Here is a 223819-nt window from a genome sequence, read left to right as displayed (position 1 = left end):
AGCCTGTTCGGTCTGTGTGGCTGGTTTCTAACATTACATTTCATTCATTCATACAGACACTAAAAACCTGTGCAGAAGAGCTCCTCTCTAAGGCGTGTTGTTGTTGTTGTTTTTGCTGTAAAAGGGCTCTGGGGGACATATCGATATTTTAGCAAGATGTAATCTATTATCCTTATTACAGAGAAGCGCTAACAAGAGATCCTGTTTGTGTGCCAAGCACTTTGGGCGAAATGCAAATGCAAGCAGCTCAATCTTCCGTCTGAGCTGCACACAGCTGATGAGGGATGATTTGTGTGCACGTGCTGCGGTATGGCTGGCTGGGTTTTATGCACCACCAGAGAGGAAATGCGGCCTTTGTGTGCTTCCATCCCCTCTCAGATAAAAAAAAGAAAAGACAACACACAAGGAGCAAGTTGGGGCTCATGACTCTTTCATTTCTTTTCCATGAGTGTTTCTGGCTCGGCTCTCTGCCTCTGGAGGCCTAAATTATTTATCTTACATAAGGAAAAAAACGCTAAGGGATGCAGGGACAATCAGAGTGGAGCGTGACACACTAACACACCCACTCGTATGCAGGCATGTTTACATAAATACCTCCAGATACACGCCAGCTCAAACACACACAAACGCACAATCCGAACATGGATGCATGTTTCAGTGATGCCTGAAAAGTGTCATCACGCTCACAGATTGCTTTAGTTTTCTATATTTGGAGCGCTGGTCTGCCTGAATTAACAAGGATCTGAGGAAAACCTGTGTGTGTGTGTGTGTGTGTGTGTGTGTGTGTGTGTGTGTGTGTGTGTGTGTGTGTGTGTGTGTGTGTGTGTGTGTGTGTGTGTGTGTGTGTGTGTGTGAGTGTGTGTGAGAGGTTTTCTCAGGAGCACAGAGATTAATGTACCAGTAAATTGATAACACGGTGAGCTGTGAGGGCAACAAAAAGCGATGCTCTGTTCAGGAGGAGAGTTTGGGGACCAGCAGTTCAACACAGCAGCTTGTTGTGATGTAAACACGTCCAGCGGGATCAGAGTTTCATCACCATGAAGCCTGAGAGACGCCTCTGATTAAACCGTAGCACTCGTGGCCTCGACTGAATCTTAATATAGAAATAATAATAATCACAGTAACAACTTAACTGATGTCGCACTTTCAAAAACAAGTCTTCACAAAGTAGTCGACACACAAAGCAAAAGCAGCAAATCCAGAAATAGCAGCCTAATAATTCAAATAAAGCGAAAACAACACGACAAGAGACGCAAAAATGCAAAATACTGTCTGTCAGTATTAATTATTGTTATATATCACATTTAAAGCGGCAGCTGTTGAGCCAAAGCAGAAAAATAAGAATTTACTTCACAAGTTTAAGTATTAATTTAAAGACCCTACAGTGTAATTCATTATGCACCTGCATCTTAGTAAGAGAAATATTGTTGTTTAGGCCCTACAACATTATGTAAAGTACTAATTTACCTGACTAAATGAAATATGAAGGTGAGGATCCAATACGATTATTGACTGTGTAAAATTTACTTCATTGATTTAAATATCAAGATTAATATGCTACGATGCATTAAGCTGATTAACTGGTTGACAATTTAGTGCTAAAAGTTCAGGTGTCAAATAATATTATGTTATCTGTGTCAAAGGTTGTCTCAGTTTATTCTACATTGCATCATAGCAACACTAGCACAGTCTGATTATATTATTTAAGGCTGTTGTATGTTTTTTTAAACTTAAGTTGTCAGTTAAAGTTGTCATACTACATAGGTTCTCATGAGGATATATAAAAGTTCGACTTATTAGTGTGATATGTGAGTATATAAGATCCACGTTTTCACATTACTTGAGTGAAGGCTGCAGAAATTTAGATTTTTACCAGAAAATCATGCTGCTTGCAAGTGAGATGTGTGTTTAATGAGTGTTTGTAGTCTTTGCAGCTGTGTTTTTAGAAGCTATAAGTGTCTATTTGTGTGGCATTTCTGTTTTCATGCAGTTTTATTGGGGTTCTGGTAAGAAAATTTAGTTCAGTTTTTGTGCAAAGCTAACTAGCTGTAGCTGTTCTTAGACATGAGAAGGCCTGACATCATCTTGTCCTGTATGGAAGCGAATGTGACTCAAAACTCAAATTCAAAAGCATTAGCAGAAATGCTTTTGCATTTCAAAGTCATGGCTGCACTTTTTGACTCAAAACTAAAATGAAAAAGCAATATTCCAAAATGCAATTTCATTTTCTTCTTCAACACTGCTCGTTCTGTGACTAAATGAAAAAGCAAAAGCAAACTCAGAAATGCTTTTTCATTTTCAAAACATTCACCAGCAAAAAGGTAACAAAATTCAATTTGAAATGTCAAATTCGAAAATGCAAAAGCATTAGCAGAAATGCTTTTGCATTTCAAAGTCATGGCTGCACTATTTAATTCAAAACTGAAATGAAAAAGCAATATTCCAAAATGCAATTTCATTTTCTTCTTCAGCACTGCTCATTCTGTGACTAAACGAAAAAGCAAAAGCAAATCATATTTGACATTTAATTTTCAAAACGTTCACCAGCAAAAAGGTAACAAAATTCAATTTGAAATGTCAAATTCGAAAATGCAAAAGCATTAGCAGAAATGCTTTTGCATTTCAAAGTCATGGCTGCACTATTTGACTCAAAAATGAAATGAAAAAGCAATATTCCAAAATGCAATTTCATTTTCTTCTTCAACACTGCTCATTCTGTGACTAAATGAAAAAGCAAAAGCAAACTCAGAAATGCTTTTGCATTTCCGTGTTCCCCCACAAAAAGTGTCTCATAATTCAAATGCAAATGCATTCTCAAGTGGTGCAGGAAAGTGACGTCACGAACCCCCCTCGTTCTGGCCCCTTCTGCATTTTACGGCATTTTAAACAATGCCGGCTCATTGCGCTGCATTTAATTGCACACTACGTCGAACGTTGGAGACAAGGAAACTTGGAATAACTTTCCATAGGTAAGAATTTTTTTTGGTTCTTTTTCATTGTTAAATCTTGTTCAGAGTCTATGAGAGCTAACCAGTTAGCCGCTAGCAAAACACGAACGCAAGCTAACAGCTGGACAACCAAACACCAGACGATTATTAGTAGCTGTAGTATAGCTGTACAAGTAGTAGTAGTAATACTAAAAGTACACACAGCAGTAATAGTAATACCAAAAGTTCAAGCAGCAGTAGTAGTATAAATAGCTGTTAGAGTAGTAGAAGTGTCAGCATTTGTAATAGTATTACAAGTTGTAGTAGCAGTGACAGTATCAGCAGCAGTAGTTGCTGTATTACTACTGCTACTAGTAGTCGCATTACTATTAATACCACCAATACTATCAATAGTAGTTATAAAGCCTAACTCATATATATCCAGATTAGCATCTATGTTCTTCCTCCAAACCCATTTTATGATTGGGATTTCAGGCAATTCTTTAGGACTGCTCTCACATAATTGAAATGTTACCAAACAATGTTATAATGATCAAATTAAATAACTTTGGTCTCCAGAATATTGGCTACTTCTGTTCTTTGTCCTTAATTTAGTAGCATGATTTATTTTTAGATATGCTGTTGTGTACAGACTTATTTACTTTTTTGTCTATTGTTTTTACTCCATGTAGGTTTCCCAAAGACTTTCGGCTGAGGAGGAAGTCACATAGTGTCATAGAATCATACCCACCCACTTACTTAAAAATACAGACAACTGAACATCTGACTGTAGAATAGTTTGCAAACAAGGTTATTCACAGTTTAAGCAGTTTTGGTTCATTATCAACAGATATGCATCAAAATAGGAGTTTTGTTGAAGAAAGGTTGTAAGAAATTTGAAGGAAGAAAACCTCTTGACCTCTTTTTCCGTTTTGATTTTGAAGGTGATGTGATGTGTGCCGTTCAAGCTTGGTCAGAGATGCTGTACCATCATTTAACGAAAGCTCCCACCTTCTAGCTCTGAAAAACAATGGCGGCCTACTGATTCCATCACAAGGCACAGTGTAGGTTTGATTTTATAATCTTGTATTATTTTTTATCTTTGCATGTTAAAGTTGCTTTGTTCTTTGTTATTTTCTCTGTACTGTAAACTGTCTTTTAGCACAAAGCGCTATATAAATATAATTATTTTTATTATTGAGAGTTGCAGAGAGGGTGATTCGCCAGGCATCAACAAAACAAGCTCCAAAGGTGTCAACAGTCACACACATCGTCCGGGAGGAGATTGGAATGGAGGATGTTTTTCTGCTTGGGGAGCACATTGAAGAAACACATCATTCCAGCTTGTTGTCATTGGTTGTGTTTGCCAAACTTACCTGTACCTTGACCTGCAGAAAGGGAGCACGAGAAAGAAGCTCTGCAAAACAGTCCTCTTTCATCGGTTTTAGCTGTAAAATGTTTGTACGTGTGTAAATGTGGTTTGGGGCAGGGATGTCATGTTCTTAATACAATAACATCATCATCAAACAACAAAGCCTTAAAAATTTCAGACTTGTTTATTAAAGTACTGTTTGAGTTCATTTTCAAAGTATTTTCCATTTGGTTTTTCTTTGCCCATTTCGTTTTGTGAATATGAAATTTGCCCAGCATGATGATAGTCTGCAACAAAAGGGAAAGGCTGTAAGGTATGGAGGGATTTTCAAACTGAAAGAGGATGTGGCTCTCCTGGAGGCTGATCCTGTGTCCGGTTTTGTTATGGATTAGGTTTTGTATATGATTCCAGAGGTTTTTACTGTATGAGCATTGATAAAAGAGGTGAATGATGGTTTCTGGTTCTGTTTGACAAAAGTCGCAGTTGTAGTCTATATTTAATTTAAACCTCTCCAGGGTTTTTTTTTGCCGGATATACATTGTGACAGATTTTGTATGATATTTCTTTGACCTTATTGTGAATGAGCAGCTTCTCTCCAACCAGCCATGCTTCTCTCCAGTTTATTTCCCCGTACAGTGAACTCCAGTAAGAGTTGGCTGCCGGTTGATTTGAAGGTTGAATGAGATTCCTGATAAATTTATTTGCGCAGACTTTGGTTGTTACACACGTGGACAAAATTGTTGGTACCCCTCAGTTAAAGAAGGAAAAACCCACAATTCTTACTGAAATCACTTGAAACTCACAAAAGTAACAATAAATAAAAATTTATTGAAAATTAAATAATCAAAATCAGCCATCACTTTTGAATTGTTGATTAACATAATTATTTAAAAAAACAAACTAATGAAATAGGGCTGGACAAAAATGATGGTACCCATAACTTAATATTTTGTTGCACAACCTTTTGAGGCAATCACTGCAATTAAACGATTTCTGTATTTGTCAATGAGCGTTCTGCAGCTGTCAACAGGTATTTTGGCCCACTCCTCATGAGCAAACAGCTCCAGTTGTCTCAGGTTTGATGGGTGTCTTCTCCAAATGGCATGTTTCAGCTCCTTCCACATATGTTCAATGGGATTCAGATCTGGGCTCATAGAAGGCCACTTTAGAATAGTCCAACGCTTTTCTCTCAGCCATTCTTGGGTGTTTTTGGCTGTGTGTTTTGGATGGTTGTCCTGTTGGAAGACCCATGACCTGCGACTGAGACCAAGCTTTCTGACACTAGGCAGCACATTTCTCTCCAGAATGCCTTGATAGTCTTCAGATTTCATCGTACTTTGCACACTTTCAAGACACCCTGTGCCAGATGCAGCAAAGCAGCCCCAAAACATTACTGAGCCTCCTCCATGTTTCACCGTAGGGACAGTGTTCTTTTCTTCGTATGCTTGGTTTTTGAGTCTATGAACATAGAGTTGATGTGCCTTACCAAAAAGCTCCAGTTTGGTCTCATCTGTCCAAAGGACATTCTCCCAGAAGCTTTGTGGCTTGTCAACATGCATTTTTGCAAATTCCAGTCTGGCTTTTTTGAGTTTTTTTCAGCAGTGGTGTCCTCCTTGGTCGTCTCCCATGAAGTCCACTTTGGCTCAAACAACGACGAATGGTGCGATCTGACACTGATGTACCTTGGCCTTGGAGTTCACCTTTAATTTCTTTGGAGGTTGCTCTGGGCTCTTTGGATACAATTCCAACGATCCGTCTCTTCAATTTGTCATCAATTTTCCTCTTGCGGCCACGTCCAGGGAGGTTGGCTACTGTCCCGTGGGTCTTGAACTTCTGAATAATATGAGCCACTGTTGTCACAGGAACTTCAAGCTGTTTAGAGATGGTCTTATAGCCTTTACCTTTAAGATGTTTGTCTATAATTTTTTTTCGGATGTCCTGGGACAATTCTCTCCTTCGCTTTCTGTTGTCCATGTTCAGTGTGGTACACACCTTTTCACCAAACAGCAGGGTGACTACTTGTCTCCCTTTAAATAGGCAGACTGACTGATTATGAGTTTGGAAACACCTGTGATGTCAATTAAATGACACACCTGAGTTAATCATGTCACTCTGGTCAAATAGTTTTCAATCTTTTATAGAGGTACCATCATTTTTGTCCAGGCCTGTTTCATTAGTTTGTTTTTTTAAATAATTATGTTAATCAACAATTCAAAAGTAATGGCTGTTTTTGATTATTTAATTTTCAATAAATTTTTATTTATTGTTACTTTTGTGAGTTTCAAGTGATTTCAGTGAGAATTGTGGGTTTTTCCTTCTTTAACTGAGGGGTACCAACAATTTTGTCCACGTGTGTATGTCTATGTTATGGATGAATAATTTGGCATCATTTTTCTGAGTAAGAGGGTGGAATTGGGAACCTTTCAGGAGCTGCAGAATTTCTACTGGTATTGCGTTGGAAATTGTAGTGTATTCTATTTGTGAGATGGTATTTGTTAATAAATTGGTTGTACGGTAAGATTTGTCCTTGTTCATCGATTAACTGATTGGCCCATAATACTCCCTGATCAAACCAAGATTTGTAAAATATGGTTTTGTTTCTGTGCTGAATATGTTGGTTGTTCCATATGTAGCAGCTGGATGGTGAGAAGCCGCATTTGTAGATCAGCCCCCAGGAGAGCAACGCCTGTTCATGGAAGTTTGATCATTGAATTGGTATTTTGTCAATTTTATAATTACATTTAAGTAAAAAATGAATTCCTCCTAATTTTTTGAATAAATTATTTGGTATTGCATTCCACATTTGAACATTTTCTCTGATGAGGCGACATAACCAATTAATTGTGAACATATTATTCATTGTTTCAAAACTTAAAACTTCCAGCCCTCTATTTCCCCTCTGGGTACAGAGAATCTCTTTTTTTAGATTATATATATATATATATATATATATTTATATATATATATATATATATATATATATGTATATATATAACAAGGAGCTACACTAGAACAGGATAGAGTTTATTTACATTTACCATACACAGGTACATTGTTGTGTGTTTCCCTGAGTAAGTAACACTTCACACCCCACCCTGTCAAACTCATCAGGTGTAAAATGTTTGCTGCAGAGCACCGACTCATCACTTGCAGCAAACCCCACTCTCCTCAAAGCTGCTTCCTACTTTCTCCTCAGCCGAAAGTCTTTGGGAAACCTACATGGAGTAAAAACAATAGACAAAAAAGTAAATAAGTCTGTACACAACAGCATATCTAAAAATAAATCATGCTACTAAATTAAGGACAAAGAACAGAAGTAGCCAATATTCTGGAGACCAAAGTTATTTAATTTGATCAGTATAACATTGTTTGGTAACATTTCAATTATGTGAGAGCAGTCCTAAAGAATTGCCTGAAATCCCAATCATAAAATGGGTTTGGAGGAAGAACATAGATGCTAATCTGGATATATATGAGTTAGGCTTTATAACTAACTATTGATAGTATTGGTGGTATTAATAGTAATGCGACTACTAGTAGCAGTAGTAATACAGCAACTACTGCTGCTGATACTGTCACTGCTACTACAACTTGTAATACTATTACAAATGCTGACACTGCTACTACTCTAACAGCTATTTATACTACTACTGCTGCTTGAACTTTTGGTATTACTATTACTGCTGCGTGTACTTTTAGTATTACTACTACTACTTGTACAGCTATACTACAGCTACTAATAATCGTCTGGTGTTTGGTTGTCCAGCTGTTAGCTTGCGTTCGTGTTTTGCGGCTAACTGGTTAGCTCTCATAGACTCTGAACAAGATTTAACAATGAAAAAGAACCAAAAAAAATTCTTACCTATGGAAAGTTATTCCAAGTTTCCTTGTCTCCAACGTTCGACGTAGTGTGCAATTAAATGCAGCGCAATGAGCCGGCATTGTTTAAAATGCCGTAAAATGCAGAAGGGGCCAGAACGAGGGGGGTTCGTGACGTCACTTTCCTGCACCACTTGAGAATGCATTTGCATTTGAATTATGAGACACTTTTTGCAGGGGAACACGAAAATGCAAAAGCATTTCTGAGTTTGCTTTTGCTTTTTCATTTAGTCACAGAATGAGCAGTGTTGAAGAAGAAAATGAAATTGCATTTTGGAATATTGCTTTTTCATTTCATTTTTGAGTCAAATAGTGCAGCCATGACTTTGAAATGCAAAAGCATTTCTGCTAATGCTTTTGCATTTTCGAATTTGACATTTCAAATTGAATTTTGTTACCTTTTTGCTGGTGAACGTTTTGAAAATTAAATGTCAAATATGATTTGCTTTTGCTTTTTCATTTAGTCACAGAATGAGCAGTGCTGAAGAAGAAAATGAAATTGCATTTTGGAATATTGCTTTTTCATTTTAGTTTTGAATCAAATAGTGCAGCCATGACTTTGAAATGCAAAAGCATTTCTGCTAATGCTTTTGCATTTTCGAATTTGACATTTCAAATTGAATTTTGTTACCTTTTTGCTGGTGAATGTTTTGAAAATGAAAAAGCATTTCTGAGTTTGCTTTTGCTTTTTCATTTAGTCACAGAACGAGCAGTGTTGAAGAAGAAAATGAAATTGCATTTTGGAATATTGCTTTTTCATTTTAGTTTTGAGTCAAAAAGTGCAGCCATGACTTTGAAATGCAAAAGCATTTCTGCTAATGCTTTTGAATTTGAGTTTTGAGTCACATTCGCTTCCATAGTCTTGTAGTTTTCAGCTTGAAAACAAATATTTTTTCCAAAGTTTTAAACTATTTAACCATATAAAAATAATATTTCCCTGTTTAACTAATTAATTACCTTATTGAACCTTTAAACTACGATCATTTTGTCTTGCATGAGAGAATGCAAGCAGCTTTGACCCTGAAATTAGCTTGAACGATAGACTAGTTTACAGTGTGAACGCTCGTCTCAGGGGGTTATTTGCATGTCAGATCATGAATATAAAGACTGAAGTTGTTGTTAAACCTTTGTGTAAATTTACTCCTCTAGATAATCTGGTTTTAAGTGAGGAGGATAATGTGCAGCAGAATCATCCTTGCTGTCAGTTTGTCCCAGCGATGAACTGTGTTACTGCACCACAAAGGTCAGTTTAAACAGTGTTTTCCACCTGGACTGCCATCGAAGTGTAACCTTGAAACAGGACAGATTCACGACTGTTAAAACATGAACGTTAAAATTGTGTCAGACACAGTTAGGCACATTTACAGGGAGGTAAACTACAATTAAAGAATCAAGAGAATAATCATTTTGGCGTTTTCTCGGTGTGATAGTAAAACACACAGTAATGTACTTCGGTGAAACAATGACGAGTTCTCGGTCAGAACTTGGAATCAGTTGTAACTGATAGGAATCAAGCTCGTGCCCTGGTTGAAGGACAAAACTGCAAACTTTTTACAGCCGCCTTTCAAGCCCAGAAAGAGTTGATAGAAGAGAAAGATTTTCAGTGGAGTATCAATCATTAAAGTCCTCCTAGTGGTTGATTTAACCCCTAAAAACCCATCTTTGTTAATGGAAGTTCCGTGTTTGGAAGGGTTTTTTGTGGTATTGTGTTAATTCTGCCATTCGTGTTCAAACTACAAACCAATTCTGAAGAAGAATAACGATACGGAAAACCTTATTCTGCAAGATGACAGGGTTGGTTTCTTAGATTTGCTGCATATGAAGTCTGAATCTGTGTTTTTTGTCATCAGCGCATTGGAGTTTTTAAGGTGAAAATGCTCATTCATGGCGCTGACTGCTAATTTTGCCCATGAAAAAAACACCGTATGGACACATTAACTTGGTTTACACCAGAGACAGTCTTTAATAAGACTCGGTGAGTGATTGATAGTGAGCTGGAGGCAGAGATATAAAGTGTGTTCAGGAAAGTGACCACCCAAACAGTAAAGAGTTCTGTCCACTTTATTGATGGGCCTCGGCCTCAGCTGACTGTGATTGCTTCAGCGGCTCCGTCCTGCTGAAATAGGACTCGGCTTCAGGAGGATTATTCATCCATCCTTTGTCTCCGCAGTCAGTTTCACTCCTCTCCAACGCCATCCTCATGAGGGATGTGACAGCAAACGACACTTTAACCTGGAACAAAACCCGACCATATGGTTGGTGCAAAATGAGGACATAGAAAAAATGTGAATAAAACTTTAACCAACAAATGCAATAACCATTAGAAGGACTAATGGTTATTGCGGCTATGTTTAATAGTGAAAGTAAGAACATTTCCACGATGTGAAGGAAACTCAAAGGATTGGGACTAAACAGCTGTAGCTCTAAGAAAACCACTGATCAGTGAGGCTAATCAGAAAAAAAGGCTTCAGTTTGCTATGGAGCATAAAGATAGACTCTGATGAGTCATTTAACTGTATATCAGACCCAAACGGGATTTAGACAACAAATGTAACCGCATATGTTTTTCATATAAAACACATACCTGTCGGCCACTTAACGTTGGAAGGAGCTGGTGTCGCCAGAAACCCCCGAGTCGTCAGCTCCTGTGTCTGTACCGGGATGGCGTGGTTTCGGCGGGTGGGTCTGTCTAAGACGGCCCAGTTCAGCATATAGATCCAAGAGTACTGCTCTAGGGAATCTGAATCGGCTTATTAACCAGTCATCGCCCAGGAAATCCCTGTTATCCCTAAAATCTCTCTCCATTCTTAACGTGATCTTCCAGCAATGCCAGCGCATCCATTGTGCCACGTTACGCACGGCTGTCACCCGCTATTTATCCGCTTGATCAGCGATTGGACTGATTGTCACAGGCCTTTTCCAAATTAGTAATCAATCAGTGCCACTCACCGCTCTATATCCTTTGAAGATGGAAGTTTGATATATGAACATAGTTCTGCAAATACAGTCGTAGGCCGAATGGCGCACTGTAGGAACATCTACAACAATGAGGGTTTATGATTATCCGGCTCTACAAGTCTAATATGTGATAACAATAAAGGTTTGAGATCAATCTGGTTTCAATTCACCACTTCACCCTCCGGCGCTGCCGTTCCCTCTGTCTCCAAAATGTGCTTAAGCAAGCATCAAAGTTGGCACACCGGTGCACACATTCTCACGCCAAGTTTGTTTGTAGAAATCACAATGTACACAGCGTACGCCACTTTCTACACAAAGGTTGTGATTTACGCCACTTTCTAGCCCTGTTTTGTGCGTACGCAAGCATCAAGCATCAAGGTTGGCGCACCGGTGCGCACATTGTCACGCCAAGTTTGTTTTTATAAATCACAACCTTTGCGTAGAAAGTGGCGTACGCCACTTTCTAGCCCTGTCTTGTGCGTACGCAAGCTTTATAAATGAGGCCCCAGGTCTTTACATCAGTGGAGTTTTTCTTCCCTGATGGCATGGAGATGTTCTAAGATGACGATGCCAGGATTCATGGGCTCACACTGAGAATGAGTGGATCAGGGAGCATGAGATGGATTTTCCTCCACAGAGTCCAGACCTCAGCCCCATTGAGAATCTTTGCGATGTTCTGGATAAGACTTTGTGCAGAGGTCCGACTCTCCCATCATCAATATAAGATCTTGGTAGAAAATTAATGCAACTCTGGACAGAAATTAATGCTGTGACATTGCGGAAGCTTATCGAAATGATGCCATGGTGAATAAATGTTGTTCTCAGAGCTAAAGGCCGTCCAATGAAATAGTAAAGTTTGTGAATTTTTCTTTTGGACGGGTAGTTAATAAATTAAACCACTGGCAAACAAAAATTCCACTAAATTAGTTTTGCTGAGTCGCAATTTTCCAAAAGTTGTTAGAAAAATACTCTTATAAAATGTGCAGTTACATTTTTTGACATAATAAAAGTGATTTTTGCAAGGAAATCATTGAAACTGAACTTTAAAACGGTGTTTTAGGTTCTGGACATTGTGATGCAGTTATATCAGTTAAATTCAGTTGAAGCTCTGTGTAGCATGTTATCACTGGCCTCGGCATAACTCACATGTTTCTGCAAGCTCTCGGTTTAAAAGTGCTTTATGATGTTTTACATTATATGACAGCATCGCCAGGCTATTGGCCTCTGGGAGAATTTTTATTTCAGCTTGAACTGGTGGGAAAAAAATGCTTCAAATGTGCGTTGTGTACTAAGAGCCTGAAGGAAAAGGAGAAGCGTTTTCAAGAGCAAACTCTACAAATATGCAATAAATGGTACACCACACTGTAAAAAAAATAAAAAATAAATAAAAATAATGGAATAACAAATATTAAAAATCACCTAGAAAAGTCTGTAAAATTTAAAAACTATCTGTCATTTAACCCAGTTGCCAAACCGACTGTTAATCTAAGCATTCTGCCAATGATGCCAAAATACATTTATTACAATTTTTTACAGCGAATTTGCAGTTTTATTAATTTAACCATTTTTCTGCTTTCTTAAAATGCATACATGTTTAAATAGTACTAAATATAATTAAGATAAATCTCTTAGTTTTCTGCTTATGTTTACTTTTACATTCAAACTCTGTAATTCTACATACAAATACCAGTGAGTTTAAAACTTTTTTTCAAATTATATCCATCATGATTCTTTAATTCTTTTTAAAAAAAGACGACAGAGATGCACTTCTCTCGAGGTATGCTGCCCTCTTGCACAATTATTTGTGAAGATTAATTTGATTAATGTTACAATTTAGTCGATTTTCATGTCTTGAAATCAATAGTACTTCTCGTTTCCAATAACGCTCATCAGTCTTGAGCACGTGTTAACACTTTCTTGAAGGTGTTCGATCGCAATAATTTAGGAAAAATCGATCAACTATCCGCTCAACATTTACTCAGAATTTTATGGTAAATCTATTATTTTTCTTTTTATGTGTACTTTCATAGTCAGATCTGTAATTCTGGATGCAAATAATGCAAATCTTTTTCATTACATCCAGCAGAGCTTTTCTCTCAATACTGTCAGACATGTTGCTCCCTCGCATAATTGTTTGCCAATACATAGTTAATAAATTAGTACATTTTGTCAATTTTCATGTTTTAAAATCAACAGTGATGTGTGTTATATTTATGTCTTCTTCAGTAAGGCTGTTATTTTTTACTCTTGACCACTTGCTAACACTTTATCGAAGGCGTTTGATCGTAACAATTTAGGCCAAATCTGAAAAATCAAACTGTTTTACTGTTAGGTTTTCTGTGGCGCAAACAAGGGAGAATCTGGGTTGCAGATGAAATCACAATGTGAGAAACAAACTCCCTAAAAAGCATTCATTTTTCACGGTTTGGTCAATATGAGTGCAATACTTTTGTCACTGAAAAAGGAAATGCCCTTTTAAGATGCATTTTTTTTTTTTTTTTTTACAATCTTTTAATTTTTTCGTTATATGGTAGTAAAACCTGTTTCAGATTTTTCAATTTATTCAAGCTGTTGTATAAAATTGCAGTATTTGTTTCACAAAAATAAAATGAAAAAGATAGTTATTGCACTTTATTTTAAATAGAATATTTCACCTTAATATCACAGTTTTTGTTTGGGAGTTTTTGCTGTATTTAAATTTTTTTGTATGTTTTTATCTTTTTTTTTTTTACAGAGCATACTCAAGTATTTCACAAATTCCATAAAATTCTACCTGAAAATTCAATTTTCGACCACTTGAGATGGATTTTTGTGCCATTTAGTGAAAAGTTTGTCACGAACTGAGCTGGTTGGACCCGAGCAGAGAGCCACACTACCAAGGCTGGTTGGAATGAAAGTGTTTTATTGCTGGGGGTGAAATGGTGGCTTGGTGGGGGAAAACCAGGGTGCAGGAGCAGGGGGTTCCAGGCAGGGACAGAAGGGGTCCAAGTAGGAGTGGGGGTCCAGGCAGGGGAAACCGGTGATGACTGGTCTGGGGAGAGCCGGAGGGGAAGGAGAATGGCAGGGATCCCGGACAGCTGAATGCGTGGTTCTTGTTCAACAATCTGGCAGGGAGTGGAAGGATGAGCCGGTTCTTATTGCAGGGGTGATTAATCAGCGTGATGTCTCTCAGCTGTCCGGGAGCCGTGGAGGTGGTTGATTGCCTGAGTGGAGTCAGCTGAGAAGCTCGACTCCACTCAGGCACCGAGCTGTAGGGGGAGAGACAGGGCAGAGGAGTGGATGGGAGACAGGCAAGACAGACAGGGCAGAGGAGCGGATGGGAGACAGGCAAGACAGACAGGGCAGAGGAGCGGATGGGAGACAGGCAAGACAGACAGGGCAGAGGAGCGGATGGGAGACAGGCAAGACAGACAGGGCAGAGGAGCGGATGGGAGACAGGCAAGACAGACAGGGCAGGGGAACAGGAGAGGGAGGAAGAACCAGATGGGAAAAGGGTATTGGGGAGGTCAGGTGGGAAGGACGGGGGTGAGAAGGGAGCCGTGACAAAGTTTCCACCACTATTTCACGGTTTGCCGTAAAAACATTCATTAAAATGTTTCCGCTCATCGTATTTTTCGGTTTAGGACTGAATACCTGCAGAACTAACGATATTCCCATCAACCTCTGCTCTGCTTTGTGCTAATTTGCATACATTAGCATGCTAGCACACAATGGTGAACATGTGATGACAGATGCTTTGCGTCAGCATGTTAGCTCTGTCACTGTGCACATATTAGCATGCCGAGGTTTAGCTCCACCGCGTTCAGTGCACAATCATAGAGTGGCTGCAAACTGTTTCTGTGATGCTTCCCCTGCTCCAGCATGTTCTGAACACATTTGAATGCATCATGAACACACTGTTACACAGCGGACGGAGCTTTTAAACTGAGGTCACCACGTAAGAATGATGATATAACACAACGCTCCTCTGCTCTCCACAGTCTATTGTCCTCCTCTCTCTCTCTTTCTCCACCTCGTCCTGTAATGCATTTTCCCAGATGCAGCAAATTTGCCCACGTCTTTCCGCCTTTTATTCATTAACCTCCCAGTGAACTGAAACAGCACCTTGTTATGAGCGTTTGAAAGGGACACTGGACGAGCCACTAATCAGATCAGACAGCCGGCAAATACCAGGACATGCACACAAACTGGTAGGAACGTTAAACACACACTCACACACAAACGTGCGCCACTTTTCAAGAGTTTTCTAGCCGGGATTTTGATGACTGTAATGACATTGCGGTAAATAATGAAATAAATGCTTAAGTGGCCATTTAAGGGGATTAGATGTGCAAAGTGAGACGGGAGGCTTGATGAAGGAAAACGCTCGAGCTGATTCATTTTGTGTGTGTGTGAGGATGAAAAAAGGATGGAGAAAGAATAAAAAGAGAGGAGACAAAGTGAGAAACATCTACAGCAGATGAAGGTTGAGAGATGGAGGATGGTGTTGGGGTCTCAAGCCTTTTGGCAATTAAAGTGATTAATACCCCCCTCCACCTCCACCCTTCTCTCCGTGGAGGTGGCGGGGGTGGAGGTGACTCAGGTAATGGAGCCAGATTAAGAATAACTGCCGCTCAGCCTGTCTGTCTGTCTGTCTGTCAAGGACTCAAAGAGGCTGAGAACGCCACCAAGAGAGACGACAAAGTTGGATGCATGTGATGCTTCCCAGTGGGGAGGGGAAGAGTCAGAGGAGGAAAATGGAAAAACAATGTCGATTGACGGGGCATTTTTAAGTATAGCGAGTAAACAAAATCTTCTGTGAAAGCTTTTAAATCCCGCTAAATCCATTCTGGCATTCGTGGCTGACGGCCTTTTTTAATAATCCACTATGGAGCAGCTTCTTGTCATTGGATCAGGCCAACATTTTGGGAAATACGCTTTAATGCCATCTAAGTTGGAGGATGAGATTGATCAGTTTCACCTCTGGAGCACAAGGGGAAAAAAGACATTTCTGTCAATTTGTTAATGCACTGAAGCAATTGCTTGACAGCACCCAGTATGACAGGAGTCCTGCCCTCTGCACGGTATCATAACGGAGCAAATCCCAGCGGAGTCCTGGATCTACTGGTGACTGTGGTGTTGTGTTGCACGTCTCACTGGTCGGTGGTTTCAGCCAGACTATAAAACATCAACAGTAAAAAAAAAAAAAAATCAAAAATCAAGTTATGTTGCTAGTTTGGTGAATTTTTTTATCTTTGTTCTGGTTCAGCAGATCAGAATTCACTTCAAAAACATGTTTAGTCATTACATTAAGCATTACGATGCAACAAAACGAGAAAAAAAACAACAACAAAACTTACATTTTTAGGCAGCTGAAGTGGCAAAAAAAATAAAATAAAAATACTGTAAAATTACAAAAAAATTGCAGCCTCATTAACATACATTTTCTAACTCTAATTTTATATGAAATCATGTGTTGTTGTTTTTTTGCTTTTTAGTGTTTATTGAAGGATATTTGTATGTGCAAAAACAATGTCATTTCCTATAACATTCAACAATAAGGTACACATAGATAAATACATTATATATATGATAATAAACATTTAATTTTGACACATTAATTCAGTATTTATATTGCAATTATTATAGTATTTATATACACTGCTCAAAAAATTAAAGGAACACTTTTTAATCTAAGTATTGCATCAAATCAGTGAAACATGTGGGATACTGATCTGGTCAAGTAAGAAACTGAGGGGCTTTTTAGTCAGTTTCAGCTGCTTTGGTGTTCATAAAATTAACAACAGATGCACTAGAGGGGTAACAATGAGACAACCCCCAAAACAGGAATGAGTTTACAGGTGAAGGCCACTGACATTTATTTCCTTCCTAATCTTTTCTGACTGTTTTTCAATAGTTTTGCATTTAGCTAGGGTAAGTGTCATTTCTGGTAGCATGAGGCGATACCTGGACCCTACAGAGGTTCCACAGACAGTCCAACTCCTCCAGGATGAAACATCAATGCGTGCCATTGCCAGAAGGTTTGCTGTGTCTCCCAGCACATTCTCAAGCACATGGAGGAGATTCCAGGAGACAGGCAGTTAGTCTGGGAGAGCTGGACAGGACCGTAGAAGGTCCTCAACCCATCAGCAGGACAGGTATCTGCTCCTTTGTACAAGGAGGAACAGGATGAGCACTGCAAAAGCTCTACAAAATGACCTCCAGCAGACCACTGGTGTGAATGTCTCTGATCAAACAATCAGAAAGAGATTTAATGAGAGTGGTCTGAGGGCCCAGCGTCCTCTAGTGTCCGCTGTGCTCGCTGACTGGCACCGTGGAGCTCGGCTGGCATTTGCCACAGAACACAGGAATTGGCAGGTCCACCACTGGTGCCCTGTGCTTTTCACAGATGAGAGCAGGTTCACCCTGAGCGCATGTGACAGGCATGAAAGGGTCTGGAGAAGCCGTGGAGAACGTTATGCTGCCTGTAACATTGTTCAGCATGACCGGTTTGGTGGTGGGTCAGTGATGGTGTGGGGAGGCATATCCATGGAGGGACGCACAGACCTCTACAGGCTGGACAATGGCACTCTGATTGCCTTTAGGTATCAGGATGAAATCCTTTGACCCATTGTCAGACCCTACATTGGTGCAGTGGTCCTGGATTCCTTCTGGTGCACGACAATGCCCAGTCTTATGTGGTAAGAGAACTCATGCAGTTCCTGGAGGATGAAGGAACTGATACCATTAGCTGGCCCCCATGCTCACCTGACCTGAATCCAATAGAACACCTTTGCAACATTATGTTTTGTTCCATCAGACACTATCAAGTTGCTCCTCAAACTGTCCAGGAGCTCAGCGATGCCCTGGTCCAGTTCTGGGAGGAGACACCCAGGACACCATCTGTCGTCTCATTCAGAGCTTGTCCCGGCATCGTCAGTCATGCATACAAGCACATGGAGGCCATACAAACTACTGAATACCATTTTGAGTTGCTGCCAAGGAATTTCAGAAAGATGGACTAGCCTGCCACATCAGTTTTTCACTTTGATTTTGGGGTGTCCCTGTATTAAAATATGATGTATTTTCAAAGTGTTCCTTTAATTTTTTTTGAGCAGTGTAGTATTATGTAGTATAGTACTTACAAATATATACATATATATTTATATCATATATAAATATTTATAAAATTTCTGTAATCACACAGCATATCTGTCATTTAACAACAAAATCTATGCAAAATTACAGAATCAATGTGTCTGCTTTATTTTTAGAATTCTATTCATCTTTTATTGTTTTTATATTATCTATTCATATTTATTTCTTAAATAAAAACTAAGTATTTAAACTTTTTTATTATTTTATGTCTAAAAATGTTTTTTTTGAATTTTTTTTGGTCAATTTTAAAGAGTTTCAATTACAGGTTTTTAAGTTATTTTACATTAGACATGTAAATTCACTGTCAACCTTTGTAGTTAGTATTATTTTATGATATTTTTAATTTATTTTATGTCATTTTATCATATTTTCTCTCTGACTATAGATGGTTTGATTACTTTAAGTTATTATATTTTATCATAATTTCAGAATGTAGTGTAAATGTGTGCCACTGTGGTCTACTGCTGACTGGAGAGAAAATAATCTTTTTTTTTCTACAGTGCTATTGAATTGCCTTTTTCACCTACATGTGCAGTATGCAGCCCATAAAACTTCATGCAGCAGAGAGGCTGTCAGTTCAGACACAATATGTGAAATAGAGGTTGAGCTACACACTGTGAATGTACAGAAAAGGACAAACAAGTGCCTTAAGGCAAAATATCCTCCAGGGTTTCCTGAATTTTGCTGCTGGAGGTCACATAACAGACTGAGGGAATTTTCTTGCATTGATTTTCTCAAAAGCACTTTGAGAATCTGACACAACATTTACATGTCAAACCTGCCATCTCCTAAATCCATTTGTCTTTTCTCTAAAAGTTGCCGCAAACGAAGCAACAGCAGCCACTGAAAGCGAAATGGTTCAATAACTGCAGTTATGACTAAGTGTAAAAATTGCAGGGAAATTGCTCTCTCACTCTCTCTCTCACTCTGCACATCCTGCATTTTTTTTTATCCATCTCTTTTATGACCCTCTGTGCTGCAGCATTCATCGGGGACATATTCATGTGATGTCATCCGAGATAGGAGTTTCTGCTCAGGCAGGGAGAGAGCAGAGGGAGGAGAAGGAGGAAACAGATGAGGAATGAGAACATTATGCATTTGGTCGAATGCTGGCAGAGTGAGATGCTGAGTGAAATGGGAGAGAGACTGAGAGGCAGAGGGGAGGAAAGAGATGGAGTGGGACTCTCTGCCAGCGTGATTTGTCTTGTAAAGTGAAAAAAAACACAGACAGATGGGTATAAAAGATGGTGGCGAGTGAAAAAATGAAGGACACGCTGAGGAAAGAGAGATGATAGCGAGTTGTTCCTGGTTTTGCAGTGGAGGAGGTGGAAGTTGTTGTGGGGGAAGATGGCAGCGCTTTTACCAGCGTGGCCCTTGCTTAGCCTGCGCTGACGGACTTGTCGTCCTGAAGGCCTGAATGATTTATTAAAGTGAGGAGTGGCAGAGAAGAGGGCAGCCAGGCGAGCTCTGATTAACTAGGGGAGCAAGGGAGGACAAGCACTCCTCTATTATTCATTACTCCACAGGAGCACAGAGTAGGAGCATGACAAGAATGGATGTGTTAGGGAAAGACAGAAAGAAACACAAGTGGAGTAGGTATTTGTTTTGTTTTTTTGCAGGTTGCTTTCCTTCATTTCTTTGCAGGTTTCCCCCGTTTTTAGGGTGTGTCCTCGATGCAGAGCTGCCCGGGTTCACCTTTGCGTCTTCATGCAGAAATGTAGCCACACATGCAAACAAAACTTTCCCTCCAAGGTTGGCTGTCTCATATATTACCTTCCAAATGCCCACAGAGATCCTTCCAGATCTGGATGCTGGAGACTGTTGTTGCTGCCACTCGGAGCTGCAAAAGCACCACATGCGCATTTGTTTGTTGTCTCTAAATAATGAAGAAGCGCTTCTGCCGAGATCATCATCGTGAGATACTTCCGTGCCGCCAGCGTGGCAGAACCGATCTCCTCAGAAGTCGAACCGAGAGGGCGTCTGCTCGATACTTAAAAGGCAAAAAACATGCAACATTGATGACCTGTGGGGTCAAACAGCTGCCATCTTCAACCAGAGGCAAGCTCCAGTCGAGTCTTGCTACAATGGCTCTGTTTCTGTACACAAATAATTGATTTCAACTCCATATTCACACACAGGAGTATGAAGTGATTACTTAATGTGCTTATTATCTGCAGAACAGAACAGATTTCAGCTCGGTAATAGTTGGTTCTACTTGGTGTCTGTCATGGTTGGGTGGTTTATAGATCCTTCTCAGGTCTGTCAGCCTACAGAAAATTGCATGGCGAGCTCAGAAAGATATTTAATTCCTTCTGTCACACTCTTTATTTCATCTCTGCCTTCCTGTTTTTCCGTCCTCAGCCCATCTGCTCTCCGTGTGCTCATTTGAACACGGCAGCTGAGGGTTCGCCTGTTGTGTCAAGTGTTCTTGTCAGACGCTGATGGACCAGAGAGGCTGCCTCTGATAATGGCCAGCGTGTCTGAAATCACTGTATGACGACGGGGGGCGATGGAGGCTGTGAGGTGAATGCAGAGCGAGGAATGAGATATAAATAAAAGCGCTGTGCGTCCACGCTGCACACCGAACCAGCTGGCTGCGGGCCGCGTAGCTAACACTTCATTTTGCTCCATCGTGGTCGTAATGGGGGTTTCAATGAGGCATCAAATGAGTTCTGCTCCAACAGAATCACTGTTCGAATGCGATTCTTTCACCAAACGAGGACAAAGACGGGCCTCGGGTTGGACTAGTGGGCACATGAACCCAAGAAAAACTGAGGTTGCGTGCAGAGAAACAGAAATTGCTGCTCGACTGTGATGCAGTTTAGAGATGGGATTTATGGCTCTTTGAAGAGAGCCGGATCTTAAGGACTGTCTCATTGTTATATTCATTTATTTGAGAAGTCAACCAGGGCTAATTCATTTTTATCAAGGAAACAATCACTGGTAGCAGTTATAAGATACGATATGAATCAGAATAATTCCAATTTACACACCTCACCAATATATAAACTCTATTGAGTTTTATTTATATTTTTATATACATATATACAATTTATTCTTACTTATTATTTTTTAATTTTTTCCTGTATTGTTAAAATGTTTTTGTGTGATTTACATTGTTTTTTGTTATTTTATATATATGATATACAGGGGGGTCTGGACTTAGGTTGGAATTGTGTTCCTACAGCGCAATGTAATGCAATTTTCGCCGTAAGTCAGATGTCACATAAGTACCTATGTCACTCACCTACGCTAACATAGTGGTAAAATCATAATCAAGGACATAAAAACACTGTACAGTAACATATTCGTCTGCTCTGGTCGCCAACTAGTTCCCAAGCGAAATTTGTTATAACGTCGCGAATGCCGTACGCTGGAATGATGGAACAAGACTTTCTTTATAAAGTTATGGGAAATGGCAACATAACCACCAAACGCCGTAGGTCGAGGACGTCGTAAACTGAGAACTTACTGTATGGCGGTGTAAGTTGACTTGGATTTGAAAGAGATGTTTTTCTGACAAATATAACATTGCGCTCTACCTTCTCTGTCGTCCCCAGAAAAGTGCATCCAAATGCTGCTACGTTTACTTTTACCCTGGCTCATTTTGTGTGGTTGTTTCTGTTGCTAATATCGACTCCGCACCAGTCTCCAGTCAGTCGCACTGGGACGGCGCTCACACTCTTCCTCCAATACTGCTACATGTCTGCAGGATCCGATTTTCTTGCATGTAAACACGTCGCATCTGAAAATCTTGGTGGGCCGGTCACTTGCGGGCCACTAGTTGGTCATATGACAGTGCTTGAGCTTCAGTCCAGTAGATGTGGACCAACATAGCGACTCGATCATAAACTTACTCTTTTATTACAAAAACAGTCCTGTGAAAAGTATTTCTGAAACCCTTTGGGGTGAGAAATAAGTTGCTGAATCTGTTCTCATTTTAGTTCAAGTTTAGACGTTTGATGAAAGCTTTGCGATGTGTTGGACCTCTGTTTGCCGCACCAAATTTTCATAATGTTGAAGTCAAGTCTACTTTCTTCAAATGAGCTCTGGCCTACTCTGGGGAGACGCACCAGATTGCAGCTTGAAATGCGCTGCAAGGGCACCAGCATGCAACACAGTGTGTTTCACATAGACAATGAATGGGATGTGTGAAATTGATGAACCCTGTGCGCGAGTACCATCAAGCTACATGCCCATTGGATCCGTTTTTCCCACATGTAAATGTGCCGTATCTGAAAATTGCCCACTTGATGGGCCATAACTACCGGGCCATGACATGGTGACATAACAGCACTTTCAGCTTGAGTTCGGATCGACATGGCGATTTGGTTGCAAACTTTCTCTTTCATTATGAAAACAGTTCAGTGAAAAATATTTCTGAAAGCATTTGAGGGAAGAAATAACCTGTGCAGCTGCTGAATCTGTCCTCATTTTAGTTCAAGAACGCCTAGTTTAGACATTTGATGAAAGTTTCACGATGCGTCATACCTCCGTTGACCACACTGAAATTGCATAAAGTAGAAATCAAGTCTACTTTATGCAAGTGAGCTGTGGACAACTCAGGGGAGACGCACCGGATTGCAGCTCAAAACGTGTCACAACGACACCAGCATGCAATACGGTGCATTTCACATAGACAATGAATAGGATGCATGAAACTGACAGATCCTGTGGACATGTACCATAAGTTAGCTGCGCATATTAGCTGTGTTCACGTGAATGGAGCGTGCTGTGGACAACTCAAACTCAGAGATGTCATGAGTCGATCATGTGAAGGCGGCGTGGACATCTCAGACTCACACACAGGCACACAGGTGACTTGTTAAGAAAGCATGGGCAATCTGCATATACGAACGGCTCACAACTGCGAACCGGTTCTCATCGTTCACTTTGAAGAGTCGTTCAAATGACTGACTTGTTTGCAAACGTCACATCTCTAATGCAGTTTAATCCAACGGCTCAGCAAGAGAAACATCTCAGGGAAGATTCAATGTTTAATTCTGACTTTCTTCTAGAAGTCATTACTAATGCATCGTGCTGGATTTATCTTAACTCCAATGATGTGAATCACTGATTAAAATGACTAATCTTTTTTATGACCAATTCCAAAGAGCTACTTTACAGACAACATGAAAAATGTATAATGAAAGTAACGAAGTGAGATTCAATTCCAGGTTCCTAGAAACCTGTGGAATAAAACCACATTATCTCACCTCCTTGGTTTAGTTGTTGACTTGGATGAAAAAATATAATATTTCATGAATAAAGATGAGGTATTTTTCTTGCAGTGTACAGTTTGTTCCTTCTCTGTAACTGCGGCCTTCGAGTTGAAACCCATAGGAGATAGATTTCAGCCAAACATTATGTATTCTGCCACCGGCCACTGAACACTTCAGTCCACTTAAATCACCTGAATTATTCATCAGAAACTCTGCGTTTCTTTACTGCAGCTACACACCCGAGTGTGTGAGTAAATGGTCTCATCGAATGTCATCACCATCATTATCATCATACGTTTGTATAATCTACATAAAATAAATTTTAAAAATCATTAACAGCAGAGAGCTTCAAACGACGTTGACACTAATCGTCCACAGGGATTCTGATGAAGCGCACCAGCATTGGTGTTTTTCTTAATACCAGCAGGGTGCAGATAGTCTGCAGATCAAAAGGCTTCCAGTCAGACTTAATTAAAAATATATTCATCATGCATGTAGCTTTTTTAGTAATTACACTTATGCATAATAGTGCAGCTAATTGATTCATTAAGTAACGCAGCAGTCGCCCGGGTGCTCTGTGGTGGAAAAGAAACAGAAAAGGAGAAAGAGCGTGAATATAACTTCAAAGAAACAAACAGAAGAACTTAGGGGATGATGCACAATAGAGAGGAGCGATACTCCAAAAAACAGCCTTGATAAATGGTGGTTTGTCATATATTTATATTTGAAGAAGGCGATACAAATGCTATGCTGAATCTGAATCTATACTTGATAATACAGAGCCATCTGCTGGTCAGTAACGGAAGCTTCACAGTTGCATTTTAAACCAAACCACAAACCATGACATGTAAAGCATACGGCTCATATATTTATTGAACATTTGTACATTTGGTAACTGTGAGCCCCTCACATGAGAGGTGACAGGTCAGGCGCACAGCAGTCCCTCGCAACAAAAGTGAAAACTGTGTGAAAACACTGAAAACTTAAGAAATATAAAGTGAAAACAAAGTCAACACGCTCATTCTACCGCTGTGAATCCACACACACCCACAAAAACACCAGCTTCCTTGCCATGGAAAACACATTTATACTCATTTATATAGACAACATAAGAATGGAACTGAGAACCAACACTGTGCAACATTGGAAAGGGGAGCCGAAACCAGTCACATTCTGGTAAAGTTTTACTGTGGCTGCTTGTAAATACCATAAAAAGCATCACTCCTAATAATCCAAAAATCATATTTGGCTACTAAAGTCATGAATGTGGTCGTTCTTTATGAAAACGTTGTTTCACAATATGGTTCCAGTTGGATATTAGCACTAAAATCTGTGAAACTACTTACAAAAAAAAAACGGTGACGGAATACATTTTCAAAAAATACTCACAATAAAAGTTCCATTTTAACTCCTAACTGCTCCCGTTTGCTTCGATGTAGCAGCAAACAAACAAACAAACAAACCCCTCCGCTGCCGAGAAAGTTGATTTTACTCCAAGAGAAGCAGCCTGTTTCTAAACTGAACAGTCATGACAACACACACCTACATTGACCTTGTTGCTGAGTGGACTGAACGCTGTTTGCTTTCTTGAGTTACCAGCCAATGAGTCAGAAATGTCAACTCCTGACTGGAGCACAGCTGAGCAGGACAGCGGGGAGGACGACCCTTTTGTAATCTTCCAGCAAAGCTCGACAGAAGGCTGGAGTTGTAGCTTTACTAGAGAAAATATCCTACAGCAGAGATGGTGTGAATGAAAAGACGATTTGTCTCTGTCAGTGAGGCCAAAATGAATACTGAGATTTCTCCTTCAACTCTCCTTGACTGACAGATCAAAACTAGTTCTCATGCCCTGCGGCATTACAGCTCTTTCACACTCATACAGACACAGTCCTTTCAAATAACGGTGTGAAGCGGTGAAGCACTGAGACTGTCCTCTGCACCGGTTTGACTGGAGTGGATCATCGAGAGGACACCTAGCAGAGAGATTTTGGTCGAACCTTTGGGAAAAGCTGTAAAAAAAGAAGGAGAAACAAGTCACACTCATGTTTTTTCTGCATTGTGTAATTCATAGCACAACAAAAACCAGCAGGTAAGTGTTAAATTGCTGTCTCACCCCAAAGTAGTTGTTTGGAACAAAACCCTCCTTGCCGCAGAGTGAAGCCCACCACCAGTCGGAGCCTTCAGGTTTCTGCAGGATGGTAACCATGTCTCCCTCTTTGAAGCTCAGTTCGTCGGCAGCCTGAGCCGGGTAACTCCACAGAGCGTACAACACCCCGCTGTTCTCCACCCCCATGGCCTCCTCCACGCCTGGTGTTTCAGAGAAAACAGGTTTCTGGGTGTTCTCTGCTCCTGTTACTGTTTTTAAACTCATTTTTGCCTGCACCTCTATGGAAACAGCATAAGCATGACTACAAGTACAGAGAACTTAGAAATATCCTGAGAGCAGTATGACACGTGCAATGCCATACATTCTGTAAAAAAGAAAGCAAAAGTGGAGTTTTTTTGCTTATTTAACAAAAATTTAACTAAATCTTTGAATAAACTTGCACAACATTTTCAAAGTGCCCAAAGGTGGTACCACTACTAGAAATATGAGTGGTGGCTCTACATACCACAGATATTTTACTACTAGTTTTATAACTTGTTTACATACTTGTCTGCTATCTGTTCTGTGAAAACACAGCCTGCAGTTCAACCCAGGTCAGGCAAATATAATTTTTGTTATGCAATTGTTGATCACAGGTGAGTCACTAATGGCTTCTCGGTTGTGACAAGAAACACAAAATTTTTTATTTTTATTTTTTTAACGGAAACTGGTTATAGCTAATAGTTTGTTTTTGGCAGAATTTTAAATTATACATAGAATTTTCATATAATACCACAATTTTACATTTGAATTTGGTTAAGTTTCCAGACTGAACAGTACAAGTAGTTCCACTACTGTTGTAAAGGTTGAATTCTTACAATTCCTTCTGTTTTTAAAGTTTGCGGCTCTGATAGATAGTGTTATTTGAGCTTTTTTTTTCTTTAAAGAGAACTTGCATTTCAAATCTGGTGGCAAGTTTAGGGGTTAAAAAAATATAGATTTACAGCACCAGATAGGAGTAGTTTGATCAGAAAGATTATTCCAGGTTAAAATATCTGTTTATACATTACATAACATATCAAATATGTAGGAATTTATCATTTACAATAGCTTTCATTTGAAACCCTTTGCTAAAGTGCTACTACTTTATTTTCCTCCACTAAAAACAAACTATTTCCTAGACATTCACCTGCAACATTTTGGTTTAATACATTCAAAAAAAAAACTGCAGATTTGGAATGAAATGGTTTGAAATATTAAAATATTTGAATAATAGCACAACATTTCCCCACTTTCTTGAGCAAAATCTGTTCCCTTTATGTTATTTTGGATGACCATATTTAAGACCAATAATTATGAGCTTTCAGTTTGTTTTAGCATCTACTATTTTACTAGCACGTGTTCAAATGACATTTAGGCACATGACACTGAGGTCAAAAGTGGATATATCAGTTTATGATAATTCTGTTGTGACTCATTTTTAACAGTTGGTACAGTTTAACTGGGTGTGTACTGGTGTGGCTGCCTCACCTCTAAGAAAGTTCTCACATTCCTCAAAACCGACAGCGTAAGGATCACACTTTTGGGACGCGGTGGCACCATCACTCTCCGTCATGGCCATGACAGCAGCTCCGTTCCTCACCAAGAACTCACACAGAGGACGATCGTTGCAAGAAGCTGCACAATGCAGAGGAGTCCTGTGGGCAAATTACACAGCAGGAATTCATTACAAGCAGGTACAACGTTACAGTCTGACAACATCCGAGGTGATTTGTGTATGACTGTCACAGAGCCACAAGCAAAATCATCACCTTCTTAGATTTGAAGACATCTGACACAGTTAACTTTCAAAGTTTTCTAAATTTAATTTATCTAAGATCTGTCATGGAAGAAATCCTACTTGAATTTCCATCCATCCATTTTCTATACATCGCTTTATCCTCACTAGGGTCGCGGGGGGTGCTGGAGCCTATCCCAGCTGACTCGGGCGAAGGCAGGGGACACCCTGGACAGGTCGCCAGTCTGTCGCAGGGCTACATATACAGACAAACAGTCACACTCACATTCACACCTGTGGACAATTTAGAGTGATCAATTAACCTCAACATATTTTTGGACTGTGGGAGGAAGCCGGAGTGCTTGGAGAAAACCCACGCATGCACAAGGAGAACATGCAAACTCCATGCAGAAAGATCCCAGGCCCAGCCCAGGATCTTCTTGCTGCAAGGCGAAAGTGCTAACCACTATACCACTGTGCAGCCCCCTACTTGAATTTGAAGAAACAATTTACAAAGTGGATGACAAATGTTCCTCATCTGCTTGTTGTACAGCGGGAGATCCTCAGGGGTCTACTTTAGGACCAAGTTTAATTAGTATATACATTAACAATCTGTCTCAAGTCTGCCCAAATGCTACCGTTCACATATGCACTTTTTTCAGTTACAGCAATGAAAAAGCGGAATTCAATCCCCACAGACATTAGAGACTCAGGAAGCCTTGCAGTGCTTAAAACCAGGGGTCCCTCAAGGGTCTATTTCAGGACCAGTTTTATTTAGTATACATTAATGATCCTCCTCAAGTATGTCCAGGTGGTACCGTTCATATGTATGCTGATGATACTGTGTTTGTATGTACAATCTAAGGATCGTGTTTAGCCAAACTATCAAACCCATCTGGGCAGTGACAGTACAGGCAGGATTAAAACATCTACTAGAGGTGGCAGCAGTAAAGAAAGAGCTTTTAATAAACCTGCTTTCTCTGTTGAAGCAAAAGTGGGATTTCACCCATCAAAACATTAGAGACTCAGGAAGCTTTGCAGTGTTTAAAACCAGGAGTCCCTCAAGGATCTATTTTAGGACCAATTTTACACATGAATGAGCTTCCTCAAGTGCGTCCAGGTGTTACTGTTCATATGTACGCTGATGATAGTGTGTTTTTTTATGCACAATCTAAGGAATAAACAGATCCACCCAGGCAGTGACAGTGCAGGCAGGATTAGAGCATCTATTAAAGGTTGCAGCAGTACAGGAAGAGCTTTTAATAAACCTGTGCTCCCTATTAAAGCAGTGGAGACGTGGAATGTTATCCCTCAAAACATTAGAGACTCAGGAAACTTTGCAGTGTTTAAAACCAAGAGTCCTCAAGTGTCTACTTTAGGACCAATTGTATTTAGTATTTACACTAATGATCTTCCTTAACCCTTTAAGCTGCAGTCAATTCCAGCCGTTTTCAGTACAAAAAAATCGCTAATATTCTATTTTTAAATACAAAAATTACGAAAAATACGGGGAATATTGGACGCACATCGCGAGGTGCATTTCCTTGAAAACGACCGATTCGTGGATTTTATACCGACTTCAGGACATGTTTTGGACAAAATAGTTTACTGGCTTGTGTTGTCTGGATGTATAAGGTTGGATTATGGCCGTTTTTTGTGGAATCTTTTTTTCTGTGTGTAATAATGAACCCGGAAATGTGAGTCGCGCTGTGTGCGTTGAAGCCGTGTATAGAGAACGGATGGATGAATATTCGTTTTTGTCGGACAAATGTGTTTTTCTCACCCGCTGTGGTAATCGCATCTGAAAGTGGTTTATACCGGCGGATTCATGAGAATCTAAGCTTTCCATCGGCGTATAGTGTTTGTATAATCGCGTTTGCAGCCGTCGGACATTCTTGAAATTCCTATGCAAATTAGTAGGTGTACCGCCGGCGGTACACCTACTACACACTGAAGCGCAAAGGGTTAACAGAGTCACCAGCAATGTTAAATTTAAACTGAATAATTTTCAAAATATCTGGCACCAGTTGTCCTTATCTGCTGCAAACTCTTTGTTCACATTCTCCTTTATCCCCACCCGTCTTACTGCATTACAACCTTGTCACAAGTAGGCGTGACTTCACTCAAGATTATCATTGCTGCACCTTTCTAATGAAACTATGTCTTTAGTTTAGACCAGGGGTGTCGAACTCCGTTCCTGGAGGGCCACTATCCTGCATGTTTTAGATGTTTCCCTCTTCCAACACACCTGATTCAAATGATCAGGCTCGTTATCAGGCTTCTGCTGAGCTTGATGATAAGCTGATCATTTGAATCAGGTGTGTTGGAAGAGGGAAACATCTAAAACATGCAGGATAATGGCCCTCCAGGAGCTGAGTTTGACACACCTGGTTTAGACAATTTCCACTTTAACTCTGATGCATGACTGATGTTTGAAATGATTCATAATCTTGCACCATCTCCTTCAGGTAGGATTAGAGCATCTACTAGAGGCGACTGCAGTTCAGAAACATACCTGTTGGTCAACCTTTCTTCTCAATTAAAGCAGCGAAGAGGTGGAGTTCCATTTATTGTATTTACTGAGTTTGTTTATTATCTAACACTGATGGAATTGCAGGTTTTGTATTGTTTTATGTATTGTATTTATCGTACCGGCCCAAGGATGACAGATGCAAATGATCTGATGGTGAACTGTGGCGTAATCACTTTTATTTGTGCCCCAACAAAACAAACTAATGAATGACAGCCGGACGTGTCACCCTGTCCGAACTGAGTTATGTAAAGCTTTCTTAGGAGGCAGATAGGGTACAGGTGAAAAAGAAAAAAGTAAATATTTACCATCCATGGCTGTCTGGTGCGCTGACATTGGCTCCGATGCGAACCAGGAAGTCCACCACGTTGTAATGCCCCCCACAGATGCCGTTGTGAAGACCAGTGATGCCCTCATCATTCGGCTGGCTGGGGTCAGTCATCTATAGGAGACATTTTACACACAGCAGATTTGTCAGCAAAACTACAATTACAACAATTTTCCACCATTATTTCTAAACATTTTCTCAGAAATAACATGACTGTCAGCATCCTCTTGAGAAATCCTGTAACTCCCAACATCTAAAAGTAGAAAAATGGAAGCAGAAGTTGTTGTTCTGACTTCCAGACAAACAAGCAGCAGAGACAGACTGAAGAGGGGATAACAGACTCAGCATAGCTTCGTGCAGGCATTTTAAGTTAAATATAACGTATTTTTAAATTCCTCTTAATGTCCAAACTGAGAACTGGAACAGCACATCTGGCAACAAACTTCACTGTCTCTGTCAGTTAGAGTTTTTCTCCCCATAAAACATATTTATGAAGGCTGCTGATGTCAGCTGAGAGGAATTTTAAGTGGTTTTGGAGGATGAAGAATTTGTACTGACAGTAGAAGTGGCAAACAATGTTGATAAAATGACAAATGCAAAGAGCATATTTGCCCTTATCTGAATGTGTAAAACGGTATTATTTTGTTCGTTCATCTTTTATCTGAATAGACTGTTTTCTACTGTGTTCTTGTTGATCGCATAGTTTGATCGCATAGTTTGTGATTTACTTTATTTACAGATTTAATATAATAACAGAAACACCAATAATGTTACTACTACTACTACTAACAATAAAAATAGCAAGAATTACACTACTACTTGTACTACTGCTACAACTCATAATAAGAACAAAGCTATTATTATAATATTAACTATTTTACTAAAGAATAAAAGCAGCAATACTACTCTTACCACTACTCAGTAATAGTAATAACAATAATAATAGTATGAAGTGTAGATCCTAAAAATATTAGGGCTCTAATAAATCAAAGCTTTATTTTACCATCACCTAAAACATATACAGTATAGTATTTGCCTCTAATCACCAGTACTAGAATTTAGGTACTATTACGATCACTGGGAATAGTATTAAATGCGGTGCAGTAAAAGTATCTAACAGACATACCTCCTGGACAGCTCTCTGCACCGTCTCCAGCTCTCCCACCAAAGCTCCATCGAGCAGCAGAACCAGCGGACTCAGCCGAGCTCGCCTTCCAGAACCTTTGCGTTCTCTGGACCGGCGCAGAATCGAATGGTAGCTCTGAACGGACAAAAGGATGCAGAAAAGTTTTAAAAAACTGACTGCAGAGAAGTTATTCCACCATCTTAAACTAAATTTTTGTGATAACATTCATGGTAAGGTAGAGTAGTGATAATAACTAAGTCTGGTGATTTACTATTATATATATATTATTTAACCTCTTAAGACCTGCCGTCCACATATGTGGACATGTTTTTGTTTTTTGATTTTTTTTCCCAAAAGGGCATATTGTTAATACTAATAATAATGCTAATATTACTGCTTCTACTACTAATAATAATAGTAATAACAATGTAAATCTAGTACAATATATATATATATATATATATATATATATATGTCACAGTAGAGATGGCAATTCAGTAGAATTGGTATGAGATTGAGATGCCAATCGCAATCTCTGCTTGGAGAATTGGCAATTCTCCTAGTGAACATTGCGATTGCTAACCCTAACCCTAACCAATTCTCGAATTGCCAATTCTACTAGGAGAATTGCCTATTCTACTGAATTGCCATCTCTACTGTGACATATATATAAAGTAAATATAATAAACATAATAATCAGATATTAGATATTTATTGGTTACTCCTTATCCCAAGTAAATAGAAAAAAACTAAAATACAAACCAAACCAAAACTTGGGTCTTAGGAGGATATAAAGAAAGGCATTTTTATTCAATCAAGATAACAATAAATTAATCATAAATACAGTCTAGACATTATTAATGTGGTAAATGACTATTTTAGCTGGAAACGACAGATTTTTAATGGAATATCTCCATAGGGGTACAGAGGAACATTTCCAGCAACCATCACTCCTGTGTTCTAATGCTACATTGTGTTAGCTAATGGTGTTGAAAGGCTAACTGATGATTAGAAAACCCTTGTGCAGTTATGTTAGCACATGAATAAAAGTGTGAGTTCTCATGGAAAACATGAAAACGGCTGGGTGACCCCAAGCATTTGAACACTAGTGTATATCTGTTATTGCAATATCTATTTTTCTACACGTACTAGGATATGTACTGTAACGTTAGCTTCCTATTTACAGACAAATCTGTGTAATATTATCAGTATTTCTATTCTTTAAAGAATCAGTGTAATACCAATGATATATGCAATACTGTTGTTTATAGAACTAGTGTATTTTTTTATTTTAGTGCTGATATTCCTTAAATATTTGCACTATCCTCTTAACAATGCAAATGTCCCCATTGTGTGATCTTGTCTTATCTTATGTATTTTATCATTTGCACAGCTTATTCATGATGTGATATAGAAATAGTGCAATCTTTCTCAGCATTTGTTGCATTGACGGTACTCCATTTTTAACCACTTTAGAGTTTCCTTCTTTACAGTTTCACACATTGAGGTTTCTGCAAACCAGCTGCTTACATGTGGAATCACGTTGGATGTCTGAGGCGGAGCAGCAGGAGGCATCGCTGCATCCTCCCCATCCGAGGAGCTGCTGGTCTCGCTGCCGTGCTCCCCTCTCTGCCGGTGGTCCTTCCTGCGGAACAGCTTGTCAATGAGGTTTTTGTACTGGTTGGGCTGGTAGTGCGAGGCCTTCTTCATGGGCAGTGAGTGGTCCACAGATCCTCGTCTCTTCAGGGCTCTGGGGATCTCCGCCCTGATGCGCAGCAGCTCCTCCAGGTCGGGGATGGCGTCGCTCTGGGCCTCGGGGGCCACGACCGGCTGCAGCCTGGTGGGGCTGAGGGGCCGGGGAGCGATCGGCACGCCCTCCACGCTGCCCTCCGGTGTGGGAGGATTCTCCAGAATCACAGGGATGTGGCGGATATAGTCCAGCCGCTCCAGCTCTGCGTCAACATCTCCTGGGTTCAGAGCTGCAAACATGGACAGAAACCACATTTGTAGGACAAACATCCTGCGAACACAAATCCCAGTGAAGGTGTTAAATAAGTTTTACCGTCGCTGTAAATAGCCGGCTGCCTCAGCTCAGGGGGCTGAGGCTGGATTACAGGCGGGTGGAAGTACTCCCTGGGGATGGGTACAGCCGGCTGATAAGGAGCCATGTCTCCTTCTCCTCCCAGCACTCGGGGGTGGTGGGTGGCCATGGCTCCCCAGTGGGGGTTTTGGAGGCGCATGATGACTGAGAGAGGGATGGGTTTACGCTGGCGGGTCGGAGCAGAGGCAGGAGGGATGGAAATGCGGGAGATGATGGGCTGAGGGTGGTAAGGAGAGTGGGATGGAGAGGAGACATCTGGAGGGACTGATATGCGAGCGTTACGGGGTAGAGAGCTGTGGGAATACTGGACCGAATTAGACCGAGGATCCTGGGAAGGAAACAAAACACAGAGAGAAACTGTCAAGTTTTTTTTATCTGCCACTGGAAAAACTTCTCCCAACCACCTGCAGGAAAATATTTCTCATCCTCAGTCAACTTTTTGCAGCACTATAAAGGAGATTGTTTTCAGAATCTTGGAAAATGCAGTAAAATTTAAATTACTCAATTCCAATTACTGTTACACAAACAGTTCTCTCTTAATTATATCTTAGAACATTACATTGTTATTACTGGTACATTATTATATATTATCAGTTTATGGCTATTAATTATTTTCTTTACCGATTAATGGTTTAATTCGATTGACTCTTTGATCACCTGAAGCATTCACTGTTTAAAAACCTCAGCTGGGGTGCCAAAAACAACATTATCACCAAACAGGACAATAAAGACCTTATAGAAATACAGTAATTCTGTACAACCAACATATATATGAAGAGTTCATTTGCAAAAACAGATAACTCCGTTTTGATAAATTTTCAGAATTTTAAAAAATTGTTTATGTGAGATGATATCAGTCAAACTGAAGTTGAGTGGATTTGAGTCAGTAGTAAAATATATGACAAAATAGAGAAAAAATAAATTATTAGTGTTATTAATACTATTATCTCAAGTAAACAATAAAAAAAGAGTTTTCTGAAAATGTATAAAATGGAGTTATCCGTTTTTGCAAATGAACTCTTCATATTTTCCTAGCTTTTATTTTACAAGGGATCATGTCTATTTTTGGGGTCTTTTTAATGTTCAATGAAACATATATACATTTATCAAAACACTGAAATGACCTCAAATGTATAGACATAACAGACATAATTTTTTAAACACAGAGATATAACAGTAAAATATTTTTGTAATGATAGAAACTGTATTTTGACATATTATTAGTACTTAAAGACAGTATTTACTGTTAAAACACAGTCATTCAATATTCTGGGGAAAACTATAGTTATACAAGATATCTCATTTAAAAAGTATATGTAAAATTTCTTTTTCCTGTTAAATATCACTGATTGTATCTCATTATAAAATATATATTTAGAGCTCTAAACTTTAACTATTTAATCTAGTGAATCATATTATCATTTTTTTCTTTTGTCAATGAATGAAATAAAAACTAACTAAGTGACAAATGCAAACATCTTTGATAATTCAGTTTCAGCTTTCTGTTATTTTACACTGGAAGAGAAAATTTTCATGCCTAAACTCTACGGAAAGGTGCGTCATGTATGAAAATACTGCCTCTTATCTCCAGGGACAGTCTGTTCACTGTGTTCTTATCTGTCAAAAACAATGCCAGGAGACTTGGAGTGATTCCAATTAGACGGATAACTGAATCTTTAAAGACCTCGAGGTGACGTGAATGAAAGTTTGTGCCACAGAACAAATATCTTTTTTTACGATTTTAAACGTGTCTGCGAATGCCGCCCACCTTCTTGGGGCTCGGGGCCGGAGGAGGACCGTCCAGGTTGGATTCTCTCCAGCTGCTGTTTGGCACAGATGGTCGCAGCCACTCCGACTCTGTAGCAGGAAGGTGTGAGGTTAGAAAACAGGCAGAGAGCGATTCCAAAAAGTCACGTCAGAACTGGACAGAAAGAAATGAACCGACTGTCGTAAGTGTGGTGAGGTTTCCTCTCGTAGGACACGTCCAGATCTGTTTCATTCCACTTGGAGGGACTCTTCTGCCGCTGCACATTTTCCTCTGATGGATGGATTGATTGAGATAAAGACAGAGGAAGGAAATGCAAGCAAAGGAAACACAAAAATGGATTAGAAGGGCAGAGAAAGAGTAGAAATCACCAGTGATACCAATATTTCTCTGAGGCTTTATGTGTAGAATTTCAGAAATTCCAAAAGAAGTAAACTAAGTAAAGTTTATTTATATAGCACCTTTCACAGATTAAAAAAAAAAAAAATCACAAAGTGCTTTACAGCAAAAGAAAAAGTAAATAAGACAAAAATACAGTAAAATAAACCCCCCATGATATAGAACACTGACATTCAAGCCAAAGTAATTGGCTGGGTCAGGCATCGCCGCCTACAAGTCTGTTATTTTTTCAATTAAAGCTTAAAAAGTGGGGATATTTTGCTTTTTTTAAACGTCAGACTATTTTTGAAGATACAGATGAATGGGTTGGTTCCATTTTTGTTGTGTCAGAGTTCTGTTATCAAAAGCCATCACCTACTTTTAATGAGGTCAGTCAGTAGTTTAAAGCATTAAACTGAGACACTTAAGGATTCCTGGTTAAAATGCTGCTTTTTTAAAATCATATCGAGTAAATATTACCAACCTAAATTAAAATTTAATGACATCTATGACTGAGAAATACACCTTAAAATTTGACTGCCTTTTTAGAAAAATGACTCCTCCTTTCATGCTAACCATATATTGATTATTACATCTCAAATTATTATTATTTTTCTACAGATTTTTACATGTTATTTATAAGCTCCTTTTCTTATTGCTCTTTTGCATAGATGAAGATTGTACTTTTATTTCGCTGTTTATATATAATGACAACAAAAATATATTGATTTTGAATTATATGCTGGAGCCCTGCTTCTTTTTTGTTGTCATACATAATGACCATCTTTCAAGCAGTTTTTCTTCCAGATTCTCTGTGATATTTACAGAATTTAGTCATTTCATTAGGATTAGTTGGTTTTGATATCTACAGTTTCCCACCTGGTTGCCTTAAACTGTGAAAATTTCGAGGCAGGGTGCTGGACATCGGGTGGTTGAAGGACAGCGGAGACGGGTTTCTGTCTGGCCGGGGCGACCTGCGGCCCATCTGGCTGTTGTCATAAGGACTCAGCAGGTTGAAGGAGTTCCCGCCTGAAGAGGATCGACTCGGCTGGTCCAGAGGAACGGCTAAGGGGTTTGGAGACGGGCTTCTCTCCATGTAGCTGACCGAGCCTCTGGGGCTCCTGTCGAAGGGCGACGGGGCATTGTGTCGTGGTGACAGTTTGGGGCTCGGCTGGCTGTAGGAGTAGCTGTCGGATGCGACCCGAGGAAGAGGAGAGTGGGTCTTCCTGCGAATCCTGGGAGATGACAGAGGGCTGGTGGAGAAGATGGGGGAGGTGGGGATGTTTTTACTGCTGGAGATGACCGAGTCGATGGGATGGAAAGAGCTGGAGGAGGAGGCCGAGGAGCTGCTGCTGCCGTTGGCGCTGCCGGTCGACTTCCGGGGAGAGATGGAGGAGCTGGAGGATCCAGAGGACAGAGGCTTCTCTTTGGAGATACTGGAGCTGGTCAGTTGTATCTGGGATAGATAAATATTACAAGAAGGGAGTTTGAACTGCTAAATTTGAACAAAAACGGAATCATTGTGTGTTTGACAGCCTTCTAATGAATCCTGGAATATGCCGTTTGTGATATAATGTAATAATTGCAGAATAATTGGAAATAATTCTTTTATTTTGGTTAATAGATACCAGTTTAATTTAATTTATGGACAGGCTCTTTTAGCTTTTGATACAGAGTGACGAAAGAAAGCTTCTGATGGGAAACCCAGACCCTAGCAAAGCTACAACTCTCTCATGTGTATTAATTCTGCTTAATATATTGTGTTAGCATCAACATTGCAATGTGCAATAGCCACGATGCAGGAAATGAAATACAAAGTAATGCACATTCACTCAAAAGTATCAGGACACAACCTTTTTTTGCTGCTTGATATGCAAAGAAAACTTCCCATTTTCCATGACTAATCCAAAAGAGAAGTCTGATTTAACTTTATTTACTCAATTTTGAGGATTCTTGGATACACTTTTTAAAACTTAATTTAAAAAACACAGAGTTTTCTGACATGCAGGCTCCACATGTCCACAGAAAACTGAGTGACAAACAGGAGAAAAACCTTTAAAAGGAAGATTTTTGTTGCAAAAAGAGAGATTTGGCTCCAGAAAGGATGAGGCTGACCAAAAACAGCTAATCTGCCAGCAGTGTCTTGTTACCACAACACGAGGAAACACGGCTAATTTGTTTGATCATTTGACACGCCAAAGCCCAAAACCAAACCTGAACCCCATCCAAACCAAAAACAAAAATCAGACGCTACTGCCAAAGATACACCATAAAAGAAAGCTGTCAAACACCTTTTTTGTTTAAAAAAAAATGTTATTTTTGATGCTGAGGAACTTTGCTGCAAAATCACCCAAATCATTCTAGAAAGACTAAATACTAAATTACATGTTAACAGCAAAAAGCAGGCTAAGATTGTAAATAATGTCAAATAATTTCATCTTTTACAATGCATGGCAGTCAAATTACACCATTTTCCTGTATTTAATTAGTGTTCTGCAGTTATTTGTTAATATTTATTTGTTTTTTTTTAAACAGTTTTTACTTTTTTTTTCAATTTTAAAATTGCAGATTAATTTCTTTGCTAATGAGGTTGATTTTTCTCACTGCCAAGCCCTTATTTCAATTTCTTAATGCATCTTTACAAGGAATTAGTCATTCCAAATAGAGTTAGCCAAGTCATCTGGTGAAAATTCCAGATTTTTTTTCAGAATTGTAATATATATTACAGAAAAACTAAATATCACAAGGTCATTTTTGTCCAATATATCGCACAGCCCTGAAATATTACAAAAATAGAACTCTCTGTGTGTGTGTGTGTGTGTGTGTGTGTGTGTGTGTGTGTGTGTGTGTGTGTGTGTGTGTGTGTGTACCTGAGAGCCAGACGTTGTGTTGTTGTTGGAAGAAGACGCCTCCTTCAGCATGGAGTTAAACTCTCTGGATAACTCGTCAGCTGTAGCCAGCGATGCGTTCAGGTCATCGTTTATGGTCTGAACTGGATTTAAACCACATAAGCACCGCAGACAATTAGCTGAGGATATTACTCCCATGTGCACAAATATAGGCTAAGCTAAAAAGACAAATAGGGGATTTGTGAAAACTCACACAGCATGCTGCTGCCAAAGCTCGTCTGGGAACTCATGGCTGTGAGGAAGCAGCGCTCTGCTCCTGAAGTAAGGAAAAAAACCACCACAGATGTTAGAGAAAAAACCCACACAGTGATTTAACTATGCTCGGACATAAGTGTGCATTTACCATCCTGCGCTAATACTAACATCTGCACCAACATTCTCCTTCTTTAACTCAGGCTTCAGGTTTAATACTAGGCCTTTTTAAAACTTAAAATATAAGTGTTCAGCCCTTCCCTTCCCCTCCTGCTGCGGGTTTCACCTCTCTCACCTCCTCCAGGCGCCTAACAAACAAGCTGAATGCCTGCCATGTCTGAACAAGCCACAGCTTCCTCATGAGAAAGAAAAGAAATCACAGGTATGCACGCCTGGAACTGACGCTGCCCGGCCTACTTGCTGACTCAACCGTGTTATCTGTGGCACCAGGTGTTCCAGCTGCACATCATGTATGACTGGTGTGCTTGAAAGCTGCTGTCAGACAGGCAGGCAGACAGAGAGACAGGTGCAGCGCATAGCTAGACAAGTGGATGACCAACTATACTAATACCTCAGACAGCAGTGTGTGCCAACGGGCCAATTAGTCCAGACTGAGTGCAAAAAGCTATTTAACTAATGCGCTAATCCCAACCAAACTGTGCACAATAATAACCACCTAAAATACCTGCATGGAAAAGAATTATTCGGATTATTTTTTTGTTTTTTGTTTCTACTTATTAAAGCCATCAGACACAGGAGATTGGTTGAAGCTTTTAATTTAGAGACAGTAAGTCAGTATGATGCATTTTAATGTAAATGTAAAAGAAATAACCTTAATATAAAATTGAACACCTTGATTAATTTTCCAGAATATTAGAATGATGCTAAAAATTTAAATTACAAATTATTTGTGTGTATTTGTCTTGTAGGTCCTGCCAGTACACAAAAATTGTGAACATGTAGAAAAAAGAAGCAATTTACAGTTATTTTTATTATTTTTATTTTATTATTTATTATTTTATTTTTATTTTTATGTTATGTTTCCCTGTTTTGTTAAAATATAGATAATATCCAGTAGAATCATAGAAAAATTAATTTACATGCAAATATAGTCTTCATCAAAAAACTGCATTTTTCACCAATTAATTTGTTGCTTTTATTTTATTTTGACTCTAATATGACACTTTTTTTTTTACTGTTTTTAATTCAGAAAAAAGTGCCATATTAAAAATATTTGCCAATATTTGAAAGAAAAAATATGTACCGTAAAAGAATAGAAAAAAATCTATTGACTGTTATTTTAGGTTTTTACAGTTATAATAAAATTACAAAAAAGTATTAATTTACAAGTTAACAATTAAAAAACAGGTCAGTGTCTACATACATAAAAAAAATGTCTACATCAAACATCCTTATTTTTACAAGTGCTAGTTTATGCTTTTGACAATAAAACTATTATTAGTATTTAAATAAGAAAATAAATCTTAACAGATATTCACCATTATTTTAAAGAAAATTATGTATAATAAAGATTGTAAAACAGTAAGTGATTTGTTTAACTATTAATTCACAGATTTTTCCCTGTTTTGTTTAATTGCACATCATCACAGAAAAAAACATTAATTTCCATGTTAACAGTAAAAAAAAAGATTACAAAACTGTAGGTAATCTGTAATTTTATGATCACTGGTTTGTTTGTTATTTACCATAAATTCCACAAGTTTCACTGCATTTAAATTAGCAAGTTGGCATCATTTTACAGATATTTATCATTATTTGGAAGAAAGATTTATAAGGTAAATTAATTAAATAGAAACTGTACTAATATTATTTTACAGAATTGCCCTGTTTTTTGTTTTTTTTTAATTTAACCTTTATTTTACCAGGAAGTCCCTTGAGATTAAAAATATCTTCTCTGAGGGAGACCTGGTATGGTAAATTAGAGATACTATCTAGTAAAAACACAGACAGAAACGCTAATTTACATGTCAACAGTAAAACAACAACATCAACAACAACAAAAAATAGGTCAAAACTGGGGGGTGGGGGGGGGAGTCCACTTTCAATCAAAAAAAAATTACAAAAAATAGTTCCTTCTTCAATAATGTGTGATGGTAAAATTAAATAGTTTTATTGCTAAAAATATTTTGGCAGATACTTGCCACCATTTTCCAAGTTTTAAATGTGACAGTATTACATCATTTTTTAACTTGCGTAATTTTTGAGGAAGTGATGTTGATTTTCCTCGTTGCCAAATCCTTATTTTACATTGTTAATGCATCGTTGCATAAGCAAATGTGCCGTGAATAAGTGAGGAAACGGGTGTAGCAGCATATTTAAAATCCTTTTCATCAGTGGCCATTGACAGGGCGTTGTAAACTTAAAGGAAAAATATGAACGGGAAACACGTGCAAAGTAATGAGGGAATTACCTCATTGACTTTATGCTTCATCGTCATCATTTTCCACCGTACTGATTCTGCACTGACTTGTGTTTATTCACTTTTTTTTGCTGCTATTTGGTGATTTTGAAGTCACAGCTTTCCTTCCTGACTCTTTGTTTATACTTTTTAACTCTATAGGTTCTGCTTTTAGTTTGCATTGTGTCTGTTTTTGCTCTTCTTGTTAGCAGATTTTACTATGTGCAAACAAATTAAGTTGAAAAGAGAAAAACTACTTTGTAAAATGGATTTCTCAAAACAGCCAACATACACGAACTTTACATTATACTAGTAAAAAACAGGCCCAAACTTGAAAGAACTATCTAAGTATTTTTACCACAGTGATTGCTTCTTTTACAACGTGTGACAGTGAAATTACATGGCATTACTGTATTTAAATCTGCAAGAATATTGTTTTGCAGGTATTTGTCATTTTCACCTTTTTTTTTTTACAGCTTTTAAATGTTACAGTAGTTAAAAAAACGGTAAAAAAAAAAAAAACTATTTTACAGTTCAAATACTGTAAACACTGTGAAGAAACTTAAGTTCATGACCTTCTTAACAGGAACATTGTGTCCCGACAGGCCCTCCATGTACATGTAGTTAAGATAAAAGCCATGTAGTCTAAAGCTTATCATCAAATATGTACATGTTGGGACTAATTGCGGTTAAATCATATGTTTGTTCAAGTGTGTTCATTTTTCCTAGCTCACCTGTCTCCCATTTACAATCGTGCCCTGCTTTAACAGCCGAGTTCAGTCAGACAGACTCACAGTGAAGCCGGTTTTTTCTGCCTGTGGAAAATGAGGAATAATTCAGCAGCTTGGCCTTCTGTGGGGCCACTCAACATTTCTGAGGGCTGTTTTTTTCCTACTTCAAAAACAATTCACAGCCGCTCTTACACTGTAGTATATAATTAATGCGTTCTGTTTAGCATTACAGGCATAATTTGGTGACAAATTGAAGTAATTTACTGGTTTCTTCGCTCATGGCTGAAGCTAACAAGCCTCATCTTGTAATGTTCTACTTTTTCCTCATTTTTTTGAAGTTATTTCTTCTACTGTGGAAAAAAATACAGCTTCAAATTACTCTTTAGTGGATTTCTGCATATACTTATAGAAAACAAGCTATATAATAATATACTCATTGCATAGATTTGAAGTTGAGAGGATTTCTTCCCTTTCATCTGAATGCCATGCTTTTTCTCTTTCAGTTCTCTGTGACTTTGATATAAATCTTACATTTCTAGGGAAGTGAAAGGTTTCCTGCAAACTGCTTTGAGTTAAATTGGGCATGAAAGAGAAGGAAGGGGGTGTTTTTCCTCCTTTTGTTTGTTATTAGGCGTGATAAAATATGAAAAAAATTTTGCCTTGTGCATCTTCAACCCTTAGATGCACGAGTGATTGGACCCTACACTCTTCCATAAATGGGTCAAACATGACTTGTATAAGAATCAATGTGTTGTTGTTTTTTTTTTTACCATTTGTGTCATTTTGGTGAAGAATTATCACTTCTATTATTGTTTGTATTATATTTTGGTCCACAAAAGAATGATTTCATGTTTGAAATATGTTTATTTTTCACTTTATAACAGATTTTGGACATTTTGATAATTGAAAAAGAAGAATATTATACAGAGCAGCAGCAGAAGAATGTCAACATTCATTTTGTTGTCATCTTTCCAAACTTTTCCTCTAACTGTTGCTGCTCTCCATCCCTCTGAGTTTGTGCACTTCATCACTTCTTGTATGATTATTATCAGTGATAAAGAGCTTGGGATAGTAATACAAATATTACAATTTCTTTAAAAGTATAAAAGGTAACTTAAAAATTAAAATGGAATGATATCAAAAACATGTTTTTTTTAATAATAGCTGGAACATGAAAGGAGAAAAACTTTTCATTACAAAATATTGCAAGAAAACGACCTCACTGGGCCTTTTTTTGACCCACTTATGCATCTAAGGTTAAAGCTAACAAAACACATGACAACAAACTTAGTGCTAATTTGACTGCTTGCTGTTCATCCTTTAACACTTACTAAGTAATGACTGGCAACACTTTCTAAACTGTTTCACTGTTGTGCACTAAAACGCCAAGTCAAATTCCTTTGTATAAGACAACCTACTTGGCAATTTCTGATTCTGATACCACCCGACAAGCCCCAACACCAGCTGAACTTTAGCCCACAAAGGAGGTAAAACCGTATTATATAAGGCTATCAAAGTGAAGAGTGCAGCAGATTTGGATAATGAGCGTTCTTCACAGGGACTTGTTATGTCTCAGTCTGGCCTGTTTGCAGACTCACATTCCTCAACACTCCTCCCAGTGAGGCATTCACCTCGCACTGGCCGGGACACTTATCTCTGTCGAGAGCCACTCACACAAAAAGAGATTACACTCTCTCTGACTCGCAAAGGTCGATCACTCACCCGGCGAACTCTCCCTCCCGCGGTCTGGTGATGCATCCACCCCACCCCTTCCTTTCCTGCTAAACTCCTCTGCACGCTGCATGACACTTTCGCCATTTTCCCTCACTTCTGTTCCAACTTCTAATGTTGTTTGCTGTGATTTAATTCATAAATATGCTCGTGTTTGTTGGCGAGGTTGGACTTTTCTCACTACTAAGCCCTTACTTCACTTTATCAATGCATCTTTACATGAGTAAAAGTGCTGAGAGTAAGTGAGAAAACAGGTGTAGCAGCATATTTAAAACATTTCTCATTGGTGGCCAACAGGGTGTAAGCTTAAAAAGCGTTTTAAAGATAAATTGAGACATACAATACAACCAGGGTATTGCCTCATTTTCCTTGGATTTATGCTTCATCATCGTCATTTTTCATCATATTGTGTTTCATCATCAAGGAGATTCTGGATTTACTTGTGTTTTCCCCCTTTTTTGCTGTCATTTGGTGATTTTAAAGCTTTCCTTCCCTTCTTCTTGTTTATACTTTTTATCTCTACGGTTTCTGCTGGTCATTTGCATCTTGTCTGTATTTGCTCTTCTTATCAGCATGTTTTATGATGTGCCAACAAACTAAGTTACACAGAAAAACCTACTTGGCAAAATGAATGTTTTACAGAGAGAAGCTCAGCATTTCTAGGTACAGCCAACACACATGCTCATATCACAAAGTGTCAGCCAAGGTGACACCTTTCTGTAAACAAGCAGTAGAGTACATAAAGTTATAGATATAAGACAGAAGGGAGGCGCCGAGTGAATCACAGAAGAATTAATCATCTGAAAGTCTGAAGTGGATTGACAGCTTGTGGCCACCGCAGAGGCGCTTTTCCTCTATTCCTGGCTTCCACTGCACTTTGTTTTCTCTAGCGAAGTTTCTTGGAAAACCTGATATTCATTTCCTCTCTGCTTCCTTTTTCCAGATCACAATGTCAGCTGCTGCATACAACAATCACTTCTGTCGAGTGGTGAAAGCCAAGACGAAAGCCGCAAGATCAAAACCCGAAATAAGAAACTACTGGCTATTTCTGCGCTGGAAAAGTTCGTCAAAGGACACCAGGAAAAGCAGAAATATCCCGAGAGAAGGAGAAGAAGAAGGCTTTCAGGATTACAGACAATAATCATTAGCTTTGCAGAATGCCATAGGCGTGTCTGACCAAGACTACCAGTCGTCCCTCCCTTTTCCCAATCCTTTTATGTCTTCCTGACTGATACTCTAGTTTCTGCTGAACTCCTTATTTTCGTGCAGGCATCCATTCATTTCCACCCTATCCTGTTTCACAATTGTCGGTCACTCCTTAATATCCTTCCTCCATTTTCTTTCAGGCTTTGTCTTGACCGGGAACTGATGACAAAAAAAAATTCCTCTTGCACAACCAAACACTTTCAATTGTGACTTAAAACCAAAAACCTTAAAGTCTGGCTGTTTTTCATCACCCAGAAAACACAAACTAGGAGAATAAAACCTGTCAAGCTGCCAGATCGGGTTCTGGTGAAATACGCTGTTAAAATTTAATTTCCACAAGCTTTCTCAACAGCTCCTGCACATATTGACTCGATACACCCAGAATATCATTAGCGTGAAGTAACATTAAGGGATGCCATTAAGTCCAAAGTCAAAGATAACATCCAGTGTAATGTTTACATTGGCTCACCTCAATCTCATGGGTTAGGAATCTATTGAAAATAGACTGTTGGCATTACTGGATTCTGAAAAGACAAAAAAAGAAGGGCCAAGACAAACTGAGCTAATGCAAGTGGGAGGTACTGAGCAATTATTGTGTAAAATGTCAGGAACATGTGTCACAGAACCTGTTAGGGAGGAGATCACAATGCATTTAAAGTTCCATCTTCAGTATACTGCTGCTGAATCCCAAAGAGTGTTTATCTAAAGGTTAATCCAAAGAAAATCACCTCAAACTTTAGAAAACTTACACCAAAGTGCACTGACTAATAGGATGCATTGAATATTTTCTTAGCTACGTGTGCCGCTGGGTTAAATCTGATTACAGTTTAGCTATGAGTCCACACCGACACACGACTGCTTCACTGATTAACCACCAACTTCCAGATTTCAACAACACTAATCCTCTCATATGCAAAACTACTCCGCCCACACCTGTGACCCAGTTAGTCACTGCATTGCTCCCAACATAATTACACAAACAAGCGTGCACACTCATCACTCTGGCCATGACAGTGACTGTCATCACCGAAGCTCTTGCACAATCCGACAGTATTGATCCTCACAAGGCGACAATGACGATCAGTGTCTGCAGACACCAAAGTACACAAACCAAGGCAACAATCAATGATCCCCAGCTGCAGCAGAACTTTGCTTCATTCCTCTTTTGGTCCACGATGCTGCTGACTGTAAGCTTTAATCCTGTTCACTTCCAGAGCCTCTACTGTTCTGACCAAGCATGTGACTCAGGAATCTCTCAGAGCTGCTCAACATAACAGGCATTTCTGGCAAGTTGCATCCACGTATAATTGTGTCGTGTTCCTGTTGAGGTGTACAGCTCAGGGCCTTTGGCAAGAAGCTCAAACATGCTTCCACATGTTTACACGTACATATGTGAAGAAAAGTCTAATTAAAGTGAACTGTTGTTTGACAACAGGTTGTAGCAAGTGCACGGTGCAATGCAGCCCAGGCGGTTCTGAGCAATAACCAGAGCAGAGCACACGTTGGACAGACGCCACTTAAATCCTGCTCTGACAGGAAAGTTTGGTTTTTTCATGTAGATCATAATTGTGCAAAGATGGGCTCAAAAATTCAGCAAAAAGTGACAGATTTCATTTCCTAACTTGCAGTCACTTGAAATGGGATATAAAAAATATCCTAAAGTTGTGATGGATGTTTTGCTAACTACACATTAAATCAACATTAATGTTTTTCATGCAAGAAAATAAGGTGATCCAACAATAACATCACAGGTAAAGCATCCTAAAAATACTAAAATAAAACACATACACTACCAGAAAGTGTGTCCAAACTTTTGGCTGGTGGTGTATGAGTCCCTGTAGATGGAATTTCTCTTTAGATCTGGTGTTTTAAAGGTTGTGAATGAATGTCAGTTAGTTTCAGGTGAAGCTGCACATCAGTTCGTCGGTGTCCAGCTGTTGAACGCCAGCTCCTCTGTGCGGTGGCAGACTGAGCGTCATGCCAGCCAGGGTTGGTAACATCTGATTCCCATTACAACAAGCTCCTCCTCGCGCTCTGGATCCCTCACAATGACCGAGAAAACCGTGGAAAGGCGAGAAAGTCGAGACACAAAACGACTCAAAAAGCGACGCCAGCGACCCTTCCAGTCCCACAACACACACACACGACTTCAGACAAAAACTAAATTCATCTTAACTTTACCGTCTCTCTGTGTTTCCCACGCAGATGAGCGCAGCCCGCGTTACGAGGAGAACTCAAGAAAACTTCCTCACCTCAGAAATGAAAGTCTTCTCTGCTGTGTTGTTCCAAACTGGAAGGAAAGCCCCGATCAAAGCCCCTGCTCTTCCTGGAGTCGTGCGGATCAGCGTGCGGTTCTCTCTTGTGGCGGAGGCTCCAGACATTTAGTCATAGCTGCGCACCGAGAGCAGCTATTTTGGCTCGGAGTCCAGCCCCCAGGCTCTGTGCGCTGCTGTAACCCGAGCCAGGTGTTTCTGCTGCCACAGCTGGCTCAGGTGAAGACAACCTTTCACTGGACACTTTCTACTGACGTTTACTGCAAAGGAGGAGGAGGGGGAGGCAGGAGCTGCACCGTTCTTAAAAACACACATACAGTCAGACTTTAATTTGGGAGTTACAGCCACACTTTTTTTTCCAGACATGCAGTTATGAATGTAGCTAAAAATGCACATTACACATATGAAAATCTTGATTAATGATGTTTTATGTGATTTCTTACAGATTTTGTAAAATATTGGGCCTATTAAGTTTAGTTCTCCATACTCTATTGCACCAAATGTGATACATGTGCAGGATGGCAATGAATTCAGCAAAAGTGGTGCATGCATGATTTCCAAAAATAGGGCTGTGTGTTTTTAATTGCATATTTTGTGGTTTTAAAAGTTGATTTATGGGAATTCTCCTGTCATACACCATTGCCTACGCCAGATGGGGCCTTTTGGGGAAATGATCAGTGTGTTTGTTTTACTCTCATACAGCATGGTGGTGTCCAACTCAGGCTCATGGCAAAAACCATCTCCAATATTTGATTCAAGAGTCATTCAACGTTTTTATTTGCCATTTGTGTGCAAACAGACAGTCTAGACACGTGAATTCTTGTGCAGGGCTCTTTTGGAGTCGAGTTAAAAAAATAACATTTTTAAAGAAAAGGAGATAAACACCAATCAAAATAGAAGAACGAAACACAGCCTTGGTGGAGTACTGCGCTCACAGAGTGCTTTTCTTGTTGTTTTTGTCATCAGTGTCATTGCGTCAGGGGACAAAAAAGGAAAATTTGGGTTCAGTATCAGTGTATGAGTCCAAATCACAGGACAGGAATTTTTTAATAATGGAAAAACAAAATAGTTATATAGAAATATACAAACATCAGCAGCACATATAGGCTATTTTAAATTTTTATTTTAATACATTTTCTTTCATATCTATTTTATTTATTTACTTGAGTCCAACAGAGCGCTGTCTATTTGCACACAAATAGCAAATATATATATTTTTAAAAATGGGCACACACAGCATTTACCCAGAAATTTCAGGGCTGAACTTTTTTTTTTTAAAGCTGTCCACATGCTTTTTGTTCTTTAGTAAATTGGGTGATTTCCAAGTTCAGTTCTGAGAACAAAAAGTGAAAGTGGTTGACAAAATTTCAGTTTGTCAATAAAAAACATACACAAAGAAATCACTCAAATGATCTAGGGCGCCATTTGGATTATCACAGCTGCAAATATTAACTTAAAGGTTAAAATTCAGGAGGAGTTTAGATCTATAAAAAACTTGTGGGGTATTTCACACTTAAAGAATGGGTGAGAAATTGTTTCTGTTTTATGTTAACAAGAGGTACAAGCAGTACCACGATTAAATTTGGTAATATGGAAATTATCAGGGTATACTTTATGTTAAATGCTGTTGCTTTTTAAAAAAAAAAAAAAAAAACCTTATTTGAAATAAAGTAGTTATAAGGTAAATGCAGGTCTCTAGTTGATGTTTTAAATTTTAGACCTTGAGAAAAACTTGCCCTAAGTACAGTTACACTTCTTGTCATAGAGTGTATCGAATATGCTTGTTGTTTCAGTTTATATCCGCTGGTTTGATTCCATCCATCATCTTTAAAGGCTGTGTCCTAAAAATAAAATTTACGTGGCTTTTCAGAAGTTTCACAAGAACTTTAGTCAGAATAGGATGAGTTGTAGAGTTAAATTGCCTAAATGAAATTGGCAAATCGTTTGTTAATTTGACGGCATATAGCCAAGACTAGGAATCTGATTCACATGTGGTTAAACACCGAAATAAGGAGCAGCTCTTGATGTCACATTTGCTCCAGAGAAAAGCATAGAAAAGTTTCGTGACGTGAGAAACTCGGGACAAAAGACTGTGTGGGTGGGATTAACCCTGTCAATCAATAACGTCACCACGTAAACTTTACGTGCTCCGCCCCGCCGTTGTAAAGCGTTTCCGCCAAGATGGTTGTCGGTGCCTTCCCTATCGCCAAGCTCCTCTACCTCGGAGTGAGGCAAATGAGCAAGCCTGTGGCGAACCGGATAAAAGCTGGAGCCCGAAGAAGCGAGTTCTTTAAAAACTACGTCTGCCTGCCGCCGGCGCAGCGTGAGTAACCGAGCTAACGGTTGTTAATGGCTGAGAGTCCGGTCCGAGTCACCCCGAGGACTGTGAAAGCAAGCAGTGCTCCAATGGCCAATGACATTGAAGCTGGAAGCGCCGCTTAGCCAAGGAGATCCCTGAGTTTATTTATTCGACCAATAGCAGCTAGGCTAACGTGAAGAGGGCGGGCATTGCCTGTCATTGAACAGGTTGTGTTTGCTTTGCTGTGAGGACATGACAGGACAACAGTGCTTCTCCAACGTCTTGGACAGAATATAGTAACTTGAATTACATTTAAATAGATAAAAAAAAATATGTGAACCGGTGGCTGTGCAATTTCTCTATTTCATAGTGCAATACCCTGTCAAAACATCAAGTTTTGAATCACAGTAATCATATACTGAATGAAGCAACTGAAACTGTGTGCTCTACTTTCTCAGAAAACTTGCCTTATAGGAGTTAAAGCGGAAAACCCTGCCCTCTTGGTAATGATCTGTTCAGTTTAAAAATATTTACACTGTTGTCAGTGAGCAATTAAAAAAAACTAGGCTCAATTTGACATTAGAATTGAAAAAACTCTTGTCAAGCATGAAAGAAAGCATTTATTTAGAAAAAATGCAGAAGTATTATTGTGGTCTGTGTTGTCGGTGTACACGTAACATGGAAGCATGGAATTTAAAATAAATGGGGAAAATGTCAGCTTAAGATTTTTTCTGACTAATATTGCCAGATATATCATGCTTCAGTTCAGTATTCACTAAGTAACACATTTTAAACATGATGGAGCATTAGCACATGTATATCATCAAAAGCGTGGCTGTCACACAAGGAGATGGTGTTAATTTATGCAACCATTAACACAACAGTTTTGACCCTGATTCAGATGTGGCAGAAAATGTACAAGGTTTGGCTATTACATAATGATACTCGGCTAATATCAGTTGAACCACTGTGTGCATGACTGAAATACGTAGTATGCATAGATCAATATGGAAGCGTAAAAACCCACCTGACAATTTTGATGTGCTTGAATTAGATAAACCTGAATTACAGCATTAGTTCAATTATAAATGGCTACACTTTGTAAATTGCAGTTTTTGTGATTTGCTAACTGCACTGTTTAAGACTGTGATTTCGATTTGAAATTGTTTCAGTCTTACCACCTAAATTTAGAACTATTCATTCTCTATACACCGCTTTATCCTCACTATGGTCGCGGGGGGTGCTGGAGCCTATCTCAGCTGACTCGGACGATTATTTGTTATCATATCATTTGACACTTCATCTCAAATGTGACCCATACATCATACTAAAAGGTGCCATGTGTTTGTGTGCTATATGCTCTTTGTTCTCACAGTTTATCACTGGATTGAGATGAGAACGAAGATGCGGATCATGGGCTTTCGGGGTTCCACCATTAAGCCGCTGAACGAGGAAGCAGCTGCAGAGCTGGGCGCAGAGTTGCTGGGAGAGGCAATCATCTTCTTCGTTGGTGGCGGTTGTATGGTGCTGGAGTACAGCAGGCAGGCTGCTAACTCTCGCCGCAAAGAGGATGAGCTGAACGAGACCATTACAGGCCTACAGACTCAAATAGCAGAGTTGGCATTAACCACAGAGACTCTAAATGCACAGCTGAGAGAGGTCAACAGGCAACTGCTTTCCTTTCCTGTTCCCACCAAAAAATGACAACATCACTTCTTTGCTAGGCATGTTGTTGGTCTGTGTGTGAAGGAGCAGAGTGCACCTACATAGCGCTGTTGAATGTACAGCTGGATAACTGCCCTGTTTCACACACTGCCCCCTGCCATACAGTTGAGTGGAAGAGGTGGGCATAAGCATATCACTGCGCTGTGGATTTGGGCGCTGTCATTTGCTCTTGTTTTGAGCAACTAGTTGTAAATTGGGATTGCTATGATATTCATAGTGAACTTCTTTGATTGATTGTGCATGTTCATTATCAAGTCAAGTGTATATAAAGATTTGCAGTACAAGGCAAAGGGTGACCTAAAAATAAAAAATATTTTGTAGCGGCTGCAGCCTCATGGACCTTCATCACATAGGAAATGCTGGTTTTCATGCTTTATTGGCTTCAACTGTGAGCCATGATTGGTTAAATAATAACTCTAAGAAATAAAATTTTGGGAACTTCAGATTACAGCTGACAGCAAAACAGATGAACATCAGGTCACGAGTGGATTTATTTTTGATAGTATGTGCCCCTACAGTTTCATGTACATTTCATGTTGTGATTGCTGATTCATGTACATTTGATGTGATGATAACTGACAATGATGTGAATAAAAAGGGTATGCTGTCTGTTCATAGAGTTTGTGTTGCATTCTTTACTTTGAACCGTTACAGATTGTATGACATCCCTTCTTCAGTGCTAGCTGTAGGCCTGAGTGATTAACCCTCTGAGCCCTAGTTTCCAGGTTTCATGCATTTTTTGCTTTTGTTACGTTTTACTCACCGTGGGCTCACTTTTCACTGCGATATAAAATCCTGCACCTCAGAAAGAAAAAGTGCACAACATAGCTAGAATTCAAGAACTCCACTGGGCCTTTACAATCTTTGACAGGCTATTTCACTAAGAGAGCAAACATTTTCACAACTTCTACAAACTGCTTCAGACTACTTTGCACATTGACTTTCAGAAGCCATTTCACTATGCTGAATGTATGTTCTGACAACATAGTTCCCCATATGCCATTTTTGAGCCATGCTACATTAATGTTATTGATCAGATATGTGTTTTTTTTTTTATTTCTCTCAAGCTCTCTTATGTGAACACAGCCTGCAGTTCAGTTGAATGATCACTAAATCATGGTCATTTAACAGTTGGTTACAGCCAGTCATGTTTTACAGGTTGCACCAAAAAGTGCAGCAAATTGTTTTATTTTTTGCATGCTCTGATGTAAATGCTTTATTCTTCATGCAGAACAAAATTATTTGCATGTCATGTCACATTTCTAAGCTTATTATTGGTTGTTTTTCCTGAATGAACCATTGAAAAGTTGAAAATTAAATAATTCTATTTGTGCAGTTACTGGCTCTGATAAATGTGTTATTTCGATGAATTTTTGCACAGAAAAAAGCATGACATTTAAAAATAGCGAAGATTTTTTTTTAATTCGGAGGATTAAGCGAGGACTTTTATACTAAAACTACATTACCCAGCATGCCTCCAAATCAAACGTCACTTCGGAATGCTCCAAGTGTGAAATGAGTAATATAAGAAGATGCTACGTTGATGTTCATATTGTCCCCCATATTCGGATGTAAAAATATATTTTAGCGCTACGAGTATGTTTTGGAGTAATCACAGCGCTCTGCTTTTCAGTAGAATCGTAGTCGAAGCAGGAAATAACTCCCCTGCGTGTGTTTACTTTTGTTAACGTCCGGTTTTAGGTTTCGGTCTGGTGTGCGTCGGAAGGGGGCAGTAGCGGCTCTTTTAACCTACTACCACGACTTACCCGCGCAACTCCCGTAAAGGAGGTAGGCCTCAACTTTGTTTTTAGTCATATTTTGCTTCATTGCGCTGTTATGAGCTAAATACAGAGTGCATTGACTGTAGAACTAGCATGCATGAATAAAGGAACGCTTCATGCTTGTATATTCTCTGAGTTTAAGTTACTTATCTTGCATATTTGTTGGAGCGTTAGCTAACGGCAGGCTAAGAAGGTTACTAGCGTTAGCACCGTAGCGACAGTTGGAGGTAAATAACAATCGTAGCACATATTTTAGTGTTATATGTGTATTGTAAACAGTTTTAAAGATAAACGCCAGTATAATTTCAGAGTTAAATGGCTTGTAAACCTGTAGTGTAGCAAGATACAACGTTGCAGTATCCGTCCAGCGCTGCTAGCTTAGCTAAACAGTTCATGTAGCCCGTTTGACTGAGACTGCCGCGCAACAGATATCGATTTTGAAAGTTACTTGCAGCGTAGTAAGCGGTGCCTGAGCATTATCTGTTTCTTCTGTCTTGCTAGCAAGCAAAGGTAACAAACAAAAACAAACAGACAGAAACACCATGAGTGTTGACGTGAAAAAACTGAAAGTCAACGAGTTGAAGGAGGAGCTCCAGCGCCGCGGCCTGGACACCAGAGGCCTGAAGGCGGACCTGGTGGAGAGGCTCAAAGCCGCTATGGAGGCTGAAGCCCAGGCTGATACCTCGGAGCAGGGGGAGCAGGAGGACGAATATGGCGACGACGACTATCAAGAAAACGAAGGTGGAGACGATGCCCAAGAGCAGCAAGGTAAAGCGATGTTTACATGGATATTTTGCGCAGACGTTGATGTGCATTATGTGGTGTGACCTTTAACCTGTTGAGTTCATTGTGTTTAAACTAGAGCTGCAAGGGTTAATCAATTAATTATTAACACTTATTTGAGTAATTTATTCAGAAAAAAGTCTGTTCTTAGATTCAGCTTCCTAAATTTTAAATGTTTTTTGGGCTTTTTTAAAAAACTTTTCCATGAGTTAAATGGTTATCTCTGGGTTATGGAATAAACAAAACATCTGGAAACCCAGAGCGACATATATCACCATTTACAGACTTTTTAATAGACCAAGCAACTAATTGATTAAATTACAAAATAATTGGGAGTTGCAGCCACTTGTAAAGTTTTGAAATTCTTGTCTGCAGACTTTTTTGGACTAACCTGGACACATACTGTCCTATGGTTCTGACTGTATCTCAGAAAAAAAAACTGCCCTTCCAAAGTGTTTTTATTCTTACTGTTGGGCCATGCAATATAAGGAGGCTGTCTAATTGCCATATAATTTTCTAAAGTCATGCTTCAATTTAATGTTCACTCTGTAGTAGATTTCACATGTGATTAAGCAACACACAAGACATTGTAAAACCATTGACTTGAGAGTTTACACCTGCGTGAGACCTGTTGCATAATATTGTAATAATTATTGTAAATTCTTGATTTACTGATTACATCGTTTCTCAAATTGCAGTTTTATTTCTTCAGATGTAGTTGTAAGAGATCAACGTGCACTTGCATGTGAGAAAATATAGAGAAGAAAGTGTTACAATTATACGTGTTTTTGAAGAGCATGTTGAGTTTCTATTTTACTGTTATGACATGCTAGACGAAGCACCTAACACTTTGAATCTCCCTTTTTATGTGTGCAGAAGAAGCTGAGGACTACGGAGATGAAGATGATGGTGATGATGGTGAAGGTGATGCCCCTCAAGAGGAAGACGAGGGTCGAGACTCAGGTGGTTACTACGAGGAAGAGGAGGCCGAAGAAGCGGAGGAAGCAGAGGGCGAGCCTTACGAAAGTCAACCAACTTCAGACTCGGGACACAGCATGCCTGACTTCACAGCTGATGTGGATATACAGAAGTCTGAAATGATGTCCGAGGAAGAAACCAAGCCTGTCCAGAGGGTGGAGGGGGAGGAGAAGCCTGACAACAGACAAGGTTATATTATATAGCAGTTTATAACATTATCATAACATAGTGTTTCTTCATATAAACACGTTGAATGAGGTATATTGTGCGGACAGTGTTTCTAACTGTTGGGACAATTTATTGACTTAAAAAATTCTAATGCCACTTAAAGTTTTTAAGTCCTATTACAAAAAATGGTTGGTGATTTGATGGGAATGTATTTCATGCAGGTATTAGACTGTGAGGAGGCAAACTTTGCAGACGCAGCAAAGTTTACTTACTGCTGACACATATTCTGCAAATTCAAGGGTGGCACGGTGGATCAAGGATTAGTAGAGTCGCCTCAAAGAGCACGTTGTAGTTGATGTGCAGTTTGTTCTGCTCTGTGGCTGCACGTTTCTCCAAAATTGAGGTTGTTCAAAGCCAGAAGACAACATTTCCTATAGTCGTCAGTAAAGTATATTGACAATTACAGGCACTTTTTGAAATTCAGACTATACTAGTCACAGCACAAAGTTGTAAAACTGAACTCAATCACACTGCTGTCACATGTAGAACTTCAAAGATAAATTTCAAATTGTCCAGATAAATGTTTTGCATGCAGTTGGGTAATCATTGTTTACAAATGGTACAATAAGCCTTTGTTGTTCTTGCACAGGGGAAATTTTCATTTTTAAAGCAGCAAATGGGATAGTGCAAACACTTTAAAAAGTAATTTCAGTAGAAAATTAAAAAAAAATACGCCAAAATATATATAAGTACTAGTTGAGATAGTTTAAATTTCTCTAGATGGAAATAAAAATATTGCACATATACATATGTTGCGAATGTACTTACAACTGTTCTTGTGATTATATTTGTTCATGTATCGTTTTAGAAGTCAAAGTGGAAGTCAAAATGGAAGCTGAATCTGAGGCTGTTGGAGGCAGACAGGAGGACAGTCGTGGGGCAGAACAGCAGCAAGGGCAAGAAGCTTCAGGTCAGGCTGAGCAAGTCAAAGTGGAAGGTGAGAGAGGTGGACACTACGGCCGCAAAAGACCGTATGAGGAGAACAGAAGTTACGGCTACTACGAGCACCGTGAGGACAAGAGGTAAGCTGATTGTAAATTCTGATATTTTACATCAGACTTTCTAGCTTTTGTTCTAAATCCACACACCAACTTTGAAGAGTAGGTCAAATGAATAAATTTTAGTGAAGTTTTTGATTAAAGTGACATTAAAGGATGGTAACTTGATACTCTGCTGATATTGTACAGATCCCGAACTCCACAGCCTCCTGCTGAAGATGAGGAAGAGAACATAGATGACACTCTTGTTACAATTGATACATGTAAGTAAGACAATAAAGTGGATCTCTGAACGATAAAAATGTAGTCACGGCTGTGAGGAGCTGCTGTCCCAGCTGGAGGCCGTCTGGCTGTGAGCTGGCTGGGTTTTATTTTCAAAGCTTCTGTATTTAAGTGAGTTCAGCTCTTAGCATTCCAGCTCAGTTACTACATGCATATATTACAATAGAAATGTTTCCATGACTCAGATTTTTTTTCAACTTCAACCTAAATTTTGCAAACAGCTCCACTACATACATCTAGAAGTTTCGTGTTGGTACATTTTCAATGTATCACATAATTTAAGTGCTAAGTATGATATAACACTACATGCTACTAAATATGTTTAAAATATATATTTTTTTCTTCTTTTCAGACAATTGTGATTTACACTTCAAAGTGTCCCGAGATCGCTACAGTGGTTATCCTCTGACCATCGAAGGTTTTGCTTACCTGTGGGCCGGAGCACGAGCTACGCATGGTGTCACCCAGGGCCGCGTGTGTTACGAGATGAAGGTAAAATACAGAAAACGAGTGTCTTTCTGTAATGACGAAGTGGTTCAAAACTAGAGGGATGTTTGCTTCATGTTGATATGATTACGGTCCTAAATGTTCTGACAGAGCTTGAGGTCTGGTAAGAAACTAATGAACGTATTCTGTACACAGGACAAATTTGTCACTGATAGTTGAGAGGCTTTATGTGTTTATTATTTTTTATTTGATAAATGAGAAACTTTTTGTTCATTACATACATTGTCTTTAAGTCTAAGTGCTGCAACGTCTGTTATCATTCCAGTCCTTTGTTCATTAGCCTTCATCAAGTGCTATGATTTGATCCTTTTGTATACCAATAAATGTTTTCTAAAACCTTTATACAGCTTGTTTAAAATCTATTTTTTCCCGCCGTTCTTCAGATCAATGAAGAAATTCCCGTGAAGCACCTGCCCAGCAGTGAACCAGATCCCCATGTGGTCAGAATTGGATGGTCACTGAACCACTGCAGCACTCAGCTTGGTGAGAAGAGCATCTGTTGCAACAATCAAGATGATGTTTGACACAAATCAGTATTTGCTGTAGCAGAGAGCTGCGGTCTTGTTTGAAACCATGCATTTTATTTTGTCATGTGTTAGGTGAGGAACCCTTTTCCTTTGGATTCGGAGGAACTGGAAAAAAATCCGTTGACTGCAAGTTTGCTGACTATGGTGAGAAGTTTGGTGAAAATGACGTCATCGGCTGTTACATCGTAAGTAGCATTAATATTTATTTTGTTGTGTCCAGTGGTTCCTCGTCTATCACGGGGGTTACGTTCAAGAACAAAAAACAATCCGTCCAGTCATGACCATATCGATTTTGTTGTATATGTTTTAACGCTTTATAAACCATTCCAACACACCGCTCAACACTGTGTGCAGCGATCAGTAGGGCTGGACCCGAATATTCGTTCGCTACGGCGGTGTCTGGATATTAATTTTGGTATCCGGATATTCCGTTCGTGTTTGTAAACGCCACCCGAATGGCCAGGTTGCTGCCGACTCTGACGTCACGCTTCACTTTGTTGCATAAACACAAGACAAGATGCTGAAGACCGCCACTGTTTGGGAATTCTTCAGTTTAACTGAAGACAAAACGAAGGCAAAATTTGGACCCGAGACCAGACGAACGGATCCGAATATTCGGGTCGTCTCCGCCGCGGCCCCCCTGGGCCGTTTTCTGCTACAAACAGCCCACCCCCCCACCCCCGCTTATTTTACCACAAAAATAATTAATAATGTCACAATCGCAGAGCTGCTCGCTATGACTGAACTGTTGTGCAACAATGCACCATGGGAGTTCGAGGTGTTGTGGTTTTAAATGGCATTATTGTGGTTTACATTAGTGTTACATTGTTATTAATGTTTGTGGTTTATTGTGTTTTTGCGGTTTAGCCAGCCTAGTTAGTTTGGTTAAGTGTCATGTCAGGACCGGGAATGTGAAGTGTGGTGTGTTTGAATTCCTGCCACGTTTTCTATATTTGTGCTCTTTATGTATGTCAAAACAAACACGTGCCGGAAACAGAGTGCATAAAAGGCAGATGTCCTTTCTCCAGCATCGTTCTGGAACACAGCTTGCCAGACGATTAAACATAAAAATACCTATATATTGCAGAATCCCACGATATAGCAACATATCCATGATACCAAATGCAATTTAAAAATCTGCAATATAGTGAAGCGCGATATGATGAGGGACCACTGTATAGCATCTTATCAAGATAATACGGTATAGTTAACTGGAATGAACATACATTTGATTAACTACCATTTTTTGCTGTTTTATTGCATAATTAATGATAATAGCTCATAATTTTTGATTAACTGTTGTAAAAACAAAGCTAATAAGCCGTTTATTTACCTCATGACCATAATTACAGGACTTTGACAGTGGTGATGAGGTGGAGGTGGGCTATTCTAAGAATGGAGTGTTTCTTGGTGTGGCTTTCCGGACCACAAAGGAGGCGTTGGCAGGCCGTGCCCTGTTCCCTCATGTCCTGGTGAAGAATTGCGCCGTTGAGTTCAACTTTGGACAGAAGCGGGAGCCTTACTTCCCCCCACCAGAGGGATACACCTACATCCACAATCTCGGAATGGAGGACAAGATCAGAGGCACAAAGGGACCTGCCAGCAAATCTGATTGCGAGGTAGGGCAGGGCTGACACTATTGAACAGTATGTAATGCTTTTGCTCATAAAAACGAGTTGTGATTGGGGGGGAAAAGTCAGATACACAGTCTAGAAAAGATATTTACTTTCCTGACACTTTGTGTTTTGTTTGATTTTTATACAACATTCAACAGAAAGTTAGAAATTCATGTTCATAGTTCATATATTTGCATTCACTTGTGTTAGATTCTGATGATGGTTGGCCTCCCTGCTTGCGGAAAGACCACCTGGGCCATAAAGCACGCAGAGACTCACCCTGACAAGAAGTACAACATCCTGGGCACAAATGCAATCATGGACAAGATGAAGGTTTGTTTTCACCACCAAATGAAACAATCACTCTTAAATGTTTTTAAATATTTGTAAAATTGGACTGTCTGTTTTGCAGGTGATGGGTCTGCGTCGCCAGAAGAACTATGCCGGGCGCTGGGATGTTCTGATCCAGCAGGCCACCCAGTGTCTGAACAGACTGATTGAGATCGCCGCCCGCAAGAGACGCAACTACATCCTGGATCAGGTACTGCCCCTCCACTGACATTCTGCTCTGATACTCACCACAGTCAGTCAATGTGCCCTGATGATCACTCTCTCTCTAATGGACTATTTATTTATCTTTCAGGGGGTCTCTGTATTATAGAGTAGAAGAAGCATTGATCACCCTCTTGTCACTTGCTTGTCATGCTTTGTAAAAGAAAATGATTAATGGCTCTCATAAGTGACAGAATATGTTATGTTTTCATCCCTCAGTATATTTGCACTTGCTATTTCTTGTCATAATACAGTACTGTTTGTCTTGTGAATTTCAACAATGTACAAGTAAACCATGACTATGTAAAGATGTTGAGAAACAAGTAAGCTCTGACTGGTGAGTAAGAAAAACACCTTCTGTTGCTAATTTAATAAGACAGAGTTGATGGCTTTTTAAAAGCTATTTTTAAGTGAGATACATGGAACTTTTGAGTGTGTTTTTTAATAAATTGACCCTGAAGGTAAGTAGTGACTAACGGCTTTTAGATTTTCAGGTCCTTGTGTTCAGCAAATGTGAGAAAAGGTAGGTGGGTCTGATGGTGGACCTTGACTTTTCTGTGGATGCTGTGAGTATGTGCAGGTAGGTTATATCTGTCTGTTGTTGTCTGGAATGGAAATAGAGTTCGTGTGAAGATACGGTAAGTCGAGGTAAGTGTGGGGGACCCATCAGAATAGCGAGTCGTTTTTAGTGTAGGTGATCAGTTGATGAGAAAAGAAAGTTAAACTGCCAGTTGGACGGTTTAGAAAGAGTGTTTGCTCTTAAAATTAAGTGTTGCTATATGGTTGTTTCTTAGACGTTAATGAACGTGACAAATTAGTTTTACTTTTGGTATACATTCAAGATGTTAAAGCAAGCAAGATACTGTTAAAATCTTTTAAGAATTGAATTCCTTGTTAAATTGAAGACTTTGATCGGTTAGTTAAGAAACACTTGAGTTGCGTAGATTGTTTGATTGGAGGAGGTGCTCAGAGCTGCTTTGTTGTTGCGTGGCTAAGTGTGTCTGACTACTGGTGGCAGTGAATTGATGCAGACCTAATTCTTAAGTGCACTCTGGAAGTTTGAATGTAATTAAGGATTTGTCATTAACCTACATTTTGATTAGACTTTCCTTAAAGAGAACCTTTGACCTACTTTGTGTCATGTGTCAAGGAATGTTAATAGTTCATACAGTATGAAAAGGAGTGATTGATGGTGCAGATAAGTTTAGAAATGACTGTAGTGATAAAGCAAAATGTGATCATACATTGCTGCGTGCATAGATTGCGTTGGGAGGAGACTGCAACATTTTTGATCTTCCCATTTGTCATAATTTCCTTAAATGACGAATCCTGGAGTGACTTAATTTGAGTGTTGAATGACAACATGTAGAATATTTGACACTTTGCTAATTAACCATGTAACCAGTAAGACTCATGCATCTCTTTATTCATTGTAATTTATATTTTATGGTAATTTCCTTCACTGTATAATTTCATTATTTAATAATATGCAAGAACACAGAAGTAATCCGTTAAGTGAATATTGATTCATGCTATGTTGTAACTATAATACAGCAAGTTAGGAACATTTTGCAGAGTCATCACACTTTTAGTCATTGTAACTCTAACTTTGAGGCATAAAGATTCTTGATTTAGATCATCCTACATACTCACATTGTTCTCAACAGAATGCAGTAATAACACTTCTTAAAATACATTCACATTACAACACATTGTCACAGCATGATGACGTTATTGAATAAGTGTAACTTCTCGACAGTCTGTTAAACTTGTACATCTTAGAGCTGTAAGGTAAATGCGCAAATGGACAGTGCAGTCAGTTTAAATAGTTGTGGGGTCCCTCTGTTCGTATCTAACATCCATCAGCAGTCACCGGGTGCCTGAATGCACAGGCTGTGAGGTGAGTCTGTGGAGTGACGAGAGGCCACTAGTACCTGAGTAAAAACGTAGACTGACATCCAAGCCAAACCTCTCTCACTTCATTATTGCAGGGTTCCAGCTTCCTTCCAGTGGAAAGCCATTACAAGTAAACAATAACAAACAAGCTTCTACTTCTTTCTTGTCACCATTGCTAGACAAATGTATATGGATCAGCAAGGAGACGAAAAATGCGTCCTTTTGAAGGTTTTCAACGCAAGGCTATTGTAATTTGTCCCACGGACGAGGATTTAAAAGAACGAACATTAAAGCAAACCAATGAGCAGGGGAAGGATGTGCCCGATCATGCTGTTTTAGAAATGAAAGGTAGGAATGCTGTGGAAAACAACAAATAAAACACCAGATCTACTTTTTACTTTTTCTATGTGTTGTCTCTAAAATCAAACTTGGAAGATGCCCCCTCCCCCCCTTTCCCCATCATAGCCTTTGGCCAGATATCAGACCTGGACATTTTTTTAAACAGTCCACATGAATTTGATTCTTTTTTCTTTTTTCTTTTTGCCCTCTATCTGCCACTTTGCCATTCAGCTTACTTCTGATGCACTGCAAACTGAGACATTGGCCTTTTTCAGGTCACGTAATAGTCGGGCTAATTTTGCACAACTGGCTTCCATGAAAAGGATGTTTCCACATGGCAAACTTACGAGCAGTCACGTGCCCATGTTGTTGGAAGTTAATTCGTAACACCATTACATCAGCCGTCCTTGGTTTGCAGTGCTGTTTCCTCTTCTCACCAACCTTTTAGTTTTCCTTTTTGTCCCCCTCCCCACCTCTACTGAAGTCTCCTCCCTCTCCTGTGTCTGCTTAAACAAATGTTTCCTCCAAGTTCCCCTGGAGGTAATGTTTGTTCCCTTTACCCTGCCATCTGCTGTCATTATCTGCTCTTAGTTTCTCTGATTTGCGCCGCCCCTGTATAATAGTAATTATTGTTCATTTTGTCTTCTGGTGGTGTGGCTGCTCTGGTCTTCACTACAACCCCCCGCCCCTCTTCTTTCTCTCTCTTTCTCTGCCTCTCCATCCGACTCTTTGCTGGATGGGTTGTCTCTCTCTCCTCCTTCACCTGTGGTCACCTCTGTCACTCTCCAAGCCAACTTTACTCTCCCCGAGGCTTGCGACTTCCTGGAGGCAGTGACGTTCATTGAGCTGCAATCCGAGGAGGCTGAAAAGCTGGTGAAGCAGTACAATGAGGAAGGCCGCAAGGCTGGCCCGCCCCCTGAGAAACGCTTCGACAACAGGCAGGGTGGGTTCCGTGGCCGTGGCGGCGGTAGCTTCCAGCGGTATGACAACCGTGATGGTTCCCGTGGTGGCTACCAGAACCGCAGTGGAGATGGAGGCAGCGGATACAGAGGAGGTGAGACACTCAAGCTATTTTATATTGGTAGATTCAGATCACAAATCTTTTTCCTGAAAGACAAATCTCTGAGGATCTTTTAGAAATTGAGGTTATCGTTCAGCAACAAAGGCATTCTTTGCTTTTGTACATAAGGCACACGAACTGCAGCCATCGTGTCATCATTCGGTAAAGCTATGCAGACTGATCTTGGAACATGGTTTTGGTTTATTTTGCAGGTTACAATCGTGGCAGCTATAACCAGAATCGGTGGGGCAACAGCTACCGCGATGGAGGCTCTGATACACGTGGTGGATACAACCGCAGCCAGCAATCAGGGGGAAGCTACAATCGTCCAGCTCCTTACAACAAGGGAGGATACAACCAGGTGCTTAACCTTCATCTGAAGTCTGAGTAATGATTAAAAATTGGAGGAAAAAACTAACCGTAAATGAATGTTCTCCTTCACCACCAGGCCTACAGTCAAGGGTACAGCCAGGGCAGCTACAACCAGAACTACTACAGCAACTACAGTCAGTACCCAGGATACAGCCAGAGCTACAGCCAGAGCTACAGCCAGACACCTGCCACTGCACAGACCTACAACCACCACCAGCAACAGCCACAGCAACAACAGCAGCAGCAGCAACAACAGAGCTACAACCAGCAATATCAGCAGGTAGGTGAACAGCAATGGAAGAACCGCACCTCCTTTTACACACATTTTAAGTAAAAATGATGACCCTAACGTCACACAGACCACTTCATACATATACAGGGCAGTAAGAGTAGGGAATTTGCCAAATTATGGGTCAGACAGCAGTGAATGGGAACACGGTGACTACTGTTGTCCTGATTTCATTGTAGTAGTACTAGATTGCTCTGGAGTCTTCACTGTAGGATAGAAGTAAATCCAAATGTCTGCAATCTGCTTTCACAGCACTCCACTTTGTATTCTGTATGCGCAGCATGTTCAATACCGTTGTCCCTTTCAATTTGGGATTGTTGTGTCAGAGCAAAGCACTGTGAAGACTTTGTGTAATATGGGTAATTTACCATCTACAGACCACAGTAGACTCTGTTATGGATCAAGTTTCTAATCAACCGCCACCTGGGACTTGCAAATACATGCAGATGGGGTGATTTTGACTCTGAAGCGGAGGCTGTGTTTGATACAAAGAAATAATTTCCTGGATAGCGATAATTTCATCAGAAAATGTAGATTCTCTGTGTCCCATTTGTGTAAAAAGGCTGCACACACCTCACATAGAACTATAAATAAAGTCCTGGTCTGTATTTGCATGTGCAGAGTGGATACCTACTGCTTACATGCTGCTCACAGCTGGTGTGGCCAGTTTCATTGATTGTAGAGGAAGAATTCTGATGCAGCAGTTGTTCTGAAAGCAGCCTGCATACATTAAGGGTTCAGTTTATTGCTCATAAGATAGACAGGGGGTGCAAAATAGAAGAACTACGCTGACTGTAAGTGTTCTCTAACTGCTGCATTTGTGTTTGTTTTTGCCTCCAGTACGCTCAGCAGTGGCAGCAGTACTACCAGAACCAGAACCAGTGGAACCAGTATTACAGCCAGTACGGCAGCTACCCTGGACAGGGCAGCCAAGGCTCGTCTTCTGGTTCCCAGTAGCTTCGCCCTGCATCTCTACCTGCATCCACCTTTGTCCTGAACACCTCTGACCTCTGCAGCGAATTAATTTTGTACAGTCCCACATTGAGTCACTGACCATAACATTCTCTGTCTGGTTTAACACAGTAGCCTTCATTCCTCACCAATGTACACATAAATTGTATACAAATTGATGTCTTTTCATTATTTTTACTGAATTAAGTCTTACTCTAAGCAGTGACCGTGAGGTGGTAGATGATAGGTGTCAAGACATTTAATGAATGTTATCGATTATGCATTGAATGTGGATGTCTGCACTCCACATTTCCTACAGATTGAAGAGGTAATTGTATATTTCTAGGATGCGTAGTGTGAAAAAAATGACAGGAAAAGTACAGCAAACCCTAAATAAATTTGCTTGCTTTGAGAAGCTTAAGAACAAAATGCATGCTTTTTAACTTCATGCCCCGTTTCCTCTGTCTTGCTGTTTTATTTTTCATTTATTGAGTGAGCACATTTTAGTTACTGCAAATGAATCCAAACATTATGGAACATTTTTTATAGGTGTTGATACTGTAGTATTTTATCCAATCTTTAATTGAGAATAATATTTTGCCATTCTTGAGTAGTTGTATGTGCAGTTTTTTTCCCCATCCCTTTGTGATTGCTGTTCATTGAGTCCAGTAGTTTAAAGCCTTCAGTCAAACCCATTTTTTTTACCTGAAAATGAAAATCTGATTTTGACCAGTTACGCAAGCTGTCTTCTTGTCTTTATACAATAAACGCAGTTGTATACGCCTGTAGATGCTCGTGTGATCATTTCTTCTAGCAGTGAGTGAATTCAAACACAACACATGCTTTACCACTTATCTTTGTTGGTGTATTTTTCTTGCTCTTCAACAAAACTGAAATCATGGACAAAGAACACAAGAAATAAAGCATTTAGCTTGAAATAAAATGCCAAAATCTGGAATGTAAGTATTGTTCCAGTGCAGTCCTGTTGAACCTTGAATAACCTTTTGGACAAATTTGAAAGTCAAACATGTTGTCAGGGCAGGAAAAAAACATTTTGCCTGATGGACTGGATTTGACAAGCTTCCTTTTGTTACTCTTAAAACGAGTAAGGGCTGGGTAATAATAATATACAAATAGGTGAGAAATGAAAGGATAAACCTCTAAAAAAATTTTGACAAGGTGTTGGGCTGTTAAAACAGCTTCATTATATCTTGGTATTGATTCTCCATGTTTCTGGGACTCTTCTGGAGGGACAGATGAACATATTTCCAAAAGATATTCACTCCATTGGTGTTTTGATGGTTGTAGAGGTCCAAAATGTGGTAATTTAAATAGTCTTATATTCTTCAAACCATTTGGTGACCCCTCTTGCCCTACAGATGTGGTACAGTCACCCTGGAAGAGACCATCCCAAGGTGATCACTCCGAATGATAGATCCTGATTTGAAAGTGATTCTTCCCGCGAAGATTCATTGATACCAACAGCTTCTCAGAACCACCAAATCCCCTAACTGGAGGGGGGTCAAGGGTTCAGGTTTTTCCTTTAATCTCTCACCTGCCTGTATGTTTTCCGAATTTTGTAGCAGCATAAATTTTGATTTACATTTCAGGAGGAACTAACCAGATGAAAATATCCTTCCTCATATACATTATATTGCCAAAAGTATTCACTCACCCTTCCAAATGATCAGAATCAGGTGTTACAAACATTAGTGAAAGAATGGGTCGCTCTCAGGAGCTCAGAGAATTCCAGCGTGGAACTGTCAGCTGTATTATAAGAAAGTGGAAGTGTGTGGGAACGACAGCAACTCAGCCACCAAGTGGTCGGCCACGTAAACTGACGGAGCAGGGTCAGCGGATGCTGAGGCGCATAGTGCCAAGAGGTGGCCAACCTTCTGCAGAGTCAATCGCTACAGACCTTCAAACTTCATGCAGCCTTCAGATTAGCTCAAGAACAGTGTCAGCAGCGAGCTTCATGAAATGGTTTTCCATGGCCGAGCAGCTGCATCCAAGCCATACATCACCAAGTGCAATGCAAAGCGTGGGATGCAGTGGTGTAAAGCACGCCACCACTGGACTCAAGAGCAGTGGAGACACCTTCTCTGGAGTGACCAATCGTGCTTCTCCATCTGGCAATCTGATGGACCAGTCTGGGTTTGGCGGTTGCCAGGAGAACCATACTTGTCGGACTGCATTGTGCCAAGTGTAAAGTTTGGTGGAGGGGGGATTATGGTGTGGGGTTGTTTTAAGGAGCTGGACTTGGCCCCTTAGTTCCAGTGAAAGGAACTCTGAATGCTTCAGCATACCAAGACATTTTGGGCAATTCCATGCTCCCAACTTTGTGGGAACAGTTTGGAGCTGGCCCCTTCCTCTTCCAACATGACTGTGCACCAGTGTACAAAGCAAGGTCCATAAAGACATGGATGACAGAGTCTGGTGTGGATGAACTTGACTGGCCTGCACAGAGTCCTGACCTCAACCTGATAGAACACCTTTGGGATGAATTAGAGCGCAGACTGAGAGCCAGGCCTTCTGGTCCAACATCATTGTGAGACCTCACAAATGAGCTTCTGGAAGAAAGGTCAAAAATCCCCACAAACACACTCCTAAACCTTGTGGACAGCCTTCCCAGAAGAGTTGAAGCTGTTATAGCTGCAAAGGGTGGACCGACGTCATATTGAACCCTATGGATTAGGAATGGGATGTCACTTACGCTCATATGCGAGTCAAGGCAGGTGAGTGAATACTTTTGGCAATATAGTGTATATAACCACAAAATTCCAATCGATCCAGTATTGTCTCTGAGACAGAGCCTCACTGCTGCGCAAAGTAATCTACCGTATTACAAAACCAGAGATACAAAAGGAATAGACAGCTCAGTAAAGCCCCTTTCAGACGTGGAATATTTCAAATTAGGGCATTCTATCATTAGAACGGATAATTTTTCCATTAACATTGATCACTGCTTCATTGACGCGTACCTTCAACAGGGATGGACAGAGCCACAGCGGACGGTAACTCAAACGATGTATAACAAACTGTCAAAATAATTATTCCGCCAAGGAACGCAGTGGAGTTATGACGATCGTACGCTTGTCCATCTGTTTGTCTGTGAACAACATCACTCAAAAACGGAACAGCAGATTTGGATGAAATTTTCAGGGAAGCTCAGAAGTAACCCAAGGATCAGCTGATTCGATTTTGGCAGTGATGTGGTTTATAGTCTAGTTACAAGGTTTTGTTAAAGATTTCTGTATCATTGCGAGATAGCGGCACAGCGTGAACACTACTTCAGCTGCCTGCTGATGATCACATGATTACGATCCTACTACAAATCTACCGCTGTGGACTTATCGGGACTTATCAGCTAGAAATCCTACAATGACTGAGCAGCCTCGGCGGAGTACTGCGCTCTCTGAGTGCTTTCCTTGTTTACTTATGAATTCCTAAGCACTGCAAATTCTGTACATGTGTGATGATAACCCAAAATGAAAGTCCAACCTGCACTTTTGACTCTACATGTCTGAAAGGGGCTTAATGGTGCAGCAATAGCTATTGTTTGTCAAGGAAATATGCATGTATATTATGTATTTCATCATATATAACCCAATCCAAAGCTAAACAAATAGCAATTCAGTTTCTATGAGATCTTAAACAGAGTTGTCATATAGCTGCCAAACGTAAAATCAACCAGAATTTTGTTGAGGTTAGTGTTAATTTCCCACCCTGCATTTATAATATGTATGTGGATGACAGGTTGTTCTAGATGACTTCACATGGACTGAGGCTGTGTAGAATCTTAGCACCAGAGAACCAAGGCACGTGTTCTAAAACAAAACAAAACGAGGTGTTCATAAATTACAGTCGGAAAAATCGATGTTCGAAGCCCTAACAGCCACACTAATAAGACTGACATAAAGTTAAAAACAGGTCACAACCGTACTTGAAACACGAAAGGAGTCCATTTACTGCTGGTATTCTGAACAGCCACAAAATCTCGTCAGTTCAACACCAGTCAGACGCGGATTTGTCCCAAACGTGGTGATGTCTGCAAGTTTAGTCCACATGGGTGAAATGTGAGAGCTCAGTCCGGCTCTCGGCTTTTGTCTTTGTACATATGAAGCTCCTCCATCTTCTCCTGCAAGAAGGAAACGGGCATGGACGAACCGCGGGCTCTATGTGGCAGAGTGTTGACCTGGAAAACCAAAAAAAAAAGAGACGAATTGAATTTCACACAAAAAGCTTTAACTGCAGAATTAGTCTGTTGTCAAAATCAAATTCTTTGTAAAGAAAGATTCAACTCTTGAACTTGTAGATGAGCAAAAACAAAATTCCCTCCAACTCTTCTGTCTTTAAAGATGGTAAATAAAAACAAAATAATTTTGGTGGTAATAATGAGTTAATGGAAGTTACTTTAGCTTCTTGAAAGGACAAACTGGACACAGAAATGATCATATTCTTGGTTTAATTTATGTTTGAAATTTTCTAGTTCTATTAGTGACTAATTCCTCATGTATTAGCTTCTTCCACTCAGTGAATCACTACTGGAAGCACTGAATATGTGGGAGTGATCTTGCAATATTCAAAACTTGTGACAAAAATATCATAAAAGGGCATGAAAGGTCAAAAAACCCTGTCTTTCTTGTCTCACCTTTCTCTCTGGAGATGCATGTAGGAGGGAGTTGAGGTGGTTTCCTCGTTTGTCCTTCTTCTCGGGTGTCCAAACGCCAGGATCCGTCTGAGTCGATCGGTCTGACAGCACCGAGTCGCTCATGTTGTTTTTGTTGTGTTCTGTCTCGTTGCTTTGGGGGAAAATGAACGTCTCCTCCTCAGAACCTGCCGGGAAAATAAGACGTTGATGTGCTGAGTTCATGTCGTTTTGTGTCTATGGAAAGTGTTCCCCTCCCTGTTAAGTTTCCTTCTTTCACTGGTTTCAACACTGAATCTTGGGCAATTTAATTTGGCTTTTTTTGACAAGAAGTTACAAAAAAGCCTCTTTTATGTCAAAGTGAAAACAGATTTTTTACAAAGAAGAGCTAAATAATCAAAAATATAAAATGTAACAAAAAGGCACAAGTAATCACCCACTTTAAAATGACCAGATCCAAACAACCGGTGCAAAAAGTCACACAGTTAGTGAAATTAAGATTATCTGAGGTCAGTGAATGTGTCTCAGTGATTGTACTGTAAAGACACCTGCATCTGGAAGGTGTAGTCATCGATGAATCAGTACTCTTGAGGACAAACGAACACTCCAAGCAACTCCATGTAAAGGTTGATAAAAAGCATAAGTCAGGGAATAAAGAAAATTTCTGAATATCTGTTGGAGTCCAGTTAAATCTATTATAAAGAAATGAAAAGGATATTTCCTAGAGCAGGCTGTCCTCAAAAACTGAGTGACTGAGCAAGAAAAAGACTGTTAGGGAGGCTACCAAGACATCTATGACTCCCCAAAGACTCAGGTATCTTTCAATAACCTTTTCATAGCGTTGCATGGAGTGTTATTGTCTTCATGGTGTAGTTCTATCCAGGTGTACTTGTTTACCAGCGACTAGTTTTTATACTACAATCACTGGCATAAATTCACTGCACTCAGATGATCTCCGCTTAATGAACCGTACAACTTCTGGTACCAACTTGTTGCATCTGTTGACTTTAAAGGAAGTGAACACTTATGCAATCATTTATTTTACCTTTTAGATTTTTGATGAATTGATATCATTTTGTAGAAATCTGTTTTCACTTTGACATGGAAGGAGATTTTTTTGGGGGTAAATAATCATCAAAAAAAGGCAAATTAAATCGACTGTGATTCAGTGCTTCAAAAGCAATAAAAGCGTAAAACTTCATAAGGGGGTGAATACTTTTTAGAGGCACTGTATGCAAAAAATGGCATGTGTTTTGTGGACTGTATGCGATGCAGAAAGGACGCACTACAGCTGTTGCCCTTGGTTCTGGAGTCGGGGGCGGGTGTGCACGGGCAGGACCCAGTGGTGTTTTTGTGTTTCTTTACGCACTCCGATCCCACCAGGTCTCTGCAGTGTCTGTGGCAGTTCATCCCACAGTCTGGGAGAAGGAGAAAATATTCAAACTTTAACAGAAGCATTGACATTGGAAGGGGCATTTCACTTAAAATTATGTCTGAGTGACCCCGATATATAGTTTGTTGCGTTTTAGTATTCACATGTAAGTCTGTTGTACTTTGAGCGTAATTAGCCAAATGACTGCTGTCTCCATAGCAGATGAAATCCCAATAATATACCACAAAAACAAAAATTCTCAGAAATACAAGAAGCTACATGATGTTCAAACTTTTTTTTTTTTTTTTACCTTACATTAGACGAACTCTTACTCTGAACAAACTCTTGAATGATTTACTTTATGTAGACTGTGATCAGTGTCTCCTTTTAAATCGTGAAGGTCGTCTTTTTTTAATTGTCTAATAGATTTTTCAACTTCTTTTTATTAGTTCATTTTATTCTTCATCTTTGTACTTATTTATCTATTTACTGTTGCTACTATTATTATTATTTTTATCCTTGTGTTTATAGTTTTAACCTCTATTTTCTTTAATTCCACTTGTTCTTTTCCCGTACTTAAATATGGCATTTTTGGTTCTTTTATTGTTGCATCTGGTGTTATTTTGAAAATCTTTAACCATGTTTTACTCTGTTTTTTCACTTGTGAATACCTGGGCTTTCTCCTTCAGTTTGGACTGATTGGCCTTTATTATTATTACTATTATTATTATTAGCTTACCTTTGCAGTGGAAGCCCCCTTTGATGACTCCCCACAGCTACAAGAAGACAGACATGATATGTCGTGTTATACTTTGATTCACCCTCTATACAAAACCAAAAACAAACACAACAGATACTCACAAAGCCCCCGCATGTGTCACAGAACGTTGGCCGTTTGTACGCAGTTTCATGGAAGTTGTGTGCGTCTTTGAAGTTGTAGCCCAGCTTGGCACATACAGACATTCCCCTCATTAAGTAAGAGGTGATTTCCTCACGGCTGATTTGTCCCACCCTGAGCAAAGAAGTTTCCAAAGTTAAAGTTGTCACTCAAACAGCGATGACGTTTCCCAGATTTGCGTGAGGCCTGCGTTGCCGCTTCCTCACCTGTCAGTTTCTTGAGTGCAGAAGGAAAAGGGGAAGTTGGCCGCTATTTTTTCAAAGTCCTCCAGTGAAATGTAGCCGTCCTGGTTCTGGTCGTAATTTTTCATGACGGACTGTAGGGGGCAACAGAGCAAACACACACTCAGCCGTGGAGCAGCAGTTCCTTGCTTCTGCTTTAAGCTGCCGAGTAATAAGGAAGTGAAAGACATGAGGTTGTTGCCAAGCCGCATACTCACATCCACCATCTGTTTGACGTGATTGGATATGGTGTCAGGGTCGAGCCTGGGGGTGACCCCTGAACCCCACTCTGCCACGACCGGCGGTTTAACTGCAGCTACAGGCTGTGGATCGACACATGCAGTGATAAGACACGAAGGACTGTGAGGAACAAGAAGAAAGAGCACACCCACCACATAACACACTTCCCTAACGTACAGCACTTTGATGTGGCCGACTTTGATGTATCTCAGCGTCAGAGGCTGCGCTTTTGTTTTGAAGAACACGTTACACCCACAGAGAGTACACAAATGTCCATCCTCCTATGAAAAGACAGGTTCAAAAAGCCTGATGCTGTGAGAAAGAGTTCATTTCAGCTCTACTGACCTGGATCTTGGGGTTTTTGGGCTCCTTGGTGTATGAAAGTTCATATATCTCATCCTCGGTGTAGTATAAATCTAGAGAGAGCTGAAGCATGAAAAGAACATAACTTAAGATGTTCTCTGTGGAATCTTTTCATCTCAATTCTGTATTCTTGTTTCGGTCTCGTACCGTGAGCAGATGCAGCAGGTCTTTGTTGGCCTCGAACGGCGGCGTGCAGCTGTGGATGGCCAGCAGGTCGTTGATGTTGCTGTACAGGTGCTGCAGCTTGCTCAGGTTGATCTTCTCCTCGTCGATGTAGTCCGGCAGCGCCTCGTTCAGCGAGATCAGGTCCTTCAGGTGGACACCAAGGATGGGCACCTTGAAGCCGCTGCACTCGTTGTAAACCCGCCGGTAGTTGCTGTAGTTGCTGCGCGACGAGAGCAGCTCAGTCATTTCACTCAGGGCCTGAAAGAGGGAAAAGGTCATTAAATTAAAAAAAATCTAACATTTCATACAGTAAACAGTTATAAGACTTGAACTTTTACACAGAAATCATAGGTTTCAGGACATAGCTGTATATGTCATTCATGTTTATACACTACCGTTCAAACATTTGAGGTCACTGGGAAATGTCCTTATTTTTGAAAGAAATGAAAATAACCTTAAATGAATGAGAGACACACAGTCTAAACATTGTTAATGTGGTAAATGACTGTTCTAGCTGGAAACGGCTGATTTTTAATGGAATATCTCCATGGAGGTACAGAGGAACATTTCCATCAACCATCACTCCTGTGTTCTAATGCTACATTGTGTTAGCTAATGGTGTTGAAAGGCTCATTGATGATTAGAAAACCCTTGTGCAATTATGTTAGCACATGGATAAAAGTGTGAGTTTTCATGGAAAACATGAAATTGTCTGAAAACCTTTGAACAGCAGTGTATATGTAAATGTACATGTTCTGTATCAAATTCAATTCAGTGTAGCTTTAATGGGTTGCATTAAACTATATGTTCAATTATTTGTTTTAAGGTTTGAATATTCTTGTTTTTGTTGCCCATAAGTCCAATTTAATAGCACAATCAACCTCTTAACATGCACCTTCCCCCTGCCGTTTTCCATTCATTAGCTTCAAATGAATATAATTTCCTCATTTAAAACAGACACTGCCAGTTTGTTCTAGCTTTTTGTTATATCTATGCCGTGTTTACACCAAAAGAGAAACTAAAACAAAAGCTTTTTATGGAGTACACATTTTTCTCCTTTGATAGCAGATAGATAGTTTTGCACATGAATGCACACACTTTTGGATTTAGGCCCCAAAATACACTGCATTTTTATTTTTATCAATGTGCATCATTTTTAATAAATTGTCACAAACATTCAGCCTGACATATTTGCCATCTTTGGAAACTTTGGGATCTTTACTAGAATTTAAACTTTATTTCTTTACTTTTCTTTCTTTTATTTTGATAGTTCGGTGAGCCAGTGCTGACACATATCTTGCTATGAGGCTAAAAGCTGAGCATTCATATCAGGATATGACAAAGAAACCTCAGAAGGGGAGTTAAAGGTGTCGTCTCTGAAAGCAGGCAAAAATGTCACATTTACCACATAGCTGATGTCCCACCCAAAAAAACACACCATTAACCCTGCGAACATCACGAGTTCAACTGGTTTCTGGTATCTGCACAGACACCATATATATATCTGTTAGTTTCACAGTTAAGATTAAAAATGAAAATCAGCTTTTGAAGGCCATTAAATCTCACAAACTTTCCTGGTTAACAGAAAGAAGAAAGAACATTGAATGTGAAGACGCCAAAGCCAGAAATAGTTCAGAAAGGACAGTGATTCAAGGGGGAAAGGTTTATTGGTCATAGTTCTGTCTGACTCATGGTTGTGTGTAATATTCAAAATACCTTAGTGATGTCAGGAGGCAGCAGGTTGGAAGTGTCTTTGAGGCGGGAGATTGAACTGTGACAGAGGCCCCCAGTTACTGCCATTAGAGTGTTAAAGTTTTGCAGAGCTCGAAGTTTCTACGTGGAAAAAGGACAATAAATCATTTTCCCAAATAACAAACCCAGATAAGTGCAGCCTCTCAGCCACTTTTTGTGATGTTTGGTTCCTGATTTTTACCTGAGCGACGTGAATGAACTTGGTGAAGACCTGAGCTCTCTGCTGAGCCGTGTGTCTGCTGAGGATCATCAGCTGGACCCACTGGGAGACGCCGTTACACATCATGACCGACCGCTCCAGAGGGGGATTGTCCCTCACCGAACCTCGAACCACGTAGCTGCGGTAGTCCAGGAACTGGCCGATCACAAATCAGACAAGAAAGAGAGAAAACTTTGTTCAGAATCTAACCCAGCCTGCTCACCAGCCAGTTAATATATTTTAAAAACATGGCTGGTTTTATACTAAAAAAAAAGCAACAATATTCCAACATCTAGAAGAAACCTCACATCTGGATCCTCAATAAACGGGTGGATTTGGTACCACTTCCTCACAAAACATACTTAATGTAGATATTAATAAATGAAGTGATCATCTGTACTTTTTTCCCATAAAGTATTCTTACCTATTACTAAATCCTAGTAATGTATGCACCTAAATATGAAATTTTTAAGCTGTCAGCTTCAGCTGTTTGAATGCCCTTTAAATCATCATTTCATTTCATGGTTTTCCAGTTTAAATGCAATTTCAATTTATATATGGGTTTACAGCACTAATCCGACCTTTGTAGCTTATCATACAGCTATTTTGATTGAATTTTTGGTAACAGTTTTATTTTTTTATGGTTTTAAATGTATTTTTTGTCAGAATTCTTGCAGAATTTTGGTGATTAGTATTACAAAAATCAAAATACAAAGTAAGCTCTGCTGCAGGATGTCAGGTTGTTTAAATCCCCAGCAAAACATCCTTTTACTTGGTTTTATGGTTTCGATGAAATTTAGTTTTATATCTGGGTTAACAGCACTAAGTTTGACCCTCATAACTTATCATATAATGATTTTATCCACATTTCTTGTAGTTATTTTATTGTTTTATGTTTTTTTTATTGACTTTATTTGTCAGATTTTTCGCAGTTCATTGCACCGATTCAGACTCTTGCAACTTATACAGTGATTTTGAAACCTTTTTTTGTTTTTGATTGAATTTATTTGTCAGAATTTTTGCAGCACTTAAATCTTGCAAATTTTAACTGGTTGGTTTTCCAGTTTAGATGCAATTTCAATTTCTATCTGGGTTGAATGCACTAAGTCAGACCTTTGTAACTTATCATATAATGAGTTTGATCACATTTCTTGTGATAATTGTATTGTTTTATAGTTTTTAATTGACTTTATTGATCAGTTTTTAGAAGCACTTTGGTATTTAAATAGTGCTACATAAACAAAATTACTTGAATAACCTTAATATTCCAACTTAGCTGTCAGGTAAAGCTAGATTTAATCTCTAAAATGTTGTTATAGTGTCCTATTTTTTATCAGTAGACTGATTATTATAGCTATACAATAACAATAGTAGTAAATATTTGCGGTTTGTTTGTTTCTGGAGCAGCAACATCTCTGTCAGAGCAACAGAATGATGCCTCATTAAGCAAACTAAGCACAGACAACAGAGAGGTGTTCTTCTGAACTTACTGAAACGTTACAGAAGTTCTTGAACTCCAGGTAGCTGAGATGCTCGGCCATTTCGTCCGGTTCCATGTGGTCGAAGATCAAGGACACCTTCCTCTTCTTCACGGAGGGCGATGGAGCCTGGGATACGTTCACATGAGGGCTTCTGGGAAGAGAAAGTAACGGGACAGAAATAGACACTTATTCTATTTAAAGAAAAACTGGTTTGAGTTGTGGCCACACAAGCCAAATTCAAGTCCTTCGGGGAGGTAAAGATCCAATCAAAACAGCTCTCACAAGCAGGAGGAGTCGATGAGCTGCGAGTGTGTCTCCTCTCCGTCCAACCGGACCAGAGCCCACAGGTCCCCCATGGTCTGCTCCAGAAGGGGGTCCACCTCAAATACCGCCGGGAACTGGCTGATCCACCGCCTTGCCATCAACAGAAAACATGTTTATTACTCACAAATAAAGCTGGGTAACCAGTTCTGTCAGCTCTCCGTCACACAACACTCCCCTGGTGTCCTCACTCACCTGACAAGGTGGCAGATCTGAGTCCGCCTGAGTCCTCTTTTATCCGAAGGACAGTCCTTATAAGTGAGAGACAGAGTCAAGGATCTAACCAGAAATACGAGTCGTTGTTATACTAAACACCAGCACGGCTATACACTTGAAATCTGCTTTGTGGACATGCGGCTCAAAACAAAGCCAAGCCTGTTTCCTGATCTGATTAATTAAGTTGAACATGTGATTGGGAGAAAGTGCACCGATGGGACCAGAGCGCTGCACTGATCCACGCTGGAGGATATAGAGCGAGAACTTTCTGGGCGAACATCTGAGATGGTACGACCCAGCTGTGCATCATCAGGGTCATGTGGACCAACTGGGACCCTCTGGGGCTCGAAAGCTTCCCCTCTGAATCTGAAAACAAAATGCAGAAGAGCAGTCACACAGGGAGGATTAATGCGATTAAAAAGGACAGAAACTGCTCTCGGTGATTCAGCAGTTTGAGCAAATGTGCTGATTTTTCTAAAGCAATGTGGAAAACATGCAACTCAAGTAGATCTGAGATTTGTTTTTATGTGCTTTCCCACCTTCCATTTATAATATGAGATACAGCGAACCGGGACTTGAAGAGAAATTAAAGGAAACATGTCTAAATAAATATTTACTTCATGCATAATGTACCTTTTTTTATCATACATATATATTGAAAACCCCTCTCCAAGTGTGTGTGGGACCAAATCAAACTACGCAGCATTTCCAGGCAGTCTGCACACCCACGTGTAGAAAAAACATTATCGCCTTACGCAACTGTCTGCTGCAGTTCCTACAAATGTAACCCACTTTAATAGAAATTTACCTCACTGAAATTGATCACTGATATTTAAATGAGTCATTTAAATTCATACAGTGTATCATGTCGCTGAGACCTGACGTCTTCAATTTAATATTTGATTTAGACATATAAGTTCATATAATGAATAATATTGTGGGGTTTTAACCTTAAAATCGAAACTTTTTACTGTAAATGTGAGTCTTATTTCTTTATTGGAAAGCACGCCTACAAATCTAAGTAAATCATACAAGTTGTTTTATATTCAGATTGTAAGTGAAGTTCTAATACACACGCCTGAATGTATTGATTTACAGATGCATATATCATAATTTAGGGCTCAGTACAACCAGATCCTCCTCTAACTTCGCCATCAATTAATAAAATTTCATGTTAGCAACATTTAATGTGTACTAGCTTATTTCCTTTTGCTAACAGGTGGTTTTTACAACTTAAACCAACCCAACAGTTCCTTTCACACACAGCGGGCAATTAGTTTATTTGCCCTTTCACCAGCAAATCTGTCGATTATGGCCATAACTAGGCCGTTATTTTTAGATTAGATACTATCTAAATGAGTTCTTCTGATGCCACTTTCCATTCCTTTCTAAAATCAACACAAACAGTCTGTATGTGTGCTACAATCCCTCCTCTCATGTTGTTGTGATTTGGATGAAGTGACTAATGAAGAGTCCGCTGAAGGCTGAAGGGAGGCCGAGAGGAGAGAGATCTGCTCAGTTTAACATTGCATGGGAATCGCTGGCCAGCTTCTGCAGCCAAACAGAACAAAGCCTGATTGTATGAGACTGGCCTTTGTCTCCCTCCCTCCCTGTCAGTGTCTCTCACCCTGGATTCCCCCCCTCTTCATTTTCCCTCATCTCTCATTTATATAACCTCGCCGTGATAAAGAGTAAAGACACATGACAAACTTTGGGAGCTCGTGCAGACATGCAGGGACAGAGACTGACCAAAGCAGTTGAGGCAGCGCTGGATGAGCTCATCCAGGCTGGCGGCGCTGGCACTGGGAGCAGCGCTGGGGCTCTGCAGGGCCCGGCTGATGTCCTGAGGACTGGGACATGTATTCCTCCTCCGCTGGACCAGCTTCTTGCTCTTCAGCACACCAGGACTCTCCACGTTGGGCTTCCTGAGAAAAACACAGTGAAAGAGACATATATAGAGAGTGAGAGAGAGAAAGAGACGGGGAGCGTAAGTAGACTAGAAATAAGTAGAGCAAATGTGGTGAGATAGTGCAGGTCAGCATCTGAGGAAACGCTGCTCTCTACATCTGATAAGGTTCGCTACAGCTCTGCAGCTGTCTGAACCATCGTGCAAAGGCAGAATATCTTCAAACAACAACAGCTTTGTGTGAATCTTACTTTAAGATGCTGAGAAGACAGACAGTGGCTGAGATCTTTTTCATTTTCTGTCATATGAGCTGGAAAAACTGAATTTGCGGGGACTGCTATGTTGTTAAGCATGTAGGTTTAGATGTTGAGACCTACAGGTTGACTGTATTTCACCTTTTTCTGTGAATTTAGAAACCTTTAAGTTGAAGTTGTTCACAGATGCTCACATTCTTTCCTCTTTGAAACATGGAGCCCAAACCTGTGTCTTCCTAAAGTCATTTAAATGAAACATCGAGAGTAGAGAAGATCATTATGTTATTAAGTTTGTTGTGTCTAATTATAATGAGCCAGGCTCTAAAAACTAGCAGCACAGCTGTGTTTATTAAGTAGTTTTGACCACAGTCAGAAAATTTGGAGGTCAGGCTAAAAAAGTGCAATCTGACATCACATTTAGATGCTGTCAGTGTAATAACACATCATATTCTTTCAGTTTATGAAATAATAGAGAGATTTACTTCATCAAGTTGCAAGAATATTCAGACTGAGAAGAAAATATCACTGTTTGATTGAACTCCACGCTCTTTTCTACTATGTTTTAGCAGTAATGATCAAGTCCAATGCTGACTGATGTCCTGAAACAAATATAAGGATAATGTTGATGCTATTATTCCTTCCGTTGGCTTTCAATGGTAGCTTTTTAAACAAGGAGAACTCTGAATCCTTAGATCAAATATAGTGGGCAGACCTCACAGTGAAGCTGGACTGATGTTGAGTGAAGTCAAATGACCTTTTAATCAATGAATATCAAGGAACAGTCTTCTCCTCCATTTCAAATCACCAACAATTAATAACATAAATAAATGAATTAATAAAAAATATGGATATTTATAAAGGACATTTGTGAAACTCTGTATTATGTCAAATGCTTTCTGAGAAAACCGCCCATCGGCCAACTTTCAGCAGGTTTGTTCACATATTGAAATTTGAAGCTGTTTGAACGACAATACCTCAGGAACTGTTACAAATAAAAACCTGAAACTTTCAGTATTAGTTCTCATCATGCCATTGAAGTCACAATGTTGGACAAGTACGATCTCTGATTATGGGTGAGTTGAAATATGAAAAAAAAGTGAAGCCGTCATGAAAAGTCCCATCATGTAACTCACATTAACAACAAAATTGAAAACGCAGAAGTCAACTAGTGATATTTTGTGAACCACATGTAGGTTTGTGGTGCAATAATACAAAACACGGCATACAGGGTACTTTTTGATATGAAATATTTCATCACGAAAATGAAAGGAAGTCATTTTTGTTGGATTTTCGTGACCCAAAACATTGGTAGATAAACCTAACCCAAGTAGAACAGAACGCTGAAGTCAAAATATAACTAAAAAGATTCTTTACATTATTTAAATGGGTTTATTTATTTAATAGTCCCTGAGATGTTGTCATTCAAACACAGCCTCAACTCAAAGTGGGTCGACGGGCAGTTTTCAAAAATGTAATCTTGTAAAGTACTGAATACGTCAATCTATGACGATACAATCTATTAATAAAATGCTTCAAGCCAATCAGAGATGGTCCTGATGATTTCAGATGGAATAATGTTAAGTTGCTCTTTAGGAGTTTACTCTTTGGGGGTTTTTTGTTTCATGATTAGATTTATGGTTCCTCTTCAGATCAGTTGCTCAGTTGAGCAACATCTGACTGTATTTCACAACAACTAGTAACTGATTCCTTTCATAATTATGCTTTTGACATTTTATCTGGTATTTTGCTTTAGCTTTGCAAAACAGCTACTGCTCCACAGTCCTGCGGCAAAACAATAAATGTAACCAAATGTTCAGTTGAACCCTGATCATTGCGTGTCTTCTTTTTAAAGGTGTTAAAACTTCAGATTTCGTTGCCACGCTTCTGTACAAACTGAGCGTATTATGTAATAATATGAAACTGTGTTGATCTCTATGCTGCAGCTAATGTGATGACATTACCAGGAAACAGCGAGTACTTCAGAGAACTGGCGACAAGTTCCCTGAATGACCAGACCTACATCCCCTTCTCTTAACCTGCGATTGTGTGCGCGGCTCATTTCCCCTGCCCACTCACAGCCTGCACAGACACGCACACAAATACATATGTAGTATAGAATATGCATCACAGAAAATACATTAGGTCTGATTTATGTACAACACAAGAGAGGACATTATGCATGCGCAATTTCCTGCAGACATACGGGGTGACATTCACCGATCATCTCTACCACGAACTGCTTGGGCATGATGTGCCATCCAGTCATGCCTGGATACAGAACATGTGGGGGGGACACAAAGTGATGACTCCACGTCTCTGCAGGCCGGCAGTCAGTCCAGCTGCAGGAGGCTGGTTCGAAAACCTGCTGGGCAACAAAAATTCTCCCGCTCTTCGCCTCATTACACTGTCTGGCTACTGATTTCAAAACACCCAACAGCACAGCATGTCCTGTCCCACTGTGGGATGTTCTGCTGTGAAGATAGGTAACTCGGTTTTACCATCAAGCTGTTTGGGGTTAGTTTAATCTGTACCTGAGTCACACACTTCTACAGCTCTGTCCAGTGAAGACTCTGCATCTAATCACATGCTTTTTAAGATAAATTGAAGGACTGCATGCCTCTCTCTATACTTAACCTTTTAGATAGTTTTGTTCTCAATTTTTGCTTTCAATTTGTGATTTTGGTCCACAAATTCTCTGTTAGTTGATAACAATAGTAATTGTCCATGTTGTTTAGCAGTTTAGAAACCATTAAAGATTCTCAAAAGGGCATTTTTTGCTCAGATTTTGAAACCCTGACCTCCTCATGTGCTTACAGTTGATCTTTAGCTGATTAATAGCAATGCTAGCTTCCACTTTTTTCATTCTACAAAAGGGACTTTCAGTATATTCTCCACATTATTTGACATACTTGGCCCAATACAGCGTAAGATAGAAAGCATCCCCTCGTGGATCTATAATGAAACAGATACTCTGATAAATTCCCTCAAATAATTGGAAAAAAAAAGCTTAAATCACAACTTTATGGAGGAATTATATAAATGAAACTGTCCAGAAACAGATTGTTTAACATCCAAAACCAGATAAAACTGCTACAACTTATAAAAAATGTTACAAAATAAAAAGGCACACTGAAAAATATCACACTGAACAATAGGCACAAATATGTCTTTTCAGTTCTGGAGACTATTTCCTTATCTATTAGGCCTCTGGTTCTTTCCGCAGGGCCTCCCAATAACAATTATTACAGGTCTTCGACTGATGATTACTGTCATTGATAAGTTGATTCATTTTTACTAAATATAGCAATAAATTGGGATTATGTCTATTTTCCCAAACTCAAAGAGAACTTCAGTTTGTTTAATGTTTCATTAAAAGAAAGCTCTCATTTAAGTAGTTGTAACACATGCATCCTTTATATTTTCATTATGTTTTCCAGTTAAAAGTTAAATGTATGCAACAATATCTAGATGTATATAGTTCATTTTTTTGTATTTTACCATCTAGACTACTTGAGAAAACAGACTGAAAAAGAAACTTATACGAATATCCAGTGCTGTGCTTTCAGTCAGTTCATTTCTGACTTGTATTCGGTGGTTTCTCTTATCTTGGTGCCCTTTACAACTCCTCAGCTCTCTCTTTAACTCACAGCGAATCCACTTGCTGTCAGAGCGGTTGCACACTCGAGGAGACACGGTCGCGACTACAAACAGAAATGCTGATGGGGAAATGTTGTCGATGTCATGACGTCTGTCAGGGAATTTCCCCCCCTGAGAGCTGAGCAGGTAAAACACAGAGCAGCAGTCAAACGTCTGTCCTCTGTGTGAGGAGCCGGCAGCCTTCAGAGGCAGCGCGTGGTGGATTCCCATGCAAATCAGCACACAGTCTGAGTTACTGTTTGGGTATTTGCATTCACGTTTTTCCTAAGAGTCGGGTAATGATTCCTCTTGTATATACGTAACAGTGCATCCATGGGAACAAGCCGACGGTGAAAGAAATCTTTGTTTGTGTGACAATAAAGAAAAACTCTCAGCAGTATCGATGAACTTGGCTGTGACTCCATCACATCCCTGATTCTGCTCTAGGAAGACCTTCCACACCTCCTTCCTCCTCAACAACTCCTCCTTCACCCACTTTTTTCCTCTTCCTTCATCCTTGTTCTATTCAAGCCTTTCAGGAAACAGCTTCTCCTTTTTTCTCTCTCTCTCTCTCTCTCTCTCCCTGGAAATCCCCCTCTCACTGCCTTTCCCATCCGTGTCAGGACTCCTGGCTGCAGATCCAGCTCCCCTCCTCCTCCTCCTCCCCCCCCACTTTTCTCCCTCTCTTGCTCTCACACTGGCGGGGGGATATGCAAATTCCTCTCTTTCTTCCCTTAATTGATTAATTGAACCCCAGGCCCTTTGAAGGCCTTGTTTGTGTGCGGCTCTTTTTCCCTCGCTCTCCCCTCTCACAACCTGCGTTCTTGTTTCCCTTCGCATCAAGGGGATGCATCTCCCGCAACGAGCCGTTCATTTATTTGGTGAAACATAAAACCCCTGTAGCATCTAGAAAAACCGCAGATATCTCCACAAACTTTGAAGCTGCTTTGTGACGTAGACAAGGAAAGAACTGTCACAAAATCAAACCTATGCAAGTACAGACTTTCTTTCCCTCTTTGGGCCCAGGGTTAAGTTATTTTACTTCTTTTTGATGATTATAATTTCCTTTCATGTGGATTTAGATTCTCATTAACATGTTCCTCTTTGCTTTTTACCTGAACTGTATTTCTTATTTAATTTTTTCATTTGTACTTCTTTAAAACCTAAACCTGGCCTCATGTGTTGAATCCAGATAATCTTGCCACTGAAGGGGAAGCACAGAAACGCGGCCACTCCGCCGGTCCTCCTTAAACTCAGGTAGCAAAAATCACACAGAACTGACACCTCCGACCGCCTTAACATTTGACACACACAACCCTCTCATTCCAGGCAATCTGATAAGGCCTGCGGTCACAACTACAGCAGCAAAAAAACTGCGACTGACAACACAGGCAGCTAAATATGTAGTCTGTCAGTTTCATCTAAGATCAAACGAAAAAAAAAACATCAGTGAGCTGACATGAAAATGCAGCTGAAGTGGACACAACAGAGAAGCAAAACACATTTCCATGGAAAGGTGAGCAGGCACGCACCACTGTTGAACAACAGGGCTCAGTTGTGTGCAGTACACACAAATAATTTGAGAAGTTGATATCCCTGACTGATATGCAGGTCAAAGACATTAGCTGCAACACAAAGCTGCTGTTTGCAAGCTGAAATAACTGGTAGAACACACACACTCAGTGAAGGCGGAAAATAAAACCAAAGTGCCCTTGTTTCTCTCCGACTCGTCGGGGAGCCTTTTGCACAAACCACACTGCCTCTCAGATACAACCTCAAGGTTCACACATCACGGCTGCACACTCGCTGCTGACACATACTCAGACTTCGCTGCAAGTGGGTCTCAGTTTCAATGCACTCTCCTCTTTCTTCAGTTACCTTTTGGTCTTGTTCATTGCAGAGTTGTTCTCCTGAGCAGCACTCCTCCTCCACTGGCGATCTGCTCGGGCATCTGAGCGTGTCCCTACAGCTCCATGGTTGACCCCGCTCCTCCTCCTCCTCCTCCTCCTCCTCTGTGTCCTCTGTCTTGTTTATGTGCCCAGGACGGAGAGCTGCTGGGGCTGAGGGCTGCTCACCTGCCAGTCATCCACTTAAAAAAACACTCCACGCCTTATCAGACGTGTCTCAGTTAATCTCCCTTCTCTATCAACCGCAAATCAGCAGCTAAACAGACTTCAGGCCCCCATTTCCTGCAACAAAACAGAAGACAAAAAACCCCCGCCTCACACGAGCCCTCGAAGTGCAGTGTAAGAGCCGCCAAAAGTCATTCACTTGTCCCCTTCAACATAAACAAGTCAGCATCTTAAATGGAGGAACTGGCTCTGATAGATAGGGGAACTCACATCAGTTTCTGTGTGTACGTGTGTGTGTGTGTGTGTGTGTGTGTTTGTGTGTGTGCAAGGGGGAGGGGAGAGGAGGAAGAGAGAGAGAATAGTGAACACAAATGCAGTACCAACAGAGGAAGGAGGAGGAGAGTTCGAGAGAGATAGTGATGAGCAATCATATGAGCGACATCAGCCAGGAGGAGACATCTGTCAACACAACAAGCCGCACCTCAGCGTCACTTCTTGGTCTGATCTTGGCACCAGAATCTGGCAGTAAATCATCAAGTGTCTGATAACATTGTTGAATCCCGACACGTGTCTCCTCTCTGGATTTGTCGCCCTGCAGGTCTCCAGGGTCCCCCAGAGCATGTCTATCATCCTGATTTCTTCCTTTTCTTCCTCTTCTTCTCTTTTTTGACCAACTCCCGCTGTCATTTCTCAGGGTGGCGAGTGATTACACAGGGAGGTAGTGTTTGTGCTGGTGAATGTGGTCGTGCAGCTGGACAGGGTGGGCTCAAAGGAATCCTTGTTTTATCACACCAAGAGGAAGAGGCAACCATTAATGTCACCCCCCGCCACCCCACAGTCAGCAGAGGTGGCTTCTTTGCTGCAGGAAGCTGACTGGCTGGCAGGGAGAGCCGCCGATACGGCATTGAAAAGCAGGGAAAGATGCACAGGGCAGGCCTCCTGCAGACCTCGCATGCCAAGTCCGAAAACACCTAAAAAATGCATTTTGGATTTGCATTAGAAAGGAGATCACTCGAGGGACTTGGACAGAGTATGCAAATGTCACAGAGGGAGAAACAGTATTTAATGCTGCTTCCTGACAGTGTGGTCATCTTACTGTAATCTTAAGCAATACTTAGTTAAAAAAGGAAGCTTGCAATCAACTTCGATGGTAAATTTAAAGACAGCTAACCCTCAGAGTTAATATAACACACATTTTTTTGCAGTAGACTTGCCACTTTAAAGTTGAATTGCACCCATGTGTAGCTTTATTTTCTGAATAATATTTAGTTTCTGAGTTAAGTGCAATTTGTTTTAAAGCTTAAATAGCTTTAAAAATGTAAATTCATGGTTCTGGCATGCATTGATGGTGACCGAAAGTGAAAGTAACCAATTAATTTCACTTTTTATACGTTTGTAAGGAATTCTGGATACATTTATAATGCATCCGCACAATAATCTGGATCACACCAGCATACAACACCTACCTTTGTTCACTTTTATTGCTAATTGATCCTCCTGGACTCCCTGTGAGGCCTTTTGGCTCCGGTTCTCGGTGCAATGTCGCAGCCCGGAGGCGCAGCGCCGCAACTGCAAGGAAACGGACTCGTGAGTTGGCAGAAAACAGGTGACATCTGACTCAGGACTCATACTCCCAGAATTCATGTTAGTTCCGCATCAGTGCCGTATCACCTCCGCCTCCACCTCCCCCTGCCTGCCGGACGGAGTTGTATCCCGGCGAGCGGCGTCCCGACACATCGGTTCCGCTGCCAGCTGCTGCTGCTGCGGAGGGAGACGATGGACGTGAAGGGAAGCATGCTGAAGGCTGCCAGATGGAGACTGCGGAGGTAAGGGTGTGTGTGTGTTTGTGTGTGAAAGCTGCTTCTGTCACTGTGTGCGATGCGCTTTCTTTTTTTCCATCTTTCCTGCCCAGACTTCCAGATTTCCCGTCTGGTGCATCCCTGCTGCCTGTGATGACCAGGAGGGGTGTGACACTGACACTCGTGCAGATCCACTGAACTGTTGATTTCCTGAAGAGATAACTTGATTTTTTTGGAGTCCTTACATTATGCAAGTTTGCAGTCTGCAAAAAATATGTTGCTTTCTCACCATGTAGACCACTGGCCTTTGTGTGTCAGGGGTTGTTTTGACCAAAAGCTGCGGGGTTCAATGATTTTTCCTCCTCTGAAATACGAGGAAATGCTAAAATTCACTCATTTCCTGCACCCAAGCTGACATCAGTTCCAAATCTATTCATGTTAAACTGATATACAACAGAGAAAAGCATTGATTTTTCATTGTGGCATCTTTGCTTGATATATTCTTTGCACATAACACCAATTCATTAATTAATAAATGAAATGAAATCAATAAGATAGTTCCTTTGTGATGTAATGTCTCCACTTGACCTGTTGGATTCATGTCCACTCATTAATATTCATCCCTTAAAGGCAGCACAGAGGATCTCAGGAGGCCTTTAATAGCAACACTGCAACAGTTAAAATGACTGTTAAGAAAAAGAATAATCTGTCGGGCATTAATCAGTGATTTTAGCTGCCGCTTTGACACACCAATGGCAAAAATCTGATATTTTATGGCAAAGTGTGAAAGTGCACAGAGCTAATTAGAGGCCTGACATAACGTCTCTTCTGTTATCGATCGGACTGTAAGGAAGCATCGGTGGTTTCCTCTGCAACGACTGTGCCAAGATTTAGGTTGAGCCTCGCTTTGATCCAGCACATTACTCAGATCGTTTGGACAGAGACGGTCAGTTTATCAGTTACAAGAGCCTCAGCTGAAATAAGGATTGCATTGTTTGTAATCAACAGGACATTATTCACCTTTATACCAAGTAAAAATGCCAAATATTCACAGTGTCATGCTTTTAATGTGAAATTTAACAGGTTTTCTTTGCATTATGTTGTTGTTAAATGATTCGTCTTTGGTTTTAAACTGTTGCTTCGGCAAAATCAGCAATGTGAAGACAAAGATTAGGACTCTAAATGTAGAGCATTAGGTATTTATCATGTTTTGTGACCTTTATTCAATTAAAAAGCAATGTAAATTCACTTCAATTACTAAGAATGATCGAGTCATTGTTACCTGACAGAGGTAGATTTTTTGTTTGTCTGTTGTCATGGTTTACAGTATGTTTAATGACATTAGCAGATCTGATTAAACCTCATCTACACGTTCCTAAATGGGCAGACTAGCTGACATTTAGAGTTTTTTGACTAAGGATGTTTTTGGTCTCTAACTTTAGCTTTTTTACATTGTTGTTTATACTCAGAAGTAGTGATTTATTTGGGGCCATTATCTCAGGATTCTTAAAATTAAGTTTATTTCAGTCCACAGGAACAACAAGCTATTGTAAATTTGGCATTGTTTGTAATCAACAGGACATTATTCAGCAGCAGTTTTTATTTTCAGTTCACCTTTATACCGAGCAAAAATGTTCACAGGGTCATGCTTTTAATGTGAAGTTTAGAAAGTTTTCTTTGCATTATGTTGTTGTTAAATGATTCTCCTTTGGTTTTAAAACACTTGCTTAGACAAAATCAGCCATGTGAAGTCAAAAATTAGGATTCTAAATGTAGAATATCAGATATTTATCCTCTTTTTTTTTTTAAAGCCCTGTTAACTTGCTTCACTTACTAAAAGTGGTGGAGTCACTGATCAAGTAGATTAGTTGACACTTAGAGTTTTTTGATTAAGGATGTGTTTGGTCGGCAACTTTATTTTGTCGCGTTGTTGTTTATGCTCAGATATAGTGCTTTATTTGGGGCCATGAGCTCAAGATTCTTCAACTTAAATTGATTTTAATCCACAGGAATAGTCAGTTATTGCAAATTTGTCATTTAGACTCACAGATTACCACCTTACAGATCCCTATTTTTAATTTTTGCCACACATATCCTCACTTTGAACTTCATCTGCTGCCTGATAGCTCAATTTCCAAACATGTCACTCTGGGTGCAGCTCATGCAGTGAGGGATGCGCTCCGGTCTGAAGGGGTTTTCTTGCAGCCGACTTACTCACTTTGAGGAGTTTGTGCGTGTGTTCGTACTGCTCACTCCCCAAAGGCAGGTCCTCACCCCTCTTTCCTTTTATAGCCTCAGACATGTGGGAAGAAGAAGGAGGGGAGGGTGATGGAGCCGAGAGAGAGAGCGAGGGAGGAAGTGGTGGGGAGGTGGGGAGCCGCCTGTGTGAAGGAGTGGCCCACTTCTACAAACATGGCGGCACATTGGGATGGGATGGGATGGGAGCGGTGTAAATGTGTAACAAGGTGCCTGCCCCTCCCTCGCCTTCCCTCCTCCCATCCCTCCCTTCCTCCCTCATCCGAGGGAGTCGAGGCGAGAGGAGAGAGGGGGACAGCCTTACCTCCTGTCACTCTCTCTCACCACCACCGTGAGAGCGCAGGACTCACGCTGTCCTCCAGCACACCCACACACACAAACACCGAGACAGAGAGAGAGAGAGAGAGAGAGAGAGAGAGAGAGAGAGAGAGAGAGAGGAAGACGGGCACAGCAGCGAGGAAGGAGAAGGAGAAGAAGGAGGGACGTAGCAGAGGAGATAATAGAAATCCAAATAAAAATCCTGAAGGGAGAAAACTGAAGGATTGTCTCTTTTCTCCCGAGGAGCTGCGAATAACCCTCGGTGAAAGATGGCAGAAGGGGGAGAGGGAGAAGAGGAGATTCAGTTCCTGCGAACGGTGAGTCCTACTTACTTTCCTATTAACTTGCCCTGGCTACTGGAGAGGAGTTTGGGAGTTATGAGCCCAGTGAGGAGAAAGGAAATTAGATAATTATTTTTTTTTATGTAGGAGAACCAATGAAGTTCTACTCCATGTGCCTAAAATTGATTCATGATCCTCCAGCATCAGCTTCATTGTCCCGTCTGTCTTCTCTCTGTCACTTTCGCTGCTCTGGCATTGGAATTTTATGTCCAGATCTGTGGTTGCAGTTTGCAGAGCCAAGCCCCGCTTCTGTATATAGTTGACTATTTTTGCGGCGCCCTGAATGTGCCATGACCTGCTTATCAGTTGCTCTCTTTAAACTTCATAATTGATTTCTTTAATCTCTCTTGAGCTCAGAAATCTTTGTTGTTAACCTTCAGTACATGGTTATATTTTGATATTTTCAGAATGTGCAGCTCATAATCTCTTTTATATTACATAGGTTGGTAACACTGTGTGTGTGTGTGTGTGTGTGTGTGTGTGTGTGTGTGTGTGTGTGTGTGTGTGTGTGTGTGTGTGTGTGTGTGTGTGTGTGTGTGTGTGTGTGTGTGTGTGTGTGTGTGTGCACAGATAGACAGACAGGGGCTGGTGCATCTGTTAGCATCGTTATCTATTTATATCTGAGGAAAGTAGAGCCTGTCAGTGTGGGGTGAGAAGGCAGAGCAACAAGCTACCCAGAACCTGCAGGGGACAGCTGCCCAGAAGCTGTATGTCTTCCTTGGAGCAGCAGATATGCATCACACTGTAGAGATATCCACTTCACAGTCTCCAACGTAGTGGGGGAAGACCCCAAAACTGACCTAAAACAGCTGAGTTGCTGAAATGGGTTCCCACAGCTGAAGTAAAAGAGCAGAAAACATGCAGTATCTGAGAAAAAACTCAGATTAAATGGCTTATTTCTCATCTATTCCACTGATCCTGAAATGTAAAACCTACCTCCTACTGGTAGAACCTGCAAAGGTAATGAAGCAAATACAGATTACTGACATCAGTATTCACCTGCGTGATCACAGGTGCAGTGACTGTCTCCAGCTTTATGTTATCAAGGGACTATTTCTCAGATACTGATAGCAGATCATCAAATCATCAGTTTGTTGATGATGATGTTCCCTAAACTGCAGATTCATGTTCATTGCAATCACCTACATCCTGCTGCTGCATTGTTCTGCTCATTTACAGACAAACTAAAAACCTAATAATGAATTGTGCTGGAGTTTAATAACTTTGTGCCTGGAATAATTAATTTAGGCCGACTTTGTTGACAGTTTATGACTTTCAGTTCTGATGAAAGTGGATAAACAATACTCCAGATTCGCAGCCCGGCTCTGTTTCCATGATTATGTGAGCTGTTGAAGGATTCCACTGTTCATGTAGCTTGTCTTTGAGCAGAACAACAACAGTATCACAGTGAGATGTATGTCTGGTAAAATGCACCTCTGCCTTGCTGCAATGTTTACCTCAATTGCTCTTGAATCTTATTAGAAGTGAAATAATAGCTCAAGTACAAAAGAGTCCAGACAGAGTCATGCAGGATGACCACAAACAAATTATACTGATGGACAGGATTCCTGTCAGGCTCAGCTCACAATAACCACAAGACGACATTACGGAGCAAAACAGCTGCTGCTGCTATTACGAAACCACAAATAGAGTTTTTTTTTTTGTTTCCTCTCTTCGCTAACTGGCAAATGAATTGTGAGACACAAAGGCCAAACACTTTGAATGCCTCCAGTGGGTTTGGCGTTGGGTTTGAGAGGCTCAGTTAGGATGCAGCTATTAAAACGGCAACACTTCAAAAGGGAAAACAATGCAGCTCCGCGTGAATTATTAATGTCCCGCGTACATCAGTGGGTTTATCTTTGACACTAACGCTGCCCCGGTCAGAGGTTCAGTCCTCAGGGCTAAAAATGTAAGAGGTGCCGGTGCTTTGGATTAGAGCATCCACCAAATGGTTCTGGTTATCAGTCTTTTAATTAGAGGCCAGTGATGGGAGGCTTTGTGTGAGTCAGCTGTCTGCCCTGCTGGGGTTTTTCCCTGCGGTTCTATCAGAGATGGGAGGTGTGATGGAAATGAAGCGAGGGAGGAGATCTTGGCTCACCTGGACCAGCTGGGCAGCAGACTGTCGGCTCATGTTTACCTGATGAATGTTTCTTACAGTTACATCACGTGACATGGAGCTCCACAACCATTTATGGCTCTTGTTAATGTTTCCTTCCAAGCTGATCGCATTATTCTCCAGCAGTTTACAGACATCAATTAAATCAATCTCCCTGTAGAATTCTGAGCAAAGATTTGAAAGTTCCTCTCTGGTGTTTGATTTAACCTTTTGAAAACTCGCCTTTGTGTCTTAAAATGACTTATTTTTTCATCAAAATAATGTCTTCCTCCCTTTAAAATAGCTTAAATACAACTCTGCACATTGCTTCCTATGGAATGTGTGGATGCTACTTTAGGCAGCACAGTGATCAGCTGTAGTATTAAAGTGCTTCATCCATAGATGTTTGGACCAATTCCGAAGAAGAATAATACTGCAGAAAGCCAGCCGACAGGATTTGTTCCTTAGGTCTTTTTATGTATAAAACCTTGTAAATGTGAATTAGTGTTTTTAAAAGTGTCATCGGTGCACTGCAGCTTCAGTGTCACTTCAAATCACTTATATTATGTCTCATAGTGTATAAAAAACTATATAGACACGTAAACAAGTACAAAACTTGATTTTCAATAGAGGGAGTAAAAAGAGCTTGTAATTTAAGACAGCCAACAACATTACAGCATTAATAGTTGCTAAAATTAAAAAGTAAATGGCAGTATTTACAATTTATCGTTCTTAAGTGCTAAAAATCTAAAATTTAAATCAGACAATGCATCAGGTGGCTCTTTAAAGCAAAATACTCCACAAATGACCACTCATCTCAACCTGGCTTTTCAGGTTTTCTACTCTGATAAGAATCGTGTGCAGAAACATAGAGCTGACATCCTCCTTTAGCTCTGAGTTTTTAGCGAACCCAAGTCTATTTAGAACCTGAACACAGGATCTGATGCAAGACGGAGACATAAGAAGCAAATGGTGGTTCACATCGGAGCTGCAGCGGTGAAGTCAGTGATGAGATGTATTGGATGGCGTCTTTGGGGCTGAAATGACCAAAGTCCTTGTACGCTAACTTAATAGCAACTTAAATTATGTAGTACGTGAATTCTGTGATTTATTAACATTGCACTTGGCTGCCAGCTGCTCTATATATCTTGCTCTCTTGTGTATTCTCTTTATACATGCAGTTTATGCACATGAGGTTTGTTCTTAGGAGTTGAGCAATTAATTATAAAGTAAATATTGAAGTTAAATAAGGTTCCCACCATATTCAATGTCACTTTTGGGGATTTGACTGACTTGTTTTTTAAATGCAGATACCAATTATTGCTAATCAAGGACACCGATAAGTGATATTTGGAATTGATTTGCGGTAAAGCTGAAGATCTTGGAGTCAACATCTAAAATAAGACAAACTCCAGCAGACAACTCAATTCAAATATCTTTGTTTATTTGTGATATACCGTACATACAGTTTGTTTAATTAAAATTATCCCTCAGTGTTAATAAGGCTGCATCTGAGCCTAAGCAGCACATTTTTACCTCAGTATATTTTATCTGGAATCAGTTTGTTTAAAAAAAATGATACTGATAATGAGAAAAAAGCTGAATATTTGATCAGTCTGATAGTCAGTGAGCCCTCTGATACGTGCAACACTACAATTCATAATATGAGCTGCTCTTCTCTTCTTCTGTGAAAGCAACTGTGAGCATGTAGGTGTTTCTGCAGACTGCGAAACCTGTTGATGTCTCTGAAAAAGGAGCTGAAAAAAACCCAAAAAAACGACAGCATTGTAATCCTGTTAGTCCCTTCATTTCTATCAGTTTCTCTGTTGTTTTTCACCCCTGCTGGGAATCCTCCAAATAACAAGAAAAGCCGTGGGAGTTTGGGAGTAATGCGATGCGACGCTGCTGCATTTAATGCTCTCCCATGGGGGGGGGGGGGGGGGGGGGGGGGGGGGGGGTTGTTTAATAGTAAGTGAAGATAAAGAAGGGATGATTAGAGTCTTTAAATGTTGAACCCTGTTCAGTGTGGGAGATGAGGAATACAGGGAAAATGCTATGCATTATGGGCATCTTCAGCGCGTCTCCAGTGATCGTTTTCACAAATTACAAAAGGCCATACGCGGATTACTCAGCAGTGCTGCTCTATTCTAGTCTGGTTTTATAGTGTTGTTCTATTACAGCCCCTGTCTGTGACTCATACAGCGCTGAGTGAGCCTTCAATAGATGTACAGTCAACACTCACAAGTGGGCCTCGGCTGTGCCATCTCATGTACAGTAGTAAAGTGGATGCTCTCTGTTGAACTACAGGTATCCAGTGTTCAACCTCCTCCCCCTAAAACAGACAAAACACCCTACAAGCACTTCAGCCCCCACATTTACTGTCACAGACCGGCTTAGCTTGCGGTAGCCGGCAGTCTTTGCTCTCCTCCGGCTGCTGAAGCGCCTCATCGTGTGCTGTAGGCATGGACGTCCACATCCTGGACCGTTTCTCTCTGCCGGTGATACTAAAAGCTGTGTCACTGTTTCATGATGCCACATTCGGCGTGTAAATCACACAGCCGAGTGAGTTTAAGGGCCATTCGAGTTCCAGTCTATAACAGCAGTTTCTTTTTATAGCGTGCCACTATAAGTGCACATGCTCTGCAGGGAGAGACCGGAGGAGTCAGTGTCCTACTTGCCGGCATCCTCTGGGAGACGTGGTGTGTGTGCATGTGTAGACGTCGGTGTGTGTGTCATGTGAACAGAGACATTGTGTGTTGTTTTGACAGTCAGTGGGGATGTTTATGGTCAATATGGGCCTACGGACTCCCCTGTTATGAGAACTGTATGGGAGGTTATGTTTGCAGTGAGCTTTGGTGATTTGTAGGTTAAAAGGTCATTGGATGTCCTGGTTTAAAGAAGCACAACTTTTTAAACCACAGCCCTTCAATGTCACACAGCTCTGGCTGTAAAGTGAAGTGCAGAGGAGTTTTAGTGCAGTGTGTCTTCCCCGGACAAGCCCCCAATTCGTTTCAACTTTGTTGCAGGCTGCAACAAAGAAGGGAGACTTTTACTGGAATTTGCTTAAATTTATTAAACAAAAGCAAATCTGAATAAGGTTTGATAGTAAAATTCAGTGTGTGATGAAAGTATGTGAAACCAACACACCAGAACATGCAGAGCTGGTAGCTGAACATCAGGTTTAAATGACCTTAAGACTCTGTCCAGGTACACCCAGGTAATAAAATGATGATTACAAGCTCCGCCCAGCCAGAGATCTGCAAGAGAAAGCACAAAGGACCAAGTTTCTGAAGACGAAACAACATTCGAACTACAATTTACTGGTTTTTGGATGATAATTGTCTGGTGGCGTTTGTAGGATTCAAAGATTTTAGGGCATTTACTGACTTTATTGACTGATTTTTGCCATTTTGCTTTTTATTTTATAGACAATAGAGGTGCAGAAAACAAATGCAAGGTGGTGACAAAGATCCCAGATGGTCATGTGTGACCACTTCAGCTTTTTAGACTAGCAAGGCCAGTGCTGCATGACCTTCAAAGATGATAGAATACCCACATTTGCTAAGCTCTATTAGCAAAATCTTTATCATATGTTCCTGTTTAAAAATCAAAAAGGAATGAAGAAAACATTTTTAAACAGATAAAATGAAATGATTGCCTGATAATTCACTATTTTAATCACTTAATTTTAATTAAACTTAAGTGCAAATACAGCAAATAATATTTGCACCTATTCAACGCTGCATTTAGATTAGATGAAGTGCTGTCAAACCTTGTAAGATCTAACAGTAAACAAGGCAACACAATCAAATTCAGGTGCTGAAACCAGCCCTCTACATCTCTGCCCCTGCAGAGTCTCATAACTTCTGCCAAAATGTTAAGCTTACTTTTCATCACTTTCCTCCTCCCTCTGTATTTTCTTTTTTCTTCGGCACATTATGTTTCCCAGAGGAAGTGTAATACCATCATGTCTGTATTGCTTTTTTTTTTCCTCCTGTGAGATCTGGCTGCTGATCTCTGCAGTCGAGATGACACTGACTGAGGAAACCCAACACTATGACACACATTTTATTTGATGGCTTTTCCTGTTTAGTTGTTCAGAGAGTTTCTGCTCATTTTTCATCCCAGCTGTCCTCCGTCTTCCCTTTCTGTTTTTTTTCACGCTGACTGAGCTACAGTAGCAGCAGATTCTGTAATGACTGCAGATGACGGACGGTTTATGGGAGGGCGAGAGCAGAACACGGCTTTAGAAGTGCTGAGCCAGGGAGATGAACACGTCCTCGGTGGGACGACAACACAACCGCAATCTCACATAGACACACTTGCGTGTACGCTCGTGCAGCACCTGTTCGTCGGCCTGCAGGTTTACACAATAAACAGGTGGTCAGCTTTGCTCTTTCAGGCACGAGACAGACAGGGAGAGGGGAAGTATTACACAATCACTGTCTTGTTATGCTGCTCGTGTGACCATATTTTCACTCGCACAATCCAAAGGTGGCAAATTGAGGTGAACTGTAGATGACAGACGGATAGTTTATGTCAAACTTCCATTAAATGAATCTAATTGGCCCAGTTTTAGTCACATACAAATAAAAATAAACAAAATTAACCATTGCATTGTGTGTACAGGTACACACTCTGCTTCTAATAAGTTATATACAGTTTTTATGCTACAAATTCATAAATACTTTGCATTGCAGATCATTTATATGGCAGCTGAATGTTGGTACAAGCTCTGTAATCATCTAATTAGCTTCAACTAGCAATTATTTTCATTGCTCATTGATCAATCAGTTGTTTTCTCAATTACCTGATTAGCTTTTTGATCTGTAAAATCCAAGAAATTGGTGAAGAATGTCCATCAGTGTTTCCTAAAGTCTTGTTTTGTCCACAAACCAAAGATATTTAGTTGACTGGCACAGAAGGAAGGAATAATAAGTTCAAACCGGTTAATTTAAACTCAAAATATTTGCAATTGTAGTTATTAGGGATTAATTAAGGGCTCATCAGTCTTATTTTGTCTGCAACACAGAGATGTTTATACTGTCATAGCAGAGAAAGTAAACCAGAAAATATTGTATTAGATATTTTTTCTTAAAAAATATTTAAGCCAGTTTGTTTAATATTAAAATACTTGCAGTTGTAGCTGGTAGTGTTTCATTTAATGAAAAACAACTAATCAATCAATCAATTGTTGACGCTTTAATTTACATTGTGTAACTTTATCATCAACCAGATGATGGAAACAGAAGAAGAAATTCATTAAACTCTCTGAAACACAGCAGTATGATGTGCGAATATTCACATTTTCAGTTTTTCTTTACTCCTGTTTACTCAGGATATTAGGCTGTAATCTGATTTCAACAAAGTCATGCTGCAAAACAAAACTTATTCCGTTTTAGATTAACATATCTGCTTTTCACAGATCGCCTGGTCAGGGAGGTACTTTGCCAATTTTGAAGGCAAATGGGCTTTTTTCTCTTTTCTTTTTTTTTGGAAGAATGGATTTTGGATCCTGGCCAGCAGAAATAATTTATTCATAACGGTGCTTTCCCTTGACTCGCTGCTGTCTGCCAGACTTATCGTCTTTCAAAGGGCAAAGGCTGTTTAATGTTTGATGTCTGCTAGTTTGTAGCGGTTTAACTGAGCCGCAGGAAGTCAAAGCCAATGTGTGTGTGTGTGAGCTGTCAAAACACAGTGTGCTAATGAAATCAAAATTAAATGCTCCTTAGAATCTGATTTGTGAATTATCACGGCGTCGGCTTGGAGTAGCTAGTAGCTTAGCTGTCAGGGGAAATTATCAGATAGGGAAACGTGGTTATTCTGTTTAGAAGGTATCTGTCTTAGCCTACTTTTTGTTTGCAACCTGGAAAGAGAATAATCTTTATCAAATAAAGCAGCAGATGTTAAGACTTCAACCTTACTTCTGTTACCAATGTTGCTGAAATGTGTAACCTACTGAGCTGTAAGCGTCTTTAGTTGCTCAAATTTAATCATTTTTAGAGCATTCGTGGGTTAATTTGACTTTTTCTTTCTGCTCTTCAGAAGCAGAGGTTAGTGTCCCGTGTGTTCAATGTCTCCCCTGCGAACGAAAGTCTCTGTTGGCTCTTTCTTCAAGTGAGACCTCCAAGTATCTGCTGGTCAGCAGAAGGAGGGAATGTGATCGTGACAGGTGCAGCCAACTAAAATAGGAGCGGAGTGGAGGGGGAAGGCCCACAGCAGAGCGCTGGAAGTAATGGAGTAAAAGGACAGAAAAGAGGAAGGCGATTAAATAATAGAGTGAAGAGAGATGTTATGGAGTGCAATGAAAGAAACAGGAAGGAGAGAATCAGAGTCTGATTGTTCTCGACTTCTTTTGTGCTGGAAGATTTATCAGCAGTTCCGTCTCTCTCAAACAACTTTATACTGCAGAACTTATCTGCAAGTCATTACAGCACATTAGACACACAACTCAAAGCCCAGACACACTCATAGGAACAGCGGGGTGAAGCTTTCCCTCAGTTTGCCTGCGATTTATTTTCAAATGCGCGCAGCCTGAGCTGTTTAGTCCTATAGTCGTGTATAAGTGAGATAACAGTTGCCTTGTTGTTTGGTGTCCTGCTGTCACTCAGCCTGCAGGGGCTTTGCTCCTGTGTTGCACAAACAAAAATCAACAGCCTGAAGCCGCGAGCAGGATATCTTTCACAAACACTTTTAGCTGTCAGACAGAAACACATTTTGTGGCATTTAAGTTTGTTGTATTGTGACGGCGAAGCAGAAGGAAACAAGCCGCAGCTTTGATGCAACAGAACAAGGCTTGTTGCAAAAATCTGTGTGGTTGTTCTTGCATCATTTTCAAGGTTTTGAGTCTTCAAAGAGTGTTATATTAATGTCATGTCAGGAAAAGCACCACCGTGATATTATAGAAGTCACTCAAAGGGTTTGGAAGAGAGACTTCTAAGTGTTTTTAGTTGAGCTGTCTTTGCACAACAGCTAAATTAAAACAGTGTTACAAATAACTGTTTGGTTTTAACTTCAGTTGACTGTACATGTGTACTACTGAATGTATAGTAATACTTCTTATGGAGCTGGTTGATGTTTCTGCCATCAGAGTTTACATGGTGGAGATACAGTAAAAGCAATAATAGAAGTGAAACATAAGCACAGTTCACAGTACATTTACATAGGTATATAGAGCCTATATTGAGTACCCTTTAACCTTTATCCTTTAACTTCTTTTAGTGAGAAAATATAGTTTTTTAATGTGTAATTGAGGTGCTGTTTGGCGCAGTTTTTCAAAAATATAGATTTTTTCAAAAAAATTGTAAATAAACTTCATATAAAGTCCTGTAAACAAAAAAAATAATGTTAATATTCCGAATGGCAACACTTTCCCCTTAAAACTACACCAATTCTCCTAATTAAAAGACAAACTTCACTATAAAAAAGAAGTTATTTTTATGGTTGAAGTCTGGCAGCTGTGGTTGTAAAATTGCGGTAAAACATTTTTTTTTCATTTACAGTAAAGAAATGTATTCATACTGTTGATTTTTATGGTTAAACATGTGGTTTATTCCATATTTTACTGTGAAAAAAATTTTGGCCTTTAAAGAAATTTTTGTTTTACTTGAAAATCTACATGAACATTCCATATAAGATCAAATTTGTTTGACTTATTACAAATACTGCAGCATTTTTCCTTTATCAGCTCAACAATTCGTGTATTTAACATTTAATATATCTATTTTTTTTAGCAAAAATTGCAGTTATAGCTGCCATAAATATTAAAGCATATGTCTGTTATTACCACTAATCAATTTGACATGTACAAACTGTATTTTTTACATGAAATAAAGGAAAAAAATTGCCATGTCACTTGTTGTAAATGCTACAATTTGTTGCTGTTATCAGCACAACTGTGAAAAATTATTTTCTTTTCAAGAAATAATTGCAAAAATTACAGCATTGATGTTTTTGTTACAGCATTTTTCCATTAAATAACTGTGCAAGAGTAGGGACATGCATATTCTCAAGAGGAAAAATGAAAAAAAAAAGACATTTTCCTCTGAATTTAACTATTTATGGTGATCCAATTTAATATAAACTGTATCGAACAGGTTTAGAGTTAACAGATTTTTGCCATTTTGATTGAACAGTTTTGCACTGTGAAATTTACGAACATTTTTTTACAGTGTTGTGTACAGTTTTTTTTGTGATACTCGGCAGGTAGTTTGATCCAAGCATGGTGACTACAGCTCTGTTGTCGATTAGAGTGCATCATTTGGTTTTCTTCCCTCATGTATCTGCAGATTAACTCAATATTAAGGCTCAGTGGGGGCCATGCCATCTGTTGCAGGAGTTTTTGTATTTCCATGTTGCTGAAGATTTTTCGATTTGTTTGTCAGATGCTGCAGAGGGAATCTGGGACCAATCAAACACCTGATTGTTGATTGATGACATAATAAAGGCCCAAAATCCTTTGCACAATGCTTTATTGTCACCTCGTAAATGTCAGTACAGGCTTGCAATTGTGTTTTTTTTCCAGTCTCATGGGCTGTCAGCTGCAGTTACCTGCAAGAAAATGTGTGACTTGTGCTTTGGTGTTGGTTGACGCTGCAGTAAGGAGGCGATTTGAGTGTTTTTAGAAGTGAAATGGTAAAAGATCTAGACTGTACGTACTGCATGCAGCGTAAATTAAAGTTCAGTGAAATGAGCAGTTATTGAAGAGAATGATGACAAACGACAATTGTTTGGAGGAAAGACACAAAATAAAGGTTCTTTGAGAGATTTTTTCTCTTTACAGTGTAGAGTAGAAGAGAAAACATGAGTCCAAGTGCGTGATTCAAGAGCGGGGAAGCCACAAGGCGCTTCAGACTGCACTCTTTGATGGAGGATGCTGATGGTGCACCTGCATGGTCTCTTCCCGTTTTCAAAGGGAAACCCCATCACTGCCCCTGATTGAACTGTTCCTCTCCTCCACCCACATGCTGTGCAATGTGCTGTCCCTCGCTCTCCTCACTCACATCCACAGAAATATAATCGATGCCCTGGGGTGGCCTGCATCAGCACCGTTTAATGAGAGCATCGAGCAAGAATCTGGAGCCGTAAAAGAAAGAACGGATATGGTATTTGTTTGACAGGAGAGATTTGATTGCTGGGCAGGTTTTCACAAGTCTGAGAGTGATGCTGAAATAGTACAATGAAATGGACTGTAAATAATTCATGGTGAAACAATACACACTCTGTTAAAACATATTAATTTTCAAAGTAGATAAAAACATTAATAATAGCTATGAACTCTGCTGTGAAACCCCATAGGATGCAATATAAATAAAAACAATAAATACTGTGCTGTATTAGTTGTCCATATAAATTATGTACTTTAGATGAGAAAAAAATATACATGTCTGAAAATTCTTAATAAAAAACAAATGGTGATGTGTGAATGTGTGTATTTTTACTGATTCTGCTGTGAAAAACAATCTCATTACGATAAATAATAAAAATTTGGGTAGCACTTTATAATAACTATACACTATTAAGCATTAGTTAAGCATTGGTTAAGCATAATTTCAGCATTAGTTAATCCTTAAATCCTCATGAACTCATCATGAATTCACCATTAGTAATGCATTACAAAGCATTAGTAAAGACAGTTTTAAATGTTCAACCAACACATTATTAAGCATTAGTTAAACATTAGTAAAGTGCTTAATTCATCGTTAACTCATCATTTGTAACTAATTAGTTATACGTGCATAATAAATCATGAATTCATGATCTGTATGACATTTATTATGCATTACTAAGCACTTAATAAATCCGGTTAAAAATGTTTTGTTGCTCATTGATAATCTCAGATGTTAATACTTTATAAAGGGTTAGCAACTGTGTTAGTATATGATTTACAAACACATATTCATCCTCAATGAATAGCTTATTAATGCGGTTACTACTCATTAGTTAAGTATATTCCGTGAGCCCATCTAAAGTGAGGACAATCTATGCTTTATAAAGCATTTATAAAGGACACAGAAGCAAAGATATACAAAGTGTCAGTTTTATTGGTCCCAAACAATACAAGCTCTTTTAAATACACACTTTAAACAAATACAATCTATAAAATTTCAAGTAAACTTGACAAACATCTTCAAATAACAACAGTCTGTGATCGTATAAAATAGAAAAATAAAATACAAGCTCTTTTAAATACACACTTTGCAATCCTTAACATTTCAAGTAAACTGGTGAACTATCTCTTCAGGGCACACACACACCAGAGGTAAGTGGCTGCCTGATTCTGGGATTCCGCCAGTGCATTTCAGTGGTGTGCCCTTGAAGTGCACAAAGTCCTTTACAGTAAAACAAATATACCGTTTTCAAATATTGCAAGATAACACTAGATAATTTCTGCAACCTGTTTGCCTCTACGATCAGCTGCCATCTCCCCAGCGTGATATGGCTCTCTCTCCGACTTCCGCATTTCAGAAAAATTTTAAAAAAAAAACGCGCGGTCTCGCTCTCGCTCTCCAGAACCGCGGAGGAGGCTGGGACTTGTAGGACTCTGGGACGTGTAGGACGCTACTGCGCATGCTCTTACCGTCAAAAATGCTAGTGCGCATGCTCCAAAATCCCAGAGTCCCAGAGTCCTGCAAGTCCCAACCTCCTCCGCGGTTCTGGAGAGCGAGACCGCGCGGGTTAGAGAGAGCCATATCACGCTGGGGAGATGGCAGCTGATCGTAGAGGCAAACAGGTTGCAGAAATTATCTAGTGTTATCTTGCAATATTTGAAAACGGTATATTTGTTTTACTGTAAAGCACTTTGTGCACTTCAAGGGCACACCATTGAAATGCACTGGCGGAATCCCAGAATCAGGCAGCCACTTACCTCTGGTGTGTGTGTGCCCTGAAGAGATAGTTCACCAGTTTACTTGAAATGTTAAGGATTGCAAAGTGTGTATTTAAAAGAGCTTGTATTTTATTTTTCTATTTTATTCGATCACAGACTGTTGTTATTTGAAGATGTTTGTCAAGTTTACTTGAAATTTTATAGATTGTATTTGTTTAAAGTGTGTATTTAAAAGAGCTTGTATTGTTTGGGACCAATAAAACTGACACTTTGTATATCTTTGCTTCTGTGTCCTTTATAAATGCTTTATAAAGCATAGATAGTCCTCACTTTAGATGGGCTCACGGAATATACTGAACTAATGAGTAGTAACCGCATTAATAAGTTATTCATTGAGGATGAATATGTGTTTGTAAATCATATACTAACACAGTTGCTAACCCTTTATAAAGTATTAACATCTGAGATTATCAATGAGCAACAAAACATTTTTAACCGGATTTATTAAGTGCTTAGTAATGCATAATAAATGCCATACAGATCATGAATTCATGATTAATTATGCACGTATAACTAATTAGTTACAAATGATGAGTTAACGATGAATTAAGCACTTTACTAATGTTTAACTAATGCTTAATAATGTGTTGGTTGAACATTTAAAACTGTCTTTACTAATGCTTTGTAATGCATTACTAATGGTGAATTCATGATGAGTTCATGAGGATTTAAGGATTAACTAATGCTGAAATTATGCTTAACCAATGCTTAACTAATGCTTAATAGTGTATAGTTATTATAAAGTGCTACCAAAATTTGTTATGTCATTTTGGAGATTGACATTACCTTGTGATCTATTAATCAAAAAATGTAATATCAGATAGTCTGGACATAATTTTTTTTTAAACCTAAACAATTTATGGATATTTTTCTTTATGAGGGGAATGGCTGGTGGAATAAACTTCTGTGTTTTTTGGGCCATCATGCAACTCAAAATCAGTAAATCTGCTTTTTGTGATCATAACTAGAAGTTCACTTGCTTCAATTTGCAATTTTGAGATGTAAACAAGTCCTGAATCAAAGCTAATTATCTGCTAGCGGAGAAGACAAACCATCTGGAGTTTAGAAATGTGTCTGCACCGAGCTGGATGCTGCATTCACATCAGTGCATCTAAAGTGTTACATCCCAGATAAACTCGATGCCCTACTGTATGTCCAAGGTTCTGCTGCCCCAGTTGCCTCCCTGAATTTAAGGACGTTCCACATACAGAAGTATCACAGCACACACACACACTGAACTAACGCACACTCTGCTTTGTTTACGGTTGTAGAATCGCACTTTGCCCTATCTCTCAGCTTAGTTTACTGTCAGAGGACTGGAGGGTGCAGATATCGCTCACTGCTGTGCATCGGTTTGTTTGTTTGCTTGTTTCCTGTGTGTTTCGGGCACCGTGCCTGCTCAGCTGGGGAAGCCTGGCTACCCTCTGTCTGCGCCATCGCCGAGTATACAAAGGTGTCTGCTTTCAGGCGCTATCTGTGCTTCTGGCTGTAAATCTCTGCTGCATTACGCGCCCCTATTTGCACACACTTGTGTGGTTGTTTGTTTGTCTAACTGGCTGCCACTTAAGAACCAATTGTCTCTGCCTCCCACCTTTGACCCTGAGGATCCGCATAGCCCACGTACTTCAGCTTCCAAGTCCGAACATGGTTTTTAACTGTAACCCAACACCTTTCATGCTGTTTAGACATCAGATTTGTTTCATGTACGTCTCTTTACCACCCAGCTATAAGTTCACTAGGTCAGGAGGATAATAACCATCACATCCTGGTGTCGCTCATCTGTTTTTGCTCAATCAGCTATGAGAGATTAGCAAATAATCAGGACTTGTGTTTGGTTTACAATAACCAGTCAGTTGCACATCCTTCAAATCCTAAAAGCTGCTTCTATTAATAAAAGTGTGAGTTAAGCCTCGGGGTTTCTGCGGTGTCTAAGTCAGCTTTTCACGTGGTCGGATTGGAAGTGATTCACGCAGTGTGACTCTTGGAAGGACACCGCTGTGGAGCTGGTGATGCATTCAACAGAGTGCTTTTGTAACTCTTTATAACTCTGAGTGAAACAGCATTCAGGATGGAATAACCAGTTTATCCATTTACCAACAAAGTGCTGGAAAATCCTGGCAGACGCTGATGTGTTTGTCCTCTCCGGCTGCCAGGTTGACAGTAACTGACATTCTGTCTGGGGCTTTGAATCACACTTGACAGGTTAAATCTATAAAATACAATAAGAGTTTGAGAATTCTGCAGGTTTGTATGGGAAAAATTGGTTCTTTGCCTTCCTGCACAGCACAACAAGGTTTTGTAGTTTGTTTTACGGTTCCTCAAAATCCAGATGATACACTACAGTTCAAACGTTTGGGGTCACTTAGAAATGTCCTTATATTTGAAAGAAAAGCTTTTTTTTTCTCAATGAAGATAACATTAAATTCATCATAAATGCAGTTTAGACATGTTAATGTGGTAAATGACTTTTCTAGATGGAAACAGCTGATTTTTAATGGAATATCTCCATAGAGGTACAGAGGAACATTTCCAGCAACCATCACTCCTGTGTTCTAATGCTACATTGTGTTAGCTAATGGTGTTGAAAGGCTCATTGTTGATTAGAAAACCCTTGTGCAGTTATGTTAGCACATGAATAAAAGAGTGAGTTTTCATGGAAAACCCAAAATTGCCTGGGTGACCTCAAACTTTTGAACAGTCATGTAATTATTTCAGTAATAATATTATTCATTGTGAGCAAGTTCCACACTGTGACAAACTGATACGGGCATGCAATAGAGTATCCTCATCCAGGCCTGCATTTCTCTGTGCAGGTTTCATGCCTGGATGCTTTCACTCTCACAGTCACCTAATTGCGCTTCTTCTTTTTGATCTTGCCTCCAGAAGGAGAGCGATTGAAGCTGAGTAAGTCCGCCGTGTGAGACTGTAGCTGTTGAAATAGATGGAGGCCGCTGGGCCGCACTGCTGTATAACGCTGGGACATATATCGTCTACGGCTGTCATCCGATCGCACATCTCGTCTCAGAGCAATGAGTCACTGGCTTACTTCAGTCTGCTTTTAGACACCCACTAGCTCAGCCCTATCTCCTTAATGGGGACTGTCGTTTGAGTATTAATACACTCAAAACACAAACACTTTAACCTGTTTTATTCCCTCTCAAACCACTTGAACTTCCCTCCGGATTAATAAAGTATCTATCTATCTATCTATCTATCTATCTATCTATCAAAATCCACGTCCCTGTAGCACCTATAGGTTCTAAATCTGGTGTGTACTTTAGGTACTGCTGTCATAAGAGGATGATGGGAAAGATATTCCACTGCCTGCTTGACATCCTTTAAAAATCGATTCTCTTCGCCACAGATTCTCGGAGAAAGTCATGTTTGCACGTTCCCCTTACAGTTTTAGCAACACTCGAGTTGTATATTGAGTGCTGTTGCTCATGAAACAGAGGACACATTGCTCCACTTTCTTGAGTGCAAAGCAGGGAACACGAGGACAGGACAGAGGAGACATTTCTAGGCTGAGGAGAGATAGATGATAGCCCAGCCAAAGGAAGAGGAGGCCACTGCAGCCAGAGAAACACTAGAGGCCTCTGAGTATGAAGGGGGAGTAGATGTTATGAGGTCACTGATCTGCATCACCTTCCATTTTCCCGCTATGTGCCATAAACACAGACATGCAAACTCCTGACTACGCTGCCTGTCGGCCTCCTCGCTGCCTGTTATCCCTGACAATAAGTCACGACGCATACCTGGTGCGGATTCGCCGAGGCCAGACGGCGAGCAGGTCAAGATTGAGAAGACAGAATGATTCATTAGTTGTTAGACGAGAGGGGGAAAAGTCAGGAATCTGTCCAGAACTGTGGAGAGGAATATTACTCAGGTTAAACGATGGACCCACTTACATAATGACGGAGGAGAAGGAGCAGCTGAGAATGTGGAGTGTCAGGTGTGGGTTTCCACTGGGAGGAGGTGTTTATCGCCGTATTTACACCGGTCTCTGGACGGCGCAGGCATTGACGAGGAGCAACAAATTACTGACTGTTAGCATTCTGCTTGTGCAAATGAGTTGTGTGGAGCATTGTGCTGCTTCTTCCTACTGGAAGGGCAGTTTGCAGCATTGTCAGCCGGCCATTTCAAAACACATCAGTGGTTGTGCCTCCTTTACAACAACTAGTGTCCATTTAGTCGCTGATTTTGAAAGTAGATTTGTCTTTTTTGCAGGTGACTGTTGACTTTCATTCATTTAGGTACAAGATGAGCATCAGTTAATGTCCATCTTTGCAAAGTTCCTTTATTGCTAGTGTTGTTATTTAAGTTACAATTACATAACTTTAATACCCCTTCAATGTGATAGATTGTATAATTAAGCCAAGTTTACTAAGTGTATTAGCATCACAGTGAGGAATTCTGGGTAAAAAGCATAAAATGCATTATTCTTAAAGTATGCTTTGGACAACATTTTTGGTCACTGTGTGCTGTACAGCAGGTGCCTTTTATAAAATGTGCTGTAAAATGTAAAACACCAACACCAGTAACAAAAACTAATAAAAAGTGTGCAAAAAGGAACTCAGCAAAACTGGTGCCTCACACTCGCACACGCTGGCCACACAGGTCACAAATACTCAAACACAGAATGGCTTATTCACTAAGCTGGCAGACTGCTACCTGAAGCTCCAAGCTCCACGCCAAAGTAGCAGCCGACAACAGAAGCCCGAAGTATCTGTAGAACTCACCAAGAGCGTCTGCAGACCGAAGTGTCCGTGGTTTCCACCAACCAACCACACGTACCTACAGACTGAAACACATCACACAAACAACAATACGACACTCAGAGAGGCACCAGGATGGACTGGTCACAGATACCAGCCACCCAGACGAATAGCATAGCTGCAGGTATGCTGGCAACAGGTGTGGTGATGGCTGTGTCTGGTTGGTTGAAGGTGGAGGCGAGCTGGAAGGAGGCCTAATTAGGAAGGTTGGGAGGTAGGGAGAACAGGGCTGCAGTGCAGGTAGTCAACTCCGGAGGCATCAGGTGGAAAGGCTGGCAGCTGGGGTTCTGGAGAGACTCTGTAACCAGCCACAGCTGAACACACACATGCAATCTCAGACACACAAAGGTCCAACAGAAAACCACCCAGAAACCAGGCGGCACACAGGTACCTGTGGCCGTAACAGCAAGTTTTCCTCTTTTGTTCTCCTTCCCGAGTGTCTCAATAAAAGGTTGGTATTTCACATAACAAAACCTGCATCCAACATCAAGTCTTTTTGTTTGTTTTTTTTACTTACACTGCTTTAAAAAAAAGAAGCTAAAATATGAAAATAGCTGGCTGAGCAGGAACAAGCGGCAAAGCAGGTTTTAGGGGAATAGCTGAATTGGTAATGGGAACATGAAATAATAATGTGTGTTTGTTTGTGTCCCGGCTGCAGGATGACCAGGTGGTTCTGCAGTGCACTGCCTCCGTCCTGAAGGAGCAGCAGATTAAATTATGCCTGTCCTGCGAGGGCTTCGGCAACCGCCTCTGCTTCCTGGAGACCACGTCCAACGCTCAGGTAAAAAGCCATGACCTTTCCTTCCTTTTTGGATTGTCCTGTCAAATACAACCTTGTTTTTTTAAACAACTTTGCTTTACCTCTGTGCTGTTAATGCAGAATGTGCCTCCGGACTTGGCCATATGCACCTTCATTCTGGAGCAGTCCCTCTCAGTCCGAGCTCTGCAGGAGATGCTGGCCAACACAGTGGACATGACTGAGGTAGATTCATATTACGTAGATACATAGGAACACACAGAGATGCATATGTGTTTAAATTGTGTCCTATGACTGACAAATGGCAGAGGAATAGACTTTTTTTAGATGGATTTTCATAATTCCTTATGACTGGCTAAAAAATACTGTTCTTTTGCACAGTTTCACTGCTTCTATCCCCTGTTTGTCTCAATGTTACAGGACAATAGTCTTCAATTTTAGCTCTGATTGCTGTATTTGTAGTGTGCAATCTGAGTTTGCAGGCAGATTTGACTGAGCAGAAAACGTTCATATTGTTTTCACTGCTTCAGTACATTCTACTCATGGGAGACACAACAGTAATTTTGGAAGTGCATGTCTGCTGTCTTTCTCAGAATAACAAAGCAAGTGAACACCAATTTTATCTTTACATCCGGCATGTTACAGTGAGGTGTTTAGCAAAATGTAGCACAAAAACAATGTGGTGGTACCCTGCAACAATTTCACTTCGATTACATTCTATTAAAGTTTATTTTTATTGCACCAATTCACAACATTTGTCATCTCATAGCATTTCAAATAGTAAAATTTCCAATCGATCCTTAGTTAAAGTAACATTAAATCCCATTTAACACACCTAACCTGCACTTTGGAGCTAATTGCTGCATCTCAGAGTTGACTACTATAAAATTTGAGCTTTCAATAAAACATCTAAATAAAAAGTTAGGCAATTTGTACTTATTTGAAGCCATACAATTTCTGATGCTGCCACTGTTCCTCTGTTTTGAGCACAACTAGATACCCTAAAATGTGTTTTTTTTTTAATCAAACACAGCTAACCTCAACTTCAAAGCTTCTTTAGTATTATAATGTATTCTCAGATATCATTATAAAAGACAGGGTTTTTTATGTGTATGCACATTTTTATAAATGTATTTGTGTGTATATCAGCCCTCTAACAGACTGGGTTAAATATAAAGCTCCTGTTCTGTCTTTTTTCCCACTACTTTTTTGTTTAAACGCAGATTCAACCTTTTAAATATGAATGTCAAAGTTCACCTCGCAGCATATCGTACATCACAGCCCTTCAGTCTATGCGAGCGCCATCGATGGACTTATTTTTGGCTTTTATTACGTTTGGGTTTTTTTGTTTTGTTTTTTTACTTGCTATCTGACACCACTTCCCCTCCCCTTCTTGCTCTCTGCCAAGCAGGCAGTCGATTTGGACAAATGGGTATGTCTGCTAACATGTCTTATTTCCTGTAATGTGTGTTCCAACCAACCTGGCAACTGTCCTTGTCCCTGTCCTGTTGGCAGCTAGATGTCCTATGAATGAAATAGCTCTGTATCATTTACACGTCTCGATTCATGTCGGTGTAGCCCTCCCAAACCCAAGGTGGTGACTGTTTTGTGCACCTGTGATTCAGTTTCAACAGCAGTAACGGTAGCTCTCCATGTGTATAAATCCATTTTCTAAGGAATATTATTTTATCCTGAGGCTAAATAGATACTGGTATGATTTAAAAAATGAAGTTTTATTGAAATTTTTGATTCAATTTCAAGTTGAAAAGCTAGAGTCAAGGTTGTAGTGAGCAGGATTTCTTACTTCTGTGCTTTTTTTCTCCCTAATAACTAGATCTGTCTGTTACGATTGATGTAGTTCTTCTATCATTCTTTCATTTCATGCAGAAATATCATCAGCGCATTTATTGTCATGCTCTCATCATTACTTTGCCTTGCTTGATGTTGTTGGTTTGTTTTAGGACATTGTTCTTTGTTTGTCAAGCTGAGTTCTGTTTCTTTTTATACACAATGTGCATTTTTTACTGCTGCACTTTAAACTTAAAAACTCTGCTTATGATTAAGACTTGTTAATACGTACTGCGTAGGTTTAAAATAGCTAAAAGTTTGCTAATTCATGGAGTATTTTTTCCTTTTTCCAGTAGATTTCCAGGCAAGCACAGCCTAAAATACTAAAATAGTCATGTTTTATTAACGTTTTAACTACAGCTACTGTGAATTTTAATCACTGTTAAGCTCTCAAAACATCATTTATAGCGGTAAGGAGCAATTTAGCAAAGAATATTTGCAGGGTCATACAGGATTTTAACTTTTTTTTGATATGACACATGAATGAAGCTGTGTCTGGTCGAGGCTAATAGCTTAATTAGCTGCATAACAATGACTAGTCTGGGCAGCTCCTGCTACACAGGAGTTGAGAGATACGAATGAGCCACGATGATGAGGATGAGAATAGCATGGCATGCAGCCCAGCGCGGTGTCCCAGCCGCCTCTGTCAGGGATAGATGGGGAAACTGGACACCAGCAGGCCGAAATCCCTCTTAACACACACACAGACAGACGTAGGAAAACACACACACACATCACCAGCAGCAGCAGCAGCAGCAACACCTGTCCTAATCAAGCCTGGTGTTAATGCTGCCTGAGACCCCTGATATCGAGCTACCACTTACCTGCCCCTGACTCATCCCAGTGGATTATGGGTGCTTAACCTCACACACAGGCTTATCTTCCTGTTGGCTCGACTAGGCCGTTGTTTTGGTGAATCTGTCTACAACAATAACTGTGTTTTCTTGTTGCATCCTTGCTGGATGTTGAGAAAAGGTAGGACGGTTGGATGTTGTGTTGATGTGCCTGTGAGACTGTAATCTGTGGTGACTCCTTTGTGTCGAACTTCATCGGTCACGTCGTTTGTGAAAAATAGGATTTACAGCATAGTTTTATCCTAATTTCCTGCTGCTGTGTTAATGTGGCTCTGTTTGCTTGCATTTCTGCAGATGGACTCAGATGTTGTAAATAATTTTTTGTTTTGGGGAAAATGTCACCGTGTTATTTTGGTTAAAAATACGTTTAATACACAATCAACTCGCGAATTTCAGCTAATATTTAGGTACACTTTGCACATCCAAGACAAGAGATACTGAATATATCCTTATACAACACATACAACACATACAGCATGCACATAAATAGTAAAATTCTGGATTATTAGGCTATACATGCAGCATGGTATCATGAAATACAACCTCAACAAACACAACAGTGTCAGTGGAAGTCCATGACATGTTGTGATCCAGCCATTCACGGTTGGGGTTCAGAGCTTCGGAGCTTTAAAAATTCATCCTTGTTTTCCTCTCCTGTTTGATCCAGACGTACTTAGTCTGTTAAATAAATAAATTCTATCCTTTCTTGCTTCAGTCGTCCCAGGGTGGAGGCCATCGTACTTTACTGTACGGTCATGCCATTCTTCTGAGACACCACCACTCAGGCATGGTAAGGCCGACTACAGGCAGCTTAACAAGGCATAAATGGAATAACAAATGGATAGAAAACAGAATTATGCATGCATTCTGTCCTGAATACAAACTTTCTCCTCCAGTACCTGAGCTGCCTGACTACATCTCGGTCCCTCACGGACAAGCTGGCCTTCGATGTAGGCTTGCAGGAAGATGCCACTGGTAAAAACTAAACTGAAATTTCACTGTTTCCTAAGACCGCATTTAACTGATTTCTCAGCCATTCTAGTACTACTATGTAATTGTTTTTTCTGAGTTTATACATTGTTTTTGAATTTTGTTGAGTTGTCCTCTGTGGCGGAAACTCATTACTCGGAGACATTATCGAGATTTGTTCACAAAAGTTGTGAGTTTATTGCCTTTGCAGAGATAAGTAACTGAATTTCTTACTGTACACACAGGCTTTTCTATTATTGACAAAATCTCACTTCTTTTTCTGACATCCCCCTCAGGCTTTTTATACCAATAAGAATCCTCAGTCTGTGATTATTGATGGTACACATAGCAACTCAAACTTAATATTTATGTTAATAAATGAATGCATACAGAATATGGACATTGTGAATTCAATTATGAGTGATTAAACATAAGATTGAAACATAAAATAATAAAATGTGTAAATCTTTTGTTACATTATACCTTCACAAAACTATTCACATAAATTAGAATTAACAGTTTACATGCTTTATTGCAGTTTTTTGTTTGATGACGATAAACACCAGTGTGATGGTGATAAGTGTGAAGCAGCCGTATGTTGTAAGGTATCAGTCAATATCTGTTTGCTCCTCTTGCAGGTGAGGCGTGCTGGTGGACTATTCATCCAGCCTCCAAGCAGAGATCAGAAGGTGAGAAGGTCCGAGTGGGAGACGACCTCATCCTTGTCAGTGTGTCCTCTGAGAGATACCTGGTAAGACTCCGCTCTGTTGCTGCACAGTGGAGGATTTAGACGGAAATAGGTTTGGCTAAACTCAATCTGTTTCCCATCTTTTCTTGTCTTCTGCCCTCAGCATCTGTCCTATGCCAGTGGAGATCTGATGGTGGACGCCTCCTTCATGCAAACTCTGTGGAACATGAACCCAATCAGTTCAGGATGCGAGCTAGCTGAGGGTACAAACTTGATTTATGCAAACTTGCTTTTTGCTCTGCAGTCATTTTAGACACAGCTTTTATACACACAAATGTACCCATAAGCATTGATATGTTTTTTTTGTAGTTGTGTTGCAAAATACAAACTAATCAGGAAGAAAATGTGAGAATTTAGGGCTTATGTTAAAAGATTCATGCAGCACACACTGAGAAATGCACAAATTTCTTTACTCATTATGGTGGGTGTTTCCTTCTTGCAGGGTTTCTGACTGGAGGTCACGTTCTCAGGCTATTCCACGGCCACATGGACGAGTGTCTGGCCATCGCTACACCAGAGGAAGGAGAGGAAAAACGCAGGTGAGAAGGAAAGAAAGCTGAATTATTCAGAGCAGCAAAACGTCCCGCTAATCTTCTATCATGTGAAAGCATATGTGTTTCTGCTCTGCTGCAGGACGGCCTCATATGAAGGCGGCGCTGTTTGCAGTCAGGCTCGATCCCTGTGGAGGCTGGAGCCCCTCAGAATCAGGTGATTGTCCCTCGAATAGCTACATATAAGCAATGCATTTGCGTCAAGCGTGCTTGTTGTGAGTGATAAATCTGAGGTTTCTCTCGAGAGTGTTTGAAACTGAGGAATCAATGTGCAAATCTCTCATGTTTTTTTGGGATATTTTTTGCCTCTGAAGAAAAGAGAAGAGAGCAAAATGCAACAGAAGTCCTCAGCCGTTTGCCAACCCCCTCATGGTGCTTTCTGGAATTCCTTTAACGCCAAACACACCCAGAGCCACACAGCGAGTTGTAGCATTCACCACCCTGTCTGCTAGGAGGCTCATTCTCCTTAAACGGACACATCCCTCCCTGCCTGCTCACGATAGATGGATTCATTAGATACAGCAGTGCATTAGGCAGAGAGAATTAGGTTCTCCCAGAGAGTTTCCCCAAAGCCCTTCAATAAAGCCTGACAGCTGTTTTTAGAACACTTTGACTCCCCGACTACTAATGAAGAGCTCAGCAAATAAATAACTGAGATGAACTTATTATCCTGTGTGTTTTATGTTATCTGGATTGCAATTTTCCTCACAGTTTAATTTAGTTTACTTACTACTTCTGCTGTTGTGGAATGCGCATGTGCGAATGGGACTCCAGGGTTTGTCAGAAATACCCACAGAACACTCTTAGCATGACTGCCGCTTGTATATGTAATTCATTTCTGTGCAAAAAACAATAAATATTTTTGCTAACAAAATATAAGACCTTAAATATACTTGAACTGATCATGGATGTTGTGGTTACATGAGAAAATCTAGGCCAAAAGAAGACTTTCTTTGTGTTTTAGTGGCAGAAATGCCTTTTTGTCCTTGATGTATGTTATAAAAGTGTCAGTTTTTTTTGCTTTCCATAATTTGCTTAAGAGTTCATAACAATCAAAAAATGATAATCATATTATAGTAGTATTTCAAAAGACTTTAGCTTTTTTTAATTTATTAGTTTTCAAAATGTAAGAAGACAGATAAAAACAAACAGAAGAACAACAACAAATTCAGCTCACAGACACAGACTTTTACAAATTTACATACTTGCATATTTACATAAATGGAGACTCAGATAATACATTGAGTTAATGAGAAAAAGAAAAGGCAAAGGCAATCCTACACCAGCCTCCTAGTGATGGTAGAGGAAATTTCTACTCCAGAGTAGGTAATAAAATCCTCCCATGTACTATGAAACACATTATCTTTAGAGTGTAGCACACATGTAAGATAATCAAGAGAAATATATTCCATTATGACCTTATTCCACTTCGTTTAAGCTGAGACTTTCACTACCTCGCACGGAATGTTAGCATTTTATAAAGATTTGCTTCATATTGATCAGTTATGAAGAAATTTCCCAGTCCAAGTAGCATGTACAACCATTTGCATAACCATATCGTTAATTTCTTGGCCTATAATGTGCCAAAATGTCTGAATTCTGCGGCAGTACCAGCCTTTATAATATGCTTTGTTTCCACGTTGTGCCTGCAGCTGGAGCGGTAGCCACATGAAGTGGGGACAGTCTTTCCGCATTCGCCACATCACCACGGGCCGATACCTGTGTCTTGATGAGGAAAAAGGCCTGTTGGTGGTCGACCCAGAGAGGGCCAATACCAAGCTGTCCGCATTCTGCTTCCGTGCTTCAAAGGTCCGAATTTACAGTCCTCTCAGTATTTTGTTATCTCATGATCTCTTCAGTTATTGACCCCTTTTATTTTACCCCCACCTGTCCTTTTTGTCCTGGTTCCGCCGAGCAGGAGAAGGTGGACGTGGCTCAGAAGCGTGACGTCGAGGGGATGGGCATCCCAGAGATAAAGTACGGAGAGTCCATGTGCTTCGTCCAGCATGTGTCCACAGGCCTGTGGCTCACATATGCTGCCCTGGATGCCAAAGCTGCTCGTTTGGGGATGATGAAGAGAAAGGCAAGGAAATGAAACGAGACTCGCCTCCAGAAACAATCATGAATATTTTGTATAATAAGCAATAAGAAACAACACCTATTTAGATCTACACTGTCATGTTTTTGTCCATGTCTGCAGGTCATTCTGCACCAGGAGGGCCACATGGACGACGCTCTAACTGTGTCCCGCTCCCAAACTGAAGAGTCTCAGGCTGCTCGAATGATTTACAGCACCACGGGCCTCTTCAGACAGTTCATCAAGTAAGTGTGCATGTTACATAACCATTCCTTGTGACAGGATGCAGCGATGTTTCTTTAGACTTATTGTGTTGCTGTTTGTGTTCCTTGCAGGGGCCTGGACTCTCTGAGTGGGAAGAGCAAGTCACCGGTGGCAGTGTCACTTCCTCTGGAGGGAGTCATCCTCTCGCTTCAGGATCTCATCTTCTACTTTCGTCCACCCGAGGAGGAACTGGAGCACGAAGAGAAGCAGACCAAGCTCCGATCCCTCCGCAACCGGCAGAACCTCTTCCAAGAGGAGGTAATCTGCATCTTCAAAGCTTCACACTGACTCTCAGTAGCTGCTGATTTTACAGTTTGTTCCTAAAACTTTAATAAATTCTTCCACTTTTGACACCCTGGAGAACTTTTACGCCCTTAAAAGTCAACCAGTTATGCTTGTTTTGTCACATGAGCACATTAAATTTCATTAATTCCCTTAGGAATTACCATCATCTCCACTACAGGTTAACTAAACCCAACTTCTAATAAACCTGAACACATATTTGTGAGCTGTTTATGTGACATAATTCAGAGCTCTTAACCCCAAACTGAATTCTTATCTGAGCCTCGAAATGAACCTTCTTCAGACTTTTACCACAATATTGCCAATGAGACTAACAAACAACCCCTGAATGATTATGTATGCCTAACCTAGTCGCTGTGTTTTTGCTTTAACTCTCAGGGAATGATTACCATCGTGCTGGAGTGCATCGACCGCCTGAACGTGTACAACACTGCTGCTCACTTCTCTGAATTTGCCGGAGAGGAAGCTGCAGAGTCTTGGAAGGAGATTGTCAACCTTCTTTATGAGCTGCTGGGTACAAGAAAGGCTATGAACTCTGACAAAGCACAATCCACAAATTTAGTGCTGTCTCAGTTGGATAAAGTAACTTTATTTCTCTCTTTGTGTTTCCACTCCACAGCTTCTCTAATCAGGGGGAACCGCTCTAATTGTGCATTGTTCTGTGACAACCTGGACTGGCTGGTCAGCAAACTGGACCGTCTGGAGGCCTCCTCGGGTATCAGATGCTATCACTTTATCCATCCACTAATTAGACCTGATCTTTAGAATTGACTAATTGCTTGTTAAGTGTTGGCTGGATGTAGAGAACTTTAAACTATTGTGAGCTTATCCTCAGCCACAGATCTCAGTGTCAGCCAGTCTAGTCTGAAACCTAGTTTGGAAAATTGCTAAAATCGAACCTTCTTGGTGTGTTTTTTAATAAGCACTTTGTTATGTAAGGCACTTAATTTCTATTAAGGGATATTTTTACTTACAATTTGTCTTAGATTACTACTTATTTTTGCATAGCCCTTTAGAATCTCAATCCTCCAGCCTGTGCTGTTCATCTTTTACATAGATTTCCTCAGTATCCCACAGTAATATACGTCTTGATGCCAATGATACCCTACTATACTGTTGTGCTGAAATTGCACTCAGTATAGATGAATTAGTTCTCAGTGTAGTCAAAACAAAAAAACAGGATTTTCACCCACCTGAAAAACATTGCTTTTGACAATCTTTTCATCTCGACTCTGACTGGTAGAGGAATGTACAGAGTATAAATATTTGGGCATTTGAGAGAAGCACACTTTTTCGATATTGTTGTGTGTCAACACCGATGATTATATTATGTCAAAAAAACAATTTATTTTTGTAGAAACAAATCACATCTCTCTGCATTGTAGAAAAACCCTTTCTTAGGCAACTTTTTCTTATCAGTCCTGGATTCTGCTGACATCTTATACATATATACATCAGCTACAACTCTACAGCTCTTGGATGCTGTCCATGACTCTGTACTAAGATTTATGACTGCCTATAGTTAAAACGCTCATCATTTTGAGCTGTATGCTAAAGTTGGATGCCCCTCACTCTCTGTACTCTTTTCTTTACCCCCTCACATCAACTCATTACTGTCTTTTAGTGTGGGCCCTTATTGTACCTGCTCAAATGACTGGATTACATTGCAGGTTATTTACTGTCCAGAATAACCAAAAAATCAATCTAAATTCATTTTTTAACATTTTGACAGTTCGGTTTTATAATTTAATCCTGTTTGACTTCAAACTGCTCTTGTTTTAGTTGATGTAATTGTCTTTAATAACTTAAAAGTGCTAATTACTGTCTACTAATTTTGCCTCTTCATATTTTATTGTCTGAACTTATTTTTGTGATGACGTCTTCTAGTCTTTTACTCAGCTAACATTTTATGTGAGGCCTTCACACCTCAATGTACTTTGAGTTTAAAGAAAGGTTGAATTAATGAATCTGCTAACAATTTGTCATATGCCCTCCTTCTCTTTACCATTAGGTATTCTTGAGGTGCTGTACTGTGTCCTAATTGAAAGCCCCGAGGTTTTGAACATCATCCAGGAGAACCACATTAAGTCTATCATCTCTCTCCTGGACAAACATGGAAGGAACCACAAGGTTTGTCTTCTCTTATTGCCAGGAACAGGGAGGGAAAGTAACATTTGCCTGCGTCACATTAATTAGGTCCAGCTGACACAGTTGCAGGTGGTGATTTGGAGTGTTGTAGCATCCTCATGAAACACTTCCTGGTTTGTTGTAATGCAGTGGATGGAAGCTTCACATGTAAAAATGGAGGTGATAGTTGTGTTTTTCGTGTAGGTGCTGGATGTCTTGCGCTCTCTTTGTGTGTGTAACGGTGTTGCTGTGAGGTCCAACCAGAACCTCATCACTGAAAACCTGCTCCCGGGTCGCGACCTCCTGCTGCAGACTAACATTGTAAACTACGCCACCAGGTACTTAATCTACTGCAGAATTTACATTCTACTAGTTGTTTTTCTCTTTTTCACACATATTTTGTCTTATGAAACTCAGTGTGCGACCCAATATCTTCCTGGGTACATGTGAGGGGTCCACCCAGTATAAGAAGTGGTACTACGAGATGATGGTGGACTACGTGGAGCCCTTTGTGACAGCACAGGCGACTCACCTGAGGGTGGGCTGGGCTATGACGGAGGGCTACAGCCCCTACCCTGGAGGAGGAGAAGGCTGGGGAGGCAACGGTGTAGGAGATGACCTTTACTCTTACGGCTTTGATGGACTACATCTGTGGTCAGGTGGGACTTGCTTCCTGAACTTTACTATTTCCCATGATGCTGTTTGTCTTGTAGTGACTTTTGTTTTCTGCTCTGCTGTTCAGGTACCGTCGCCCGTCAGGTGGCTTCGCCCAGCGCTCACACTCTGGCTGCGGATGATGTCGTCAGCTGCTGTCTGGATCTGAGCGTGCCCAGTATCTCCTTCCGCATTAACGGCCACCCAGTTCAGGGCATGTTTGAAAACTTTAACGTGGACGGCCTCTTCTTCCCCGTCATCAGCTTCTCTGCAGGAGTCAAGTAAGTTCAACATGACAGCAAAGTCATCTGTGCCATTTTCTTTTCTTGTTTTCTGTTAATTTGATTTGTTAATTTCTTAATTTAACTGATGCAACAGTGAATTAAAGTGACAAATATTAATTCAGCGCAGTGATGCAGGCATAGAAAGGCTGCCAGCTTTTAAAATGATCCCATTTAGTACTAATTTGTGCCCCATGAGTGTAGTTACACATAAACAAAATGGCAAAGTATTCAAAAATCATTTAAGATGACAGAATATTTTAAGTGACACATTACTGCAGTCTGTTAGTTTCAAATGCTCTTTCTTTATCTCTAAATCTCGCCGCATAATCTCTAAAGTCTACAGTGTCTTGTCCTGACAGAGTTTTTACAGCTGCTGTGTGTAATGGTCCGTCATAGTGCTGAGATGGGGATTATGTTGCATTGACTGATGACAGCAGCAGGAAGGGAAACACAGGCTCAGGAACTGGCACAGAAATTAAATCAATGGTTTCTTCCTTATGAGGCTTATACAGATCATTGCCCTATTGTCATAAAGGACTTCAGCAGTACGTGAAGCTCAGTTTCAAGCAGATTAAGACCAGGGCTAACTGTTTTTGTCACATCAGGGCCCGCTTCCTTCTTGGTGGTCGCCACGGAGACTTCAAGTTCATGCCTCCACCCGGTTACGCCCCGTGTTACGAAGCTGTGCTGCCCAGAGAGAGGATGCGTATTGAACCCATCAAGGAGTACAAGCACGACTTTGAGGGTGTTCGCAACCTTCTAGGCCCCACTTTATCCCTCACCCACACCTCGTTCACCCCCTGCCCCGTGGACACCGTTCAGGTAGAACTCTAAAACTGAAATCAGACTTTGGTCATATTTGGTACTTTTCAGTTGCTGACTTCTCTTTCCTTTATAGATCGTGTTGCCACCTCACCTGGAACGCATCCGAGAGAAGCTGGCGGAGAATATTCACGAGCTGTGGGCTGTCACTCGTATTGAGCAGGGCTGGACCTATGGGACTGTGAGTACGCCGTCAGCACCAGAATACTGAAGCAACTGTGGACGAGTATTGATGTGAAACTGTCAAATTTGGGTGATTTGGAGCTTTTAATCAATCTGAGTCATAATTCAAAACTCTCACGTATGTAGACTGTAGTTCATTGTTAAAATAAGGGGCCAGTATGTGAATTTGTGTCATCACTTTCTTAAAAAATAGACTTATGTTGTTTTTAAATGCCTTGGATAACAATAAAGAGTGGTTATTGGTAGCATTAATTTACACTCTTTTAGGGAAGAAATTGTCAAAATCTCACTGGAAAATGGTCTATTATTGCAAACAAAGCATAAAAATAACAGACTTTTGGGGAGGTTGAGTAAGAAACTGCTGTTTTTCTTTACAGTTCAGGGATGACAACAAGAAACTCCATCCTTGTCTGGTGGACTTCCTGAGTCTGCCCGAACCAGAGAGGAACTACAACCTGCAGATGTCTGGGGAGACTCTGAAGTGAGTTTGTAACTGAGCTCATGTAGCAGGTTAGGTTTGAGTGCTTACTTCCATTGACACTGTTGGTGATGCCTGTATCTGTGTCATCCCGTAGGACTCTCTTGGCTCTGGGTTGCCACGTCGGTATGGGTGATGAGAAAGCAGAGGAGAATCTCAAGAAGATCAAGCTCCCCAAGACGTAAGATTGTTTTCTGGCTGTGTACAGTATCTTTCCCTGTCATCTTGTAAGTGTATCAGAGTATGTCCTTGTCTGTCCTCCAGCTATGTGATGACCAACGGATACAAGCCTGCCCCCCTCGACCTCAGCCATGTCAAGCTTACACCAAACCAGAACCAGCTTGTGGAGAAGCTGGCGGAAAATGGACATAATGTTTGGGCGAGGGACCGAGTGAGGCAAGGATGGACCTACAGCATTGTGCAGGTGACCATTTTTGAAACCTTTTCCATTTTTTTGTTTGTACTTTATGGAAAACCAGGTGGACCTAATGTATTTATATTAATCAGCATATGAAAACCAGTCAAATCTATGCTAATGTGTTGCCGTTCCAGCATTTTATTAGATTTTGTAAATAGGATGTCACACCTGTTAAGTTTTTATTCTTTACTACAAGCTACGTTTTGTTATTCTTTTCAGGACATCGTAAATAAACGAAACCCTCGTCTGGTACCTTACAACTTGCTGGACGAGAGAACTAAGAAAACGAACCGAGACAGTGTCAACAACGCTGTCCGCACCCTCATTGGCTACGGCTACAACATCGAGCCTCCAGATCAGGAGAGCAGTAAGTCAGCCTACCTCATATTAACAAGTGTTTACTGTTTGCAGACTACTGATTGTGTTTTCCAATACCTTCCATTCTGAGTCCAACTTGTCTTATTTTCTGTCCTCTACTGCAGCTGGCCATGGCCTTGAGAACACCCGTGGTGACAAAGTACGAATCTTCAGGGCAGAAAAGTCGTACGCCGTCACTCAGGGGAAGTGGTATTTTGAGTTTGAGGCAGTGACGACAGGGGAGATGAGAGTTGGTTGGGCGCGTCCAAATGTCCGCTCCGACACTGAACTGGGAGCAGATGAACTGGCCTACGTTTTCAATGGAAACAAGGCAAGTCCAGTCACAGCTTCAATCCAACTTAATCGGAATCAAACTAGGGAAATGTAGTGCATACCAATATCAAAATGAACAAAAAGCTTTTTAAACTTTTCCAAACACCCTTGACTTTAACCAAACTATTAAAAATATCGACCTTCATTTCTTTGAGATAAACCAGACTTCAGTAACAGTCCTTTTTCAAAATTTTGTAAAGCGAGGACAACACCCAGATAGCAAACTATGGGTGAATCAATGTTGAATCTATGTTGAGACCTAACGTCGAAATTATACAGAAAGCGCAAGGTTGATAAAATGTTGAGTCAACGTTTGCTTTTCAACCATAAATCACACTTTACCTAGATAGCAAAAGATGTTAAATCAATGTTGAATTAGGGTTAAGAAGGTTGAATTTTGGTTATGGTTGAAGACTGATGGTTGGATCAACGTTGATTCAACAACATTTTGTCAACATTGAAGTTTGTGTTTAAAAGATACCATTGAATCTACATTGTATTTTGGTTTAATTAAAATGTTTGACAGGTCAATGTTGAATTAATGTTGAATCTATGTTTGCAAACATGTAATCTATGTAAGCAAACGTTGACTCAACATTTTATCAACCTTGCGCTTTCTGTATAATTTCGACGTTAGGTCTCAACATAGATTCAACATTGATTCACCCATAGTTTGCTATCTGGGCATTAAGTGAAAACTCAGCACCCAGATGAGAAGAAGCCGTAGTAGATTCAAGATTTCTTTATTTGTAATCCCTCTGTGCTAACCCTATTCCTAAACGTGAAGTTTTGTTTCATTTATTGATGCATCTCTTTGTAGGCTCAAAGGTGGCACATTGGCAATGAACCCTTTGGTCGCCAGTGGCAGTCTGGCGATGTCGTCGGCTGCATGATTGATCTGACTGAGATGAACATCATGTTCACGCTCAACGGAGAAATGCTGATCAGTGACTCGGGCTCAGAGATGGCTTTCAAAGACATTGAAGTCGGGGAAGGTGAGACTTTGTTCGATCAGCATCAGTAGCAGCAACTAAAAGAAAGTATCTCTTGGCATTAAATTCGTTTGGCATCATTGAATATTTTTTACCAATTGCTTTCATGTGCTTTTACCCTTCAGGTTTTATCCCAGTTTGTGCTCTGGGCCTGTCTCAGGTCGGAAGGATTAACCTTGGTCAGAATGTCAGCAGCCTGCGCTATTTTGCCATCTGTGGCCTGCAGGAAGGATTTGAGCCATTTGCCATCAACATGAAGCGAGACATCACCATGTGGTTCAGTAAAAGTTTGCCACAGTTTGTGCCTGTGCCCACTGACCACAATCACATTGAGGTACGTGCTCAGTTGCACATGTCAAACTTTAAAATGATGTCTGTGCAGATTCTCAGTCATCCAGGTCAGTGAAAAAGCAATTTAACATTTCTTTGGGTTCTTGAAGAGGTTTCTTCTCTTAGAAAAGCGGTGAAACATCTTCAGGAACCTAACAAAGATGTCTAGTTGTGCTTTTGCTAAAGCTTGTAGAACTTTAAAGTTAGATAATTAGATAAGATTTTGTCTGCCAGCTGTCCCGTGTGGATGGGACCGTGGACAGCGCCCCCTGTCTGAAGCTGACCCATAAGACCTTTGGGTCGCAGAACGCCAACACCGACATGATGTTCCTCAGACTCAGCATGCCCGTCCAGTTCCACGAGACCTTCAAGATCCCAGCGGGCACCACCCCTCTCACCCGAGCCCTCACCATACCCGAGGAGGAGGTGGTGGTGGTGGAGCCCGACTCTGAGTTTGAAGTTCTGAAGAAGTCTGCCAGTCGCAAGGAGCAGGAGGAGGAGAAGAAGGAGCCGTCAGTGTCAAAGGAGATCTCTGTAGAAAACGAGAAGGACTCAATGTCAGAAAAGGGGAAGAAGAAAGGGTGAGTTTGGCAGTTTGTGTTGGTGGAGAAGAGGAAAAAGCCTGCAGAGTGTTAAAGCTGTTGAATATTACAGAAATGTTCTAGCTCTCCATCCAGTATATGCTATAGACAGGCTTGTTTTCCTATTTTTAATATTTTTTGAAGAAATGTGCCACATGCATTTTATTGATGCTAAATTTTGTGGTTTAAATTGTTCAACAATTAAGTTCTATACAAGTTTGCAAAGAAGCTGGAAGTTCTCTTTCATAATATTACTCCGAGAACTGAAGTTATGTAAATAACCTAAAGTTCTCATTTTTCTGTGCAACAGATTCTTCTCCAAAGCCAAGAAGGCAGCCATGACACCTCTCGCTCCTCCTCCTGCTCCTCCAACGGTGCCACGTTTGGTGGAAGACGTGGTTCCTGATGACAGAGATGATCCCGAGATCATCCTCAGCACCACCACTGTGAGATTATTCTCTGCTCATGATGGCACAAAAATCTTGCTTATTTGGACTTCATTAGCTTTAGAAGTTGTATCCAGATGTTTTCTGCTGAGAAGCATTTCATTTTGTTCCTTTGTGTTTCTTTTACCAGTATTACTACTCTGTGAGGATCTTTGCTGGGCAGGAGCCCTCCGGTGTTTGGGTCGGCTGGGTGACTCCTGATTACCACCAGTTTGATCCGACCTTTGACCTCTCCAAGGTGCGCAGCGTCACTGTCACCGTGGGAGACGACAAAGGCAACATACACGACAGGTTAGTCCTTTCCACGTGCAAATGGTATTTTATTTACCAGAGCCATGACACACTTTCAGTTTATGTATGGGTTATTTTAAAAATGTCTGTGAATCCACTTTCAGCATGTTTTTGCATATTGAAATTTGAAGCTATGTTTTGATGACAATATCTCAGAAACTATTTAAGATAAAAGCCTAAAATGTTCACTAGTACTACATATCATACCATTATGTTTTTTGTTATATTTTGAGAAAAGTTTAAAAACTCCAAAGTTACTTGGATCACACTGTCTAGCAATATTTTCGTTTTGCAGAATTTGTCATACCTGTTATCTAGGTACCAAAGTTAAGCAAACTAGTTCAGTCTAATACTCTAGTTGACTTCTGAATCAGAATTTTTTTTGATTGTGAGCTCAAACATGAGATTTCCATCATTTGAATTAACTGTCCAATATTGCAGATTCTCCAATGACATGATGAGAAAAAACAGAAACTTTCAGGCTTTTATTTGTAATAATTCCTGAGATATTGCAATGTGCTGAAAGTGGGTTCACAGGTAATTAATAAAAACACATATCTAGGAAAGTGTATCAGAAAGTATATCAAACTAATATTTCACAAATATCTTTATAAATATTCACGTTTAATGCAATAAAGTTTCAGTCAAATCAGAGATGGTCAAAAAGTTATACTAAATATTTCATGATTTATAGAATTTCATTATTTGAACATTATGTAAAAATTCAACATGTCTTTCCACTGGTATGCTGACAACACCCAGTACGCGTTCCTTTAAAGGTAAATAACTATAAAAAACATAACAGACTAGAAAAACTGCCTTCAGACTATCCAATTCTTGTAATATTGGAGAAAGCAAAAATAATTTGATATGTATGAGTTTATTTTCCATTTATTTATCTTCCTCTGTCTTGCATTTTTGTAATTTTATGCATCAGCTGCAAAGCTTTTCTGCTGCAATATAAACAGATGATTTCATTTGTGATGAGTTTTCACATGGCTGTGTGTTCGCTGATTCTTTGCAGCATGAAGCACAGTAACTGTTACATGGTTTGGGGAGGAGACCTGGTCAGCAACCAGCAGACCCGCTTCAGCCAGGAGGACATGGTAGTCGGCTGCCTGGTCGACCTGGCAACGGGCCTCATGACCTTCACAGCCAACGGAAAGGAGATCAACACCTTCTACCAGGTCAGGAGATTCTACTCAGTATATGTGTCTATTTGTATCTGTATGACTTCACTTTAAATCTGGATGTTGCTGTACAACCTGATGTGTATCGTTTAAGGTGGAGCCCAACACCAAGCTGTTCCCGGCCGTCTTCATCCAGCCCTCCAGTCAGAACATGGTGCAGCTGGAACTGGGCAAACTCAAGGTCAGAGGCTACTTTTATACAGCTGCCTCTGCTTAAAATATTCTTTAAGCTCAGTAGCTCTCATTCTCCGTTCAGACCAGCTCAGTAATGTGGGTCAGAACCCCGTTGGTGGTCTGTTTGATGGGTTAAGGTCCAGCACTTCATCGCTATTCTCCTCCCGACTTATGTTTAAAGTCAGACTTTGCTGATCTTATCTGTGACGAGGCATCTATGTTCAGATAAAACTGATTCAACTAAACTCGGCACAATTCAGAGAAAAAGAATATAGAAAGAAAAAGATATGGGACGGGGAATGTAGGCCAGCCAGAGCAAACGCCCATATAGACACAAGAAGAGGAATTTTTCATACGTTTTCTCACATTTTCAAAACTGCTACTACTGCACTTGATTTATCTTCCTCGGATTATAAACGTCCCCTATTTGTCTCTGCCATATCAGAACATCATGCCCATCTCAGCGGCCATGTTCCGCAGCGAGCGTAAGAATCCCGTCCCCAGTGCCCTCCCAGGCTGGACGTCCAGATGCTGACTCCGGTCATCTGGAGCCGAATGCCCAACCACTTCCTCAACCCGGAGGTGGGCAGAGTGAGTGAGAGGTTGGGCTGGATGGTGGAGTGCACTGAACCTCTCATCATGATGGCCCTGCACATTCCAGAGGAGAACAGGTCAGAAACAAGGCTGCATTTCACTTCGAGTACTTGTTTTTACTTTGTTGTGGTTTTTATTCTATACTGCAGCTGCCCATACTGTCATATGTGGCATGCACACAACGAGGACATACTGCACTTTGGGGGAATAGGATAGCTCAGCAGTTAAGGTTCTGGGAAATTGGTCAGAAGGTCAGGAGTTTAAGTCCCAACGCCGCCAAGCTGCCACTGTTGGACCCTTGAGAAAGACCTTGACCCTGTTTCTGTACTCCAGGGATGTTGTAGTCTGACTGACCCTGACCCCAACCTCCCAACAAGCTGGGATATGCAAAGACTGCTTTTTGTTGTACTCTGCAATAGGCTTGGGCGGTATCCAAATTTTGATACCGTCAAACTTCCTTCACATTTTACTGGAGTATACGGTATTACCGTGACTATTACTGTTACTGGCTTGTGCCTTCACGTTCGGAAATTGAATACTCGCAGCAGTGAGTGGGTGGTTGATTCAGAGATGCGTCCTGAGGTTAGAGGTGTTTCCATCTCTCGCGATCACCTTTTGATTGCAGAATTTACAAATTGCTTCATCAGTATTTACCGGCTCTCCTTTCTCGTTTGCCTGGAACCCGAAATACTCCCAAACTGCTGAAGTTGTGTTCTTTAGTGACACCAAGTCACTCTGTGCGGGATCTGCCACCACCCCCCCCCCCCCCCCCACCCCCCGCGCTGTCACGTAACAACGTCACGTTCATAAACTTTATGGAAAGTCTCAAAAAGTAGGCTAAAACATAACTGTTTAAGTCAAACTGAAAATTCCACCACACAAGTGCTACTGGACATAGAATCAATTTTAGGCATTAAATGACTTTTATTTAGTATTTAATCCTTATGTTAACCTTTCCTGCTCAGCTCCCGACCGTGGTCAGGAAGCACAGGGGAGGACAGTTCTCCAGGGCCAAAGTTACTGATGTTACTTCGGGGTTAACCCCTTCACTTCCTCAGCAGTCATAGAAGGCAAAGACACAGGAGCCCGGCCTTATCGAAGAATACTACAGCCTTTATTGTAAATTAACAGCGGCTGAACCATACAGTCGCGCTAACCCAGCAGCTACACACCTCTTCTCTCTTCCTCCCTGAACCGACTACTGCCGTCTTCCTCGCTCGCGCTGCATTTAGGGTCGCTTGAACATCTCGCTTTCCCCCTCTCACACACACACACACACACACACACACACACACACACGTGCTGCTCTCTCTCCCTCTCTCATAACGGAGCCACACACCATTGCATTTTTTTCATGACGGTATTGGAACTGAAACCGCTGCTATTTTTAAACACCGACAGTATACCGTATTACCGCAATACCGCCCAAGCCTACTCTGCAATGACAATAAAGTTAAATCGTCTTCTTCTTCGTCTTTGTTGTCTTCTTATTCGTCTTTGTCGTCTTCTTCGTCTTCTTTGTGGTCTTTGTCCTCTTCGTCTTCTTGTTCGTCTGCTTGTTCTTCTTCTTCAAATTCGTCTTCTTCTTCATCTTCATAGCATTGTCACTTAAGTTTTTCTTCCGTCCTGATTTAGATTTCTTGTTCTTCCCCACATTTTTTCATCTGATCCTTATTGGAATGCACCCCAAGTTTGTAATTGGTACCTAACATCTTCCATGGCATCTTACAAGTGATTGAGTTTTGTTAAAAAAAAGAAATCAGTGGTTAACAGCAGGTCATTCACTCAATTTTTTAAATGTACCTTTTGAAGGGTTTCACTACAATAATTTTGTTATTGTCAAGTTCTTTGTCTGTAGAACAAGGTGTCAGGGGTAAAAGATCAGACATTTTGATTCTGTACTTATCAGCCTGTTTTTAAAACTAGTCTTTTTGCTGTTAAGAAAATTCAACACAAATTAAAGTGAATCACATGCTTTACGAAATGTGGATCTGTAACATAAAGCGTTTTTGGAGCTTGAGTGTCAATTAGGGAAAAGACCGCAAACATACAGATATAATCACCTGCAAAGTGTTTATTATGAGTGTGATATTGGCTCATCGGATTTGCCTAGTTACTACTGACCTTTAGTGCATCTTTCTTACAGGTGCATTGACATCTTGGAGCTGTCGGAGCGTCAGGATCTGATGAAGTTCCACTATCACACGCTGATGCTCTACTGCGCCGTGTGTGCACTCGGCAACAACCGAGTGGCTCACGCGTTGTGCAGCCACGTGGATGAGTCCCAGCTGTTCTACGCCACCGAGAACACCTACCTTCCGGGACCTCTCCGCAGCGGCTACTACGACCTGCTCATCAGCATCCACCTGGAGTCGGCCAAACGGGCGCGTCTGGGCACCAACAGGGAGTTCATCGTTCCCATGACTGAGGAGACTCTCAGTATCCACCTCTATCCGGATGCAAAGAAGGCTCATTCTCTGCCTGGCGTCGGCCTCACCACCTGCTTACGGCCAAAGCTGCACTTCTCATCCATCAACTTTGTCGGCACCGACCCTGATCTCTACACACTCAGTCCTATATTCCCTCTACAGGTAAGAAGCAGGAGACAGGTGGTATCTGAGCAAAACACTTTGGTCGCCGATTCCTGATGCTTTATTTTTCTTGTGCAGGAGCTGAAAACCAGGGCGATTAGCATGTTAACGGAGGCTGTGCTGGATGGTAGCCAGGCCATGAGGGATCCCGTAGGAGGCAGCGTGGAGTTCCACTTCGTCCCCATCCTGAAGCTGATCAGTACGCTGCTCATCATGGGCATCTTCAACGACGACGACACCAAGCATATCCTCAAAATGATCGACCCCAACGTTTTCAGCGGAAAGGAGGAGGAGGAGGGGGAGGGAGAGAAAGCCGAGGAGGGAGGAGAAGGTGAGGAAGGGAAGGACGAGGAAGAGGAGGAAGCTGAGCTGGAAGACGAAGGGGTCGGTGAGGAGGAAGAGGAGCTGAAAGAGCTGGAGAAAGCAGAGGAGGAAGAGGCCGAGCCCAAAGAGGAAGGAGAGGAGGGAGAGAAGGAGGAGGGAGAGGCCAAAGGAGGAAAAGTGGATGGAGAGAAAGCAGAAGAGGAGAAGGAGGCCGAGGCAGTGGAAGCAGAAGCAAAAGAGGAGGAGGAGGGTTCTGGAAGAAGGATTACTCCAGATGAAGCTGCCAGAGTCTGTCAAACTGCAAGTCAGTGTCACATCTAAACTCTGCAAACTTAGATTTATTCATTTATCGAGTATTTTACAAATTATGCATCATAAACCTGTTTCCCCATCTTGTCTCCCTTTTCAGATGTGCACCCTCTTGCAGTACTTCTGCGACTGCGAGCTGAGGCACAGAGTGGAGGCGATCGTGGCCTACTCAGATCAGTTTGTCCAAAACATTCAGAGCAATCAACGTGTTCGCTACAACCAGCTAATGAGAGCTTTCACCATGTCGGCTGCCGAGACTGCACGCAAGACCCGCGAGTTCCGTTCACCTCGCAAGACCAGGTACCAATTATTTTATGCCAAAAAAGAGCAAGCTCTCAGTTTGACCTTGTTAACAAAAACTTCTGATAACTAGATTTAAAAACCAGATTGGAGAAACGAACAGCTGCAAAAGACAACTTCCATTTTGTAGAAAGACTCAAGTAGTCCTAGTAAATACAAAGAAGCAAATAGCAAACCTGATGAGGTTTTCTGTCTGTCTACCCGTCAAGGTACTTCTGCTGACCAACTTTAAACATGGTCCAGAGGATGAGGAGTGTCCAGTGCCAGAGGAGGTGCGAGACCACTTGGGGAGAGTTTCACAGTGACCTCCTGCTCCACTGCGGTGAGAAATCCTCTTTGTGTATTCTGTATGCGTATCTTCTCTTCAGGATTTAATGCTGTATTCCTATTTTACACAAAGGCATTCACATTGAGGAAGAAGCAGAGGAAGAGGAGGTGGACACGTCACTGAGAGGCCGACTCCTCAGTCTGGTGGACAAGGTAAAGAACATCCGCAAGAAAGAGGAGGTGGAGGAGAAGCCAGAGGCCGAGGAAGAACCAAAACTCAGTAAGCTCACGCAGAGATATTTAAAGGAATTTACAGACATTAATAGTTAAATGTCATTTATTTCATATCAGGTCAAAATGTTAAAATTCTTTGCTTTTTGTTCTCATCACCCAGGCACCCTTCAGGAGCTCATCTCCCACACCATGATCCACTGGGCCAGGAGTCCCTTCATCCAGAACCCCGGTCTGGTGCGTATGATGTTCAGCCCTGCTCCACCGGCAGTACGACGGACTTGGCGAGCTGATCCGAGCGCTGCCAAAGCCTAACGCCATCACGCCGTGTCTGTTCAGGACACATGGACCTGCTGGAGTGTTTGGGACAGATCCGATCGCTGCTCATTGTCCAGATGGGTCCCTGAAGGGAGCGACTCATGATCCAGAGCATCGGGTCAGTATCGGCAGGATAGTATGCACATTTATAGTGACTTTTATTGTGATAATCAGAGGAAATGTGAGTTAATTCGATGTTTGATATATCGCATAGTTATTTGTGAAATTGTAAGCCTCTTCGCCATTTCATGCCGCTTCTGACTTCTCAAGTTTTTTTGCATTGTTTCCAGGATATCATGAACAACAAAGTGTTCTACAGCACCCAATCTGATGAGAGCTCTCGGCATGCATGAGACTGTCATGGAGGTGATGGTCAATGTGCTCGGTGGAGGAGGAGACTCAAGGTAACTGTGATGTTTTTTGACACCCGTCTTAGTCAGCCTACCTTTCACGTTCAGGAAGTTTGTTTTCGCCTCAGCTCACATTTATCAGTGTTAGTTTTAGCTCACAAATGTTTTTACTCTTTTGTCTGCAGGAGATTCGATTCCCCCAAATGGTGACCAACTGCTGTCGTTTCCTGTGTTACTCTGTCGCATCAGCCGACAGAACCAGCGCTCCATGTTTGACCATCTGAGCTACCTGCTGCAGAACAGCGGCATCGGTTTGGGTCAGTCCCTTCTGTGCTGTTTATTGTAAGTCTGCATTGTCTGGTTATTTTCCATTTTTACTGTTAAATGTGTCTTTCTCCGTATTTAATTGAGTATGAGCAGGCTGAAACTAAAGATTTGTTTTGCTGTGACGAGCGGTGAACATCTGATAAATTTAATGCGTGTGACCCTGGATAAGTCCAGGTGATATTGAATTATTATTATTGTTGCATATTCATGCTCCATGTGCAGGCATGCGTGGGTCCACACCTCTGGATGTGGCTGCGGCCTCCTGCATCGACAACAATGAGCTGGCCTTGGCTTTGCTAAGAGCAAGACTCTGGAAATGGTTTGTGAAAACATAAAATTAAGACAATAAAACCACATGGATGCAGTGTAGCCATCAGCTTATAACATCTCTTTTCTGGTGATGTAGGTGGTGACATACTTGGCCGGCTGTGGACTGCAGATGTGTCCGATGCTTCTGTCTAAGGGATACCCTGACATTGGCTGGAACCCCTGTGGAGGAGAGAGATATCTGGATTTCCTGCGTTTTGCCGTCTTTGTCAACGGTCAGCTATTAGCGTCGTATATGTGGTTTTGAGTTGTGAGTTTCTGTCAGTAACATTTGCACATCTTTTTTCCTCAGGAGAGAGCGTGGAGGAGAACGCCAAACGTTGTGGTTCGTCTGCTCATCCGTCGCCCGAGTGCTTCGGTCCAGCCCTGAGAGGAGAGGGTGGCAACGGCCTGCTGGCTGCCATGGAGGAGGCCATCAAGATCTCAGAGGATCCAGCGAGGGATGGACCCACAGTCAAAAAAGACAGACGCTTCATGTGAGTGCTGGTGCCACATCCAATGATCAATCCACTTTGAGCTTTTAGTTAGAAAACTGGGAAACTCAACTGTTTGACTCAACAAATATAGTAAACTTCAAGGCGTTTTCATGATGGTGTCTTCTTGATTCTCAGGTTTGGTGGTGAGGAGCAGCACGAGGAGAAACCGTGTGCATCTGGGAAATGCCATCATGTCCTTCTACTCGGCCCTCATCGATCTGCTGGTCGCTGTGCCCCTGAGATGCATGTGAGTAGAGCCGCTTTCAAGATGTTGATTCCTCCTAAACCTCCCAGGTACGGTGGACCAGTACTCACACAGCATGTCTTATATTTTTATGTTTGCAGCTGATCCAAGCAGGCAAAGGTGAAGCTCTGAGAATCAGGGCCATCCTGAGGGTCTCTGGTGCCCATTGAGGACCTGGTGGGGGTCATCAGCCTGCCTGTGCAGATTCCTGCCTATGGAAAAGGTGATATACAACAAATGCACTTTATAAAATTTACAAAATGTGGGAATATTTGGCATCCTCCTGCATGTCCAAATTCTTCTCTCCAAACCACAGAAAGTCAGATTATTGAGCCCAAGATGTCAGCCAGTTTTGTGCCCGACCACAAGGCCTCCATGGTGCTGTTCCTCGACAGAGTCTACGGTATTGATAACCAGGACTTCCTGCTTCATGTGCTGGAGGTCGGCTTCCTGCCTGACATGAGAGCTGCAGCTTCTCTGGATACGGTGAGGAGGAAAAGACACGGGCGTAAACACAATATGAAAGTTTTTATGTGATTTCCTGCAGTTTCCCTCCAAGACTGAAACAGCATCTGTCTGTTACAGTCAGAAAAAATAGTTGATCTTTGATTTCAGGTGGCGTTCAGTACGACTGAAATGGCCTTGGCCCTCAACCGCTACCTCTGCTCAGCTGTTCTGCCTCTGCTCACCAAGTGTGCCCCGTTGTTTGCCGGGACGGACCACCGTGCCATCATGATCGACTCCATGCTCCACACCATTTACCGTCTGTCCCGCGGCCGAGCCCTCACCAAAGGCTCAGAGGGACGTTATTGAAGAGTGCCTCATGTCACTCTGCAAGTCAGTACCAAAGACAAACTCCACGTTTAGAAGAATGCAAACAAAAGTTGGGCAGCTGAATAATTGTTGCAACAAAGAAATCTACATTTGCATTCATTCATGCTTTGTATTTACCACAAAGTTTCTTGAAGTACATTATCTGTTTAATAAGAAATAACTGATCAGACTCTGTTCAAAAACGATCCTAAATGACCATAAAAGAAATGATAATTTTGCCCATTTTAAACAGATTTCTCATTAAGCTTTTGTGACATTCTCAGGTACCTCGACCTTCTATGCTGCAGCATCTGCTCAGAAGGCTGGTATTTGATGTACCCATCCTCAATGAATACGCCAAGATGCCCTCTTAAGGTTTGCCTGCTGTTGCATTTGTTTTGTTTTTATTGCATTTCATAATTAGAGTAAATCGTACTGAGTGTAGGAAATATATATACAGCAAACCTGTTCAAACACAGATTCGCAGAGACTGTATTGAGTGTTGGAAAGTATTCATTACTGGACAACCAGATTACTTGTGAGTGCCAATATACACTAACATCTTAAAGCTTTGTATTTCACTGTCTGATTTATTCGTTCCAGCTGCTGACCAACCACTATGAGCGCTGCTGGAAGTACTACTGCCTGCCAAACGGATGGGCGAACTTTCGGCGTGACCTCTGAGGAGGAGCTGCGACTCTTTCTCGAAAAGCTCTTCTGGGGAATCTTTGAAATCGTTGGCACACAAGGTTGAGAAGATGATTGTCCTGATGTTCAACTATACCTCTTCTACAAATTTAAGCTTATTTAATCACTAACTTGGCTTCTCTGATGTCAATTTCAACCATAGAAATATGATGCAGAGCTCTTCAAGATCGCCATGCCGTGCCTCTGTGCGATAGCCGGAGCCATCCCTCCCGACTACGTGGATGCCAGCTACTCATCCCACACTGAGAAAAAGGCCTCAGTGGATGCTGAGGCAACTTTGATCCCAAACCAGTGGAAACCACCAAAGTGAGAAGAAGAGAGAAACAAGACTACATTACAGTTTAAATACTTGTTTGTTATGAGCTTACAACAGTAAAACAAAAAATCTCATTTGAACTCTTGATTTGACATTGAATTTCAATTATCTTACTATTTTAATTCTCTTGTACTTGTTCAGTAAGCAGCTTGCTTATGATAGGTACTTGTAGTTAGCTGTTATTGCTTTATTATAACTTAAAGTTCTGTTGTGAAAGAATATCTGCTGCTATGCTTTAAAGAAAAAGGCAGCAAAAGTGAAGAGGACATATGACCCAAGTGCAGAGAATTAGTGTCATTTTCATACTTAATTCACTGGTTCAAAGAAGCTAATGTGTGTATTCCAAAGTTGAGGTTTGTTCATAGATTTGTGGAATCATAACCTGTGCAGCATTCCTTATAAGTTCATCTTTTCGCAGCACCATCATCCCAGAGAGGCTGGATGCTTTCATCAACAAGTACGCAGAGCATACTCATGACAAATGGGCTTTTGAAAAGGTCAGTTATTCTTAAAAAAAAATGTAAAATTGGATTTTGAATGATTAGTTATTAGTAAATAATGTTTTTCTGTGTAACGATTCTTTGCAGATTCAGAACAACTGGACGTACGGAGAGCTGTTGGATGAGAACGCTAAGACTCACCCAATGCTTCGGCCGTACAAAACATCTCTGAAAAGGTAATTTTTCATCCTTGTCTCCCCAGAATACTGATAATTATGCAGATTACAGTGCTAAGCTGTAACTATAATCGTACTGTGTACTTGTATGTGGATGCCAGCACTGCTTAACTAGCAGTTCTAAGACATAAATCTTTAATCCTGTAATTCTGGGTTGGAGTTTTCCTGGCCGTTTTAAATTTTCTTTCTGTTCTCAGGACAAAGAGATCTATCGTTGGCCCATCAAAGAATCTATCAAGGCCATGCTGGCGTGGGAGTGGGACCCTGGAGAAAGCCAGAGAAGGGGAGGGAGAAGTCGAGAAGAAGGCTGTCACCCGAAAGATCTCCCAAAACCGCTCAGGTACCAGAGAGAGGAAGGAGTGAAAACATTTTCTGGAGAATTAAGAATACTGGGCTGCCTGTCTGGCCATACTGGAGTGGATGGTTCTTGCACAAGTTTACCGAAAAAGAAATGATTGATCGCTTATGCTCCTACATTTGTTTTTTTTTCCTTTTTTCCTTTTTTTTAGGCCACATATGATCCCAGTCACGGCTACAACCCTCAGCCAATAGACATCGCAGGAATGGCCTTGAGCAGAGAGCTGCAGGTATGTGTCTTTATGTCAGTATTTTACAGGTGTTATGTTTTGCTTGGCCATCTGTAAGAAACTGGGCAGGTTAGTTCAACTTTGAAACAGATTTCAGACTTTAGAAACTTCTTCTTGTAGGTGTTTGATTCGTGAAGAACAAGTTGTTTATTAACTTTTTTAGTTTCATCTTTTAGTCATTGTCTTTCATTATATTAATTGTGCTTTATAAATAAATTAAATGTGCTTTACAAATAAATGTGAGTATCCTCTTTATGGCAGTCTATGGCTGAGCAGCTGGCAGAGAACTATCACAACACCTGGGGCAGGAAGAAGAAGCTTGGAGCTGCAGGCCAAAGGCAAGACTGCTTTCTATTAGTTACACACCTAAACTGTAGCTTAGTTTTTAATGGCTGCTGGTTAGTCTGTTGATTCTAAAACTGACTCGTGTTTCTGTTAGGTGGTGGCACCCATCCTTTGCTTGTGCCTTATGACACCCTGACGGCCAAGAGAAGGCCAGAGACAGAGAAGAAACCAGACCTGCTCAAGTTCCTCCAGCTGAATGGATACGCCGTGACGAGGTCAGCTGCATATCTCACTGTTTAATGTTCTTTTCTCTCTTTCAGTTGCTCTCATTTTGCACCGTCTTTTTCCGCACTCAGGGGTCTAAAGGACATGGAGCAGGACATTTCCTCCATCGAGAAGCGTTTTGCGTACGGCTTTCTCCAGAAAACTTCTCAATGGATGGACATCGCTCAGGAGTTCATCGCTCATCTCGGTACTGCTGTTTGAGATGTTTTTGACTCAGCAATTTATTCCAGTGCAGAGTGACTTATTTTTCTTCTTTTTTCTTTTTTGTGCTGTTAAACAGAGGCTGTAGTTAGCAGCGGTAGAGTGGAGAGAAGTCACCACACGAACAAGAGATCAAATTCTTTGCCAAGGTGAGCTCCTTGGACGCTTCACTGAGTTTTAGCAATGAGTCAGGAGAAGGTTGTAGCAGAATCTCACCTCACAGTCAGTGCTGATAAAAAGATCTGTCCTCTCTCTGCACCTTAAACAAGCCGAATCTGTTTAATGGTGTGACTTTGTGCTTTGTAGGAAGCCGTTTTTGGCAATGAATAATTAATCTCAGGTTGTTTTTTATAGATCCTCCCTGCCGCTGGTGAATCAGTACTTCAAAGAACCACTGCCTGTACTTCCTCCCACTCCTGCCTAAGGTTTGGGCAGTGGAGGGCATTCGTCCAATAAGGAGAAGGAGATGATTGCCAGGTATGTGCATTAAAAGCTTACCTAAAAGACTGGGTTGTTCTCTGAATTATGTGATTTGAACTGTTCATCCTGTACCCTCCTTCAGCTTTAGGACTTCAATGTGATAGTGTCTGTCCTCTCCTTCTGCCACCTCCCTCCATCTCTCTCTCCTATTGTGCAATTCTGTTATTTCCTTGACCTCTCTTTGCTTTCTGTGTACTTGAAACATTTTCCTGCCCTGTTTCCCTTCACCATCCTCCCTTCCTCTCCTCTCTTTCCTCTTTTTCCTCCTGCCTCAGTATCTTCTGTAAGTTGGCTGCTTTGGTGAGACACAGAGTTTCTCTTTTTGGTAAAGGAACTTGCATGGTGGCGTTACGCCCTGTCACCATCTCTGTCCCTCTGTCTGACTTCTTTATTTCCTGTAAATCTTACTTGCTTCTTTGATTCCTTTTTGGTTACATACTAATCCGCAGACTCACTCTAAGTGTACTCTCACTTGCCTGTCATTGCTTTTTTCCACTTTACTGAATCTTCTTCTCTAATGCTTCTCTCTCTTCAGCTCAGCTTCTGCTTGGCTTTAGTGTTTTCTCGTGATTTAAAAATGTTTGCTTTTAAGGCTTCAACTGAGATCACAAAGTGAAAAGCATGAATGTGTGTAATGGTATCAGGTGTCCACAGATAAACAGTGAACTGCAGCTGTGTGATGCGTTTCCACCCTGGCTTTATGAGGCAAGCAGATTTTCATTTTCCTTCCCTTCACCACCATTTGCCTTAATAGCAAATCACTCATATTTAGCTAGTGGTCAGTAGATAATGGAAAGTTCTTTCCCAACATTACTTTGTGGTAACTGCATAATGGTGGTATTGTGTTTAAGGAATCCAGTTTACAATGCAACAGTATTTCGTTCAGCATTTCCTGACATCTCAGCTATGTATTTAACAATATCTGTGATCAAAAATGAATGGTTTTAGTGGTATTATGAGTTTACTCAGTGTTTTCTAACACTTTATAAGTTGTAAACCCCCGTTTTCCTGTTTTTTAAATACAGACCTTTTAAATCTCACTCCTATTATGAATAAATCAGTCTTTTATGCTAAAGTGTTTTCTACCAAAGGACAGCACTGACAAGGCACCTAATAATGTGCTGTTTTCAGGAACGGATGCAAGCGCAGTGGTAAACTGTCTGCACATTCTCTCACGATCACTGGATGCCAGGTAACTCACAACCGAATCACACTACATCTCCCAGACAGAGAGAAAATAGAAACAAACTCTGAGATTATGGATTGTGTATTGACTTTCCTTATGTGTCCTCATTTAGAACTGGTTATGAAATCGGCCCTGAGATCGTGAAGGCTGGTCCTGCGCCAGTTCTTTGGAGCGCTGCAGATGACATTGAGAAAATGGTTGAAGAATCTGAAACTGGGCAAAGTGTCCAGTCGAAACCAGGTCAGAGGCAGAGCTGTTGTTGCACATAGAAGATATTTGCTCATTTTCTTGGGAGCCGATATGATTTGTGTTTTTGTCTGTAGGTTAAAGGTGTGTCCCAGAACATCAACTACACCACCACCGCCCTGCTGCGGTCCTCACCTCACTGTTTGACCACATCGCCCAGCACCAGTTTGGAGATGATGTCATGAGTGAGTGAAGTTCTTCTTGCCATTGATTTATAGTTTGTCTAACTGCAACCGACTCCAAGCTAATGCAGTGCTTCTTCCTCCACATCCTCAGTGGATGATTTGCAGATATCCTGCTATCGTTTGATGTGCAGCATCTACTCTTTGGGCAACTGTGAAGACTCCACATGCAGAGAAGTGAGTACAGAGTGATGACAAACAGGGAAATATTTCAATATTTATGTATCTGTGCTTTCAATGCTGGATTTTGCATTCATGATTACTTATTTATGTAGCGTATTATAAGGATTTGTGGTATTTTTCTGCAGAGAAAATGAGCAGAGACCTCAGTGAATACATGAGTAAAAGCAAGATTTTATTGTAAAGTCAAAGCAGAACTGGAAAAAAATAATAAAACACGCATGCTTTGAAAGATTGATTACGCATTCATTTTTATTTGAATATGCAGACATTTTGTGTTATTTTTCTCCTGTGCAGACAGCGACCGGCTCTTGGCGAGTGTTTGGCCCACTTAGCAGCTGCTATGCCGGTGGCCTTCCTCGAGCCAGCTCTGAACGAATTCAACACATTTTCTGTTTACACCACCAAGACTCCCAGAGAGAGATCCAGTGGGTTTTGACATTTTGTTTTGATTTCATCCCCCGCAAAACATTACCCATACATTTGACTTTTTATTTATCAGATTATTAAAATGTGTTTTGTTTTATCTGCCTGTTCTGTCCCTCCTCAGTTCTGGGTCTTCCCAATCAAGTAGAGGAGCTTTGCCCCGACATCCCAGAGCTGGAGGTCCTGATGAAGGAGATTCATGACCTGGCTGAGTCTGGGGCCCGCTACACAGAAATGCCCCATGTGATTGAGATCACCCTCCCCATGTTGTGTAACTACCTGCCACGCTGGTGGGAGAGAGGCCTGGAGAATTTCCCTGAGCTGGAGGGCCAGCTGTGCACCTCCGTCACCTCCGAGCATCTCAACCAGCTGCTGGGTAGCATCATGAAGATCGTGGTTAACAACCTGGGTATAGACGAGGCTTCCTGGATGAAGAGATTAGCAGGTCAGTTTTGCAAAAAGCAAGGGTGTTGTCAGGTGATGTGATGAATCTTCTGGCAATTATAGTGAAAGGTGATTGTGAAACTATAGTCACTTGCTTCTAGTTGCATGTTTAATCCAATAATTTATGAATCCTACACACGTGGACAAAATTGTTGGTACCCCTCAGTTAATAGAAGGAAAAACCCACAATTCTCACTGAAATCACTTGAAACTCACAAAAGTAACAATAAATAAAAATTTATTGAAAATTAAATAATCAAAAACAGCCATTACTTTTGAATTGTTGATTAACATAATTATTTAAAAAAAACAAACTAATGAAACAGGCCTGGACAAAAATGATGTACCCTCTATAAAAGATTGAAAACTATTTGACCAGAGTGACATGATTAACTCAGGTGTGTCATTTAATTGACATCACAGGTGTTTTCCAAACTCATAATCAGTCAGTCTGCCTATTTAAAGGGAGACAAGTAGTCACCCTGCTGTTTGGTGAAAAGGTGTGTACCACACTGAACATGGACAACAGAAAGCGAAGGAGAGAATTGTCCCAGGACATCCGAAAAAAAATGATAGACAAACATCTTAAAGGTAAAGGCTATAAGACCATCTCTAAACAGCTTGAAGTTCCTGTGACAACAGTGGGCTCATATTATTCAGAAGTTCAAGACCCACGGGACAGTAGCCAACCTCCCTGGACGTGGCCGCAAGAGGAAAAATTGATGACAAATTGAAGAGACGGAATCGTTGGAATTGTATCCAAAGAGCCCAGAGCAACCTCCAAAGAAATTAAAGGTGAACTCCAAGGCCAAGGTACATCAGTGTCAGATCGCACCATTCGTCGTTGTTTGAGCCAAAGTGGACTTCATGGGAGACGACCAAGGAGGACACCACTGCTGAAAAAACTCATAAAAAAGCGAGACTGGAATTTGCAAAAATGCATGTTGACAAGCCACAAAGCTTCTGGGAGAATGTCCTTTGGACAGATGAGACCAAACTGGAGCTTTTTGGTAAGGCACATCAACTCTATGTTCATAGACTCAAAAACCAAGCATACGAAGAAAAGAACACTGTCCCTACGGTGAAACATGGAGGAGGCTCAGTAATGTTTTGGGGCTGCTTTGCTGCATCTGGCACAGGGTGTCTTGAAAGTGTGCAAGGTACGATGAAATCTGAAGACTATCAAGGCATTCTGGAGAGAAATGTGCTGCCTAGTGTCAGAAAGCTTGGTCTCAGTCGCAGGTCATGGGTCTTCCAACAGGACAACGATCCAAAACACACAGCCAAAAACACCCAAGAATGGCTGAGAGAAAAGCGTTGGACTATTCTAAAGTGGCCTTCTATGAGCCCAGATCTGAATCCGATTGAACATATGTGGAAGGAGCTGAAACATGCCATTTGGAGAAGACACCCATCAAACCTGAGGACAACTGGAGCTGTTTGCTCATGAGGAGTGGGCCAAAATACCCTGGTTGACAGCTGCAGAACGCTCTATGACAAGATACAGAAATCGTTTAATTGCAGTGATTGCCTCAAAAGGGTGTGCAAGCAAAAATATTAAGTTATGGGTACCACATTTTTGTCCAGCCCTTATTTCATTAGTTTGTTTTTTAATAATAGGTTAATCAACAATTCCAAAAGTGAGTTGGCTAATTTTGATTATTTAATTTTCAATAAATTTTTATTTATTGTTACTTTTGTGAGTTTCAAGTGATTTCAGTGAGAATTGTGGGTTTCTTCCTTCTTTAACTGAGGTGGTCCACAAACAATTTTGTCCACGTGTGTAAATGCTGTATAGTTGGATCACAAACAAGTCAAATACACTTTCCTAGTGATTTTTGCTCTTTTGCAATCTGTATAGGTATTATTTTGTGCAGATAAATGCATTTCCACCTGCCATGCCATCTTATATTTGGAGTTTTCATGTTTAATCCCACAGCTTGTGAATCGTAAATGTTGTACAATTGGATATGCAAACAACTTAAATACACTTTCTCAGTGATTTCTACTTGTTTGCAGTTTGGCTAGTTATTATTTTATGCACACAACTACATTTCTACAGGGTGTACATCTCATATTTTGCATTTCTTTTTACTTCTTGTGTATCTAGTGTTCGCTCAGCCCATCGTCAGCAGGGCCAAACCAGAGATGCTTAAATCCCACTTCATCCCCACCATGGAGAAGTTGAAGAAGCGCTCAGGAAAGGTGGTGGCTGAAGAGGATCAGCTTCGCATGGAGGGCCAAAACAGAGGTGGACAGTGAAAATGGGACCATTCGAGATGAGTTTGCTGTGCTGTGTCGGGACTTGTACGCTCTCTACCTTTGCTCATCCGCTACGTGGACAACAACAGGTAGTGGAACTTGCAGATGCTTTGATGAACATTGGGCAGTATTTTCTTATATATTTGTTTTGCTGTTGTGTTAATGCTGGACATTCCAATCTTGTATCTAGTATTTAAAATCAATTCTTATCTTTGGTGGTGTTGTTTTTAACCTTTGTCCAGTGATTAAAGGGACATACTTGCATGTATACTTGTCCAATTTTTACTCTATCTTCAAACTCATTAACATGAACTTTAAATAGATCCTAAGAGTGATCTTTAATATGTTTCTTTTTGTTTGGGTTTGAAAGAAGAGTTTGAATGTCATCAGCATATTGTGTTATTAGCTCTATGTAAATCTACAAAATTCTGTATGTGGTCAGATTATTATCAAAGTTTCAATATCAAGTGCATCTTAAAAACAATGTAATGTATCTTTTTAAGACTTCAAATTACATTAAAATAGGTTAAGATAGATTCTAAGATTGATCTTTTAGGGCATTTTTCTTGGCTGTCAGTTCAAAAGAAGAGTTGAATATCATCAGCAGAGAGTCTTACAATTGGTTTTGCATGAATTTACAAAATAAGGTATGTCAATAGAATTTTTTCAAATAAATTTCACTATTGAGAGCAAATAAATAAGGAAACTATGGTATTCTTAAGTAAGTTTAAACTTCGCTTCACTCCAATTTTCTCAAGCAAAAGCCTTTGCAGCCTCTACTGTGAGGAGATAAGTTTTGCATTGGATGCTGTTATTTGTTTGCTGTCTGTAAAATGAACCCAGTTTTGTTAGTTGTAGTAAAATAACTGACTCTCGACACAGATTTCTAGTGTTTGTTGGAGTTAATCTGTTCTGTCATTGTTGTCTTGTTGTGCAGGGCCCGGTGGCTGACCTGTCCAGACCCAGATGCAGAGGAACTTTTCAGGATGGTGGGAGAGGTCTTCATTTTCTGGTCAAAGTCTCATGTAAGTCTTGTATTATTTTAGCCTATTCTGATCTTATTTGTTGTGATTTCTGTTTGCCTTTTGCCACTTGACATGAATGTTGTGTGTTTCAGAACTTTAAGAGGGAGGAGCAGAACTTTGTGGTGATGAACGAGATCAACAACATGTCCTTCCTGACTGCAGACAGTAAGAGCAAGATGACCAAGGTAAGGGTGAACAAGCAGGAGAAAATAAACAACCTATTAGATGTTTGTACTTCATATCTTCAGGTGTAACTCATTAAGAAACTAAACTCTAATAATGAGTGTTTCACTAACGCCACCCATTTCAAGCAGAAGAAAGATTTAAAAGGAAACTCCTCTTGATCTGTTCTCAGCTCTTTCATTATGAGTAAGAACATCAGGTAAATGATCATCTGTGAACGATAATCATTTCAAATTATAACTTTTTAGAAATGTTAGACTGTTGGGCTGTCACACAACTATTAACATCCTTTTCCAGGTGATTTTTAGTGGCAGAATGAAGTCTTTGGACAGTGGTAGGAGTGTTGCTAACTGTGTTTTCTCCTTATATCCTGTGTCGGGGTTGGACGCTGGGCCTCTAGGCCGGAGATGGAGAGGTTAGACTGTGTTTGTGCACGAGCGCTGTGCTGATCGCATGGCACCCTGAGTTTGGGAAGGCATTTCATCAAGCTCTCACACGGATTACAGCACTTCTGATATATACACAGACCCCAATATTCACACACATACATACACACAGCTACTACCAGGAGGGAAGTCGCTACACATTTCTGGGTGAAAGGAGAAGAATATAATGTAGATGTAGCTGTGCTTTTGTTTATAGTTTTTTCTGTGAGTGGGATGTGTTTGTGACGGTGAATGTGAGTGTGTACGCTTATGTTCTAGATGTGTGTGTTTGTATATGTGTGAGTAGGGGTCTGGAGCGGCTTGATGAAAGCTCTTTTCTGTAGATCGTAGTAGCCTGAGAGGTTTCATGGCGCCCGGCTGAGCAGTGGCGTCTCTAATTGGTGCCCTCCTGAAGCCGGGGGCCATCACCCTGTTTTGGTTTGATCAATAAAACGGTTTGCCTTTAGATCGTCCCTGTCGGATACGGTTATGGAGCATCTGTGAAACTTTGTCATTGACGCTTGGACTTTTTCCAGCTTTTCTTTTTTGTTGTTGTTGTTGTGTCAAAGATTCCTGCGCTGGGGAACTCTTCTCGTTTCAGTATCACCATTTGGCTTTGTGCTTACAAAGCTGTCTCCATTGCTGTCTCCATTAGATTTTTGTTCAGTCATCAGCAGCACATCTCACTAGCTGGATCTGTCGGAGGGAACCCGAAGCAAGCTTCATCTCATAGCTGTCATCATATTTACTAACTGGACTCCATGTCATGTTCATTGACACCATTAAATTGTTAAATAATTAAGTATCTAATCACTGTTTGATTCATGTTCTACATCATTGCTGTAAGTGAAACCTCCTCTCCTCGGCTATCGGATGGACATTACTGTAGTGAGCTTCTGTTACCTGATCGTCACAATGCCTCTCGATGCCCACATCCACACCGAGGGCAGCGAGGGTGCTGTGAGGCCAGACAACAGTCAGTAATGAGCATTTGCAGCCTCAGGACAGGAGAGTGTGAGAAGAGCTCCAGGGCGATGGAGCTGACCCCATAAACTGGTGCTGTTCTGTGTGCCGTCAGGGTGCAGCCTGTCCTGCCACTGCACTACTAACAGTGAGGCTGCATTGTGGATAACAACTGTAGCTGGTGCGGCTGAAGCACCTGAAACACAAAAAGATGTTTACAGGAAGATAGAGTTGTTGGTCTGTCTTTTTTCAGCTGATGATGATGATGCTATCAGCATGTTGTGATATAAAATATTACTTTGCAGTTGGTTCCCAGCAATCTGTCATTGTATCCTGTTATGTTGTACTTTATTAGCTTTTATTTAATATTCTAAAAATGCTCAGATGCCACAGAAAAATATTCTAAAAAAGGATTTTCTTTTCTGATTTTTTTTGAGTGATCTATCGATTTGAACTTTGTCTCTTTGTTCAGTCTGGAGGATCAGAGCAGGAGCGTACCAAGAAGAAGCGGCGGGGGGATCGCTACTCGGTGCAGACCTCCCTTATTGTAGCAGCTTTGAAGAAGATGCTTCCCATCGGCCTCAATATGTGCTCCCCTGCAGACCAGGAGCTCATCAATGTGGCCAAGATCAGATACTCACTGGTATTGTGACATGTTTGAAGCACACTTGTTGAATGTATCGTGTCCAATAACAGGAAAAAGACACTTTAGAGACTGACTTCTGACTCAGTTACTTTAAATATATGGTATGCTTGTGTAATTCTTCAATACAAAATGTGAAATAATGCTCTTTTAAGTCATTTTACATCTAAAAGTAAGTTGTCCAGCTAAGTTTGTTTTTCTATTAAGAATCCATTTAGAAGCTGAATATCTTGTCAGTATTTAAACTACAGAATATTCTGATTATCTGGAATGACCACAAATTATAAATGTCCTCTACATCTTATTTTTACCTTGTAGAAAGACACAGATGAAGAAGTGAGGGAGTTCCTAAACAACAATCTGCATCTGCAAGGCAAGGTGAGACGACTTTTTAATTATTATACACATTAAAGATTCCAGAAAACACAGAATGAAATGTTGTTATTCTTGTGCGAGCACATGCAATCGTTGGACTTGACGATGAATGGTGGATGATAGACTTTAAGGAGGAATGAATTTACGGGTACGCATCATCAGTAGTGTTCCTCTGGGTCATAGGGTGTTTCGGCCTTTAACACTATACACCCTCTCCAGAGGCGGCCAGCTGCAGGATGATCAGTCCTGAGCTTGCGTCCCAAGCCCAATTGGTCGTGAGCCACTTTGACTGACCGCATACCTCCTGTTGCACTACTTGGGGGCCCAACTGAGGTCATTCCTCTTCAGCCAGAGCCACTGGCTGCTTCTTTCAGCTCCCTCTGACGCAGCTTTGACAGCTGTGCGCTGGCTGTGGCCCCTCACTTCCAGGTCCCTCAGAAGTTTTATGGTAGATGTTCCCACGAAGCCTCTGCACCCAACTTCCACTGGGCGGATTTCTGCATTCCAGCCACGATGTTGAGCTTCTGCGGCCAGCTCAGAATGCCGCAGGTGCTTCTGCTCATATGCCTCCTCCATGGAGTCCTCCCAGGGTACAGTGAGCTCGACTATGCATACCTTCTTTAAGGAAGGGGACCAGAGCACCAGGTCAGGCCTCAAGGTGGTAGTGGCGATCTCAGAGGGGAACACCAGCTGTTTGCGACATCTGCCAGCATCTTCCAGTCGCGTGCTGGGCACAGCTGGCTTCTCTCTTATGTGAATGTATTTACATTTTTCATTCTTTTGTGAATGTATTTACATAAATTATATGTATTTAATTTCAGGTGGAGGACCCAGCTATGCGCTGGCAGATGTCTCTTTACAAGGAGATGTCTGGAAAGGCGGAAGATGCCGAGGATCCTGAGAAGGTGGTGAAAAGGGTCCAAGAAGTGTCCGCCGTCCTTTACCACATTGAGGTGGTGAGTATAGAAACATGCTGCTGAGCTCTGCCTGCAAACAGATATTTTTGTTTTTGTGAGAAAAGTCTCTGCAAAAAAACAAGAAATATTCTAAGGAAAAACGTGTTGTTTGCTTCAGACTGAGCATCCCTTCAAGTCGAAGAAAATGGTGTGGCACAAGCTGCTGTCTAAACAGCGTCGCAGGGCAGTGGTGGCCTGTTTCAGGATGACACCGCTCTACAACATCCCCACGTAATGACTCCCTACATACCAATAAAAAATTATCTTTAATATAATCAGAAGACTTTACATGAGTCATTTGAACCCTTCCTAAGTCTTAGTCATTGCTTGTGTCACAGGCACAGAGCGACCAACATGTTCTTGGATGCCTACAAGCGCAACTGGTTAGAGACGGAGGGTTACTCATTTGAAGACAAGATGATAGACGACCTATCAGTAAGTCACATCTCCCTTCATCCTATGCCATTGCTTATTATTGGCACACATTGTCTACAGTTTATATTAATGTTTAGTCATGATTCACTTTATCGCCAATAACTAGAAAGCCATGGAGGAAGAGGAGGAAGAGGAAGAGGAGACAGAGTCGAAGCCTGACCCCCTTCACCAGCTGATTCTTCATTTCAGCCGCACAGCTCTCACAGAAAAGACGTAAGAGTCTCTTGCTTTTTCAGCGTCTCAGCTGTTTGACCTGTTTCTGTGAGACTCACTGATTCCTGTTTGTGTCGTCTCATTGCAGTAAACTTGACGTTGACCATCTCTATATGTCGTATGCTGATATTATGGCAAAGGTAAGACTTCTGGATGGTCGCTGAGCAGCATCTTCTCATGACATTTTTTTGTCAGATTGTTTGTTCTGTGCATGAGAAAAACTTCTTTAACCCTCTGAATCCCAAAACCTAGTGGTTAGTTTCAAAAGCAAGTTACTTTTAGAAAAGTCATCGAATTAAATCTTTTTTCATAATCCAGAAACTGTGAGAAAAGGAAGAGTCATAGGCCTTGAACTACTCGCCTGTGACATGCCATTCTGTTGGAAAGCGTGACTAAATCTAAGCACATTTATGTTACATGTTTCATTAAAAACTTGCCAAAAATAAACCATTTACTCTAAACAAATTCTGTAAAACACAAAAAAAACGGGTTTCTCAACAAAGCTGTAAAGCCGTTAGTGACTCAGCTGCAATCAAGAATCAAATAAGAAAAAATCTGCAGCTTTTTGGCTAAACTTGGCTGAACTGCAGGCAGTGTTTACACAGAGCAGACAGACAAATGATGTAACAAAATATATATAGCATGTAGAGGCACCACTTTTCTTGTGTTAGCAGCAACCATGGACGCTTGGAAAAATGGTGGAAATGTTGATTCTATTTTTTTTTAAATTTTGGAAAAGAAATAATCCAAGAAATTAATTTTTCGTTTTCTCAGTATGTATCAAAACTGTGTCAGTGTTTATGATTTATGGCATTCTAACGATGTAAAACTGCTGAAAATATGTTTTTTTAAATTCCATCTACTATTAACCATACTTGTGCTGTTTCCATAGAGGTGCAGGACTTTATATTGCAGAAAAATGTGAGCCCACAGTGAGCAAAAAAAGCCCCTAAACTTTGGAGTTCAGAGGGTTAACACAGCATTATTATGTGAAACACTACGGCTCTTAAATCTGATGCGATCTGAGGCTCTTAAATCTGATGCGATCTTGTACTCAGTCCTTGACTCCTCTGTCGTCTTCCCTCAGAGCTGCCACATTGGTGAGGAGGACGAAGGGGGAGAACAGGAGGGGGAGGAGCCATCCTTTGAGGTGCGACAGACAGAGATGGTATGGGGGGACCAGGGGATGGGAGACAGGGGAGTCAGCGGAGAAGCATCTCCCCACTCACTGAGTGACCACACCAGGACACCACACTCGGCACATCCCCCCCCCACCCCACTTCTGCTACTACATTCCTCTCCTTTCTCTTCCTGCCTCTCTTTCTCTCTCTCTCTCTCGTTCACTCACACCACGTGTCTACTTCCTGCTGTGGTGGACTGACCTGTGCATGCCTTTGCTGGACTCAGTAGGATCGACGTTGCAGACTCAATTTGTCTTTTCCCCCTAAATTGCATGACTTGAGTGCAGAGAGACTGTGCAGCTAAAGACAACAAAATGAATCCCAGGTTAAAAACAACCCCCCCTGAGGCTTGGCTAGGTGGTTAATTTCAGAATCACAGTTTTGAAGCTTGATGTGTGTTTTAAAGAGTCGACTGACTATTGAAAATGACAGCATCGTAGCATGGTGTAGCTTTTCTACCAGTTATCCGAGAAAGTACAGCAGCAGGCAAACAAATTTACATGTGATCTGGTTAAAACCAGTGCATTAAAGTAAAATATGATATTAACACAGGAGGAATAATAATAAACATCTTGACAAAATGCTGCAATAATTATATATGGTTAACAATCAAACAAGAAACCATCACTTTTTTTGTATGTTTATACATCTATCAGAATCTTAAACATGTAATTCATAAATTAACCCCGCAGTACGGCTGGTGACTTCTAACTATAAAGATGTTTTTGCCATAAGAGACAGGTTTGGACACTGTGATATTGTAGCTATAGAGATCAGTTGCTTTTTTTGGAGGGTAGCGTTACACCTATTTGCACTGTAAATTCCTTTATGTAATGTAAAAATGCTCTTAGTTGGTTAAATTTACTGATTTTAGTTTATTTTTTATTTGCTACAAGTCTAAAATTTCTACAATTTCATTTAGCAGACACTTTTATCCAAAGCGATGTATGTCTGAGAGTGGATACGACTCAAGCAGGGATCTAGTCAGGAGAAAACAACCTGGATAAGATGCATAAAACAAGTTCAAGTGTGATAACAGGACTGTGATTCCTATGGACAGTGCAGATTTAATAAGATTTTTTTTGCTAAGCATTATAATTATTCCCTTTTAGAAAATATGTGCACTTGCCTTTTGAGACTTAACATTTTTAAAAAACTGATATCAGTAATCCCACCGTGGAGCAGGTCTCCTAACAGTAAAACTAGCCCTCTTGTGTTGATCTTGTGTGTTTGTGGTCAGTCTCTCTCCCGGACTCGCACCACCTTTTTCCTCCCCGACTCACACCTCCCGTTCTCACCTGCTAATTTCGCTGTGTTCACCCACATGGACTCACCCGATAACGTCAGCTTTCCGAACGACTGACAATTAACCGATTTTGTTTGTCTTTACTTTCCTCTGCATTGGACCAGTCTCCCTCTCTGTGCTCACCACGGACTACAGTAAAAGCCTGCACAGTCAGCCGAACACATACTGTCTCAGAACTCATGCAAGCACACAATCATCCAGATGCACGCACACACATCACCACTCACAGTCTCTCCATAAAGACACACGATTTGCTCCAGTGATGAGCAGAACCTCTGTAACCAGAGAAAAGTCTTTTGCATCATTTCTTCTACATGTCAGGCTTATGAGGGAGGGAGGGGGGCGGAGGGAGGGGTAGATACAGTTGTGGGTGCTTTGGGTGGGGCTTTATGCATGGTGTGCAGCGGGAGGGTCAAATCTAACCTCTTTTGTCAACAGGATGGTTGTTCATAGCAGCTGTACGGTAGCATTTGTACTCCACTGCACTGTCGTAGTATATAGAACTGTGAAATACAGTGTAGTGGGAACAGCAGTGAAGTAGAGCTCTTTATTATGCAGCAGCAGTAAATATGACAGCATTGCACCACACAGTGTAGTATTCTGTAGGAATGTTCATGATGAATTCAAAACAGTGCATTTTATGTTTAATAGTAAACAGCATCTCCAAAGACATTCATGTAATTTTCCCTAAAATTATAAATTTTGCCGATTGAAATCCTTTTTCCCACACTGATGTCACAAAAAGAAAAGCACAGATGTTCAGGGTAACATTAGTTACTCAACAGAGCAGGTGTTGCCCTGAACATCTGGTGCTTTTTATGCTGTGACCACTCACAGTGAAAGTCCTCTAAAAGCAGACATGAGTCGCACACTGCTGCTGCAAGTAGCCTAACTGTACGACTTTCAGGCTATACGGTAGAACAACCCTAAACTGTTCTGTTGGAAGCAGGGTTTGCATGCCGTGTTACTCAGACCAACTGCTGGTGCTTCCTAGGAAGTGTGTGTGTGAAGTTGTGTGTTCTGCTTTGGGAAGAAGTGTTTGCTGCCACTGAATGTTTGCGCCTCTGGAGGATGTCAAGAGCTGGAATAACAGTCTCCATCACTAATACACATTTCGTTCCGGTGGAAGAGAATGTGTGTGTCTTGAATGGTCCCAAAACAGAACCAAGAATAAGTCGAATTTCTCTTTTATTTTATTGATATTGCTACAGTGTAAACACATTCAGGATACGAAGATGCAGGATGAAATACGTGATTAAAATTAAGTCAACCGGATGATCAAGAGTATGAAATTAACCAGAACAAGACAAAACTGGAGTTCCACATTGGAGTAAAAAGCAGGTGAATCAGGTCGCTTAATTTGGATTTGCAGCAAGCCCAGCTAAGAAAAAAATACGAAAAACGTAAAGTCTGTGTTCTTTACAAACTGTATCTTCCTTATCCAGTTTGTCAGAGTAATTTTTCCTAATAATACGGCCTTGTATTGAGTTTATCTTGAATGCATATGTTTTTATTTACTAGCAAGTCATAGACTCAAGTTTGATGAAATACAAGAAGTATTTGTCAATAAATAGCTAATAAATGTAACAATTCTTATGGTGTATTGCTAATTGAGTTTCTGTAGGTGCTTCCACTTTAAAATATTTGTGCTAAATATCACTGAAGTGGATGGAAATGAAATTATTATAAAGATAAGATAAAAATTTGTTTACGCTGAAGGAAATTCTTGTGCAATATATTCCTCAGAAAAAACTAAATGACATAAGATAATTGTGACTAAAAGTACAGTTCAATGCTGAAACAAAATAAGTAAGCTAAAGCCAGGCTAGATAATAGTAAAAAAAGTAATGCTGGCAATTATAGTTTTAAAGTTTTATCGCACCGTAACGAATTATCGCACCTGAAAAATGAGATGAAAAGGAGATATTACATCTATAATATTAATTAATTATAATAATAATTATAATTATTAATTATAATATTATGTCTAATAATATTACATATTATTAGACATTACATTGACAATATTGTACATTAAAGCAAAAAACAGTGAACATGTAATCAAAATATTACACATGAATTTGAAATTTTGCCAATAATTGAAGTTGAGTTAATCTTTCTCAAACTGGGATGTCGTGTCCATCATCATCTTTAGCTGTAATCGGGTTTATTAGGAGCAGTTAGTGGATCCTAAATAGGCTAGCAGTGTGTTTGTGTGTGTGAGTGAGTGCGGGGGGCAGTGCAGCTCGTGTTGGCAGGGTTACAGCTGTGTCGCTTCTGCTCTGCTCCACAGGAAAAGGAGATGGAGAAACAGAGGCTTCTGTACCAGCAGTCCCGTCTGCACAACCGTGGGGCTGCAGAGATGGTGCTGCAGATGATCAGCGCCTGCAAAGGTAGATCCTCCACCCTCCTCTGCCTGCGCGATTACTCTCGCGTTCAAGTTTTGTTTTGTCTGTGTGGACATTTTATTGTGTGAAATTGTGCTGTTATAGACTGCCCTAATCTTAGCCATAGCTTTTGCCTTATTTGTCATTTCCCATTCCAAGTATTTGGATTTTGGGGTCCAGCCCTAGTTATATTATTTTCTATCTACTCAGCCTGTGCCATTTGGAGGGAAGTTAAATACAGTACATCCTGTCACTGGTAGTTTTCACTGTTCAAACATACAAATGTTACCTTACTACAGGTACTTGTTTCTAAAGCTTTATGTTGTGAAAAACTGAGATTTGGACATTTTTGTTTCTTGTGCTTTAACATGTCATTTTGCAAAGATGTTGCTTATTTTTGCTTTATTTTATTATTTAGAAATAGCAGAATTTGCACATTATTTTACATTTTTGTCTGTCTGATCTCAGTTCTAAAAAGTAAATCGGACATTACAATCAAACAGTTACTCAGTACTTGAGTAGTCTTTTCCAGTGTTCTCGCCAGCGCATTTCAGCGTAACGGCCCGTTACGCTGACGTAACGGGCCGTTACACTGTCAGTTTAAAAGATTACGCTGTCATTAGGGCCGCTATGCTGTTATTTTGTGTTATTTTGACAGATAACGCCATGTGCGTTTGTTTTTATCGACTGGGTGCCTGTCTAGGTTAATTTATTTTACCCACCTCTGCTAATGTCAGTGCAGAGATATTAACCCTCAAGCGACCGAGTGAGGTCATTTATGACCCCAGCCATATAATTATATTTGCCGTTTTTATATCTTTTGTCTGAAAAATGTTTCCTACCATGAATTTGTCAATCTACTTGTCCTACAGCTGCTCATAGTTTTTTGTAGAGATCGGCCAACTGGTGTGACAAGGATAATGGAAACTTGTCTGGGGTCACTTATGACCCCAGAAAGATGTATAGGTTTTTCACTATTGTAGGCCTTAGTTTTATTTATTTATTTTTACCTCTAATTGCTATATTTCAGTGTTTTGCAGTGCACTATAGCTGGCAGACCTACATTTTTAGCCACAGCTGCCCTGGGGCAGACTGACTGGCTGCCAATCCACTCCCACAACCCCTCTGACCACCACCAACATTACACAGCATACACATTCATACACCAGTGTAAGTGGCAGCACAGGAGGTAAGGTGGGTAAAGTGTCTTGGATTGGATGAATGGCTCTGCCACCTGAGCCACAGCCGCCCCTAATCTAAATGCTTCTCTGCATGTTACATTGCACACATACAGACAAGATGTTTGTGTAGATTTAGTTTTTATGTGTTTTTGATTTACTATTGAGGAAATAAAAGGAATAAAGTTTTAAAAGAAGTGGCAGACAAAGCGTGTCTAAATAAGTGTTATTGCGTTCTTACAATGCATCATATTGTTTATATGGTTTTACTTTAGCTCTGAGTCAAAAATGATTAAAATCCATGAATAATAAAAGAAGGTTATTTTAGAATATCCATCTTAAAATGCAGTGGAGTGGAACAGGTAAGAAAGCACAAAAAGAGGCAATAAAGTAGACATATTCCTGTGTAAAATATAGTGGGGTCATAAATGACCCCAGTCGGTCATTTTAGTCGCTAAAATAGCTTGGTCGCTTGAGGGTTAAAAAATTGGAAGGATCGTCTGAGGCTGCATCCTCCGCCAAGGTCGCTGCTACATCTCTGTTTTTATTGTTGTGAAAAACAGAAATCCCTGCCAAATTTGAATGGGTTCTTCATTTGGCAACCTCTCCAGCAACTTTCAAGAAATTCAGTTTAGTGGTTTATGCATAATTCTGCTAATAGACAGACAAACAAACCAGCCTCAGACCTCATCTTAGCAGAGGAATCGATAATGTCAAGTTACAGGGACGTTTAGTTTAAAAAATGCCTTATGATGAACCCAAATAAAATTATATCGCATAATTTTTTTCAGCATCAGTTGGCCAAGTTGCTGTTGCACAAACACTTTATAGCCAAGGATTGATGGACTTTCTGCTTTTAAAGCTCGTTGCAACTTTATGATGATGGCTTCTTTAAATGGTTGTATTGACTCGTGTATGCAAACCAAACGGCTCCTCAGAGACATTAAAGATTATCCAAACTAATCCTAGTTGTTTGTTTTGCGACAAATTTTCTCATCTTTAGTGTCTCTGCTTGTTTCAGGTGAACCAGGAGCCATGGTTTCTTCAACACTCAAACTGGGAATCTCCATCCTCAACGGAGGCAACAGTGACGTGCAGCAGGTAAAGACGCCCTTCACGACTTCTACTGAGATTTACAGCAATTATATTTTCAGTGGTTTTGGCTATTAAGCTTGAAAAAGAAGCTAAACCAAATATTCTTTTTCAGTACAACTGTACATCTGCATCTGACTGAAAGCTTATGTCCGCTTGTGTCATGGCAGTATTGAGCTTTGAACCCTGTAACTTTTAATTTTTTGTCACAAAAAAATGAATTTTGGTTCTTTCATAGATTAGCTTGTAGATGGCTAGCGAAAGTGCTGAGCTGAGGTAAAAATAGCAAAAGAACATTTAAGCAAATATTAGCTTTGCTGATTTCTTTTTCTAGGCTTTGCTGAGCTCCTGAGACTTTGTCACTGTATTGTTTGTGGCTGAGTCTAATGAGTGAATAAAATAGGCCTTATTTAATTTGGCTCAGAGGAGTCGGCAGCTGTAGTCAATTGAAATGAAGAAATTAAGTTAAGAGGCCACAATAATGGACTAACATAGCTTTTTACATCATCAAAACTGACCTTTCCAGTGACTGACTGTATATTTTCGACCCAGCAGATTTTGTTATATTTCTGGAGGACCTATAATAAATCTATGAAAGAACCATTTTTTGTGACAAGACACATTTGTTTATTGATTCTATTATAAAAAGTTAATGGAAACTCAATACTGCTGTGATATACATAGCTTTAAATGTTTACGTAAACTTTTTTCACAGCTATGTGTCTTAACATCTTTAGTAGATTGCTGCTGTTTTTGAAGAAAATTTGTCAAGTTTCTGTCTTATCTGTGTGCAGAGAATGCTGGACTATCTGAAGGATAAAAAGGATGTGGGATTCTTCCTTAGCGTGCAGGCTCTCATGCAGACCTGCAGGTTTGTGACGTTTGTGCCGTCAACTTGCCTTTTATTGTTGAGATTTTAATATGGTTTCGTCAAAAATCTGTTCTATTCTCATTTTAAATCTTTATCGTTTGCAGCGTTTTGGACTTGAACGCTTTTGAGAGACAGAATAAGGCTGAAGGACTTGGGATGGTTTCAGAGGAGGGCACCAGTGAGTTTGATCTACATCTTCCTAAGACACAACACAGTGCACACACGTGTACACCACATAACTTTGTTGTCTTCCCTTTTCTTTGCGTCAACTTGTGATATAGTAATGCAACACTTTTCTAGTTCCAGTGTGTACTCTGTTCTTATGTGTCTCTGTGTTTTTGGATGCCTGGTTGCAGGTACGTTTCCATGTTTGGTATCTTTGAGCGATGACGCACTCGTGTTAGTCACAACACTGACTGTTGATGAATGTTGAACTGTTGATCATCCACTGACAGCCATGAGATTTCTGGACTCACTTCGTCTCTCTTTGTTTTTCTCTTCCCCCTCTACATCTTGTTCACTTTGCCCGTCGTTTCAACCCTTTGCCCCTCATGCCCATGTCCTTCCCACCCGTCAATTTGCGGCTCTCACGGTTCTCAGATAAGAAGCTAGAACGTGGTAAATGAAACTTTGCTGTGATATATTTTCTCTTTCTTTCCCTCCTTTTCTGTCTCTCTGTCTCTTTTAGCTCTCAATCACCTGACTAGACTTTTCCTTGCTGTGAACTAAATATGCATTCATTTCACACCCAAGGAACCAGTGTAATTAACCTTTACAGACGCTCTTCCACTGTTACGTTCTAATGGAAACATGGTGGTGATACACATGCTGCTGTATCGCTGCATTTTTCCCTTTGGAAAGGACTGTAAAGGTTAATTTCCATCCTTGAGTGTTTTATCACAGATCTACTGTAACTCCAACAATCTCAGTCTCGTGACTGATCGCTGGGAAGGAAATGCAGTAACCTCAATAATCCTCTCCCGCTTTTTGTCTCAGATACTGAAGCCTGTGACCTAGAAACTGAAATGAATTGCAGCAGCATTAGGAACCTTTAAAACTCTGTGTTTCTCTGATTTGCATCATTCAAATGTAGCTCGCCACTTCAGTTTAGGGTTGACCCTCACAGTCAGACAAAAGCCGTTGCATAAATCCTCACAGTAACTTCTAATAATTTTCATTTTTTCTCTGGAACATTAGGTCATAATGTTTAACTGCTTGCATACTTGTTGCACACAGCCAAGATGTGATAGTAAACTAAAATTCCAGATTAGCTGCTTTTTTCCACCATTACTATAACCTATTTTAGGTCAGTTTTACATTTAAAATATATTTTGTACATAATTCTGTCTGGGTCATTCCACCTGAATTCACATTTTTAAAAAAAGTTCACGTCTGATTTTCTCATATTTGTCAGGTTTTTTTTCTGTGTATATTTTGAACATGTCACAGTTAATGTTAGTTCAGTTACAAATTCCTAGAGAAGGTTCAAGAACTTTTTTGTCATACACACAGCAGAAACACAGTGGTTACCCTGAGTGATGAAAATCCTATTTTGCGAACTCCCTTCACACAACTGAAACAAATCAAATGAGATAAAACAAAATATGAAATAAGAAATAATAATAATATAATAAAAATAAGCTAAATAAATTCTGTGTGCAAATGTTGGCAATAGAACAACATGGCACCCTCCGTGGCAGATGTGTTTGCAAAGGGATCTAAAGAAGAGTGGGGTCACGTTGATTTTTGCACCATTGCACCAATCTGTGGAGCAGTAAATTGAGGAATAATGCAGTGTTGAGTCCTGAAATTTTGCAGGTTCATTAATTATGCACATGTGGTCTCTAATGGTACAACCCTACTGAAGTAGAATACATACACTAGTTATTGCGGCCAACTTTTAAAGAAAAAAGCAATCGGCCGCAGTGGGCTGAACACAGGAGAAAAAGTTGTTGACGCGCACTCCACATTTCCGTTTTAATTTCTCTAATCTTTATTTCAGTTTCAAATCCATCGCTAACGGTAAAAACATAAAACAACACAATAAAATTGCGGTCAACGAAAGGTTTCGCTCCCGCTGCTCACCCCACACCATGTGCAACAAACGCCACCTGAGGAGACCAGCTGAGTGCCATCATAATCAACACTGATCACACCGAAAGTGACCCGTCCCTCACCTGTCCGTCAATGAGAGGTGCATACACATACCACAGCACTCACATATGGCTCCTACACTAGTTACATGATTGTTCAAATTTAGTGAAAAAATGTCCGTATTTCTGTCTGCACCAGTATTCCACCAACCATAAAACCTTTATTTTTCACCCCAAGAGGCTGAATTTATGGCTTGTGAGAAGCACAGTTGGAGCTTGGTGCCAGTCAGAGGTATACTGTATGAGGAAAAACATGATTGAAATTCTGTTTCTTGCATTTATAGCCCTTATCAGTGCAGTTGTTGAGCAGGTATGGTGGTGAAACCACTCCAATAGCAGTTACACATGTTCACCTCCATCAATATTCACCAATATTAGTAAAAAACAGTCAAATTGAACATGGTCAGACATGGGTTATTTGGTGAAATGAGGCAGAATGATCAATCAGCTTAATGTACCAAGATGCGGTAACTGACAATGAGGGAATAATGAAATCACAATTTTTAAATAGTTTTAAATGAAGTCTTACTTTAGCTGTTGCTGAATCGTGTCCTGTTTTGCATTAATGACCTGGTGACTCACCATGATGACAGCAGTATGGTGTCCGTGATTGTTAGGAAAATAAAAATCCCAGCATCCCTCCGTTGCGGTTTTATGTTCTGTTCATGTGCGGTCGTGATTAAATCTGAGCATGCTTGTGCAATTTTTTGAGTAAGACGTTTATATAAAATATCTGATGGCATGCTTATAGAGTTAATCTAAGTGTGATCTAGTGCAACTACAAAAAGCTATTCAGTTCCTGTAACCTTCTTAATTCACTTTAGTTTCAGCCTTTATTTCCACCCTGACAACAGCTACTGTGCATTTTCCAGCATTCGATATACATTACTGTGTACTGAGTGTTTTTTTTTTTTCCCACCAACATCCGTACTCGTGGCTAACTGGAGTTTGCAGAGTTCAGTAGATCTGTCCTGCATGACAGTGTGACTTGACGTTTCTGTATTTGTGTCAACATCTGTGTCACCAGTGCTTCCTCAGATGTATTTTTATTTGTTCTTCCCTGATTTTGTGTGCCCATTTATCTGTTTCCCATGTCCACTTCAGTGTGATGTGACTGATGTTTGTTCCGATGTCCATCCCAGTTTTTATGTACAAAAGATGTAGACAGCTAGTTTTGTAGAGGGACAGGAGTCACTGCAGAAGCCTCCAGCTGACAAATGGTCGGAGACTCAGAGGTCTTTGTGGTTTTCACTAACATGCTAATGAAAGCAGGAGAATGGTACGAGGTGATGGTACTCACCATTTTACTGTTTTCTCAGTCCATGTGTGTGCACCCCCACATTCATACTGTACACATACAAGTACACTAATGTCCCTCACCGTCATCACACACTACGTGCTTTAGTTTTATGTTGCTGAAAAAAGGATCTTTACTTATCAGTAATGTACTAAATCTAAATTTTGCAGTGTTAAGTGTGTATTTTAGGTGTGCAATATAAATTTGGTTTCCCATTATCACCATTTCACCAGTGCAGATTCTTAATTAACACAGTTAATTTACAAATCTAATCTATATAATCTGCTTAAACCGTTCATTTTAACAAATTATTTGGTTTCAAATTAACTGTATTTTTTTATAAAATAAGAGAAAACTATTGGATTTTTTGACTCCAAATATAGTTTTCCTTGTTTTTGTTGATGTGGATTTTTTTTTGTTTTGTTCTTTAGAAAATGAATCTGTATTGCTGTAGTTTGAGAAAAATGATTCTGTAAAAAGTTTGCCTTTAGTATATTAAAGACAATATTATGAGGAGTTATTTTTCTTGTCTAAATGATGATTATTAGAACTTATGACACTTTACAAATTAACTCATTAAAATAAAGCTTCTTACCAGTATTTTGTATGCTTGTTTCTACTGTATTCAGCTGAATTCAATTTTATTTATATAGCACCAGTTACAGGTCAAATTGTCTCGACACTTTACAGAACAAAGCGTCTTGGACAATTTGACCTGTAATTGGTCAAATTACTATTGTATTATTATATTGCTATTAACTAAATATTCCAAAGCAAAAATAAACAATAAATGCCACTTATAGGAGTAGTAAATTTTAAATTAGATGGATTTTTTTCTTTTAACTAGAACTAAAAATTGTGTTTTTTTCCTTTCAATACCTTGAAAATAACCTTTAACCTTAATACTCCTAATTTGTTGTGCTAAATTTGGTTTTCTACTGTGTATTCTAACAGAATAACACAGCAAAATTGCATTTCTCCTATATTCTTTTTACTGGGACTGTCGAAACCTTCTCTTGCACGGATTAATTTTCATGTCCTCTGCTGCTCTGCCCAGATGAGAAAGTGATGGCAGACGATGAATTTACATGTGACCTCTTCCGCTTCCTGCAGCTTCTTTGTGAGGGCCATAATAACGGTGAGTGAATGAAGAACAGAAGCGTCTCTTTACCAAACGTCAGTCCGGGTTTTAGTGACCTTCCACCAAGGAGAGCGCCGCACTCGCTTACTGTTAAAGGCAGTGAATTGCTATGTCTTGTAGAGAAGTGGCAGCTCAGAATTTGTATAATTAATGTACAAATGCAGTACATTTATCCTGCAAATGCATCATCTTCTGTCTAGGATAGGTAAAATTTGACCTTTTGGGGCATTTTTAGACTTTCAAATGTGATTCAAAGTGCATTTTTTTTCTGTTGTCTGTGCTCAGATTTCCAGAACTACCTGAGAACTCAGACAGGCAGCACCACGACCATCAATGTCATCATCTGCACTGTGGACTACCTGCTGCGACTACAGGTCACTTTCATATGCCTCATTTTATTTAGACTTTGCTTCAAGTCACTCAAATAAAACAAAAAAAGCAAAGATTTTAGATGATTTTTGCTGAAGTTATTTTCACTTACTTTTAGATGGTCAAATAGAAAATTGTCCCAAGATAATTTAATCACCACAATCAGACATTATGCTGCATTTCCCACTTTGGTGTTTTTTTTTTCCCCCTGTATTTTGAGAATTTAACCAACCAGCACACATACATGCATTTGCAAACATTGGTATTTTATTATGCTACAGCAAAAGAAAGCCAGTAGCTGCAGATCAGAAACATGAGATCTCTGCGGAGAGGACAAAACACAAACTAGTGCAGAGAAAAGATGCAAAGTTACTGACAGGCAATGGTGCCATAAATGTGTGGAAAGTGAAAGGGGGAAAAAATAGCCAAAACAGAATATAGATTCTATGTACAGTGTGATACTTGTATGAATTAGTTTGACACGATTTATATACTAAAATTGTACTTACAGTATAGATGGAAAAACTTTTCTCACTTTAATCAAGTCGTTAGTAAGACTGAAGTCTTTCTTTTCCCTCCTTGCCCGCTTTCAGGAGTCAATCAGTGATTTTTACTGGTACTACTCAGGAAAAGACATCATTGATGAGCCTGGTAAAAGGAATTTCTCCAAAGCAATGACTGTGGCCAAACAGGTCTTCAACAGCCTGACAGAGTACATCCAGGTAAGAAGGAATCAAGGTGAGTCATAGCTCCTGGTTGGATTGGCACTTGTGTGAAGGTGGATGAAATCTGCAGGTTTAGCTTAAGCTCTGTCCACATTACAAGTTAAGGACTAAATTACAGAGTGACTGGACATTTGAGATTTGCAACAAAAAGGAAGCAAAAAGATGAGAATTCCCATTTCTTCTTCAAAATGAAACTATAAATGGCACTTCTTCATGCAAAGTATGATGTTAGGATATAGCTACATTTGTCCCAACAGAAAATAACTCCTAATATATGACATACCATTGACTTTAAATTACAAAAAGAAATCTTCTATGGTGACAGCACTGGAATATTTTCTGTGCTTTGTCTTCCAGGGCCCCTGTACCGGTAACCAGCAGTCTCTGGCCCACAGCAGGTTGTGGGACGCTGTTGTCGGCTTCCTGCACGTCTTTGCTCATATGATGATGAAACTTGCTCAGGTAAGAAACGCCCCATTAAATGAATTCATTTTCAACCTTTTTCTAGCTTTATTGTATATTTTTCTGTGCATTTTATGAACATTTTAAGGATAATTTCTATAGAAAATTCACTATTTTCTATTCTAATAAAAAATCTGTATTGTTTGATTTTCCACGTTGATTATACTAATTATATGAACTGTTTCTCTCACGGTTCCTGCAGAGTAAAGTATGTATTTATTTGATTACTATTTTGTTTAATGAGCTGGTTTTAAAATCTTAACTAGCGTTCTCCCCTCCTTCTTTCCTTTGTCAGATTGTTTCTGCCTCTTTACTGAGTCGCTTTAGAAAGGAAAGTGTTCATACTGGATGAAGTTAAAACATGTTTGAGTCCAGTTGAAGATGAGCTTCAATTAGCATCAAACCTAAGTTAAAATAGAATTTACAAGATTGTTTTCCTTTGCTTAGAAGCTTAGAATTAGCTATTTCTCATTTAAGTACAATTACCTTAAAAATACATCATTGTTATTGTCTAATTTGATGTTTAACAGATAAATTAGTATGCATTTATCTGCTGTACTGTTAGATTATGTCACTTTAATTTAATTTCTTACTTGTTGTTTTGTGTTGTCCCTATATGTTTCTTATAAATATTAATCAATATTATAAGCCGGTAAGTTCGCAATTTAGGTTGGCAGAAACAATTTGAAGATAAAACAATTACTTCTCCTCTCTTTTACTTCCATTTTCTCCAACTTTACTGATTCTGTGTAATACATTTAATCTTTCTCTTCGTTTCATACTGACCAGTGCTTAGCGTTTGATCGTGCTTTGGATAAGCGTGCGTTTGCTTTGAATGATACGTGTCAGCAGTCTGTTTGGTCTAACAAGGAGCTGCGGTGCTTCCTGCTAATTTTGTGACAGTTTTGGTTGCCACTGACACTGCTGTTTACAAAGCATTTTTGCATATTTGTGTAATTATATTTTGTCACATGGATCTAATTTTGAATACACTTTGCATCAGAATTAGGTTTAGGTAGTTTTTGTATCAGATAAGAACGAACATCTGTCCACATTTTTCAACAGAATTTCAGAGAACTTGAAAAGGTTTTAGAGAGACTTATAAGAAGGTGGCTCAAAGATTAAAATTCAAAGATATGGTCTGACATGAAATACTCTGGCTTAGACGATGCAAACACGAAGTAAAAATGTTGATGGGTAACATTTTTATTTTCATATGCAACCCTGTTAGATGCACCCTGATCCTGGACAACGAAATGGCGTAAGAATCTGTGTTTTCCCACCAACGCCATCTCATTTACAGGCCCTTCATGCTTCTTTACAGATCTCATGCTTCACATTGTCTAACAAGCAACTTAACAACCTGCATCATCTTCATGTAGCTCTCTGTGGATGCTCTCTGTAGTAACTCATAGTTTGTCTTTGCCTTTCCAAGTATTTATGCAGTGCTTCATTCTTTTTTTGATTTTAGGTTTAGTTTTATCGATTGTTAGGACAGGCAACAAAAAGTCTGTGTAGCTTATAGCTTCAGCCACTTTCTGAAGGTGTTATTCCAGACTGTGATTAAATTATTTCTTCTTCGTGGGGTTTTTTGTTACTCCTTAATGCATTCAAGCATCTGGCTTTGCTTCTGTTCATTTAGCTGTGTTTGGCTGCTTTTGTTCTCAGGATATGAAATTGCGGTTTTGCCGGTAGCTTGTCCCCACACCCTTCTCCTCTAGATCTTCGCCAGCCTGACAGCCACTACAGACTGCAGTCTAAAATATATGTGGTTGCTGTTATCTGCTGGTGCAGGCCTTCAGGACTGCTAAGATCAGCGTTTGCAAATATGGTTATTCTCCCATCCTGCAGTCTCTTTTAACAGATAAAGGGCGATGCTCCCTAGAAGAGCCTTTTTCTCTCCTCCTCTTATTCCTGCCTGTGTTTCTAGTGTCTGTCTTGCCTTCCGTCATATTCAGTGTACTATTTGTGATGTTAAAAATGCATATTCTTCATTTAAAAATGCAAACCCAGGATCATTTTTGGAGTAGAGCACACTCTGAGGTAGCGTCTTTCACTTATGTCTCAAAAGAAGCACAAAATAAACTGTAATATATGTAAATAAAATGAGAAATTTCAGTCAGTACACACATTAAGAAACTTGTTTTCTCTGCTGTGTTTGTATTTCGCTGTGTTTTGGATTTGTTGCAGGACTCGAGTCAGATTGGACTGTTGAAAGAACTGTTGGACCTGCAGAAGGACATGGTAGTGATGCTTCTGTCTCTACTTGAAGGTAGGATGTACATCTCAGTCCATGTTCTCACCATTCTGTCACATACCTTCTATGTTATCCTGATCTACTCAACTTCTGCTGTCAGGTAACGTGGTGAACGGCACCATTGCCAGGCAGATGGTTGACATGTTGGTGGAGTCCTCCAGCAACGTGGAGATGATCCTCAAGTTCTTCGACATGTTCCTCAAGCTCAAGGACATCGTGGCGTCTGACGCCTTCCGTGACTATGTGACTGATCCACGTGGACTCATCTCAAAGAAGGACTTCTCCAAGGCCATGGACAGCCAGAAGCAGTACTCTCCTTCAGAAATTCAGTTCCTCCTTTCCTGCTCAGAGGCCGATGAGAACGAGATGATCAACTTTGAGGAGTTTGCCGATCGCTTCCAGGAGCCGGCCAAAGACATCGGATTCAACATCGCAGTCCTTCTCACAAATCTGTCAGAGCATGTACCTCATGACACTCGCCTTCAGAACTTCTTGGAGCAGGCAGAGAGCGTACTCAACTATTTCCGCCCGTTCCTCGGCCGCATTGAGATCATGGGTGCCAGCAGGAAGATCGAGCGCATTTACTTTGAGATCAGCGAGGCGAACCGCAACCAGTGGGAGATGCCACAGGTCCGAGAGTCCAAGCGGCAGTTTATCTTCGACGTGGTCAATGAGGGCGGCGAGAGTGAGAAGATGGAGATGTTTGTGAACTTCTGCGAGGACACCATTTTTGAGATGAACATCGCTGCGTCGATCTCCGAGCCTGAGGGAGAAGGTGCAGAGGAGGAAGACGACGAGGAAGAGGAGGAGGGCGGAGGAGATGAAGGAGGAGGAGAGTCTGGAGAAGGAGAGGAAGGCAATGGCGAGGGCGAAGCTCCGGAGTCAACCTCCGCCTTTGCAGACTTCCTGAAGAGTGTCGTCAACTTCTTCAACATGTTCACCTTCCGAAACCTGCGGCGTCAGTACCGCAAGCTCCGAAAAATGACCATAAAGGAGATGGTGATCGGCTTGGCTACGTTTATCTACACTATTCTGATGGGCATCCTGATATTTGTCTATAGTATATGTAAGGGCTTCTTCACACTAATATGGAAGGCGCTGTTTGGTGGAGGCTTAGTGGAGGGAGCCAAGAAGATGACAGTCACAGAGATTCTAGCCAGTATGCCGGATCCAACACAAGACGAAGTTCATGGCGACCTGCCACCTGAACCCGGAGCCAGAGAAGTCCAAGATGCAGATGGAGGAATGGACCATTTAGACACTGTGGAAGGAGAAGAAGAGGAGGAGGATGGTGAGGAGAGGGAAGGTGGACGCCTGCCTGGTTTCAATGCTCCCGGTGGACTCGGAGACTTTGGAGAGACGACGACAGAAGAACCTCCGACTCCAGAGGGCACGCCGCTGCTCAAGAGGAAACTGGTGAGTTGTTCTTTCTAATAGCTGTTTAATAACAGTCTCCATAAAACTGTTAATTGGCTACAAACTATCATTGCATCAGCTGGCCGCTGCAGTGGGAGGACAAGGCGAGGAGGAAACGGCTGAAGTACATGAAGAAGAACCTCCTCAGGAGACTGAGAAAGCAGAGTAAGTAGTCTGCCTGTTGCAGATCAACGTCAACACTGGAGATAATGAGTCCTCTGCTGATATTGAATCACTCTCAGCTGAAAATACAAGCTCTGTTCATTTCAGATGCAATTACAGGTGTATAGATTTAAAGCTTCCACATTACGCATGAACCATTAATTGCTGGCTTTTATCAGCTTTAAACTGGATGTAATTCACTGCGCAGAAATGTCTTCAAGCTTTCCCATTATTAGCTGTTCACATGAAGACAGATCTGTCACTTTTATTATCAAAAACACAAGTTTCTCTGCATCTTTTCCAGCACTGAGAATGGAGAGAAGGCAGAGAAACCAGAGCCTGAACCTGAAGCAAAGGAGGAAGAGCCTGCAGTGGAGGAGGAGGAGACGAAAACCGTGAAGACCAAAGCGAAGAAGGACAAGAAACACGCCGAGGAGGGCTTCGAGCTGTGGAATGAGCTGGAAGTTCAGAGGATTAAATTCATGGTAAGCAGCTCTCTGGTGCAGAGCATGTTTTTAAATGCATGTTAGATGATGATCGAACATCTAGATACTGGAAAATGAATCTGATATGTTCAGCCTGAATGCTGGACATTTAGTTTGGTCCTGAAAACATTATTTATGAAAAACATACTTACCTGTTTATTAATTCATGGAAGATATTTGGCCACTCCATGACAGCAGGAATCAAGATCTGATCAGTATTCCTGCTAGGTCTAATCCATTTTAAATTTTAATGAAGAGGATCCAGGCAGTTAAATGTTGCTTTTTTTTTCACCTAGACTGTACTCAAATCTTGCCAATTTCTTTATCTTTCCTCAGAACTACCTTTCTCGAAACTTCTACAACCTTCGGTTCTTGGCACTGTTCATCGCCTTCGCTCTCAATTTCATCTTGCTCTTCTACAGGGTCTGTACATTTGTCTACAACAAGCAACAAAAAAGTATCTGATTATAGTTTGGCCATGAGTCACTTCAGTGCTTTTCTTGTGCAACAATCCACTGCTCCCAGTGCTCCTGCCATGTAAGAACACACACTAGAAGTCCCAATCTGACCACTGGCAGGTGTGCATTTGCAATTTCATCGTAGAACTTTAATTTGTACTAAGAACAAATATCAAATTCTGTGCCAAAATGACACAGAATTCATGTCAAGGATCATTACTGATGATGAGTTTGATTGCAGCTACAAATCTATATACCAGAAACCAGTTTTTAAGGCTAAAGAAGGCAGCACAGCCCAGCACACACTCAGCGTTCTGTTTCACATTCACACTGCAAATTGGTCCCCCAGCATTGTTCTGTTACTGTCAAGTTATACTGTAACATGCCAAGCTGTCGGATGGAGAATATTTGATGCAAACGACTGAATCTGTGGCACAGGCCATCAAGCTCGTGCCTCAGTGCATTTTAAAAGTTTTGAGCTGCTCCAACACAATCTTCCAGAGTGGAATTCAAGCTGAAGGGTTGTTGTTTTGAAAGAGTGGAGAAGATCCTGCGCACGTCACAAATGGCACCTGATGTGTTTACAAGACGAGACTTCCAGGAAGTGTTTCAAACGTGGCAGGAGCACTGAGAGCTGAGTATTACTGCAAAAAGACTACTTTAGAATAGATGATGAATCAGGTTCTGTTTTTAGTTTTTCTAGCTGTAGTTTCAGATCTTATTTGCAACACCTTGTACTTTGGATGAAATGTACACATACAGTTTCTGAGCAAGACTTCTAATCTGACAGTCACCTGCAGGAGGCGCAACTGCACCATTGCAGATGAAACTAAGTGTGCGTTAAGGAGTTTGACTCGAATATAATTTTACACCAATATTCCTGGACAGAATCTTAACTGCTGTTCTCATGTTAGAAGTATTTTTTTCCAGTATGTGCTCTGGTTTTTGAGTTTCATGTCGCACAGTTACAATAAAAAAACAAGACTTGCAGGACTGATATTCAATGTCTGACCTCTTCAGGTGTCTGACAGTCCTCCAGGTGAGGAGGAGTTTGAGGGTTCTGGTCTGTTTGAGGGCTCTGGCCTGTTTGAAGGCTCCGGTGCTGAGGAGGACGGATCCGGTTTAGAAGACGGAGGAGAAGACGATGATGAAGAAGGCCCTTTGTACTACTTCCTGGAAGAGAGCACAGGCTACATGGAACCAGCCATGGCTTTCTTGGGTATCGTCCACACAATCATCTCCTTCCTCTGCATCATCGGATACAACTGCCTCAAGGTGTGGGCCGTTTGCTCTTCTTTGCATGAAAAAAACCCACCCGTTTAGTTGTCTGCTTGCTGGATTCATGCCGTGTGTCTTTCTGTTCGCATCCATCCTCCTCAGGTCCCTCTGGTTATCTTCAAAAGAGAGAAAGAACTGGCCAGAAAGCTGGAGTTTGATGGTCTCTATGTTACTGAGCAGCCTGAGGACGATGACATCAAGGGCCAGTGGGACAGATTGGTGCTCAATACTCCGTAAGAGAACTTTTACAATATCAGACTGCTGAATAAATGGATGAACATACAGCAGATTATGGAGCAAACCAGAAATTTCAGCCCATATTTAGTCCAGCCTGATCCTAGACTAGTCTCAACAGCAGACAAAACTATAGCCTTCCCCCACATCAACATTAAGACAGCTTTTTTTTTTTTTACCAACTCTTTCTCCTATCACATTGATAAGTAGCTTAATGAAGGTGACTCACCACTTTTCCACAGTGCAACCTTTACACAGCTCTGTCATTTTATAAACTTGGAAAATATTTTCCTTAATTAATCATCTCACACATCCAAAATTAAGCTAACGACACTGGCATCAGTCCTGTTGCATTTTTGTCCAAGTGTTCTGTGTATGATCGACAGACATCAAGGACAAAGCAATACGTTTTATCATTTCATTAAATATTAATGGAACATTTTAACCCTTTGCATGCAGGCAGGATTTTAATTATCGTGCTTCTCTTTTGATGCAGAACATTCCCCAACAATTACTGGGACAAGTTTGTCAAAAGAAAGGTGAGTTTCTCAGCCCAGAAGCCTCGTTTTTGCAGCGATATGTCCAGAAGTGAAACAAGAATCTGAGCATCTGTGTGTTATATGAAGGTTCTGGATAAATACGGTGACATCTATGGCAGAGAGAGAATTGCGGAGTTGCTCGGTATGGATTTGGCTTCTCTAGACGTCAGCGCCATGACGCACGAAAAGAAGCCTGAACCCGACACCTCGATGTTCAGCTGGTATGTGCTACAAGCTTTTTCCATTTTTCCATTTAATTAACACAGTTTATAGTGGGAAAAAAATGCGGCATAACAAGCTTGTCTTCTTTTATATCTGTGTAGGATAACATCTATCGACATCAAATACCAGATCTGGCAGTTTGGTGTTGTCTTCACCGACACTGTGAGTTTAAAAAAAAAAAAAAAAGCTTTTTGTGTTGGAATTTAATCTGTTAGGAGTGTGTTGTCACTGACACAGCTCTATTTCATCTTTCAGACCTTCCTCTACCTGGTTTGGTACATGTTAATGTCTCTGCTTGGACACTACAACAACTTCTTCTTCGCCGCTCATCTTCTGGACATCGCCATGGGTGTCAAGACCCTGCGCACCATCCTGTCCTCCGTCACCCACAACGGCAAACAGGTGACACTTCTGCAGCCTGTAGTTCAGCCGAAAACTCCCTAAAGTTTGGTCACTTGGCCGTTTGCTGCAGCTGAGTCACCACTGGCTTTACCATTGTGTCAAAAATGCAGATTTTTTTACGGAATTTGGTTAAAGCAAATTATTTTTGGGAGGGGGGAATTTAGAAATGACATGGAGAATAAAACAAATTTCTACTTAGATTTGGTTAATTTTCATGGCAGAACATGTAACCTATAAGTAGTTCAAGGACCATAAGAAAGTTAAAGATCTACCTTTTTTTCTGTTTGTGACATTTCTAGCTCAGATAAATGGTGCAAATTTTTAAAAATGAACATGCCTTTCAAACCTGTTTTTGGTTTTTCGGCTGTTCAGCTGGTTAAGATATAAAGATAAATGAAATAAAGTCCTCTTCAGCCTTTTTGTCAGGTGACACCTCCACTGCTGATGCATCTCCAGACTTTCTCTTTCCCCATTAGACACTCTAAACTGAACTCATATGATCTGTTCCTTGCAGCTGATGATGACGGTGGGTTTGCTGGCTGTCGTCGTCTACCTGTACACTGTGGTGGCCTTCAACTTCTTCCGCAAGTTCTACAACATGAGTGAAGATGAGGATGAACCGGACATGAAGTGCGACGACATGATGACTGTGAGTTTCGAGGACCATTTGGTGGAGATGAACTTTACTTTGGGTTTTAAATCCTTAAACTGACCTTTTGTCACCTGATCCTGCAGTGTTACCTGTTCCACATGTACGTCGGCGTGCGCGCTGGTGGTGGCATTGGTGATGAAATCGAGGACCCGGCTGGAGATGAGTATGAGCTCTACCGAGTCTTCTTTGACATCACCTTCTTCTTCTTTGTCATCGTCATCCTGCTGGCTATCATCCAGGGTAAAGGGGTTGTTTTAATTCAACAAAAGTGCAGACAAAATTCAAACATTTAGTCGTGGAGTTTGAAAAGTTCTGGCGAAAAGTGGAACGGAGAAGCATGTTTGAAAGTTTTGAAAGAGTGTATGACTCAAAGTTGTAGGTCTGAATCCTAATTTTGAAGAGGAAATGTCCCCTTTTCAAGCCCTTTGCTCTTCTTTGCTTCTTTGTCTGCCAGGTTTGATCATTGACGCCTTTGGAGAGCTGAGAGACCAGCAGGAGCAGGTCAGAGAGGACATGGAGGTAAGATAATGAGTCTCGCTGGGATCTAAATGGTCACTTCAATTAACTTCACCTTCGACTCTCATTCAGCTACAAGACAAGAATGTGTTTAATCTGCACTTGTCTTTCTCCGTGCAGACCAAATGTTTCATCTGCGGAATAGGAAGCGACTACTTTGACACGACGCCGCATGGCTTCGAGACGCACACTTTAGAAGAACACAATTTGGCCAACTACATGTGAGTTATTTTTCCGACTGCAGATAAGACAGTTACACTCCTTTAAACACAGTATGCATTCATTGTTTCTGAACCTGTGCTTGTGTCTCTCCTCAAGAAACAGCAGATACTTGACACTGTATAGATTTAGATAGATTATTTCCCCATTTTGTCCTGCTGGGTTTGGTGTCTCTGAAGACTGATTCCTTTTTGTGTGTTTTTTCAGGTTCTTCTTGATGTATCTCATCAATAAAGATGAAACAGAACACACAGGACAGGTCAGTAAACATACAGATCGGTTTAATCCTCCCAACTCAAAGCAGTTTCCGAGCATTTGTAGCGCCTGTTTTACTCACCGTGGGCTCATTTCCCTCTGCAATATGAAGTCCTGAACCTCCGTGGAGGTAGAGAGAATTCAGAGATAGAATTCATTTGATCAAATATTTAATTTCTTTGATTATTAATTTAGCAAAAATTGAAAAACCTTGGACCAACAAGTACATTTTTCCACACAGGTGTTACTAATATTGGAAAAATGATGACTCTATATGTTGTAGATATTTTTACATTTTAAATTGTTAAAACATTTCCCAGAACTTTTCTTGTGTGATTGTTGGACATAGCTGAGTCACCAGTGGCTTGACAGCTGTGCCAAGAAGTGCAGAATTTTTTGTTTCTCACACGTTCAAAAATAATTGTACAAATCATTTTTGGGGATGGATTTTTTTTTAATGCAATGCCGAATAAAGTGATTTTTAATAAATATCATAAATTAGGCTTAGATATGGTTAATTTTCCTGCAGAACAGCATGTCATCGATGAATAGTTCAAAGACTGTCAGAAAGTTGAAAATCTTACAATTTTTTTCAGTTTTTGGAGTTTCTGGCTCTGATAAATGATGTAATTCTGATGATTTTTATAAGACAACATGCCTCTCAAAGGATCCATTGGTTTTTTAGGTTAAGAGCATTAAGATATTTTGAACGCTTGTCAAATAAAGGTGCATGCCTATTCAACCTTTTTATAAATCTCCATTAATAATTAAAGTCATCCTCTAACCATTTTGTCTTATGCTGCAACATTTTTGCTTTTCTCCCCGGCCTTCAGGAGTCATACGTGTGGAAGATGTACCAGGAGCGATGCTGGGACTTCTTCCCGGCTGGAGACTGCTTCAGGAAGCAGTATGAGGACCAGCTCGGATAAAGTCCTGCATCTTCAACATGCGTCTAAATGAGAAAAAGAGGAGAGAGGAGGGAAATTTCAGAGAGAGGAAAGATTTTAAATTTACAGATTGAACACATCTATGTCTTAGTTTTGCCTTCTGCATATTGCTCTCCTCGGTTAAAGCTATGCACACTTTGACTCCACCTGCAGGAGAACTTTGACGGAATTACATGAAGAAAAACAGAGTAATAATGACAACCAGAAGCCAGGGGCCTTTTTATTCCGCTATGAAATACACTACTTGGCCTTTTTCATTTCAAATATACATAGATTGCCTTGCATCAATTGTGTCTTTACACAAGGGGCTCTTTTAGTCGCTGCTGCTGTAAACGTTCTAGTGCCTATAGCAATGTCACTGCTTTAGCCATCAGGTAGTTTAGGCTTTTAGTTTTGTTTGAGATTTGACTGGATATGTCTTATTTACATTGTTTGTAAGACTGGATTTTTTTTTGTATGTGACTGCAGCCATTTTTGATTATTGATTTCAGTGAGAGAGCGTTTCAAAAGACGATGATTCAGTCGTACGTTCGAGATCCTGGAGGGAGCACTGGACACTTTTTGGCCCCTCTCTCGCTCCTTTTCTCACAAAAGACACAGAAACTTATCTTCAAACAAGCGATCGTGAATGAAAACTGACTTGGACTGACTTGCCAAGATAATAAACGTAGTAGTATCTCAGTTAATCGGCGTGATTCAGCTACGTAGACGAACCCAGTTGGCACTCTGAAGTCTTACGATGCGTCCCTGGGTGTATGTGGTCCCCTATCTCCACTGGTGTCTCTGTGCCATATAAGATAGTGAAGATGTACACATACAGCGTAGGAGGATGCCAAGGTTATTTATTTATTATTTATACACAGATCAGATCTTCTGAAGACGACCGTTTTAGCCCGTCTGTATCTCTGGCCAACAGTCTGTTCTAATGACACTTTATGCACAAATAAGTTTTTGTGAGTGCATTAAAAATAAGTATTGAATGTATTTAATGTATACATTTTGGCCAAAGTGTCACCTGTATTACTGAGTATCGACTAGGCTGCTTCGGGGGCCTTTTGAAAAGACATATTTTACATAAATCATAGATACATATATTTTTTTCTTTAGGGCTTTTGAGGAGTTTAAATGATCCATGCTACTTTGTCAGACATGAACATGTTTGTGAAATCCACGGTGGTGAAGAGAATTTGGTCTTACACTGAAGTAAATGCCCAGTTTGCAGTCAGAAGGGAGAAAAATTGGCTTTTGTTTTTGCTGGTTAGGTTTTTACGATAGATATTTTTAGGAATTCAGCATATCGGTTATTTTTCTCGATCAAGAAAAGTCACGTGTGATGCGTTGATCTCAGACAGTTCTGCCTTTACTACGCCTCCTTCAGATCACGTACAAACCCACAAACTCTCCATCTTGTATTTAGTGTTACGATATTGTCAGAGACAGAGCAGTATTTTGGTTGCTGATGACTCTGAAGTGTGCTTTTGTCCTGCTGTGGATCCACACAGAGGCTGCTGATGGTCTGGAGCTGAATGGAGATCACTACTTTCCACTTGACCGAGTGTCCTCTGACTGAACCCTGTGTTTCAATACAGAATAAACAGATTATTTTAAGGAGAACTCGAACATGTTTCCTTATCTGTGGGTCATTCTCTGCATGCGTGTGCTGTGTGTGGTATACTTGAGGTTGTCAGTGTGTGGGTATTTTGGAAAATCAGATTTTATTTTAAGGCTAGAAATTTAGCGTAAAGGTACAGGTTATGGAATGATTTATGTATCATTACAAACCTTTAAGCATGCATGCCTGCTGAAAATTTTTTTAAAAATACGGTTACTAGCTGTCAGGTGTGAACTTTAGACAGAATGCAGGATCATTTCCTTAATTTTTATTTGTTAGTATTTGTCATTCTGGCTGACCTGTTGCTCAGTGTTTTCACAAATGTGCTCAAGGACATCTTATAGTATTCATATTACTCATTACATTATTAAAAATAAGTGATTTCTTTATTTTCTTTTCATGAGAAGTCCTATTTCTTATTTCCTCTGATATAATTCCATAGAATCCACAGATTACTGAGTCTATGTATTCAGCATACTTTGCAGTTTTTGCTCTGATCATTAACTGACTATAAAAGATTTTTTGTTTTACTAAATGAAATGTTCCTGCGCTCATTCATCTAGTGCTGGGGTTTCATGGTGGCTTTATCACAACTTTATCTTAAACAAAGACAAAAATGTCGCACTATTGACTTTTCTGGAAACACCCATGTATTTCCATGACAGCTTTTGTTCTCTGAAAGATTTCTGTGTCTATCTGCATGTATGTGTGTCTGTATAAGTGCCTTGCATGTTTACTTTGCGAAGCTTTAACCTACTGCCTCCAGAGAATATACATATTTGAAATTATACGTAGGAGTGGTAGATAAAGGTGACATGTTTCTGTTTGGCTTGGCTTTGGTAGACAGGCTTATCTTAATATTCCATGAATCATACTTTCAATCATAAGGAAGTAGAAAAACTACATCAGCTTGCTGTGTTGAACAGAGATCATGTGGCCTTTCATTCTAAGCTCCACTTGTCTTTTTCACAACCAAAAAGAACAAGAAATGCATTATGGCATTTTTTCCTCATTGTTTTGTGCATTTACTCAAGTATAAATGTACAAGATGCTTGTATTTTACTTGGGGACTATATAGTTGTTCTCTGCTTACATTTAATTTTTACTCCAGCTCATTTATTTAGTAGCTTTACATTCCAGTTTCTCAAAGTACTTGTCTTGAAGTAGGAGTGGAAGATCAGAGCTGTTCCTTTTAATTAATGAATGCGTCTTTTTAAATAGTACAGTGATGTGCTTTTGCTTGTGAAACGACATTTTCAGTGCACAACTTTTACTTGCAATAGAGTATCTTTATATTACAGCGTTGCTACTTTCACATCATCAAAGGACCTGAATGCTTCCTGACACTCCGATTCATTCGCTGCAGCAATGTTCAGTAATGTTGGATTTCCCTTCCACAAGCTTCACAAACACACATCTTTTGTTGTCAGGTGCCACTCCTCTGTCGGGGCAAAGGTAAATTTGCATCTTCTGCCTCCAAAGCAAACACGGTGATGCAGTCCTGGGTTTGGTTTTCTGCTCTGCTCCTCCCTCAATACTTGTATAAAATGAGACCTCTAGCAGAGATCAGTCTTTGACAAAAACTCTCCTGTTTTCAGTCTGCTTGTCCATCTCACCCACTGCTGCCATGTTTGTTGCTCCGCCCGGCTATCAGCCAGTCTATGGCCCTGTGAGTAGCTGCACTAACAGCCTCTGATTTTTTTTTGGTTATGATTGTGGGTGGTGTATTGCATGAATGACAAGGGATTAGGATGTAGGGCAGATTATGCTAAATATATATTAGTGTAATGTTATCCATTTCATGCAGGAACAACTAGTTCTGGACTGGATTGTGGGATTGTCTTTAAATCTGTTTTTTGTCGCAGCTACTCATAGTTTAATCGGTTTTATGAGATTTAGTGAATTTATGTATTGAAAAATGCTATTACATGAATGAACTTCTTGTTGACAGTTTCAATATGATACCAGGACAGTGTGGACTTTATGTAAGGCAAAACCAAAAGGATGCAGAGAAAGATTTTGTTATTTTTTAATTATTCCAAGGAATGTACCTCTAAGGTGAAATGTAGCCATCTTGACATCAATGCAGTGGTGGAAGAAGTGCAACTAAAAGCAAAGTTATTAGCTTTATGTGCTTAAAATGTTTTTAAGAAATCATTCTGCCACAAACTTGAGAAATGATGCATCAGTGCCTTCGTTGCATTTTAAGTTTGCAGCTAATTGAGGTGGAACTTGTTTTAGCTGCTATAAATTTGCTTAGTTTCATCCAGTGTTTCTCAAGCCAGAGGTGTAGTGCTCATAAGAGGATCACAGATTAACCTAAAAGGTCAGGAGATGATAAATAGGAGAGAAAACCATTGTAACGTTAGCATGCAAAAATCTGAATTTGTTTTTGGAATCATTCGGCAAACTTTCCTTTAGAGTGAAATTATGGAGAGCTGTGTGTCTTTAGGCCACATAAAAAGCTATTTAATTGAAGCTATACACTACTGCACCTACTGTAAAAGTATTACTAATAAATGATAATATACAAGACATGACAAGAGGTCACTGCTTACTTCTCATGAGCCAAAAAATTGTGGCACAGCTGACTGAATCTTTGACATTGCCTTTCATTAAACATTTTTAGATTAAAGTTTAATTGGAAATGTAACTAGTAACTTCATCCATCAAATGCATGTAGCAAAGTCTATACACTTGAATAAAATGGACATACTGGGGTATTTTTAGCATTTATTTTCCGTGACAGCATCTAGGACTATAGACTATTGCTGATATACATGGATTTTTAAAGGTACTCATTCTATTTTGAGTTACTATCACTGATCTACTGAATATTGTGAGTGACATTTGGAGGTGCGTCTCACATGCCTGCATGCATTGTACAGTGTGGTTGATTATTTTTGTGCACGGTGCAGTGCATTCCCTATCTGGGGCCCATTTATGGAGGCCTGAGGGAAGGAGTGTCCATCTACATCCAGGGGTCCATCCCTGAAGACATCACCAGGTGAGTTTAGAAAGCCTACAGTGCAGAGTTTTATCATAAAATCTATACTAGTTTTACTAATAGCATTTAAATGTGTTCAGTCTGTATGTCTGGTAACGTTCTTATCAGTTCTATTCACTGGGACATGCAGTATTTAATGAAAACCCTCTGACAGCATTTAAATACTGAGGGTACACCTTGTGTAATCTAATTCTGGGTGGAGCTGGTTTCTTTGTATTGTTAGATCAAAGCACACCGGCAGCACACAGCTCTGCTTTTACCATTAGGCCCCCCTCTTTTTAAAATAGCAATATCCACATCGCTGGAAGTGCTTTCACAGGCCATTAACGCACAAAGCAAACAGTACAAATTCCTGACTGCAACATTGCATCTTTAGCTCCTTTGTAAAGAGACTTTTTACAGGATCCTCAGATTTTTCCTCACTCAGCCCCACCTACACTGTTCAAACTAATCTATCAGTTACTCCAGCATTCAGTGACGTAATATTTGTGGTTCTCCTGATGTTGTTTTTGGCAGGTTCTATATCAACCTGCTCTGTGGAGAGTCTGAGGCCAGCGACATCGCCATGCACTTCAACCCTCGGTTTGACGGCTGGGACAAAGTGGTGTTTAACTCCTGCCAGGGTGGATGCTGGGAGTCGGAGGAGAAGATTCGTAGTATGCCTTTCTGCAAGGGCGAGCTCTTTGAAATGGTCATCATAGTAACTATAGAGGGCTACCAGGTCAGAAAAACTACATGTACACCCACTGGAAGCACTTTTTATGAATAATAATTTTCTTTAATCCCCCTTTTACAGCTGCAAAAAACTTCATAAATGCTTCATGTACATTAGAAAGTGACAGCAGGATGAGTTAGAGTACATGAATTTGTTCCTTTAAATGCCAGTAATGGGCCTAAAGTAAAGTGTTACCTCTTGAAAAGCCATAACTTGTGCTTTTGTTGTGCTGCAGATGGCTGCGATGTCTACTCATGTATTAATAGACCTGTGTATTAATGGCACCTCTGTTTAACATTTGTCTGTTGCAGATTATAGTCAATGGGAATGACTTCTACACCTTTGCACACCGTCTCCCCATGCAGCGAGTTTGTGCGATGCAGATTGCAGGAGATGTTTCTGTCCAGACCATTAATGTCATCGGGGTGAGTCCTCAAGTCCGAGAGGCTTTTGACGCTTTGGGCTTTGCTGGAAAAATAAATTAAAGTCAAAAATAGAATGTGTGAATCATGAACAGCTGATGGCTAATGCTTTGTGCCTCTGTCAGGGTGCTCGAGGTGGCATGTATAGGTATCCAGGAGGAATGGGAGTGAGTAAAACAGCAAATGCAATGTCGTGTTCAGAAAATGCTTGTGCTTGCTTTGTTCTGCTGGGTTTAAGATATTAAAATAATATTACTTAAAGCTTTAAAATGCAGTGAAAAACATGTCTTGCATCTCCTGCAGGTAAGTGGTCAGTGGTTGCTGGGGTGTTATTAATTGTTGCTAGGGTGCTTGTGCTGTATTGCATGGTCAGGGTATTTAAATTGGTTGCTAAATATTGAGTATAGGCAAACACATTTTTGTACCAGTAGTAGTAGCTGTCGCAGTACTAGTTGTTTTGTATGTGTATTACTCCATTGTTCACCTGTTATTACAATATATTCTATTATTATACTGGAATTAGCAACCATTTCTGCAAGTGTCTTTCTATATATGAGCCAGTTTTCTCCTCTGTTATTTTTAGAAGTTTGTTAATCATATTTGTTTCTTCTGTTTGGCCTTTTCAGGGTGGAACGGGAGGTGGAATGGGAGGTGGAATGGGAGGTGGAATGGGAGGAGGAATGGGAGGAGGAATGGGAGTGAGTATACATACTAGCGTATCTGCCAGCAACTGAATTTAGCATGGCCTTGCACTTGATTAAATCTGTTTACCATGTCTTAACAGGGAGGATATCCAGGAGGCGGCATGGGGGTACGTCTGTTCTTAACTGTATTTACATGCAGTTTCCTTTAAGTGTAACATGAAGTGTAGTGAAATACAGTAAACTGACCCCTGCTTCGTTTGGCTAGGGAGGATACCCAGGCGGCATGGGAGGAGGAATGGACGTAAGTATATCTGGGAGGCCTTTGTAGTATTTTGTTCAAGTGTCAGAACTGAAATAAGTGTATTATTTAACTGATGTTTAACACTTTTCAACAGGGAGGATTTCCAGGCGGCATGGGGGTGAATAGACACTTCATCAGTGTTCAATTTCATACTTGTTTTTTATTTAAAAAGTGTCATATGTCACAAATGTCAAAAAAGAAAGCATCAGAAGAAAACATACTTTACTTGAAATATGTGCTTGTTTGCAGGGTGGATATCCAGGAGGCATGGGAGGTGGTATGGGGGTATGTCATTTTAGAATAACAGCTGATATTGTCCTTGTAAACCGGTTTGTAAGTTAAGTTCAGAAGTTTGGATGTGATCGATGCTTTTTCTGTTTTGTTTTTTTTCTTCAAACAGGGAGGATTCCCAGGAGCAAATCTGCCGGTGAGACAAAGTTGCCACGTTCTCCGTGTACATTCTTTTGTTGTCGTTTGTGGCAAACTTACCTACATGTTGCATCTGTAAATGTGATTCCAGGGTATGGGTGGACAGCCAGTCTACAATCCTGTAAGTGAAACATGACACACAATCATTTGCACTACAGTCAGTGATGGACTGGCACACACGCATTCAGAATTAATAATGACATTTAAGATGCTAATGAGATAGAAAATAATAATAACTACCAGTAACTTGATTTATATTGCACCCTTAAGAACAGCTTTTACAAGGTGCTTTGACAGTCAAAACATGCAAACACAGCAAGCCTCAAGGAGACAAGTCAGAGCAGTCAAGTAAATAAATAGTAAAAATGACAAGTTAGATATTATTAGCTAGATCAGCATACATATCAAACAAAGGAACTAGGCAGTTTAAAAATTAAAGAAAACGTTAGGGACTTTTGAGATTATATCACGCCAAAGAACCAGGCAGCTAAAATTAAGATAAAATGAGAGTGAGCATGTAAAAAAAAGGAAACAATATAGAATAAAACATTAAAATTAATTAAAGCTAAAGTAAACTTCACCTAAAAGCAAGCCTATAAAAGTTGGGTTATAAAGATAATGACACTGTGGTGACTCTAATCTGACTCCCTGAATTACTGTAATACCAAATAATCATAACACATTTCAGAAAAGGTGTAATGGACCAGAGTCGGTGATCTTCAGTTCATTTGTAGAATAACTGTGCACCACACAGACCAGTGAGCTACAAAACTGAGCTACAAATCTACATTTCTATAATTAAATCAAGCAGACGCTTTTATCCAAAGCGACGTACAGTAAATACAGCACAAGCAAGGATCTACTTGGAGAAAACAACTTGGATAAAAGCCATAAATCCTCCCATAAGACCATAAAGCTGGTCTTGAGGTCATCAAAAGTAATTACAAACATTAACTTAAATAAAGTTCTTTAAGCTGCCCAACATGCGTCACACGTCTCCCCAAAGTTTGATCATCACCTGATTCTTACCTCCTACCATGAGCTGCATCGACACATCATGCAGGACCATCTTTATTCACATTCAAACCCCGTACAATCATTGTTTTAGGTGCATCTTTTAATCTGAATGTTAATTTTGCAGAATGTCCTCATTAATGCTCCTTTTGAGACTTTACATACTGACCGTCTATTTCAGGAGTCATAAGATGCATATGTGCATATTCAAAATACCACCAGTACAGTTTCTTTAGTATTGTTTTTCCATTTATAAATACTTACCATAATTTTAGCTTCTATGATTGTTTATTTCAGCACATATATGAACATTCTGTAAACACATAATAAAAATGGCCTGCTTGGACATACACTGGATTATCATTTCTGACAACCCCCATTTGGCATCTTGTTTTTGGTATTTTATCTTGTCATGACATTTTGAATTGTGTATTTTAGGCCTAACGCCACAACTCACATACTCTGCGTCTATTTTAGGAGTTGTCTTTTGAACCTCTTATCTGGAAAGTGCTAGTTTTCTGTTATGTCTACCTTGATAGTATGTAGAAATGAGAACATTTAGAACTGTGTGTGTTTGCGGTCCTCCATTGGTTGCAGAGAGAAATGGTAACATAATAAATTAAAAACTGAAATAAGCTTCAGTTCAGACATCTTAGCATACTGCAGTGAATACATTCAAAATATGCTGAGCAAACTGAAGTGATCACAATCTCTTCAAATATGTAAAGGAATGTATACCAGAGAAAATTAAATTTACTGTCACTGTTGCAACCACAAAAGGAATGTCAACATTGGCATTCGGCTCCAAACACAGCTGAGCTACAGCTGTAAAAAAAACTACGATGTAAAGACTGTTGGAGGCAGTTCTGATTTAGGCCTCGCATGTCCTACCATGTTGATGATACAGAAGACAAACATTAAAGTTTTCATTTAATGAGTGTGACCAGTCAGACGTCTACTACAAGCTAAATTTGACGTTCCAGTGTGTTTTCTGTGTATAATGAGCAGCCTTACAGACACCTGTTGCCTTGCAGTTTTATCATTATTATGAAAAATGTCTGATTTTTGTCTTCGCTGTGTGCTTTAAGCCCATTCCCTACTCCAACATGATCCCAGGAGGGATGTTCCCTAAGAGGACCCTGATCATCAGAGGCATGGTGCCCTATGGAGCAGACAGGTGGGCGTTTATCAGTCTACATGCTGGAATCACTGCAGCTTAGAGCACCAACAGATGTTTATTATGTCCCGGTTGTTGCAGAATGAGCATCAACTTCATGGTGAGCAGATGTCGGGACATCGCCTTCCACATGAACCCCAGAGTGAGGGAGGGAATCGTGGTGAGAAACAGCATGCTGGGAGGTAGCTGGGGCCAGGAGGAGAGGGAGCTGGGCATGTGTCCCTTCATGGAGGGACAATACTTTGATGTAAGTAGCATCTGTCAGTTCAGTCCTTACAATCAAGCTATATGTGGTTTTGATGTGTTTACAACGATAAGTTTTCTGTCTTCACCTCTCAGATGTCGATTCGTTGCGGGAACCAGAGGTTTAAGGTATTTGTGAACGGGCAGCACTTGTTTGACTTCTTCCACCGCTTCCAGTCCTTCAGTGAGATCGACCTGCTGGAGATAGAAGGCGACATACAGATCTCTTATATCCACTTCTGAGGCAACACACACCTTTGTACTCAACTATGAAGAGAGTTTTCTCAAGGTTTTATGTCAAAGCATACGTCAAACTCCTGAAATTACAAAATGTTACCTCATCCTCTGCTGTACTGATTAATACCCGGTTATTGAAATAACAAACATGTCACAAACACATTTTATATGAATAAAATTAATACTGTCAACATCCAGCTCTTTCTTGACTGAACACATTTATTTCTTATGCAAAATACTGCAGATACTGTATAAAAATCTTGCTTACAAATCATGACAGTGACAATATAAAGACAGCTATAGTACAGTCTTCTCCCAATTAAAAAAAATACACAAGGAGAAACACAATCCATACACGTGTCTGCTGTAATGCAAAATACTGGCTCTCTGAAGGCACTTGGTACATTTGTGAAATTCTGCGATTTGAGGCTAAGTGTGATCTAAAATAAGGGGTGTTTTTTGCTGAAATCTGTGTAGAAAATTAGATTTTGTTAGGTTTTTTGTTTGTTTGTCCAAAGATGTAAAATGCTCCAAACTGGCATTACATTAGACTAGGTCAAATTCATTAAGTGCCTCAGTCTCAGCACCACTTTATGTGGTTCATAAACCATGTACAGTACCAAAGGTATTGCAAAAAACACATTTTAACTTAGCAAGGGATTTCAGTAATGCTACTGGTATAACATACCACTGTATATGGTTTCATACATAAGTACCTTTGACGTATACAACAAAGAAACACAGCGCCTCATCAGAACTACACCTACTCCCAAAATGTGTGCAGGATGTGGTCGGGTCCATTTCATTGGCAGAATAATGGACTAATATGTATATAAGTGCATGCAGCATGATGATGTAAAGTTGCAGCTAGTCCTAAAAGCAGAGATTTGGATGCTCTTCACTTCCATTTCTAGCTGCTCTGTTCTCCTCTTTGACTCTTCTGGTAACAGTTGTCTATTTACAGTGCTAAACCTCGAGAAAAAATATCCCAAAATAAGAGTTGGAGGATGATGTCAGAGGAAGAGGTTAGTCATGTTTCCCAGCCTTCGCTCATTTACGGAAAAAAAGGCCCTGTAATGTTTTCTCAGGGTTTGTTCTACCCCGTTGTGAAAATGTAAGTTGAACACAGGCTTCTACATGAAAACACACGTATGTACAGGAGAAAACAAGACACAAAATGGAAGAACAGAAAAGATATACAAATTATAAACATACACAGATATAAAAAACCCAAAACATTAGTGCAAAGTTGTAGAAATACAAAAATCAGCATACAAAATTACAAAATGTGTAATAACACTGTGCTTGAGACAAAAGCAAAGGTGAGGAGCTCATCGTTTGTGTTGAGTAACTCCACCGTGTCCTCAGTCCGCCCACCTGTACCTCGGATTATTTGTACCCTCTTGATTTGACCAGTACCTCCGTCCCTGTACAACAAAGTCTCAGATTCCTGAGTCATGACAAAGACGTATAGATTAGTTGAAACCTGTCAGTGAGAAAACAGTCGTCTTATGTGCGCTGCAAATGGCTCAATGTGCTTAAAGCAGCACTAACAGTAAAACCCGTGGAGGAGATACAAGAGTGTGTTAGAGCGCTACACTGGGCTGTGATGCAAACTACTGTAGTTCATATATATATATATATATATATATATATATATAAGATGAAGGTTCCTCTGACAGACGTTTGTAAAGCCCTTTGTGTTCTTTGCAAATTTTGGTTTTCTGTTCTCATATTTTATTCTGTTTCTGTTCAGGTGTGGTGAAACTCAAGTCTAGGTTTTCTTTGTTGAGACATCAAACTAATTACAGGACTCGAGTTTTACCCAGCAACAGCCATGCTGGCAATTTGAGCCTCAAAATATTTTACAACCCTGTTTGAATGCAACCTTAAAGCAGCCAGTTGTCTTCACCAGATTCTGCTGCTTATTTCTTTTCCAATCAAGCTGTTTTTGCTCTGAGCTACACAGATACAGGAATAAGTGAGGCTTCTCCAACAGAGCTTCCTCAAGTGGGCTGAGTTTTTATCCACGTTAGTGCTTACTCACTGGAAAAGTTTGAGCTTTTGAGCTTGCACAGTTGTAGGTTCAGTCTGGCAGTGTCTGAGCTGGTTTCACAAAGAGGTTTGATTTAGTTTTTTTTAGCTTAATTGCTCTGCTGCATACAGGCAGTTGGACAGGAATGGTATATTATTGCTATAGTGACTGGGGATTAATTTCTCTGATTGTGCTGCAGTGTTTGTGGGCAACAGCATGTGCTCTAAACTCCCACTGTCAAATTTTACACCCACTTGGAATTGTGCTCATCTTAGAAGAGAGGGCTTTGACATAAAAAATAATGCCGGTCCTTCACTTCCTTGGAATGCCTTCGGCTGTGTGTGTGGATTTGTGCAAAACACGTTTGAAGAGGCACATAAGGTTTCTTACAGTCAGTAGCAAGAGGCTGCAAGGTTCTTGTTCTTGGACTGGGATAGCACACTTTGGCAGTGAGCAGTCTTGTCATTTAAAGGAGGGAATCCATTACTGCCAGGGCATTTTCCTGGATGAATCCCTGTCCTCCAGCAGCTCCACAGTTGGGGTGGGAGCTGGGGTGGAGTTGGGGGTGGAGTGGTAGGATGGCTGTAGAGGCAGCGTGGCTGTGGAGGACGACACCGGCATGTCCAGGCTCTCCATGGAGTCACAAAGGGTCCGGTTGGTCTCGTGTTGGGGACAGAGGACGTAGCGGTTGGGGGGGTGGACCTCCACCGTGGTCACAGAGTCCAGACCTTTTAGGCAGAGAGGAGTCGGACCCCCGGTGGGGTCACGACCGCCAACGGCACCGAGCTCCATGGAGGACTCGTCCATGTTGACGTACAGAATCTCATCGGGGTCCTGGGTGTCCGGAAGATCCTCCAGAGCTTTTTCCAGCTCGCAGCGCAGGGACTCGAACGATGGTCGATCCTTTGGGCTCAGTAGCCAGCAGGAGAACATCAGAGCGTAACTGGAGAGGACACGGAAATGTGAATAGTGTGCTTAATGTCAATGCATTGTTAAAATTTGTGAAAAACAGGATTTTGAGTGCAGTTTCTTGGGATGTTTCCTTGACTGGAGTATGTTATTTGATTTGATTCAGAGTGACGTGCTCAGCTGGCACATTTTCAACTAATTAGTTGAAATTATTTTCTAGTTTGGCCGAGAAAATCATTTTCCCCAAATTTTCTGATAATAAATAAATATTTGCTTGAGTCAAAAGGCTCTTAGGAGTTTTTCAACTTCTTAAGGTTTAGCGTTAAGGAATTTTTCGTTCTTACAAATCCAATCCCAATCTCTTTTTGTCCAGTATTTAATTTACCATTTCATTAGTTTTGCAAACTCACTTAAATTACCACAACATGTGAAAAGTAAAATGAATTCAAAATTGTCTCAAAATCAGTTCATTTTGATTATAATCGTAACTATTTTACCTATCAGGCTTTTATGTTCTTCAACAGCCTTTTCAAACTGGCCAGGCTTTTACTGAAAAGTTCAAAGAATCTTTTGAAACATGGGAACGATTCAAGGAAGTATGTAAGATCACTGGAAAGCAGATAGATTGGAGTGTTTTTAATCTGTTGCCTTGACTGTTTCATGGGGAAAAAAGGTATATTTAATCAGGGGTGAAAGAATTTCATCGCCAGTGGAGTGTGTTTTGAGAGGCAGCTGAAACTTACATGCAGTCCAGACAGTCTGGAGGCTGTTTGAGACGGTTTCCTTGTCTCAAATAATCATAAATCTCACTGTTTTCCACCCCAGGATACGGCGTCTGGCCCCGAGTGGCGATTTCCCACATGGTGACTCCAAACGACCACTGATAATGAGATGGAGTAGGAATTAGAATTAGACAGACAGAGAGGGTAAGGGTTAAGCAGCTCCGAATTCCTCCAGACTTTTACACACCTTGCCACACAATAGTCAAACATGAATCTGCACTGGTCAAACATAAGAAATGGAAAAATATAGCAGCCATGTTTGCCTGGTAGTTTTGGACATCCTGCTTTGTAAAGAATGCCCATAATTTTTAATGCTCGCACTGTATCCACGTGTTTTCTCACACACTCAGGCCCCTAAAATATACATGCGATGTTTTAACCAGCTGTTACAGCTGATGTCCGTTCCAGATGTTGGTTATGACATATTTCTGTATATTCTGTTGTAAATGGCAGACATTTAGAATAATACATCAGAATTCTGTCGTAATAAGGCCATTTAGCAGTTTTATGGAGTGAGGACAGAAAATATTTCCCCCACTGAATACAACTAGAAATACCTTCTGTTGCTGTAACTTGTGAGAACATTGCATTAACTTCCACTATATTATTAATGTACATGTCAAACCCAGCGTCTTCTCTTTACTTCAACAATTAAAAAAAACAAAAAAACCCACTGTTGAACACTCACCGCCTGCAGTTATATAAGATGGTTGGTGGTTTCAATTGTGCTTTTTTTTCTTGGTACAGGAGTACTACAACATGATTTAGTTTTCCACTTCCAATACATTTGCAAAACCCTGGCTAAATGTGAAGTAATTTTCTTGGTCTTTCTCCTCTGATCACAAACAAAAGCAAAGTCTTAACCCGCTAACACGTCGTTGCAATTTTGGGAAACATTGTCAGTTGTGTCTCCACAATGTGATTAACAACAACACACACTAACAAGGCAGCAGTCAGTGAACTAACCACGTCGCTCTTTGTGGTGTAGACGCGGTCAGCTAAGCTTTCGATGGCGATCCATTTAACGGGCATCTTGGAGATCCGTCCCTGTCTGTAGTAGTCTCCGTTGTAGATCTTCTTGGAGAGGCCAAAGTCGGCCACACATACATTCATATTCTCATTCAGCCTGAGATAAAAGATCAAAATGTTACACTCAGTGCTGTAATTCTTTGGAAAATAATGACATTTGTGCTGTTCATATGGTCTTTCTACTTGTACTCCACTACAAACAGTTATTCTATCCATTTAGATTTTACATCCAAATCAGAATCAGACATGCTTTATTGATTCAGTTCCTTATATTAAAGTTGCTCTCATTCAACGTCTTAGAAATATTAGCACTACAAAAACTCTATAAACATAAATAGAAAAATGTGCCTCAAAAATATAAACATGAAAAAGTATAAGCATTTAAGAAATAAAAAAAAATATATGATCACTTTTATTTTACAATTTTGCCATATTAATCTTTTGTTGATTGGGCTTTCTTTTTGTGTCATGTTGCTTTGAGTTGTAGTTTTATTTCAGCCATTTCACGACTGTTGAAAAAGGGAAAGAAGATGAGCAAACAAGAGCACCTACAGGAACTGAGAAAGTAAAAAGTGGAAGCAGAGATTGTGCTTACATGCAGTTACGAGCAGCGAGGTCTCTGTGGATGAAGTTCTTGCTGCTGAGGTACTCCATTCCTCGGGCAATATCGGTCATAAACTTCACTAGCATCTGAGATGGGAGGTACTGCAGGACAGCACAGAGAGAACAAGGCTTTATTTACACATCCACCACAGCTGACATGCGTTTTCTGCACAGTAGGGGGCACCAGAGCACGTCTCTTTGAGGGCCTATAATCAGTCTGAACTTATTACCCTCTTTCCCAGATACCAACAGCTTCCTCCTGTGGGAACAATAGGCTCCAGCACCGCTGTGTTTTTTGAAAGTTTGCCGAACTCATAGACGTTTCAACATTCTGCGTGAGTCTTGTTTTGATTAGTGCCTGTGTTTCTCAACATGATTCCTCTGGGACATACTGCGTACATCAGCTCTCAGTTCCAAAAAACCTCCTTCATCCATTAATAAGTACTGTAAAACTGCACAGAGCGAAGACGCACTCATCTCGTGTTGTAATGATCTCAGAGTGTACTCGCGACCAAAAAGGTGTGGGTGGAGACTTAGTTAACCAACATCTGCGTTGAACTTTGGATGCAATTTTGCTGACAGACATTGAACTGAACTTATAAACCCCAATCCCATTAAGCTGTTAGATTGCGTATATTTGTGCAGATGTGTGCTGCTGACTCTGTGCTTTTGGTTGTTTGTAATCAGACTAACCACAGGACAGTCGCCAAGCCTCGAGTATAGCAGATAGCTGTGCAGGTCTCCATGTTTCATGTATGGCAGGATGACCACTGGGGATGGGTAACCTTCACTCTCCACGGTCTGCAGGCACACACCTGAAAAAACACCTTGAATTAGTACGAAACAAACGTGCATGTTCTGCATATCAGAAATCAACATAATTGTGCTCATTGTTGGCTTAAGGTGTCAATTCACCTTCAAAGAAATAAAAAGCAAACATGTTTTTGACATATCTGGCTCAAAAAGTTCCACCTTTAACCAAAAATAATCAATCTTTACAGAAACCACGTCCCTGTTGCTCTGGTTAAAATACAAAAAATGCAGTACATCTGATCTATTACGTATGTAGAAAGACACAAATACAGTTTTATTCATATCATCTAAACATAAGCAGCACAAATCCTGACTCGCCTAAAAGCCTCATGACGTTTGGGTGGTCGAACTCCTTCATGCAGGCAGCCTCACGTAGGAAATCTTCCATCTCTGAGCGCGTGCAGATGGCAACTGTGGAAGAGACGGTGCAGAAGTGAGGCCACGTTGTTGAGCTACACATGGCATTAACGCTGCACGCCTGACAGGTTGCCAAGGCGAGAAATAAACTTTTATTTCAAAGGACGTTTTGACTGCTAGATTTATTAAACCACAAATTAAAACATGTTAGCAGTATTTTTCTACCACTAAGTTTATTTTAACTTTACCACAGTTTGAAAAAAAAAAATCACAAGGGTGGTGCTGTCTTTCCCTCCAAAAAATTCAGTTTTAATACAACTGACCTTAATGGCCGCTACGGTTTACATGGTGTCAACCTCTTCTTCAGCCAATATTTTACAAACTGTGCCTTTGTCTGTTTTCTGATCAAAAACTGTGATTTTTGCCTCGAGCACTTGTTAAATTTTGACCCACAGGGCTGCCTATCAAATGGCCAGTGTTCCATAGATGAAGGGGTTCATTGTGGTGATTGCTCAGTACTTTTGCTGTCTACTCACTTTTCATAGTCTTGACAGCAACTTTGAGAACAGACTCCTCCTGAGTCAGCAGGCCTTCCATCACAGAGCCAAACTCCCCTGAAGAGAGAATTCAAAACACAAAAAACACAGTTTAGAAGCAATTTGAGATGTAACATTAAATAGTGAAGAGTGGGTAATTCCCTGAGGATATTATACTGCAAACAGCTAGACTATACCCAGGCTCAAAACATATTAGTGTCAGACGGAAATTACTAGAGATAAGTGCAAAGCAAATATTGGTGCTATGGCAGATTAATTCTGAGTATGTACTGATAAAAAAAAAAGTGCTTCCAAATGCCTGTTTTTACTTGGTGTTTGTCAGGCACTCCCAGAGTCAGAACTGCTACTGTACGCATTAATCCAGGCTGTCCCAGAAATGAGACAAATGCAAAGAAAAACAAAACAAAACAAAGCAAAGCATTACCTTCTCCCAGAGTCTTTCCCAGGGTTAGTTTATGTCTGTCCACCATCACATCTTGGAGCTTCTGCTTCAGCTCATCGCTGATGCCCAGGCTGTTCACTGAACAGGAAAAAATAAGGAATTTTAATGGTGCTTGGAGCCCAAAGCACATTAATTAACACAGAAAGGAGAGAAAAACAGCCAGATTGTAACAAGCAGCCTCCCTTACTTTTCCAAAACCACAATGCACAACACAAAGTCAAAAACAAAGTGTCAATAAACACTGCCAGACTTAAACAACAATGAAAATGGAACTATAACTGAACTGAAACGACCCTGTCTACTTGTAAAACTCAACAAAATGGACATTAAATCCTCTTTTTTCATCTGTTTTGTTAATGCAAAAAGAATTAATTTTAAGTGTCTGTTGCATTTGAAGTTGCATTCAAATAATAAATATTTGAGGTTAGGCACAAACATACTTCTGCGCTGCCTTTTGTTCTAAATGTCTACTACTTTGTGTTAGAACCAGCTGTATGTTTTTAAATTCCAAGAGTTTATAGTACATTCAGATTTTATCAGAACAAACAAATGAAAAATTGGACTGAAACAAACAGACAAAAGCACTTTGGTAAAAACTAAAGCATTACAACAACAGGTGGACAACTCTGTCGAGATTATCTGAAATTGGGCCTCTCTGTCCTCGTTTTGTCAGCAGTGGGACACACGAACCATGTGATCCTGCAGGGTCCAGGTCGGGTTGGGGAGCTTATAAGCTGCTCTGAATGTCCCTCCACAGCTGGCTGTCATTGAGCGGTGAGCAGACTGCCGCAGACCTTAGCTCTGTTTTCACATCTGGGCCAGGATGTGACAAGGCCACAATATGCTCAGACATCCCATCCAGCTGCTGCTACACTATCAATCTGCCTCATGTTGGACAACTATGTACTCAATCTGGAGGCATGTTCCAACACATGCTGCCGTGACCATATTTATGCCAATGCATGCAGTAACCGAGGCCCCAGGGTCCGGGTTTGTCCTGAGAACTGGCTGAATTTACAGATCAACATCAGCAGCGTAAATCCCGCCCAAATCCCTCCAATCTGACTCCTTCCTCTATGCTCTGTGCACTTTCCATCATTCACTCAGAGTACACGTTATCTCCTCATCTTTTTTCTTTTGGCTCATCTCATTTTACTCATTGAATAGTTTTTGGCTTTTTTTTTTCTCTGAAGTTTTGTCTTTCCCCCGGCCTCTTTGTGACTGCGGCAAGCTGAGACTGGTGGATGAGGCCTATACAAACATTGTGTGCAACTGGGGACAATGTCGGGGCTTGACTGTGACCCAGCTGTGTGAATTTTGAATCTGTAAGCTGTGTTTACAGGTACGTATCACTGTGTGTAATCATACGGACTCAGAGGGGCTGCTGGATGCTGACAACACACAAACCACAGCAAAACATTTATTTATGGGTCGATCTGACAGCCACAAACCCAGTGGGCTCAGATGCAGTCAAGCAGTGAGGCCCTGCTTTCTCTCCCCAGATTTCCTGGCTTTCTTCACTGTCTAATAAAGCCCCAAAATGCCAAAACAATAATCTTAAAAAGCACTTCTTTGTATTAGTCACTGCTCCACCTGGACTAAACTTGAAGTTCCCTCTTCATTCCTGTCAGAGCGGTCGAGCAACTCCTCATCTGTTGTTGCACTCTGTTTGATTTTGAAATCTCATCTATCGGAGGGGAAACATTAAGTCACTCACTCCTTGATGTAACTGAATCTCCCTCTTGACTTTTTTTAAGTCTCACCTTTATTTGCTTGGCCCGTGAAGTCAAATTTAATTTTGCAATTCGTGCCAGACTGCACAGAGCATAACTTCGCGAACAGATTTGCTGCACATCCAACTGTCGTGTTACATAATGCATATAACACAGAGGGCACAATGTTTCTGTGGAGAATGTCATCTGACCGAACACTACAGGGCTGTTATCACAGCTGTGGGGACTGAATTAACCCCTTCGCTGTTCGTGGCTTTGATCAACCAAACAAACTGAGGATGTGATTCCTGTCTTGAACTGCGGAGAATGGAGCTGTTGTCGTGTGACATGAGAGGCACCGATTTCCTTCCACTGAACTGTTGGATTCAGTCCCAGGAAATCAGAGAAGATGCTACTTGTTTTGTATCTCTGTCCTCTGGGGCAGGTCTGGGCTTGCTGCTAACAGTATCTCTTCCTGAGTCAGGGGCAAACATAAAGCCTTCCTGACAAACCTGTTGGGACAGAGAGGAACTTACATGTTGCCTCTGTAGTCCTGCGGCTGTAGGTGCGTCGGGCGCGATACCGGACCACCAGTTCACCGCTCTCCATCATGGGTTCAAACGCCTCCCTGTGAATGCAAACACACAAAACTGAGCAACACGCAATAAGTAATAACAAATGAGCTGAAAGCAAGGCGATGCACCGCAATTCATGCAAAGTAAATGCCTTGTTTTCCATCAAAAACGCCTCAAAATGCAAGTGAGTCAACTAGGTCAAGGGACTGAAAAAAATGAAACTTTTTGGGTTTGGCACAGTTATATTGAGTCCCTCCCTTCCACCCACGAGGAGCACAAACAACCAACGCACCCAAAACGCGTCTCCTTGCGCCGCAGCTTGGCCACATAAACAGCCATGAGCACAGCTATGGACACAGCGCCGGCGATGGCCATTACCACATACCACCAGTGCCAGGAAAAGGCTGGGGGTGACGAGGGACCTGAAGGGGTGTGGACACAGAGATGAGTCATGTAGGTCTTAAAAGATGGAGTGAAAATGTCAGATTTTAAAGCCCTTAAGGTAACAAAAGCTGTAATCAATCCAAAACAGGGAAGAATTTGTACTTCTAGATGCATTGAGTTACAACTCGCCAGATCATTTATTGCTGTTAGCCACTTTAGTGACCCCAAACAGGATCAATTTAAAATGCTTTGCAATCTAAAATGTTCAAATCTTTAGCTTTTGTTGTGTTTTGATACAAATGCAAATGTTTGGCATGCATGTGCTTGACCAAATCTCACCACACAACATTCTTACAAGGGTTGTAGTGGGATTGACTGACAAAAATAGCAGTTATAATCTCGTAATTACACAGTGTATTCTTATGATATACATAAGCAGCATTATTGGGGCTAAAGATATGTTTCAGCTGGCCAAATTCATCCCTGAACAGATCTTTACTTTCTAAAAATATGCTCCTTTTCCAAGTTCTTCCCATCCCATCTCTCCCACTGAACTTTCACCCTCGCTAACTACTTCTAAACACTCCCAACAAACTCTTATTCATTCATACTTATCCTCCCCCAACTTTCCCCGCTGCCTCGTTTTCATTTGCCATTCTCGTTGTTTGAATTGTCTGTCTGGCTCTATTAGACAAAGCAAACAGAGATGCTACACTGTTCCTGCCTGTTATAAATATTTATGATGCGTCTCCCCATTCACCCTCCTCCCCAGCATCCCTCTTCCCCTTTCCCGTCTCTCTCTGAGACCCTCTCTTCTCCTTTTTCTCTTCCTTCCTCTTTTTCCAAAATACACAGGACGGAACTATCGCGGAGGAACCCAGTGACAGAGAATAAGAAAGAGAAGTCCTGCAGTGGAAAAAAACACACCATGAGCTCACTTCCACTGTCACTGTGTCACTCGGTGTCACTCTGAGAGTTCACAGAAGAGCGTGTTTGTGCATTTGCATGTGCAAAAGTCAGCAATTACTCACCTCTGAATCCCCCTATTTCTGTGGGAGTAAAGAAAGGAGACTTTAGGTTAATATTGTGAATTTCAGGAGAAAAGCATTCTTCCTTATTTTGTAAAACTGTAAAAAAGAAAGCCTGCTTTAGCTTGAATAATTCATGTGAGAGTGGTGTTCTTACTAAGAAAGCTGACGTAAAATCAGGAAATTGCGCACAAGACGGTTCAGTTTTGAAGAGCATCTTAATTCAAAATGAAATATCTAATCTGTTTGAGCAGTGTGTCAAACTAGATGTTTGCTCTTTCAAGATTTAAACCTTCAAACACCATTTTATTCAGAGTTTTAATAATATATATACTGCCGTTAAAAGTTTGGGGTCACACACAAGCAATTTCATGTTTTCCATGAAAACCCACACTTTTATTCATATGCTAACATAACTGCACAAGGGTTTTCTAATCATCAATGAGCATTTCAACACCATTAGCTAACACAATGTAGCATTAGAACACAGGAGTGATGGTTGCTGGAAATGTTCCTCTGTACCCCTATGGAGATATTCGATTAAAAATCAGCTGTTTCCAGATAGAATAGTCATTTACCACATTAATTATGTCTAGACTGTATCTCTGATTAATTAAATGCTATCTTCACTGAAAAAATATTGCTTTTCCTTCAAAAATAAGGACATTTCTAAGTGACTCCAAACTTTTAAACGGTGGTGTATCAGTAATGCTATCACTGTACCACTGTCGTAGTCACTTTATTCAAATGAAGGTTTATAAGTGCACTTTCTGCTGTCAGTTTAAGTCTCCTTCTTTATTTAGCTCTGGTTTAGTTTTTTATAAATTGTATATATTTGGTTAAGGACGATCGGTCCAATTGTCTAGTTTTCTGTGCATATGACAAGTAAACTGCTTGAATCTTAAATATATTAGCATTTGTGATGTTTCTTGTCACTCACCAGGAGAAATGAGTGTCAGAGTCTGTGCGGGGGTCCAGGGCCCTTGACCCGCCCCTGTATATGCACAAACTCGAAAAGTCACATTGGACAGGGGGACAGACAGGTTGATTGACAGCTCAGTGTCCAAGCCAGTGTCCACAACAAACTGTCAACAAAAGGAAAAGAGAGGGAGTGTCAGTATCAGGCAGACTGGATATTTAATTTACTTAAAGCAGTATCTGTCAACCTGATGAACAAGTTTAGAGATCATCAGCTTTGTGTTGTGTTTTGTTGCGTGTATGTGACTTCACTTCTGGAGTTAACACTGCAATAACTATGCAATAACACAAATATAACACCATAACTATTTATTACACAGTATACTTACATTTATATATTTTTAGAACGATGCACATATTATGCTTTTTCTCTTTATGTTTTCATTCTTAGGAACATATTTTCTACTTCTATATTGTCTGTACTGTTTATATTTATAAGACTTTGTATGAGAGCAACTGTAACGTGAGCAATTTCCCCTCCGGATCAATGAAGTATTTCTGATTGTGACTGACCTGCTGTGCTGCAGGTGTACTGTACTCCACCATGTAACCCTGCAGTTCTCCGTTCAGTTTCCCCGGAGGCCCCTCCCACACCATCAGCACCTCCGTGCCATTTAGCACAGCCGTCACGTTGGCAGGAGGGTTTTCTGGCACTGAAACACAAAATACAACAGAGCTCTGAAGCATTTCGCTTTTCACACGGTTACGTTTCTATCTGCAATCGAGCCGATGTGAGGTTAGAAAAGCATGCGGCTGAAGGTGTGGCGGTTTCCATGTCAAAAGCCTGGTATGAAGGAGGATCCTGCAGCACTGTGGGCTCGGTGGCCAGGGGTTAGTCAGGCATGTGTTGTTTTGACAGCCTGGAGCCTCTGGGGTGTGGAGAACTACAACAGCTGGAGGGAGAAGATGTCAGAGAATGTGGAGAATTCCCTTTTACTGGGACGAAAAGGCATCCGAGGGCACCACAGACAGGCCTGATTAGTGGAGTTCAGAAGCGTCCCTCTCTTTGTGTCCACATGCTTGGACAAAGTCAGGTGGACACAATCTGGGGCCTGAGTCCAACTTCTTCATGCTGACCCTTTTCCTTCTGCTGCTCTATTCTCTTTTGCCTGCCATTTCTTTTCTAAACTTCTGGAGCGAAGAGTGAAAAAGGGCTGCTGGCAGGCCGAAATACCCAGTGGAGAGAGAACCTAGTTGAACAACATGCTAGAAATAGTGTGAGGAATTTGTGTATATGTGTGTACGTGATTGATGCCTTGTACAGCACAGAAAACTTTTCAGAAAGAAAGGACTTTTCCCTTTGTTGGTGTTCGAGTTCAGCCTCTTTTTGGTCTTTTTTTTTCCTCACTGCAGGCTTTTCGAAGTCACACAAACTAGCTGGACACCCACACACACACATCCACTAAGTCACTGAGAGTTTGGGAAACATGGGCCAGCCTATGGATGATGTTATCAGGAAGCGTTTGGCGGCTGATTGTTTCCACATGTGGTCCGTGTTCAGCCTGCCAGCAGCAACGAAAACAACCTCCAAGTCAAGTTCGTTCCAGCAGTTCAGCTCCACCTATGCTCCATCATCTCTCTGCCTCCTCCTCCTTCCTCTTTGTTGCCTGTCCACTCTCTTTTCTGTCCGTCTCCTCCCCGTCTCATCTTTCTCTCTTTCCCTGTCCTCCATCCAATGAATCCACCTTCTCTTTTCCAAGTTTTCTTCTCACTCACTGCCCTCTCTGTGGTAATGCCTCTCCCTTTTTTTTTTTTTCACGGAGCTATGAGTTCAAGAGACCAGAGTTGACGTAAAACTTCATGGAGGAAAAAACAGCTTCATTTTGAAAAAAAAAAAAGAATTGGAAAGTTGCAAAAAGAAAACTAGACTTGTGCTGGTTCAGTTTTCCGAGATGCAGAAACTCTAGAGTAAAACTGCCTCACACTGTTTCTTTGTCTTCCACATGAAAGCAGTTTGCCAAGAGGCTGAGAAACAAACTCTGGAGCCACAATTAGTTCACAACAGTAGAGGTTAACATCTGTATCCATGGCAGACTACTGTTTCACATCCTGTTGGTGCTGCTATTGAAAACGCAGTGTCAAATATCAACATTTGGAAGCAGGGATGTGACTCTTTGTCTGTTTCTGTAGGTTTTATTTCATCTCTCCGTCTAGTTCGCCTCCACGTGAGTCAGCATGTGTATGGAAAAGGGTCATCCTTTCTCCAAAAACAGATTTACAACCCTGGGATCTGGAGTCTGGTCCCCATAAATGAAAACAAACTCAGCACTACACAGGAAACATGTTTTCCAGATCCTACTGAACACAAATATTAGTGCCATCAAAAAAATGTCACAGCTCCTAAAGACGTCCACCTCATTTCAATTTTTTAATGAAACAGACGTCGCCTTTCTTGGAAACAGAGTCATTTAGTGCTTGCGGTTGCAATTCAATCCAAACAGGATTAAATGTGACACACGTGTGCGTACCGTTGCCACATCATCATGACTCACTTCAATCAGGATGGTGAATTTGGTTTCCAGTGATTACTTATGGTGTCTTTTCAGACTGAAGTTATGTCACAAGTGTGTAAATGGAATCAGAGGTCTATTCGATTACTTTTTCAGTGTCTTAGTGACTCATTCTCTGCTCAGGATGGATTTCTGGAGGTCTTTTAGGCATCAAAAGGAAAATGCATTTACAAGAATTGATATGTAAAACATAATCTCACTGCAGCTTTAGGATTAAAGGGGGCGACATAGGTCGTCTCACTTCCTCTCCCAGCCCTCCCCCTCTCTTTCTGTTCTCTCATCCTCCAGGGAAAATAATGGGCTTTGGGAAAATAGCAAAATGAGTGTTTTCTCAAAGCGCCCCCATCTCCCATTTCTCTGCTCCTCCATCCTTTCCCTTTCCTTGCTCGCGACATCAAACCACTTTTTCTGTGTGTTTTTTCCCACAGTGCCTAGCTGTGTGCACTGAAAAGAGAAATCACAGGTCAGCCGAGGTCAAAAAAGGGGGGGGGGGATGAGAGATGAAGGAGTGAAGCTGAAAGACTGGATTGAGAAAAACTTGTTCAGCTTGTTTGGGGATGCAGGAAATAACTCTCTGGGCAATGTTTGCAGGATTTGAGGCAGGAAAAGCCTTCAGCAAGAGAATCGGTAGAAGTTAGGACATTCCATTTGAAGGAAATGAATGAATGATGGAAATGGAGGAGCACTAAACGGGGATATCTGCACCGGGATGACATATGCAAGAGTGCAACACGTCTGCACAATTTTTCAGTGGGAAAGAAGTTAAAGCTCAACAGTAGAGCACTATGGGAGTATGGTCACAGTGTTCGGCACTGAAACCACTGAGAGGGATGTGGAAAATATGGCTGAGCTGTGAGCAGTCCACCTCTTCTCTTCTCTCTCCTGAACTGTCTTTGACCACAAGCTAAATCTTCTGTTTCTTCATATGACTCATTAGGACGAGTGCTAAGATCTGCTGGAGCGAGAAACAATGCTGTTCAAAGAAAAATTGTATCGCTTGTGAATTTTTTACACAGAAATGAAACACAGATTGCTTTAACTTTCCAAAATAAAGAACAGAAACTGTGGCCTTCATCTTAATGACAGCTACTTCTTCCTCTTTCTCCTCCTGTTCATGAGAAAGTAAAAAATGCTGCATTGAAGTGCTTTCGGATCAACAAGCAGCTTCCATTGTGGAAAGCCCCCATCATCCCTCCTGTGGCATATCTCTCCTCTTAGTGTACGCTATTTCCACTCCTATTTATCCAGGGATAGAGACAGCATGAGCTGGCATGGAAAATCCCACCTCAGTTTAAACTCAAACACACAGCAGCCTAGCATTACAGTTTGGACAGATCCTAACTGAAGCCTTTCAGGAGAATTTAACGTCCACCCTCGCTTTTCCTCGTCTCCACCTCCTCTGTCCCTTCGATGCCAGTCAGCCTTCTACCTCCAGAGTTTACATTTGGAAATGGGTTCACAGAGGTGCAGTGGCTTCCATCTGGTATTCTTCATAAACAGAGACTAAGTAAAGGGGCACAGGAGGGAGTATTATGACCAACAGTGTACTGTAACTCGACTCCTTGTTATCATAGAGTATGTTCCCAATAACTCCTGACTCACTCAGAGAAACTGTCAGCAAATTTAGATTTGTAGTGAAGCAAAAACACCTTAAAACAAGGTCAGAAAAAAGTGCTTGTTGGGGAAAACATACTTTTCAACAAACACTGTGTCCCTGATAAGATGAGTATCTCTGTCGGGACTTTACGTGATTTAATAAAGCTTTTAAATAGGCAGTATGAATGTGACTACACTCGGAGTGTATGACCACTTGAATTTTAGACGAGACAGAAAACTGTGAAACTGACAGCCCAAGGCATGAAAGAGCATTAGAACACAGCTGCAATGAATTAACCACAGCCTCAACAGAAAATAATAAACCGTCAAATCTGCAGACTTGAGTCAGAATTTGGAAAAACCCTGAGACAAAAATAAAAATAAGAAAGCAACACATGCAAAAATGTTTAATATTTAATAACTTGGCCACATATATATTATATAGTCAATAGACTCATCATAGCTGTATTAAAAAAAAAAACCACTAAAACAGCTTTAAAATGGAAGTGTATGAATGCTGCATCATCCAAGCAGCTAAAACTGCTGTTGTTCTTTGCCTATAAAAATATTTAACTTGAGGTACTTGAGATTAGACTGCAGGAAAATATACAGCTCGAGTTTATTGGCACAAACTGGGTGTTTGTTATTCTAATAAAAATGACAAAAATGCCCAAAAAGTAACTCAGTGGCACCTGCTAGTAACTGTGCAGCTTCTTTCCAGAACTGGTAAAAGTGGAGTGCAGGAATGGGAAGAGACTTGAACTTTCATCAGATAACGGAGCCACGGCCTTGACACACTTCTGAGGAAGTGATCCCACACACACACACCCAGACAACTCATCCACAGTGAAAACAAACACTCTGAGGACTCACCTCCTTCTTTGGTGCGTAGCTCCACCCAGGGCGTCCAGTCAGAGGGACCCTGGCTGCTGTGACAGGCCACCCTGACGGCGTAGAGGCTGTGGGGCTCCAAGTCCCCGATGAGGTGGGCAGCCGGTGGGATGTTCACGTTCTGGTTGTGGATCAACTCATCTGGGCCTGTCGTGTAGGACTCTCCCGAGTGTTTGGCCTGGAACATTGAGATAACAAATTTTTTACAGCCTTGAACTTCCTTAATTTAGACTGTGGTGGTTAATTTGTTTTATTGCTTTATGGCACAAACAGGAAGCCGCTGTTTTGGTGCAAACACAGCTAGAGCCGCAGTTTTGGTGGATAAATCATTTTGAAGATAATAGTAATTTAAAGAAAAGCCAAAGCAAAAATATAGAGAAATAGGAAAACATGCACAACAACAACTAGAAACGTAAGTCTTGAAAGGAATTAGATTCGATTGGGCTCTATTAAAATCATGAATCACACCTCTATAAGCTAACTGTTATGTCTAAAATAATAATAGCTCACATCTCACAGCTTTACACTAAGAGAATAACAGAGTTAGATAAATCATGTTGCACATGTCAAGATAGGAAAAAGTGTCTCTGTAATTAAAATATTTTGTTTTTTTTCTCGTATTTTTCTCTGTATCCGCAGTAACTGATGGTGTCATGGATGAGGTGCTGTGGTTGAAAAGATAAGAAGCAGAACTGGTATGTAACCCTGCTCCTGGCAGTGGCAGGGGAGAGGAGTGTCATTAGGTGTTGATTTCCAAAAATGGTGTAAAATCTGCTCCACTGCTCCTCCGAACGTGACCGAGGCTCAGCAAGGTGCACCGAAAGCAGAACTCATCAGCCCCGAATCATAAACAGAAAGCTGCTGCCTCTGCAAACCCTCTGCAGTAAACACATTAAAGAGGAACACAAGGTAGGAAAAAATCCTTCATTGCAGCACTTTTAAAACCACATTAAAGTTGCTGGTGTAGACTATTGTTCTGCTGTATCGCTCATTATCAAGGCACCCCTGCAGGCCTCATGCTGCACTTGGCAGGGAGGCGTTTACAGTTAAAAACATATAAATAACTGTAATAAAAGCTCCAACACAAAAAAGATTCAGCGCTTGAGTGTGAGCAGGTGCGGATGTGCCTTGCTTTGTTACTGATTTTACAAACACCAGTATTCAGAGGTCACGTACTGTAAGGGGCTGGGTGGGTGATTTGTTCCTCATGGCATGATTTAGGTGGCGTGAGCCCAAGAAATATTAAGCTGCATGAGTGCTGAGTGCATGAATGTGTGTGTTTGTGAGAGGAAAAGAGTTGAGTCTTTACTATGAATCACCGTCAAGCCTGTAAAACGAGTGTGTTTAATCTGATAGTACAGCTCAGCTCTGAGTCACATTTTATCCTGAATTCCTCTGCTATGGCTCAGACTCACAATACCTGCTGTCACTGCCTTTTCCTGTTTTCTTCAGCTGACTTTCTCTCTTTTCATTCTACTCCCATCTCTATTTTGTGCTCCTATTCGTGGAGCCCCGTCTTTTCTGCTCTCCACATTGTTGCCTTTTTCACGTTTCTCTTCACCGAACAATGAACCGTTAAATTCAGACTTTTGCCCCATTTTGTTGAGGCAGGCCCCTTGTCTTGTTCCCCTGTGAGAGTGAGGGAGTGAGGGGGTGAGGGGAGGGGGGGGGGGGGGGGGGGGTATGAGGGGCAGCTTTATTAGAACCAGACGTTTAGGGGTGGTGCTGCGCTGCACGAGAGAAAATGTTCCTCCACTCGGCTACGAGCTGTAATGGCCACAAAGCAGGATAGTGGCAGAGAGACACAGACAGAGCAAGAGAGGGAGTGGTGCTGCACAATATTAGTCCAGGAGGCCACTTTCCCAGCGTGAAACCTGATCCACTGCTACATGAATAAAGCAGGGAGGGGTAGAGGATGAGTTACGCGAAGAAAAGAAACACAGGGCTCTCTTTTCGTTAAAATTAGGCTTGCAAAAGGTAAGACTCTGGTCTTTGGAGTCCTGCAAACAGAGGTTGAAAGATGTGTTTGCTTGACATGCAGGTCAAACAGCTGCAGTGATTTTTCCGGGCTGGTTCTCTCAGCTAGTCGTGGTGTTTGCTTTGTCTCACATTGTCTCACCTGTACAGAGCAGCGGATTATCGGGTAGTCGCCTCCAAAACCCGGCTGCCACGATAAACGGAGTGAGTTCTGAGTGATCTCCACAGCTCTCACATTCTGAGGCTGGCCTGGGAGGACTGAAGAAAGGCGGAGAGTAAACAAAGACATTACAGCAAGGAGTTCTGCAACTGACAATTCTGAAATGTAAAAAGTATATTTAATCCAGGTGGAGTGCTTGTGGACACCTACCAGTGATGGTCCCAGACCCAGAGGTGGACACTCCCTTGTGGTTGTGAGCTTCACAAGAGAAGGTGCTGGTCCTGTTCAGACCTGGATGACAAAATAAAACATGCACGTGTGAAGCGGAAACATTTCGACTCTTTTGAAACCACGAGTGTTCGCTCGGCATGCTGACTTTGACTTAATGTTAACGTGAGAAACACTGTGAAAGTTCAAACTGAAGTGAGAACAGTGTAAGCAGAACAGTTTCCGTAAAATCTGAGTCGACACTATATGTTCAGCTTGTGTGTGCCTGCACATTTTAGAGAATGTGACAGTCGTAGATCTAGAGCAGACTTTTAGGGTTTTAACATTAAATAAAACACATCTGCCAGAAATTATGCGTACCCACCCTAAACCAGTCAGCGTTGAGCATCTTTCTGCAACATTTCATCAAATCAGACCTCAAACTGGGGCGTTTCAAATGTAATATTTTTATTGTAATATTTCAGCATCCCTCCATCTGACACATTTGCATAAAACTGCTGTGTGTGAGTCACACATTGAGTTTAGGTTCACTATTTTATGTTATAATATGATGCCATCATATCCGGTACAATTTCTTTAGGTTTAATCAAAATGAGGCCAATGATAGACGGACACATGAAGTCTTACACTATTTATCTTCTCAGCTGTTTCATTTTTTTTCAATTAAGTTTTTATTTCATTGATTCGAATGCAAAGCTAAATCATATTGAGAATAATCAATGTATGCATTCACAGTAAACACAAATTTGATAATTCAAGTTCATAAGACATCTAAGTTGGAATAAATTTAGTTATAATAGCAGTATTTTAGGCATCTTGGTCACATGTAGCTGCTGTTAATATTTCTCAAACGGTCAGTAGGATCTCCTTTATTCCACATTACGACATTTAAGCGCCGTGTAAACAATGTGGTTTTCCTGTTGCTGGTCATTTTTGTCCAAAGCTAGTCAGATTTCAACCATTGATTGGCCAGAAAATCGTTTTTACACAAAGTTCCAACGAGAAAATTGAACATAACTTGATTACAAGCACCACAAACTCACTCTGAAGAAGATGAATCTCAAACATATTGAGTCTAAAATTGGAAAGTTTTGTTTTTTCCAAGTCTGCAGCTTCTATGTAATACAGAGAGTTAAACTTTTTTTGCTGCATTGTTTTGAGGGAGGACAAAGAGGGTGGTCGTGTTGAGGTGTAAAAGGCTGAGCTGCTGCTTTCAAGAGGCTCCTCTGAAGGGGCAAAACACTGTGACACACACTGACATTCAGCAGAGAATGAGTCTTCTCACAGAGTGACTCACAGCGTGCTCACACACTCGAAACATTCCACAACACAACACAGGCTCACACACAGACACACACAGAAACATGTGACATTCAAGTTTTATCACCGTTATCTAACACCCCGACGTTGTCCATCGGCCACAAACTGGGACTCGCACAGAATCATGCAGTATGTCGTGCTGCGCCAACGGCACCAAGCCTCCATTGTGTCGAGGCCGGAAAGGGAACGGGGGGCAAGATCCTCACCCGGGTGAGAGTGAGAAAAGAGAGGGAGGGAAGGGTGAGGGATGACCACTAGCTGTGTGGGTGAATGAACTGATCATCAGGCCACCTCGAGATTGCGCCACTTGCTCCTCCGTCTCGTTCCTTCCCCCTTCAGCAAACCGCAAAACAACATCACTTACCAGCTGAAAATGTCAAAACTGGTCATTGGGAAGAAGCTCATGATCTCCACAGTATTGATCAACAAGGTCAGCTGGTAATGACCGAGCAGGATCCTTAAGCTACCTTTCTGTATCTCTTTAAGACCTACCATTGTGCAAGTCTGCTAGGCCATATTCTTACATTTTTACATACTGTAGTGTTATTTTTTGGAGTATTTTCATTTGCTTTTCATCAATATAACCCATATAGCCCAAATTTTGAAAATATGTATTGACTTATGTCTTAATGACTACAATAAACTGCTTAAAAGTGCAGTAAATCTAAAATAAAATGATATTTTTTGTGTTATTTCTCATATATATTTCAAAATACAGAAATTGCATACCCTCAAATTTGTAAATGTAAAAAAGTTGCATAATATCCCGTTGTCTCGTTTATAAGATTTTTGTTTTGTGCGCGCTGTTGTGTAAATTTGCAAATCCATCACTGCAACGAAAAAGTGCTCTGAGACATAGTGAATGTCAGAAATGTTAGTGCAACTTCCTAAGCTTTATATGCAAAAAGAATGATTGATCTGTCTTATTTGGTTTCAAATCTACCACCAATCAAAAATGAATATGCAATCATAGCGCCGGTGCTATGCTGGGCTCCATAGAGTTAACTAACAGGTATTAGATCTATCACAAACTGTGCTTTTCATTTCAAACATCCTGGGTTTAAGTTTGCAGCTAACAGTTATCTTCATTAATAATTAAAGTAGTCACAAATTCTAAGCGGTTATGCTCAAAATTTGTGAGTTTTGTTGTCAACTATCCAAAAAGCAAAGAAATTCAAGTTACAAGATGATCAAATCCTCAATCTGAGAAGTTGAAATCATGAATATTGTCATATTTATTGTTTGATGAATGACTGGAATGTTTCCTGACTGGACATGAAATGAAAGTAACAATGAGGTTAAAAGTGCTGATTTCAGCCAGACAGTAAACTTTTCCCTGGTGAGGGATCGATCAAGTTCATCTTACACTCAAACATCTTGGATTCAAGCTTGCAGCTGACAGTTATTTTCATTATAAATTAAAGCAATTCCAAGCAGTTGTGTGTAAAACTCTGGAATTTTGTCAGCAACAATCCAAAATGCAAAGAAATTCAAAGATGCAAAATGATCAAATCGTCAATCTGAGAATCTGAGATCATGAATGTTTTAGTTTTTTCGTTTGACGAATGACTCAAATGTTTCCGTACTGAACAAGAAATAAAAGCAACAATGAGGTTAAAAGCGCTGATTTCTGTCACATACTGTGCTTTTGATCTCAAATCTCCTTAATCTAAGTTTGCAGCTAACATTTACTTTCATTAATGATCATAGCAATCACAAATTCCAAGCGGTTGACTTTAAAACTTATTATTTTTGTCTGCAAGAATCTAAAATACAAAGAAATCCATAAGATATATGATGGTTAAATTCTCAATCTGAGAAGTTGGAATCATGAAGATTTTCACATTTTTTGTTTGATGAATGACTTAAATGATATGAAATGAAAGTAACAGTTCAAAGTGCTGATTTCAGCAAGACAGTGAACCAAACATGCAGACAAACTGGATTTTACTCCCAAAACGCTGAAGACAACTAAACGCTACTTAAGGACTTTCCTTAATAAACTATCTTAGATATGAAGTTACTGGGGCATGAGATGAAAATGTCATAACTGGTCATTGGGAAGATGCTCATGAGCTTTACAGTATTGCTCAACCACTGACATGTATGAGATCTGTGACATATAGCAGTTTTCATAGTTTTGTTTAAAGATTCAAACAACTTGAATTTCAGGATTTCAGCTGAAAGCTGCTTTCATTATTACCTGATGTAATTCCAAGTAGTTGTTTAAACTTAAAAGTTCCGTCTGCAGCAATCCAAAATGCAGAGAAAATTGAAGATATAAGACATGAGTTGGTCAAATCTTTCATTTGAGAAGCTTTTGTTTGATGAATGACGTCAATGTTTACACACTGGACATGAAATGAAAGTAACAGTGAGGTTCAAAGTGCTGATTTCAGCAAGACAGTGAACCAAACATGCAGACAAACTGGATTTTACTCCCAAAACGCTGAAGACAACTAAACGCTACTTAAGGACTTTCCTTAATAAACTATCTTAGATATGAAGTTACTGGGGCATGAGATGAAAATGTCATAACTGGTCATTGGGAAGATGCTCATGAGCTTTACAGTATTGCTCAACCACTGACATGTATGAGATCTGTGACATATAGCAGTTTTCATAGTTTTGTTTAAAGATTCAAACAACTTGAATTTCAGGATTTCAGCTGAAAGCTGCTTTCATTATTACCTGATGTAATTCCAAGTAGTTGTTTAAACTTAAAAGTTCCGTCTGCAGCAATCCAAAATGCAGAGAAAATTGAAGATATAAGACATGAGTTGGTCAAATCTTTCATTTGAGAAGCTTTTGTTTGATGAATGACGTAAATGTTTACACACTGGACATGAAATGAAAGTAACAGTGAGGTTAAAAGTGCTGATTTCAGCAGGACAGTAAACTAAACATGTTCCTGTTTGTCTCGAACTGAAATCCATGAGACAACCTGGATTTTACTCCCAAAATGCTTTAGATAACTAAACGCTATATAAGGACTTTCTCTAATAAACTATCTCAGACATGAAGTTGCAGGGGCATGAGCTGGCCTCGATTTCTTGATGGCTGGAATGCACTTCGTGCCATTTCTCTTTATGGGCCTCTTGAAAGATTATTTGTGTTCGCCTGGGTTTGGACCTGTGGTGTACCAGAGCAGCTGTCCATTCCAGAGATGTGAGTGTAGGTTACCGTCAAACGGTTCCTGGTCAGCACCAGGCAACCAGTTCTGATGAGTCAAACCAGATCCTCCAACCGAACGCTGCTCCTCCCTTTCATCCGTCTGACTCAGCCTGCCCCCTCCCCGCCGCTGGACCAGCTATCTGGCACGCAGCTGCGGTTTGTATTCAAGCAGCAACAGAACCCGTCTCCTTTCTCCACTTCTTTTATCTCGCTATGTTCTCTGCACATCAATTTTCCGTTTCCCAATTGTCCCTCTTGTGCTTGCCGCTCTGCTTTTACCCACACGACCACAAGCCACGTCCTCAATGGATCCGCTGGCGGCGTGCCAGGTGGACCCTCTCAGGGGAGGGCGGTTTGTCGGTGGTTTTGTTTAAGACGTGGGAGGGGGATTTGGAAGTCTTTGAAACACAAGAGATAGTTGCTCAGTAGTGACTGAGGCAGGCCATTATAATCAGTCTAAATAGGTTCAATCAGAAACAGTGCTTCTGAAATTGTCTTGTTTATAGTAATTTAAAAACTTTGCTACTTGGGATCACTGTGTGCTGACAGTGACTTCTTACTTTACTAGTGATTAACTACTAGGTTAATCTAGTAGTTAATCAGCAGAATTAAACAAGAATTTTGAGAACTGATCTCATTATTTTCTGGTAGCTCCTTTTCAAATGTGAAGATTTGCAGTTCTTTTTTTGAACAATTTATTCAACTGTAGATTAAATTCATCTTGATTGATGTTTCTTTTAGGACTCTCCGTAGGCTGGCTACCACCAGCCTGAATCTCAAGTGAGATACAGGCTGGGTACCTGCTATTCATTTTCTTGTAGGGGTGGAGCAGTTTAAAATTTTCCACAGCCGTTGATTGGGCGCTGCATATGTCAGTCAGTCTGGGGCAGTTGAAGCTCACAGCCAATCGTGTCACTGCTAGCCGCTGACGTAAATGCAGAGCGACGGCAGCACCACGAAAAAGAATCATTGCTGTGTTTGCTCATGTGTTTGCTTCTTTCGCCATGTCGCCGGACGATTCTTGCCGTTTATGTAAAGTAAACATGAGGGAAAGTGGACCCCGTGTTTATGCACACTCCACAGATATGTTTGTGTCAAAAACAACGCCGACCATATCAGATAGGTTAGCGATGATGGACCTGATAGTCACCCCGGAGCCGGAGCAGTCAAACAGATGCTGCCAGCGCTGCACCTCCACACTCGGTCGGCTTGAAAAGACTTTCCTTTATTCAGGCAATGGGAAGAGAACGTCCGGTTAAGCAGCGTATCGAAAAGACAACGTGAACCCACCCCGTCCAAGACACCGAGGACTTTGAAAAAGACCTGCCCAAACCCACCGAGTCCACTAGCTTGTTCCTTCGGAAACACGACAACAAAGGTAACGCTTCTTCTCAAACAACCCATCATGCATTGCGCGTAGTCGCTTAGTGTGCGTCATCGTCTAACTGTCCCTCCCCGTCCTGTGATTGGATCCCTGACTCAGGGACAAATTCAACCCCAGGTCGCCAGACTGCCTAGTAAACGAAATGACAATGAGTGCACAGGCAGTCTGGGTATTCCCAGACTAGACTCTCCGTGCTTTTTAGGGGTATTTTTTGTCACATTTTATGGACTAAACAATTAAAACTTGCAGTCCCACACTGAGCAGTATCAGAACAAACTGACAGCTCTGAGGAAGCTCATTATCTTATGTCTTATATGTTTATTTAATGCAGTTTGTCTACATGTTTACTTCACTGTCCTGCTGAACTCAGCTCTTCTAACCTCACTGTTACTCTCATTTCAGGTCCAGTGCGGAAACGTTTCAGTCATTCATCATCAAAATAACCAAAAACATTCCTCATTCCAGCTTCTCAGAATGAGGATCTGATCATCTTATGTCTTCTATGTTTGGCTTTCTTTGAGTCTAACTAAGCTGTCTGCGTGTGGTTTTGGGTGCTGAGGTGGCAGATCGTGACAGATGTTACCTGTGAGGTTGAGGGTGGAGGGCGACAGGGCCACGGGGTCCGTCAGTAAGTTGAGAGGAGCTCCATCCTGCAGCCAGATGACCTTGACTGGCTCTGGAGGCCCGTGGGCCACACAGCTCAGATTCAAGGAGACGTTGGCCACTACAGACATGTGCTGAGGCTCCACAGAGAAATGAGGAAGGCCTGAGAAGGAATGTAGCTGAATCAGGGTTTTTCCCCTTCAAACAATCCAAATACAGCTGCAGCCCTCATATGAAAGTTGTTTATTTTTGTAGCTCTGGCTGCTAAAGACGGACTCACCTTCCAGCTGAATTCTGCCCTCCTCAGACAGAGTCTGGCGGCCTTCTGACAGAACAGCACATCTATAGGAGCCCATGTCAGGGAGCTGGACCTTCTCAATTCTGTTTTGTACAAAAAGGGGAATGATTTGTTCTGTAAAGATCAGGAGGCACAAACACTCCAGTCACACTAGAATTAAATACATTAAGCTGCATGAGGAGAGTCATGTGGGCTTTTCTTTGAATTATACCATTTTTCCAGACTTAATTTTAAAGTGAAAGTCAACATGGTGACATAATCCAACAACAGGTTCAGCTAGGAGACAGACAAGGTGCAGAGACAGAAAACAAGACAATCATAGATGCACGACTGATGTTTTTCTTCAGGTGTAGCTGCCTCACCATAGATGATCCTTAAATCTCCTGCATTCATTTAAACAAAAAGCAGCCAGCGAGTGTAGAAGACAAAACTGCGTCCTACCTGAGCGTGCTCATGATCGTCCAGCTGTTGCTGCCAGTGAGAACTTGGAACTGGTTGGTGTCGGCATACAGAAGTGGTACGTCATCTCTGAGCCAGACCACATCAGGGGGGTCTTCTTCCTCACCTCCACTTCCCTTCAGGCTGCAGTGCATCGTAACAGGTTTGCCCAGTGAGGAGATGACGGTAGACGGACTCCGCTCAAACTCCAGACCTTTGATTGAAAGAGGAAAGACGACAGAGAAGGTGTCAGTCGACTGGAAACTGAGACCTTGTGTTACGAAAACAACATTTCCTGCTGCTATCTTTGCTGAAGATGCTCCTAGATCTGATTTTACGCTGCGTTCATACAGTGGGACAATGGTGCTGGAAATCATGTAAACAAGATCTTTTGCCTCACAAATATTTTCATCATTCATTTGTTGCAGGTGCCTAACAACGAATGAATGATGCTTCAGATCCTTTCAAAATGGATACATTTTTCATAATTAAGACAAAAAAGTACAAACAATTCAACAATCACATCATAATTCAAAAGAACTGTGAGCACAACAAACAAGACACCACTTGGGGCAATGATTTATCAGTTGTTATGATTAATTACTTTTTTAAATTTTATTTAAAGGACACACAATTGTAGAAATGGTCATCAAAAATTCTCCTAGCTCAGGTGATTTAGTCTGTGGCCCAAAGATTTTCAATTAAGTGTGATATTAAGCACAGAAAAGCAGCAAATATTGACTTTCACAGGCAGCAACCAGAATATTTTAGTTTAACAAATGGCTTAAACACTTAACTGATTGAATTGTTGACTTATTAATTGATCAACTGAACTTTTCAACTCTAAAATCTTGATTTGGTTGTGTGTCTGGCAAATTATAACTACGCAGGACACGTTCAGATATGATAACAGCAGGTAAACCCAGAGTTTATCCGCAAACACACTGGCTTTTAAATGAGTCTGGCTATCTCGTGTTCCTCTCTGATAGTGGGTTGACCTTAGAAGGACAGCGCTGATACTGGGACAAAGGTTTCTTGTTACAGGACGCCTGCTCCTGCTGCTCAGACAGTGTCTGAGAACAGAGAGTTCAATGCAAACTAAAGCTAATTATAATCAGAGTTTCTCATAAACAGCAGTGACGGGTCTGAAGGTTGTCTGCCAAGATGTCTGACAGACTGTCAGACATCAAGAAAATGCTGAAATATGATGAGTTCAAACTTCTCTGGCTGGTTCTCCTTTTATAAAAATGTTAAACATTCAACAGAAATTACTCCTGATAATGTTGAAGGAAACCATGTGGGATGGAAGAAAGCCTTGAAGCTGGCAAGGACACATGCATACAATGGACACAGATCTTTTCTACAGGAACACATTCTGTCTCTTCTGCAGGGTTAGCTGAAAGCTGAACAAGGAAAGGCATAACTTCTCTTGGTCCTTAGGAAATGGATTAAAGATCAAATAATGTGCGGATGTGAAAACTTTTGCTTGTGCTCTTGAATTTCAGTGTAAATCATGCTTCTTTCACCCAGTGATGCCTGTAAAGATTCTCTCAAGCTTGTCAGCCCGCCCTTCTAGTTTGCTTCATTGTCAACCTTCGACCCTTCACTGTGACCCTGAAGGTTTCCACTGGAGCCCATCTCTCTCACATAAATAACTCAGCTACTGAAAACAGACTTCCAGTTTAAAAAGCACATTTTGGCAGCACTGATTTGGCTCCTAAGCACAGTGCAAACCTGATGCACCTACACACAACTCGACATCCAAAATGCTTGTTCTGGGAGTGTGCAATAACTGAAGGGGCCCGCTGAGTCTCTGCTTCACTGCCTCTCTGTCTCCGTGTGCTTTTTGGCGTTAAAAGTCATTCCTCCCTTTATTTTTAAGCTTGGCTGAGCTCTTTCAAGAATCTGCATGACCCTGACTTTGTTTTTTTTTTTCACTGCTGCCCTGAACAAAAACAGCCCTACTTTCTTTATCTGTGCCTTCTTGCTGCATTCATTTAATAATAAGCTTGTAAGCCTTTTATGAGGGCGCAGACAGAAAGAAAGAGGATACACTGTGTGTGTGTGTGTGGGCCGTCTGCACTGATTCATTTGTACTTAACTGCTCCATGTCCTCCCTTTTGTCCCCTGAATTCCACTGGGGTCCCACACTTTTTTTTTCAGGACCCCTCTTATTTCCACCCTGCCTCAACAACTCCTACTCACTATCTCGGTGAAAATGCTCAGATGTTAAATGTCAGTGGACGTGCACATACCAAAAATACTCGACACAGGCCGAGCATTTATCCTCCTCTCACTCCCTCCTTTATCTTTCTGGCTGTTAATGCGGCGTTATTCAGGCCCGTGCATTCACGGCCGCGCCTCTTGCCCTTATTCTCCTTTTCATGCCATTCTTTGGATTCATCGCTACACATTTTGCCACCTCCCCTCCAAACTCTTTCTCCTCCACTCTTGCCCCCGAACCCCATCCATCATTTCGCTGTTCCAGTCTGAGTCAGACCAGCTCTGACTCACAAACCAAAGCATTCGGCCCTCTGAACCCCTCCTCATCCTTCACATCCCCTCACTCTTGGGCCACAGCCATCCCCACATCCAAATAGGAACTGAGGCATCAGGAAAAACTCTGTTCTGAACGTCTGAGCTTGTAAATCACATCGGCGTCTAGTAATCTCTGTCTTTGCCGGTCATACATCCACTCAGGGCTGAGGCTCCCAGAGAGACAGTGTGACCATGATGGTCAAAACACATGAGTTGACAGGTGGAGGCCCCTGTAGGGACTCCCAAGCTGATGTTTCCCAGCCATTTTCAGTATTACTACAGATCAGGACTTTTAAAAGAAGTGATGTAAATAACCTGAATCTATACAGACTATTTCCTAATGAAGTAAAAAGCCTTTCTACTAAGCACATTTTCTCTCTTGCTTACATGCTTATGGAGTAAATTTCATGATATTCTTCAACTTCCCAGCAAGAATAAATTTAGCTGCGTGCCTTTTCCTTTCCTGAAGTGCATGTTTTAAATTCCACAACGCTCTGTAAATGCCATGAGAGCTGGGAATCCTGGTTTGCCAGAAATCCCAGCAAGAGTTAAGATTCAACAGGACGGTTCAGGCTGCACCTGATCTCAAAAACATGATCCTGTCAAATAAACAACAAAAAAAGCCTCAACATGAGCAGAAAACAATGAAAGTGTTTAAATCCTCAGCAGCATTCAACAGAATGAAACAGTAAAAACTAATCATTTATTTGCTTTCTTTGATCACCTTGTTTTAAAGGGGATTTTTTATTAGTGTAATTAATTCCTGCATGCAGGCCAGATGTTGAAAGCCCCTTACAGCTGTGGTTGCACTCCTTACCCCAAAGCAAATTGATTTAATGTGTTAGAAGCAGAAAGCTGACTGGGCTAATTGGTCATTACGATGATTTTCCTCGCACTGAAGCCGATAAACAACAGTCAGACTGGATTTTAAAAAAAAAGCCTCTGCTGCTCGGTGTTAGGGGAAGCTTACCTGACAGTGTCCCGGCTGCTGCAGGTTTCCAGGTCAGAAAAATGACAGCAAGGATCAAAAAGGACCATTTAGAGCCGTTCATGGTTTGTCTTGAGAGGAGATCACCTCTGAAAATGAGCTTCATGAGGAGAACAGGCATCTTAGAAACATCCCCGAACTCCATCACCGCATCTCAGCAGCTCCAAGATCCAAAGTTGTGCGCAAAGAGGGAAAAACTTTTTGCTCTGACTTGCTGATAAAATGAGTATCCACAAACGGGACCCAAGCAAACCGGATCCTGTCGTTTCAGTTCCTTTTTAAAAGAGACAAGCTGTGAAAGAAAAAAAAAATCTCCGCGCTGCTGAGAAGTCTTACTGCTTTTCCCTCGGTTGTTTTGGTTGAGTAGGTGTTGCACCGAAGTTACCCAAAAGGCGCACAGCTAAAACGCGCACTGAGCTTTTCCTGATTAAGTTGTCCAAACCCAAATCTATTTCTAGCAGCCGAGGGAGTATTTTTAAACCACTCTTTCCTGCACTCTGTCGTCCAAAGCCTCTCTCCTGCCCACCGGTTCCCTCAGACTCCCTTAGACATTCCCCCTGGCTTTCTTCTCCCTCTCCCCCTTCAAACAGGATTCAAATTCCTCAACTTAAGTTCTTTCCACCCTCCTCCTCCTCCTCCTTCTCCGCAGTCTCCCTCTTTTCTCAAAGGATGTGAGAAACCCCGCGGCATGCTGATTGTCTCAACACAATCCCCCTCATTCGCTTTTTGATTACACACGGGTCCCCAAAACTTGTAAATAGCTCAGCAAAGCAAGCGTTTATTTCCCGCTTGAAACACTGTAACAAACGCAGAGCTGCGCGTTTTCCGTGCGTGGATCAACAACAACACGATGGATCATCCGGGCAGAATGTAAATAAGTCAGAATAAATACAACACAATGAGTTGAAAACATGTTATTTTCTTACCTGACTCATCGATTTTGTTCAAACAAACTAACCCTTGCAGTGTTGCACAAGTTTCCTGCTTTAATTTTACCTGTATGATGCAAAACTGCCCGGTTTTAAGCGTAAAGTGTGTGTTTTATGCGTAAAGTGTTATTTTTGCATGATTTCAATGCACTGATTCTGCAGGGTGTACACATTAAAACACTGTTAAATAATACGTGTTGTTTGTTAAAGTGACTCAGTCAGTTTGTTAGCTATGTCAGGACACAAGTAAGTATTTTGAAATGTTTGAAATCTATCTTTATTTATCCAGTGTCTGATTATGAGATGGGAAAATAGCAACAAACCAAAATGCATAACAGTAAAAGTAGTAAAATATTCAAACTGCTCTGTTTGCATTTTTTCCTGCTCTACATTACCAAGATTATGTCATCAGTGTCTGGGAATTTGTTTGAATGTACAGTTTCAGCCACAACAGTCTGAAGTGTCATCAGCTGTAGTCTAAATAAATGCCCCTGATTCCCATCTGACTGTGAGTCTTGTTGTGTTGTTGTTGTAGGCTGTGATGTCTGAGGTGTGTGTTTGGACTGAGGTGATGCTGGCTCTGCATGGCAGCCTGGGAGAAGGCCCCATCCAGTTCACATACCGTTCATGAATAATTGATTTGCTGTGTAGATTTTTTTTCCCCTTTTCCCATGAAAATGATGGGAGGTGCTGGAACTCAGGTTGTGAGGACCTCAGTCCCTCTGGCCCTTTAAGAGTGGCTCTGTGGACAGTGTTGTGTTCCCAGGGTCTTTAATAGAGACAGAGAGGGACTGAGAAAGACCCCATTGTATATGCTTTCTTTTCAATAGGAGCTTGAGCAATGGTGCTCTCACTGCTCCCAGATAGAAGCATGGCGAGAGAGAAAAAGCTGGGAAGGGAGGGAAGAAGGGTCACAGAGGGGGTCCGGTACAAGAAAGAGGGGCGTTCTACTCAAAAACACAAAGTTTTGGGGCTGGATGGGTCTGGAAGGAGTTGATGTTTGGGTTTGGAGGGGGAAGGGCATCAGCTCCAGAACTCTGTTTAGGTTGAAGTCACACCAAAATTAAACCAAACCTGATTCAAGACTTACACATTTTGGAATTTTTACCCAAAGCTCAAGAGGATTGGAGAGTTGAAAACACATGTTTCCAGCTAAAATTAAAGACATGGACACCAGTCACCGTTTTCTCTCACAAAGGAAGACTGAAGTGATAACATCCTTGTTGGTCTCAATTGCCTGCTAAACAAAACAACCTGTTAGTTTGGAAGAGCCTATTGGCTGCAGAACATGGGAAACACCTTCCTGCTACTCTCCCAGCTAAGCAGCCACCGCTAATAATGAGCTAAACTCGTTTTCTCCTTCTTACTCATCTTCTTACTGGGGATTGGACAAGGGCAAAGACAAACCGCTTCCCCCAACCTGTTGGTGCATTATAAACACTATAATGACTGACTGAAGTTGAAGCTCTTCTGCCCCCTGCTGGTGAGAAAGCCCTCCTACTGCCAGTAGATAAACACTTTATTCATCCCCTGAGGGAAAAATGAAGGTATGCAGTAGCTCACATATGTGACATTTAAGAAAATAAAGACAGTAATAAGCCAAAAAAAAGCAAATTAATCAAATCATGCTGGTAGAAAAAGTGACACCTAATGGACACTACATGTCAGTAAATCTGCAGTAAGTACAGATACATACAGCAGTTAAATTACAATAAATAAAAGCCTCTCAGTCTGTACTTCAGATGTTAATATAAAAATATACCTGTGCAAGAGTACATTGTCCTTTGTTGCATGTACTTTCTTCAGGTATATACATTTTATTTCGGCCCATTCCCCCCATTTTTTGGCGTATTTTTTATGTTTTTATTCCATCGTGGGATTGGAGAGAAAGGAGAAAAATGTCTTGACTTTTTGCATATTGTATGAAGAAAGTCAGATTTTTCTTTATTTATGTACATCGGCACTGCAGCCTCCTTGTGATATACACTCCAGACTTTAAGCATTTATTCTCTTACATATTTTTCTTTCTTCCTGCTATGTGCATCAGCCTATTTAATTGAAACTAATATACTTGATGCTACATTAAAGTCTCAGCCTGGAAGACGATGTAACGCTTTAAAAACAGCATCCAAATTTCAAGAATTTAAAGGTAAACCTGCTTGAAATAGGCATTGTGTCACTATTTGCTCCTGCAGACAGGAAGCTCACGGGTATTTAAGAGTTTAGAGGTGGATTTGTCTGTCAGTATGAGGAGATGAGACTCAAGAAAACATCTACCAAACTGATATCAACATTTACGGTTTATAAAAGCAGAAGTGAACATGACGAGGCGAGAGTCTTTTGCATGAAATGAAAGAACTCCTTCACGATCGCACAGCAAGTTAAGAGTAAAGTTCACAAACAGAGCTAATCCGTTCGATGGGAAAATAGCAGGATGATGATCTGGTTTTCCGTCATCACTTGGCTTTTAATAACTCTTCAATAATAACTCTGTTTATGATCGTTGGGAACTGTAAATGCAGCAGGTTGTCACTGGAAACAGAAATAGACTTCAAACAAAAGCTTTGGCAAGTCAATGTTGTCATGCAGCACATTTCATATTCTAGTTGTTTAAAATGTTTGTGGAGTGCAGTCAGAGGTTCAGCATAGATAATTATTTGACTAGAAGCCTAACATTCAAGCTCCAGTGAAGCGATTCTCTTCTTGGTGAATGTGACCTTTCAGCTAGCAAAGGTCAAAATAAATGGAAAGTGTTACTGCAGAACAATGTCTTTACATTCATTTTTATTACTTTACTGCTTTGTCGTTGGTGTGATTTCTGATTGTGCATATTTTTCAAACTTTTTGTACTCTGAATCCTGCTTCCTATTCTTAAATTCCTCATGATTTTGTGACTTAATGGCCTGTTTGATTGAGGCATGCCAGTGTCTCTCCAAGATCCTCCCCGTTACATAATGTTATTCTAACAACAAACACACAAGATACGACGCGTGGTGTTTAATCCCACTTTAGAATATGACATTGAGTGACGTTTAATATCTTGGAGGTTACTGCTTGGATGGGTGCACATGTCCCAGGTAGGCGCAGATTAAAATCTTGGTTGGGGCTACAGCGGCGCAACAACAGGCCTCCAGCTGTGCAAGAATAATAATCCCTGCCTTAATCTGCCTGAGCGGGAGGTGATCCAAGCCCTGGTTTGCAGGCCATCCAAGGGCAAAGAGGTGCACAGCAATACAGGGTAGTAATAGTTTAATGATAAGCTATTATGAGTCTCCCATATGCTATGTGCAGGGCTGCAGATAGTCTAATCAGCATGTGTGATCCTAAGCTGTATGGGAAACATGGCATCTGGTGATGGCCGCGATGAGAATCACAGGATCTTCCTGCTGGGATTTACCCATCGCTGTTATGATTATTTGGGCCTCTTATGCTCATACGATGTTTATGTGTGCATAAGCAGGGGCGGCTCCAATTCCACTCACAACAGCATGGGTTTAAGGAGGGAAGGCCTAAATAGTGGGGATTATTCTCTAGCGCTCTCTCCACCACTCTCTCTCTCTTACCCTATTTTTCGCCATCAAACGTTCTGCCTTTCATTCCAGCTCCTGATGCTGCGATGAGCACAGACATGAGCACAGCAGGTGTTCATCGAGGCTACCTCAAGAAATATGGTAGGTTGAGTCCTTCGTCCGTGTGCAGTTATGCAGTGTATAATGTGCATGTTTTGGGTTCCATTTTTGTCTCCTTCACATTCCATCTGTGCCTCATGCCAAGGCCTAGGTCTGCATTGTGTAGTTTTATGCATTAAATACATTTTAAATGCTCTCCTGATCCATTTATGCTGGACTGCAGTGTGTGTTTGATAACTGATTTATCTATGATGGCAGTGTTTGTGTGTTTTATATTGTATTTTTGTCTGATAAGCAGTTGATGTCATTGTTTGAGGAATATACAAATGGTTTCAGAAAAGCAAAAATAATTAAGAAGCCCGCTTCTATGAGCAGATTTTTTTTTTTTAAATTAAGAATCTCACCCATTTTGCTATCAAAATATAACAGTTTGGACTTACTTAATGAGGAAGTTGTATTTTTTTCCACCCCAAAGCGGAATCCATTCTTATATTTTATTCTTCGCAGCTGTTGGCTTAACAATAACTGAAGAAGAAAACTGTCTCAGATCAGCACTCCAGCTCCGAGATGACTGATATCGTTTCGAGAGTCACTCTGTGAGATATGATTGATCCCAGATGTGTTTTTACAGCATGAAGACATGTTAATTCTCAAAGCCAAGTCGTGACTCAGGATTCAGCCAGCATTGCATGTCTTTGTATTTATTTTTACATCTGTTTTCTATCTCACATGATTTAAATTGAAAGTGGCGTCATAGTGGATCTGTGCTCACTGGCTATTTCAATATTTCAAGTAGTTTTTATCTTGCCTTTCTCTCTTGACTGTGGAGACAAGTAACAGTAATATTTCACCAAATAAGAAGTGTAACATCTATACAGTTAAACCAGGTAGACCATGGTAAAAGGCAATCCATCAATATTCCTATACCACTCCCTCTCTCTCTCTCTCTCTCTCTCTCTCGTTTGCAAAATCCTGTTCATCTTTAATCCTCTGTATGGAGAAATAGAGCAGATCTTCCTCGTTCATCAACATGTGCTCGCCATTTATTATTGTTATTACACAATGGACAGTTGTCTGGGGCACTAACAATCTGACACTATGGTGTGTCCTGTCCTGAAAACTCACACAACGTTCCCCAAAGAGACGGTAGTTTTTCTTCTGCAGGCTCTTTTGAGAGATAAACAATGGGACTGACATGATTGCTGGTTGATTTGTGTAAGACTGATTACTAAATTTTTTAATTTATAGCATGAAACTTTCCCATGAAAGTGCTGCACTGTGTGTTGTTTTACTGTTAATGTCTATTTCACATTTCTCCAGTATTTAGAAATCGGACCATAACTCGGTCATTTAAAGCTCTGCACTTTAGTTTGCTTTTTGTATGGTAAGAACTGGCCTTTCTTGAAAACAAATTGTTATTATAATAAAGATGTCCCTCACGAGGACCCTTAGATTTGTCTATGAAGCAGCAGCAGTTTTATCCCTTGGTCAGCTAACAGTGAAATTCATTAAAAAGGTATTTGTCAAAGCAATCGAAATGCAATTATGAACAGAGTTCACATGTAAATCTTTACCTTGAAATGCTCATACTCTACGTAGCCCTTCATAAAGATCATACAAATAACAGAATTAACAAGCGTAAAATCCAGAACGTACTCCCTGACTTCAAATATCATTAGACTGATCCTGCACAATAGATTTACGTATAAAATATATGAAACATTCTTCTGCGTAATACTTTTGTATTGAAAGATTGCAACCTGCAGATAGGTTTAGATAAGTCTGCAATAACATGTGATATAAAAATGCTATTTTTGGAAGCACACTGGAGATTTTTCAGCTCTAAGGGCATTTGTTGAGGCTGTAGCTACAGTGTGTTGTATTGAATTGTTTTGTATACTTTGTTATTGTATTGTACTGTGTGTTGCTATAGTGTAGCAGTAATATTTCTCCAACTATATCAGTGACTTGGACATAATTCTATGTGCATTTTCTTGCAATAAAATTTTTTTATTTGCTCTTTCAGTGTGTACTAAGCTCAACACACAACCAGCTAAGTTCTCAGCAAGAACTGAACATTTCAAAAGGTCAAATGTTTGTATTCACTCACTTAATGGGTCACTCTGGAGATTAGGAGGGATTAAATAGTAGTAGAACAGAAGGGCTGAGGCTCAGAACCTTTTGTTCATGCCAACTGTTTTAAGGCTGAACAAGAATGAATGTCAAACAAGAGCTACAGATGAAAAAGGTACAACAATCAGCAACTTTCCACTCTGCAGACAGAATGCATGCATTCATAAACCTGTTGCAAATGTCCGTGTTGCTTTTCTGCTGCAGGGGGCTTCATGTTCAAGCAGTGGAAGGAGAAGTACCTGGTGCTGACCATGGAGGGAAGCCTGCTGGTGTGTCGGGACGCAGAGTCTCCTCCGGACCAGGTGGTAGCACTGCAGACCAACTGTGAGATGATCGCAGAGGGGCGAGAAATCCTTGACCTGCCCAAGTTGCCACCAGGGGGCAGGAGGGACTGCTGCTTCGCCATCGTCCTCCAGCAGAGCAAGTTCCTGTTGCTGCTGGCTGACAACCCAGACGACTGCAAGTAGGTTTCATCAGATGTCCTTTGCCCCACTCTTTATGAGATGTTATCTGCACATGGTGACATCTGACACACTCACGCACACACACACATAATGGAATTTAAGTCTCCTCTGTCCTACTCACTATCAGATGTGTTTACTACGCATGGATATCAAGTGAGGGCAGTACACTTTCCCTTGTTTTTTTTTTTTTTTTTTATATTGGTCTGCAAGTCTGGATCAAATATAACGCCATGTCATATTTGCTTTCCACAGTCTGTGGCTGAAGTTGGTCAGAAAAGTGAGAGAGGTGAGTCAGCAGCTGTCTGGTCCTGCTGGAGCTTCACTCTGTTTTCATGTCTTTGTCATGACACCTGTCTGTGAGCTTATATTCACATTTCTAATAATGAACTCTAAAAACGTGTAGCATGTTCAAACATCCAACGGGAGTTCTTTGAGATTTTCCCTAATATGTGAGACTCCTGTCTCCTGTCCAATACAGTTTATAAGATAAGATATAATTATTTACATTAAGTTAAGTCAAGTTAAGACACAGTAAAGTTAAATCAAATTTAGATCAAATTAAGATAAAATACAATTAAGATAAAGTTAAGATTACGTTGCATTACATTAAGATTAGATTATGTGAAATGGAGATTATATTAGGCAAAATTAAGATTAGATGGAGTTAAATTAAGATTAAGTTAAATTAACTGAAGATAAGGTTAAGTTAAAGTTAAGACAAGTGAAGATGAAGCTAAGTGAAGTAAAGATAAAATTAAGTTAAGTCAAGTTAAGATAAAGTTAAGATTAAATTAAGATTGCATTAAATTAAGATTATATGAGGAAAAATTACGATTAGGTTAAGGTAAATTAAGATTAAAGTTAGTGAACGGAAGTTAAGTTAACTAAAGATAAGGTTAAGTTGAAGTTAAGACATGAGAAGATGAAGTTAAGTCAAGACAAAGTTAAATCAAGTTAAGACTAGATTAGACCAGGTCATTATTGTAAGTGAGAACCAGTTCTCAACTAACTTACATGGTAAAATAAAGCTTAAATAAATTAATAAATAAATAATAAAAGATTAGATTTAGATTACATTATGTTACGGTAAGATTAGATTAAATTAAGACATTACCATAGCCTGATTTTAAATTAAATTAAGATAAGATTAGAAGGAAATTCAAGAAACAAAAATGAATAACATGAGAAAATGCAGTGCATAGTGAAAAAGCTACAGAGCTGAAGCTGAAGATATAAGCAAGATTCACTACTGAAAAAACAACTAAACAAAAAACAACACTAGAATACTAAAAGTTTAAATCCGTACCGGCAGTGATTCAGTGATATTACACATGAAAGTGAAAGATGAAATGAAAGGTTAATATTTCGGTTATATAATTGCTTTTCATTTGTCTGATTTTTTAGGGTATCATGTCACCGCTGACCATTCAGAGACATCGCAGCCTCACTCCCTGCATCACAGACAGAGACCCCCTGTCGGACTCCTCCAGTGATAAAGACCCGGGGTCACCCAGGGTCTTTGAGGGAACCCCTCCTTTATCTCGAGGCAGCGAACGGGGAGGATCCTTCAGAGACAGAGGCCCAAACCAAGGTGAGCTATCAGGTCCTCTGTAATGATTTGAAAGCAGTAAGACACAAATTCAAGCAGGAGTGGAGTATCTGTGGCTGAAAGAGCATACAGCACAGTAATTTCACCAAAAAAAACTAATGCAAATAAAGAAAATCTCTTAACTGATTAAATAAAACGCTGATTGTGTTTAGAAGACTCTATTATGTGTTGATAAAACCAATTAAGCAACACATTTGCTAACTTCACAACTGATATATGAGGCATAAAGAGACTCAAACAAGTGCATTCGAAAGATACAATTTGACTGTTGTGTTTTGTACAATTTACCCCTTAATTATCATGGTTCTCATTTCATTTTTCTGAAAGTGATGAATTGTGATGTGACCATTTAGATTTTTTTTCTTTTTTTAGTAGAGCTACCTTATAGTGAGCTTTAATGAAAAAACAAACTCAAAGATGCACAGTTTGATATTTAGATGGCAATAACAGGTTACTGTTCTGAGTTTCCTGTACAGTGTTTGCTTGCACCCGGTGAATTTTAGTCTCATTTTTACATTTGTCTCAGAAAGATACCTTTTATTATTTACAAGTGCATTTTTAAAAATGTTTTGTGTAAGGCAGAAAGTGTAGTGAAGCAACTGGAAAATACAAACAATGAGTAAAAAGAGGCAGAGAAGGAGGTTCATTCTGAGTCAATGTTATCTAAAATATAGCTTTTTGGACCTTGTCTAGTGCCATTTTTAAGTTCAACATTTGCTGATACTTCATCAAGCAAACATTCAGGAATCTTGAAACACTTAAATATCAGGTACTAGTATCTCTGCTTCTCTTCTTTTTTTGTTTTGTTCTAAGACATGTAAAGTTCTGCTAATGTTTTTAGTGGGATGTTTTCTTTTAGTTCTTCATATTTTTCCGGCAGGATAAAGTTATTCTTCTTAAAACATTTCCCAAATGTTGCATTGAGAGCGTCCTTCCTCAGTTATCGTGTTTTCCCTCAACATCCCCAAAACATCCTCTAAATATTGCAGGCAAACTGTTCTACCGTTGTCAATATATCATATTACAGGTACGTTTAAGAAAATTCTGAGGCCTCGATAACATGTTGAGAACTTTTTTGAATGTTTGTTTGAGAATGTTCCTTCTTTCTTGTTAGCATGTAACATACAGTACGTTAATAATATCCTCAGAACTTACTGGGAATATTACAATGTTCCTAGTTCACCTTTAACACTAATAGGAAGATTATTTCAAATGATAGATATCCTTAAAATGCTGTTTGAATGTTTTCTTTAGAACATTATTAGAACTTGTAGCCAATGTTGTGGTCAATGTTGTGGTCTGTTTGTTGGGCAAAGGGAGGGAAATGATTGAAAAGCTACACACTTTCCAACTTTTCCCCTAACTTTGTTTTTTTGTTAAGACAATCATCCAGTTGAATGAATAGAATTTCAAACTGGTGATGTTATTAATTCTCATATTTCCTCTACAGCCATTGCACGGCGGCCTCTTCGCAGTGTTTCCGTGGCACCACCTCATCGTGTGTCAGACTGTCTTCGCCATGGCAACAGCAGCGATGCCCGGGCAGTGAGGGCGGTGTGTCTGCTGATGGGGGGGCAGCGGCCTCCTCTGCTCTGGGCTACCTGAACTCCTGCTCCCCCTCCTCTCCGCTGGCCGCCAGAGCCCCAGAGATGGCCCACGGGGCGGGGGGCTTCTCTGAGCTTAATGCCAGCGACTCCTTACACACCTGCAGCCAGGACGTCGACTCCCCACACTTTAACAGCTTCGACTTTGAAGGAGACTCTGACTTTGATGCGTTCGACTGCGGAGGATTTGCTTTTTAGTCGTGACCAAAAAAACAGAAAGACGCTCAAAAAAAACCAACCTCCTGTACTGGTATTCCTTTTCAATATAAGGGCATTATTATTAATGAATCCCTTGTTGGGTTATCTATACGTCTAATTTATAAATTAATGAAGGTGTTCTTCCTGGCTTTATGCCCATTCTCCTCAGGTAAATGATTCATGATCTTGACTCCTCTGAACACTGTCTGTCTGTGTTGTATCACTCTTTCCATGCCTCGGGACCTCTTGAGGTTAACTGCGTGAGTGGTGTGATTCCAGACAGCCACATGGACATTTATAGGAACATTTAAGTCTCAGAATGATATTTTTAAAAAACAACATTTTTTTTCAATGTGTGTATGATAACTGTGTGTATTTTATACTTTAACAAAAGATGACCTCTATGCATATTTTCTCCTCATCCACATCCTGTCCATTTCCTTTTGCCCTGCTTTCAGAAACCACCCACCATCTGCACATACCTCACATAGAGTGTGGTTCAAAGGTGAACTCTCAATAAATCCTGCTCTTACCATGACTGTGCGTCTCTCTCTAGATCCATCTGCCGTTTGCTGGCTGGCACAGTGCAGACAATAGGTCGAGTGTTTTGGAGACGAGGGACGCTGGAACAGATTTGCACGAGCAGAATGGCTGCATGCGCTTATCTGAGATTTTGTGTGACAACAAAAATAATCCACTGAGTTCAGAGCTCATGAGCTGAACATGTTTGTGTTTTTGCCCTCAGTTTGTGCACCAGAATGGGCTGCACTTGCTTTCATGACAAACTAGACTATCCTTTTTCTGTTAAAAAAAAAGACTCCTACATTTGTTGTTGCAAGCACCTTGTTAATGGTAAACTATCTGTACTACATTTATGGCATATATATACAATATATTGCTCCTGACGATGGTGCTAAACGAGGAAACACTCCTTGGTGTCTTCATTGGTCACATCCAGCACAAGAGGGACTCAAATGACATATTTAAAGAGACATTGGTATTATTTGCACAAACATATTGACAATATTTGAATATTTTTGTATAGAAGTCAGTCATTTTTTAATGCTGTCTACTGATTAGTTCTAATCATAAGCATGACTTGTGGTTATTATGCTGTAAATGTTATGCAAAACCTGAAACTTTTGGTGCTCAGTACTGACAAACAGGCCAAACTGTCAAATTTTCTGGATGCAAGTTATGTCTTGTCATGTAAATACAAATGTGGTTGACAATATGCATTACTAAAGCACAGTTTCAGCTAAAATTGTGTGGGTTTTGTGTTTTAATACACGAGTTAAAATCTCTTTTTGTATAGATTCTGTGTCACAGTTACTGTTAACCTCAGTCTATACACAAAGAATAATCCAAATGCAAAGCTAAACGCTGGTCAAAGTTATTCAGTATGAAAGAGACTAACAAGGAAACAGCAAGAATAAACAGGATAGACTGTGAATTTATGTGATTTTGGCAGCTTGAATGACTAGAGAGAGGGCCTGCAACAGGTTGTTTTGGATAGAAAATCTGCCACAGCAAGTCCAAAATCTGTCTTTCAGAAGCAGTTTTATTTATTCGCATAAATGCATGTATTTTGAAGACTGTTATATCGAAGAATATTTATTGTGTAGTATTTTCAGGTTCATTGTAATGGCATAATGAGAGATGTGAGTACTAAAGCAGTGCTTGTCCTTCACTACTTACTTCATATTTCATCAAATTTAAATGTAAGTCTGTGCTTTAGAATTTTTAAATGATGCTGCAAGACCCCAATTAAAGAGTATTTCTATCTCAGTGAAACACGACAAACACATTAACTGGATAGTCCCGTAGTCTCTTTTGCTATGCTGTCAGATTTGAGGATTAATTATGGAAAACACAGCGACAGATGTAATGTTTTCACACTCCCAACAATAAAAAAATTATTGTGAGATTAAGTGTGTTTTCAGCTGTTATTTTAAATCCACACATATCACAAAGACTTCAGATAAAAATAAAGTGTAGCTGGGAATATTAATACTAAAATATTACTTCATAAAGAAAAAACACACTGATAAAGCAACGAGGCTTCGGAAGGGAGTGTGAAAGCTTTATTGGATTGCTGAGCACATGCATCCCTCTCTGTTCTGCCACTCTATTTAATCTTCTTTCTGACAGCAGGGTGTGAAAAACAATATGTTACATAACTATCCAACATGCTGGATCTTCAATCTCAGACTTCACTTACTGACAGCAGGCAGTGTTTTTTGTTAAATTACATTTGTATTTGAGAGTAGCGTGCATGATAAACTGTCCCAATAACAATGATCAGTTTGTCACCTTACTGACTTTTAGTAAACTCTGTTCCAGTAATAAATATATACACTGTTTATATGTGTACTGTGTCATTGTTATATACTGTGATAAGCCAAAGTCTTATTTTAAGTCTTCATATAAATTAACTTGATTATTCTAATCAGATCTGCCAGAGCTCACTCTATGGAAAAGATTCAGTTATCTGAATTGTAGATGACTGCTACAAAGGAGCAGAAATCAGAAAATAATTGTAGCATAGAGACACTTTATGGGTGAACCTTTCAATTCATTTTCAATAAATTTTATTTACCGGTTCAAATGTGTCATCTCAAGACACTTCAGTGAGAAAAGTAAAGACAAAATTATAGAAAGAAATCCAACAAATCCAAAGTTTCCTTTGGATTCCCTGTCTGAGCAAGCACTTGGCGACAGTGGGGAGGTAAAACTCCCTTTTTCAGGAAGAACCCTCCAGCAGAACCAGGCTCAGACAGGGCGGCCATCTGCCTCGACCGGTTGGGGTGAGGGTGATAGTGAAAGACACTTGACAGTGCTGCTCAGTTCATCACATCGGACGCACAGCAGCAGCAGAACGTCTTCTTTATCCAAGAGAAGACGCGTTGGAAGCAGTTCTTCTTCTTCTTCTTTGTCTTCCTCTGTTCCTTCTCACTGACCTCGGTGTCTTCATCATCATTACTATCCTTGCTGTCCTCAGTGTCTTCAGCAGTGTCAGCATTGTCACTGTCCTCATGCTCACTGCTCTTCAGGTCTTTGTCCTCATCAGGCAAGCCTGTCAGGTTAATTCTGCTTTCAGGGTCTGCAGGCTTAACCGTGATGAACACGCTGATGGAGGGGAAAGGTTCATCGCTAAAAAAGGAAACATACACTGTTGGGTTTACATTCGACAAGCAGAGAGTGTAAACATGGAAATCAACAAAAGTTCATATCAGTCTTTTGTCACCTGCTGGGCTGCTAATGTCTCACAAAATGTGTACAAAGTAAATAGAAACACACTTACCAACT

The 223819-nt window shown here is 40.5% G+C and overlaps 8 protein-coding genes and 1 long non-coding RNA gene across 12 annotated transcripts; 6 read left to right on the top strand and 3 right to left on the bottom strand.

Moving 5' to 3' along the window:
• The first annotated feature begins 2831 nt into the window (after positions 1–2831).
• Positions 2832–5874, top strand: LOC127536890 (uncharacterized). Its single transcript, XR_007946101.1, has 3 exons — positions 2832–2969; positions 3872–3991; positions 4132–5874. It is a non-coding gene; the product is annotated as an uncharacterized LOC127536890 (long non-coding RNA).
• Positions 5875–24198: 18324 nt separating this feature from the next.
• Positions 24199–48142, bottom strand: ppp1r13l (protein phosphatase 1, regulatory subunit 13 like). 3 transcript variants are annotated; one of them, XM_022204186.2, is made up of 13 exons: positions 46956–48142; positions 38689–38751; positions 38457–38578; positions 36466–37042; positions 35389–35481; positions 35212–35300; positions 33405–33771; positions 32873–33321; positions 31343–31477; positions 30197–30330; positions 27112–27278; positions 25609–25802; positions 24199–25504 (listed from the first exon to the last, which is right to left on the bottom strand). In XM_022204186.2, exons 2-13 carry the CDS (start codon positions 38723–38725, stop codon positions 25469–25471), a joined length of 2400 nt encoding a protein of 799 aa, XP_022059878.1. In that variant the 5' UTR covers positions 38726–38751; positions 46956–48142; the 3' UTR covers positions 24199–25468. The 3 variants fall into 3 exon arrangements, with proteins under 3 accessions (XP_022059878.1, XP_022059877.1, XP_022059879.1); XM_022204185.2 differs by having other exon boundaries at positions 47027–48142; XM_022204187.2 differs by lacking the exon at positions 46956–48142 and adding an exon at positions 46568–46924.
• A 1047-nt stretch (positions 48143–49189) lies between these two features.
• opa3 (outer mitochondrial membrane lipid metabolism regulator OPA3) lies at positions 49190–51690 on the top strand. The gene is made up of 2 exons (XM_022204189.2): positions 49190–49370; positions 50722–51690. The coding sequence occupies exons 1-2, from the start codon at positions 49229–49231 to the stop codon at positions 51048–51050; spliced, it is 471 nt and encodes a 156-aa protein (XP_022059881.1). The 5' UTR covers positions 49190–49228; the 3' UTR covers positions 51051–51690.
• A 1036-nt stretch (positions 51691–52726) lies between these two features.
• On the top strand, positions 52727–65018 carry hnrnpul1 (heterogeneous nuclear ribonucleoprotein U-like 1). Its single transcript, XM_022204184.2, has 16 exons — positions 52727–52859; positions 53354–53620; positions 54512–54802; positions 55650–55863; positions 56029–56102; positions 56474–56613; positions 57012–57111; positions 57228–57340; positions 58508–58774; positions 58982–59104; positions 59184–59312; positions 61399–61567; positions 62349–62612; positions 62831–62979; positions 63067–63270; positions 64120–65018. The coding sequence occupies exons 2-16, from the start codon at positions 53395–53397 to the stop codon at positions 64234–64236; spliced, it is 2580 nt and encodes an 859-aa protein (XP_022059876.1). The 5' UTR covers positions 52727–52859; positions 53354–53394; the 3' UTR covers positions 64237–65018.
• A 52-nt stretch (positions 65019–65070) lies between these two features.
• Positions 65071–84887, bottom strand: rasgrp4 (RAS guanyl releasing protein 4). 2 transcript variants are annotated; one of them, XM_051957698.1, is made up of 17 exons: positions 83781–84887; positions 77856–78031; positions 76361–76472; positions 76086–76148; positions 75852–75983; positions 75579–75717; positions 74071–74244; positions 73854–73970; positions 72120–72395; positions 71955–72035; positions 71588–71692; positions 71355–71464; positions 71112–71262; positions 70990–71026; positions 70165–70296; positions 68882–69066; positions 65071–68425 (listed from the first exon to the last, which is right to left on the bottom strand). In XM_051957698.1, exons 1-17 carry the CDS (start codon positions 83795–83797, stop codon positions 68315–68317), a joined length of 2118 nt encoding a protein of 705 aa, XP_051813658.1. In that variant the 5' UTR covers positions 83798–84887; the 3' UTR covers positions 65071–68314. The 2 variants fall into 2 exon arrangements, with proteins under 2 accessions (XP_051813658.1, XP_022059875.1); XM_022204183.2 differs by having other exon boundaries at positions 75579–75720; positions 83781–84885.
• A 3282-nt stretch (positions 84888–88169) lies between these two features.
• Positions 88170–171454, top strand: ryr1b (ryanodine receptor 1b (skeletal)). The gene is given in 126 exon segments (XM_051958395.1): positions 88170–88664; positions 107105–107227; positions 107327–107428; positions 110621–110695; positions 110802–110880; positions 111513–111625; positions 111726–111825; positions 112065–112161; positions 112256–112330; positions 113826–113982; positions 114092–114256; positions 114374–114495; positions 114586–114772; positions 115196–115331; positions 115437–115532; positions 116829–116947; positions 117149–117282; positions 117362–117603; positions 117687–117879; positions 118488–118704; positions 118781–118885; positions 119265–119368; positions 119463–119546; positions 119630–119789; positions 120003–120150; positions 120266–120471; positions 121294–121468; positions 121591–121799; positions 122030–122376; positions 122687–122822; positions 122953–123113; positions 124138–124300; positions 124398–124484; positions 124923–124971; positions 124974–125148; positions 127218–127662; positions 127741–128240; positions 128242–128290; positions 128396–128626; positions 128805–128882; positions 128884–128917; positions 128996–129142; positions 129257–129348; positions 129350–129423; positions 129425–129533; positions 129702–129730; positions 129732–129814; positions 129945–129995; positions 129998–130078; positions 130311–130411; positions 130495–130630; positions 130708–130891; positions 131027–131054; positions 131056–131110; positions 131113–131138; positions 131237–131287; positions 131289–131358; positions 131452–131621; positions 131751–131924; positions 131926–131976; positions 132233–132331; positions 132552–132614; positions 132616–132681; positions 132683–132697; positions 132799–132922; positions 132925–132961; positions 133391–133469; positions 133560–133635; positions 133832–133908; positions 133910–133985; positions 134159–134235; positions 134497–134553; positions 134555–134573; positions 134675–134795; positions 134877–134992; positions 135086–135111; positions 135114–135155; positions 135347–135483; positions 135762–135811; positions 136618–136678; positions 136785–136875; positions 136877–136912; positions 136996–137041; positions 137044–137103; positions 137195–137277; positions 137582–137708; positions 137831–138151; positions 140261–140388; positions 140390–140465; positions 140468–140501; positions 141350–141437; positions 141530–141622; positions 143481–143651; positions 143970–144029; positions 144848–144982; positions 145101–145213; positions 145321–145417; positions 145524–145630; positions 145719–145770; positions 146718–146780; positions 150411–150510; positions 152704–152783; positions 153569–153645; positions 153750–153823; positions 154246–154263; positions 158153–158233; positions 158522–158610; positions 159199–159327; positions 159688–159792; positions 161983–162064; positions 162150–163465; positions 163545–163630; positions 163932–164112; positions 164449–164535; positions 165591–165845; positions 165951–166081; positions 166579–166621; positions 166709–166842; positions 166945–167005; positions 167099–167245; positions 167760–167894; positions 167981–168137; positions 168352–168416; positions 168534–168634; positions 168840–168891; positions 169721–171454. Coding segments are annotated over 126 exon segments (15219 nt in total). The 5' UTR covers positions 88170–88616; the 3' UTR covers positions 169817–171454.
• Positions 171455–171579: 125 nt separating this feature from the next.
• LOC110957938 (galectin-6-like) lies at positions 171580–179832 on the top strand. The gene is made up of 15 exons (XM_051958394.1): positions 171580–173115; positions 174365–174453; positions 174970–175174; positions 175480–175593; positions 175716–175757; positions 176217–176288; positions 176375–176401; positions 176500–176535; positions 176630–176653; positions 176785–176820; positions 176936–176962; positions 177056–177085; positions 179067–179155; positions 179237–179402; positions 179495–179832. Exons 1-15 carry the CDS (start codon positions 173074–173076, stop codon positions 179639–179641), a joined length of 1146 nt encoding a protein of 381 aa, XP_051814354.1. The 5' UTR covers positions 171580–173073; the 3' UTR covers positions 179642–179832.
• A 2-nt stretch (positions 179833–179834) lies between these two features.
• Positions 179835–210656, bottom strand: LOC110957936 (tyrosine-protein kinase receptor UFO). The gene is made up of 20 exons (XM_022204179.2): positions 209927–210656; positions 206422–206632; positions 205963–206063; positions 205663–205845; positions 199184–199264; positions 198956–199071; positions 196819–197014; positions 192353–192492; positions 191802–191946; positions 190865–190882; positions 189742–189871; positions 189411–189502; positions 187145–187240; positions 186700–186777; positions 186125–186217; positions 185687–185808; positions 184986–185095; positions 184328–184487; positions 183323–183459; positions 179835–182613 (listed from the first exon to the last, which is right to left on the bottom strand). The coding sequence occupies exons 1-20, from the start codon at positions 210087–210089 to the stop codon at positions 182154–182156; spliced, it is 2832 nt and encodes a 943-aa protein (XP_022059871.1). The 5' UTR covers positions 210090–210656; the 3' UTR covers positions 179835–182153.
• Positions 210657–214457: 3801 nt separating this feature from the next.
• On the top strand, positions 214458–222435 carry si:ch1073-83n3.2 (uncharacterized). The gene is made up of 5 exons (XM_022204178.2): positions 214458–214544; positions 216840–217098; positions 217352–217385; positions 218504–218690; positions 220159–222435. Exons 1-5 carry the CDS (start codon positions 214490–214492, stop codon positions 220311–220313), a joined length of 690 nt encoding a protein of 229 aa, XP_022059870.2. The 5' UTR covers positions 214458–214489; the 3' UTR covers positions 220314–222435.
• The last annotated feature ends 1384 nt before the right edge of the window (positions 222436–223819 follow it).

Source organism: Acanthochromis polyacanthus, chromosome 13, assembly GCF_021347895.1.
Source record: "Acanthochromis polyacanthus isolate Apoly-LR-REF ecotype Palm Island chromosome 13, KAUST_Apoly_ChrSc, whole genome shotgun sequence".
NCBI classification, from domain to species: domain Eukaryota; kingdom Metazoa; phylum Chordata; class Actinopteri; family Pomacentridae; genus Acanthochromis; species Acanthochromis polyacanthus.
The sequence above is the reverse complement of the archived record's forward strand: the minus strand, read 5'-3'. Positions and strand labels throughout refer to the sequence as shown.

Excerpts from the sequence above, each read along its gene's own strand:
- ppp1r13l (XM_022204186.2), bottom strand. The coding sequence starts at position 38,725 with ATGAGTTCCCAGACGAGCTTTGGCAGCAGCATGCTGT. Across the intron at positions 31,478-32,872 it reads CATCCAACGTGATTCCACAT|AGCTACCATTCGATTCTGCG; the intron begins GTAAGCAGCTGG and ends TTGTCCGTTCAG. Across the intron at positions 30,331-31,342 it reads TGCAGAGAGCTGTCCAGGAG|ATGACTGACCCCAGCCAGCC; the intron begins GTATGTCTGTTA and ends TGTCTCCTATAG.
- opa3 (XM_022204189.2), top strand. The coding sequence starts at position 49,229 with ATGGTTGTCGGTGCCTTCCCTATCGCCAAGCTCCTCTACCTCGGAGTG. Across the intron at positions 49,371-50,721 it reads CTGCCTGCCGCCGGCGCAGC|TTTATCACTGGATTGAGATG; the intron begins GTGAGTAACCGA and ends TTGTTCTCACAG.
- hnrnpul1 (XM_022204184.2), top strand. The coding sequence starts at position 53,395 with ATGAGTGTTGACGTGAAAAAACTGAAAGTCAACGAGTTGAAGGAGGAG. Across the intron at positions 59,313-61,398 it reads GCAACTACATCCTGGATCAG|ACAAATGTATATGGATCAGC; the intron begins GTACTGCCCCTC and ends CACCATTGCTAG. Across the intron at positions 63,271-64,119 it reads ACAACCAGCAATATCAGCAG|TACGCTCAGCAGTGGCAGCA; the intron begins GTAGGTGAACAG and ends TTTTGCCTCCAG.
- rasgrp4 (XM_022204183.2), bottom strand. Across the intron at positions 72,396-73,853 it reads TGCCTCCTGACATCACTAAG|GCCCTGAGTGAAATGACTGA; the intron begins GTATTTTGAATA and ends TCCCTCTTTCAG. Across the intron at positions 71,465-71,587 it reads ACGTCAAACAGATGGTGGAT|TCCGTCATGAAAAATTACGA; the intron begins GTGAGTATGCGG and ends TGCCCCCTACAG.
- LOC110957938 (XM_051958394.1), top strand. The coding sequence starts at position 173,074 with ATGTTTGTTGCTCCGCCCGGCTATCAGCCAGTCTATGGCCCT. Across the intron at positions 175,758-176,216 it reads GGTATCCAGGAGGAATGGGA|GGTGGAACGGGAGGTGGAAT; the intron begins GTGAGTAAAACA and ends TGGCCTTTTCAG. Across the intron at positions 176,289-176,374 it reads GAATGGGAGGAGGAATGGGA|GGAGGATATCCAGGAGGCGG; the intron begins GTGAGTATACAT and ends ATGTCTTAACAG.
- LOC110957936 (XM_022204179.2), bottom strand. The coding sequence starts at position 210,089 with ATGGAGTTCGGGGATGTTTCTAAGATGCCTGTTCTCCTCATGAAGCTC. Across the intron at positions 206,633-209,926 it reads AGCAGCCGGGACACTGTCAG|GTCTGGAGTTTGAGCGGAGT; the intron begins GTAAGCTTCCCC and ends TTTCAATCAAAG. Across the intron at positions 191,947-192,352 it reads GTACACCTGCAGCACAGCAG|TTTGTTGTGGACACTGGCTT; the intron begins GTCAGTCACAAT and ends TTTTGTTGACAG.
- si:ch1073-83n3.2 (XM_022204178.2), top strand. The coding sequence starts at position 214,490 with ATGAGCACAGACATGAGCACAGCAGGTGTTCATCGAGGCTACCTCAAG. Across the intron at positions 217,386-218,503 it reads TGGTCAGAAAAGTGAGAGAG|GGTATCATGTCACCGCTGAC; the intron begins GTGAGTCAGCAG and ends CTGATTTTTTAG. Across the intron at positions 218,691-220,158 it reads AGACAGAGGCCCAAACCAAG|CCATTGCACGGCGGCCTCTT; the intron begins GTGAGCTATCAG and ends TTTCCTCTACAG.